The following is a 288,358-nucleotide window of genomic DNA, read 5'->3' as shown; positions in this document are numbered from 1 at the left end:
GTAAATTCTTGAAACTAGACCTAGAGATCCGCGATTTTTTCTAAATTGCTTACAATCATGAGCATAGAAGAAATAAACCATCAACATATCGATTCTGCAACCAAGTGGCCAGAAAACGGTCCTCTGGATATCCGGAATCACCGGAAAAATAGTAAATTCTTGAAAGTAGACCTAGAGATCCGCGATTTTTTCTAAATTGCTAACAATCATGAGCATAGAAGAAATAAACCATCAACATATCGATTCTGCAACCAAGTGGCCAGAAAACGGTCCTCTGGATATCCGGAATCACCGGAAAAATAGTAAATTCTTGAAAGTAGACCTAGAGATCCGCGATTTTTTCTAAATTGCTTACAATCATGAGCATAGAAGAAATAAACCATCAACATATCGATTCTGCAACCAAGTGGCCAGAAAACGGTCCTCTGGATATTCGGAATCACCGGAAAAATAGTAAATTCTTGAAACTAGACCTAGAGATCCGCGATTTTTTCTAAATTGCTTACAATCATGAGCATAGAAGAAATAAACCATCAACATATCGATTCTGCAACCAAGTGGCCAGAAAACGGTCCTCTGGATATCCGGAATCACCGGAAAAATAGTAAATTCTTGAAAGTAGACCTAGAGATCCGCGATTTTTTCTAAATTGCTAACAATCATGAGCATAGAAGAAATAAACCATCAACATATCGATTCTGCAACCAAGTGGCCAGAAAACGGTCCTCTGGATATCCGGAATCACCGGAAAAATAGTAAATTCTTGAAAGTAGACCTAGAGATCCGTGATTTTTTCTAAATTGCTTACAATCATGAGCATAGAAGAAATAAACCATCAACATATCGATTCTGCAACCAAGTGGCCAGAAAACGGTCCTCTGGACATCCGGAATCACCGGAAAAATAGTAAATTCTTGAAAGTAGACCTAGAGATCCGCGATTTTTTCTAAATTACAAACAATCATGAGCATAGAAGAAATAAACCATCAACATATCGATTCTGCAACCAAGTGGCCACAAAACGGTCCTCTGGATATTCGGAATCACCGGAAAAATAGTAAATTCTTGAAACTAGACCTAGAGATCCGCGATTTTTTCTAAATTGCTTACAATCATGAGCATAGAAGAAATAAACCATCAACATATCGATTCTGCAACCAAGTGGCCAGAAAACGGTCCTCTGGATATCCGGAATCACCGGAAAAATAGTAAATTCTTGAAAGTAGACCTAGAGATCCGCGATTTTTTCTAAATTGCTAACAATCATGAGCATAGAAGAAATAAACCATCAACATATCGATTCTGCAACCAAGTGGCCAGAAAACGGTCCTCTGGATATCCGGAATCACCGGAAAAATAGTAAATTCTTGAAAGTAGACCTAGAGATCCGCGATTTTTTCTAAATTGCTTACAATCATGAGCATAGAAGAAATAAACCATCAACATATCGATTCTGCAACCAAGTGGCCAGAAAACGGTCCTCTGGATATCCGGAATCACCGGAAAAATAGTAAATTCTTGAAAGTAGACCTAGAGATCCGCGATTTTTTCTAAATTGCTTACAATCATGAGCATAGAAGAAATAAACCATCAACATATCGATTCTGCAACCAAGTGGCCAGAAAACGGTCCTCTGGATATCCGGAATCACCGGAAAAATAGTAAATTCTTGAAAGTAGACCTAGAGATCCGCGATTTTTTCTAAATTGCTTACAATCATGAGCATAGAAGAAATAAACCATCAACATATCGATTCTGCAACCAAGTGGCCAGAAAACGGTCCTCTGGATATTCGGAATCACCGGAAAAATAGTAAATTCTTGAAACTAGACCTAGAGATCCGCGATTTTTTCTAAATTGCTTACAATCATGAGCATAGAAGAAATAAACCATCAACATATCGATTCTACAACCAAGTGGCCAGAAAACGGTCCTCTGGATATCCGGAATCACCGGAAAAATAGTAAATTCTTGAAAGTAGACCTAGAGATCCGCGATTTTTTCTAAATTGCTAACAATCATGAGCATAGAAGAAATAAACCATCAACATATCGATTCTGCAACCAAGTGGCCAGAAAACGGTCCTCTGGATATCCGGAATCACCGGAAAAATAGTAAATTCTTGAAAGTAGACCTAGAGATCCGTGATTTTTTCTAAATTGCTTACAATCATGAGCATAGAAGAAATAAACCATCAACATATCGATTCTGCAACCAAGTGGCCAGAAAACGGTCCTCTGGACATCCGGAATCACCGGAAAAATAGTAAATTCTTGAAAGTAGACCTAGAGATCCGCGATTTTTTCTAAATTACAAACAATCATGAGCATAGAAGAAATAAACCATCAACATATCGATTCTGCAACCAAGTGGCCACAAAACGGTCCTCTGGATATTCGGAATCACCGGAAAAATAGTAAATTCTTGAAACTAGACCTAGAGATCCGCGATTTTTTCTAAATTGCTTACAATCATGAGCATAGAAGAAATAAACCATCAACATATCGATTCTGCAACCAAGTGGCCAGAAAACGGTCCTCTGGATATCCGGAATCACCGGAAAAATAGTAAATTCTTGAAAGTAGACCTAGAGATCCGCGATTTTTTTCTAAATTGCTAACAATCATGAGCATAGAAGAAATAAACCATCAACATATCGATTCTGCAACCAAGTGGCCAGAAAACGGTCCTCTGGATATCCGGAATCACCGGAAAAATAGTAAATTCTTGAAAGTAGACCTAGAGATCCGCGATTTTTTCTAAATTGCTTACAATCATGAGCATAGAAGAAATAAACCATCAACATATCGATTCTGCAACCAAGTGGCCACAAAACGGTCCTCTGGATATCCGGAATCACCGGAAAAATAGTAAATTCTTGAAAGTAGACCTAGAGATCCGCGATTTTTTCTAAATTGCTTACAATCATGAGCATAGAAGAAATAAACCATCAACATATCGATTCTGCAACCAAGTGGCCAGAAAACGGTCCTCTGGATATCCGGAATCACCGGAAAAATAGTAAATTCTTGAAAGTAGACCTAGAGATCCGCGATTTTTTCTAAATTGCTTACAATCATGAGCATAGAAGAAATAAACCATCAACATATCGATTCTGCAACCAAGTGGCCACAAAACGGTCCTCTGGATATCCGGAATCACCGGAAAAATAGTAAATTCTTGAAAGTAGACCTAGAGATCCGCGATTTTTTCTAAATTGCTAACAATCATGAGCATAGAAGAAATAAACCATCAACATATCGATTCTGCAACCAAGTGGCCAGAAAACGGTCCTCTGGATATCCGGAATCACCGGAAAAATAGTAAATTCTTGAAAGTAGACCTAGAGATCCGCGATTTTTTCTAAATTGCTTACAATCATGAGCATAGAAGAAATAAACCATCAACATATCGATTCTGCAACCAAGTGGCCACAAAACGGTCCTCTGGATATCCGGAATCACCGGAAAAATAGTAAATTCTTGAAAGTAGACCTAGAGATCCGCGATTTTTTCTAAATTGCTTACAATCATGAGCATAGAAGAAATAAACCATCAACATATCGATTCTGCAACCAAGTGGCAAGAAAACGGTCCTCTGGATATCTGGAATCACCGGAAAAACAGTAAATTCTTGAAAGTAGACCTAGAGATCCGCGATTTTTCTAAATTGCTTACAATCATGAGCATAGAGGAAATATGACATCAACATATTGATACTGCTATCGGGTGGCCGGAATATGGTGCTCTGGATATCCGGAATCACCGGAAAAATAGCCAATTCTTAAAAGTAAACCTAGGTTTTTTAGAACATGTGAAGAACCCTTAGTTGAGAAGAGATATCTCAGTGCCATAGTGATCCGGTCCCCCGGTGGCCATAAAACACCCTTCTGGATATCTGGATGCACCAGAAAAATGGTCAATTCCTAAAAGTAGTCCTAGAGATTCGTGATTTTTTCCAAATTGCATACAATCTTGAGTATAGAGGAAATATACCACTACCATATAGATTCTGCCCGGGGTTGCTAGAAAACGGTTCTCAGGATATACGGAATCACTGGAAAACTAGTCATTTTCAGGAAGTGGACCTAGAGCTCTGCAAGTTTTTAGAAAATGAATAGAGCGCTTATTTGAACAAATATGTCTCAGCGGGATATTGATTCGATCCCCGGAAGCTATAAAAGGCCGGTAAAATGGTTAATTCCTTAAATTAGTCCTAGAGGTCCATAATATTTTTCTAAATTGCGTACAATCTTGAGCATAGAGAAAAAATGCCATCACCATATTGATTATGCCACCATAAAACTGGATTTCCCGAATCACCGTAAAAGTAATCATAAAACTCTGCGAGAAGGATACATCTCAGCACCATATTAATTCAAACACCCAGTAGCCATAAAACACCCTTCCGAATATCCAGATTCTTCATAAAAATGGTCAGTTTTTGAAAGTGTGCCTGGACCTATGATATTTTGACTTTAATAAATGCTCAGAATGCTGAGAAAAATTGAAATTTATCTGCGTCATATCGATTCACTCACGTGGTAGTCATAGAATATTAACTTGGATATCCGGATTCCTCTGACAAGTGGTAGATTTCTGAATATGGTCCTGAGTTACCTGCTGTTCTATTTTTTTTTTGTTAACGTCGGTTTTCTGTTCCGCAATCTAGTGCCAATCACCGACGGATATCGATTGCCATCCATTGACGACAATCGAATGTGCAGAGAGGCAGCTTCCACACCTGCGTAAGGATATCGTACCCATCAACGCATAAGGGCCGGAACCAACGGCTTTACTTCCCTTCCGAAGGAAGACGTGACCAGAGATTTTTATGCCTCAGAAAAATCCCACCGACCTCGGCTGGGATTGAACCCAGACCCATTGGGGTGAGAGAGCAGTCACGCTTACCCTACACCACCGGCGCCGAAAAAAATCTCAGTCCTGTCCTTGCAAATATTGACGAAATGTTTTTATTAGTTTACGTTATTTTTGTTTTACTAAGTAATACAAACAGATTTTTGAACTTTACCACCTTCCTCCTATACTTCATAACATTGACAAAACCCTGGCATAGATCGATGTCCGATACAACACATATATTATAGATCTGGCCCAACAGATAGCTTGCTTGCATTAGCAGCAAAAATATTGTGAACATTGCTGAGCAAGCGTACAGTGACGACGCGTGAGACCTACGAACGTTCCATATAGCGAATATCCAACGTGACGTTACCACTGCAGTTCATGCAAAAAAAAAAGTAAACATTATGATAAAATACAAACACCACTAAACATTGCCTCATATCACTAACACCAACAAGCCAGTTGAGCAGGATCTTATACAAAGGACATCAGACAGCTATCCTCAGCATCTCTGTCATTCAATTATCTTATTGTCATTAGCCACAGTAACAGGAATGTTGTTGCTTCTGGCATTATTGCTTACCACTTTTTGATGTATACATACACATTCAGTTGACTTTCACCCACAGTTTCTTCATTGTCATCACCAATAATTATGTCTTCCTCCTCGGAATATTCTTCCACCACCATTTCCTCATCAATCGAGCATTCCGATTCATCCTCATTTTCTTCCCAATCACTTGATTCACTCATTTTTTTTATTCAGACAAAGCGAAACACGTCACTTTCGAATAGATTGAATTTGAAATATGGATGGCTTCAAAAATAAACAAATCACGCTAAAACAAGAAACACTACTTGTGCCGTTCGCATAACGGGTTATAAAATGTTACAAGGCTATCTTGATGTAACATGTTATAACTCCGTAGTGCAAACATAGAATTACAGTAAAAAATGTGTTAGTACACACACAACAAAGCTATTCAATATTTCACAAAACCATCTGCACATTTGTCAATGGGCTTATTGGGTAATATAACATTGTACAATGTACTAAGAAACTGTGATCAAATTCACATACATGTATGTAATATTGTATCTGCTTTTAGCAATTTTGAAACATGGATTACATAGATTTATATTACATTTTTACACATTACATTACAACTTTTTTACAGAGGAGAGTATACGTATCGCTAAGAAAACCGTCTTTTGATCGGATGCCAAGTTTCAAAAAACATTCTAGTAAGCTCGCCGAGATCAGAATATGTCTGTACAACTTCTTCTTCTTCGCATTTAAATCTTATTGCTTATCGCATATTACCTTATCGCGTGCTCTCAACTTATACCTCGTTCACACTACAACCTATATCATATAATATAGGTTGTCTTGCAATGAGCACTCATACATTTAGTTTTCACTGGAAATCCTATATGAGTGCTCGGTGCAATACAGCCTATATTACATGATATAGGTTGTAGTGTGAACGGGGTATTATTGTTCTAAATGCACTTCCACAGTTATGAATTGAGAGACGTCGATGCCAATACCAATACATGAATTGGGGCCTATGGGACCCCTATGTCTGTACATATGTAAGGGGAGATCCCCCAGCGCGACATATCTCATTGCTCGGACATTGCTGATTTCCATGATTTCAACGGCCAATGGAAGTATAAGACAAGAAATAAGAAGAAGCATACATGCCAAAACACGTGAATAACACGCATGAAACCGTGGATAAAAGCAATGTCCGGTATTGAGAGATGCCCGCCGCTTAGGGATCTGCCCCTTTTTTTAATTTTTTTATAGTATGGAAAAAAATGCTTCAAAAACCTGGCTTTGTTTTGTGGTGTTGTTATGCAGTAATCGAGTTTATACCCATATGTACCCTTGACCACGATGTGAACTCACTAATCATCTAGTGCCTTCCTTCTGAAAACAACTCCTTAAGCTGGGTTTAGACAAGGCAAGTCAATTGATCAACTCAGTTGAATTCAATTGGCTTGAAAAGTTGAGCCTGGTTCAACTTTTTTCAATTCAAGTGAGTTGATCAAGTCAGTTGAATGGCATGGTTTACACGTTCAATTCGCGTTCAAGTCAGTTGAATTCAACTGATTTGATCAATTGACTTGCCCTGTCTAAACCCAGCTTTACTCTCTTCAGTAGCTTAGACTTCCCACACGACCGCGTGTGTGGTGTGTGGTGTGTGTCTTTGTGTGTTAAACAATTTTGAGTAACGTGATTCTCAGTAACACGTCATATAATACCTCATAACATGAGAATTAAAACCAAGTGCAATGTTATAAAAAGTGCCCAGAATTACATTGGACACATCCGGACACATGACATATCCGGACGCATGTAATTCGGTCCAGTGGTTAGTGAGAAAAACATTACTCAAAATTGTATAACACACATACATATACTCATCACGTGGTCTTCGACCTCGATTCGAAACAATACGAAGGGAGATGTCTGCCCTTGGCGCAATTAATGTCGGCGAGGAAATGCGTCGAGAGGAGGGCACCTGGGATGCCGTCAACAGGGCAGTCACTCAAATGCTGTTGAACCTGCAACGTAAGTAGGCAGACGATCAGCGAGCTAGTAACACCAGCTAGCGCTGATATTATGAGAGGTGCATAACCACTTTTAGGAATACACTATTTTTCCGGTGTTTCCGATTATCCAGAAGGGCCTTCTATGGCCTTCGAGGGATTGAATCAATGTGGCACTGAGATATCTCTCTCAACTAAGAGTTTTTCACATTTTCTAAAAAATCGCAAATCTCTAGGTCTACTTTCAAGAATTGACCTTGATCCCGTTTATTCAGGATGTCCAGAGGACCGTTTTCAGATCACTTGGAGGAGGATCGATATAGTGATGGCATATTTTCTCTATGCTCACGATAGAATCCAATTAAGAAAAAATCGCGGGTCTCTAGGACTACTTTTAGGAATGGACTAATTTCCCGATGAATACAGATATCCAGAAGGGCGTTTTATGACCACCGGGGGATCGAATCAATATGGAGCAGAGATATCTCTCCTCAAATGAGGGTTTTTCACATTTAAAAAAGAAACGTGGATCGCTAGGTCTACTTTTATGAGTTGCTCATTTTCCTGGTGATTTTGGATATCTAGCTGACCGTTTCGTGGTCACCGTGAAGCAAAATCGATATGGTGATTGAATATTTCCTCTATGATGAAGATTGTATGCAATTTTGCAAAAATTGCGGATCGCTAGGACCACTTTTAATTTAATTGACCATTTTCCTGGTGATTCCAAATTCAGAAAGGGGTTTTATGGCCACCGGGTGAACGAATTAATATTTCACTGAGATATCTCCACTTAACTTAAGGATCAATACATTTACTAAAAATTCACCGAGCATTAGAACCACTTTGTAAAAATTACTACTTTTCCGATGTATCCGAATATCCTGAGGAACGTTTTCTGGCCACCCTGAAGGAGAATTGATATGGTGATGGCATATTTCCTCTTTACTCAATATTGTATGCAATTTATAAAAAATCACGGATCTCAGGGACTACTTTTAGTAATTAACCAATTTCCCGGTGAATCCGGATAACCAGAAGGGCGTTCTATGGCCACTGGGGGATCGAATCAATATGGCACTGAGGTATTTCATCTCAACTGAACGTTCTTCACACGTTCTAAAAAATCACGGATTTCTAGGTCTACATTCAGGAATTGTCCTTGATCACAGTGATTACGGATATCCAGAGGACCGTTTTCTGGTCACCTAGCAGCCTCATAGATATAGTGATAGCTTATTTCCTCTATGATTATTATTGTGTGCAATTTATGAAAAAAATCGCGGAACTCTAGGATCACTTTAAGGAATTGGCCATTTTCTCAGTGAATCTGGATATCCACGAGGGTGTTTTATGGACACCCGGCAGCAAAATCGATTCAGCGATGGCATATTTCCTCTAAGCTCAAGATTGTATGCAATTTAGAGAAAAATCGCGGAACTCTAGGCTACTTTCAGGAATGGATAATTTTACCGATTATTCCGGCCATCTAGAGGACCGTTTTCTGGCCCCTCGGTAGCATTATCGATATGGTGACAGCATATTTTCTTTATGCTCATGATGCTATGCAATTTAGAAAAAATCGCGAATCTCTAGGACTACTTTTAGGAATTGAACATTTTTCTGGTGAATCCAGATATCCAGAAGGGCGTTTTATGGCCACCGGGGGACCGAATCACTATGGCACTGAGATATCTCTTCTCAACTAAGGGTTCTTCACATGTTCTAAAAAATCACGGATCTCTAGGTTTACTTTTAAGAATTGGCTATTTTTCCGGTGATTCCGGATATCCAGAGCACCATATTCCGGCCACCCGGTAGCAGTATCAATATTTTGATGTCATATTTCCTCTATGCTCATGATTGTATGCAATTTAGAAAAAATCGCGGATCTCTAGGTCTACTTTCAAGAATTTACTGTTTTTCCGGTGATTCCAGATATCCAGAGGACCGTTTTCTTGCCACTTGGTTGCAGAATCGATATGTTGATGGTTTATTTCTTCTATGCTCATGATTGTATGCAATTTAGAAAAAATCGCGGATCTCTAGGTCTACTTTCAAGAATTTACTATTTTTCCGGTGATTCCGGATATCCAGAGGACCGTTTTCTGGCCACTTGGTTGCAGAATCGATATGTTGATGGTTTATTTCTTCTATGCTCATGATTGTATGCAATTTAGAAAATATCGCGGATCTCTAGGTCTACTTTCAAGAATTTACTATTTTTCCGGTGATTCCGGATATCCAGAGGACCGTTTTCTGGCCACTTGGTTGCAGAATCGATATGTTGATGGTTTATTTCTTCTATGCTCATGATTGTATGCAATTTAGAAAAAATCGCGGATCTCTAGGTCTACTTTCAAGAATTTACTATTTTTCCGGTGATTCCGGATATCCAGAGGACCGTTTTCTGGCCACTTGGTTGCAGAATCGATATGTTGATGGTTTATTTCTTCTATGCTCATGATTGTTAGCAATTTAGAAAAAATCGCGGATCTCTAGGTCTACTTTCAAGAATTTACTATTTTTCCGGTGATTCCGGATATCCAGAGGACCGTTTTCTGGCCACTTGGTTGCAGAATCGATATGTTGATGGTATATTTCTTCTCTGCTCATAATTGTTAGCAATTTAGAAAAAATCGCGGATCTCTAGGTCTACTTTCAGGAATTGACCATTTTATCGGTGAATCCGAATTTCCACAGAGCCACCTTTCGCGGGTGTTCCCGTTCCGATTTGCCAACCACAAGTGCAATCAGTTCGTTGTCTGTTCCGTTCGAAAGTAGATAGTTATACCTTTCAAATAGTGGCTCAATCTTGAAATTTGGTAACCAAATCACCGAGAACCAGTCATGTCAACTTCAATCGACACGCATTTTGCTCGGGACTTTTCCAGGTTTTTCCGTTCCGGCTGGCCAACCACAGGTCCAATTGGTTTTCTATCTGTTCAAAATAAAATTAGATAGCCATATCTTTCGAATGGTGGCTGAATCATAACGATTGGTGATTGTATTGCTGAGAACCAGTCATGTCAACATGCATCGACACGCATTTTGCAGCCTTGGGGTTATGTCAGTTAATTAAGGCTTACAAAGGTCCAGTGAAGTTCTGGCCAGATTTGGCAATTTCAAAGAAAGTCCACGAGTTCATCCGAATGCCGTTGGAGTAATTGATCATATCGTCCGGCCATGTTTCATAGAGATAGCGCCGTTCCACTGGTAGGAAGTGATAAAAATTGCCATATAGAAATTGAGAGAATCGGAAATAATTCGCTTTCAGTGCATATTCAGGTCCAAAACAAGTGAACGACAGCCTAAAGAAATCATTCGTGGACTTTGTCGTTCACTTATTCCCCGGAAATTATTGTTAAGCAAGCTACAATTCCATAAAAAAATATTTTCCCCATACACCCGTCTTACTACCAGTTTCCAGAGAGCCAAACAATTCAATATTTAAACATGCCATGTATTTTGATGACGCTCTATTTGTGATTTCCCTCTCACAGACTACAAAATAGAGTACCTGTCATTTTCATAAAAAAAAAATTGCGGGAAATCCTTCGGAAGATATTTGTAGGGTAGAATTAGTAAAAAATGAGGGCCTTCGGATTTTAATCAGACTGAAAATATAGATACAAAAACAATACATGTTTGGACCGCACTGCCCTCTGTTCACAATTAATGCAACTAAGTGTATGGGCAATTTCTGATAGATGTCACCATTAATAGCAGCAGTGACCACTAGCGTGCACAGGAATCTTGTGAAGAAGGGGCAATTGTTTTTTTCTATGGTGCATTAAATCTGAGGATGGGGAGTACTCCAAAATGCGTGGGAGATGGTGATGTTGCCCTACTGTTCAATTTAGCAAATTTAATCTATTTTTTACTCCGGTGGTGGTTCATCTTCTTCAATGGAAACTGCTTTCAGACAACCAATGGAATTGGCAATTAAATCCCATCGACAATGTCGATGATGATCAGTTCGTCAAATGGTTGCAACAGTAGGGCTTTAACCGAAATGATACATTTGCTGGAATGTTGTTGCCATGGTGGTTGGATTCAGCTGAAGTCACTTCAGATGATGGTAATAGCACCGACAAACCGACATGAATGACCAATAAGAATCGCATTCTTTTTTCGCATGCACACTGCGTCGACAAGTACAAGGTTCAAACAGTGCGCATAGCAGTGAACAAACAGTATATTGCTCTTGATCAATCCAATCTTGATCAGTGGTGTTGAGTACTTGGTACTGATGAAGTCTGCAAGTAGTAGACGAAATACGCGTATCTGTCATAAGAAAATAAACCAACACACTCAAAGCTCTTCATAAAAGTATATTGCTGTTTTCGTCCTTGCACTTGGCTTGTACTCCAGCAGTGCTGCCAGCCATTGGGCTGGCACCGTCAAAATATACTGCCAACACCTGCTCCCAAGAAATCTGCATCGCTGTCAGGACCTCAGCAATAGTATTGAAGATGGTCGCCGCGTCTGTTTTCAACACCCGTCTCACACCCACGAATGTTTCCGTCGGTCGATGACAACTGCTCGTCTCATCTGCAATGAATACCACTGGTTTTCATCGCAAGGATTTCGCAATGTTCCACAACATTACATTGTGCAACGATGTAATCATGTCATTTTGAATAAATTTCTAATAATTTTGAATTTTTCCAGCACAGGATCGTAGTTAGCCACCAACTGAGTTGCACACTTTCTGATCCTTCCGACTGTTCACAAAGTGGTCGGCCATCTTTGCAAAGTGTGCGCATAATATCGATGAAACGTTCCAATATATAGCGATTTTGTAGCCGCTTTGCCTTACTAGCAGCAATCATAACTCTTTTTTTGGTGGTCCAGTTCTTCGTCGATACCCTTTCTGATTTTGAAATTCTTCCACGCGTCCATACTACCAACATGGGTATCACTGCGATTGTGTTTGCCCAGCAACTCGGTCGCTTTATTCCAATTTCTGAACCCTGTAGGAATTGTTGTAATAATGTTTTGCGGCATGCTCCTCTTTACAGGTTAAAATTATAAACCAAAGAAAATATATTCTTCAAGGTACTGGTATCATCTTTTATGCAGTTACCTTTCTGAAGTTTTGTGCAGTACGTTTTTGTATATTTGAAGGTATCGTAACAGTTTATTTTTGACTAAGCCCTTATTTTTTAAGTAAACCCTTATATGCTGTTGTAGTTACACTTAATTATTACCGTTGCGAGTACGTTGAACTTGGTCATTTTCAGCGAAAATTGTAGTTCTATTTTTTCAAATTTTGACCTTAATACCAAGCCTAATACGATCATTAAGGAGGTTTAACAAATATGTAACGACTGGAACAAACGGGCACAAAACTATTTTGACAAGCGAGTACATGATTGTTAACGGAATGACGACTTGTGCGAAGGATTGAGCATTAGACTGATGCAAATTTTGACATTTTCGCTCCACAGTGCTCAAAAGGTTCTAAATCGGGTCCTGATTAGTCTCCCAAAATTTGAACTCATTTGAAAAGAAACTGACTTGGCACAAACCATTTGAAATTTATATGGAAAATACTATGGGAAATCCAAACTTTTAGTTCATTGTCTTCTTACCCTTTTCCATATGGCACTGTTCAAAAATTCAAAAGCTATACTTATGGAAAATTTTCTCAGCTTCAACTTAGCAGAATATAGTTGTTGAGCCAAACGTCAAATAAAATAGCTATTAATTGTTTAAGAGATTGATAATCTTATGGCATGATCAAGCAGCTGTTTTGTCAGCAACACTGTATCTTTGCAGTGTGACATAGTAGCCATGATTTTTGTGCTCTATTCCAAGCGCCAGAAACACCAATGTTGCCTGCTGAACAGTTGATTGAGCATAATCGTAAGACATTAGTGGCTTGAATTATTGATAACTTTTGATGCTTACATTATATTGAAAAGTGGTTCAGGACAAAAATGTAGCTGAGAAAATTTCAAACGAGCTCAGTTATCATTTTTTAAAGCAGAGCGATATGGTAAATTGTTAGATGGATATGAACAAAACATTTGGTTTTCCTATAGTAATTTCCATATAAACTTCAAATGGTTTGTGCCCAGTCAGTTTCTTTTCAAATGAGTTCAAATTTTGGGAGACTAATCAGGACTCGATTTGGAACCGTTTGAGCACTGTGGAGCGAAAATGTCAAAATTTGCATCAGTCTATTGAGCATGTCAACCCTGTCCCAAAGTACCGCCAGTCGGGGTTACAGAAAATGATGCCGAACATTCGACATGTTTTAAAAATGATATAAAGGACAAACCCGAATTTATTGCAACGCACATAAACAGCTGTAACTTTTTAACCACGGATACAAATGACTTTAAATTTTCAGAGAAGATTCTTAGACGAATTTTTAGTAACACAACAATAGAGCAAAGTTCAATGGTGAACTAATACCCACTTTTCAATTAGGGAATCCAAAAGCTGTATTTAGACTTTATACAGTTGCGAAAAAGTCCATCCTCAGAATTCCTTGAGGTTCTTTTCGAATTTTTTAGAACTCTATGAGCTTTTTTGAAATTCTTCTCAGAAGTCCTCTGGAATTATTTTTAAAACTCTTCTTGACTTTTACTCAGAACACCTTGGAACTGAAATTCCCTTGGGGTTGCAGAAGAATTTCCTCAATATTATCCAGAAATTATTCTCGGAATGAGCTAGAAATTATCGGTATTCTCTGGAAATTTTCTTCAAAATCCCTTTAGAATTTCACTCAAAATTTAATTTAATGTTATTGTTTTCGAAATTATGTTGGAACTATCTGCAGGATTCACTGAAAATTATTCACAGAGTTTTCTTGGAATACTCCCCAGAAATCCTTTGGAACTGTCCTCAGAATTCAATATCCTTGAGGTTCTTCGTGGATTTTTTTTAGAACTCTCCCAAGAGCTCTTTTGATATTCTTCTCAAAAGTTCATTGGAATTATGCTTAGATCTCTTCATGATTTTTCCTCAGAACGACTTGGAACTCAAATTCCTTTAGAGTTTCAGATTTTTTTGCCCGAAATGAGCTAGAAATTACCCTCGAAATTCGCTTGAAATTTTGTTTAAAATCCCTTTGGAGTTTAACTCAAAAATCATCTTGGAACTATCCGCAGGATGCACTAAAAATCATCCGTAGAATTTTCTTGGAATTCTCCCCAGACATATTTTGGAACTGTCCTAAGAATTCAATATATTTGAGGTTCTTCTCGGAACTTTTCTTTTCTCAGAACACTTTGGAACTGAAATTCCCCTAAAGTTTTAGAAGAATTTCTTTTGTATTCTCCAGAAATTCTTCCCAGAATGAGCTTGAAATTATCTTCGGAATTCCCTTGAAATTTTCCTCAACATCCCTTTGGAATTTCATTCAAAATTTGATTCTCTCGGTGTTCTTTTCAAAATCCTCAGAATTCCGAACTGTCCTCAGAATTAAATACCTTTTACGTTCTTCTCAGAAATCAAGTTTAATTTGTCTGTACATTCACCAAAACGTTGTAGTTTTTCTACCAGAAATGTTCAATAAAGCTTGCCCCTCCATTCACCAGAACTGTGCAATTTTTAGATCAGGAATTTTCAATTCAGCTTGCCCCACCATGCAGCAGAATGTTGCAAATCATACACCTGAAATTTTCAATACAAACTTGCCTCCACAAAATTTAACACCAGAAAATTTGAATTGACCAGAATGATGAAAATTTTCCACCGTTAATGTTCAATTAAAATTGCTTCTCGAATCTTCTGATTGGTGCCGATTTCCCTTTTCCATTTTCCACAAGACATTTTCAAATAAAGCTTGCCCTTATTTTCATATTTTTCATCATAAATTTTCAGTAAAGCAGCTTCCCTCCAATCATCAGAATGGTGCAATTTTTACACTAGAAATTATTATTAAAATTAGTTTCTCTATTCAGCAAATTTAAGCCCAAAAATCTTCCGAAAAGCTTGCCCATCCGTTCACGAGAACGGTGCAGATTTTCCACCAGAAATTTTAAATTTAGCTTAATGTTAAATAAAGCTTGTGCCTTCATTGCCAGAAATATTCTGTCCATTTCATTTACCAAAGCGATGCAAATTTCGCACCAGAAATTTTCAATAGAGCATGCTCCTCCATTCACTAGAACGGTGCACCAAAAATTGTCAGTGAAGTTAGTTTCACCATGCACCTTTGTGGTGCAATTTTCAGTGAAGCTTGTATTCATCAGAACGATGCAAATTATGCACCAGAAAAATTAATAAACCTTGCTTTTACATTCACCACAGTGTTGCGAACTTTCCACCAGAAATTCTCAATAAACGTGCACCTCCAAATTTTAAGCGTGATTCAATTTTAGAACCAGAGTTATTCATCTTGATTAGCCCCTCCATGCACCACCTTGATGATATTGTTACACCAGAAATATTCAATGAAAAGCTTTTTCTTCGATTTACCACCACGACGAAGGTGAATGTTTTTAACCTTAAATTTACCCTTTTATTTTAACCCTCCATGAGCAACCTTGAAAAAAATTACACCAGAATTTTTTTGGATTCACCAATGTGGTGCAATTTTTTGACCAAAAAATTTCATTGAAGTTTGTCCCTTCATGCACCTTTGGGGTGCAATTTTCAGGCACCATCTCCAAGGAATTGTGTGTGTGTGTATGTGTGTGTATGTGTGTGTATGTGTGTGTATTCAATCTAACCCCACTGGCCGGCAGTGGTTACTTACAACAATCCTTGATGTAATAATTTAAAGCAAGTTTAGTCCGGGAGTTAGAAAGCGATAGCTCTACTGCAGATCCAGCAACCCATTTCAGAATGCCTGGTAATTCACGTCCATTCCGAGGTTACTGTCACATACAATAAGCCCCGCATGTAAACACTACCGTTATCATATGAATAATGGTACTGAAAACACACTTCCAGATTTCGAAATGTGATGTTTCGAAATCTGGCGCGTATATACATATACGGCTTTTGGCTGGTGGACAGTAGTTCAGAATTTTCACACTGCGCTGCGCTAGTATACACGTGCAATCCTCATACATAATTCAGCTCGAGATCCTGAACAGCTACAAAATTACTGTCTTCGGCAAAGTTGTTTAGGAGATCAAAGCTGTTTTGCTGGTGAACAGTAAATAGTTCAGAAAAATTTTCGGTATGTGGCGCTAGTGTGACTGTAAAATATTTGTATATGATATAGCTTAAGGTCAGGAAGTAACTGTCATCGTCAAAGTTGTACATGCGGCAAAGTTCTTCCGGATGGTGAACATGCAAATGTGTTTTGTTCAAAGCTCTCTCATTTTACGTCCAATTTTTAATCTCCTTAGGTTATTGAATGGTATGAATGGTATAGCATAAGGGTTCTGCTACTACTTTTATTTCAATTTTTTTTTTTAGACAATTCTGAAAAAATCACTCATTTTTTTTTTTTTTTATTAATTTATTTGTACAGGCTCAATCGAATAAACTTTACAGAGCCGAGTTATCATTTGCATTATACATGATTCATGTCTTAAATCTAGAGTTAAAGGAATTGAACCGATTACTCGCGGTCGTCTCGAGGTTAGTGGAGATTTACAATTTTTTGGATGGGGAAAGGGAGAAGGAGGTTTGAAATATGATTTATTATACAAATATTTAATTAATCCTAAAACATGAACTTATTTCTATTCATCTTGAAGACAAACATAAAAAAAAACTACACGCACAATACACAAACTAAACACAAGGTTAATCAAACTTACAATCTAAGGTTAGTATTCTTAAAGTAAACATATATGAGTTTCATAAACTCCAGATCACGTCTAGCCAAAATATCCCGAACTGGAACATTAGGTTGTCTACCTCGAGCCCGAAGGGAATCGCATAGCTCAGATCTGACTCCACGATGCTCAGCACAAGACCAAAGGATGTGATCGGCGTCTTGGTAACCTTGTCCACATTCACAGAGATTGCTGTCTCCCAGCCCAACACGAAACAAGTGAGCGTTTAACGAATAGTGATTGGACATGAGGCGAGACATCAGACGAATGAAGTCTCGACCCACATCCAACCCCTTGAACCAAGGACTCTTCGACACCTTAGGGATGATCGAGAATAGCCATCGTCCCAAACTTCCTTCACTCCATTTATTTTGCCAGCTGGCGAGCGACTGTAGACGATAAATGAAGAAAAATTCATTGTAGGCGATTTGTCGATCGTAAATATCGCCTTGCATAGCGCCCACCTTAGCAAGTGAGTCCGCCTTCTCATTGCCCGGAATCGAGCAATGAGATGGGACCCATGCAAAGGTGATGACAAAAGATCTTAAAGATAAAGCACTCAGAAGCTCTCGTATTTTCATGAGAAAATACGAGGAGTGCTTTACCGGCCTCATGGATCGAATAGCCTCGACAGAACTGAGACTATCCGTAAAAATAAAATAATGATCTGGTGCAAGTGAGGCGATCGTTTCTAGCGTATAATGTATTGCCGCCAGCTCAGCAACATATACGGAACAAGGAGCTTGAAGCATTCGAGAGGCGCTATAAAATTCGTTATAAATACCAAAACCAGCGGACGCCTCTATTAATGATCCATCTGTGAAGAACGATCTTGCGGAATCAACTTGGCCAAACTTTGCAGCGTAAATTGACGGAACAATCATGGAACGATGATGTTCTGGGATCCCACGAATCTCCCGCGTCATGGATAAATCAAAACTAACTGAATTGCCGAAGTCGGAGAAGCATACACGATGAGGATTATGCTGTGAAGGGCTGACATCCTGAGTTATGTACACGTAGTACAATGACATAAAACGAGTTTGAGGGTTTAGCTCAAGAAGCTTCTCAAAGTTTTCGATTACCAGTGGGTTCATAACTTCACAACGGGTGAGGAGCCTGAGGGACAATTCCGAAAACCGATCCGATAGTGGCAACATGCCCGCCAACACTTCGAGACTCATCGTATGAGTCGAGTGCATGCATCCTAACGCGATACGAAGACAACGATACTGGATACGTTCCAGTTTGATGATGTGAGTTTTAGCCGCCGACTGGAAGCAAAAACTACCGTACTCTAAAACCGATAAAATCGTTGTCCGGTACAACGTTAGAAGATCTTGCGGATGAGCTCCCCACCACGTTCCGGTAATTGTTCGGAGAAAATTGATCCTTTGTTGGCATTTTCGTCTCAGATACTCAATGTGGGATCTCCAGGTGCATTTGGAATCGAACCAGACCCCAAGATATTTGAAAGACATGGAATGAGTGATCGGTTTACCCAAAAGTTGAAGCTTTGGTTGTGCTGGGCTATGCTTCCTAGAAAAAACGACCAACTCAGTTTTCTCCGTGGAGAATTCGATACCTAGCTGGATAGCCCAAGTAGACAAATTGTCTAAGGTATCCTGTAAGGGTCCTTGCAGGTTGACCCCTTTGGGCCCTGTCGTAGACACTACGCCATCATCTGCAAGTTGTCTCAACGTGCAGTTGTCACTTAGACAATTGTCAATTTCTCTGACATAGAAATTGTACAAAAGGGGGCTTAAACATGAGCCCTGGGGGAGACCCATGTAACTAAATCGAGAAGCTGTAGAGTTTCCATGAGAAAAGCTCATGTGTTTCTCTGACAGCAAATTGTACAAAAAGTTATTAATTAATGGGGAAAGGCCACAAGCGTGGAGTTTGTCTGAAAGGACTTCAACCGATACTGAATCAAAAGCCCCCTTAATATCCAAGAACACAGAAGCCATTTGCTCTTTTTTAGCAAAAGCCAACTGGATTTCTGTGGAAAGCAACGCGAGACAGTCGTTCGTTCCCTTACCCCTACGGAAACCAAATTGAGTATCTGAGAGTAGGTGGTTCGTCTCAACCCATTTGTCGAGGCGAAAAAGGATCATTTTCTCCAACAATTTTCGAATGCACGATAACATCGCGATGGGACGATACGAGTTATGATCTGACGCGGGTTTTCCAGGCTTTTTAATGGCTATAACTCTCACTCGCCTCCAATCATCTGGAACAATATTAAACTCCAGGAACTGACAAAACAAGTTCAACATGCGCCTCTTAGCGACGTCTGGGAGGTTCTTCAACAAGTCGAACTTGATCCTATCAGCCCCCGGAGCCGAATTGCGACACGAAAGGAGCGCGAGTGAGAGCTCTAGCATTGAAAAAGGCTGGCTGATCTCGTCTACCGAATTCGTCGTTTCGCGAGGAATCATCTGTGCCGGCACGGAATCAGGACATACTTTTCGCGCGAACTTGAGAATCCACCGATCCGAGTACTCCTCGCTCTCGTTGTTTGAAGACCGGTTACGCATCCTTCGCGCCGTGTTCCAAAGCGTATTCATCGACGTTTCGCGCGATAAACCGTCCACGAATTGCCGCCAGTATCCGCGTTTCTTGGCTTTGATGAGGCTCTTGAGTTCGTGTTCAAGAGTCGAGTACGCTTCGAAATACTCGGGTGTTCCGCGTTTCCGGAAAAGCTTAAACGCGTCGGACTTTTTACGATAAACCTCAGTGCATTGCTGGTCCCACCAAGGGGTAGGAGGTTTCCTACGAAAAGACGTTCCTGGAACCGGCCGAGTTTGAGCTCGAAGCGCGCTGTCCAAGATCAGATTGGAGAGGAAGTTATATTCCTCCAACGGTGGAAGCTCTTCTACCGACGACACGGCTTCATCTATCGCGGTCTTGAACGTTGTCCAATCGATATTACGGGTGAGGTCGTACGCGACGTTAACGGATTCCGACGAATTGAACCCACTGGCAATCGAAATTTTGATCGGCAAGTGATCACTACCGTGGGGATCCTGGATCACATTCCACGTGCAATCCAACGATAATGAATTAGAGCAAAGTGTGAGGTCTAATCTACTTCCATTTGAGGATGGACCAGCCAGACGTGTTACTTCTCCATTGTTAAGAATTGTCATATTGAAGTTATCACAGAGGTCATATATCAAAGTAGAACGGTTGTCATCATACAGTTCCCCCCAGCCTGTACCGTGGGAATTAAAATCTCCCATAATCAACCGTGGAGTAGGAAGAACTGAACAGATATCTGAAAGTTGTTTTTGACTAATCGAAACTCGGGGAGGAATATACACAGAAGCAATACAAAGGCTCTTGCCTTTAACAAAAGCCTGACATGCGACAACTTCAATACCTGGAAATTGTGGAAGATTCACTCTATAGAAGGAATGGCACTTTTTGATCCCCAAAAGTACTCCTCCTCCACGCGAATCCTCACGATCCAGTCGAATAATGTTAAAATCATGAAAAGGAAGATCGATATCTGAAGAGAGCCAAGTTTCACATAGAGCAAATGCATCACAATCATTATTGTGAACCAAAAACTTAAACGATTCTATCTTAGGAATAAGACTTCGACAATTCCACTGTAGAACAGTGATCAAATCCCCGACCTCGTTTGGAAAATTATCCATCGAAGGAGATGATTGCTGCAAGGAGGGGCCACTTCAATGTCAACTGCTTCAAGAGGGTTTTCACAGTAGGAAGCATTGCCAGAACAATGCTTTTCAGAGGATCAGAAATATCGAGGTAATTGAGGATACTGTCCACAATGTTATCAAATGAGAACAACCCAGATGAAGAAGGGGCTTGTGTTCTGAAAATTGGGGCATCGGGGGTTTTGGATGTCCCCGGGAGAGGTGGAAAATCCTGGGTATAATCAGTTCTGCGGAATCCAGGAGGAGTAGAAGTCTCCTTTTTTCCACCACTCCTTGATTTGGGCAAGCTGATTTGGGGTTCTTGATCTGCAACTTTCCGCGAACGGATGCGTTTTCGTTTCCGGGCAGAACCTTCCGGAAAACTGAAAGAAACTCCCTCCTCAGCCAAGTCAGAGCCAGACTCGTCATCTGACAAAAGAGCGAAGGGATTTGTTTCGTTGGCCGATGGCTTGGCTGTCTTAAGCATTTCTGCAAAAGACCGCCTGGAACGTTCTTTAAGAGAGCGCTCTAGTTTTTCCCCGCGTTGTTTGTACACCGGGCATGACGAGAGACCATGAGGAGTTCCCTTACAGTACAGGCATTTTGGTGCAGTGACTGTGCAGGCGCCATCCTCGTGCTTCTCCCCGCATTTGGAACAGCGTGCCTTGCTGCCACAGTGGGACGCCGTATGTCCCAACTGCTTACAGTTTTGGCAGTTCATGACCCGGGGAACGAACAAGCGCACAGGTAGTCGAAGTTTTCCCAGCTCGATGTAGTGAGGAAGGGCTGAACCAGAAAAGGTCACACGGAACGAGTCTGTGGGGGTAAAACTCTTTTTACCCTCGCTGACAGATACTGAGCCCAGTTTTTGGACATCCAGTATCTTCACCGGGGGGAGCAAGGGGTTCTTGAAACGGCCAACCGCCTGCTTCTCCAAGATCTCGGGGGTCAGACTCGCTTCGGTGACCACACCTTCGATCTCCACATCACGAGCTGGTATGTAAACCCTGTACTCAATCGTAAAGAGCTGGGAGGCAGCAATCTCGTTAGCCTGCTTCAGGTTAGAGACGGAGACACGAAGTTTATTGTGCCTAACCTTCGTGATTTCAGTCACGGCCGAGTATCGCTTCGTCAGATCAGTGGAAATTTGCATCAAGTTCAAAGGTTTGTTTTTGGGCTGAAAGTAGACAACCCATGGCCCAGTCGAGTCATCTGGATAGGCTCGCGATCGGGGGCTTTTCTGAGACGAACCATGAATTACAGGACGTTTTCGTCTTTTCTTGCCATCGAGTGGAAAACTGGTGTCATCTTCCGACAAAATGTCCATATCGTCTTCTGACGAGACGTCCATTTTGCCGTACTAGTGGGAGCGATAAACGCTCTACCACTGAAACGATGCTTAAAACCACACAGACACAATAAACAGAAAAAACTACAAACACAGAAACACAAAATTAAATTTAACTGATGGGCGAGAGAAAGAAAGAAACAGGAAAAAAAAACTTATCTGCTATACTACTACCACCGAGTGATTACACAGCAGCAGCGGAGCGACGCGCAGCGTGGGTGACCTTCGATGCGCGTGTGTGGGCGATCTTTGTAGTGGTGTGCTTGTATTAGGCTCGGCACTCAGCTGGACACACGATGATGGATGACCGGTATAAATGCGGAGGCAGATGCTGACACTCGATGACGATGATCTGTGTGCAGGTATGCGTGATCACGCACCGATGAAGCGCAAATTGGTTTGCGAATATGCAATTGCAAGTGAACAATTTTCTTTCCGATGGCGCCGAAAACCACTTTCTTCTCAGAAAAACTCACTTTCAGATAATTGTTTAGCCGGGTACTATGCCAGTAATCACTAAGCGAGAAAAAACTGATAATTTAAACCAACCGAATACCGAGAAAACTTCCGAAATACCGGAGCGCGAAACAAGTCGACTGTACTTCTTGCTAGGTCGCAGTGGGGTGAACCAAAAAAAAAAAAAACAAAAAAAAAAAAAAAAATCACTCATGATTCTTCAGAGTAACTTTTGAAAAATATTATAACTTTGCGTGAACTTTTGGTCTACAAAATTTGAAAATGATATTGAGCAATTTGCCTCTTCGTATTTCCATTCAAAATCTTTCAAATGTTCTAAAAAGAACGAAAATTTGACGTTTTCAGAGGGCGTCCTTAAACTTATGATCGTGAGTGTACGGTTTTAAAAATGTCTCCATTTAACTGAGCAAAAGTGCCTCCCTCTCTGAGTTAGTCTCGTTGTCCGTGCACACGTGAACACAGGGTTTTTTTTGTTCTAAACCCCTCGATAAATCATTTTGAAATTAGCCTAAAATGAAAGGGAGACTCTAAACATTAATTTGATGGAAGTTTCAGTGATATTGATCTTTTAAAATAATGTTTTCCATCTGAGATACGTGTTACCACTAATTTATCAGAGATTTACAAGTAGAACGACTCACCCAAATTTATGTATCCACAAATCTGCATGAAAATCTTCACCAGTAAAAGAAATCCAGAATATATTTGTCTTATCCTACGAAGGCTGATGTAAATTGTGATTTTTATTTTATGATATTAGATATGCGAGAATTGTCCGCCAAGTTTTGAGAAATTTTTGAATTACTGTTCATAAGTCAAATACAGTAAATTTCTAGCTGTTCAGGATCTCGAGATATTATATAAGCGAAGATTTCACGTATATTCGCGCCGCGTAGTGAGAAAATTATGTACTGTCGACCAACGAAAAAGTTTGGATCTCCTGGACAACTTTGCAAACGACAGTTTAGCAGATCTCGACATATATCTGCGAGAAATGCACGTGTATACAAGAGCAATGATGTGAAAAAAATGAATTTCTGTCCACCAGCCAAAAGGCCTTGGCCCCCTGAACAACTTTGCTGAAAACAGTAACTTTCAATCTGCTCAGGATCTCGAGCTATTTTATATGCGAGAATTGCATGTGTATACTAGCACCGAGTAGTGAGAAAATTCTGAACAACTGTCCACCAACGAAAAGATCTTGACTTCCTGAAAAATTTTGCCGAAGACAGTAACTTTTTATCTGGTAAGGATCTAGAGATATTTTATATATGCGTGAATTTTACATGTATACTAGCGCCGTGAAGTGAGAAAACTCTGAACTACTATCCATCAACGAAAAGGCCTTGACCTTCTGAACAACTTTGCCGAAGACAGTAACTTTCTATCTGGTCAGAATCTCGAGATATTTTATATGAGAATTTCACGTGTATATTAGCGCCGCGTATTGAGAAAATTTTGAACTATTGTACACCAAGAAATAGGCTTGGATCTCATCAACAACTTTATCGATGACAGTAACTTTCTATCTGGTCATGATCTCGAGACATATCACATGCGATAATTTCACATGTATTCTAGCGCTACGTAGTGAGAAAATTCTGAACTACTCTCCACCAGCGAAAATGTTATGATCTCTAAAACAACTTTGCCGAAAACAGCAACTTTATATCTGGTCAGGATTTCGAGATTTTCCATTTTGTAACCAATTAAGTCAAATCCCACGCAGTACGGACACCGTTTATGCGGTTTGCATTCACATTTTCTCTATAATCCGCAGTTTTTGGGGGTTAACTGTGATCAAAGTTAAGCTTGTATAGTTAAAAACAAGTTTTTTAAGGAATACCCGTTGGTTTCATATCGATTGGTAGCTCGGCTGCAAAATGGAAATGGAAAACTCACACTGTTGTACAAACTACAACGCGCGAGTACTCGTGTTACAAAAGTTGGCGCGAGTAACGGAGGGTTAATTGTAGTTTGTTCAACAGTAAATTCCAGGAAAAAAGTGAACGTCAAATTAGAAATACTAATAAGCTAAGTGAATAACATTCTCAGTAAACTTGATAGGAACCACCTATTCAATGGTAGGTAAAGCGCAGTTCAACCTAAGCTCAACGGTTCCCCACTTTCAATTCTTGCAATCTCAAAACATAACACACACACACTTCACTTGACGACTTGGCGCGCCACGAAGGCAAAGACTGTTTTTGTTTGGCTTTATGATTATATCGAGCGAACGTCATTCGGGCGTTAATGAGACCAAACCAACCCATCCGGAGCATAGAGAGGATCACCCCGGAGGACAAAACATTCGGGTCGTAGATTTCATAGTCTTATTCCATGGAAGATTGGGTCGAGTGGAAAGGGGATGAATTCACAGGAATAATGGATAGCATACATGTACATCTAATGCACTGAAACGCATGACTTCCCATTTGGGTAGGGTTGTATGCGTTGGGTCCTTTGTTCTTCGCCAACCACCACATTTCGTCCCGTCCGAATCGTTGTTGATGATAGACGACGGCACACGAATAATTCGTACATCTAGTAGCTGGAGCTAATGCTTCACGCTAGGAAATGAAGCGGGAAACTGCCTACCCTGATCCGATTGGTTAGGGTTGGCTGATCTCCTGGATAGGACATCGAAATTTCCAAAGAGCAACTGGTAACCATAACTGCTGGCTAAAGATTTTCCCCCGAATTTCCACTTCCTCCCGTGGCAGAGTTCAACCCAATCTGGCTGTATTGGTATCGCAACAATCCAATGTTCACAGCTGTATTGGTATCCAGATTTTCCCAGCCTACTGTATGTCTGTATATCTATTCTGAATAGCCCCGTAGATGCATGCTTTTCCCACTTGTGCGCACTGATGACGACGGCGGCGTCGCCGTCGTCGTTGACGATGATTGCTTTGCACTTCCCCCCCACCAAACACTCCAGCCTCTATCCCTCTTTGTGCGCCCGACGACAACAGCAACAACAGCAATAACAACAAGCTGCTAGAGTATCATTAGTGATTTTGTGTGTTGTATGTTTACACACAGCAGTAGCAACACGGGAGCGTCGCGTCGATCCTACGTCCACATACTTTGTTGTTGATGATGATACTTGAGGGCGCGCATTTTTCGGGTGCGCTCGCAATCAGTCAGTCAGTCAGTCGGTAGACGAGTTCAGCAGATGCAAGTGTGACGACGATGCCCAACGCGACTTGGTTGTAAAACACTGTGAACGGACACCTAGAAAAGTGCAATCGTAGCAGACAAGTGCCATCAGTGCAGTGCATTTTCACAGCCTACTGCAAAGTGGCTGTTGACCGTGGTGGAAATTTAGTGTGCGGAGTGTGTGTGTGTGATAAATAGTGGCTCGATGTGATTGCAGTAATCTCGGTCGGTTCCTATAGGTGTCTACATAGGATGGAACGATGGAAGACGATTCCGCTGACATGGTCAACCGCCGACGCCGAGGGCAGTTGGGTTCCGACTGGCATCGCGTTGGGTGGCATCAGCAGCAGCAGTAGTTGGATGCTGGAAAACTAGAAACCACTGTGGAAATCCGTAGCTGCGGGTAGACGGACGAACGGTCGGACGTGTTGTTCCGTCTATTTATACCCAACACACCCGCGATCGTTTTTTTCCGAGAGAAAAGTGCAACATCTCGCGCGCTCGCGACCGGACATCACGTTTTACTCCGTGCGATCAGGGATTTCTACTAGCACACACTATTTCTGTAAACAGTCTAGAGCTGCCCTGAAGATTGGGACGAACGGGGACTCAGTGAAGTTTTTAGTGAAAAATACGTTAGATCGTGGCCGTACTGAAACCCATTCAGAACTGGGCTGGAAGTGAACCGCGAAAGACGCAACCTGTGGATCGACGAAAGAAACGCGAAAACGTAAAAAAAAAGTGCCATTCGTTCTCAAGTGTGTAAGTGTGTGATTGTGCATATGAACCTGGAAGTGAAAACACAAAGGACGTAACAAACGCGTAGTAAAGTGGTGCCGAAGCAGGGTAGCAGATTCGGAGGGAAAAGTAAGTTCTTTCCGTGTAAAGTGGAACGTGTAGAAAGCAGTTTTTTTTAACGACGACGATGAAAACAAATCTCAAATGGAAGGGGGAAAATAGGAAAAGAATGATCCATTTTCCGTGAAAATCTGATGTTTGTTCAGGGCTGGCTCTCCATGTCCCCCCCCCTTAGGGCATGTGTACGGGAGTGCGGAAATGGAGAAGGACAGACAAATTATGAGCCGGCTTTTAATTGCCCGTTGTTTGGTTTGAAACGAGGGAGGACCATCTCACATCTAGCCGAACCGAAAACACCGAACTGTGAAGGAATGTTAAGCAGCTGTGAAATTTGGTGTGTTGCGATTCCAAACGGAGCACGGTTGGGATTTTCTCGGATCGGTGTTGCGACTCAAGGTTTTTCTTTTTTGGTCGGCATGGGGGAAGTTGGTTTTTCCGGATTTTTGTATGGGGTTTTTTTTTTTGGTGATGCATGTAAATGGTTATGCTTTGTTTTCTTACGCTCTGGAAATGAAACAATTGGCTACTGCCACGAACGGTCTTTCCAAGTATCGTATGGTGTTCTACCATGCATCATTTTGCTTATTCTAATTGAGATTAACGTATGAAATATTTAAAATTACCCTAAAGTCAATCGCGTTCAACAATAGTGCACCATCGGACACAACCTTAGAACTCCAATTCTAAGTTCCATTGGTACCTATCAGGCCTTTAAATGTGGCAGGAAATATAGTGCTTTCCCGAATTTGGCTACCCCCGATTTTGTCAGCTTTTTTTTTATCGATTTTGTCCGCCTAAACATGCCAGTTTTTAAACATGAATTCTCAAACTTTTCGCTTTGAATGAACTTTATTCTTATGCTTAGTTGAAATGTGATTATTAGAGGTAGAGGGGGTAAAATTAGCATACGAGGTAAAGTGAACAACGATTTTAAGTACTTATTCATTCAAAAATAAATCATTTCAATGCACAGATAAACACAATTATATCCAGGTACACAGCTAATGGAACCCTAAAAAAAGGCATATTAGCGGGATTATTGATTATTTGGGTGTATCGGAGAATATTTTTAGATAACCATTTCAAAAACTCCTATATGCATTTATCAATACTCTTCATCGAGCTTCTTTTTCGTTAATAACTCAGTTGCAGTGCTGTGGTTGTGTGTAGTCGCGGGTGGTGGATACGGATACGTTTATTAACGTCTCTTTAAACTGTTCCCCTACAAGAGGAGAATTTAGTTCATTCGAGACGGGGTCGCGGGTGGTGGCAACTACTTAGCTGCAAAACAAAAATATGTTTACAAAATAGGTATAATATACCAATTCAATGAGAGCAAAATCTCACAGCAAATGTTAAATATCGACAGTGTGCATTAGACTGCCAGCAAAAATGGTAATTTTAATTTTGCTAACAAACCATATACAAAATGTTTATTGCCCCGAAAAATGACCCTATGCAAAATTTGAGCTCAATCGGACATGATTTAAGGGTGGTGCAGACGCGTCAACGTTTGACTTGGGGGGGGGGGGGGTGGGTACATGAAATTTCGGAAAACAAAAAAAAAGTTTGATGCCAAATGTCTTAAAAATGCATGAAACGTCGAGATTTAGTGTTATCTCGAATTTTTTTTTTTTTTCAAATATCGACTTTCTGGGACTGTCTCCAACCTGCTTATATATCGAATTAAACCACCATTTAGGATCTAATACTAAATAATTCACTAGGGTGGTCCAATTATTCTTCATTAGGGTGGTCCAAAAATTCAAAAATATATGAAAAACCACAACTTTTCATCAGAAATTCCTAAAATCAATTGTAAAAATATCTTGAATTGCGTTAATCTGTTTTTTTTTGGGAATCATGAGTTTTACACAAGAGGAACATTTGCCTGAAAAGATGAAAAAATACTTGTTTTATACTTTGCCATATATTTCCTTATTATCTACACCAAATCAGATTTCTTGGTACTCTTATAATTTTTTCGATGATCTTCAACTAATTGTAAAATGCACTGCTTTTGATCTTCATCCGTTGATAGTTTTGAATTGTATGTTTTAATCAATGCTATACCACGCTCTGCATTATCATTAACTACTTCCAAACATTGAACCCGTCTTTTGGCATTTTTAAACTCGAAGGAACTACTCCACTGCTCCATATCGACATTCAGCAACGACTTCGGAATTTGAAGAGCTTTGAATAAGTTTTCAATACCACTGCTGCCTTGTGCAAACGAGTGTAGTTCAATCGTTGAAATATCGTTGGATTCAACAATGGATCGGGCTGTAATGTTTTTATGAGTATATGTATATGTAAAAAAAAATCATTAGAAAATTAAATGCAAATGTATCAATTAAAGCATTTACCTGATAGAAGTAAGGCTTCGATGACCTTTTTCTTAACCGGGAGGTCTACATTTTCGTCGAACAGACATAGTCCGATAAGGCTGTTGTCCAAATATTGCAAGTGAGTTAAAATTCCTTTATGTACTGCTTCCGCAACGTCTTCATCAAAACTTATATCGATACGGACCAACATGGTTTTTACCCCAAGCGATCGGTTTCGACGAACCTGGTGCAGTTTACCTCTGACTGTCTGCGAAGCTTGGATGCTGGATGGCAAGATGATGCTGCATACATGGACTTAAAAGCCGCTTTTGACAGGGTGGAAATCCTGCTTGCTAAGTTGGAGATACTAGGTGTCTCGTCTACGGCTGTGAAATGGTTCAGATCGTACTTAGTGAATCGCTCTGTACGAGTCAAGATTGGCGCGACGGAATCAAATGTTTTCTCAAACAACTCGGGAGTCCCGCAAGGCAGCAACCTGGGACCTCTGCTGTTTTCGATCTTTTTAAACGACATCGCTCTGTTGTTACCATCTGGATGTCGTCTTTTCTACGCAGATGACGCCAAAATCTACAAAATTATCAAAAGCCTCTCGGACTGTTGGGATCTCCAGCATATGCTATGTATTTTCGCTGACTGGTGCACGAGAAATTTGATGGGCCTGAGCATCGAAAAATGCAACGTCATTTCCTATCACCGTAAAAACGAACCAATTATGTTTGACTATGTGCTCTTTGGACGTTGCATTGCCCGTGTAGAACAAATAAAGGATCTCGGTGTTACTCTGGACTGCGGGCTCACCTTCAAAATCCATTATAACGACATCATTTCCCGAGCCAATCGCCAACTGGGTTTTTTTTCAAAATTGCCGATGAGTTCCGGGACCCGTTATGCCTCAGATCACTTTACTGCTCACTTGTGCGGTCTATATTAGAATCAAGTGCAGTTGGATGGTGCCCTTTCCAAGCCACTTGGATCGCTAGAATCGAATCTGTTCAACGAAAGTTTGTGAGATATGCTCTTCGTTTCTTGAACCTGCCACCGTACGAGGAGCGTTGCCGTCTTCTGGGCATCGAACCGCTAGTGGTGCGACGGACGGTCGCTCAAGCTATGTTTGCTGGAAAGCTTCTCACGGGTGACATCGACTGTCCAACGTTGCTGGCCCAGCTAAATATGTATGCTCCTGAGAGACCTCTTCGTCAACGCGAATTTCTGTTTTTGGAGCCACAAGGCAGAAATTATACGAAGAATGAGCCAATTCGTGCAATCAGCCGACAATTTAACTACTTTTATTGCGAATTTGACTTTAACGTATCAGAAAATGTGTTTCGTCACCGGTTACTTGACCGTTTTCGTTTCGTTGACCATAACTATTTAGATTAAGTTTTATTCATTAAGACATTAATTGTCAGTTGAATTATTAAATAAAAAAATAAAAAAATAAACAAATCAACAGTTTCATATTCCTTCAATATTTTTTAACAGGTTCAGATCTTTGTTGGGTGCCATCGCAGCACACGGAGAAAGAAACCAACTTTTCAAATAAATTTTTACAATGAACGCACAAAATCGAGCTAGTTGATTTTTAGTTTTATCTGGTAAAGCAAATTCATGCCGAAGAATAAACATTTTCAAAGAATAAATGATTTTGGCCATCCACCTTGCATTGTGGAACGCACCATTTTCCAATTTTTCATCGATTTTTCCACCCACATATAAAATGGCAAGTTGTAGAACCTCTCGGTAATCACCACGGTGGTGTGGCTCTCTAATTTGTTTTTCATAAAACTCCAATAACGCCAATCTTTCTATTTCCGAAATAGCTATTTTAAAAATCATCATCCATACCTGAGTGGTATGAAGTCTTTTCCAAAATGTGCCATTTTGATTGGAATTGCTTAAAAATCTCAACATTTGGAGACTTTGACGTTTCAAATTTCAGAATTTTAAAAGCTTTGCCAAGTAGCAGTTCATGTATGTGGCAGCCTATAAGCTGCATCTTAAACAATTTGTCCAGGTACTGACACGCACCTTTTTTCTACCGGTGTTTGATGCAGTAGTATCAAAAGATGTAAACATAATTCTGAAAACAAACGATAAAATAGTCAGAATTCTGAGGTGAACATACAAGATTTAAGATCATACCTGTCCGCAAGCCCTCATTCAACGACTGCATTGTATAACGCTTCTGCTTGTTGTGCCCCCGTAGAGTTTTCGATGGGTGGAACAGCCAATAATTTGCTAATGCCTTCGCCTGATACAACGATGGCCAAGCGCTTGGTTTTTGGTAGAGCTTTGGATGGTAATATGTTAGGTAGCAGCTTAGAATCCCAATGTACTGTTAAATTTATATCTGGCTTAAACGACGCTTTTAAATCATGTTGCATTTGTAAGCGAATTCCTGCTCTGGCGATTCTGACAGATTCCTTGTTCAACAATAATGATGAAACATCGTGCCCTAAAGCTTTGTAACAACTGTAACAACTCGTATCAGTTGCGATTTACGTGTCAAAGCTGGTTTTGGAGAACGTAGAACGTTCAAAATATATTAATATGGATGGTAATAGGTGTATAATCTAAAAGAAAAAAAAAACATTAGTAAACCATCACAACGTACCTGTTTTTGGAGAAGCTCTTTCGGATGTACTAGGCAAGTACACTGACCCAGGCTGGCTGTCGTTTTGTGATGATGTTTCAATTGAGGTTGCATTACAAATTTGATCCGATCTTTGGCTTGACCCTTCTTCCTCAAAATCGCTACACGAAATGGTTTCATTTGTAGGGAGAACCTCAGTTTCTTCTTCAAGATGAGCTTGTTTCCGCTGTTTTTGCAAATATTGCATCGCCTGCTTTTCTTCACGGGTTTTTGCCTTAAAATTCTTCCCGATATCAAACAAACTCCGCAATGATCCATGAAATGTGTTCCTTTTTTCGACGTCTTTCTTAGCCATTGTAAGTTTGCATTTTAATAAGGCTTTCCAGGTATTGAAAAATAGCAACAGTTTTTTCTTTATGCTTATGTCATTTACCAAATGTGTTAAGTTTTTTTTCTTCCAAGCATCCTTTAATTCCTTTATTGTTAGGAAGGCACTAAGCTTACAACTTTTTTTTCAGCGGCAAGTTAACAGAATGGCCGAACGACGGCAGATATTCTCCAACGTACTATTCTCTATCAGTTCTCTGCTTGTTGTCTTCTTCAAACGCACTACTGATTGATCATACATCCTCAGATCGCATCCTTTTTTATACTAAAGCATAGGTAGAAAAGTTTACATAGAAATAAGTACTTGAGACCGTTGCTTGCCTATAGGAGAACACTGTTAGTGTGTGTTTTTTAATTAATGCCCAAAAGGAAGGATTCTTAAAAATTCCAAAACACAACATGATGATATTTTCAGATACATGCGTTTGGTAAAAAGTAATGGGTTTTACATACCTATTTTGATTTTTAGACCACCCTAATGAAGAATAATTGTACCACCCTAGTGAATTATTTCGTAGTAGATCCTAAATGGTGGTTTAATTCGATACATAAGCAGGTTGGAGACAATTGTGAACAGTTTTAGAAGCCGACTCATTAATCTTCTATATTCCATATAGAACTCATGAAAAAAATTCTAAGTCCCAGAAAGTCGATTTTTGAAAAAAAAAAAATCGAGATAACACCAAATCTTGACGTTTCCTGCATTTTTAAGACATTTGGCATAAAAAAAATTTCGATTTGCGAAATTTCATGTACCCCCCCTTGGGAGATTTTCGAGAGTGAAAAAAGTCAAACTTTGACGCGTTTGCGCCACCCCTAAATCATGTCCGATTGAGTTCAAATTTTGCATAGGGTCATTTTTCGAGGCAATAAACATGTTGTATATGGTTTGTTAGCGAAATTTGATGGTCAAATTTTTCCCATACATTCATTGACAGTCTAGTGTGCATGCATAAGGGCGATGATCGATTCTATTTTGTTAATAACTCGCTAGAATTAACGTCTCTCGGTGCGTTTGCTGTTGTTTTTGATAGCCAATACAACCTGTTACAACTCTGCGTTGAACAAATTCTAGGAAATTGCTTCGCTTAGCTGTGGCAATGCAAAGAGAAAATCGATCATTGCGTACACCCCCTTATGCATGCTCACAGTCGATATTAAAAATATACTGTACCCAAGTCAGTCCACTTGAACACTTGCGCCACCAATTGAAAAGTTCGACGAAAAGTTTAAAAATATTAAATTTGAAATAATAAGCGTGTGTATCAGTTCAGGTAAATTTAGTAGACAAGTTCGGAAAAAACTGTCAAAATCGTAAAAATTTAAAAGGGGTGCAGATCAATAAGTTCTGTAAAACATTTCCTTTCCTTTATTTAACGTCGGTCTCTGTTCCGCAATCTAGTGCCAATCACCGACGGACATCGATTGCCATCCATGGGCCGGGACCAACGGCTTTACTTCCCTTCCGAAAGGAAGACGTGACCAGAGATTTTTATGCCCCAGAAAAATCCCACCAACCTCGGCTGGGATTGAACCCAGACCCATCGGGGTGTTAGAAAGCAGTCACGCTTACCACTACACCGCCGGCGCCGGCATCTGTAAAACATTTAAAAAGGATATATTTGAAATAACTTGCGCCCCTGGTAAGCATGTTTAAAATGATTAAAATCATGCAATTTAAAGTGGATAGCGCCCCTAATATACATGTCCAGGGAAAAATTAAACAAAATGTTAAATCTGGAAAGTTGCGATAAAAGAAAAACAAGTTGCGGTAAAAGTTTAATAAGAATGTCTAATTTTAAGTGGCCTGCGCTCCTGGTAGACAATCCAAGTAAGATTGCAAGTTTTATCGAGGTTTTAATGCATGCTACAAGTCTAAATCACGGTCTTCAGAACCCTTATAAAACCAAAATTGTTACTTGCGAAGTTCGGATGAACATTTGAAATAGTCTGCGCCCCTGATATACATGATCAGCGATATAAAACCGTTAAATTTTAAATGGCTTGCGCCTGATAATCATGTTCTGGAAAAAAAAAATATAAAAACATTAAATTTGGTTCAGCGAATTCGATAAAAATTGTCAAATTGGAAAAAAGCTTGCACGAAAAAATAAATAAAAACGTGTAAAATTTGAAAAAGCTTGCACCTGGGATGAACATTTGCAGGTTAAAATTGATCCAATTTTGACGTAGAACTACGTCTTTGTCGACTATACTGGGGTGCAAATCAAAAAATGTGTGTGGTGAAGTAGTGTTAGGTTTTGAACGCTTGTAACTTTGTCATTTATAGATGAAATTAAAATCCAAATACGCCAATCGATAGGATATTACATTACGAACCTGCTGAAATAAATATTTTTCCAATTTTTCTGTAATAAAACTTTTGAAAAATGTACAAATGATAATTTTATCACTGTTTTCATGAAATACGCGTTTTTCCCAAACCCAGTCATCATAATCGAGCACCACATGGTTGCACATTGCTCTGAAAAGATATAAAACAGCACCATTGTCGCGCTTCTGCTGATTATCGCACGACGTGGCACTTGTTCCTGAAGTAAGCAGGAGCAAGTCAGTGGTTAAAGGTGACTTGGGTCCCGTTCAACAAAGGGGCTGTTCATTAACTACGGGGGGAGGCAAGAAAGAATCCCAAAACATTAAGCAAACTACTACAAAAGTTTAATTCCGTTAATTTTTTTTAACCAACTACTACCCAGAGAGCTTCGAATTTGAGATAAATCGCTCACAATATTTTGATGTTATTCTGGGGATGATTTACCACCAACTGACTGTAAAACATATATGGTACCTCTATATATGCAATTAGATAAACATCCAAAGTTCATCCTTTTTTACATATTCTGCACAAAAGATACTTTCTGCCCCGCTTATTCATAAAAAAACGGTGGGAAATCCTGTCAGGGGCGGGGCTTAGAAAGTATTTTTTTGTGCACAATATGTAAAGAAGGAGAGGCGTCGGATGTTGACCCAAATTCATATATAAAGAAACTCTATCTACTGTTTCCAATTGGGCTTTTTAACGGTATTGAGGTAAAGGCATATTCGTATTCTACATTAAACATGGAACCGAAATCCGAAATTTGATCAAAATTGGAGCACTGGAACTATTTTAAAAATAAGTGCGATTACATTAGCAAATAAAACCATCTTAGCGCCCCTCAGTGGGACTTTGTATGGAAGTGAGCTGTTAATTTGTTAGTTTAGTATCAAACAGTGGAGTTAATATTTTGCTTTAAACTTTGATTTAAAAATCGAGATGAAAGTCTACGGTTTCGAAAAATATAAAGTTGTGCTCAAAAAACGAAGCTCTTTCAGATGATGTATGAAAATCGACAGACTTTTTTAAAACTAAAGAACCCAGTTAGTACTATTAGGTCCAACCAAAATCCATTACCCTACACCGGGGCAAGTAGAAACGCGTGCGGAAGTTGAAACGATAGATTAGCTCTTAGCGGAAGTGAATAATCACTGAGATTATTTCTAATATAGTTTGCGGTAGTATACAATGCCTCTCAAAAATAATTACAGTGAATATTCACTTCGAAAGAGATATACGTACTGTTTCAACTTGCACCGGTGTACCTTAACTATGATGTTTACAATCAAAATATTAAACAGGTGGAGAACTTGTATACAAGCTTTTGCTCTGACTTTGAAATTCAATAGCTGAATCCCCTAATTTTCAATTAATGTTGTACTAAGCACCTACTTATTGGAAACCAAACGTTTAATTTGAGAAAAGTCAGTAAAGTACATAATGATGATACATGGTAATTTTATGTTAGGGTTGTCCTCCAAATTGGAGAACAAAGAGGTGCTTAAGCCCCGTATGAGGGGAGGAAGGGCCCCTACTTCGTTGACATATGAACCAACATTTTGTTCAATATTTAAAGTACCGTCTTCTGACAGGTAAAACAACTGCCTGTTGCGTTATCATAAAATGCAATCTTCACTTTCTTCTCTGCTTAAGAAACCTAATTTAAAACTAATGATGGAGCTACTGAAAAAAATAATGTATTTTTTGGCAATTGTTTTATCCCACAACATGCATGGCGTTTTTGTGTACTATACTAAGGTGCAAATCAACAAAAAATGTGTGACGAAATAGTGTCAGTTCCTATTGTAGTCGATGTCGATGTCAAATTTAGTGTACATTGATCACAGAAAAATAACTCAACATTGATCAACCCAAGGTAGTTATGTAGGGGAAATTCTGTCAATTCTTAACCATTACATTAAATTTCAATACATTATCTCATGCGGAAGATGAACCGTGGTCTGATTATGCTAACACGAATTGTCGCGAGTTTTGAAACATAACGGAAACATAGAAACACTTTAAAAATTTAAGATAAAGTATAATAATCAAAAATGCATGACATACATCAATTTTGCGTAGTTCTACGTCATACTGCGCTCGTGTCTAGGACACAACCCTTTAATTTTTTTAAATTTGAAGTAACTTGCGTTCTTTGCTAAACATGATCTAAGAAACATTTAAAAACATATATAAATGTGAAATGGGTAGTGTCCCTTCCCTGGTAGACAAGATTATTGAAAAATAAAAAAATAAAAAAATTAAAATATCGAATTCTTCAGAAAAAAAAAATATTCTTGATAAGGATCTAAAAATTTGAAGTAGTTAACGCCCCTTACGTTCAGGAAGAAATTTGAAAAATATTAAATTTGAAATTGCTTACGCCTCTGATAAACATGTTTGGGGGAAAATTGACACAATGTTGAATTTGAAATGGCTTGCGCCCCTGATAAACATGTTACGGAAACAATCAATCAAAAATGGTAATATTGAAGTAGCCTGTGCCCCTGATCAGGGAAATTTAAAAAAAATATTAATTAAAACCACTGAACTGTTAAAAATTTCATCTGATTGAGGTTAACCACTAACGGTGCAAATTCTGATTGGCGGAAAAAAATGGCACTACTTAGTGCTTTCAAAATTCTTTCACGGTGAAGTATGGGAGAGATGTTTGGAATCATATAAAAAAGATCGACATCACTTCGGAAAGTACTGAATCACTTGAGAATAGCTCGGAATCACTTCAGAAAGTACAAAATCATCTCAGAGATCACTGAATAACTTATGAAAAGTTCAAAATCACTTCCAAAGCACTGAATCACTTCAGAAAAGTTTGGACTCACTTCGGAAGTGCTGAATCATTTCAGAAATGTTTTCAATCACTTCGAAAACTATTGAATCACTTAGGAATGTATTGTATCACTTTAGAAATGTTCGGAATCCATTCTGAAAGTACTGAATTGATTCAAAACAGTTTGAAATCACATCAGAAAGTACTGAATCACTTCTGAAATGGTAAGAATGACTTCACAAAGTACTGAATCACTTCTGAAATATCAAAATACTTAATAAATATCCAAATTCACTTTGAAAAGTACTGAACCTTGGCGGAAAGTTCACTTTGAAAATAATTGAATCACTTAGGAATGCACTGAATCACTTCAAAAAATACTTAATATCTTCAGGAATTTTCGGAATCTATTTGGAAAAGTTCACGATCACTTCGGAAAGTATTGAATCAATTTAAGCTCGAAATCTCTCCGGACAATATTGAATCACTTCATAAAATACCGGATTCATATTGGAAAGTACTGAATCATCCCAGAAAGTTTGTTATCATTTCCTCAAAACGGAATCACTTCGAAAATAATTGAATCAATTAGGAATGTACTGAATCACTTCAAAAACGTTTGAAATCACTTTGGAAATACTGAATCGCTTCAGAATGTTCATATTCACTTCGGAAAGCACTGAATCATTTCAGAAAGTACTGAATCCCTTCAGAAATGTTTGGAATCACTCCGAAAAGTACTGAATAATTCCAGATAGTTCTTAATCACTTCCGAAAGTACTGAATCACTTCAGAAAGTATTGAAGCACTTTTGAACAGTTTGAAATTAATTCTGAATGTAAAGAGTCACTTCAGAAAAGCTCTTAAATTCTTCGGATAGTATTGAATGACTTAAGAAAATTTCTGAATCCCTTTGGAAAATTCTTAATCTTCCCAGAAAGTTTGTAATCGCTTCCGTAAAAACTAAATAATTCACATAAACTAGATAATACACAATTTGAAACAACGTCATCAACGTCGGGGGCGGACGCATCGTTATTTTAGGCAGATTTATATTTTAAGGGCGCCGTTCAATATTGGGTGTGACTACATAACTTAAATTTTAGAAACACAGCACTGCTCAGCTGTAAAACATTTCCCTGTTGAGCATTTCCAGCCCAAAACGTTAAAAAATATGTCAATTTTGTCTCAACCTCTTTCCGATTTGAATGAAACATTGCTCACATGTTCGCTGCTATCAATGATTGCATTTTTCATTTGATTTTTTTTTTCCCTACACAGTAGCTTTAAAAAAGGGCGTATTAAAAATTGATTATATTTGTTCAAAAAATCAGAACATGAAAGTTATTTATCTGGTCAATATGAAATCAGAAAAGAAGTGAAAATTATATTTAAGGAAAAAATACATTTAAATATCATATCATATCATATCAGATTGACCGCCCACGGTTGCTGCTCTGTTATTACCAGATCAGCTGCAATTACACAGAGAACCAACAGATGATGTTTGGGACTAACATTCATCCTCAATGTGCAAGAACTGGCGATCTAATATTTAGCAATACCAGCGCCGGCCGTGTCCTAATGCAGGTCAACTAGGGAATGGGAAGGAATGTGTTGACGTGGTACTCGTTGTGAAGGAAACCGAGAAATCCTCTGCGCTTCCACGAGAAATCACTGGTATGTTGGATGTGGGGAAAGGTTGCACGCACACGCAGGGATCGTTTTTTGGTAGAGCGATTATAATACACAAACACACACACACACACGCGCGCGCACTCATCCAATTTCTATTTTTAGATCAGGACCCACACTGTGGTAAGTGATGCGATCGGTGTTAAGAATTTGTTTTCATTAAAATCTAGTGGGTATAGAATAAGGCAAAGTTAAAAATTGCAAGTAAGGGGACGGGCCTGGGATTGAACTCCCGACCTTCTGCTCAGTAAGCAGAAACGGTAACCACTAAGCTACCGAGCCTCGTCAAATTATATTTAAGGAAAAATACATTTAAATAAAAAACTTAAGTCTATTTATATTGAAAAACGTAAAACGTTGATTATCTCAAACCCCTCCCCCCTCCCCCCTTCAATCTTTGTATTTTTTTATCAAGAAAATAGAAGAAAAGTTATAAAATTTGGGGAAGAGTTTAGGCTGGTAACTTGCTTAAAAAAAAAACTGTAATATCATGTTATTTTTTTTTTGTTAATTTTAAAATTAACAACAGTTTATGAAATTACATATTTTCTAGTAAAATAATCATTTATTTGATTTTTGCATCCAATTTTGAATAAATTTGCACAAAGTGACTTTCTTCTTAAGTCCAGTTGTTCTCAAGTTAATGCGAATTAATAATAAAAGTAATAATAATTTTCAAAATTTTATACCATTTTCAAATGTTAGTCGTGATGTCCAGCAACGAGATGTTTTTTCCACGATTTTAAATTAAAAAAAAAACAAATTATTCATTCTCAGATCTGAAGGATCGAAGAGGATTTTTCTAAGTCGATGTCCAACTAGGATTAGGGTAGGGTGCAAACTAGGATAGAAGAACAGTCCGCTCTCTTGCCGTGCGGATCTATTTGCTTTTTCCTGAAGGAAGTGTTACTACTACTTAAAGCTACAACGAATTTAAACAGCACTTTTCAGTGCTCAATATATCTGTAAATTGCCGGCGCCGGTGGTGTAGTGGTAAGCGTGACTGCTTTCCAACACCCCAATGGGTCTGGGTTCAATCCCAGCCGAGGTCGGTGGGATTTTTCTGAGGCATAAAAATCTCTGGTCACGTCTTCCTTCGGAAGGGAAGTAAAGCCGTTGGTCCCGGCCCATGTGTGTTGAATGGGTGCGATATCCTACTCAGGTGTGGAAGCTGCCTTCCGTTCAATGGATGGCAATCGATGTCCGTCGGTGATTGGCACTAGATTGCGGAACAGAGACCGACGTTAAATAAAGGATTGAAGATATCTGTAAATTGTTTACCTTGTTTGACTCTTATTGCTCTTCGATCCTTGTTTGGACCCTACCCGAGGTAATCCTCCTTGGATATCGATTAGGAAATTTCCTCTTCGATCCTTCAGATTCTTATAGTAATCTGCTTGGAAGTCGATTAGGATAAAAATGTACTGCCGCCATGGCGCCTAAGCGAAAAAGAAAAGGGCAATCTCTTGATCCCGCTTCGGATGAAATTAATTTGAGTAATCAATTTGATTTGCTCATGGATGATGATAATGATCCATCATCCAGAAAAAATTCTAGTAAACTTTTCCGGCATAATGCCAAAAAGGAAAAGATTCCCCCTATTGTGATAACCACTTCCGATTTCCATGCTCATCGTACGAAACTTTTGAACTTCGTTAAAGTTAAGTTTACACTACAAATTGGACGTCGGGGTGAATGCCGTGTATTGGCTGAAACCTTGGATGGATTTAAATGTCTTCTCAAGTATCTTACTGAGAAGCAGCATATTTTTTTGCTTACGACACCAAAACTGAACGTGTGTTCAAGGTTGTCATGAAAGGACTGCCCAGTGGTGAATCCCTGGATCAGATCAAAGATGAACTGGCAAAATTACTTGGAGTGGCTCAACTCCAAGTAATCAAAATGAAAAAGAAATCCCGTCTTGGCGATTCGCGCAATGGGATTTATAATGATTTTTATTTAGTTCACTTCAAGTCTAGTGAACTAAACAACCTTAAGGCCTTGGAAAAAGCTAGCTTTATGCTCCATGTCCGAGTGAAGTGGGAACACTTCAGAGGGATGGGGTCTAAACGACAGGTAGAAAACGCTCCACGCGCAGGTACAAATTCCTCTGCTGTTAACAACGGTCAGCGAGGAACAAATTCTACATTCGTACCCGTAGGTACAAATATAACCCCTGCTTCAAATTCTTCATCTATACCTGCTCCCCTCGCTGCTTACAATGTTCAGTGAGGAAAAGGAGATACCTATGCTGCTATTGCAGTGGGTAGAAATCAAAATACTAACCAACGTAATTCCAACGGAAATTTTGACTTGGGAAGCAATACTGCCCCTAAAATGGATTTTTTTTTCAGAAATCATTAATTCACATGATTACTGATATGCTGAAATCTAACTCCATGTTGGCTGCTAATCAAACTGGAGTTAAATTTGCAAACAATATGGTCATGACTTTGAAATTCAGTAATGGATTTTAAAGCATTAAATATTTTAAATTGTTAATAATTAAATTATAAGAGACGGTCCTAACGATATAATAGACGCGGATGCTAGCCTCTTTATAAAGGGCGAACACGAAATTATTGCGACACATTCAACAGGGCATAACTTTTTACCATTGGGTAAAAATCAACCAAATTTTGCACACTTTCTCATTGATGTGTATTGTGTACATGCTGTCAAACTCAAAGTCGTGTTTTTCGATTCAACGAAAATGGAGGTGAACCAACGCGAGTAGAGAGAACAAATTCTTTCCAAACACCTGGAATTTCCTGACCTGTCGCACCGGCAGTTGGGAAAAATGTTGAACATTCACCATTCAACCGTCTCCACAGTGTTGAAGCGGTTCCAGGAGAGGTTGACGTTGGACCACGGCAAATGAGCTGGAAGAAAACCGGGACCGGAGAACAAAAAGACGGAGGGAAAGGTGAAGCGGATGATTAAAGCAAATCCCAACGTCTCAAGCCGTGATTTGGCTAAAAAGATCGGCATGTCGCAGAGCTACGTCCAGAATGCAAAGAAGAGAGCTGGACTACATACATACAAGGTACAGAACTTCCCAAACCGCGATGAGCGGCAACAATCGACGGCTAAAACTCGGGCACGGAAGCTCTACGAGAAGATGCTTACAAAATATGGCTGCTGTGTGATGGACGACGAAACGTATATAAAAGCCGATTTTAAGCAAATTCCGGGGTTGGAGTTTTTCACCGGCAAGAGCAAGTTCGATGTGGACGACAAATTTAAGAAGAAGAAAATGTCGAAGTTCGCCTCCAAATATCTCATTTGGCAGGCCATCTGCTCTTGCGGACTGAGGAGTGAGCCTTTCGTGACAAAGGGCACAGTAAATGGCGAGATCTACAAATCTGAGTGCCTCGAGAAGCGCCTTTTGCCGTTCTTGCAGCAGCACGACGAAGCTCCGCTATTTTGACCAGATTTGGCATCATGCCCGTATTCTAAAAGTGTCCTGGAGTGGTATGAGGCCAATTCTGTCCATTTTGTTCCAAAGGACATGAATCCGCCAAACTGTCCGGAGCTGCGCCCGGTGGAGCAGTACTGGGCAATAATGAAGCGGGAACTTCGGAAAAGCAAGAAGACAGTCAAAGACGAGAAGGACATGTTAAGAAAATGGAAAAAAAAACTGAGAAACTGGTACCGGATGACACTGTAAAGACTTTGATGGAGGGCATCAAGCGAAAATGCGTTCAATTTTACACTCAAGGCTCCATCGATTAACTTTTCTTTTGATTTTTGAAGTAAATATATGTATAAAACTACCCTAAAATTTTGGTTTGATTCTAAACATTATAAGAAAATTGGCATGACATTTTCGGTGTCGCAATAATTCCGTGTTCGCCCTTTAGTAGCATGCAGAAGTAGCTAAGCTGCGCATTCAAATGAAAAGGATATCGACTTATTACCATTACCTACTTCTCTCCTTTCCGCACTCAGGATTCGCCGATTCGCTGTCTTTCGTTGTGTGTTCTACTAAAACTGACACCTGAAACTGAATTACACCTAAATCACAAATCACTCCTCGTATCACGCTAGGATGCATGCACTCGATTTATACGATGAGTCTTGAAGTTTTGGCTGGCATGTTGCCACTCTCTGATCGATTTTCGGAATTGTCCCTCAGGCTCCTCACCCGTTGTGAAGTTACGAACCCACTGGTGATTGCAAACTTTGAGAAGCTTCTTGAGCTAAACCCTCAAACTCGTTTTATGTCATTGTACTACGTGTACATAACTCAGGATGTCAGCCCTTCACAGCATAATCCCCATCGTGTATGCTTCTCCGACTTCGGCAATTCAGTTAGTTTTGATTTATCTATGACGCGGGAGATTCGTGGAATCCCAGAAAATCATCGTTCCATGATTGTTCCGTCAATTTACGCTGCAAAGTTTGGCCAAGTTGATTCCGCAAGATCGTTCTTCACAGATGGATCACTAATAGAGTCGTTCGCTGGTTTTGGTATTTTTAACGAATTTCATAGCGCCTCTCGAATGCTTCAAGCTCCTTGTTCCGTATATGTTGCTGAGCTTGCGGCAATACATTATACGCTAGAAACTATCGCCTTACTTGCACCAGATAACTATTTTATTTTTACGGATAGTCTCAGTTCTGTCGAGGCTATTCGCTCCATGAGGCCGGTAAAGCACGCCTCGTATTTTCTCATGAAAATACGAGAGCTTCTTAGTGCTTTATCTTCAAGATCTTTTGTCATCACCTTTGTATGGGTCCCATCTTATTGCTCGATTCCGGGCAATGAAAAGGCGGACTCACTTGCTAAGGTGGGCGCTATGGAAGGCGATATTTGTGATCGACAAATCGCCTACGATGATTTTTTCTTCATTTATCGTCAACAGTCGCTCGCCAGCTGGCAGAATAAATGGAGTGAAGGGAGTTTGGTTTCCTTGGTTCAAGGGGTTGGATGTGGGTCGAGACTTCATTCGTGTGATGTCTCGCCTCATGTCCAATCACTATTCGTTAAACGCTCACTTGTTCCGTGTTGGTCAGGGGGATTGCAATCTCTGTGAATGTGGACAAGGTTACCAAGACGCCGATCACATTATTTGGTCTTGTGCTGAACATCGTGGAGTCAGATCTAAGCTGTACGATTCCCGTCGGGCTCGAGGTAAACAACCTAATGTTTCAGTTCGGAATGTTTTGGCTGGGCGCGATCTGGAGTTTATGAAACTCATATATGTTTACTTTAAGACCATTAACTTTAGATTGTAAGTTTGATTAACCTTGTGTTTAGTTTGTATTTCAAGATTAATAGAAATAGGTTCACGTTTTAGGATTAATTAAATATTGTATCGTAAATCACTTTTCAAAACTCCTACTCCCTTTTTCCTATCCAGAATATTGTAAATTTCTACTAACCTCGAAACAACCGCGAGTATTCGGTCCAGTTCATTTAACTTTAAATATAAGACAGTCATAATGTATAACGAAAATGATAACTCGGCTCTGTAAAGTTTATTCGATTGAGCCCGAACAAATAAAGTAATCATTTAAAAAAAAAACACTCCAGCAGTCTTGCAGTGTCTACCTAAGTTTTTATTTTGATAATTGTAGTTCTCTTCGACCGATGCTATGCAGAGATAGTTAGAGAGCAAGAATTTCCGCCGAGCTGAGCTCCAAATCTATCGCCGAGAACGTATTTTTTGAAGCCCGCTGTGGCGTGGTAGTAATCAAGCCATCTCCAGAGAGCCGAGTGCACCCGAATACCCGAAGTCCGCTCCGCTACGATCACTCTGCAACATCGCACTTTTCTCCGTTTTGTACATTTCGTGATGTATGTGCGTGTTGGTGATAGCCAACGCCAAGTAACAACCATCTTCACTGCACTTTTAGAACAAATTAATAGGGGAAATGTATGTAATGTCGGCCTAAGTGTGCATAATTTGAACCCATACATAAATTCAGAAATCGACTAAATTTTCAATGGCAACCAAAAATATACATTAGTACCGTCTCAATGACGAAACAATTGATAAATAGCAGAGTTTTAGCGATGGGCCCAATCTTAGATCCATAGGCCAACATTAGAGCCATTTCCCCTATCTTCTTTACTTTTCACTTAAACCGAATCACGCATTTTCGCAAAATAAGGAACAATCTACAAAGATATGATTCAAAACGTTACACTTCCATTTGTAATTTTTGTTCTGAAAATCAACCAGCACAACCGAACGAGCTCACTCTCAATATGTGTCACGCGATCGTCTGTTTACTTGGCAGCAACCATTGTGTGGTCATCCTCATTGTTAATCATCAGCAGTTCTTTCAGTCGATGCGTCGTCGACTTTGGAAAGCAACCATTTCGTGATGAGTGTGTGTGTGCTGACCACTTTTTGCGTCCATTTCTGCAATGGAAGCGCTCTGGCCCCCGTTGGCGTAAATGCCATACAATGAAACCACTGGAAGCGGCTCCCGTTCTGGTAGAGGAGGCTTATTGGATAGCGGAAGATAAAATGTTTATTGTGTTGTACCTTTTGACTATAGCTTTAAGATGTATTGTATAGTGAACAAGAATCCTCGGCTCTGTAAAGTTAATTCGCCTTATGAAATAAATAAATTAATAATTAACCGAACGAGCTCATCGGCCGATAAAAAGGCACATGTACAGCCTACCGAGGCTACAGCGCGACTCTGCCTACGAGCAAGAGCAAGAAGAAAGAGATGAACTAGCTTACTATGTCCTTCATTAATATCTAATTGTAACTATAAAATTAATTAATGGTTCCCAGCTCCGTGGAGTCCTTTTGGACATTGGAGCATTTTGGAAAAGCTGTATTGAGATCATCAAAAGATAAATTTATTTTTTTTTATTTTAAGTAAATTATAAATTATTAAAAACCTAAATATTTTAAAATGTATCAGTCGAATTAAAAAAAAAAGTCATGAAAAATTCAAACATTTCGAACGTTTAGAATAATGGACAATTAACAATCAACTAAAAAATCGAAGAACCAGCACTTTTGATGAACAATTTGAACTTTTTATTAAATCGTTTTTTCATGTAATTTATACTCAGAAAACAATGATTGAAACGGAATCAAGAACAAGTGTTTCTGTGCACCGAATTAGTTTTCCCCCAAGTCAATGTACCTATTTGTGTTGAGATATATTTGTTCGTGCATTATAGTTCGGATGCCTCATGCATGGCAAGACGGCCAAACCATAATACAAATTCAATGAGTTATTTTGATTAATCTTCTACACAACAAAAAAAAAATTCAGAGGTTATATAAACATTCATAGAACATGCGTGTTGCTTGGGAAGCCGTGCACGATCCGCATTGTTCTGGAGTTCACGATGGCGTATTTTTTCCCCATCAAGACATCTTCAAATTGGCTCAAAATTTTCCAGTTTGTCAGATCCAGTTATTTGCAATTGAAAAGTTCTGTTTTTTTTTCGATACAAATGTGCTCCTGGGTTCGACTACACGTCCACCGACAATCCGACATGAATGATCATTCGAATTACAAAGAAAATTCTGATCAAAGCACACAACTGACATCTGCCGTCGTGTTCGCGGAAAATATTTATCCTAGCCACGAACACGCGTACAAAATTTATGAGTTGGTTCGTGTTTAATCTATTTTGGACAAATTATTTTTATCTAGATAAAACATTTCTATGGTTTTGACAGATGGGATCGCTGCACATTTGAATCGGCCGTTATGGATTCTCGATCAAGAGTTAAGTTTAAGTTTCATGTCGGTTTGTCGGTGGTGACACGTCCATATTTGCAGAAATTGAATGATTTCCCGGCAACACTGATCATTAGACCTCACAGTAAGCACTTCAGTTACTTATACCGACAGCACTTCATTCACGAACAATTTCATCGCGTTGATTGCAATACAGATACAAGTACCACATTGACTGTCTTTTCCATTCCCAGCGATTGGGAAGCATGTCTACCTGCCTGCACCGCTCCCCCATTTGCTGGATCGTAAATATTTTATTCGAAACAACAGCGATGACGACATCAGCCATCCCCTGCCAGTTGTTTTCGGTCGGCGTTGCTTCCAGACTCTGAGGCTGAAAAGTGTATGTTGATGGAACACGTAAATATCAATTTGCTGATGGATAAACTGGTCTAGGCACAAATGTGTGCGGGGGTTGCAGAGAAGAAGTTTTGAAAAAATTAGAATGATAAAAATATGCCAAGTTGCATGGTTGGCTGTTGGTTGTTACGGCAGAAACAAAACAAGGAAGCAACAATTGTGAAACGCTCGGGGAAATTCGATTCCGCTTGCTGTGTGGGAGGAGGTTGTCGGAAAAGCTGTTGCGTGACTGAAGTTGGAAGTCCTGCTTTTCCTGCCGCTTCTGACGGAAGAGACTTTGTAGAGTTTTATCGCTCGAGCCTACGAAAGGGGGGGCGTTGTCGAAAGTGGGGTGATATTTGAGCGGTCGTTTTCAATTATTGATGTTTTGTTCTGCCGGGAGAAAGCAGGGGGTTGAAAGTTTGGTCCTGCTGGTTCGGTTCTCTGACAATGGAGGGACTTTGGGGAAAGTTTTACTCTGGAAGCGAGGGGTTGGTTCTTTCATATGTCGTATAATTATCGGCAATTTTATCACCCGCTTAACACGCAAATGTTGCTTTATGGGAAGCAATCAAAACCTGGAAATGAAATCCACGTTAAAATTCAAGATTTCAGAGTTCATTCAACCCGGCGCAGTCTCGGCTCCTCCCATGGGGAGCAACCACCTTTATGTACTTTCAACAATTGCAGTTCAGATGAATATTGATTTTCTTCAGTACAATTCAAAAGAGAAAATCCACCCAGGCTCGACGGCTGTTTACATTCGGATAATCCTGCAGAAAAGATAGAACCAAGGGGAAAGCGGAATGCCAAGAACTCCAAATAGGCAGCCGAGATTTCCACTCCAGTCAAAGGAAGGGGGGAGGGCAATTCAATTTCGCCCAGAAAATTTTACAATGCCTCTATTCGTTTGCTCTGATGAAAGTAACGATGACGATAGGCTGTTGAGAGCAGATTTAATGGTGAAACGATTTCCACCGGGGTTCTTCACAACCTTTGGCATCGGTTGTGATTTAGATAATTTCAAAAGAATTTCCCTCTATTGTTGCTTGGGAATCTGCAGTAGCAAAACCGTCCGTAAAAGGTCATTCACATCAGAGCCTCTGCTTTCACACTAGCAGCAGTCCTCATCGGAAGTCAACTCTAGACACCGACTGCAAAGCACATCACACCCCATCCAGGAAGGATGCGAAACCCACTGAGTCAGGAAATACAAATCTGGGTCAGATCCTCTGTTTGCCGGCGTCTCAGCAATGAGGGAAAATCCGGTCCAAAGAAATGTTGCATCCACACAACTGACGTCGGTCGTCGGTCGGTTTCACTTAACCAGATTTGAGAGCTTGAAAGTTGATTCAATCTGCCATCCGTGCACGGATACGATGACGACGACGCCGGCAACGACGGATCGGCTTTCCAAGCATCAGAGGAAAATCTTTTATTATTGTAACGTGATGGAACGAGGGTGGTGGAAAATAAACTCATATTCATACAGTAGTTCTTCAATTTAAGCGGTATCTCTCGGCTGACCTTCTACCAATTGAGCTGATTTTCTGCTGATAACTTGTTTATGGTTGACACTAATCAGCCGAGAAACAGCGGTGGGTGTAGAGCATCATCCACCGCATAGATGGAAGGATTACTGTATGTGATGTGATGTGGCGATGTGGGAGCAAGTGGGACTATCGAAGGAAGATGGTCCCCACTTGACGCGGAGGCGACGATAAATCAGCCTACAGATTGTAAATCTTTCGAGCACATATAGTTTGGCCGATCGATTGTTTGCGTCGGTAATGAGAAAGAATTTCTCGGCTTTCCATTCGATGAGAGGCACTTGAAGTGGGTGCTCGAATAGCAGACAGATTGATTGGTTGGTTGACGATGGGGGCTTGGCGGAAAAACAATATTGATGGGACGGTACAAAAATAGCTGCGGCCAGTGGCGTAGCGTGCCTGGGTGATCGACCTTCTCCGATTTGTGTGAAATTTTGCATAACTGTTTGTTTTGGGGCACACATTTCACATTTTTGCTAAAAATCGGCCATTTTGAATCGACTTATGAAAAATGCAAACTTTTGGAATATAAGTTTAAATAGAAACTTGCAAATTGGGGTAAATCTTAAGTCTAATTTTTGAACAATTTGTTGAATCGTTTTTTTTGTCATTTAACGGGGACACCCAGGCAAAGAAAATCATTTACATTCATTTGCGTCTAACTTCTAATTTAAGAGATCTACAAAAAGTTTTCTGGATATTCGTTCAATACTTCTGGTTCATCAATTATTCTGAAAATCTTCTACTGTCCAATAATTCAAATAACGTCTCTCAGAGATTTTCTCGTGATATCAGCTGTCTCAGAAATTACTGCAAAGAACTTCAGATGCTCATAAGTCTCCAAACACATCTCTGGATATTTTTTTCCAAGACATCCTAGTTCAGTGACCACCCTGCATCTTTTAACAGTACAATCGTCCGGGACCGTTTCTCGTGGTTCGAACTCGTTTCCGCACACTGGATTACGCGACACTAGATCTCCGTTCGTACTAAAACCACCGAAGCAAAAAATGCATAGTGCTATGCGTTGCACTGATCGTGTTGGAGTTTAATTTTTGATAGTTTCAAATTTTAGAACTGTCGAGTAGTTTGAAAGTTTTTTTGAAACTCAGAAATTCCAACTTCTCGATTTTACACGCATTTAAATAACGATATTTGACGAAGGACTACGCCTCTCTTTACTCTACTGGGGGTCATGTTACGAAATTGAAAATGCAGTGTAGACGCGTTTTTAATTCGTTCCCGGCCACGTGCGTTTAAACGTTTAATATTTTTTTTTGTCGACGCTTTGCTTTTTTTATTAGTTTACTGTTTGTATGGAATATGAGCTGTGAAATTCGCTCGCTTGATTCTACCGCTGATACAGTAATGTGGTCCTGCGTCGGATGTCCGCGAACGTTTCATGCAGCCTGCGTGGGAGTAACTGTCCTGCATGGTTCTATTAGAAAAAGGGATACGAAAATTGATCCGCAGTCATATGTGCTGCCTTGTTGCAGCTCATGCCAAACGCTCGTTGCGTTAAATTTTGACATGAAATCGCTGACGGAGCAACATACACTATTGGCCGACAGCATTAACAATAATACCCAGGTTGTCCATAGTTTAACTCAGCAAAACAATATGGAAGTTGTGCATGAAGCCATTGATCGCCTCGAGCGCCAGCTTAGTGAAATAAAAAAAGAGCTAATGGGCACTAGAAGCACTGGTTCTTCTGGCACCCTAACGGCCATAAAGAACCACATAACAACATAGTTGAAGATGCTAGTTTCAAATAACAGACTAAAGTGGTAATTTTTATACGATAGATGGAGGAGATGAAAGTATAGAGTTGATAGTTCCGTTAGAGTACGGCAGTGGGAAAATTGCTTATAGATAGTAGATAGCGAGCTAGGACATTGTAACTTCCTTAAAAGTTGTCCTAGCTCGCTATCTACTATCTATATGCAATTTTCAAACTGCCGTACTCTAACGGAACTATCAACTCTATACTTTCATCTCCTCCATCTATCGTTTAAAAATTACCACTTTAGTCTGTTTTTTGAAATTAGCATCTTCAACTATGTAATGTATGTATTTGATATAGCGATGCAAGCGTCTAAAGAGACATTGCAAACAATGACGTCGGATATGTCAGATGACTTGAAATTTTTGAATGAAGAAATCAAGCAACTCTCAAGTCTCACGATGGACATGAATTCTAGTGCGCCAATGCACAGCAATCCAATGCTGCAGTTGGATATTCTTGATGAATTGAAGTCCATTTCTGCTAATGTAGCGCATTTTCATAACGCACCTTTGACTCCGTCAGCTAGCTCGTGCCTCAGCCTGGAAATCGAAACCAAAAACTCAAATTATGCCGATGACTCAGGATGGCGACTTCTGGGAATATGGAATGGGGACTGGGCGGACTATGATGCTCGGAAGTTGCATCGCTTGAATCAGCAAAAAAAAGGCTGATAAGGCTAAAAAGCGGAAGAAGCAACGAAAAGCAGACGCACATTTCAATCATAGTCACAGTCGTAATCAAAATCATCAAAATCACAATAATTACACAAATCAGCACAATATCATCAACTACAGAACGGATCATCACCAGACAGAATACATCAACAGACAGATGCAAATAGCCAAGGGCGGAGGAGATTTTGTTCTCAATAGCTAATGTGCTCTTTTCAGTTTTTGGTCGTGATTTGCACGATTGGTTCCGCTATTTGACAGCTCAATTGGTTCCCGAGATTCTATCCACCAGACTATGAATATAGCGACTATAGTGGAATCCTATCCCAGATCCTAACTGTCGTGAATCTCGGTTTGTTGCTATCAAATGCTACACTGAACCTAATATTCATGCAACAGCCTTAGCCACCGAATCCAAGCTTGGAGCGATAATGTTCTCCGGGGGGCATTCCAATTTCCGACAGGACAATAACTTCTACTGGATTGGAGTATGATTAACCACAGGTGACGCTGGTAAGTAGACGTAGCGAGCGTGCATCATCAGAGGAAACTGGTCCAGATGCTCTTCAGATTCTGATGAACGCTTCCGGAAGGAGTTTCTCCCGAAAGCCATCGACTCAATCAAAGATGCGTCGCCAGCGTTCTAGTGGGAACTTCAACCGGATTCAGACTTCCCTGGTGGAGGTGGGGTTTTATATTCCCATACGGGAAGATAGTCCAACGATCGCACAAATAGAAAGTAGCATGATGTCTCTGGTGAAAAGCAGTGCCGGCCAGAGAGCACCTGTAAAAGCTGGGGTGCTGTCGACGGTAGAAAAGCAAACATCGTTGATCATCGAAGGCGAATACATCTACGTATGTCAGTTACGATGAAGAACGAATGATGGAACTGAAGGTTGGTTAGCTGATCCTCAGGCTGATCAACGAAGTGGTGAAGCGTTACGGAATCAAACATGCTAAACGACCACTGATAAAACTACTACAGCCAGATGGTGGCCTTTGTATGGACACCGATTCCCTTACGACCTTCTGTGCGGCTCGGATTCCATAATCAATTCGTACCTCATAGAGTTCGAAAAGCTGCGTTCGGATCAGTTCTACGAGGATGATTGCAAACACCGCGATGTTTTAATGCTTACCGAACTGCTCCAATCGCTGGCACCATGATTTCTTCTCCGCCAAGCCTAAATATTCTATATCAAGCCACCAGGGTCGTGTCTAAGAGCTATACCTATCCTTCAACCAATTCACCAATGTCAACTTTCAGAAGCTCACCTTCAAGCCCAACAACTGACCAATCAACATTTTACAATTCCACTAAACCTCCTTCGGCTGTGATTTCAGCTCCGTCACGAATCTCCCCGCCACAAATCGATCCACCACCATCTTCAACGTTCCTTTCACTTCCTCCTTCAGGGTTTCGCTCTCCACACTAACCAACTCACTAATCACATTCTGAATCGGCATTTTGACCAGTAGCAGTCCCTTCATGGTCATCTTTTCAATCAGCTTCCGGAACTTCCCAACTTCGATCAAACTGTTCTGAAACACCAAAGTATTCCGCACCAGATCCTCGAACAGTTCGATCGTCTTGAGTGGAGGTTCTCCGATCTTGAAGTCTTCCGGTAGCGACTACAATGATTTTCATTTCGACACATGTACAGAGCAGGCGCAGATATAGTACAGTGCTGCCAGTAACTTTAAATATCAAGAAAATTTCTAACCATAGGTGCCAATGAAAGTTCCCAGGTGTGTACGTCTGTACTTTTGGCACACTGTGCGGAGTGACCAACCCCTTGGTTTTATATAATACTAGCTGAGTGTGCCCGGTCTTGCTCGGGATTCAATATTAGCTTGAGTTTATGCGCCGATTTAAAAAAAAAGCATGCTATATTGTACGTAGCCCCCCCCCCCTATTATCTAAGGGGCTACCCCCTATGATTATTTCCTTATACCCCCACACTCGCCCCCACATGCCTAATTTGGTTCCATTTGCTTGATTAGTTCTCGAGTTATGCAGAAATTTATGTTTCATTTGTATGGGAGCTCCCCCTTACAGAAGAGGGAGGGGTCTCGAACTATCATAAGAACCTTTCATGGCCCCAAAAACTCCTGTATACAAATTTTCACGCCAATCGGTTCAGTAGTTTCCGAGTCTATAAGGGTCAGACAGACAGAAATTCATTTTTATATATATAGATAGATTGTTCGTGTCAGCCTTAACGTGCCGAAAAGAGTGCCATACTGTGTTTCGGCACAGTGTGCATAGTTGATTTCCCCTTTACTAAATTTTTCTGATATTCATGGAACTTTCAGCTCTGAAGTTCGCAGAACTGTTTCAAATTTAACGAAACTTCCCTAAAGATCGCTGAACTTCCCTGATTATTTATGAGCTTCCTTAAATTTCTAGTTATTGGAACTGCCCCTATGACCTCTTTTAATTGTTACGGGATGGCTGGACGTTTATTAGTAGAAAGTATAAGCCGATTTACGTTTGGTAACCGTGATTGTCAATTTATCAAAGTTACAAAGCGGGCGGAACTTGAAATTGAACTCATTACCTCCTGCTCGCTGTGGCAGATCACTGATCCCTGGGGGGCCCCTGTTTCCTTCTGAAAACTCCTAGATTTGGCGTTTCCGATAGCAACACGGAAATCACGCTCAGTGAGGAAATTCCGAACGAAGTGTACTATGTGTCCCTTAAGTCCCCAGCTGACGAGTTTGGCAAGTCCAGGTCCTGTTAAATGCCTTGGAGATGTCTAGAAAGACCATTTCGGTGTGGTGTCCCTGGTCGAAGGCTTCTTTCAGCACGTCTCCCAGAGTGGCGAAATAAGTAGAGGTGCCGAATCCTTGCCGAAAGGCGTGTTGTCGATGGTCGAGCAAATTGCTGTTCTCCAGGAATGTCTTGAGCGTGCGGTTCACCATCCGCTCGAAGACCTTACTCATGCAGGAAGTGAGTGCGATGGGCCGGAATTTCGTCGTGTCCTTCGTGGTTTCATTCGACTTCGGTATTGGGATGACTAGGCTCTAGCTCCATGATGCTGGATAGGAGTCGGTGGTCCAGAGTTTGTTGAAGAGGTCAAGCATCAGCACTTGCCCTTCGATCGGTAGGTGTGTTAGTAGGGGGTACCCGAGTTCGTCTGGACCCGCCGATTTGCCCTTGCTTTTTCATAGCACATTTGAGGCATTTTTTTCAAATTGAAATTGTTATACATCCATGTCATATTTAAGAGCGAAGACTTATTCTGGATGAAGACATCAAATTATCGATGCTGTATGTTTGCAGCTATATTTTACTCATATGAGCGCATAGCAATTTAGAATGGCGTCCCTTATGCATGTTGTAGCCTGGATTAGATGAGCGAATGTAGAGCAAAATGCCTGCGTCCAAAAATCATTTTGAGGAGCTGGTTACTCATAGAGTAACTATGAGTAACCACCATGACAGACATGACATACTGAAAATAATCCAATATTTTCGTCAACAAATTAGGTTACTGTTAAAAACTTCAATAGCTGAAACAGTCATTTTAAGATTTATAAATTTATGTGTATTTGAAAGCTTATCAAAAATGTAAACTTTCTGAAATGTACACAATGGACACTTAAGAGTTGACCAACATCGTAAAATATAATCTTTTCCTAAATTTTTTGAAATTTTGGCATGAAATTTTTGAAAATTACTTCGGTTTTTATATATTTTCTGAAAGAGCTTCGTTTTCTGAGCACAGCGATATTTTTTTCGAACCCACACACTTTCATCTCGATTTTTAAATCAAGATTTAAAACAAAATAATAACTTCACTGTTTGAAACGACAAACTGACAGCTCGGTCCCATACAAAGTGACACCGAGGGGCGCAAATAAGGTGATTTTTGCTAATGTAATCGTACTTATTTAAAATAGTTCCAGTGTACCAAAATTGATGAAATTTTGGGTTAGGGCTCCATTTTTAATGCAGATTACGAATATGCATTTACCCTTAAAGAACCCAATTGAATAGAATTTTGAATAACGAATTTCGACTTTTCCCATTAAAAATCGAATCATGCAAACGCAACGACATCTACATCTGCACAACTGCAACAGAATTTCCCACAATCAATCAGCTCCCACATCGCATTCAGAATCACTTGGTCGCCTAATTAAAAAAAAATCCACCAACAAAAGAACTGTTTGTCTCACCCGGTTCTCTGTTAGCACCCCCGCCACGATCAATCTCCTCCCTAGCAGGCAATGAGAGAGACAGATCACCCAACCGCACTCTCATTTCCCCCTTGCACTACTCGCTGCGAATGAAAACAAACAGGTAGCAGGGCAGCGAGCGGCAGTAGCACGACCCCTCTCCGGGTATGAAAAACTACACTGTGTGCAAGTCGAGCAAGTAGGCTGCTGGTGGTGCACCAACTCCAGACTAATTCATCATTATTTTGCGGTTGAGAACGACTTGTATTCGAACTCGTTGGGCCTCGACTCGATTCCAGACCAACAGTCGCAGTTGGAACTTGGCCGGGAACGGGTGTCGTACCAATTTCGGGACGTCGCGTGGTTGCGTTGTTTTGGAGTTTTGAATTTTGAACTTTGATCAGCGCTCTCGGATTGGGAGGTGATTTGTGATGCTTGAAGAAGAGGTTTCTGTGAAGTGGAGCAAGATGGTTTCATAAGGGGTTGCTTCAAGTGAGGGTGTCGGTAGCAGCGTGGGACTGACAAGTGCGTTCTAGAACGCTACCAGTTTTTTTTCTGGGTACATTCAAGCGTGACAAGAATTATATACAACTGATGGGTTGTTCGAAAGACGGACGCAAGGAGGGAAGCGATCGGCTTAATTACAGTGATTGTGCTTGAATAGTGGAAGCGAACGTATGTGAGAGAGTGACTGGCAGTAGTGTTCTTCAAAACTAAATTCTACCGAAGCAAGTGTCAGTTCGAAGCAGTACAAGTTCCTGCCCTGAACAAGCTTCAACGGATTATTGGAACGGAAAAATGGGTAGGAATCGAATTTCATATCACGTCAGTTTTGGCCACTTGCCACCTCAAAATTCGGAAAGTATCACATTGAAAGCACTTCAAAAGCAGCGACTTCTATCCGGATTAGTCTTTCAGACGACGAAAAGTAGAACGTTGGAACTGTGCCAAAATGGCTGAAGGTCTAGACATTGTTGTGCCGATAGGTTTCCTATTGACGAAAAGTGTCGAAAAGTAAGAGTTTTTCCGTGTAGCCGACTTGTAATAGTATCTACGTTTTGGATGCTTCTCATTCCACCTGTCATGACACCCAACAGGCTAAGAATAGAGAGCACTCGTGTGCCTTCAATGGGACGTTCACGCTTTAGGCGAAGGAGAATAACAAACGGATCAAAGTGAGAAAACTCCCGCATGCTAACGAAGTTAATCACCATCGTTTACGTGCTGCAAGCTGCCAGCCCCAGGCACCACCCCCCGGGTCCCTTTCGCGACAGCTAGGTTAGGGTATCGGATTAGTATTTACGGTATTTTTTTTTCGGGAAACTATACGTGTAATTAGGTTACGGTTGGAAGTGATACAAAGCAACAGAATTTGGCCTGGATTGTATCAGTGGGAGGGTATCGGATCGATTGGTCGAATGAAGAAACTATTGGTTTAATCGATCGATTTTGATTTTCATCTCCTTGGTGAGATGTTCAGTCACGAGGAAAATATGTATAGTAAGAAGCTTACTTTACGATGTGAACAGGGCTAATTAATTTTGAAAAATATACTCTGAAAGAGGAACTTATCGATCACATTCACCCCAATGATAAATCAAGATTTAAATTATTAATTTTTGACACCGATCCAGATTCTCTAAAATCTCTAAGGTTAACTTTTAATACACCATTCGGCAGCCACCGAGAGAGGATACAACTTAGAAAGCACGCAGTCATTCTCTCTCGAATAGTAGAGAATGTCAAGGTGTATTCAGTGATGCAGGTGGATGAAGAGCAACAGACCAACAATGGAAATAGGCGGAACAACAAAACGTAACTTAAATTTCTACAGAATCAAAACACACCTACGCAAACTAACAATGCCATTTGATAAAGGAAGTTTGCTCTTTGCTAAATATTCTGTTCATTGCTGCTTTAGGATCTGCTGTTGACGTTGAAAACCGTCCTCAAATACCTACTTCTATCTTGTTTAACGAAGCCAGTTCAATTTAGAAAAATCTGACACTATTTCGTCACAACATTTTTTTAATTTACACCCCAGTATAGTTCACAAAGACGTAGTGTTACGTCACAAACACGGCCCTTTTATAATGTCGGTTATTTTTTTTAATAAAAAAAAATGCAAAGTTTCTTAGAAAAATTTCATTGAAATCTGAGAGGGTGCCGTCAACCATTTGTCGATTTGGCGTGAAATTTGTCATTTATAGAACGTTTGATCATAATCACACAAGCACTCCTGAGTAATATTGCATGAATTGTAAATAGTAGATAGAGTTTCTTTCTATCGACATCTTATACCCCGTACAGACTACGAGGCTTATTACGGATGTCACTTCACGGTGGAAACTTGTCACTTGTCGTCATGGTGAAGTGATTCCCATTTGATTTGTACGGCAATCACGGCTCTTATTCTGAGTATCACTTCCTTATCACCGTGTAGTGACAGCCGTAATAAGGCCCTGTGGCTTATACCATGTTAAAGGATTTCCAGTGAATACTAGATGTATGAGTGCTCATTACAAGACAGCCTACACGCTATTTTGAGGCTACTCAGTGACTAGGTAGATGGCACTCATTTTTGCATGATGTATGGAGTTGTCAAAAAATGAGTAAACTGGCATAGCTCCAATGAGTGGAATCAACCCAGATTCTGGGTAAATGGTTCTGATATATATTTTTTCCCTAAGTTCAAAGTGGCGCACTTTGAAGCTCTGAACAGGCTAAAATAAGTTTTTAGAAGTGAAGCAATGAAAATGGAGCAGCTACGAAATAGTCTGGATGGCGAAAGCTATCAGCAGGTAGTTGGTGAGGTATACAACTTTAACAAATAGTTTGTTGGTTTCAATAAATACAGAATTATCATTTTCAAAATGATTTTTTAATATCCTTCCTGGACGAAATAATTTAGTTATAAAGCATTTATGGGGCATACATTTGTTTCTATCGAAATGGGTAAGGTTTACTCAGTTGACAAATGTCATCATCTGAGTAACCGTTACCCAGTTTCTCCATATTAGAGTAAAAGCATGATAACTCATTTATGGGTAACTTCCCTCTTGGCTGGACTTTGACTTAGGACTACGTCTGTGATTTATACACGGGGGTACACTTTGTGAAAACCGAGAATCGAACATTTAACAAAATTATGAAAGATTTTGAACGCTAATAACTCAGCTGCATAAATATTTTTAAAAAATTATCCCCGATTGCCTGCGAAAAGCGATTTCCCAAGCACAGATTTCAATGTTGAATTCCATCCGGTCTCATCAAACGATGTTTATTTAATCACCGCGTGGTGAAGGGTGATGTTCTCCATTACACAACGAAAGGCTGCCTGCAAGTAGTGAGCTGCAGCCCACATGAACATGCATAGAAGGAGGGAGAAGCCGCACCGCTATTGATCAGAATCGTGAGTAGCTGTGGACGCGTCATGCTAAAGAGTATAAACAGGGAGAACCCCTCTCAAATTCCTATTCCTACGCAAAACACAAGCTCCTGCTGTGCAGTTAACAAATAATATTTATTATATAAGACCACTTTGTCCTACGTCACCGTTGCGTACAACCCCATAAGGCTGTCCCTTGAAGTTTTTGACTCAAAAATGAGTAGCCTCAAAATAGCGTGTATATTACATGATATAAGCCGGTTCAAACATTACATTACGCTCAAAGAAGAGGGGGTGGACCAGAATTTACATTTACAATTTACAATTGCAAATTGTTACTAAGGAAGGGGGTTGTTACGTAAAGTTGATAAAATTGAAAATATAGGCATAGAGAGATGAAAGTTTATAACTTTACATGTTCAAGCAGAACGATGCGCAACCAAGTGGTACTCGATTATGACGGCTGGGTTTGGGGAAAACGTTTATTTCATTAAAATAGTGATAAGATTATCACTTTTTATTTGTGCATTTTCCAAAAGTTTACTATGGCAAATTGAAAATGTTTCAATTTCAGCAGATTTACAGAGCTATTTCCTTGCGATTGGTTTATTTGGATTTCAATTTTCTCTATAAATGACAAAGCTATAAGCATTCAAAACCTAACACCTTTTAGTGACGGTCGCAATTTTAGATTTAAGATTCACCCCCTGTGCCTTCCCGTAAATCGTAGTCCACACATCAAAAAACATACCATCCAAGACGATGATGCCATCCAGGAGACGTAACACTCTGTAGTGATTGATGACGATTTTTTTCTTGATTTGTTTTCCGTCGATCTTGTTTTCCGTGCTGAACACCAATGCTACCGACGCCAGGGATGCAGCTTCCACACCTGGACCCTACCTATCGATCTATCAACTCATGAACCGGGGATCAACGAAGGAAGGCGTGACCAGAGATGTTATGCCGCAGAACATCCCGGCGGCGCCGACTGGGATTGAACCCAGGCCTGAGGGTTGAGAGGTAATCACGCTTACCGCTACTACACTGACACCGCCGATCCGGCAGGTATGATAACATATGATCATGCGACAACAAAGGCATTTGGATCTTTAACGTCGTGTAAGAAGATTATTTTGAAGATGCTGGACTGCGGATTGATGATCAAGGATCACGCTTCTCATCGCCAGCATAATCTCACGCGTTTGTGATATCGAACTTATTAGTGGACTTGAGGGAGAGTAGTTTGGACTGGTCGGCAGATCGCTGGGTCTCGTTGAAGAGTACGCAGGAGAGGCGCCACCTGACAATACAGGACTGTTCCACTGATAAGGGGGATATGCTCTTTAAATTACCTAGATGGAACATTCCTAGCAGCACGCTTGTCACAAATCGGTTGTGGCAACTTCTATACAACTTATATCAGTCATAAACAAGTTGCTGCAACTTATTGTGACGGAAATGTGCTACTCGGGATTGATGCCAGGCTCTTCAAGCTCTCCCGGATCATCAGAGCGCCGCCATTTACCGTCAATTATAAAGCAGCTCCCACTTATTAATCGAACAGGTTTGCATTTGTCAAGTGGTGCCTCTCTTGTGTACTGTTCAACGAGTCCCAGCGATTTGCCAACCAGTTCAAAACAGTCACCTTTAAGTCACAAGTCCACACCCTTAAATCAATCACTAACAATCCAACAAGATGTTCGGAGATCTTCCGACTAGAAGTAAAGCGTACTTCCTAAGAGAAGTTCAGAGATCTTCCGACAAGCAGCAGCAACGAGAAGATAAAGGAATTTTCGACAACAAGCTCAGAGAACTTTCGATGAGATCGTATGAGAACTTCCACTAAGAAGTTCAAAGTACTTTTGAATAAAATTTTATCAGAACTTCCCTGAAGTTTCACAGAATTTACCTGAAGTTCATAGAAATTTATTAAAGTTCCGACGAGAAATTCAGAGTATTTCCGTCGAGAAGTTTAAAGGTCTTCCGACGACAAGTTCACAGAACTTCTTGGAAGTTCAATGGAAAAGTTTAGAGTACTTTCGACGAAACATTCAGAGTACTTCCGACGACAAGTTCAGAGATCTTCTAAAGTGAAGTTGTGATAAGTTAACAGAACTTCATTTATGTTCCATGAAGTTCCGACAAGAAGTTCACAGAACTTCCGATAAGAAGTAAACACAACTTGTGACGAAAATTTCCCAGAACTTCTCTTAAGTTCACAGAACTTCATTAAAATTTCCCGTAGTTCCAAAGAAAAGTTCAGAGTACTGCCGACGACAGGTTCTGAAAACTTCCGTTGAGAAATTCCAAGACTTTCTGACAACAAGTTCTGATAACTTGTGACGAGGCATTCAGAGATTTTCCGTACTTCTGACAGGATGTTCATAATACGATCAGAGAACGTCCAAGGTTCACAAAGCTTCCGAAGAGAAGTTCAGAGATCTGTCAAGGAGAGATTCAGAGCACTTCCGAGGAGAAGATAGATTCGATGGACAGATTGATAGATTGAGCAGAGAAATTCTGTTGGAAAACTATTAGATCGATGGAATAACATTTGAATTCTCGGACTAAGAAACTTTGTGAACATTACACGAGAATATATTTTAAGGATAGAGATTTCTACATTTTTAAACTTTGCGAGATTTCTGACTTTTTAATAGATCTCAGAATTAAAAAAAAAAATCAAGGTTCTTGGATGAATCGGCACCGGTGGTGTAGTGGTAAGCGTGATTACCTCTCACCCAGCAGGCCTTGGTTCAATCCCAGTTGGCACCGCCGGGATGTTCTTAGGCATGACATCTCCTTCGGAAGGAAAGTAAAGCCGTTGGTCCCCGGTTCATGAGTTGATGGGTCGATAGGTAGGGTCCAGGTGTGGGAGCTGCCTTCCTGGCGTCGGAAGCATTGGTGATCAGCACGGAAAACAAGATCGCCCGCTTTCTGAGTACAACGAAGTTATTTTCGAACCCATGGACTTTCGTCTAGATTTTTAAATCAAGATTTAAATCATGACTGTATTGTTTGACACTTAACTAACCCACTGACAGCTCGCTCCGAAGCAAATTCTCACCAAGGGTCACTAAGATGGTGATTTTTGCTAATCAATGGGATTTAAAATAGTTTCAAAGTACCAAAATTATTGGAATTTTTTATTTCGTTTGCATTTTAGAGGCAGATTACGAATATGCATTTACCTAAATACCCCTTAAGAACGCAATAATAGAGGAATTCTGAGGATAATTCTGGACAAGTTCTGCGGAGTGCAATCAATGGAATTTGACAAGGAATTTCAGGTCATTTTGAGAAGTATTTTAAGAAAATTTCAAAGAAAACTAAAAGTGAATCCTAAGCAAATTTAGAAGAGACTAATGTGGATACTGTGAGTAGAATTCCATGGATCTCTAAAACAAGTCAGAAAAAATTTCAGGGAGCATTCTAAGGGAATTCGGTGGAGAATTCAAAAAGAGTTAACCCTACTGATGAGATTAGATCAGTTTGCGTTGCGTTGACGTTAATTTGTCATTAATCCATAGATTTAGCTGTAACCTTAACGCAACTCGTCAGATCCGGATCTAATGTGGGTGGCTGAGTTTACGTTTAAATTTACCTCAAATATTTTTGTTTCGACGGTAAATTTTTCTGCTTGTAGAAACGTACCATAATCACCGACAAACTGACATGAATGATCTTACACATTTCTGATAAAAGCATAACACTGACATCTGCCGTCGTGTTCGCGGAAAATATTTATCCTAGCCACGAACACGCGTACAAAATTTATGAGTAGACACGGTCAAATTATGTTTACCTAGGTAAAACATTTCTATGGTTTTGGCAAACGGGAGCCCAAGAAACATTGAAAGTTTTATCGAGGTTTTATAGTATTCTACAAGTCTGCATCATGATCTACAGAACCCTCATAAACCCCAAATTGTAACTTGGGATCGCTGCACATTTGAATCGGCCGTTATGGATTATCGATCAAGATTTAAGTTTAAGTTTCATGTTGGTTTGTCGATATCATCATAACAAGATACACACACTCGAAAATAATTTTGTTTATTTTATGTTAAGTTTCAGGAACCAATTGGTAAAAATCTGTACTCAATCTGTATTAAGTTTCAAAAACCTGAATAATGTAGGGGAAATGAATGTAATGTCGGCCTATACGACCCACGGAAGAACGTCCCGATTCTGCATTCGATTTATTTCGGATACAGCTTTGTTACTTCGGATGTTATTCATCACCCGTACTAGCTGATGATTGCACTATGGTCCGAATCGACAATTTAGCAGGAAAAAATTGTTTTCTCAGTTGTTGTTCATTTTAGATGCTAAGTTTCATGAGAGAAGTTGTTTGTTATCATACCATGCTTCTTTTGAGCAAAAATCTGGTTAGGGTGGTCCTCGTTTAAATCCAAATTCAAGTTCTAACTTTTTTGTTTCAGGTTATAGGTAGTTAAATTGCTGTGCAAAGTTGTACAAAATATGATTTTAGACAACTTTGCTGAACACACCATTTATCTATCTCTTAAGTTGACTGTTTTAAAGCATTTATAAAGTATTTAATTAGGGTGTCCCTAAAAAAGCAGTTTTCTTTTTTGAACCATTTTCTTTTAGAAAATGATCTTCAAAAGACTTGTAGAACAAATATTGGTGCACGTTCTTGCTCAACAAAGCATGTTGATAAGTCTTAACGTTAAAACATTATAGACTATTTTGCACAAAAAACCAAGTGGCGTTAAAATGCTTATATCACATGGAGTTGGATCGCTAAAATTTTTCTTGTGGTATCATCTGAAACGCCATACTTAAAGAAATATTTGAGGAAAAAACTGCGAGGACAACTTTCTTTAAATTTGAATAAATCAATTTTAAAAATTCCCTAAAAAAACTTGAAAATTACCTGTAACTCAAAAATGTCTAAACATAACAACATATTGTCTTCATAAAAATTGTAGGTTTTGACTAGATCTTAAAGTCTTCTTTGCACAACTTTTTTGTAGAATGTAAAGTAAAAGAGATAGAATTAATTATGTTTTTTTTTTGTGTGAGACACCCTATATCGAGTATACACGGATATAAATCTCCTTATACCTTTTTGCAAATTTCCATTGCTGATTATTCATAAAATGTATAAGTCAACTAATAAGCAGACGCCTTGCAAAAAGTTAATAAAGATCATTTGTCAAATGAAATGTATATGCGGGCACACATACCATTTATGCATTCTAATAGAACCTATGTGGTTTGTCTTATGGAATGTATAAGGCTGATGCTTTGGCAAAAATGTATAAGTGAAACACATGAATTAAATAATTGATTTTCGTTTCGTGTAAATTATCATGGGGAACAACCTTTAAGTAAACTGTCATTGTACGGATTGACTCTGAAAGCTTTAAATGTAACGAAGCATATATATTTACGAAACAAATATTATATTCTCGAGGCATATTTCACAAAAATAAAGAAACAAGCGTAATAACACTTAACGAAGTACCAGATGTTGAGCATTTTCTGGCAAAACCAATGTACTATTTCTTGTTCTTTTGTTAGTCAAGGATACCACCAATGTTGGATCCTTACCGGGTTTGGGGATTGTTATGATTTTTGCTACTTTCTAGATGCTTGGAAAGTATTGCAGTTCCAAGCATCTGTTGAATATAGTGGTTAGAAGAGACTGCACTTTCATGCTGAGTCTCTTTAAGATCAAATTGAATATACCGTCAAACCCGAAAGCCTTCATGTTCTTGGTGCATTTCAGCGCTGAGCAAATATGTTGTACTGTAATCATATCCGCCGGAGGCACGACACAAGGGGAGGCATCAAGGTTTTGAACGCATTGCGCAACCTGATCATCGAGCGGACTTTGGATAGTCGAGCCAAGCAAATGCGATGAAGCGACATGTTTGCCGATCGCATTTGCTTTCTCCTGTGGGGTGATTAAAAGCCGATCGTCATCATTTTCGACTCTGGTGGAATGGGTTTGGGATGAGTTTTCAGGACCTTGGCTACCTTCCAGAATGGTCCGGAGCGGTCGTCCAGATTCTGGACAACACGCCCGAAACTTTCATTTCGGAGTGAGTCCATTCTGGAAACAATCTGTCTGTTCAGATCGGCCATTTCACGTTTTTTGCCCAGATCTCCAGTCCTCTGAAACTGGCGTCTACGAACATTTCTCAGGCGAATCAAAAGTTGGGTGTGGGAATCAATGGCAATAAACTTACCCCTCACAGGAACTTGTCGGACGCACGCCTCGTCAGCCACGGTTATGGCTTGGTGGAGTCCCTCCAACGCTCGGTCGATGTCCTCCACGGTGTCAAGCGGCGGGTTGTCGATGATGTACCTGTCTACCACGCGTCCAAACTGGGCCCAGTTTACGCGATGGTAGTTCTTGCGCAGGCTTGAAGCAGGAGCCACGTTGCAGCTCAGTTCAGCCACCACCGGTTGGTGGTCGGAGCTGAGTTCGTTCAAGGCTACCGGCTTGGACAAGCCGTAATTTGCCAGGAACAGGTCTAGCGTCGATGAGTTGCCCGCCGGTGAGATGAATGTTGGTTCATCCGAAAACCAAACGGAGTACAGCCCATGCTGTGAGTGGTCGAACAGGAGACGACCGTTCTGGTTCTGCTGGTAGTTCCACCAGGCCTCATGGCGAGCATTCAGATCTCCTCAAACTACGAAGCGGGAACCGGTACGGGTGATGGTGGACAGGTCCTTCTTAAATTTAGCCGCTAGTCCACTGCTGGCGGCACACTGTCGAGGGCAGTAGACGGCGATGAACTGGACGTATCCAGTCAACGACTCCACCTCCACACCAAGGGCCTCGATGATAGAGGTGCGGATATGAGACAGAGTGTGGTATTTTATTCCTTTCTTGACGACGACCGCAACACCACCCCCCCTGGAGCTGGTGCGATCAAGCCGGATAATGTTGTGGTCAGGCAACCAGAAGCTGTCGCCGGACTTTAGATGGGTCTCGGTTAGAAGGCCCACGTCGATGCTGTGCTTGCGGAGGAAGTCGGCAAGCTCAATCTTTTTTGCTCTTACAGAGCAAGCATTCCAGGTGACGATAGTTAGCGGTTTAGACGCCATACTGGATGATGAACTTACCGAGCACTTGGATCTGTTCGGGCTTATTGCGGCACTTACGAAGAGCACCGGACATGTTGACGAAGATTTCCATCAGTTCATCCGCTGAGAACAGATCGGGGTTGTTGTTTTGCGCTGTTGGTTGTCTCCAGAATCCAGGGGGGATGGAAAGCTTTAGCCAGCAGAATCACCGGAAGTTGCTTGAGCGGTATGCACCCGCGAATTTGCTTGCTTTTGCTGAGGAGCACGAAGAGGCGGAAAATCCTCCGTCCTGAATGCTGGGGTTTTGTCCTTCTTGCGTCCTGGTTGATTGTTGCTTGACGCCTGCTTTCGGATGCGTTTGAAGTCCTCGCGTTTGGAGCACTGTCTGTCGGAACCTTGATGTGCACCACCACAGTTGGCGCATTTTAACGCCACGGCTCCATCCGCAGGGCAGTTGGAAGTGGCGTGTTCTTGAGCGCAGTTGCTGCTGCGTGGCTTGATGTTGCAGTTGCGGGTACCGTGACCAAAATTGAGGCACCGCGTTACGTCACGATGACCGCCACGGTATGGCTCCCATCGTACGATGATGGAGTAGATCGATCGGATGGCTTGCAGCGCATTGAGAGCCACCGTCCCTTTCTGGAAGTGCACCAGGAAGAGGCCATCCGGGTACGTCTTCACGTTTTCGTCTCTCCTTGTCATTCGGAATACAGCGATTGGGGCTAGCTTGTACCGGTTGATTTCAGCTTCGACCATCTTGGGGTCGAAATTTGGTAGACCCCTGATGACTACCTTGAAGGGATTCTCACCGGGGCACAGTGGTCGGAAATGCCAATTTGGTGAACTTAATTGTTTTGTGGTCAAACCGTTGACTTAATCCAAAAACTGTCTTCAGAAGAATTGTTTACAAAAACATTGCGCATATTATTACGATTTTCAATATTTGTCATGGCATACTATGAAAAAATTAAGAAAAATAACTTTTTTTGCAAAAGAGATAGAAGGGTAATTTCTTGAGCAAAGTTGTAGTACTTACAAAAATATGAAACTTTGTTGAAGACATCAAATTTGTATGACGAATACTTGTGAAGATATGAAGCGATTTTGATGGAAACCCCCTTAAATTCAGTTTTTTATGTATAACTTTTTTATAAATGTTTTTTTAAGTAAACAATGTTGTAAATAAATGTAAACAACATACAAATACATATTTTTGCTGAATACAGTATGTGGCTAAAATCATTCCTTTCAATGTTATAGTACTTTTTTTATTTATTTTTCTTTAATTTCAGCTGCATATAGGGGAGAAGGTGGCAAACTGGGACACAGCACCAAGTGTTCTTTTTAAAGCTTAGACTCTGTACTACAAAGTAGTGAAGGTTTGGTTAGCGCCAATTCATAAGTGAGTGAATAGGGTCACGTTGAATGTTCACGTGTTTGGCCTTTTTCTATATAAACATAACCCTGTCTCCTCATTTATGAACGGTAAATTACGGATTATAGAAACAGATATTATCAAACTCATCCGTGACCAACAAGGAAATTTTCTGTATGTGTCCATTTAAGTGTGTATGTGAGGAAGAGTATGTAGGTTATTGTGGATTAAAAATGGTTTTTGAATTTACTTTCACTTTCATTTATCCGCGCGAGTCAAGAAGAACATAATTATCTTGCTGTTAGGTAGTTTTATCTGTAGTTTAACAATAATAATTTTTCTGAGAATTTAACATGATTACATGATTCACTTTTCATCTGTTTCCTCTTCGCTGTCTGAAAAATATAACGTAAATTGTGCATCTTCGGAAAACTCTTTGTCCTTCTTCTGAGATTTTACACGCAAACCAGCAATAGGTGGATCTGAAGAAACTAATATTCGCCGCATGAGATCACCGTTTACTGTAGTTCGTGATGATTTTCGAGTGTGATCTAGTCTGAACCTTTTCAGTACTTTATTTAGCGACTTTTGTGCCTCTTCAGATACAAAGACGTTTACTACCACTCGAACTTAGAAATAAAACAGAATTTAGTTGGTCCAGTTTTGTGAAATCGCTGTTATAAAGTCACGCCAAAACTACTTGACAACGTGGTCTGTCCGATAGGAACATTGAAATGGAGAATTATGTCTGAACCGTGCATTAAAATCTTAGGGACCGTGGCGGGCAAGTAAAACCAAGGGTATAGGGTTACTAACAACTGAGTTTTTTCTAGACAATAGTTCTTGAACTTAGATGCATTGATTTCTCGTCCGGAAGACAATACAAGCAAAAAAGTTGAGCAACGTTCTATCACCTGCAGGTCGACACCCAAAATCTCTGCAGGAACTGCTGCATTCACAAAAAAACGTCGTGCAGTATTCCCACGTTGCCGCGTGGCATATCAACAAGAAGTCCCAATTCTTGTTTGAAGCGTTGTCGGATAAGCTGCTTGCGGACTTTAACTTTTTCGGCATCAGGTCCAGTACATCTCCATTTTTTGACTTCTATTTTGTAGCCCAAGTGTAAAAATTATTTGAAAAATGTGTAACAATTTGTCAAATTTTGAATGGATTGAACAACGTTATATTACATTTTTATTATTTGATTTTTGCATGGAGAACTGATAATCCAAACTGAAATACTTCTCCATCGATTGGTCGCAAAAGAACATTTTGAATATTATTCATTTGAGTGGGTGTAGTCTTGCAGATATTACATCGCTGTGCTGATTTGGTGGTCGTAACAGCATTAACAACTTTGCCATCAATCATGGTCATATGTAGCCTATATTCGACTCGGATGCGACGACCATTGATTTCGAATTCTGATGGGCGAAAATTTTGGAACTTATTATCTACATGCTCTTTTTCTATGAGGGTAGCTTCAGTTGTCTTACTAACCAACTGAATTCGCACGGGTCGGCAGTATGTTGTTGAGGATGGTATAGGGTTTTGCACCACCGCTTTAATTTCACTCTTTTCTAACGAAAATATATATTGACAACTGTAGTACACTAAGCACACAAAGTGCTTGTCTTAGAAAATTTTTTGTTAATGCATACATACAGAAAATTTCCTTGTTGTTCACGGATGAGTTTGATAATATCTGTTTCTATAATCCGTAATTTACCGTTCATAAATGAGGAGACAGGGTTATTTTTATATAGAAAAAGGCCAAACACGTGAATATTCAACGTGACCCTATTCACTCACTTATGAATTGGCGCTAACCAAACCTTCACTACTTTGTAGTACAGAGTCTAAGCTTTAAAAAGAGCACTTGGTGCTGTGTCCCGGTTTGCCACCTTCTCCCCTATATGCAGCTGAAATTAAGGAAAAATATATGTAAAAAGTACTCTAACTTTGAAAGGGATGATTTAAGCGACAAACTGTCTTCAGCAAAAATATGTATTTGTATGTTGTTTACATTTATTTACAACATTGTTTACTTAAAAAACGTTTATAAAAAAAGTTATACATAAAAAACTGAATTTAAGGGGGTTTCCATCAAAAACGCTTCATATCTTCACAAGTATTCGTCATACAAATTTGATGCCTTCAACAAAGTTTCATATTTTTGTAAGTACTACAACTTTGCTCAAAAAATAACCCTTCTATCTCTTTTGCAAAAAAAGTTATTTTTCTTAACTTTTTCATAGTGTGCCATGACAAATATTGAAAATCGTAATAATATGCGCAATGTTTTTGTAAACAATTCTTCTGAAGACAGTTTTTGGATTAAGTCAACGGTTTGATCACAAAACAATTAAGTTCACTAAATTGGCATCTCCGACCACTGTGCGGGGGTGTCGTGCGTGAAGAATTCTGCCTTGGAATCCTTCAGATATTTCACGGCCACTTCGTACTCCGCTTTTGTTCGCAGCATCACCTTGGTGCCGATCCTGCCGAGCTTAAACTCAGCTGCAACGCCCAGCGATGAGAGATCGTCAATCAGCGTGTTGAGTGGTACTTGCTTCACCACCAGTGGAGGAAGCTTGATTTTCATCGCACTCGGGCCGGCAGCATTCTCGGTTTCGACGGCGTCGCCGAAATCACCGATGTCGCTGGCGTTCGTCGCGGTAACATCGTCGCGTCCGCTCGTACCATCAGACTGTCCTTGATTCTTCTTCCTCTTTTTCGTCCGCTTCACCGGGACTGCGTTGGTATTCCCAACATCGGTGGGAAGAGTAGCGTACCTATTTGAGGTAGGTACCGAGCTACCCTCACCACTGTTTTTCTTCTCCGCTTGGTCACGAAGTCTGCTCCGGAGCGCTGTCTTCCCATCACGCGATGCGACCGACACTACTGACGACTCAACGTGCAGTATATCTGCGAACGTTTGTAACGAACTATAGGTTAATCGAACCACTCGACAGAGCGAGCAAAGACCGAACTGTACTGCTTGACGTTCAAGCAAAGAATGATGAGAAGAGGTAGGAAAGTAGCGCTGTTTTATATCTTTTCAGGTTCAAGCAGAATGATGTGCAATCAAGTGGTATTCGTTTATGATGACTGGGTTTGGAGAAAACGTTTAGTTCATGAAACAGTGATAAAATTATCATTTGCACATTTTTCAAAAGTCTTTTGATTAAAAATTGGCAAAGTATTTATTTCAGCAGATTCGTTAAGTGATATCCTATCGATTGGCGTTTTTTGGATTTTAATTTCATCTATAAATGACAAAGTTACAAGCGTTCAAAACCTAACACTATTTCACCACACATATTTTTTGATTTGTACCCCAGTATACTCGACAAAGACGTAGTTTTACGTCAAAATCTTCCGGATAATGAGGAAAATCGACGAAAACTTTACTCATTTTAGGAGTAGTACCAATAGACTGGGTGAATCCAATAATTACTTTTTCTCATATTTGGGATTTTTCCTGGACAAACCTGGAAAAATATGAGGCAAATCTACGCATCGCTGAACTCAAATTTGGGTCGTTCTCATTCGCTGGGTATCCGAGCTAAAAATTGAGGATAAAACGAAATGGTACTTCGCAAAAGCGAGGATAATTCAAGATTGGCGTATTATCCTCGATGGAGGTTACCGCTATAAATCTATTTGTTCGCAGCTCACTCCCATATAATGCTCCACCGTGGGGATTGATTTGTAAACAACCTAATTGGAGAGTATAACTCAATGAAAATTCAGATTATACGGTAAAAAAAAACATCATTTTCATGTAAAGTGATTTGCTGTTGAATTTGCACTACTTGCTAAACTTTGCAGTTCGATGTGCAGATCCTTTGGAAGAGATCTTTTAGAAGCACGATGAAATCAATAGCAAATCACTTAATTTTAAATTGTATTGCACCTCGTTGTTGATGTGCTGTGCTTTGAACTCAAAATATCAACCATACTGTTATTAACAATGTATCACTTTAAGTTTAACTAATTTATCTAATTTATAAATAAATATATTGCCTTGAGAATACTGCAGTCCAAGTTATATGTTATTCAGAATGTGACCATAGAACATGTATCATATAACTACCCAGATCACATGTCTCCAAGTGATATTGAACAACATTGCAAGGCTTATAGTAGAAGCAAGGCGAGACATTCAGCAATAAATTTGATAAGTTTGACAATGTTTTGTAATAGAGGTTCTATTATACACTATTATTGAATACCGCATCAATTTCATAATACTCACGCTCTAGAATGCAAATTATTTCGGGTGGAAATGAAGAATTATCGCTTCTCTCACTTGACTTAATTTGTTGTTGACATGTCATCTTCGCGAGTAATGTTTAGGATGTGCGTTTTTGACATTTGCTTCCAAAAACAAAACTATGAAAATGAATGAAAACAGTGGTACCAATTCAAATGATGATCATTTTGATTTACAGTACATATTTTTCAACGACAATTCACTTTGTTTCAAAACGCAAATCACTTGAAAATCAATGATAAATCACTTCGATTCGTAGTGCCACATGACAGACTGAGTCAAGTGCAAGAGCATTTGGATTAGATGTCACAATTTTTTACCGTGTACTTTAATAATTTTGCTTAATATTTTTTTTTTTATAAAATTTACTTCCCTTGGACAAACTACAAAGACAGCTTATTTGCACGAAGATAGGGAATATGTTTATGAAATACTTCAAAAAACAGACTCAATGTAGTAAAAATCTGTTTGAAATGATTGCAAATACCTTCAGATACGATGTCAATATTTACACTGATGGATGTATTACAAAATAAATAACATAGGGTTAATGTCCCTAATATTGGGCCCATGCATACTCTTCAACGGATAGCATGTTTCACTAGCAACTAAAAATAAAAATTTGTATTGTCCAGATGACGCATTATTGAAGAACAGGAGATCTTAATCGAACCATATGGGCCAACATTAGAGCCATTTCCTCTACATCAACATTTTTCCATATCCCTTCTTCTTTTCAACGTGCAGTTATCTGACCACCAGTATATATAAAGCAATTCACATGCAACAAAAGAAAAGAAAAGCGCGCATTTACTGTATTGTAAACGCAGCGGAGCGAAAAGACATTTACATGGTAATCTAAACCATGGATTCCGTGTATTTAGTACCAACTTGAAGTTGCGGGGGCAAATCGAGTTTATTATCATAACAATTAAGTCTACACTTGATTTCGGTATGACTTCGGTAGCCATGAGCCGGGCGTCAAAGTCTTTGTCCAGAGACAAGTCCGGCTCGGATGAAGTGTTTATGGGCCGGGTGAACGAGTGGATGAATAAATGAATGAATGAAGCTTGTACTCGCGCGACTGCCGATGCCAAATGAATAAATAATTAAGCTGCGCGGTTGTTGACGTTGGCTTGCCAGCTATGATGGAACCGAAAATAGTTGGCCCATTTTTGGTTTGAATGGGTTTGTGAATAACGATATGCAGTGTTGTTTTGGTTGAGGAAATGATTATCGTTTGGGTGATGATAATTATGATCGCTCAGTGGAATACAAAATTGTTATGGACGTTATAGAGCATTGCATCAACAGACGATGCAATCTGGTAGTGAATCGGGTAATGCGTACAAGAACGTGTTAGGAGATTATCGATTACAAAAAAATCACTGTAGATTAACATTATAACTATCACTAGTATTAACCAAGCTTGCAAGGTTTCATATTTTCTTTTTCTTAAAACGTGTTTATTTCTGGTTGTTTGTTGTTTTACATATTACATAATATTTTATAAATGATCGTATATCTTAAGAGATGTATTAGATATAGGTTAAGAGAAATGTTAGTTCGTTTACATCTAAATCGTCCCTAGCTCCATCCTGTACATATTTGAGATTTTCAAGAAATATTTTTGCAGCTTTTCTCCTTTCTTTTGTCCTTAAAACAGTCAACTCCGGAAATTTAAACTGATTGAATCCTGTGTTTCTAGTTTGAGTTCTGTTGAATAATTTTAGTTGTGTTAGAGAATACTACCAACAATTTTGCACTTTTTTGCAACCAGCATACCTGTGTTCTATATCCTCAACCTCTTGAGGACAATAAACACACATTTTACTGCCCGCTCTACCAAAGAGGAATTGTTGTTCCGCACATGAGATTTTCTCATTCACACCATGAAACTTGGTATTCTGATGAAATCTTCCTATCATATTTCCATGAAATGATGATGATGAAATCTTCCTATCTATATCCATATTTTGCCCCAGTTGTATTGTGAAAACTTCACCATTATGTGTGGTTTTGGTAGTCGAGCTATATAGTTGCTGTACAAGCTAATTGATGATGGGTTTTCTTTTAAATTTTCGTGTAAGTATGGTAGTTCTAAACATACATTTTTTAAGTAAAGAGAATTTAGTGTTATTTATTTTATGTTCGGTGGATTCATTAAATTATCAGTAAATGTGTGAAAAAATGGTGCGATTGCCTTCAATCTAATATATCTATTAATTAATAATGCCTTACATTTGTGCTCAAGCGAAATCAATCCCAATCCTCCCAATCTTTTTGGGAGGCAAAGTTGATCAAAAGCGACCCTGTATGAAATTCGATGCCACAAAAAGTTTCCATACATGTTTTTAATTTTTGCAATAGATTTCTAATCAATTGGAACAGTTGAGGCTACATACCAAATTTTTGACGATGCATATATGTGTTCAAATATACAACTTTTTGTATTAGATTTAAATTTCGAAATTGATTGTTCCATAAAACAAATCATAGGTTTTAAAGTAATCCTTCCCAATTCAACTCAATCATTGATTTACTGTGATTTTGATATCATATACCTAAAATTTTTATCTTTTCTTCTAAACGAATCCATTCTGGCACATCCAAAAAAACTACACTATGGGTATTTTCGGAAAAATCAATTTCCGACGCCATTTTGAAATCCACGATGGCAGAACTCGGGTTATGAAAAAGTGTGGAATACCCTACAATATGGGTATTTTCGGAACGGGGACGACATGTAGATGCCGAAAATCGATGTCCGATGCCATTTTGGAATCCAAGATGGCGGCGATTGGTTTACAAAAACCTGTGAAATACCTTACAATGTGGATATTTTCGGAACGGCCTCTATGCGCCCTCTACTACGTTTCCATTTGAAAATCATAAGAATAACAGACTGAGATAGTCCAAACAGTTTTGGAAATCCCATATCAAGGTTTGTTTTAATGTTCTTGCAACAACGTTTGATAATTTTAAGTTCGCCGTTTGTTCGCGTTCGTTTTGATGTCGGACTTTGCTCAGGAAGCCATATTTATCCTCATGGACCCCGTCTAAGGACGCTGGATCTGTCAGCAGGCTGATTGAACCACGGAAGTCATCGTCGAAGCAGCAACCACTTCGATCTCTAAGACCAGCCCCAACCGCGGCAGTGGTGGACACCCGAAGCGAAAACCGCCGTCAAAGCCAGACGCAAGTCCTTTCGAACGGCAAAGATATTCCCCTCTAATAACCTCGATCGGGAGGAGGCCAGGCATCTAGGTGGACCGAGACTCCTTAACAGTATCAACTCCAGCCAACCGGCTTCTGAATTGTGGAGGAAAGTAAGTGGATATATCAAGGGATAGCCCTAAAGATCGGCAATTCAACAACACCCGAGTCTGGCACGGTTGCCGACCAGCTCGGCACATATTTTCAATTCCTGTCAGCGATAGATGGTTATTCGGTGGAATTCCGTCGAAAACACAATGCGTCCAACGACTCCATCGCCAACATCACTATCCCTGACGACGATATGGATTCTGCCATCAACCAACCTTTTAGCCTCAGAGAACTCGCCTTTGCCCTAGAGCTAAAGGGAAAGATCAAGTTGCTTGAGCTCATGAATAAGGAGTGGCTGAACGATTCCCTTCCGATGCTTGGTCGTACCCATCGCCCGATCTCCCTCACGGGCTGCAGCTCTAAAATAATGAAGAGAATGATAAACCGTCGCCTCACTAATTTCTTCAACGATCGTAACACACTAGACCACCGACAACACGCCTTTCGACCAGGACACGGGCCAAACACATACTTCGGGACACGATGTCAAACTTTCCACGATGCCATTGAAAACAATCAACACCTGGAGCTGGCGTCTTTGAACAAAGACGAGAGTGAAAGTTGCATTTTATGATAACGTAACAGGCAGCTGTGTTTTCCTTATCAGAAGACGGTACTTTCAATATTGAACACAATTTTAGTTTATATGTCCGCAAAGTAGGGGAAGAAGATCAAACGTTTGGTTTCGAATAAGTATGTGTTACATCAATTGAAAATTAAGGGGATTCAGTTACTCAACTTCAAGATCAAAGCAAAAGCTCGTATACAGGAGCTCAACCTGTTAAATGTTTTGATAGTACGTAACGATGTTACAAGTACACAAACAATAAAACAAAATCACCAAGGGATAAAACAGTGTTCACTCGGCTGTCGACAAAAGCAGGCCACTCTCGATGTGTGCTACGCGATCGTCTGTTTTCTCGGCAGCAACCATTGTGTGGTCCTTCTCATTGTTCTTCATCAGCAGTTCTTTCGATCGATGCGTCGTCGACTTTGGAAAGCAACCGTTTCGTGATGAGTGTGTGAGTGCTGACCACGTTTTGCGTCCATTGCTGCAATGGACGCGCTCTGACCCTTGTTGGCGTACAACAATTTGCCATACAATGAAACTACTGGAAGCGGCTCCAGTTCTGATGGAGGAGGCTTTTTGGATAGCGGAAGATAAAGTGTTTATTGTGTTGTACCTTTTGACTATAGTTTTAAGATGTATTGTATAGTGACCAAGAATCCTCGGCTCTGTAAAGTTAATTCGGTTGAGCCTTATCAAATAAATTAATAAACCAAGGGATACAAATAATTAAATGCATGTAATACTTTCTCCGTGTAGCAAACTCGCGTTCCGCGTCTCTGGTCCCTTCTCGTTGCAATTCCACAGTAGAGGCTTAATTTAGATCTTGTAATCTGTGCGTTTGAAAACGGATACACACGAAAAACGACGAAGAATAACGATCTCGGGAATCGTCGGAATATTTGAGGTAAAGGCCCATGAGTTTTGCAATAGGCGATCTCTCAGGCCCAGACCGCGGAAAAGTCAGGATCGAAAAGTTCGGTAGGCTGATAAAACTCTAGTGCAAGCCAATAGTAGTGAAATTGTGCGACATAGTTAGTGCCAAGGAAAAACGAGTACCGTGCTATTGCACGTAATGCTAGAAATTTTAAAGAACGATTTCCAGTGCACATAGTTAAGCTTTTTAAAAAACGTGCCTTAGAAGTAATTCCGTACAGTATTGTACCTTGTGTGTACGGTTGCCATAACTTCCTTTGAGTGAAGGTGCACCCCTAAGGCGCCACGGGGTCCGTTCTAATCGTTAGCCACATATAACGGGCGTCTTCGGCCGATGAGGCATACAACATAGCCAGTCCTAACCTCGCACTCTCATTGACGAGAATCATCAACGTGGTCCGGGTATCCCAACCGTCCGTCGCATCGCTTTATTCACCACACGCGGTTTTGCACACTTTCCGCCAGGTGAAGACCCTAGCGTTGAGCTCACCATTCGCCATTCTAGTAACGCCCTGTTGCGGCTAGTCGCTGGCAGATAGCCAAGTAGTCAAGTTCGAAGTATTACACGTTTGAATTTCGTCGGCAAGTGCACTTGCAGGAGGTCACGTGCACAACGTAGGACGACGAGGGAAGAGGATAAGGATCAGGGAGTTCAGGAACAGGATTAAAAGGATCAGGAAAGAGGAAGAAAACAAGTAAGACCGAACCAAATTGTACAATTATACTAACCCTACTATAAAAACACTTTCGAGTCGATAGATAATATACAAACGAATGTCTTTCCTTTGAAAAATGTTTCGCCTAATAAACATCAGGATCTTTAGTTAGTGTGTTCGCATTCTTGACGAGTCTTAAGTTTGGTGGAGAGATATCGTTTGTTGCAGTTTTCGGTTTCGGGACGAGTAGAATAGGCTCTGGGTAGGCAAACCTTCAAAGGAAACCTACCCACCCTGGAAGTTGAACTGGTTTGGTAGGTCCATTCGTCGTTGGTGTTTGGGTGTAGAAGTTTCGGCCGTGGGTTAAGGCAACAGTTAAGGACTCGCCCTGAGGTCTCGCAGCCGGGTACGGGATTCTTTGTCGAGAAACGTGCTCCTTCGCGGCAAGATAAAGCTTGCCTGGCGCTTAAGCGGAGGTTGTATTACATCCGAGATTTAACCCTCCCATGTCAATTTACTAGTAAGCATCATAGTTAAGCGTCGAACGTGTGCATTTGTTAAACATTAATTTGAATTTGTTAGATCTTAATTTGAATTTTCTACCTCGAGTTGAAGAACCTTATCCAGCGTCCCAAGCTGTACCAATGGTGACGCATTACCTCTAACTGCTTTCATGCTTTTAGATAAGCATTGTAAGTCCCTCCTACAAGAAGAATTATGTCATGGAACGGCTTGCTATGCCCCGCATTCATCAGCAAAAAATTCGGGATATTATAATTAAGGCGCAGTATAGCAAGCCGTTCCATAGCATACTTCTCCAAGTAGGATGAACTCACAATGCTAATCTAAAAGCATAAATAGAGGTACAGATTGATAATTTCAGTGCTTGGTACCGAAATCTGTAATCTGTGATAGGGAAATCCTTTTTTCCCTCCACAGAAACAGCCCGTTTTCTAATGAAAAATAATAGATATGCGTTGACAATGTTTACTCAATCGGTAGCTATTACGAAATTTGGCATCAAATAGGTGCAAAATTGTGGACCCCCTCTTATTGTGTGTGCTATTATTTAGCGTTCTGAAGAAAGCCCTACCTTAACTACCTTTAAAATTTACTCAAAACCCTTTACAGGATTTCCCTTTGGCTTGATTTCCCTTCATAGAGATTATATCAGATTTTTTTTTAAATCAGTTCTCTCTGGCAGTGTAGCAGTCTAGAAATTGTCTGCAGATCAATGCAAAAAAGCATGAACTACAACCTTAGATATTCTTCGACGCTTCCGTCCATAATTCTATTTAAAATTGACTTTAATTCTATTTGAAATGCATCTCTGAATGGTCTTAAAATTTTGCTTTTTCTGAAAAATTTCTTGAAATTAGTTTCGTGATGCCCTTGGAATTCCCTTTAAATTATTCCCAGAATCCTTTTGGAATTATGCAGAAAACTACCAGTTTGGTGGATGGTTTGCTCTACATAGTGACCAACCCGGTGTCTGATAGACGTAGTGATCGGCGTTTCGTTTATTGGACGAAAGGTAAATGCCTCAAATACCACAGCCAATGCCAAATGGACTGAAGCAATGTATCCTCACTTCACAAGTGACTAAAGTCACTTCAAATCTCGGAGTAACCCCCACTATCACCTAAAACCGGAGCATTTTCGATTGATAGGGAAACGTAAATAGTAATAAGAAAGAGAAACAGTCTCGTTGTACATTATGAATGTTAATACAATTTTACTTTAAAACACTGGGTTTATGAAAAAAATCCTTTTGTTGAATACTTGCACACCTCCCCAGGAAAAAATAGACAGCATTGAATTTAATTTAAATTGAAATTTCAACCTTTAAATTTAAAATAATACTTCATTAATAATTCAACATAATTACAATGCAACTCTACTATCTACATTCAAAAGCGGTAGATACCGCACAAGGACTTCTCGATAATCAAGTCAGTTATGGCACGGCATACCATACTGGGGACGGTGAGTTCGATTCTCTGTTCGGTCGATGATATGTTCGGGCATAAATTTGTCTCTACTTCCCTACTACGTTGAGTTGAGACTAAGTTGAGAGCAATTCTACTAGGGACGTAACAGTCAAGAAGAAAAAGAACAAGCATTCGTGTACAACCAAGTCATCCGGATCAATTCCCGTCAATGACCTCCGCCGGAAGGGGAGATTGTACTGTACATCTATCCAGTCACGAGGAGCGTATGCATTTGATTTCCTCCCACTCATCACGATATTACAGGACTCAGACTGAAATGCTGATAGTCATCAGAAGCTAATTTCCTTTAATATCTTTTCGCCAGCACTGCACAAAAAGGACACCAATAGCAGCAGGAGCAGCAGTATGTACGCTATTATCCTAGCGTATGATTACGAAGGCGAAAGTTGCCATCATCGTAGCCGTCGTCGTGGTGGGTGTCAGTTCAACTAGGGACGGGAACGAGCGATCCGTGGTGGGCTAGGCTTGCCTTTATCCCGTGCCTGTGTCCTGTACTCCCAGCCATATTATTGTCGACTCAACAGCCGACGAGCAGTCGGTGGGTATGCAAATGATAATGAAACATACCCGGAGGGATTGTCGCATTTTTATTCCGGTGGTGGATGGGTCGGAGGAACCATTAGTGGTTCTATGATCCATAAATATAAACGCCACTGTGCTGTTCGTACACCACACAGACAGAGACAGGCAAATATGGGTGGTGGTCGTCGTAGGTTGGCGTTCAGGGGGGTTGGGAACTGAAGGATAGGCGAACCCTTTCGTTGTCCCGTGTGGCGTGCATACATTTATTAATTTGACCGGAAAGGTGGGAGTTGATGGCTTTTGGGAGATACAGGTGAACGAATGGGAATGGATGGGACGAGAATGAGGTGCAGCACTTCCTACGACGGGAAATTGTGTTTTGGGACCCAGGGGGAAACGAATCTAACGTTCTTTAAATTGATATTTACGGGAAGTTACAGGTTGTTTGTAAACTATCTCAAACGAATTGCATCCCTATCAGACATTTGACTCCAAAATGCCTCAGATTTTGTACAAAGAGACTTCAAATCCCCTGACTCCACCCATGACCGAGAACTACACCACTTGAACCAGATTGACCTACTTTCAACTTCTGTGGCGAGGCGGGAAAAACAACAGCTTGCATTCAATACATTTCCCCACTTAGTTTCAGAACGCTATGGCAAATGGAGAATGAAAACGCCACAAGTGAAGACGACAATGCGACGTCGATATACAAAAACAACATAAATTAAAGAGCAATGAAACGTGATACAAACAGCGATTCGATTCTTCCACTGCAACGATGATTCCACTTTTGGCTGCTTTTTGCTTTGTTTGATTTTCAGGAGAAAATTTCCGGTTATCGACATTTGTGCTGGCAAATTTTCTTCTTCTCCGTCGAGGCTTCCAAGAAGTCCCTCTTTCCGGGGTAGGTTATTTTTAGACACATAAAAAGAATAAGACGTTTCCAATGGGTTTTTTTTTCCCTTAGTCGGGGCCGTTGACTCCCGCCATGTGTCCTTGTCACTAGCCATTGACAAGGCGATTCGTTCGTTCGAAAAAGCTGTCATGTTCCGTAAAATCTCCAATTTTTCCACATGGTTTCCATTACTAACGCGTGGAATTTTGTTTCACCCTCTTGCAGCACTGCCACCAGGACCGACTGCTGCCACTAGGTTCGTACGAACTTCTTCCTCCGCGTCGTTCAGCACGGTATGATACGTTGCCCATACCTTCATGAGATGCATGAACGCCTACTGGGACCAACACCGCGCCGACCGATACCGCATCTAGCATCGCTGCCTCCGCTGGCCAAGCCGGAAAATACCAACATCATGGACCGCGAAAGTGACTGCCTGCTCGAAAGTAGGCCCGAAAGCCGACAGATCGGAACGATGGTTAAGGTGAGTGTTGAAGGCGATCTGGATTGATTTGCTCAATGAGAAGACGCACGCAGACAGATAACAGATGAGAAGCTGTACAAACTGTAACCTACTGGTTAAGTGCTTAATTCTTCACTGCTATATTTCTGATTTATAAAACTTAGTCTATAAAAAAGTCATGGGTTATTTGTAGAAATGAAGAGAAAATCATTTACTTATAGAGAACTTCGTAGAAGCTATAAAAAACTTCGTAAAAGCTCAGGGAGCTATGTAGAATTTCGAGGAACTTCATAGATCAGCGGATCTCAACTTTTTTTTTTTTTTTATTGCGACCCACTTTGAGAAATTCGATAGAGTATTTCCAGAAGAAATGCAAACCGGTTGGACATGATTGTTTCCGATTCGAATGAAACTTTTCTCATATGTTGACTACTACCCAAGGTTGCAATTTTCATTTAAATGCGATTTTTCTTCTCAAGAGTAACTTTCTAAAAAGGCGTTTGCAGAAATGGATAATTCTTTTTTTCAAAAAATCATAACTAGAATACGACTGTTCAAAATGACAGCTGAAAAGAAGTTGTAAGAAATTAAATGATTTTTTAGAGAAAAATACACTGAAAGAAAAAGTCACTAAATTACATGGTGTTACTCGACAAAAAAAAACTTTTTCAGTGACTTATTGTAGCTTGTTAGGCTAATCGAGTTCACCATGATATCACCCTTGAAATTGTTCTAAAACCCCCAAATTTAATACCAACAGATCGTATTGTTCTTATTTTATACGCACTCAGAGAGGCCAAACCATGACTCTCCCCCTTCGCCATAATTCAACTTGATCTTGTAACGAGACTCTATATCGGCCTTACAGAAATGGCTCTAACACTACCAGAAAATTCGCTTCTCAGGGCAAATCTAGAGGAAACAATCGAGAAATTGACACTACCCGTACGTGAAGAACCTCACAACCATTTGGTTGGACTTCTTCTTTAAATTTACGAACGCCGAATATGGAAGTTCAGCAAAATGTATCAAGGAAGCAAAATCAAATACTACATTTACTATAGCAAAATTTAATGAACGTGTGCACATTTCTAGATAGAGCTGAAATTATGGCCTATCAGCTTTTGTAAACAATGACTTCTCTTGATAATTTCTAGAAATTTAAGGGTCGCCTACGCAAACTAACATCCTCATCGGGTAGGGAAAGACTTCCCCAATCCGATGGTTAGGTTGGTCTGCGTGGACGTGCCTTAAATTTCTAGAAATCATCGATAGAAGTCATTGTTTGCAAAAGTTGCTACGCCCTATCTAGATTTAAATAATATTTGTTGGCTAGCTTTGGTGCGGCAGTCATCGGGTGAACGCCTTTGCAGGTTCCTGACTGACTTTACGAGCAATACACCGATCGCTGCCGAGATGATGGAGAGTGAGAAGATGGACATCGCTGTCGTGGTGATGAATAGCGACACGATGATCGCCGTTGAGAGGGTGGAGGTAAATTCATCCACGTAGGGATGGTTTGGGTACAGGATGGTGGGACCGTATGGTAGTAGCTCCATCTAGAATTTCTAATCGAAATTAATAGTAAATACTTAAATGTGGCATCCACCACCTATTTATTTAGTTTGGGGTGTTAGTATGGGTTGATTTTCTTATTGATAGTGGCATGCTAAACTTTACATATTAAATAATAATTTGATATGATTTTCCCACTGTTCACTGCTCACTGTTGTATATATTTGAACCACTCTCACGTTCATGGACGGTAACCTAACGACGTGAGGGTGAGCGTGAGACCTGAATATTCCGCGATCTGCTACACGAAACGAAAATCAATTATTTTATTCATGTGTTTCACTTATGCATTTTTGCCAAAACATCAGCTTTATACATTCCATAAGACAAACCGCATAGGTCCTATAAGAATACATAAAAGGGATGTGTGACCGCTTATACATTTCATTTGACACATGATCTTCATTAACTTTTTGCAAGGCGTCTGCTTATTAATTGACTTATACATTTTATGAATAATCAGCAATATAAATTTGCCACAGGGTATAAACACAAACGAAATGACAGACGACTAATTGACGAAGAAATCAATTAAAATAATGTGGTTTGCTCCAATAGATTTTTTTAGAAGCTTGTGCAGTCACCAGATGGGCTAGTATTTTTGTTATGATTTGAACAAAGTTGATTTTGTGTGCAATGATCGTTGACAGTGTGCAAAAAGTGTACCATTTTGTCATTTTTTTATGCATTTCAGTTTTGAGTAGAGTGAAAGAGATAGAATCAAAACATTCTAGTACATTTGGTGAAAATGCTAGTACAATCCAGCAGTAGTGTTGCCATGTGGTACACTGAAAAATTACATTAGCAGATTCGTCAACAAAGTTTTCGAGCCACTCCGTCTGTCCCTTCATTTGTGGTATAAGCATAGAGACTAGTAGCTACTGTGATAAAACTGACATAAAACCTATGCTCCTAAGGTAGTTCGCATATCAAGTTTTAATGATTACATTAAAACTGGGCCAATTGGCCATGACATGGCTCTATAGCGGTTGTCAGGAGGTTGTTAAAGCAATGTGGTCGTCAGTGAAGGTTTAATAATTTGGTTATATCGACTGCTATAAAACTTCAATAAAACAAAAATTGTTGCTTGGGAGGTCCCGAAGAAACGTGTTTAACTTTTTGGCTCAGCTCTGGTACTATCTTCGGTCCCAAGCTAATCAATGCAACCCTCGAAACATAGGAAAATCCACGAACCCCTCATTTTATCTGTCAAACTTTCATAGCGAATCAAAACAAACCTAGTGTAGAACTAGAATTTCGACTAGAATGGGGTACGTTAATCGTTTGCTTGGGACCTATAGGCTAGTCAAGTAGTGAGCCAATTTAAAATCGTTAGTTTCCACCGGTTGGTATAAGGCTATTTTTATCCGTGTACATGGTTAGCATTGGAAACGCACCTCATACTCGGACGACGATAACACTCGCCTGTGTTAGGTGAACGAGGTATCCATGTATTTGAAAAAAAATGATGGAGACAACAAAAAACAGTGTTTATTATTATTTTTGGGCTCATCACAATTGGAACCCGTTGGTTACAGTTTATATGCAACCCTGAGCGTATGGTCAAAATTTAAGTGAAATCGGTCCACATTTACCTGTTTGAAGCTATTTTTCCGAGATGGAGTTTAAAATGTATCAAGAAACACCATTTTCAACACCAGGTGGCATTGAAAACGTCCCAAACATCACCACACCCAATACCATAATAGCCGGCGCCGGTGGTGTAGTGGTAAGCGTGGCTGCTTTCTCACTCTAATGGGTCTGGGTTCCATCCCAGCCTAGGTCGGTGGGATTTTTCTAAGGTATAAACATCTCTGGAAGACAGAAAGTACAGCTGTCAGTGCTGATAAAAATCATTCCTTCTACACTCAACATAGCTGAAAATAAAGATAGACCAACTACCTGCATGAATCTGAATTTTGACATAACAACATTCTCTTGATCCAGGCAACCTCTGACTATCGAAGTCAACATTTGTTTTTCTTCATTCGTGCACTGAAAATGTATTTTCGTTATTTCTTTCATCCGGCGCAATGCTGATATTACGCCTTATTCGTATAATATACAAATTCAAATTCGTAAAATCAAACCAACAACTGCGCTTCTTGGCTCCTAAAGTGCTGATTGTATGTTGGAGATGGGATACTTTTTTTCTTGAAATATTGTCGGTTTGACCAATACATGCAAGCTACCACAATAAATAAAATTACTGGTCGCGGTGGTTTTATGTCAGAGAAGAAAATATATGCAAGCAGCAGAAAAAAGCAAACGAAATCGAATTACCGTTTCATGAGTGCTTCTTTTTTGCCTTTAGCTTTACTATTTATCGTAGCACAGAGAGCGATGGATAAAGCACAGATCTGACGATCGCAAGGTTCATGATTTGAGCCCGGTCTGAAGGCTATTTTTATTTTTTTGTTATGTTTTTCCTTCCAATGATGAAGTTATTTTTACCCATCCTCACTAACACACTCCACATTTTTTGATTTCCACGACCAACACTTGTGGCCCGCTGTTTGGGTGTAGCGATAGTGAGTGTGACAGTTCTAACGAAACTAGCTTTATACAATGTACAAATCAATTTCGTTACAGAAAACAACGAATGATTTCGTAGAACAAACGAGCGATTTTGTTGTATATACGAAATTTTATTTTCAGTGTAGCTGGATGTTCATTATCGCCTGTGTTGTTTTCGATATTAATATTCGTCTTCATACTGGTGAAGATGCTTTTGAGGATCAAATGCAAAATGATTATTTTTATTTTACTCAAATATAGCGCTGGACGTGTCGTGTTAGTTTTGCACACAAACCGATGGCAAATTATTGCCTCAAGCTGAACTGATGATAAAATCAAGGTTGCAAATACTCATTTCAACTAAAACAATGTTTTTTTTTTTTTAATTATGGAATAATTAGATGCCATGATCATATTTTGAATTGGTAGGATCAGGCATGGAAAATCATTTACATTCATTTGCCTTTAACTTTTTTCATAAACAGCATGTTACCGGTCAATCACCGAGAACAATTGGCTTTGTACAGCTTTTGTCCTTAATATAATTAAATTTATAGGAGGCTTGTTTATTAAATTTAATTGCTATAGGAAGGCTCACTCATACGTAAATATCTGTGTTTAGCATTATATAAATTTTTTATTTACTATATCTTAAAACTACATTTGTTAATTTATGTTTAACCTAAAATTTATTACCTATATAAATAGTCACCCAGCCCCATACTTAATATATGTAAAGCGTCGTATGCAGCTATATGATGTTTAAAAGAAATTAAAAAAAGATACCATTGAACCAATATAAATCGCGCTTGCGTCATTTGTTCAATGATTATAATGTAAATGAGAAAAAAGACGGCAAAGTTCCGCACTAAAATAATACAACCAAAAAAACAACTAACTGACTCACCGTGCACAAATCACGTGCACCGTTTACATCCCTGATGGAGCGAAATGGGTATGTTTTCCCATTTCCGGAAGACAACCGGCGAAAGAGATGAGAAAGAGAAGTGAGAGAGTTGGAAAAGGAGTGGATGAAGGAGAAGGAAAATTGGAGATGACCGATGAGGGAGAATGTACGGGACCATCACGGAAGTTGGACGTGTAATAAGTTCGTCGCGGCAACTTATGGAATTTTTTGATATAGTTGGAGCCATCTTAAATAGAGGTGATACAGTGATACCGTACTTGCACGCGGTTATAATTACGGATTCTAATCCGAAATACTACGGATCGTAGATAGTGCGTTCACGTAAAAAGTTCGCGAGTGAGTGTTCGGAGATACCTTTTTATCACGGACCAGTATCATTAGAAGCCGTTTCCTATCCTAGCTCCAGGATTAGGAAGATCCCGTTAAGTTTTGTGCAGGGAATCTCGAAGGAACGGCGTACTACTGGATCAGGCCTAAAAAAGAAAAAAAAAACCGTAGCCGGGAGAAGGATCCGCTTCAAGGAGCTGCCACGAAACGCCGCTGTCAAACCACGTGGGTTGTGGAAATAGGAACCGGTGTAGAGGAACCGCCAAGAATCAACCCTTAAGGAACCCAAGAAGGAACCCCAACCACCGGACAATATACCCATCCCAGGTGCAGGTAGTCGCCGAGGCCCCAAGTTATTTCGGTCGGCTACACACGGCTGCTGAGCGGAGAAGCGGACGTTATGGAGGTATCAGCCTGGTAAGGTCCGGAGGGTTCGCCCCCGCTTTCCAGTGTTTGGTACTGATGTGCCTCTCCCCCTTCCGTGAGCATCTTCAGCAAAGGTATGTCGACAATGCAACTCTCTCTCTCTCTCCACCGCATGGGCCCCAACCGGAGCTGAACGGCCGCAACGTTTCCCTTTTCCTCTATCCCCTCCCATTACCCCCCCTCCCCGCCTACCACCCCATGTATCCATGAATAAAAAAAAACTGTTAAATGAACTTGTGTGCGTCTTATAATTTCTAAAACTCGAGCCTTAGGTGCATGTCAAGCCTGTTCAAATCGTGATTGTTTGTTTGGTGATAGGTCCACTTTGTCCCCCGACGAGTCTGCTTGGAGTACGTGGGCAGTCGGCCCGAGATAAGAGTAGTGCTGAGCTAGCCAAAACTTACAAGCATTCCGCAAAATGTTGTTCAGAGCTTTAGTAGATTTTGTTATTAGCTACAACTTTTGCTCATAACTCAAATCTGTATCTCTTACGCATCACGAATTAGAGCGGGCAGAACTTGTTACTGTTTTCAGTGAATGTAAAATACATTCACTGAAAAACAGTAGTGGCTTCTGTTCACTATGGTTCGTCATACTTAAGAGATAAGGATTTGAGTTGTTAACAAAAGTTGTAGGTAATATCAAAACCTACAAAAGTTTCATACATTATTTTAAGGAATTCTGTTGATGAAAAAAGTTAGGGGCAAATGAATGTAAATGAATGCACAAAATGAATGCAAATGATTTTCCATGCCTGGGTAGGATACAAGCAGAGGTTGCAAGAAATGTGTTTGACATATTAAACCTGTTTATTTCACTTCATGTGAGTCACAATCAGCGATTTTTCACACACTCACTCACTCAGCGATCAGCAAATCGCTGATTGTGACTCATAGAAAGCAAAATTTACAGGTTTTGTGTTTCAAACGCATACTTTGTAACCTATTCTTGTAAGTTACAAGTAAAACATGCCATTATACCATCTTTTGGTTTTATTATTCTGAAAAACATTATTTTAGATGAAATGAGAATTTGCAATCTTAGATTAAATCCCGGTTTTATGCTCCAGAGTCGGCAATATTCAAAAGAATCATTTTGTCCAAAATTAATTTGATTATTTTGCTTTTGAGGATCATTTCTGATTTTGACAATTCTGGGTTGGATAATCAAGCACTGGAGAATATCAACAAACACGTATTCGTTGATGTATAATGAACTCATTTGTTCATTTCGCTCGTACGTAACAGCGAAGATTTTCAAAACAAATGCAATTCATCCACACTGGGGTTGAAGCGATACTTCTTGCGTGGTAAATGATAACAACAAACACTGACAGCTGTTGGTCCCGGCCCATGTGTGTTGAATGGGGGTGCGATATCCTACGCAGGTGTGGAAGCTGCCTTCCTGCACATTCGGTTGCCGCCAATGGATGGCAATCGATTTCCGTCGGTGATTGGCATTAGATTGCGGAACAGAAACCGACGTTAAATAAAGGAATGTCTAATACCATAATAGTAAATTACATGTTCAACGACTTTATCCAAGACCGGAAGATGATCTGAATTAATCCTGAAAAGTTATTGGCATTTTATTGAAACATTGTTTAAAAAAAAAAAATCAGTCAGTCATCGCTTCAATAAAAAGCTAATAACTTTGCACGATCAACTCGGATCGTCTTCCGGTCTTGGGCAGAGTTGTTGAACATATAATTTACTAGTATGGTAATGGTTTTGGGACGTTTTCAACGCCACATAGTGAAACTTAAAAAACGTTATTTCTTTATACGTTCTAAACTCCAACTCGGAAAAAATAGCTTCAAACAGGTGAATGAGGACCGATTTGGCTAAAATTTTGAACAATTTCGGGATTGCATGAACCCACCTATATTTAAAACAGATATCGTAAGGACAAAATAATAATAAAAAGTAAGAGGTTGTATCCAAGACACGACCGTAGATTTGACGTGGGATTACGAAAAAGTAGTTTTGATGTCACAGCAAAAGTATAGTAGGGGAAATGGATGTAATGTCGGCCTAAATGCCCCTAATTTGGGCCCATACATAAATTCAGCAATCGACTAAATTTCTATAGCGACCAAAAATATCCATTAGTTCCGTCCCAATGTGTCATATCCTCTAGATAAATTTGATAAACAGCAGATTTTTAGCGATGGACCCAACCTTAGATCCATGGGCCATCATTGGAGCCATTTCCTCTACACTGAAAATAAAATTTCGTTTATGCAACGAAATTACTCGTTTGTTCTACGAATTTATTCGTTGTTTTCTGCAACGAAATGGATTTGTACATTGTATGAAGTAGTGTCGTTAGAACTGCCACACTCGATATCGCTACACCCAACCAGCGGGCCACAAGTGTTAGTTGTGGAAACCGGAAAATGTGGAGTGTGTTAGTGAGGATGGGTAAAAATAACTTTATCGTTGGAAGGAATAAATATGACAAAAAAATAAAAATAGGCTTCAGACCGGGCTCGACTCATGAACCTTGCGATCGACAGATCTGTGCTTTATCCATCGCTCTATGTGAGCTATGAGAAATGGTAAAGCTAAAGGCTAATAAGAAGCACTCATGGAACGGTAATTCGATTTCGCTTTGCACTGCGACGAGTAATTTGATTTATTGTTGTAGCTTGCATGTATTGGTCAAACCGACAATATTTCTAAAAAAAATGTCCCATCCCCAACACACAATCAGCACTTTAGGAGACAATAAGCGCAGTTGTTGGTTTGATTGTACGAAGATGTATTTGTATATTATACGAATAAGGCGTAATATTGACATTGCGCCAGATGACAGGAAAAACGAATGTTTCGTACCATTTATGAAAGATGTGTTGCATGTACGACATTCATTTTTACGAAACGGTTTTCAGAGAAATAACGAAAATATATTATATATTAAATTGATTTCTTAACTCGTTATGAGTGAAAAAGTTCCATATGAGAGCAATTTGAGAGTTCTGTTTTTGAGGTGCTCTGTCGATGTCCATGTAGTTCAAGCCAATCCTGGACGATATGTCTTAGATACAAGCTCATACTCTTTAGTTAACTCTATTATCAGTCATGTGTGGTCCTGAAAAGGACCGATGGTTGAAAACTTGGAAGCCAGTTTAGAACAATGCTGTGAAAATTTGTCCTCGATGTTCTTGGAGATGATAGCGGTGCGGAAATGAAATGTGTATAAAGGAAAGACATCAATCACGTTTATGTCTTTTCTTTACTTTATTGATCTTTATTTCTTGTATTTGTGTGATTTACATGTATTACTTATCAAGTGACACAGATGCGTCTTTTCAACTATAGTTCTTTTGAAATTTCATTTATTATTAATTACAGTTTCTAGTCCTATCAGGCCTGTTCAAGAGAATGACAACCTTGGTGGGATTGGTTTGTTTTAAATTGGAAAAAGGAGACTACTTAAAACTACTATTTACATCTACAACTAACCTATAACTACTATATAACTTACTATACACAAATTGCTTATTAAAGCATGTTCTGATGTGTTTAATTTCTGCACAAACCTAGTCTTAATGTCACCAATTTTGAAATCTAATTTAGGAACGTTCGCCTCTAGATGGAGATAGGAAATTCTTGTATCGAAAGGACGATCAAGTACCATCCTCAGCACTCTATTCTGAGCGACCTGAATTTTGTTCCTATGAGTTTGTGCACATTATTCCCAAACCGGAACTGCGTAGAGGATCGCAGGTGCTATAATTTATTTGTAGACAGCCAGTTTGTTCACCCTTGAGAGGCGGGATCTGCGGCAAATCAGCGGATACAGACACCTAACCAAGGCAGAACACTTGACTACTGTTTTCTTTACATGCGAAAGGAAGAGGAGTTTTTCGTCAAACAACATCCCGAGATAGGTTACTTCGGCAGACCACTCAACCCTTGTGCCATCCATGATTACATTACAAGATGGAGCCGGTTTCAGTTTGGGCGATTGCCGATGGAGGAACATGATCGCTTGAATTTTGGAGGCATTGATTTTGATTTTCCACGTGGTGACATAATCAGCAAAGGCGTCAAGACATCGTTGGAGCTTGTTTGTTTTTTCGCGAGGCATCCTTCCTTTGACGGCTATTGCGGTATCATCTGCGAACAGGAAAAACACGCAACCGTCTCCGAGGGGAGGAATGTCGGGAGTGTAGATCCTGTAAAGCAACGGGCTCAACAGCCAGCTTGCCGGACTCCTGCTGGAATGGAAAACGTGTTTGAAAGACAACCGTTCAACGGTACCTTAAACGACCTTTGCTGGAGGTAGTTACGGATGAATTTAACCAGATGTAATGGGAAGTTGTAGTAACAAAGCTTGTACACAAGTCCGTCATATCAAACATTGTCAAGCGCCTTTTCAACGTCTAGCAAGGTCATGGCTGTGGACTTGGATACAGTTTTGTTACTTCGGATGTTATTCATCACCCGTTCCGGTCACATCATCACCCAAGGGTTTCGGTAGGAGAATGTTGTTTTCCTCGACAAACTTGAGCAAACGATTGAGAATGAGTTTCTCGAAAAATTTGCTCAGCGCTGAAAGGAGACTGATTGGTCTGTAGATTGAAGGCAATGTTGGATCCTTTCCGGGCTTGCGGATTGGTATGATTTTTGCTACCTTCCAGATGCTTGGAAAGTAGTGCAGTTATAAGCATCTGTTGAAGATAGCAGTTAGAAGAGACTGCACGACCAAGGGGAGGCATCTAGGGTTTGAATGCATTGCGCAACCTGATCTTCGAGCGGACTTTGGATATTCGAGCCAAGCAAATGCGATGAAGCGACATGCTCACCGATCGCATTTGCTTTCTCCTGTGGGGTGATTAAAAGCCGATCGTCATCATTTTCGACTCTGAGAGGTGGAATGGGTTTGGGATGAGTTTTCAGGACCTTGGCTACCTTCCAGAATGGTCTGGAGCGGTCGTACAGATTCTGGACAACACAGGAACTTGTCGAACGCTTGCCTCGTTAGCCACAGATATGGCCTGTTAGAGTCCTTCCAACGCACGCCCGGTCGATGTCATCTAGGGTGTCGAGCAATGAATTTTCATCGATGTTGGTGTCCACCATTCGTCCGTACTGCACCCAGTTGACATGGTGGTAGTCTTAACCAGTGGTGGCAACAGTACAATTTTTGCAAAACCATCGTCCAGAGCAAAACAAAACAGCCAGCACACGGGCGGTCGTGTATTTCTACATTACAAGCAAACGGCGGAGATAGAGATTTGGAAAAATTTCGTAGCCCATTATTTTTCAAACAGTTTATTGAACTTACATTTTAGCTGCAAGCTTGTGTGTGACATTAAATTATCAACTCCCTTATTTACTCATAATTTTAACATCCATGCTTATGAGTGGTTAGTATTTATTCTTATCTCATAATTTCATGCAATAAACATCAAATAAATGCTATAATTAGCCAGAAATCAGCAAAATTCTACATGACATAAATTTATGTCGCACGCGCCGCTGGTCTTGTCTGCTTCATTGTGTGGAAATGTTCTGTCGCCTGCAGAAAACAGTTTAGAAATGTCATGACATTTTTTCAGCTTGCCAGTTTGTGTTTGTGTGTTTTCTCTATGGTCATTGCGCAAAGTATCAAATGTTAAGGAAAAAACGTTAAACTCTAGTACTCGTGCCATCACTGGTCTTAACAGTCCATGTTGTGCGTTGTTGAACAATAGACATCCGTTCCGGGTAGTTCTGCCAAGCTTCATGGCGAGCATTCAGGTCACCCCCAACGATGAATCGAGAGCTAGCACGGGTGATGGCAGCCAGGTCGTTCTTGAATTGGATTCCTAGTCCGTTGATTGCGGTACACTGGCGTGGGTAGTACACGGAAACAAATCCGATTCCATTTTCATGAATAAAAAATCATGAAATCAAAAAACTTGCCATCACATGTAATCGTAACAATGATTCATGATTTCGTCCTGGAAATTCATGATTTCATAATGCAGTGAAATCAAGACCGCTACAAGCGTTACACGTACCGTAAAACGGGGTATCATTGATAATGCGGGTTACTTCGATAGTATAATATAAAGATTAAATTTACTCGTTGCGCTTTTTCCAAATTAGAAGCATTGGTTCCATATTGTAGCTCAGGGTATTTCCGTTGATATTGTATATTGTTTTTAGATAGTATGTGTTACATATTTTATAAACATATTAATAAACACTTTTCGTGTTTTTCGCCTGTTTGAAAAAGTACTCAAACCATCACTTATGCAATGTATTTCCGATTTAGCCATCACAAATTCAATGTGGTATTCTTATTGCTTATGATGTTTTCTGATTATATACTCATTCAAAGTTTCATATTCAAAGAACTTAATTGTTTGAGTTTCAACCATATTTTTCTACATTCATCGAGCATTATCAAAGTAACCCCAAATCAAAAACTGAAGTTCGGTCACAAAACTTAAAAAAAATAGTGCAAATGCTTTAATTTCCTTTAAACATATTACTGACAAACTGACTCTTGGATCCTCAGTACTTGTTTTTAAAATATAAAATTTGAAAAACATTCATTGCTGTAAATATTATTTAGAATATACTTTAAAAAACTATTAATGTTACCCCGTTTTACGGTACTTGGCAAACCGTGTTCATAAACCACACTATATAGGTATCTCTTATAAGCCTTTTGTCTTCCATTTTATACAAGTTCTGATAGTCTAGTGGGTATGGGTTTAATGATCTCAAGGTTCTTGGTTCGAATCTAGTCTTTTTGAATTTTTTGGTTAAAAGTTAAACCCATGAATTTTGCTCATGATTTCAACTTGGATGATTCATGATTTTGGGAATGTATGCTGCGTTACGGAAAAGTTGCTCATGATATCATGAACATTATTCATGGTGTATTTTCATAACATGAAAATAGGCTGTGTTCATGAAATCATGAGCCATTTTTCTCATTTCAGAGATCGATTTTTTTCCCGTGTAAACACCGATAAACCGAATGTTTCCAGATGGTGATTCCACCTCCACACTAACGGCCTCGATGGTAGAAGTGTGAATGTGGGGCAGAGTGCAGAACTTGATTTCCTTCCTGACGATGACCGCTACACCACCCCCTGGAATTGGTGCGATCAAGCCGGATAATGCTGTGGTTCGGCAACCGGAAGCTGTCACCGGACTTGAGGTGGGTCTCGGTAAGAAGGTCCACGTCGATGCTGTGCCTGTGTCTGAGACGAAACTCGTGAAGAATGTTTTCGTTTTCTTCTGTTTTTTGGTTTTCTTTATGAGAGTGGCAGTTTAATATTTAAAATTAAAGCTTGATGTTGAAATTTAAAATTTCCCAACTGCTAATAATTCAAACAACATCACCTCACTGTACGGACAAGTGTATATTAAATATTTACACTACAACCATTTTCGATGAAAAACTACGTAAAGAATACCCCCCCCCCCCCCCCCCTCTCTAACAACGCTCATGAGATTGAGCAATTATGTTTGATTAATTTATCCTGAGTATACCAAATCGATGAGATAAGGAAACTCCGAAGTTATTTAAGTTTGAACTAAATTGTCGCTTGTTCTTCTACATTTATCGAGTATTATCAAATATACAAACAACTGATGTTCGGTTACAAGGCCAAAAAAATAGTGCAAATGCAATAATTTCCCTTAAAAATATCAGTAAATGGAACTCTAGTAGGGTACAATGTCCTTAACCTTGGTCTAATATGCAGCCTTCAATTACATTTTATGCCATAATAATTGAGCTTCAAAAGATATTTCACTGCCAACATACAAGCCTAAATATCCATATTATTTGGATATTAGTTGGACACAACGGAAATTTTTTAAACTCACCATTTTAACATGCAAACCCTCCAGGTACGTGGATGTAATGTCGGTCTACTGTACTCAAATTGGGTCTATAAATGGATACAACTTCGGCCTATCGAAGATGACCCTCGATCTACAAAGGTCCGGCATGTGAAATCACGCTTCTTTTTCAATCCTTATCAATCATACGTAACCACATTGTTGACGTCACCTACACTTCTCGCGTAAGAACTGATGAGGAAGAAAGAGACAGTGTTTTCTTTCCGGTTGATCCACATAACATAAACCACGATGCTTTTAGAATCAACATAAAAACCAAATAGATCATCTCACGAACCCACATATAACGAACTGTCAAGTCAAGTCTAGAGCAACATGTGAAATGGGCCAATCTTCGAAATGTAAACAATGGTTTTAAACGTCGATTTCTCGCGGTTTAAGACTCATTTATTCCAACCAGTAAGTTTTCTCTATCAAATAGTGTAGTTTGTTTGCGTTGACGTGTTGTGATTCATGAGCAATCGACGTTTAAAGCCATTGTTTACATTCGGCACATAATACATTATCACTTGTTGCTCTAGAAGTAATAGTCCGAAGGGCCTAATCGGAATTTTAATGCACGGCCGATGACATCATCTCAAAATTCAGTGGGATTTCACTCACAATCACAAAAACGTTGGTTACTCCGAGCGGGGCGACACATCTAAATCTCATTTCTAGATGCTCACACTAGCGAATCAATCTTCGAAAAATCTTCTTCAATTTCTCGCATCTACTTGCATTGTGCATCATCTTTTTGCAGGAAATCTTCAAATCGTCTTCAATCTTTTTTCCTGCATAACCGGATAACTATGAGATTTGGGTGTAATTGCTTTTGTAAACAATCACATCAATTGCCGATTTCTCGTGAATAAAAGAACAATCTCGCGAACAAACTATACAAAATCATAGAGAAACTATTCTTCTACCTGTTTGTGTTATAAGTTTTTGAGGTTGAACTTTAATTCTTTATGAAAGTTTGATGGATAAAATGAGGGGTTCGTACATTTTCCTATGTTTCGAGGGGAACATCGATTAGCTTGGGACCGAAGAGAGTACCAGAGCTGTGACAAAAAGTTGAGCACGTTTCTTCGTGACCTTCGGGTCTTAAAGTTACCTCTACGGTTATAGTTAATAACTTTGTTCTGAAAAAGTTTGGAAAGATAGCCTGATTGGTTGTCTCATCACATAAGAAGAAATGGTACGAATCAAACTTAAAGTACGATTTTCTCGGCTTGTTGATCTTCCCCATGGGACGGACATGCGAAGAGCAGCAGTATAGTTCATTTTTCGCGATGGAAGCAGCCATTTTGCCTGACATAACTGATAATATTTTTGTTAATTTTTAAGCGGGTAGGTAACTGTAAAAGTTCATTGATGAATTAACCACTTCATTCGAGCAGTTTAAATGACTTTTACTACCACTCGAACTTTGAAATAAAACATTATTTTGAGATAGTTCCTTGAGTGAACGCTCACGAATCATAAAATTGTTGATTGTGACGCTCTAAAAGCGAAATTGACAGGTTTATGAGTCGAACACAACCCCTTATTGTTACTTATACGTGCCAAATATTATTGTATCATCTAATGATTTCATGATTCCGAAAAAAAATTTTTATAGCAAGTGAATGACAGCAACCCTGTCACCGATTTTTTTTTTTTTTTTTGTTTGACGACGGCGGGTTTGTGTTCCATCATGCTCATGCTCATGCTCATGCTGTTCATGCTGAATATACTGAATTTTAAATGTTGAATTCCGATTTTATTTTCTTTTCCTCCAGCTAAACCCCGACGGATTCGGTTCGCACACCACACCGACACATCACAAAACACCGCTAGTGCCTTGCAATGGAACCGACGACGACGACGACGATCACAACTGCAAAGTCGACGAGGACGACGCCGTCGGAGTCAGCGTGACGGATTCCGACGACGATGGAATCTATCTGCGGAGACACATCCGAAAAATCATCGAGGGACGGAAGCCGAAGAACGCCAAGTGAGTGCCCGTATTTCGCTTGTTTTAATCGTGGACAAATTTCACAAGCCTTGCAACTATTTTGTTCTGGCCCTGCAATTCCAGCGATGCGTGGACGACCACCTTCTGGCAACCGATCATTGCCAAGAGGGAGAAGCGTCGAAGAAGGTTAGCTAGAATTCTGCATTCGTGTAGTTTTTTTGTTCATGAAAGATCACACTACTCAGTCCCAACCACATGACTTCATTACCATCAATGTTGAAATCTTTCTCACTCATTATCGATCTCGGTGTGACTTGCCATGCAATTGCGTAACATCATCACATCTATGCACTCACCTCCACACTGACTGTGACGGGTCGCAGTCGGCTATTAATTAGCGTCCATACACTAGCTCTCAGTACCTCTGCCCTGTAGGAAGGCACGTTGGCAGAGTGTTTAGCGACTTCCAGTCGGCCGGCCAGAACGATTAGCATCGCTTTGTTTTCTTACACCGACGAATAATTAATTTTTCTCGGGATCGTACGTACGAAGGTGATTTCAGTTCAGTTCAAGTGCATGAATATGGAACGAGTACTGTATATTGTATCGGTTATGATGATTTTCTTATCATTTGTGATGAACTTTTCTAAAGGTTCACCACTGTCAGTGGTTTATCCAACGGAAAATCCCGAAGCAGACCATCTCTGTAGTATCAATTGTGGATTGCAGTGCTGGAACAGTTTGGACGAGTGTAGGCTCGCTGAAGGGTGCGATGAGTACTGCTGCACCGAAGCCGACTTGTGTTGGTTGTTTCCTTGATGATTGTCATTTTAATTCAAATATATGAAAAAAACTTGAAATTTTAAAATAAAGCGATGGAAAAGCTGCAAATTTACCGAGACGATTTAGACTCAAATGGAACTGATTTACTTAATCCAACCATAATCAATTAAATAACCCACAAACCTACTGATAAGGCTCAGGCTCAAAACCAAAGTCATGTGGACAGTTTGAATACAGTTTCCAATTTGCATTCAACAACGTTCCAATCAAAATGGCTCTGCTGTTCCGGATCTTTGGACTTCTACCACTACTGACGGCAGTAATCTTCCTGCTTGTCATCCCCATCGGCACCGTCACGGCTCAGCAGGGCTTCAAAGAACTGTGCAGTCCGTACTGCATCAATCGGTGCTTCCACGATCAGCTGGAGTGCTACGCCAGGATGTGCCCCAAGATCTGCTGCGATAAGGCACCGAAATGTTAATCTAGAAGCTATGTTTCTCATAAAAGAGTACTTTTTCGTTTTGAAGTTGCGTTTTCTTCCTTGCTCTCGAATGTCATATGGTTGTAGCTAGCCTAAATCGGTCTACTAGGGGCTTTCCGTAGATTGGTTTTAAAACAAATGGCTTAAGCGTCACCGTAACAGGTGGACCACTTGTTGTTTTGGATGCCCGGTAAACTCAAACCCCAGGGCAAGTTCAGTCGAACACAAATGATTAGAAAGAGTTAATAGACATTAAGTGCTTGAAATTCCAAAGAAACACTAAATCCTACCGAATGAAAGCTAATCCCAATTAACTATAGGCACGTTTTTTCACCTTTTTGGCTATATTTTTTAAAATTTATTATGTACACCATCTTCAAATTAGTCGTACAGACTGAATAACTTATAATTAAACATAAACCTTATCTTTAATCTATTACTAAACACATGTTTAGACAAATTCAAATCGAAGTCATCGCTAACGTCATTGAATGCTCGAAGACACGAGTCGAATGGATTATTATGGCCGTAGTTTGTCCTATGATAAGGAACCGCTAGGAGTGGCGAGTGGCGGAAGCGTCTGGGTGGAGCATTCAGTGGAATCTGTTCAAGAAGTGCAGGACAATCGATGTATTCTTTGATGAGGTCAAAGACAAACAAGCGTTGCTTGTTGACTCGCCTGGCAGAAAGAGGTTCGAGTTTAATCAGCTGGCATCGGTCGACATAGGGAGGAAGATTTTCTGGATCGTTCCAAGGAAGTTGACGAAGAGCGAATCTTACGAACCTTTTCTGCACACGTTCGATCGTCAGAGTCTGTGTTACGTAATACGGTGACCAAACTGGTGCAGCGTACTCCAGGATACTGCGCACCAACGGATTCGGTTCGCACACCACACCGAGAGAGTATTTTTAGAGCATATACATCGGTGAAGTCAGAAGCGTGTCGACGGATGAATCCTAATACCGAAAAAGCTTTGGCTGATATAATCCCTACATGATCGTTAAACCTCAGCTTTGAATCGATGGGGACTCCCAGATCGCAGATCGAACTTACCCGTTCGAGTGTCTCTGCGTCCATATAGTACTGATGGTGAGTTTGACCGATACAGCGAGTGAAAGATATTATCTTGCACTTCTTGCTGTTAATGCGCATGCCGTTGTCACCGCACCAGATTAGCATGACGTTTATATCCTCCTGCAAAGCGTCACAGTCTAAAGACGAGGCAATGATGCGATACACTTTGAGATCATGGGCAAAGGAAAGTTTAAATGATGAAAGTAGTATGCACAGGTCGTTAATAAAAATGTTGAAGATTAGAGGACCGAGAACGCTACCTTGCGGTACACCAGACATGATGTTGAATGAATGGGATCGTGCAGAGTTAACAACCACATAAGCATTTCGATTCGATAAGTACGACAAAAGCCACTCTGTTATCCAATCGGGGAATCCTATGTGCCTCATTTTATCAGTGACTAGAATGTGCGGTACAGTATCGAACGCTTTAGCAAAATCAATATACACCGCGTCTAATTGCCTTCTTTGTTCAATTTCACGAGACAGTTTCATGAACCCGTGCTGGCTCTCCGAGATAATCGAGGAAGAGGCATTATACAAGACCTTGTGGACCAACTTTTCCAAAACCTTGCTTTGGCGGCAAAGTTTAGACACCCCACGATAATTATCCACGCGATTACAGCTGCCAGATTTATGGATTGGTATTATCGATGCCGTTTTCCACGCAGTTGGAAAAGTCCTGTCCTGCAGCGAACGGTTGAACAATCGAGCGATTGGAAATGTTAGTGTTTGGCGAACATTTTTTCAATAACAGTGGAGGAATGCCGTCTGTCCCAGGCCCTTTGTTCGTTTCTACATCTTCAAGAGGTTTTTGAATTTCCTCTGAAGAAAACTGGAGAACAGGAAGCGTGATGTTATGTGTAGTAATATGGGCAAAGCTGTCATGTCGAAGTACAGGTGACACATTAGTGAACACACTCTCGAAGAACGTCGCAAACAGGTCAGCAGCTTCAGCGTTGGTGCAAGCATGAGTTCCGTAATGAACGTTACATGGAATCCGGCTGGAAGATTTCTGTTTCCTAACAAAATCCCAGAAAGAAGCAGGGTTTTGTTTCACAACAAGATTCAATTCCCGATAGGGGAAACGCTCCTATAGTTGCGGTACGTTAGAAGCGTTAGGTTCCTATAGTTGTGTATGGAGTCTCCATACACAACTATAGGAACCTAACGCTTCTAACGTACCGCAACTATAGGAGCGTTTACCCTACATAGTTTCTATATGACGAGAAAAGAAGTTCCTTGTACGACGTTTCCTCTTCGCGGAGGTTAACTTTGTCGCTATCAGTCCTTGTTAAGAAGAACCGTTTGCGTGATTTCCTGAGATTATTCCGGAGATGTCTCAGCTCGGTAGTCCACCATGGTTTGCTGAAAACTGAGGTAATGGGTCGCCTTTTCCAAGGTACATGCTCGATAAAACTTCGTACAGCTTTTCATAACTGTTCTGTTCTGCAGTAGAAGATCCCAGTCGATACCAGCAAACGATCGTAGTCGCATGCTTTAAAATCGAAGTTGAAAGTCTCGTCTTGGTCGTCAATTGCAGCCAGATCGTCGCTGCTCTCGTCGAGTAGTAAAATGAATGGCTCGTGATGATTGTCAACGGGTAACAGTGGAGTAGAGGGTGCGATGACGTCTAGATGCTCAGGTAGGTTGACAAACACGAGATCGAGAAGTCTACCGTTCATGTTGACGAAACTGTTTATCTGCTGGAAGCCGTTTACAAACATATTTTCGATGAGGAATTGTTCGTGTTCCGAAGAAATGTTTGAGGGAATGTAACCATTTATATCACCATCCAAATGCCAGCGCAAATTCGATAGGTTAAAGTCACCTAGTGATAGAATTATGTCACCTTCTGAAGAACGGATTGACATATGCTGAACTGCTTTTGCATGAGCTTGAATATAAGTCGGAGCATGAATTCGGCGGAAGTTAAATAGTGACGATGTAAAGCGAACGATGCCCCAACCTTACGCAAACTGCCACTTGTTCCAGTTGGTAGCAGTTCGGTAAAGTGACAGGTTCCCAAACGATGTTGTTTTTGACCGCGACGAGCACTCCTCCTCCACGCGAGTACTGACTGGTCAATTCACTGCGGTCACATCTGAATAAGGTGTAATCCGAAGAGATTTCAGCGCTGCCGATGTCTTCTCGTAGCCAAGTCTCTGTGAAAACTAGCACGTCATAATCACAGCCAGACAGTAGTAAGCGTAGCTGAACAATTTTGGTCCGTAAGCCTCTGACGTACTGATAATAAATAGAGATGAACTGTTCGGACGGATTTGGTTTTGATTTGATTCCAAGCGATGCAATTTGTTGATCGGGTTGATTCCGAAGGGTGTTAGTTTGGGTATGAATTTCCGTAATGCTTCCGTCACTTGAGCCGGTCAAACTTGATCGAATGTCAGTGGCGTTGCTGTTTAGAACGTTCCAACGCCATCCGCTAATGTAGAACCACGATGCGAGCTGGAAACGAGTGGAAGTTCAGGGAAAGAAATTGCTCTGCAGTCCATGTACTCGCCTGGAAGTGCAGGTTGGAAGACCTCCAATCTTACTTCAGGCACAGGAACGGGGCGGCTTTGATGGCAGGAACGTGATGCTGAGTAGACTCTGGAATCGGCGACGTGCTCGACTGTGCCTAAAGGACTAGAGGCTTCCAAAATGCTTTGTTGCATGCTCCCCGTTGTCATAAATTCGATAGGAATAGCAGATGGCTTATCGACTGGATTGGATGATTGAATAACGCTGGCAATATTGTTTTCCACACAAAAACGTGGTGGTATGAAGCAACTGGAAGCAATTTAGACGATTCAGGAAGTGCTTAGTTCGTAACGTGAGCATACTTGCCTGTGGTAACTGGTTGGAAGACCCCCTCTCCATACTCATACACAGGACCGGGATGACTGCAGGGCGCTGGCCGGGAGGGCTCGACTGAAATGAGAGAATTAGGGGCTTCCATGAGGCTTGCAGGCATGCATCCCAGTGGTCTGATGAATGATGATGCAGGATAATGTGATGAAGGAATTCGGCTGGAAACGTAGCGAGTATCAGGTACATAATGGCAAACAGAGGAAGTGAACTTGCCTGAAGTTATGGCCTGGAAGACCCCGTCTCCATACCCATACACAGGTCCGGGATGACTGCTGAGCGCTGGCCAGAGAGACACGACTGTGATGGGGGGATAAGGGGCTTCCAAACGGCTTGGGTTGTTGTATCCCGGGATGGAACTGTTTATTTTAAATCCACTATGAGAGGCTGGCTGATTGATGATTATATTCGGGCCTCATCAGAACTTACAAACACTGGCATAGCCGTTGTTCAGCTGTATATAGTCAAACAGGCGGAATTACGTGCCTATGGATACTTGGAATCAGAAATCCTCTTTCTACCTGACTGAATGCACTGTAGCGACCTGCTCTCATCACGGGTCAACTCTTTCCAAACACAAGAACCTACCCGCTTCAGGACAGAAATGGAAAACACTGAGATTCCCAAACAGTCCGACAACCATACAACAAAAGAACGAAACCTGAGAAACCTCTTTAGACCAGTGCACTCATTCAGTGGGGAATTCTAATCTACCAATCAACGCAATTATTTTATTGAATTCAAAAACATTTACTACGGAAACTAACGGGTTGAGACTTTTTTATTTGACAAACATTTTATTCGGGTACCCTCATTATCTACTTTACTCATTCTACTTTCCTACCTAACTGTGCGGATTTTGTAGTGAATTGACTATTTTTAGATTGCGCTTCACCCATAAATCCTAACGTATGCATGTGGACCTGTATCGGTTTTGTACTCACGGTATCTGTTTTACCGACGGCTGCTCCTTACCATAGTCGCGTCGCCCCTGCGACGCTCGTTGCACGTAGAACAATCAACTTCACCGAGATTAGGTGAGATTTTATTCTATGAATTCACCAAAAGAAGTTGGAGCGATGATTTTCCGTTGGGTGGGAAAATCGCTCTTCTTGAGCGCAGCTCCCTTCTAACTCCGGCCGAAAGTTGGGGCCTTGAATACGTGGGGTCAGGGAAGTGACAATATGAGGAGGCGCGGTGTGCAGATCGGGAGATGGGACAAGGCTAATGAATAAAAGCCGTCGAATGGCTATTCGAATGGGTGTGCGCATTGTTGCAAAGTATCTAGCTTTGTTCTGAAGACCATGATTTAGACTTGTAGAATGCTATAAAACCGCGATAAAACCTACAATGTTACTTAGGTTTACCTTTTGACGTAGGGCAACGTCTGTGATTTCTATATGGGTTTACACTTTGTGAAAACCGAAAATGGAACACGTAACAAAATTATGTAAGATTTTGAACGTTAATAACTCAGCTGCCTCTGGACCAATTTCAATAATTTTATCATCAATCGATCAGATATATTCCTACGCAATGTAAGACTTAAACATTTTTCAAAATTTCACTATTGAAAACTGTACGAATGTGCAACAGTTGTTTTGATAGTTGAAATTATCACCGATTGCCTGCCAAAAGCGATTTCCCTAACACAGATTTCAAAGTTGAATTTCAACCGGTCTCACCAAACGGTGTTTATTCAATCACCGCGTGGTAAGTGGTAGTGTTCTCCAGTTAACAACGAAAGGCTATCCGCCAAGCAGCTAGCTACCAAGCAAAGATTATAAATGAGCAAGATGTCTCAGGTATTATTTCTTATAACATCGTCACGACGTCTGGTCAGAGCACATCGAAACATTCGAAAAAAAAAACTACAAGGAACAGCCCTATGGGGTTGTACGCAATGGTGACGTAGGACTACGTGGTCTTATATAATAAATATTATTTGATAATTGCAGCAGGAGCTAGTGATTTGTGTAGGAATAGGAATTTGAGCGGGGTTACTCTGTTTATACTCTTTAGTATGACTATGATTGCCCTGAAAAGGAGCTTTTGATATGAAATTTAGTTGGGACATGTTCATAAATTTAACTCTTTTGGAAAATCTTGGTGGCCCTGAAAAAGACCGATGGTAGTGCAGGCTTAAGACCTTTGGAAGATGATGATGACGTGTAGGCAGCTGGACCAGCAAATCGGACCAGACAATCCCATATTCTTCGGTTCATTGATTGGGCACTCCCAAGAGTCTCGGTGGTGAATCTCAGAACTACGAGTTCACGGTGGACTGTTAAGGATCATTCTGAGGATCTTGTTTTGGATCCTCTGAAGCATTAGGTGGTGGCACATACTATACTCAATAGTCGGCAGAATGATCTGCTTGTGGACACCAAGCTTGTTTTTTGAGGGACAGGGTGGACTTCCTGTTTATCAGAGGGTAGAGCGACCTGATCAAGATGTTACACTTGGTGGATGTCTTGTCTACATGGGATCGGAATAGCAATTTGCTTTCGAAGGTGAGACCAAGGTAGACTACTTCACTCGACCATTCAATGGGAGTGCTATCTAGGTGGAGCTTCACCTTAGCAGACGTAACAAGCCGAGGTGAATTCAAGTGTGGAAACAGAATGGTTTGTGTTTAAGCTGCATTGATACAAATCTTTCATCTCTTGAAATATTCGGACAGAACATCCAGGCCTGATTGTAGTTTACTCGCCAGAGCACGGATCACTCGAACTTATAGAAGATGAAGGTGTCATCTGCGAACATTGACAGGATACCACCAACCGGCAGGGGAGGAACGTCTGACGTGAAAATGATGAATAGAATAGGACCAAGCAAGCTAACTTGAGGGACCCCTGCATCAACGTTGAACGTATCAGAGGGGACATTGTTCAAGTAGACCTGCAATGATCTTCCGAAAACTAGTTTTTCATGATCTTCACGAGGTAGATCGGAAAGTTGTATCGATGCAGTTTGTACACTAGGCCATCATGCCAGACATTGCCAAACGCCACATCGCCATAGCAGATGTTTTCGAAACGGACTTGTTCCACGTGATAATGTTAGTAACCCGTGCGAGTTGGTGGATCGTTGAATGGACTTTCCTAAACCCGAATTACTCCTTGAGTAAGATGTTATTTTCGGTGGAAAACTCCAGCAACCGACTGAGTATCAACTTTTCGAATAGCTTCGAGATGGATGACAAGAGGCTGATGGGACGATAGCTTTTGGCACTGGTAGGATCTTCGCCAGGCTTGTGTATTAGAATCACTTTGGCTATCTTCCAGCATGCAGGGAAGTAGCCAAGCTCCAAACATTTGTTGAAGATAAAGGTAAGATGGTTGAAGAAGTCAATACTCAAAATGTTCACCTCGAGGTTGACTACAACATAGTGCCCTTTAATACCTGCTATCACCTCATCAGCCGATATTCTACTACGGGTGTGTCAGCGACTCTAGACATTGCCTCCATTACGGCAGGCTCATGGGGGCTCACCATGGTTTAGCCAAGATTATGTGAAATTACAAAATGTTGGCCAAGAGCATTGGCCTTTTCAACTGGGGCTATGGGTAGGGATGGGTCCGAGTTCTGGTCAACAGAGGAAAGCGGAGGGATTGGTCTCGACCTATTTTTCAAAATGTTGGTCATCTTCCAAAATGACATGGCACAATCGTTATTTATGTAATTATTGATAAAATCGCTATATCTGTGTTCCACCATCCTGGCCTGGATGATTTTGGTTAGCCTATTGACATTGGTCTTCAAGTGGGGCAGCCCAGAACGCTGGAACTGTCTACGAATGGTGTTACGGTGCCTGATAAGATCTTTGGTTGGGCTGTCAAGGTTCAGAGTATGACTCACCTGCCTGGATGCTGGTACGTGTTGCTCCCTGGCAAGGACTCTTACGCCGGGAAACTTGAAACCTATTGGCCGAGGAACCTACATCGGCCACCACCGGTTAGTGGTCCGATCTCAGTTCCTGATAGGCGACAGGTTGTTGTACAAGAAAGTGCCGTTCTGGTTCGCCGACTATTGCCCCAGGCTTGATGCTTGGCGTTCAGGTCGCCAGCGTTGATGAAATGTTGCCACCGTCGTGTTAGCTTGATGATGTATCTTTGTAGGACTGTGGCCAAGCCTTCCCTAATGCTGGTTTGCTTGGGGCAGTAGACCGCGATGATGGTGATTGGACCAAGCGATGTGCACAGCTCAACTCCGATAGCTTCGATAGTTTTCAGTTGGAATCTTGGTAGTAGCCGTCAGCTGATGTTCCGTCCACCTCCTCCGGAGCTGGTGCGGTTAAGCCTTACGAGCCGAAAGTCCGGAAGGAAGACGTTCAGCTCGGGCTTCAAGTGAGTCTCGGTGATGATCGAGGTACCGTTCGTTGAGAAAGTCAACAAACTCGAAGTTTTTGCTCTTCAAGGAGCAAGCATTCCAATTTACTATCTTGATGGCTTCATGGTCCATACTTAGTGACAAGGGACAAGGCAGCATGTAGCTGTTCAGATCGAGTTTTGCAGATGCGCATGATGATGATGACCTCGGTCACGAGCGTCACAACTTTCTCCAAGGTGAACGGAGAATAGTTGACAGGCTCATCTGAGACAGCACCAGCGTATGATGAACCAGGGGTGCTGGAGTAACCTGGAATTGGCTGGGCCGCAGCAGCAGCAAGACGATGCTAAACTGTCCGACTGTTGGGAATCATTTGGATACTCACATGATTGGCTTGTTGGTTGTTGAACGGAAGCGGAGCTAGGTTCGGAACATGCCGACGGGGCTGGAGAGCTGGGTACTGGACTTCCGTGAGTGGGGGAGACGAACGATGATTACGGTTTTTGATTGTAGCCTTCCGACGGATATTCATGAACTCCACTCGCTTGGGACATCCGCGATTGGAGGCTTGGTGGTTTACACCGCAGTTGAAACACGTTGCCTTGATGTCATCATCTTGTTCACAGGACGCAGTTAAGTGAGTTCCAGCAGACTTGCCACAGTTTGTCTTCATATGGCAGTTTTTGGTGCCATGGCCGTAGGAGAGGCAGTTCACACACTGCGTAACATCACGATGTTGGGGTTTGTAATGCTCCCAACAAGCTAGTGTTGTGGTTTGAACGTCGGTTCATCGGGTATACCACCTCAGGCTTGAGCCCAAGCCGCTCAAATTCGGATTGTGTTTTCCCAGTTCGGCACCCAGCTTGACAACATCCTTCACCGGCGTGAAAAGCGAGGGAATCAGCTCTCTTCCAGCAATGGGAACGGCGTCACCATCGTCATTTTATTCCGGGAGTACTGCATACTGGTTGGCTTGTAGTACCCGTTTTCCGGTGTCATCCTGCGACGCACTGGGCTTGATTAGCACATTCTTTGAATGGCCCGCTGCAGGCTCATTGGCACGTTTACGCAACATTTGTTTCGTGTTTGCAAGTTCAAGTAGACTTGCCAGAACGCGAGAAGTTGGCGACACTTCCACGGCGCAACGTGACAGCACAAAACGAATCAAAATCGAAACGAGAACTCGAGCCAAAATATGGACTGAACAGCTCAACAGTTGACCGCAGAATATCAGTGTACACCCTGCTAAAGCTCCTTCCCTTTTTAGTTTTTCTGCTAAAACTCCTTCTCTCAACAAGTTGGTAAACCTTAGCCTTTTTTTCGGTGAATTTATGATCCTGTTTCACGTCATGGTTTTCTCTATGCCAATTCAGATAAATTACCCTGCTTCCAAATTGAGGGCGTGTGGTTCTGAATTAGCGATGAGTGTGCAAAATGTTGCGCAGTTGCGTCCCTATTTGCACACGCACGAAGATCTGTGGCAAATGCCACTTCGACTTGTTTCGTCTGCTAACGACTCTCTCATGACAGTGTTGGGGAAGCAGCATATGCATGAACGAAATTGGTGGATCTGTTAGTGATTTCGACGCTTTTGGACACTGCTTGACATTTACCACTTTTCCAATAGTTTCTTGTTTAAAATCAACAGTCGAAAGCATTGCTATCGATGCGTGGAAATATTTCTGACCGATTGGTGAGAAAAATTATTGAAATTAGTCTAGGGGCAGCCGAGTTATTAACGTTCAAAATCTTTCATATTTTCGTTACATGTTCCATTTTTTGTTTTCACAAAGTGTACCCCCATATAGAAATCACAGACGTAGTCTTACGTCAAAATTACGCGCCCAGTGAACGAGTGAACATTTAAAAGTGTGAACTTTCATGTAGGAATCATTTACTATCAATATATGTCCACCAGTTGCACACTAGTGAACTGGGATAGTGCGTGTCGTTTCGAATGTTAACTTCGATTCTGTTCTTCATGCTACATTAGAGATTTATAACCAGAATAGCGCTACATGGTGTCAAAGGAGTCGGACGATTGCTGCTGAGAGAAAGAGAAAGATATAGCTAAAGGATTCGGATGAGCATCAGCCTGACAAGAGTTTCACTTTAAATCGTCGTCATTGTCCGATTCCAATCGTCAGACTCTTTCGGCAGCAATCGTCCAATTAATTGAAAAATCAGCATCTGGCCCTTCTGGTCAGACATGTCTGGCTGATGATGTTTGAATTGGGTTCTTTGAGGGTATTGCGGTAAATACAAATTGTGTCGTCCAGACTTAAGTTTAAAAAAAATCACTAGTTAACTCTACTGCGGTCTAAAACCAACTGAACAAGATTTATTCAATTCTATTATAACCAAACCTACCGAAGCCCTATCAATCAGCTGAGTAAGATAATTTAACGTTGTCATTGTGTTGCACATTGGAAAGCTTTAGGTTTAGCTGTTAAAATAATAATAACAAATATCTTCAACTTCTTCTTCTTTTTCTTCTTCTTCTTGTTCTTCTTCTTCTTCTTCTTCGCATTTCAAGCTTTTGTTTACCGCATATTAGCATATTGCGTGCTCTCAAATTAGTGCTCTAGATGCACTTCCACAGTTATTAATTGAGAGCTTTCGATGCCTTGTACCATTTTTGCAGTCGTATAATTGTGTGGCAAGTACAATCATACTCTATGCCCAGGAAAGTCGTGAAATTTTTCAACACGAAAAATTCCTAGACCTGACCGGTTATCGAACCCAACCACCTCCAGCATGGTCTTGCTTTGTAGCTGTGCCTTCACCGACTGAGCTAAGGGAGGCCCCTAACAACAAACATATTCGTACCTATATCTGTTTCCTACATCGATCCTACATAAAATCAGTATTAACAACACCATCAAGCCCAGTTCAGAGTTTCATTTCGGCGTCCAACTAACTTGAACAGAACGTCTAGGACGGTACCACCCACTGCATAAATGGAGCGATTACTGTACTCGCAACCATAAAGTCGCATGAAGCCATTCCAAGAAAATCACCAAAAATTTAATCAATTCCCATCAAACTGCAACTGCAAATGGGTCGACGAAAAGTGCAACCCCTGCATCGAAACCGTATGCAGCCGCCAAGAGAATCATGACAACTGAGTGAGGGTTGCAACCATCTTTCCCATCAACATCCGGAGTAGTGGACTATGTAATGAAATCACCACATGTGGTGCATCTCGCTTTGACACGTGTCCATCCGTTCCGTTCAAGTTGAAGGTCATACAATCCCGTTCCCATAAATCACTGACACGTCCTCGCTTCGAGTCAGAATTCTTCTTTTGAGTGAGGGTGGAAATAAAACGAATGATTTCAGAAGGTTCACTTCATACTTTGTATTGCACGGCAATCTCAACACCTCGGAGCTTGGTCACAGCAAATCTTGGGGCACATCTTGGAGAAGCACTCGTTCTTGTCGTCGAAGCAGCGTTTCATGCAGTACGGACTGCACAGTTCGTTGAATCCTTGCTGCTGGGCCGACGTGATTCCCAGGGGTGTGATGAGCAGCATGATGCCTAATAGTAGCGACAGCAAGTGGTGGATGCTGAACAGGAGGGCCATTTTACATGAGCGTCAGATTAGTACTGGGGTGGATATTTTCGCTTGAGGTGAATTTCTAGACCATTTCGCTTATCAGAGTTGACACGGTTGGTCCAATCAATCATTTCCAGATTGTGAAGAAATTTTTCAGCTTCGATTTGAAACTTGAAAATCCAACCAAAACAAAACATTCTTCTCGGCCGCATCGCAAAAATCGATTTTCCATTCCCTCATGCCATTGGCCGAGGACGCATTACTACACCAGGACTGGAGTTCACAACTGAAGAAAACCTTCCTCAACACAAAACAGGATTGTGCTCCACCCCTCGCCCTCCCCCGCCCTCCGTGGGCATAAGCGAAAATTTTCGCACTCCTGTTATTCCCATTTTGCGATCCCGGTAAGCAGTGCTCCCTCTCTCTGAGTCCCGAGTGCGTCCTGAGTTACCGCTTCACCACCGTCGTTGTTCGGATAATGGGTTACCTACCGACCGACCGACAGCAACCACAACTAAAGTAGGAAAAATCAATAGCGCAAAAATGTCCAAAGTCATCAGAAAATCCGCTCACGCGAAAGGTTCAAAGTGTACTACACTTCATTAAATGGGGGTCCTCGAGGAAGCCACTTCTTGCGAGCAGGGGCTTCGTTTTCGATTGTTCTGGCTGGTAATGAATGCGGTGCACCGAGAGGGCGTCTAAGGCCGAGGATAACGATGAATAGATGTCATTTTCATTTACGACTGAAGTCACGCATCTATTTCATATATTTTTTTTTGCGGTGGCTTTTATTCTTTGAGATTCCCTTTGTACTGTGCGTAGCGTACCTACACGTGCATAGGGGGTGTGTGCGCGTTTGCGTGCAGACGCATTTGGGACGCTCGCAAAGCGGAACGGTGCAAAATTGCAGTCGGATGCACGGAGGGAAAAAAATATTTAAGGCATGTCAAATTTTCACCATATTCTCATACAGCTTAGGGGCCTTTCATAAACTACGTAGACGGTTGGTAATTATCCACGGCAAATACAAATTTTAGAAATTGTGTATGGACAACTGTCTACACTAGGGGATGGGTAGGGAGTCGTTAAGAATCCCAAAAATCTGTCTAAGTAGTTAATGAACAACCCCTTATTTGAAACGATCTAAAATTACTAACAAATGTGAAAAGGAACTATGTACTGCTAATATGTATTTCCTGGTCAAATGTCAAAAATCAAAAATTAAATTTCATACTCGGCGTTCGCCGAATAGCATGAAACTTTGCGTAATTGTTCCCGACTTGGCACTTCCAGATTGGGACAATTATGCAGAACAAATTTGCCGAACAATGCAATTTGATTCGACTTCTAGCTCTCCGACTTCGACTTGGCTCTTGGTTTTTCTCTATATATTGATCCCTAGATAATTCTAATCAGTTCCTGGGAATTCGACGAAGTGGTTCTTTGGGCCCTTTTGAGCTTTCCACGGTGCTTACACACAAGGTTCTCTTGATTAACTCCCCGAGTTTCTTAGTCATCATTGCTTGAAGGGCTTCTCCCAATTAACATTGAAAGTTTTATCGAGGTTTTAAAGCATTTTACTAATCTAAATCATGGTCTACAGAACCTTCATAAAACCATAATTGTTACTTGGGTTTGACAGCTTCATCAGGGTGTCGACTCAATGAAGAAAACAAAATTCCCTGACAGGGGAAATGGCTCTGATGTTGGCCTATGGATCTAAGATTGGGCCCATCACGAAAAATCTGCTATTTATCAATTTTATCTAGATGAACGCGCCATTGGGACGGTACTAATGGAAATTTTTGGTCGCTATTGAAAATTTAGTCGATTGGTGAAGTTATGTATGGACCCAAATTAGGGGCATTTAGGCCGACATTACATCCATTTCCCCCATTCCCTGACTTTCCAATAATTTTCCAACAAATTCCAGTTACAGTGTCTACATGGTTTTGTCAACACGATATCCCCAGCTATTACTTGCCTCAGATATGTATTTCCCAACAAACAGCTCTAGCTGCAGACCAAATTAGGCACAAATTAGATGCATAAAGTAATTTTTCGGTTGCATCAGCTAGTCTGCAGCCAAAATTGTTAGTTGGGTTCTGCTTGCTGGACATTTTTGACGTACGACTACGTCTGAGATTTCCATACGGGGGTACACTTTGTGAAAACCGAAAATGGAACATGTAACAAAATTTTGAAAGATTTCGAATGTTAATAACTCAGCAGCCCTCGGATCAATTTCAATAATTTTATCACCAATCGATCAGATATATTTTTACGCATCTGTGAAATTTAAGACTTTATCATTTTTCAAAATGTCCCTGTTGAAAATTGCACGGATATGCAACTGTTGCTTTGATAATTAAAATTATCACCAATTGCCTGCGAAAAGCGGTTTCCCTAACACAGATTTCAAAGTTGGATGACATCCGGGCTCACCAGGCGGTGTTTATTCAATCACCGCGTGGTGAGTGGTGGTGTTCTCCAGTACACAACGAAAGGCTTCCCGCAAGCAGCTAGCTACCAAGGCTGGCCTCAACCGCTGATCGGATTCAGTTCCAATCACCGTGTGTGGTGGAGTCCGATCGTCCGTGGGGTTGAAAATTGTTCTCCAGTACACAACGAAAGGCTGCCGGCAAGCAGTGAGCAGCAGCGCACATGAGAATCCATAGAAGGGGGAAGAAGCCACACCGCTATTGATCGGAATCAGTAGCTCTTCGTGAGTTCCTGTAGCCCATCTATATCAAGTGCGTCATACTGAAGAGTCATCATGTAGTTTTCATTAAATACCACATGGAGCTCATGGACCCATGAAGAGTGGTCCAGTACAATCTCAAATTGAATAAAGCGATCGATACATTTTATAGCATGCAAAAAAGACACAAATCGCGTGTTGCCAATAACAAGAAGGCATCACATTTTACTAAATTCACAAATTGTAATCTCGGTAAGCGCCAGGTAATCAGTTCAAATATTGATTAATAGCGAAGGAAACTGCAACCATCTCGATATCAATCTACAAACAAGTTTAGCTTAATCACTCAATCTTCAACAAGTTTGCTCGATTTACTCCATGATATGAGAAGAGATCCTTGGCATGGTGATTTTCTCACCCTTAGAAGCAGTGTTGAAAATATTCACCAAAACTCACTAAGATTCGCGAACTTTTACCCTGTTGAACTTCGTGAAATATCGTGAACTTTTGCAACTCGGCTTAGAAGTTCTTTTCTGAATGTTTCTGAACTCAACGCTAGGGGCAGAAATTCAACCAGTTCTCCTACATCTTACATATGAAACACTTGTCTTTAATCCCTCGAGCACAATTTGAAACCCAGCTTCGCAAGAAAATTAATCCGGTTAATACGCTTAATCAAACGCTCATTTACGGACAGATTCCTATGGTGGGTAATCGTAAAAACAGCACTTTCACCTTTGACTGAGCTGTGGTAGCTACGTTTCTTTGAATCATATTTCAATCATAAAAGTGCTACTTCAAGCATCATAGACAAAAATCCACCCAAGCAAGACCATTATTATACATTTTCATTTAATGTATTCTCTGAGCTAATCAGGCGGTTAGGAATACAATAAGGAACAGGAACTACAAGTCCTCTTCTCTTAGCTCTTTACTCCTGTAACTATTAAAGACTTCCCACCGTATTTGGCGTGGACGTTTTCACTAGCCAGCCGAGCTAACTCACCTCTTTAATAATTCTCAGGGAAAACTCACCTGTCCCTTTTGCTGCCCAAAGCTGATATCAATTTTCGGTGCACACAAGAAAAGTATTCAAAGCAAAAATTTACGGAAAGTAAACTAACTAACGGTTTATACAAATATTTAACTCCAAAATTAATTGGAAATTTACTTCGAGAAAAAAAATAAGAACGGACTCACTGTACTCGTTGCTGCTCCTGCTGCTGGTCGTGATACCGTCACCACGGTACCGACGTCTGCTGTGCTGAGCTTCACCGGGTCCCAACCGGCCTGGGGGAACTCCTACTACTACTGCTTCCGGTTCCGACTTTGGTCGGAGGTGATCTTCACGGTGGACGGCCGTATGTTGACGGACGACCTTTGGCAAACCTGGATAGCGTTTGTGTGCACACTTTCTTCAAGAGGAATTATTTTCGGTTTAGTTCACACTCGCGACACCTTGCAATTCTGGTCGGCTAACTTCACGGACAGTCTATGTGCCGACTTCTAACGTCTCGACCGGTTTGCGACCTCTCACTCCACTACTGGCTTCAACGTTGGCGATAAAGAGGACCAGGGCCACGTGGTGGCCATACAAGTTACGCCGAAATCACTTTCCGCGAACCGTAATAACTGTTTGTGAACCAAACCAGTATTTGGTAAAGCAAATCTTATTAACTTTAAACAGGTGAATTTGAAAACGAAGTTTAGACTTTGTCAGCACAATTTCACTTAATTCACGCTTGCCAAATATTCACCGACTTGATCTTCTCGCTATTCCAGGTATAAGAGACCGTCCCTGTGGGCCTGACGATCTTATATAGCATTCCTGGTCCCATGCTTACAAAAGGGATCGTACGATCGATCGTACGATTTATCACCAGGTCACAAATACCGGATCACGTTCAGGGGGAATTGCGCCTTTTGTAGTAGAGTAGCCGCTGTAATGGTATTGGTCTTGGCTACCTAGAAGAATTTCGTAGAGATGCGAGCAGTGAAATCTCCCTACAATCCTTACGCTAGCTATGTTCGAATTTCGAAGTCTACCAACGCTACTCCAATGACATTTATATAAGTTCTGGGCCAACAGGCAGCTTTCTGGTGTTAGAAACAAAAATGTTGTAAACATTGCTGAACATCTGCGAACAGATAGAAATACGTCACTGCCAACAGCTGTTTCGTGTAAAAAGATAAACATTGCAATACAATACGAACACCACCAGCGAATCCAAACACATAAAGCAACCAACGATACAGACAAAACGGTTGCTACGACTACCATGACAAACTCGCTCTGTAACATAGCTCGATCCAAGTAGTAGAAGGATAATGATATATTGCTTGCCTGCTTTGTTGCAATATACACGGATGAGGACATAGCTTGATATGAATCGAGAAAAGACATAACAAAAAAAATCCCATAAACACACGTGTATCATCTTCGGCTTTACCATAGAGGTAACTCTAAGACCACTGGGTCCCGAAGAAAATCATTATTATTTTTGGCTCACTCAGTACCAGAACAACGGTCCCAAGCAGTCCCAAGCTATTTCACTCACCCCTGCATGTTCTGCATGAATCCACACACCCCTGATGTTATCTGTCATACTTTCATAGCGAATCAAAACAAACATAGTGTAGTAATAGAATTTCAACTAGAATAGGGTACGTTAATCGTTTGCTTGGGACCAATAGGCTACTAAAGTGGTGAGCCAATTTAAAATCGTTAGTTTCGTATTGATTGTTGGATTTACTTCGTGAAGCAGCCTGCCAACAATTTACTCGTTTCCTTCTACCACCCCAAGGGAGTTGTGTCGCACGGGCTGCTTGTCATGAAAAAGAAAGAAGAAGATTATATCATTATTGCTTTGCAATTCTGACATAGCGTTATTATTCGTTTCGTTGATCGCTTGTCATTTTGTCATTTCGAGATATTTTTGATTCCTTGAACACCACTAAACATTTGCACATTTTACTAACACCAATTAGCCCTTTGGTCCAGACGTTATATAAACGTCATTGACGCTACTCTAGCTCCTGATTGGCCAACCGGTTTGAGAGGGGTCTCATTTGACGACACATCGACTCTTTTTGCCGTTCTGCAAGTTTTCCGATTTATATTTTTTTCGGAAATTTGCGCGCGTTGTCACCGGATGCCAGAAAATTAATATTTTTAAATTCAAAAGGCGAAATTTGATTTCAATTCATTTGAATAATTATAGTTTATATAATTCAATCATTCTCTTGTGTTAAAAATTATAATTGCTTGTAAACTTTGGAAAAGGTTACACTCCAAAGCACTCAAATGCGCCCAAAGGATCTAAGTCAGACGCAACTAGATGTAACATCTACTGAGAAACGCTTCCAATACCACGCCGAAACCGTCTTCTACAACTTTCACAAAGGAGACTTCGAGCGAATGAATAACTTTCTCGCTAATGTGGATTGGAATGCGACACTAGACTCCGGGGATGCGAATCTGGCTGCCTCGACCATGTGTGGTATCATATTCTACGCTATCGATCAGTTTGTGCCTAAAAAACTACGGTGTAAACCTGTCAAACCCGCCTGGTCGAACTCTGATCTTAAGCATCTGAAAAAGGTGAAAAGGGCTGCACTGAGGAAACACAGTAAATATCACACAGATTCTACGAAGGCTAATTACGTCCGCGCCAACAACGAGTACAGAGATCTCAATGCAAGCTTGTACAACGCACATCAGTCTCACTTGCAGAGTCGTCTCAAAGCTAATCCTAAGGAATTCTGGCGATATGTGAACGAGCAACGGAAAGAAACGGGATTGCCGTCCAATCTGACTGATGGCGTTACTGATGCCAACTCCGTCGCAGATATCGCCAATATGTTTCGCACACAATTCAGCAGCGTTTTTTCAGACGAAGTTCTTGATGCTCAGGAAATTGCTGCTGCCACGAGTAATGTCCCTCGTACGTCGGTGTGGTTCTCCATTCACCATCCACAGCGACATGGTGATTTCAGCCGGGAAACAGATGAAAACATCAACAGGATCTGGTCCAGATGGCATTCCCTCATTAGTACTGAAACGTTGCTTATACACTCTTTCAGAGCCCTTAGCTAAGGTCTTCAACTTGTCAATGACCTCCGGAGTTTTTCCAGAATGTTGGAAGGATTCGTTTGTTTTCCCTGTTCACAAAAAAGGATGCAAGCAGACTGTCGCCAATTACCGCGGAATAGCTGCATTGAGTGCTATCTCCAAACTATTCGAGCTAATTGTCCTGGAAAAGTTGGTTCAAGACTGCTCATACAGTATTTCTCAGGATCAACACGGCTTCATGCCTAAGCGCTCGACGACGACTAATCTAACTGTTTTTACATCGTTCATTATTCGTGAGATTGAACGTGGCCATCAAGTTGACGCCATATACACCGACCTCTCTGCAGCTTTCGATAGAGTGAACCATGAAATTACCATCTCTAAATATGACAAAATGGGTGTTCATGGGAGTCTACTTACCTGGCTTCGCTCCTATCTGACTGGCAGATCTATGTCTGTTAAGATCGGTGACTACGCTTCTCCACCCTTCATTGTTACATCTGGTGTTCCTCAAGGCAGCCACCTGGGGCCATTGCTTTTCCTGTTGTATATGAACGACGTGAACTTGATCCTCAAATGCCTTAAACTCTCGTACGCCGACGACATGAAGCTCTACTACGTAATAAAAGGGCCTCAAGACGCTCATTTCCTCCACCAAGAACTTGAAGTCTTTGATGATTGGTGCCGGATAAACAGGATGTCTTTAAATGTGTCCAAGTGCTCGGTCATCTCCTTTGGCCGTAAACGGGCGATGCATTTCCACGATTACACCTTAAGAGGAATAAGCTTGAAACGCGAATCGACTGTCAAGGACTTGGGAGTCATGCTCGATTGCAAATTAACGTTCAAGGATCACATTGCTTATGTTGTATCTAAAGCTTCATCGCAGCTAGGATTTTTATTCCGTTTCGCCAAAAGCTTCAAGGACGTGTATTGCCTGAAGGCTGTATACTGTTCCCTGGTTCGACCTATACTGGAATACTCTGCCGTTGTTTGGTCGCCATTCTATCAGAATGCCATCCATAGAATTGAAGCTGTTCAGCGAAAATTTATTCGCTTTGCGTTGCGACACCTTCGTTGGCGCGACCCGCGTAACTTGCCGAGCTATGAAAGTCGCTGTAACCTCATCGACCTGGAGCTCTTGGAAGGAAGGCGTAATGTGGCGAAGGCTTATTTCGTTGCGGATCTTCTGCAAGGGAACGTCGACTGCTCCACACTTCTCAGTCTTCTTGACATCAACACTCAACGACGGGACCTCCAGCTGCATGCGTTCTTCAACAACCGGCGTTCGAGGACCAACTATGGCGTACACGAACCAATGTTGAGTATGTGCCGCGTTTTCAATAGTTGTTATTATGTGTTCGATTTTAATGTGTCCCGCGAGAAAAATAAGCGTAGCTTTAAGAGATGTTTGCGTTAATTTTGTGTTTGAAGCAGTTTTTGATGTTTAGATATAGAAAATTGTCATTAGGGTACCTAACTATTTTATCTGTTGACAAGTAGAAATAAATTATAATTTGGTATTGGAGACCAAGACACACCAATTTGGAGGTTACATTTTGCAACAACTAACAATGTCTAGTGTCTACGGAAATGGATTTTCATCAACCATCAGGATCTCAGTTCAACTCAGGAATGTGTCAACACCCAGCTGAATTTATATTAGGCGCAAAATACCCTTTTATTTGAGCAATTCTTGCTCAACTTGCGAAAATGCAAGATCAAGCATTGAGCAACCACAAATTCGCAACTCTGTTTAAAATTGGAAATGAACAACCATCTTCAAACTACAACGAGTAATTCAGTTGTTTGAAACTAGCAAAGTTTGTCATACTTCTGTGATTAAGAAATATATTCCTGAATTTGAATGAAATTGCCTGAGATTCCCTGATTTTACAGGTAGTCAACACCCTGTTCATCCTGAAGCTGATGAAGAAACGAAGCATCCTAGGCTAGCTTACTCGAAGGTTTTCTAGATCATTACCAGGGATGGATCGAATTGTCCTCCAAAAAGGCGTCCTGGTGGTTTTGCGGTCCAGACTTTCCTGTCAACAACTCCAGACGATCTAAATTAAGGTTCCGGACGTTCTCGACTGGAACTTCGGACTTTTCGGAAGGAAATTTCAGACGTTCCCAACTTAGTTTCCAAACGGTTTAAATAAACTTTCAAAACAGAACTTCCCGTCGGAGATTCTAGACGTTCCTGGCTTAGATTCGAGGCGTTCTCGAAAGTGATGCCAGACGTTCCCAAAGATTATTCCAGACGTTCTCGACAAAGATTCCAGACGTTACCAAAAGAAGTGCCGTGATCTTGAGGTTGCAAGACTGGACCTTTTGCTACTGGAAAGACGGCAGCCAAACCATCTTGCGTTGATGACTTACGTCCGTCCGTTTTTAAATTTGTCACCAGAATCCCAAGACGAACGACTGGCCAGCCTGAACGAGGGCGATGAACCAGTGATCCATCATTTTGCATTCTTCTATCGCCAAGCATCATTACAATCATTCATTATATCTCGCTCACTTGGCGCTTTGGTCGTCTCGGAACAAGACGGTTTTATGACAGGTGGGCAGGAACTCACGGTCTCCCAGTGTTGGTGAGTTCTTTGCCGTTAATGTTCACGAAAAGTTCACTATTTTGCTATACAGAAATTCAAAACAAAATTTTTTATCTGCGGATTTGAACAGTTTTTGACCTGTTTCATACTACCGGAAGGTGTATGCTGGTCACAAATGCCGTGCCAAACTGATTTCCTACTCAATTAATCAATCTTTCATGTGAAATTCGCTAATAAACACAAGGCGCATTTCTTATAGCAAACATGCCATAACAAAATGGGCATGGTTCATTTTAGTAAACAAACTAACACTTCTTCCGACTGTGGCACCTATGTATTAGGCGCTGAGGTCTCCGAACCCATCTTCGTTGTTTATGACACGAATCACATTGCTCATGCTTAACTGCTCTCGGCTAGAGTCCTCTAAGTAAAGGCATAGAGTTAAGTCTAAGACCAGAAGGTCCCGAAGAAGCGTGCCCAACTTTTTGACTCAGCTCTGGTACTCTCTTCGGTCCCAAGCTAATCGATGCACCCTTCGCAACATAGAAAAATCCACGAACCCCTCATTTTATCTGTCCAACTTTCATATCGAATCAGAACAAACAATGTGTAGTACTAGAATTTTGACTAGAATGGGGTACGTTAATCGATTCGCTTGGGACCAATAGGCTAGTCAAGTAGTGAGCCAATTTAAAATTGTTAGCTTCCACCGGTTGGTAAAAGTATGGACGTCTGTCAAAAGTTGCTCCAAACGAACCGTCAAAATGCACTGCTTTGCTCGATTGGAACCAGAGATGCAAATATCAGGACACTCACTCGACAATCGTCAACGCATCAACCGTACCGCCGACAGAACGTTTTGTCAAGCAGTGAGAGGTAGGGCCATGGCAAACATCAATCAACAGTAATGGTCGCTGCTCACAGGAAAAACGTAATACTCGCTGCTGATGATGTAAAGCATAACAAAAACAGTGAAGACTTCTGCAGTTCGATGACGAGAAAAAGGGAAACGACAGAAGAAAATGAAAACAATGTCTACGCATTCCAAGTTCGACTCGGCAGGCGTGACTGTGTGAGCTACAAACACCGCTGGAAAAATTAAACGAAAGCTGTTGAGCTCACTCACCAACACACTCACATAGGCAAGCAAAGCAGTAACTGCTTCAAAACGAGCACAAATGAGTGTCGTGATTGTCGGGAATGACTAGATCGGTGATGGGTCAAACACCAAAGACGACATTCACCAGTTGCTTTTTACTTCTTTCGTCAACTTGATGGATGGTCATGGACAGTGCTTCGATAAGCCCTTCGATAGGAATGTACTAAGCGTTACCACCATCAGCTGTTCGACGATCGTTATTATGATAGGTCGCAACTCTGATTGAAACAACTTTTTTTGTTGTTTAGTGGTGACAGTCGTTCTTCGTTTGTTTTCGAGTTTTGTTATTTATTCAAAGGGGGATGTTTCTCAGAGTCTTAAACTATGTTAATCATCGATCGAGTTTCCACTTGTTGCAATTACGGCCACCACACGCTTCCGGAATGCACGGCAGGTTCTAATAATGTAGTCTGGATCCATTTCTCTCCAGGAACGGGTCAATGTTTGTCTGAGGCTTGCTGTACTCGGGTGGCGTTTAGAACAGGCCTTGGCCTTCATGACGCGCCATATTGAGTAATCCAGCGGATTAATATCGGGCTGGATGGCGACCACATATCCTTCGACCAGAACGGAAGATGTTCCTGCAACCACTTCTGAGTGCGGTTTAAGGTGTGGCACAAAGCCCCATCTTGTTAAAATACAACATTTGGCTTCGGACCGTACTGTTCTTTGATCCACGGAAGAACATACTTACTTAAAATCCCGATGTAGACCTCCGTGTTTACCTTGTTGCCTTCTGGAATTAATACCGGGTCCATTTTTTGCCATCGAAAGTCACCAATCCAAACACCATAACGCTAGCAGGATGCTTGGTCAGATACACGTTCTTGTGCTTGTCGGTCACGTCTTTTACCGGAAGAGAACTAATATACCGGTCGGTTCTGGATTTTGATACGGGATCGACGGTAAACATGCTCTCGTCGGTGAACAGGATTACCGGATTTTTTCGCTTAAGGAAGTTCATGATCTTCTTGCATCGTTCGACTCGTAGCTCCCGGATGCGGTTGGTAATCATGTGAGTTTTTTTCCGTGCCCTCGACTTCGCCCCGCAATCTTCCTTTACGATCTTCCGTGCCGTAAAGTCACTGATCCCGTGTTCCTTTGCCATTTTCCTTATTGATCGCACTGGATTCACCCGAATCTTCCTTTTGATAGCAGTGATAACCCTCGGAACCCGAACTGACCTCGGACGACCTGTGGCCACCTTCGCGGATAGTTATCCTTTCTTTTCTCGGTCTAAAACCCTTTTGACGGTCCACCGGGACACTCCCACGGCGATTGAAATGTCTTTTTGCGACATTTGCGCGTGGGACAAATCACGAATACGCTGCCACTTCGTCATGGTGCAACTGTCAAACTAAGTAAATCATTTTCTTTTATACACAGCCTACTACGGTATGAGTTATAGGTTACGTGCATTCAAAACCAAGGCGTTGTATGCACAGGTGAAACGGGAACCTTATGTGTACCTCTCGGCGCGTAACCATCGTCTAGCTCTGTCTAGCTAGTGGCGTTGACGGCACCGTCTAAAAATCGTCTCTTCTAGCAACAATTTACAGTTTCTTATGGGTATTTTAGATAGTACAAGGTCCGTCAAAGTCCGTACAGTCTGACGTTTGCTTATGTATTTTACCATAGGAGTAAAGAGCTACAAAGTCGTCGTCAACGCCAATTTATAACAGCCATATTGTTGGAAGTAAGAAGTGAAAGCACCTGGATGCACGTCTATCACATGAGTGCCTATACACACTAACATGAAAGTACCCATTAATGGGAAAGAAGACCCATTTGAAGAAAAGCGGCTTACCCATCAACGAGTATCTGTTACCCACAAATGATTAACTGTTTCTCATTAAAAAGGTAATAGTTTCTCATTAATTAGTACACAAATTACTCATCAATGAGTTAAGCCACCATTCTTCATAATGGGTATTATTTTTACCCATTAATTTCAAGTAAGCGTTGATGACAGCTGCCACTATGAATGTGTATGAGTGCGTGAGGGTGAGAGACTGACGAAGCATACATTGCTGATGTGTGTACAATTTATGTTTGTTTACTAAGTCCTCTTTTTATTGTTAGAGAACGTTTAACGCAGTCCGCGGTTGTTGATTATCATCTTCCTTCCCATCACGCAGCTCCCTGTATGTGTGTTTATTGTCCGGTAGTTCGGTTTGGATAACCTGTGTCTACCTACGCTGGGATTGCCGCACATATCGCAGGAGGTACGCGATGTTCCCAACTTGGATTCGAGATGTTTTGAACAGAGGTTGCCGATATTTTTGATGGAAATCCAGCCTTTCCAGCGTTGAGTTCGACACGCTCCCAAATGGAAAATCTAGACGAAGATTCTAGACGTTCTCGACGGAGATTCCAAACGTTCCCAACTGAGGTTCTAGAATGTTCCGATTTTAGACATTCTTGACGGATATTCGAGACGTTCCCTACTAGGATACCAGACTGTCCTGACTAATATTCGAGACGTTCCTGACGTTCCCAAAAAATATTCTAGCAGTTCTCGTAGATGAATCCAGGCGTTCCCAACGAACTTTCCAAACACTGAGGGTTCCAGATTTTCTCTACTGGGAGACTACTTGGAGATATTCCAGAAGTTCTCGAAGATGAATTCAGGTGATTCCAATGAACTTTTCAGTGTTCACTCGGCTGTCGACAAAAGCAGGCCACTCTCGATGTGTGCTACGCGATCGTCTGTTTTCTCGGCAGCAACCATTGTGTGGTCCTCCTCATTGTTCTTCATCAGCAGTTCTTTCGGTCGATGCGTCGTCGACTTTGGAAAGCAACCGTTTCGTGATGAGTGTGTGAGTGCTGACCACGTTTTGCGTCCATTGCTGCAATGGACGCGCTCTGACCCTCGTTGGCGTACAACAATTTGTCATACAATGAAACTACTGGAAGTGGCTTCAGTTCTGATGGAGGAGGCTTTTTGGATAGCGGAAGATAAAGTGTTTATTGTGTTGTACCTTTTGACTATAGTTTTAAGATGTATTGTATAGTGACCAAAAATCCTCGGCTCTGTAAAGTTAATTCGGTTGAGCCTTATCAAATAAATTAATAAACAATGAACTTTTCAAACACTGAGGCTTCCAGACTGTCTCTACTGGAAGACGTTACTTAGAGATATTCCAGACGTTCCCGACAAAGATTCAAGACGATCTCAACTTGGTTTCGATCCAGCCTGGGATTCGAGGCGATCCTTGTAGAGATTCCAGACGTTACCAACGGAGGTACAGGACGTACCTTTAATATTCTAAGAACTGCAGCCACTAGCCTTCTAATGCACGCATATAGTTAGGTTGAAGAAATACTACTGAACACGTATATTTGTTCCATGGGGTTTATATAGGGGTTTACAACAATACATTACAACCGTATAGTGCATGTTCACTCAGTATTAGTATTTGTAAGTATTCATTCGTCTAAAGAATCAAGAAACTAAGTACAAGACACATTAATAATTATATACTCAAACATAACAGTTCCTACTGAGGATACCAGACTTATCCAACTGGGATTCCAAGCGTTACTGAGGGAGATGCCAGAAGATCCCGAATATAATTCCATATTTCCCTGAACATTATTCTGGGCGGTCCTAACGCATATACCCATCGTTTTCAACAGGGATTTAAGACTTTCCTGTATGGAGATTCCAAGCGTTCCTGTATTAGATTCGATACGTCCCCGACTGAGATTCCTAGCGCTTCCGAAATTGTTTCTGAAGATTATTCCAAATGTTTCCGGAAGAAGATTGCAAAAGTTTTCGGCGAGAGGTTACGACGAAGATACCTATTGGAATCAAAGTAATCCGCGATGTAGTTAGTATGTCATGATAATGAAAGGTTACATAAATTTATTCATTCCACTATCGTAACTCAACCTATCAAGACGTCTTTTCAATTCCGATAGGTTATGGGCCCAGGACGACGGGCATTACCAGAAGATTTACAATTATTTTCTTTTATTAAACTTCTGAAGCAATCGTGAAATTCTTTCCATCATGGCAAATACCGGAGGCGGAGAAGCTGGAAGCGGAACAGGATTGGGATCATCAAGCGCAGTGGCTTTGGATCGCCGGGTCGTACGGACCGCTGGGAGCAGCGTCGCTTTGGCGGTAAAGAAGCTGAAAGGAAGAGAGAACTAAGTGACGTGGGCGTTCGCGATGAAAATGACCCTGATCCGAGAAGGTACGTGAAGCCGCGCGAAGGCGAGGTCGTGGATGAAGACACGAAGCTGAGGGCGTTGGCCACCATCTGTCTCAGTTTGGAGAAGACCAACTACAGCTTGGTGCTGACTGCAAAGGATGCCAAAGAAGCTTGGGACAAGCTGAAGAAAGCTTTTCAAGATGATGGCATCTACAGGCGAATCAGTTTGCTGCAGCAGTTTACTTCAATTCGATTGGAAAATTTCCAAACAACCGAAGCGTACGTGGATGCCATGGTTTCAACGAGCCACAAACTGGCCGAGATGAACTTTGTTGTTAGTGACGATTGGTTAGCATCGTTACTGTTGATGGGACTACCCAAATATTATGCTCCCATGGTGATGGAGTCGAAGATCCTGCAGGACGTGAAGCCAAAACAGGGACCGAAGAGCAGCTGCGATGAAGGAGCGTTCTACAGGGGTGAGCAACAACAGAGGCGTTGCAAGGGCGGCGGTTCAAGCAAGGCAAAGGACAATTGCTGTTTCAATTGCAACAAGCCAGGTCATTACGCTGCAAATGGTTCGGAAAAATCTAGATCGTCGAAGCGTAACAAAGGTCGTGCAATGTGTGTAGTGTTTGCAATCGGTGATGTGCAGCAGGAAGAATGGTACTTCGACTCCGGAGCAACCACCCACATGGCGCGTGCGGGAACGAGTTTCGAGAACAAGCAAGAGACGACGTTTCAAATTGGAACAGCGAATAACGGAAGCATGCGTTAGAAAGCGAAAAGGACGGTGAACTTGGAGTGCGTTGAAGGTGACGTTTCCGTGCACGATGTACTGGAGGTACCAGACGTGGCGGCCAACCTGCTATCCGTAAGTAAAATTTGTGCCAAGGGATTTGAAGTGCTGTTCACGAAGGAAGGATGTCAAGTTCTGACGCAAGATGGAGAAATTTTCGCATCGGGAATTGCGGAAAGAGGACTGTTCCGACTCAATCGACGACAAGTGAACAGGGCTTACACGGCCACCGATATGATGATGTGGCACAGGCGCCTGGGGCACCTGAACAAACAAGGTTTGAAGAAGCTTCAGTGGTTGGCGGATGGAATCCAATTTAAAAACACCGAAGATTTGGAATTCGTTGCGTGTATCCAAGGGAAGCACTCACGTGAATCATTCCCATGCAGCGAGAGCCGGGCCGAAGATAAGTTGGAGCTGGTGCACACGGATTTGTGCGGACCGTTTGAAGTTCCCTCGATTGGCGGCAGCCGATATTTTATGAGCTTCATCGACGATGCAACAAGAAAAGTGGCATTTACACGCTGGAGACAAAAGATGAAGCGCTGGATGCATATAAAGAGTTCAAAGCTATGGCGGAATGTCAAACGGGCAAGAAATTGGAAATTTTGCGTAGCGATAACGGTCGTGAGTACGTGAATTCAAGATTCAAGGCAAGTATAATTCGTGACGGGGTGCGACATCAAAAATCGTGCCCATACACTCCCGAGCAAAATGGAATCGCTGAGCGGATGAACCGCACAATATTGGACAAAGTACGAAGCATGCTGAACGACGCGAATCGCCTCAAATGGTTTTGGGCCGAGGCGGAAGAAGTGACTTCTGAAGAAGCATGGACAGGTAAGAAACCGTACTAGGGACATTTGAAGATTTTTGGTGCAACGGCAATGGTACACCAACCACAGCAGAAGCGTAAAAAGCTGGATGTGAAATCAATCAAATGTGTTTTCATGGGCTACGCTGAAGATACGAAAGGCTTTCGGGTATACGATCTGGAATGGGACAACATCATCATTTGTCGTGACGTTATCATTGTCAACGAAGAACGCAGCGAATTCAGAGCCCAGAAGCATCCAGTCGATTTCGTGGAAAACGATTTTTTTGAATTGATCAAAGAGGTACCAGCGAGGGTAACAGAATGCATTTCGAACTTGTCAGAGGTATGGTGAGGAATGATGTACCGATTTTGGGAGGAGCAACCGTTCTGGTGGAACTATCTGAGAGCAGTTCATCTGACAACGAGTTTGAGGACGCCGACGATGACGACGGAATTGAGCGCCCACCACAATCAGTAAAACTAGCTAATTCAGAGCATAAGTTTAGGCGCAGTGGTCGGGAGCGCCGCTGTCCAGGCAAGTATGGTGATTTCGTTTCGTATAGCACGTATACTTGCCCAAACGTTTCCCAACAGACGAATCGGAACATAGAACATCAGCAGAGAGCTGAGCGAGTCCAAGAGATGAGCGATCCAATTTCGTACAGTGAGTTACTAAAGTGACCGGACCGAGATCAATGGATAGAAGCAATGCAGCAGGAGATCGAAGCCCTCGAGAGCAACAACACATGGGTGCTTGAAGACTTACCGAAAGAACGGAAGGCCATCCGGAGTAAGTGGGTGTTTAAAACCAAACGAGGCGTCGATGGACAGATTTAGCGGTACAAGGCCCGCTTAGTTGTGAAGGGATGTTCGCAGAGACCAGGCATCGATTTCGAGGAAGTTTACGCTCCAGTGGTGAGGTATTCAACGATTCGTTACATGATGGCAATGGCAGCTAAGCACGATTTGGAGATCAACCAAATGGACGCTGTATCCGCTTTCCTGCAAGGCACACTGGGTGACGAGGAAATGTATATGGATCAGCCTGGAGGATTCAGCGAGGGATCGAGCTCAACGAATGTTTTCAGACTAAAGAAAGCACTGTAAGGCTTAAAACAGTCCAGTCGTGTATGTCCCAGTTCAAATGCAGATGCGTCCGCCGAAACAATGATGCCCAACATTGGATTGTAGTGGGTCAGCAGTAACGGTGACTAAAGAATCTATCGAAAACGATCGAACGATGCTTGACACGCTGGTGACCATTCGAATTTTACTCCAGCCTTCAGCACCTGGATCCATCGTAAAGTGCGTGTATTTGCCGTAATAGTTCACGGCACCCAAGTAGGAGCGAAGCGTCGAAACATCGTGTGGTGGAGGCATGCTGACGATCGAAGCAATTTTCTCGGGATCCGGTCTGATTCCCTTGCCATGCAGGATTTGTCGCAGATACTTGACCTGCTGCATGCCGAAGCTACACTTTTCGATGCGTACGATGAACCCTTCCTACTTGAGCCGCGCGAGAGTTAGCTGCAGATTGTGCTGATGCTCTTCCTCATTACGGCCCCCGACCAATCATCGAGGTAACCAACAGTACAGTTGAGACCAGCTAGCATTGTGTCCATCAGCTGTTGAAAGGCACCCGGAGCTGACTTGAACACCCCGTAAATTGAAAGAGGCCTTTGTGGGTGTTTATGGTTAGTAGCGGTTGGCTGGCTTGATCCACCTCTACCTGCTGGTACGCCGACAGTTGGTCATCTTCGCAAAAATATCCTCGGGCAAATGCAATGGATACTAGTTTGGTTCCAGAACGCTATTTAAACCAGTCGAAAAGTCGGCGCAGATACAGACGGTTCCATTTGGCTTCCGTACCGCGAAGATCGGTGCCGCCCAGTCGCTGAAATCTACTTTCATCAGGATGCCAAGGTTTTGCAGGCGAAGGATCTCCTCCTCCACAACATGCTCCATTGCTGATGCAAATTTGACATTTTCGCTTCACAATGCTCAAACGGTTCCAAATCGGGTTCTGATTAGTCTCCCAAAATTTGAACTCATTCGATATGAAACTGACTTGGCACAAACCATTTCAAGTTTATATGGAAATTACTATAGGAAAACCAAATGTTTCGTTCATATCCATCTAACAATTTACCATAGCATTCTACTTTAAAAAAATGATAACTGGGCTCGTAGCAAATTTTCTCAGCTACAACTTTGTCCAAGACCACTTTTCAATATAATGTAAGCATCAAAAGTTATCAATAATTCAAGCCACTAATGTCTTATGATTATGCTCAATCAACTGTTCAGCAGGCAACATTTGTGTTTCTGGTGCTTGGAATAGAGCACAAAAATCATGGCTACTATGTCACACTGCAAGATACAGTGTTGCTCACAAAACTGCTGCTTGATCATGCCATAAGATTATCAATCTCTTAAACAATTAATAACTATTTTATTTGACGATTGGCTCAACAACTATATTCTGCCAAGTTGAAGCTGAGAAAATTTTCCATAATTATAGTTTTTGAATTTTTGAACAGTGCAATATGGAAAAAGGTAAGAAGACAATGAACAAAAAGTTTGGATTTCCTATAGTAATTTCCATATAAATTTCAAATGGTTTGTGCCAAGTCAGTTTCTTTTCAAATAAGTTCAAATTTTGGGAGACTAATCAGGACCCGATTTGGAAACGTTTGAGCACTGTAGAGCGAAAATGTCAAAATTTGCATCAGTCTAATGTTCCATGGAGTAAGCAACCGGTCGTTTTGTTCTGGGGTTTGGGGTTACCTTTGAGGACCAGTTTGACGGGAGTCTTGTTGCACAGACCTATCTCACTGGAGAACACCTCAGGAAACTGCGCTTGAAGGGTCGGTACACGTTGATTTGCTTGTGTAGTTATTTGATTGCAGTACGACGCTATCGGGTGGTCCCACAATCCGAACAAGTCCATGCAGTCTATGCCTAGAATGTCGACGAAACACTTACCCTCCCGTATGATGCCGTTGAGGGTAATATTGCACTCCAATTCCGCAACCAGTTCAAGCGGTTCCCCTGATGCTGTTTTAGCGCTGCAAATTGGTGGTTTTACTTTTGGCCGACCGATTGTGGTCCACGATCGGTGCGAAATTATTGAGATGTCGGAACCTGTGTCCAACTGAAGACGAAACGGGACGTTGTAGAGTTGGATTTCGACGAATTTCCGCCGCTGATCGATGCTTCGGACGGTTACTATCTTCGACAACGGCTGTCGCTTTTTCTTCGTGCTATCCGAGCGAATGGCAGCGTTGTTCGATGATTTCAACGAGAAGCAGCCCGTACTTTCCACATTCGTTGCACCTGTGATCTCGGAACCGGCAATCCTTATTGTACTGCATGCCCCCGCATGATCTGCAATCCGAAGGCGACTGACGCTTCGACGTTGTTCGCTTGGGGTACGCGACAGCTTTCACCGTTGAAAAACAACTTCCAACCATCACTGTGTCCTGCTTCAGGTTGACCAAGCTGTTACTATGTTCCACAATCTGCTGCTGTAGGGTCAGTTCAGGCCGATTCATTGAACTTGTTGATGAGGCGAATCCGAATCTTCGCCTCTTGCTTGGATTTAAGGCCACTTAAACTGTTCCTCTGTCAACTCCGATAGTTTGAAGTCGACGCAGGTTTTGTTTACCTTGCAGGAGTAGGCCAGGTAATCATCGCTGTCCTCTTTGGTGCTCTGCAAGCAGTTGTATCGCCGCCGGAACGTTGACACTGTGGCACCGAACAACGATTTTAATTTTTCCACCGTAGCAGCAAAGGTAAACTCTCGAGCGAGCTTCGGAAGAATGAAGCTATTGTACCGCTCATGATCGCGGGGGCTTAATTTACGCAGGAGTAGTCGAACTTTTGCAGCGTCATCCAGCTTGCCGGCATCTTTGTCGAAAAGGTCGACGTAGCGGGAAAACCATGCGTCAAATGTGTGCCCATTGTCTTTGTCGTAGACGAACTCCGCCATGTTGCTAGAGAGGGAGTCCAGCGCCCGATTCATCGCGGGATAGGTTGTTCACGGCGAGCTGATTGTAGAGGATCTGCACCAAGGCCTCTGTAATGTTGGTCGGCTGTGGCTCCACCATCGCTACCAAACTTTATCCCCGGTCTTCTAATCCGCGAAAACACCGGACAAACGCGCAATTTTCCGCAAGAAAACTCCTACACCTCGTTGCCACTGTTGCGATATAGGTTTGTATTGAGTGTACGCGCGCGATTCACGAACAAATTAAAAATAACTTTATTGTAATAAAAGAACAATTACAAAACGTTGCTATCACTTTGCTATCGCAATTATGTAATGATCATGATGACGCCGTCTCTCGGTCCGGTCGCCAACGTTCATGCTGGCATCTATCAGGCTGACACCTGTCAGCTGATGAGCCCTGGTGGTGAAGTCGGTGGCGAGAAGTTACGACGAAGATGCCAAACTTTTCCGCTGAGGGTTTCAGCCTTTCCCAACTCGGATTCGAGACGTTACTGAGGGAGATTCCAGACGTTCCTGGCGATCCGATCCTTCTAGACGTTCTTGACCGAGATTTCAGACGTTCCCGACTTGGATTCAAGACGCTTCTCGATGGAGGCTTTAGACGTTCTCGAATATATTTTTTTAAACTAGTTCGTTTATTTACTCAGTCATGTGTAAGACTTTGCGGAGCCAAACATCAGGAATGTTTGAATTAACATTTTAAACAGCAGTAGTTCTAGGTTAGTATTGGGTACTAATTACTCGTGGTGGATTTCGATTGGAAGGAGCTAGGTCGAAAACTGGTTTCTGAAGCCTCTTTCAGATACTACTCTCGAATGGTTGACCAAATCCAGGCTGGACAGGGGCAGGTAGCACATAAACAGGAGGATAATAAGCACATTGGCTGGAAAATGAGTGGAAAGGAGGGGATGGTAACATCAAACTCTAACATCAAACAAACAAAGGAATTCGTAGATCGCCTGCATGTAGGGAAGATCACGGGTTCCCAATACATCTCTTACTTTACGGAAGGGTTCTCTACCTCGGGCCACTAGGGTATCCAATAGTCGTGCTCTGGAGGCGTCATTACCCGGGTAATAGCATACTGCGTGATCGATGTCACCTACACCTACATAAATATATGGCATTCTGTAGAGATGTGCGTCTAGCGAGTAGTGGTTGGACATAAGTCTTGACATCACGTGAATCAAGCCCCGACTTACATCCAGACCTTTGAACCACGCTCTCGAAGAAACATATGGAATAATGGAATGTAACCACCGCCCAAGAGAATTACTTGTCCAATCGTTTTGCCAACTTAGAAGAGAACTTTGACGTACTAAAGGGAAAAATTCATCATGTGAAATTCTTCTATCTTAAATATCGCCTTTTTGTGCGCCTACCTTTGCGAGAGATTCTGCCTTCTCATTGGGATTGAGCAATGTGAAGGCACCCATACAAAGGTAATCATATATGATCTTTCGACCAGCAAACTCATCTGCTCCCTTACCTTTGAAAGCAAATAAGATGAGTGCCTACCTTGTTTCATCGACCGAATAGCCTCAATCGAACTGAGACTATCCGAGAAGATGAAGTCTATGGGCATGTCGGCAATCATCCCCAATGCGTAGTTGATTGCTGCTAGCTCAGCAACATAAACGGAACAAGGTTCCTGAAGTTTCCGAAAGGCGGTTGAGTATTCATTGAAGACTTCGAAGCCAGTGGATCCATCAACGCGTGATCCATCAGTGAAAAATCTTCTGTTGCGTTCCCGAAGATGATTCCAGAACTTTCCAATGATGATACCCGGCGTTCCTGACGAATATACCAGACGTTGTTTACGGAGATGGGGATTACAGACGTTCCTGTGTTAGATCCAAGACGTTCACGACTGCAATTCCTGAGAGTTCCGAAGATTATTCCACAGGCTTCCAGAGAAGATTTCAATCGTTTCCGACGTTGATTCCAGGCGTTCAATGAGGAGATTTTAGACGTTCCCGACTTGGAATGAAACTGATTCCAGACGCTCCCGAGGAAGATTCCAAACATTATCGACATCGATTCCATACGTTACCGACGAGCTACCAGACGGTCTTAATGAGGGTTCCAGACTATTACCACTGGGAGACGTTCCCGAGGGAGATTCCAGACGTTCCCAGCTCTGCTTCAACACGTTCTTAACAGAGGTTCCAGACGTTACCGACTGAGTTTCTGATCATTCCCAAAGGTGATTTTACACGTTCACGACGCTGGAATCTCAAACGATCCCGAAGATAATTTATGAAATTCCTGACAGGTATAGGGAAGAGCGCTACTACGTCGTTATCACCCATTTCCGTTCTATCGAGCAGAAATCATCAATGATATCAATGATTTCACCATGTACAAAACAATAATATGTTTATTCCGATCCGTAAGTTCATAAGCCACCACATGAAGCCTATTACAGTGCATTTTATGAATACAGTCAGGAATCCTTATTGCCGGATTCCTTATTGCCGGTATCTCTTATTGCCGGATCCTTATTGCCGGGCTATCCGCGAATAAGGATACCCACAGCTTATGGGATTTTCACTAATGGGGGCTGTAGTAGATTATCTCATTTGTTTCAATACATAAAGCTATACTGTCTTGCACAAAGTTGCTGTACTGGGTTAGACCAACAAGCCTGTGCCATTTGATTCAGGTTAAATTGGGAACTACGCCGCTAGAGGCGCTTCATTTTTATGTTACTTATGACGGGCGCTATAATATATGGATCATATTTCCAACATCGAATATTTCGTGATCCTGACCATGTAGAAAGTTACTGTCTTCAGCAAAGTTGTTCAGGTGACCAAGTCCTTTCAGATGGTGGCCATATTAGTTCAGAACTCTCTCACTACGCAGCGCTAGTGTGCATGTGCAATTCTTATATAAGCTGTATCTCGAGAGCCTGGCCATATAGAAAGTTGCTGTTTTCAGCAAAGTTGTGCAGGTGAGCAAGTCCTTTTAGATGGTTGCCATATTAGTTCAGAACTCTCTCACTACGCAGCGCTAGTGTGCATGTGCAATTCCTATATAAACTGTATCTCGAGAGCCTGGCCATATAGAAAGTTGCTGTTTTCAGCAAAGTTGTGCAGGTGAGCAAGTCCTTTTGAATGGTGGCCATATTAGTTCAGAACTCTCTCACTACGCAGCGCTAGTGTGCATGTGCAATTCTTATATAAGCTGTATCTCGAGAGCCTGGCCATATAGAAAGTTGCTGTTTTCAGCAAAGTTGGGCAGGTGATCAAGTCCTTTTAGATGGTTGCCATATTAGTTCAGAACTCTCTCACTACGCAGCGCTAGTGTGCATGTGCAATTCCTATATAAACTGTATCTCGAGAGCCTGGCCATATAGAAAGTTGCTGTTTTCAGCAAAGTTGGGCAGGTGATCAAGTCCTTTTAGATGGTTGCCATATTAGTTCAGAACTCTCTCACTACGCAGCGCTAGTGTGCATGTGCAATTCCTATATAAACTGTATCTCGAGAGCCTGGCCATATAGAAAGTTGCTGTTTTCAGCAAAGTTGTGCAGGTGAGCAAGTCCTTTTGAATGGTGGCCATATTAGTTCAGAACTCTCTCACTACGCAGCGCTAGTGTGCATGTGCAATTCTTATATAAGCTGTATCTCGAGAGCCTGGCCATATAGAAAGTTGCTGTTTTCAGCAAAGTTGTGCAGGTGAGCAAGTCCTTTCGGATGATGATCATATTAGTTCAGAACACGCTCACTACGCGGCGCTAGTGTGCAAGTGAATTTCCTGTATAAGCTGTATCTCGAGAACCTGGCCATATAGAAGGTTACTGTCTTCAGCAAAGTTGTGCAGATGACTAAGTCCTTTCGGATGATTGTCATATTGTTTCAGAACTCTCACGCTACGTGGCGCTAGTGTACACATGAACTTCCTTAATATGTTATGTCTCCAAAGCTTGTCCATATAAGATGTTGCTGTGCAATGTGAGAACAGGAACCGGAAAAAGGATGACGTGTAGAGACCGGAAATCGATGTCAGATGCCATTTTGTAATCCAAGATGGCGACCATAGGTTCAAGAAAAACTGTCAAATACCCTATTATACGGGTAGGCCAGAAATCGATGCCAGACGTCATTTTGGAATCCAAGATGGCGACCATCGGTTCAAGAAAAACTGTCAAATACCCTACCATATGGGTATTTCCGGATAGGGAACGACGTGTAGATGCCGAAAATCGATGTCAGACGCCATTTTGGAATCCACGATGGTTGCCATCGTTTCAAGAAAAACTGTCAAATACCCAACACCATGGGTATTTTCGGATAGGAGATGACGTGTAGAGACCGGAAATCGATGTCAGATGCCATTTTGTAATCCAAGATGGCTACCATAGGTTCAAGAAAAACTGTCAAATACCCTACAATATGGATATTTTTGGAAGGAGACGACGTGTAGAGGTCGGAAATAGATGCCAGACGACATTTTGCGATCCAAGATTGTGGCCATCGGGTCAAGAAAAACTGTCAAATACTCTACAATATGAGTATTTCCGGAAAGGAAACGACGTGTAGAGGCCGCATTGTTGTCAGCCGTCATTAAGGATCCAAGGTAAACGAATTCCTCCACTACCTCGAAAGTATCCCCGTCTATCGTGACATTACTTCCTAGACGAATCCTGTCATGTTCGGTTCCGCCTACTAGCATGTACTTTGTTTTTGACGCACTCACCACCAGTCCGACCTTTGCTGCTTCGTGTTTCAGGCGGGTGTATAGTTCTGCCACCGTTCCAAACAAGGTTGCAAATACTCATTTCAGCTAAAATAATGTTTTTCGGAATAATAAAACCAAAAGATGGTATGATGGCATGTTTTACTTGTAACTTACAAGAAGAGGTTACAAAGTATACGTTAGAAACATAAAACCTGTAAATTTTGCTTTCTATGAGACACAATCAGCGATTTTCTGATCGCTGAGTGAGTGAGTGAGTGAGTGAGTGAGTTTGTGAAAAATCGCTGATTGTGACTCTCATGAAGTGAAATAAACAGATTTAATATGTCAAACACATTCTTTGCAACCTCTTCTTGTATCCTACCAACTCAAAATTTGATCATGACATCTAATTATTTCATAATTTAGAAAAACATTGTTTTAGCTGAAATGAGTATTTGCAACCTTGGTTCCAAATGTTCTTGCGATAATGTCCATGTCGTCCGCAAAGCACACAAATTGACCGGTGAAAATCGTGCCCCGGCTGGTCGCATTACACCTTCTAGAACGATGTTGAAGAGTAGGCATGAGAGTCCGTCACCTTGTCGCAGTCCCCGGTGAGATTCGAATGAACTGGATAGTTCACCCGAAACCTTTACGCAGTTTTGCACACCGTCCATCGTTGCTTTGATCAGTCTGATCAGCTTCCCAGGAATGCCGTTCTCGTCCATAATTTGCCATAGCTTTGTACGGTGGATACTGTCGTATGCCGCCTTAAAGTCGTTGGGACCTGATATTAACGGCAATTCTTAAGGATTCGCCGTACGGTGAAGATCTGGTCCGTTGTCGATCGGCCGTAGATGAAGCCGGCTTGATAACTTCCCACGAACTCGGTCATTTTAGGTGATAGACGACGGAAGATGATCTGGGATAGCACTTTTTAGGCGGCATTCAAAATGGTGATCGCTTTGAAGTTCTCACATTCCAAATGGTCGCCTTTCTTGTGAATGTGGATGCGTTGAGCTTCTGGTAGAACTTCCGTGTTTCTTGGGAACGGCACAGCAGTTCCATTTCCTCGCACTCCGCTTCTTCCAGGCGGCGTTTTTTCTCCCGAAAGATGCGGGTCTGCTGTTTCCGCTTCTGTTTATACCGTTCCACGTTCTGTCGGGTTCCATGCTGCAGCATTACCACCCGCGCTGCGTTCTTCTCCTCCAAAATCGCTCTGCACTCCTCGTCGAACCATTCATTCCGTCGACTTCTTTCCACGTACCCGATGGTGCTCTCGGCTGCGTCGGTGATGACTGCTTTTACTGTACTCCAGCAGTCCTCTAGAAGGGGCACATCAAGCTCGCCCTCCTCTGGCAACGCTGTCTCGAGATTCTGCGCGTATGCTAAGGCGACATCCGGTTGCTTCAGTCGCTCTAGGTTGTACCTTGGCGGGCGTCGGCACCGTACATTGTTGATGACGGAAAGTTTTGGGCGCAGTTTGACCATCACCAGGAAGTGGTCAGAGTCGATGTTAGCGCCACGATAGGTCCTGACGTCGATAATGTCGGAGAAGTGCCGTCCATCAATCAGAACGTGGTCGATTTGCGATTCCGTCTGCTGTGGTGATCTCCAGGTGTAACGATAGGGAAGGTGGTGTTGGAAGAAGGTGCTACGTATGGCCATGTTCTTGGAGGCAGCGAAATCGATGAGTCGTAGGCCGTTCCCGTTCGTCAGCTGGTGGGCGCTGAACTTTCCAATCATCGGTCTGAATTCCTCCTCCTGGCCTACCTGAGCGTTTAGAATCGGGGCGTTTCAATGCGTTAGGCCGGAATTGAAACGCGTAGGACGAATTTAGAATCACGAAGCAGCATATCTCAACATTGTTTGACTCTTTATTAAATCCAACGGTACGTATGGAAAGGTGAATAAATTTAGAAGTTATATTTGATGAAAATATTCCATTTTTTGTGCAAACCATTTCAAAATAGAGAGGTTAAGTGCGGGATGTGCTTAGTAGGACGGAAATTAGATCAAAAACCCTATCACAATACTGCTACGCGGATTCAAGACTGCCGGTCGCTGCGGAGATTCCAGTCGAGTCAGATTTAGATTCGAGACGATCCTGACGGAGATTCCAGATATTCCCGGAAGTTATCTGTACGGAGATTCCAAAAGTTTCCAACATTGACTCCAGGCTTTCCCTGTGAAGATTCAAGACGCTGCTGTAAATGATTCCAGACGTTTTTGACGTTGATTCAAGACGTTTCCATCGAGAGTTTCAGACGTTCCGTCCCGGGATTTCAAGCGATCCCAACGGTGATTCCTAGACATTCCCAACATGATTTCGCAATGTTCTGAACGGAGGATACAGGTGTTCTCGTAGGAGTTTGCAGACGTTTCCAGCTAGGATTCGAGAAGCTCCCGACGGAGATTTTGGACGTTCGCGAAAATGTTTGCAGACGTTTCCGGAGGTTATTCCGGACGTTTCCGACGGATAAACCAGCCGTTTCCGACGGAGATGTCAGACATGCTCGATTGTGGATCAAGAAGTTCCCGACTTAGGATCCGGACTTTCCTGGCTTAGATGATTCCAGACTCTTACATAGCTGATTCCAGACATTTTTTTTAGACCCCCAGGGTCCACATTTCAGTAACAAGTCGAAACTTACTCTGATAATACAATTACAAATTTTCCACAAAAGTGTGGCGCTCTAGAGGATGAGTCTTAAGGACTGACGACTTTTACGGTCATGCCGGATTCCTATAGCTCTCCAGAAGATTTGGAACATCCGGAATATCCGTAAAAGTCGTCATTCCTTAAGACTCATCCTAGAACGCCACACTTTTGTGGAAAATTTGTAATTGTGTTGCCAGAGCAAATATCGTCTTGTTACCGAAATGTGGACCCTGGGGGCTCAGAAAAATCCTTGGGCAAGTCTGGAATCATCGAAGCCTACACTACAGGAATCTTGAACTGAGTTTTATGTACCCACACACAGGTTTCCCTTAAAAATCCTGCAATTATATGGAAGTAAATAAAGTGAAAAGGGAATTGTTGGTCTGTTTTTTACCCTGTCTGGCTCAGGTAACCACCGGTAAAAATCCGGCCCGGTGGCCAGAAACAACTTGACCATATTTTTCCCATAAACTGTACATTTGAGTGAGAAAGTGTTCAAAATTTCATAAAATTTGGTCCTGCAATGAGCCACAGCCGATTATTTTAATTTGAAATTTTTACCTAATATACGATTTAACAATGATCCCGAAACCTCAATCAACATAGAGCTAAAGACGTATTGGATTTCGGAGATGGTTGTCCGTGAACAAACTGCCATTCCCACCGTGCATCCAAAACAAGTAGGCACTGTCGACCGTGCATCAGAACAATGCCAAAACAGGAGCACAAGAGAACGACCAAAAGAGGGCAACCCCTCAACGAAGCAAAGTCACACTCCTGCAGAATCTCCCTTCCCAGCCATCCCTTCGATTCAGCCCTTGCATCCGCGCAACAACACGAATCAAGTCATCGGCTTCAGCACCCTTCTTCTTCAAGAAGCCAGGAAGGACGCGAAACTGCAAATCGAACTCCTTTGCCTGCAGCAGCAGCAGCAGCAGTAGCGAGCCCATCGAACACCTTCCTACTGGAAAATCCTTCAAGAATCACGTCCATCATCCTCCGGTCCAAACGCAGCGAAGGAACTCACCAAACTGCGCGAAAGAGAGCCAATGCGAGAGAGAGAGAAAGATTCATCTCAACTAAGGTAGAGAGTCACAGACGTCGCACTAGCGCTGAGCAGGCAGGCGGCTCTTTTCAGTCTACATTCGGGCGATTTGCGATTCGCACCCGTTTTCCGGAACCCCGCCGTTTGTCGTGCGATTGTGTGTACATTGATTGGATTTTGTAAGCAGCTCAGTAATTTTCTCCAGGTTCAGAAGAGCCTGGTCCGGTTTGCAGGGAACAAAGAAATTTGGCTGGATTTTGGCACACACATTTTCTGGTTTTGTGAGAATCACGACCGTCGCAAGTGTTCTACGAAGATCTCCATTCGGACGCTTTGTTTCAGGAATAAATAGGGTTGTGTTAATTGAATTTTCAACCAAAATAAAAATGAAGCTGTGCTTCTTCAAAGCGAACCAAGTGAGGTGAAATTTTCGGGAAAAAAAAAATCCGTGATCCTTTGACCCCACCCCAGGGGAAGAAAAATTTGTTCGTTCAAATGAAACAAGGCAAAAACGAAAAAAAAAAAAATCGAAAAGCATTCGATGGTGGCAAGGACCCGGTCACTCACAGCATCCAGACGCGCAGCATCCGAGGGAAAGCGCGAGAGGATCTCATTCTCCCGAGCGAGCAGACGAATTTTCGCTTCCTTTTAGGGAATTTGTTTTGGGTTTGGGTTGAAGCCTGATTCGCCAGCCAGTTGGCCGCTTTAGGGGGGAGTGAGATCCCGTGTCGCGGGATTTTTCCATGGACGATTGTGTGCTGATATCCTGAACCTATTCGCAGTAGGGAAATCCCTAAAATATTGTGCCCGCAGGATACCTCATTAGTGTGGAAGCAATAATAGGATATCCGAGGGAGTCACGTTTCGATTTCACAGGGAATACGCTCAAAGTGAGGAATTGTAATGTGGAAAATTTTCCAGCAGTGACTTTGATCCGACCAAGATGTCGTCCTTGTGAGGAAAATCAGATCGCGATAGGAGAGTGAAAATTTCACCCAAGTTTAGAGGATTCCGTGAAGTTTGGAACAAGTGAATAACTGAAGTGCTGTGAAAAATGGTCACCGGTGAGATGAAGGTGGCCACGGTGGACGTGGAAAGCAGTGATAATATGGCCACGCTTCCCGTGGGGCGAACCCTCGGGGGCGTCACCACTGGGGGCGGGGGCGGACCTGGAAGTCACAGCGATACCGCCGGAAAGGATAATGCCGCCAACAAGGAGATGGAGCTCAAGAATGTTATGCCCAGGCCGCTGCAAAAGTTAGTATTCGTTTTTCACTAGCATTTTTCATGGCGGAAATTGCTTTTGGTTAATACAAATTTCAATCAAAGCGATGGTTAATTTTTTTTTCAAAAACTCAAAATTAGAAAATACAACAATTTTCACCATTGGGAAACAATGAAACCACTCGGAACTCACTCTCCGGCGAGAGCGATGAAAATGAGACACTCAGAGCGACAATCTCGCCGTCCCGAACCGAGATCCCGAATGGCAATTTGATTTTCCCATCCAGACAGCAAGGCGCGCGTGAATGTGGGGCTTCCCTTGTTCCTTGTTTTTGCTCTCGACACAAAGTGGAACACATTGCTTTTTTTTTTTTTTATTCGCTATACTACAGTTTTGGACTCCCTTGTGTGTGACTAAATTGGGTCAGTGCTCGTGCCCCCGAAAGGTTCTACCGGAGAGCCTCACGTCACTTTTTGCAATCGTAGTGCCCAAATGAGGAATTGAAAATGCTCGTAGGACTTGACCTGCAAGGCTCTACAACTAGCCGGAGAGGAGGGAACATAAAGAAAAATGATGGCATATGGATGAGTTTCAAGCTTTTGAGTGGGTACTTGTCAAGTTCTTTGCAGAGATGATTGTGATGGATGTTGGTTGTTTATGAGAGTGTAATGCACTTGCTCTTTTGGGAATTAGGAGTTTCGTACTAGACTTACATTTTTGTGAGACTTTACTAATACAGAAAATCATACTGAGCCTAGACGTTTACCATTTAAGCGTCACCTGAAGGTGTCTTTTGGGCTGTTATGGCGATGGATTGAGTTTATTCAGTAACTAATAAGTTCATGGAGCACTGTTGAGGGTTTTTGTTGATGTAAGATTACGTCTTTCAGCAACATATTGGGGGTGTAATTTCAAAAACGAAAATCGACCGCGTTACGAAAAGTGGTCAGGTTTTGACCACTTATAACTCTGTCAATAGCGGATGGATTTTAATTCTTAACAAGCCAATCGATTGGAAATTTTTCTACCGATCTGTTAATAATTTATCAATTTTCGATAGGTTACTATTGAAAATTTAAAAAAAATGTCCGACTGTTGCAATGGTGATCAAAATTTTCACCGATTGCCTGCAAAAAGCGCTTTCTCTAACACAGTCACCGAATATTAATACCAAGCACGTAATCCTACGTCAAATCTACGGTCTTGTCTTGGATACAACCTCTTACTTTTTGTTTATTTATTTATTTATTTAATATTTCTCACCTGAATTTGTGTTGTTTTAAAGATATGTGCTAATTTGAAGGGGAAAAAACCAGAGAGGCGTAACAATCCCACATACTTTCACAATGTACTAGACAAAATACAAATTTATTTATTTATACGACTGAACATCAACAGACGTTATTTGCCCCAATGATGAGCTTGAGCTTGAGCTTGAGCTTGATTGACCGCCCTCGGTTGCTACTCTGTTACTGCCAGATCAGCTGTAATTACACGGAGAACCAATAGACGATGCTTGGGACTAGCAATCATCCTCAATGTGTAAAAACTGGTGATCTTAAATTAGGCAATACCAGCGCCAGCAGCGCCCGAACACAGGTCAAGAAAGGAATGGGAAGGATTGTGTTGACATGACACTCGCTTTGATGGAGAACACCTCTGCACTTCCGCGAGGAACCACTGGGATGTTGGATAAGAGAGTTGGGTTTGCAGCAGGGTTCGTTTTGGTAAACGATAAGCTGAATTGATGTCCTAACGATCATATAACGCGAAGGAGCTTGGGTCTTTTGCTCAGTAAGCAAAAACGTTTGCCACTAGGCAGACGAGCACCTTTTTAATCACCGAGTTGCTGTTATTACCATGTAGTCATATTAACAAATAAAACGATTGACGAATCTTGAATGTGGATGGGCCTGAGATTAGACTCATGATGTTCTGCTCAGTAAGCAAAAACGGTTGCTCTAAGGCCACCGAGCCCTTCATATCACATAATACCGTTGCTCAAATTTTTATATCCATTTAAACCCGAAACCAACGACAACAACGAGTTTCGCAAAATACACGATACACAAGCGATTTTACCATAAATCACTTTGATATGTAAGGACCAGGGACCGCGTTTTTCTGTTCAGTAAGCAGGCCACTGTAACCGACGATCTTTCAAATCCGAAAACTAAAAACTACGAAAAAGTACTTAGGCCTTCATTAAGTTCCACTTTCACGCGACGTTCAATGACAGGGTCCTATCCAGGATTACATCTGAAAAATCCAAATCTGGCCAACGCCCACCCTAAACCTAAACCTGTTCTAATCCACCTGAAATGACTAACGAATGGAAGACTTTGACTACCCAGCCATGCAATAGTCTCATTCCGTGCCTTATGGCAACTTGATGATTCTATTGCGTTCCCTATTGAAGAGTCTCTGTAAACCACCGATTGCACCGAACATGCTATAATTAGTTCGCTGTATGGGCAGGCGCAGCATTGAATTATTCCGTAGGACTCGGGGTTGAACATTGATATCAATTTGATCAAGGAGGACAGGGCAATCGGTACGTCCTTGCAAAATATCCGCAAATAGCAATGCCCTTGCTGTATTATCTCTTCGGACCGACAGGCGCTCCAGATGGATCAGTTGCAAACGACTTTCGTAGCTAGGCAATCAGAAGGGATCCGTCCACGGCAGGTTACGTAGCGCATATCTCAGGAACCGTCGCTGAACAGACTCAACTCTTTCGACACCGTTGTTGTAGTGAGGAGTCCAGACAACCGAGCAGTATTCTAATATGGAGCGGGACAAGGAGCAGTGCAACGATTTACGGCAGTAGATATCCGTGAAGTCTTTGGCAATCCTGAAGATAAACCCTAGAGATAACCGAGCATTTGGACGGGTTAACCTCCATACGATTCAGAATACACCAATCAGCAAAAGCATTCAGCTGACGTTGAAGAAAGCAACAGTCTTCAATTGAGTGAATTCGGAGGTAGAGTTTAAGGTCATCTGCGTAAGATAATCGTGGTCCCTCAATTACCAGATTCACGTCGTTGAAATAAATCAGGAAAAATCAGCGGTCCCAGGTGACTATCCCGGGGTATGCCGGATGTGGTAGCGAACGTACGGGACTGGTGATCACCAATGACAACAGTAAGATAGCGATCGATGAGGTACGACTGAAACCATTGCAAAAGGCAGCTGTGGATACCAAGCCTGTCCAGTTTAGCGATTGATATGCGGTGATTCAATTTATCGAAGGCAGCAGATAAGTCAGTATAAATGACATCCGAGCACGATCCGACATACTGTTAGAGATGTAGGAAGTAAGGCACAGCAAGTTAGTGGCAGTGGAGCGACCAGCCATGAAACCATGCTGGTCGATAGTAATATACGGCTTACAGGGAGCGAGTAACGGTTCCATAACAACGAGTTCGAACAATTTAGCAACAGTTCGTTGACAAACTTCCAAAACTGCTTGGGGCGTGACTTAAACTTTCTCTGCAATCCACGTCGATACTGAAGAAAGCACCGTTTCGCAACTCGTTTGTATGCGTGCTTGATCCTGACTTAGTGACGTTGAAGGGATAGTGTGCGGTGCTTGGTGAACTTCTTAAGAGCAGCTCTCTTTCTGGATTTCAGTCGACGAAATTCGCTCGTATGCAATGGTGGATGGGTCGTATGATGATGAATCTTTTTCGGAACGTGTCTGTCAATGATATATGCCAAACATTGGAAATAGTTTGAGGGGCGGACTCAATGTCAAAGGTGTCCAATAAGTCGTCCCAATCTCGGCGATACTACCATGGTCGGCGTTGCGAAAATCGTAGGAAACGGTGGCAGGTGAAATATTAAAATCATGCATCAGCTTAGTACTTAACGTCACCAGTAACGGTGGGTGGTGACGATGCAGTCTCACCAGAGGAGTGGGCGCCTCGCATAAGAAAGGAGCCATGTCCTGGGCGATTACAAAACAAAGATTCAAACTGCGGTTGTTCTGGTTAATAACATGGTTGATTTGAGAAAGATTGGCTGAGCAGTAATTGTCCAGAAGGAGCGAAGCGTAGGAAGGGGTTTCGATGAGGTCACGCTCCCGTATACGGTCGGGAGGAAAGTAAACCGCACAGAGAAACAAGGTACGATCACCCAGTTAAATCGACGTCCACACCTGCTCTAAGCATGTCCAATCATTATGTTCTAGTAACCTCGCTCTAAACCTAGAATTTAAAGCCACTAAAACACCTCCACCTTTAACTTTCCGACTATTAGCAGCATTCCAATCGCAACGGAAAACTTCATAATCGTCGCCGAACACCTGACGAGAGAGCGTGCGTGAATCCAACCATGTGAGAATAATGATGTCGTAGCAAAGATCCGAGGTAGCTGCGCGAAAATCGTCGACATCACAGTTGATACCACCGACGTTCTGATAATACAGCAGCAAGTCTGAAGGAGCAGGTATAGTTTCAATACGTCCTAGAGTCTGAGCAACTTGCGAAAAATGCCTTGATGGTGCAGGCGAATGTTGGCTGGAAGTAATGAGCGGATCAGGAGTCGTTGAATCGATAACAGAAGTTGACTTGCCTATGCTGTCGAGTTGGAAGACCCCTGCACTACTCCCACACGCAGGGCCGGGACGACTGCTGAGCGCTGGCTGGAATGGCTCGACTGTGGTGGGAAGTACAAGGGCTTCCATGAGGCCAACTTCGGTGGGTCCCAGTGTACAGCTGCCTAACTGTGGCTGATAAGAAAAGCCAAATGGAATTTGCTGGACTGGCAAAGAGTTTGGATGAAGTTCGGTAGAGACAAGTGAAACATGTGTCAAAGAAGATGGCAATGACGAAACCGGCCATTCAGGAACAGGTTTGTAACTTATTATGTCATGGCGTTGTCTTGGTGATCCGGGTAATTGGGTGACTCCATGCTGGGGGATAAATTGGCATTTGCCGTTCGAGAAGGGTTCCAAATATTTGTAACATTCCTGTTGTCCTTGAACTCACGGAATAGTATACCCTTTGACCACGTTGCAGTGGAAAGAGCCTTTGCTTTCAGCTCAGGACTCATACCGAGTTTGAATGAAATGAGTGACAGACTGCTGACATTCTTACCGTTGTCGACTAGTCTGAATGTCTCAACGTCATTTATTCCTAACCTCTGCATCGCCAGTTCACATACTTGCTCCACTATGACATCACGAGAGATACGCGAAAGGTAGAGCCAAAAGTTCTGCCTTGGAGGTGGTACAGCAAAAGTGCCGATAGATGGAGATATTGAGCTTGCAGTTCCACACATCAAATCCTGTTGACGGCGTTCAGCAGCTTCAGGTTTACGGAAAAATCGTCGACTTCGCAAAGACCCAGCGGCATTCGTATTACGAGTTGATGATTTTGGTGTAAGTGCACTGGAATTGATCAAAGCGGTGATGTTCAGACGAAGTTCACTTTTGAGTTCATTCATGATTTCCGACTTAATTCTTTGAACGATCTCATTATGATCGCCAAGGACATGTTCTTGCCCAGCCTCATAAGCGCCTCGAATGGAATTGCGGAAACGAATGTCATCCATTAATTTGGTACACGACCTGCGCATCCAGAACCATTGCGAGTTCATTTTCATCTCATCGTTAACAGCTGAAGTGATATTGACGCATTTGAGGTGAAATTCCGCCTTGCAGAAGCCGCTGCATGAAATGGAATCGCCAATGACATCAGTAGCACAGGAGTGGCAAGTAGAAGTCATTTTCAGGATTGAAGTAATTCTCAGGATTTGATGCGATTGCCAAAGCAGCGTTACTACACAGTTTAAAGCAATGCGCCTAGAGTAGTATGCAACAACAGAGCAGGTAAGCTCGACGGCGAAAGTGCAATGCAACGGTAGAATCCAGGCGAGAGCAATGCGCCAAAATGTTTGCAACAGTTTCACCACGAGCTCAACAAAAGCTCGCAAGCTTCAAAATTTTGCTGGTAGATGGTGCTTAGGAAAGTGTTTGTTAGAGTCGGTGTATAATGAGTCACGCCAAGAGAAAAACAGTTGAACTCGCATCACGGTTTTCGAAAGATTCCCTTTCTTTTCACTTGGCAACAGAGGACTGCTACATCAACTTCAAATGACTTCTAGCGAGCAAAAAAAATAACGGCTGTTGTAAATCATTCTATCAGTGATTTTGTCCAATCATCTTAACAAAAAATAGTAGAAATTCTCATTACTGATCGTTACCAAACGTATCCCATGAAAATTTAATGCTCACTGCGTGTTTATGATCATTTCTTCGATTATATTTTATATTTTATTGCGATACCTTTCGTGGACCTTTCATAGCATCGTAATGTTTGTTTACTTTGCACGATAGGTAGCCGGTTTGACAGTTCAATAGGTAGACTTGGCTTCACTCTTGGCGTGACTCATTATACACCGACTCTAGTGTTTGTAAGCAATGTTCAAAATGCTTCACTTTCACTTTAAAACAGCAACACACCGAAAGAAATTCACGGCACTTGAATGCAGTAGCACATAAACTGACGATCGAGCGATGAAGGTATAATTTATAACCTTAGAACATAACATTCAACAAACATGATGTCAACAGCAGTCAGCAATGCTGTTGGCATTGTCCATCGTTGGAAGCAAACTGTTACATAATGTAATGTTGCCCATTAATGTACGTCGAGTTGTTCAAATTTTCAGTTCAGTTCATCCCTCGTGCAGACTTCGTTGAATTGTAGAAATTTTTAAATCATAGCAGTCGTAGAAGTGGTTACAACTAGCAATCATGAATCATGCCATACCCAAGTAACCATCAAGCTCGCTAATCGCCCTTTTAGCAATATAAAGCTGATATACGGCTGATAAAAAGTATGAAAGCCCTATATTAACGCTATATTGCAAAAAAGGGCGATTATCGAGCTATTAGTGGGCTTGGTGGATACTTGGGTAATGTGCTGTGCATATATTTCTAATTCTCCTAGCATACTCGGTGAGTCGATACCGCCCAAAACTACTGTAGCAACAAACCCTGTCTGAGCGGCGTCAGGTCCAGAAGTTGGCAGCGATGGACCGATGGCGTATGGATTGACAGGATCGTTCTTCGGGAGGTGGCGTTATGCATAACGTACTTTTTTTTCTGAACGAACTCGATCCTCGCTTTCCAAATCGCTTGCTATGGGCACCAGATGACGTCTCAAAATTTCAATACTGAACGCACTAGAGAACAGAACAACAGACAAAAAAAATATGACACTTGCAAGTTGTTCATCGAGCATGCATTTAACGGTAAATTTAAATGTTTTTAGTTGGTAGTACCGCCACCTGCGGCATAGTCAATTCTCTTGCGTTTGACGTTTACACACTTCCGCCATCTGTTCAGCGTACTGCCCATCATAGTATACTCAACAGATGGCGATAGTGTTTTAGCAACGATGTTTTTAGTGAAAAAAGTCAATGTGTTATGTCCGTTTGTCTGTGACAGAACAGTGCTTTCTGGCAAGTTGGATCACAGAATTCAGTGTTCACTCGGCTTTCGACAAAAGCAGGCCTTTCTCGATGTGTGCCACGCGATCGTCTGTTTTCTAGGCAGCAACCATTGTGTGGTCCTCCTCATAGTTCTTCATCTGCAGTTCTTTCGGTCGATGCGTCGTCGACTTTGGAAAGCAACCGTTTAGTGATGAGTGTGTGAGTGCTGACCACGTTTTGCGTCCATTGCGTTGAACATTGTTCTCCAGTACACAACGAAAGGATGCCTGCAAGTAGCGAGCTGCAGTCCATAGAAGGAGGAAGAAGCCACATTGATATTGGAATCAGTAGCTCTTCGTGAGTCGCTGTGGGCCATCTATGTCAAGCGCATCATACTAAAGAGTATAAACAGAGAGAAGCCGCTCAAATCCATATTCCTACACAAAACATAAGCTCTTGCTGCAGCTAACAATTAAGATTTATTGTACAAGACCACGTAGTCCTACGTCAGCATTCCGCTGTCCCTTCTAGGTTTGATCAAAATTGAAGAGGAATTCAAAATAGGGTAAGTTATTAAAGAATTCTGGGTGAAAACCTGCAATTTACCCAGAAATTTCTGGTAATTTTGAGAAGTATCTCATGAAAGTTGTACGGAGAACTACAGTTTAATTCTAATGTAGTTTTACAGAGACTATTATGGGGATTATGAGTAGTGGGAATTCCAAAGCAATTCAGAAGGTATTTCGAGGGAATTCCGAAATGGATTAAAAGTCAATTAAATAGGCCAAACTCAATGATGACTACAATCCTGAAATGTTGACCTAATGTTCACCTACGACTGAAAATCTCTTAAATGGCGATCGATCAATCAATCAAAGAGTAATTTTGAGGAGAGCGACAACGAAATATGGATAATAATTCCAAAGGAATCTAATTATCCATATATACCTCAAACAATTTCTATGTTGAATTTATAGTTAAAATATAAAGGCAGTTTCAAGAGAATTCGTAACAGAAGAGTTTTTATGAAATATCATGAAGCTTGGGAAGGTTTTCCAGCATATTTCCAAATAAACTCTGAATTGTGTTCCAGGAGATTCAGAAGCAATTTTGAAGGGAGTTCTAAGGAGAAATTCAAGAAAATTTCATTCAAATTCCAAGAGATCCTACTCAAGAGCATTTTGAGCAGTATTTTAAGGAAATTCAGTGGAAATTTTCTATGAAAAGAAATTCTAAACCACGGAAATTTTGGGATTATACTTTTTGCAATGACATACCAAAACAATTCTAGAAATATTCCAATCGAAAATAGGAAAATAAATAATTTAATGAAGAAAACATTATGCAGACCATCCAAACGGTATTATATGTGAATCCTAGTTAGAGCTTAGCGGCTGTTAATAAACTACGTAGACTGTCTTTGAGTGATTTTAAAATCATCTTTGGATGGCCCAGTGATGATTTGCCAGGCTGTTGGCGCACCATGAAAATGACGCCCTTTCCCAATCTTTAAATCTAGCGTCCAAATCCTGATGAATGTGGGCGTCTTAGTGGAATACTTGAATAAAGAGAGAAAGAAGGATTAGTAATTTCCATTTAATTCCACTTCCTTATTTGCTTATCCTTGACACATACGCGTATTTCCTCTACAATGTGCAGACTTCTTCAGTGTATTGTACTAATTCTCGACCAGTCGAGTATTAGTATAAGGCACTGAAGAAGTCTGCACATTGTAGACGAAATACGCGTATCTGTCAAGGATAAGCAAATAAAGAAGTGGAATTAAATGAAAATTACGAATCCTTCTTTCTCTAGCGTCCGGTTTCTAAACAGATGCTATAGTCAAAAGGTACAAAACAATAAACACTTCATCTTCCGCTATCCAATACACTGTAACCTGCAAGTACCCATTAATGGGTATAAAAGTACCCAATATTAGTAAGTATATGAAGCTGTCAAATAATGGGTAATTGAATATTTTCGAAAATGGGTTCTTTTGTACCCATCTTTTCGACCTCTTCGGGGAAGAAAAATGAGTATTATTTCACCCATTATTGGGTGAAAATTATCTTAATAAATAGTGAATATTATCTAACACAGAGCATCTTACGAGGCCTTCAAAATAGTTTTTTTTATGCTATCTGTGCCTAATAAAACGAGTATTGAAAGGTAAGTATTAATTTGGAATATATCTAGGCGCTGTACATTATGAAATTCAGATGAAATTTAATGATTTTCATTTGCTTAACTTCAGATCTACTAGAAAGTGGCCGAGCACAAAGTGTTTCAGGAATGGATGGCAAGAAGGAACTTCCGAAGCAAAAAAACACATTGCATAACAGGGACAGTGGATGCCAAGTAGGAAAGCGGTATGATCTTTATAGGAGCACAAGAAGACTCTGCGGATGTAAGTGACTGTTGTATGAACCTCGCTGGAAGCGGCAATCATTATGCATTATAACAATAATTATTATCTAAATTAATAAAAACAAGATATTTATGTTAATGTTTCCGCCATTTCAAAGAAATATGTGAAAAATTAAATTAAAATTAATCTCTAAATAGCTCAATCATCGAAAATGTATACTTTTTACCCATTTTCTAAATCTTTTCATTTCTGAAAATGGGTAAAAAGTACCCGATGATTTGACGTACAAGCTCTTTACACATTATTGGGTAAAGACGTTTTACTCATTTTATGAGTTTACCTACTTTACTTCGAAATGGGCACTTTTTCACCCATTAATGGGTACTTGCCAGTTACAGTGTAAGCTTCATTACCTCCAGAACGGGAACCGCTTCCAGTGGTTTCATTGTATGGCTGTATCGCCAACGGGGGGCAGAGCGCAGCAATGGATGCAAAACGTGGTCAGCACTCACACACTCATCACGAATCGGTTGCTTTCGAAAGTCGACGACGCATCAACCGAAAGAACTACTGATGAAGAACAATGAGGAGGACCACACAATAATGGTTGATGCCGAGTAGATAGACGGTCGCGTGACACACGTCGAGAGTGGCCTACTTCTGTCGACAGCCGAGTGAACACTACAATTTATTTTTGCTTGCAGATGATCAGGCTAGATCCTGCCTAAAAAAATAGGTTTCAATTTGACATTAACGTGACGTATAACTGGCTCTGATTACCCAACGAATGAGACAGACAACATTTTAAAAACTTAATGTAAAGTGAGGATTCGATCGGGGCTGTGGTGAGGACTGGGTGCGTGAACAAGGTAGAGCTCTACCGTAGGAGACAGTGCCTGGTCCGACGGAGAAACCCCGACGGCAGAAAAAATAGAAACGTGAGGAACACACGATCAGCCACCGACGGGGGGCTAGATTTGATCATACAAGTGGGCTTCCTTCAGAAAGGCTATCAGCGCAGTCAACGTCGAGGAGTCGTAACCAAGCAGATTACTGACGTTCTCCGAGAGTTCATGTTGTTCCCGTAGCTTTTAGAGCTCCGGGCAAACACACAGCACGTGTTCCACCGAGGCGGGGATGCTGCAAATTGAACAGACTTTGCGGAAATCCTCGCATGGCCGGTCCGGAGTCTTGAGATGATCCACTGGTCCTTGTACTTTTGGCTGTCCTTGATCTTCCTCAGGAAAGTGATCTTCAACTGGAACCATTCCTGCTGCCAGGCTTCCACAATAGTATTCACAATCCAACGCCTGACGTCTAGGAGGGGTTCGTTCCTGGTGTAGCGGGGACGGGATGCACCAGATCCCGCCAGTCTGTCCGCAGCCTCGTTTCCGGGAACACCGCAGTGTCCGGGGATCCACGTAAAGACGGTTGAAGGTGGAGCATACCGTGTAATGGCTTATATCCAGAGGTGACGCTGTGTGAGTCAGTTAACACGAGGATCGGTTGATCTGCCGGAGTGATTGCTGCGTCTAGAATAGCTCCGGTAGACTTTGACTCGTTTCAGTGTTTGGTCCTGCCACTCCGAGTCCAACTCCAGCCCGCGACCGCGATCCATCCGTAAAGCGATGAACGTGCCCCGGATAAACCGACCCGAGAAGGTCTGCAACAGAACGTCTCAACGCTACAGAGTTATCTCCGGCTTGGAATCCACTCTTAATCCGCTTATCTATTTTGATGACGTTTGATCGCCAACTCTTCTCTCCATGCCAGTGGACCCTGGCCACCAGGGGGTGGTTACGGTTGCTGGCAGTGCGGAGGGCTCTGTTCCCCTCGTTGAGGAGAAATACCGTTTCGTTCCCGGATGTCTTAGCAGCAATGGCAGCGGCTTTCGTAGCTGAAAGGGAGGATTCCAATTTTGGAAGGGAGAAGGCCGGATACGATGCGTACGTAGGTATTGTATACCGGAGCGAGGATGTGGCTGAGCTTCTCGGTGGCTAAGCAGGTTATTTCGAGGCCTTACTGCAATCTGACATACTGACAGCGGTAAAACTGACGATGGTACGACAGAACAAAACAGCCTACTCTTTCATACTTACATCGCAGTGCTCAATGCTAGAAAGAGTCGTCTGTTGTAGCCATCCTAACCCCTATATTCATCACATTGATGTGAGCTTCGATGAAATTCTTTATTGCTGCCCCTGTGCTTAGCATGATATATTAATTTTCCACATCCTGATTTCAAGATAACAATCAATCTCCTAGAGAGCGACCCAACAAACACTGAATGCTGAATTCAGGTAAAAATATGCATCTACGGCTAAAAATTTTGCTTTACCAGCTTATAATCAGCTGTTGTTGGGGAGTTACTCAAAATCTTAACCTTTCGTTACTCGCGCCAAATTTTGTAACACGAGTCTACTCGCGCGTTGTACTACAACAGTGTGAGTTTTCCATGGCCATTAAGCTGCCGAGCAACCAATCGATCTGAAATCAACGTTTAGGATGAAACCGAGACCACTCTTTCTAGCATTCAGCACTGCGATGTAAGTGTGAAAGAGTAGGCTGTTTTGTTAGGTCGTACCACCGTCAGTTTTACCGCTGTCAGTATGTCAGATTGTCCAAAAATGTCAAAATCATGTGAGCTACGGTCCATCTATATGTGCTCGACAGGGATAGGGTAAAGCCGAAGACATCATATCAAGAATACTAGCATCTTTGCCAGAATCCAAGCGACAGATACAGTAGCCCTGCACTTGAGCGAAGTTAGAAGCAACGCATAGCACAATGAGCAAATACACAAACCTCTGCCAGTTTTACCGCTGTCAGTATGCCCAAAAGTGTCAAAATCATGTGAGCTACGGTGCATCTTTTTTCTTGATATGGATAGGTTCCCTCTGGGTATTCCTCAAAAAAATTGTCTTGAACTAAGCAAGATAAACTTTGATTACAGTAAAAGTAAAAAAAGCGGATAGTAGCGAAAATGTAAATGGAAACCGCGTCAACGGGATCCATACTATAAGGAATTTGACTTAATTGGTTACAACATGGAATATCTCGAGATCCTGACTAGATATATAGTAACTGTCTTGGACAAAGTTGTTCAGGATGTCAAAGTCTATTGCTTGGTGTACAATAGTTCCAAATTTTCACGCTACGTGGCGCTAGTATACACGTGAAATTCTCGCACATAAAATATCTGTAGATCCTTACCAGAAAGAAAGTTACTGTCTTCGGCAAAGTTGTTCAGGAGGTCAAAGCCTTTACGTTGGTGCCCAGTAGTTCACACTACGCGGTTCTATTATACACATGCAATTCTCGCATATCCAATAGCTTGAGATCTTGACCAGCCAGAAAGTTACTGTCTTGGGCAAACTTGTTCAGGGGGTCAACATGTACACAATTCTCGCATATACAGCTCAAGATCCTGAACAGATAGTAGTTAACTGTCTAAGACAAAGTTGTTCATGATCAAAGCCTATTACTTGGTGCACAATAGTTCAGAATTCTCTCACTACGCGACGTAAGTATACATGTGAAATTTCGCATGTGATATATCTCGAGATGCTGATCAGATAGAAAACTACTGTCTTCAATAAAGTTGTTCGCAGTGGCGTCGGTGGTGTAATGGTTAACGTGATTACCTCTCACCCCAGCAGGTCTGGGTTCATTCCCAGTCACCGCCGCCGGGATGTTCTGAGGTATAACATCTCTGATAACGCCTTTCAGGGAAGTGAAGTCGTTGGTCCCCGGTTCATGAGTTGATGGGTCGATAGGTAGGGCCCAAGTTTGGCAACTGCCTCCATGACGTCGGTAGCATTGGTGCTCAGCACGAAAAACAAGATCGACAGAAAACAAATCAAGGAAAAAAAAGTTGTTCGGAAGGTCAAAGCCTATTGCATGTTGCTAAACAGTTCAGAATTTTCTCACTACGTGGTGCTAGTACACACGTAAAATTCTCACATATAAAATATCTCGAGATTCTGACCAAATAGAGGCAAAGTTGTTCCTTATCTCTGAGATGCCAGGTCCGTCCAATGTGGTCTATGACGGCAGGGAGTACAAAAGTGAAGCAGAAGCGTGTGATTTCTTCGCGACTCTTTTTGCATCCGTCTTCCAATCAGAGTCATCGTCCGACGCCAAGGCTGAACTGGCTGCGTCAAACATATCGCTGGACGCAGTTGATCTGGACACGTTCGAAATATTGCCTGCAATGATTATCGGTGCGTCAAAAACTACAAGGAACAGCCCTATGGGGTTGTACGCACTGGTGACGTAGGACTACGCGGTCTTATATCATAAATGCTATTTGTTAACTGCAGCCGGAGCTTGTGTTTTGTGTAGGAATAGGAATTTGAGCGGTGTTCTCTCTGTTTATACTATTTGGTATGACGCGCTCGACATAGATGGCCCACAGCAACTCACGAAGAGCTACTGATTCCGATCAATAGCGCTGCGGCGTTTTCCTCCTATGGATGCTCATGTGGACTGCAGCTCGCTGGCAGGTAGCCTTTCGTTGTGTACTGGAGAACACCACCACTCACCACGCGTTGATTGAATAAACACCGTTTGGTGAGACCGGATGGAATTCAACTTTGAAATCTGTGTTAGGGAAATCGCTTTTCACAGGCAATCGGTGATAATTTTAATTATCAGAACAACAGTTGAACATTCGTGCAATTTTCAATAGTGAAATTTTGAAAAATGAAAAATTCTTGATTCTAACAGATGCGTAGAAATATTTCTGATCAATTGGTGATAAAACTATTCAACTGCTGTTGTTCTCCGTCGCTGTACACTGTATGTCAGAAACTACCGTGGTATAACCAACCGTTCTGCCGCTTCGAAGCTATTCGAGATCATTGTCAGCGATCATATTCTGCGTGCTACAAAGACCTACATCTCAACCGATCAACACGGATTCATTCCCGGCAGGTCCGTAGCTACTAATTTGTTGGATCTAACTACCACCTATTTTACGGCTTTGGAAGAAAAAGCGCAGGTAGACGTAATCTATACGGACCTGAAGGCGGCTTTCGACAAAATCAATCACAAAATGTTATTCAGGAAATTATCACGATTGGAAGCCTCGAATAGATTGATGTCATGGTTTTCATCGTATCTGATTGGCAGGGTACTGCATATTAAGCACGGATCTTGTGTTTCATCGCCATTTGCTAGCACGTCCGGCGTCGTCCCACAAGGAAGCAATTTGGGGTCGTTACCCATATTTTTCAATGACGCTGGATCTTGGCTATAGATGCAAGCTCATATATGCTGATGATCTAAAGATATATGTGGTGGTACGCTGCATCGAGGATTGTCTTCACCTGCAAATGTTACTCAACATCAATGATACTGTGCTTGACAGTGTGGACCATGTGACCGATCTTGGTGCTGTGTTGGATTCGAAGCTCTCCTTTCATTCCCATTACGCATCGGTTATTTCCAAGGCAAACCTTCAACTTGGCTTTATCTCCAAAATTGCCAAGGACTTCACGGATCCACACTGTCTAAAAGCGCTATATTGTTCCATCGTGCGACCGATTCTAGAAAACACTTTACTCGTACGACGTTACATGGAACCTAATAATCGAGCGGGTCCAAAAAAGGTTCATACGGCTTGCTCCCAGGAATCTACCATGGCGTGGTCCGTCTAACCTTCCAGCGTATCCCGCTAGATGCCATCTGCTTGGTCTTGAAACGCTTGATCGAAGACGAAAATTACAACAAGCTAAGTTTGTCGTTAAATTACTCAACAGTGACGTCGATTGCTCCTAGCTTCTATCGTTCCTCCGTTGACTTCCGTGCTTCAGGTAGGATATTACGTCAGTGGTCCCTGATGCAGCCGGGATTTCATCGTACCCTGTATGATTATTACCAGCCTATATCTGCAATGGTTCGTTTGTTTGCATCGGTTGAATCCGCGTTCACTTTTGGTATGTCAACGCCTCAATTTGTAAATAGAGTAAGAAGATTGAACAGAATTTAGATATTCATTAAGACTGTTTGTCAGAGGATTTACTAAACAATAAATAAATAAATAAATAAATAAATAAATGACTACGTTGGTCACAACGGTAGAAGCAAATAGTTGGATAAAGAAGAATTGCACTATAACACACTGTTGTGATAAATTCGGTATCCCCGAAGCAAACTCGCTTTTTGTGGTGCAAGTAAGCTTAAAGCTGAAAGGGTTATTTATTTTTAGATTACATGACATATCACGAATTTAACAATTACTTACGAAATTGTATGATTCTAGACAACAAATTACAAGTATCAACAATTAGACTAAGATCTAGATTTCTGGTGGATAGACATAATTTTAGTATAATATAAATATAAGTTTTACATTTAAGTTACTTTAAGTTCAACTCCTCGTCACATTAGATCCCAACTGCAACTCACTTCTATGGCCTATTGTTGGACAAGGTGATTGTTCCTTACTTGTATGCGTGTGAGTAAGTAGCGCATTCGAAGCTGCACTTAGGAACGAAATGCCCTACTTCTGTTCGAGGGGTGTTCGTTCCTAACATTCCCCCCCTCGTGTCGCCAGAACTATCGCTTCGGCGTCACAGATCGGATCTACGTCTAGCACGGCTAGTTTGACGACTGCTCGTCTTAAAATACCTCCAGATGTCTGTACATCCACCCTTCGCACTGTACCATCTTTTCCTGGGTATGTTCGTACAACTGGTCCTCTTTGCCACCGGTTCCGTGCATTTTCATCAACTAAGACGACTAGCTTACCCTCCTTCATAGTTTGGCGTTAAACCACTTTGTTCTTCTGCTAATAGTCGGCAGATATTTTCTGATCCAGCGTCGCCAGAAGCTGTCCAGCGTGTGTTGAATCATGTTCCAGCTACTCTGTATTGCAGATCTTTCATCCACGGGCTGTTTAACTGGCCGTCGTACTCCATCGGAGCTAAGGAGGAGGAAATGATTCGTGTTCAGCGGTCTCTAGTGGGATGAAGGTCAACGGTCAATTGACCATATGCTCTGCCTCGACGAGCATGGTTACGAACGACTCTTCGTCAAGTATGCGTTCGGTAGGAAGTGCGCCCAGAGCAGTCTTCACTGAGCGAACCATCCTCTCCCAGCATGCCCCAATGTGCGGTGCCGCTGATGGATTGTATCTCCACTGTGTGTTGGTGTCGGTGAAGGTGCTGCTTAGCTGCTAATTGATCGTTCGTATTTCCTCAGTTAGTTCTTTGTTTACTCCCACAAAGTTGGTCTCGTTGTCCGTGTAAATTTCACGTGGAGCACCTCTACGGGCTACAAGTCGTCGAATCGCTTTCTTGCACGAATCCGTCGATAAGGTGGATGTACTGCTCTGATAGTCAAGCACGTGAAGAGAACGACCCACCGCTTCACTGGTCGACGCAATATTCTGATCGTGTATATTCCAACCATGCTAAATGGACGGCAGAATGGCATTAATCTGGCTTTTGGAAGAGATCCCATTCTAGGTGCAACCGGGACGGCTTTGTACACACGACACCATGCACATTGTTCCCTCATCGATATGTTGAAAATTTCGATTATACGAATCCAACACCAGTTTAGTGAAACGACTATCTCGCGGTAATATAATTGGGTTTCTGGCATCGTGATCAATAAAGTCAGCTGCTTGTATGCGACCTTCAACACGGAGCACGTTGAACTCGTCAATCGCTGGAGTGAGCTTAGCAAGCGAGCTGGTTCGATCCAGGAGACGACATTTTGCAGGAACTGACTGTGCTTCAACACTGCAACTTCATCTGGAAATCCGTCAGACTGTGCCATCCGCCACAAGCACCGCTCAGCTTTCTGCAGCTTGTCCCGTGTCAATTAATTCAGCTGCAATGGAGTTTTCTTATACAACCGTATCCGATTGTCGATGTATCGACTTTCACCATCGGTTCAATGACAAGATGCTCGCAAACAAAGGCAGGACGAAGTTCTACGGTTCGATTTCATCGCGGCAATCCCTCGGCCACTCTTGCTCGTTGTCGTATAGGAACTCAGGTCCACGGAACGATCGGCTGTCAGGCTCGAAGGATGTTCCCTTCCCCCACTTTGTCGCTTCATCGGCCACGTTGAGCGTCGTTGGTATCCACCGCCATTCTTCTACCGACGATAAGCTGAGAATCTCGTTGATCCGAAACGCAACGAATTACCGGTAGCGGCGTGCGTCTGACTTAATCCAGACGATGACTGTCGATGAATCACTTCAAAAACAGGTACGTTGAATCTTTAACGAATGCTTCTCCTCGATCGTCTTCCTCAGACGAGCTCCAAGTACCGCCGCCAACAGCACCAAGCGCGGTATAAATAAAGATTGAAGTGGTACAACCTTCGTTTTTGAGGATACCAAGGAACGTCTAACATGACCGTTGTCAACAACTCGGAAGTAGGCAACTGCTGCGTAGGCTTTCTCACTAGCATCGGCGAAAATGTGGAGCTCCAGGGATCTTTCCAGCAATTGGAAATATAACCTGGGAAATAGCAACGATTGACTTTGATAGTGTTCATCTTCCAGAGTACAGCTGACCACTGTTTCCAACGACAGTAAATCTCCCAGGGAACTTTATCATCTCACTCTATCTTGGACATCCAGACATCCTGTACAAGATTCCTAGAGGGTCATAGATGCTCATCGTTACTCTAAGCATGCCCCGTTTAGTGGGGACGACTTCTCCTGCTACTAGTTTCTGTAGCTCGTCCCGGAAGCACAGAGAAAACGAAAATACATCCTCATCCGGAAACCAAACCATTCCCAGGACCCTTCCATTCCCTGTCTCTTTGTTTGCTGCGAACAGGCCAGTGACAAGGCCTTTACCAAACAGCAGCGTTTGACAGTAGGCAGCATGTCCCGGGCTTAAGTAATTTATTTTGCTGTGCTGGGCCCGCTTTCACGGTATAACATGTTGCCTACGCGCCTGCCACTGGGCTGGCTGCGAAACACTTAACGGAACTGGGATTCACTTCGAGGGATGTTCGTTCCTAACACACACCATTGCCTGGAAATGCTTGCGGAAACGTGGGGGCTGTCAGTAGTGATAAACGTCGCTAGAACTTTTCCACAGCCGCAGACAGTATATGAGCAAATCAAACGCGCACTCTTTTGCCTGTGGATTTGAGGAAATACCTCAATCCACTAAAGTATGAGCTAGGTAAAGCAGTGATCATAACACCTGAGAGATGTAATTTGGATAGTTGGATAGTGGAATATTTTCAGAATGATACCTGATAAATCTGAAGTCTTGAAAATGGTTGAGATTATTATGGAGGTTTCTAACAACTGATGGTCGTCGGAATAATTTCAGAGCTACCTGGTATAATATGAGAGAACATTTTACAAACTGGATATGAATTGTTTGATAGTTGAAGATTTTTAGAAAAAATCTGATTATTCTTAAGTCTTGAAAAATTATCAAGAGGACATCATGGAGATCTTTGAACACCTGAAGATCGTTGGAAATGGTTTCTGAGCAGCCTGGTATGGTATGAGAGTATATCTGTTTGATGTAAAAGACACAAACACTTTCATGAAATTCTGTGGAGATCCATGCATTTACATGAAGTTCTAAAATCTACTATGCAATTTCCAAAACTTCTGTGATGCTTCCCGATCTTTTTTATGTAATACCTCTCACTTCTATGAAATTATATGAACTTCATTGATGCTGCTTTAATCATACAAGTTTCATAACGTTTTCTGTTCTCCATGAAGCTCTTCGTATTTTTAGAAAATTCTCCGAAATTCTATGAAATATCCCCAAACTTCTCAAAAGCTCCTAAAACTTCGGTAAAATTGACAAATTTCTATTAAATCCTCTCAACTACTATGAAGTTCTCTAAACATCCCGCTCATAAATAGAACAGATTAGTCGAGCAGTTGCAAATTTGGTGAAATTCAGTGCTTGAGCAATATCTAAAGTCAATTGGCTTTGTTGGCAGCACGCAGCACTGACTGTATTATGTAAGTTTACATACGAAATGGTTTTGCAAACCAGATCTCTCAACTGAGTATGTGATATTTGCTAATTCCACCCGAGTGGTGTGGAATCACTCGAAATGGTTGTCGAAAAAACCCAATTGGTGATGTCAAAAAAAATCCAACAAAGTAGAACTTTACAAAATATTGGCTCATTCAAGCAAGTATAACCAAAGGTGGCAACGTTACATTTTTTGCCAAACCATCGTACAGAGTAAAACAAAACAGCCAGCACACTTGCGGTCGTATATTTCTACATTAGAAGCAAACGGCGGAGATAGAGAATATAAAAAATGTCGTTGAACAATATATATCATGTTTATTGTTTATTGTTGCCAAATGGCTGTAGCCCAAATGATGTTAATAATACTAATCATAAAAATAATAATAGTAAAATTACATGTCAAATAATCACAGAAAGAAAAACAAAGCAACATGGTCAGAATGTAAAAAAAAACATAAATGGAAATACACTAATTTTCTCTGTCAGTCACTGCGGCCGGCGAAAACAGATGAGAATCTCCGACGAAGCGCATCACGTGTGAGGTGAAAGTCGAATACAGATGCGACTCTATTGAACACACGCTGTAGTCCGCAAATCGCACCATATGCCCCGTAGTTCGTGCGACGCAGTGGCAGTCTCAGCATGAAGTTGTTACGGAGTGGTCTGGGTTGCACGTTTAGGTCAATTTGCCTCAGGATAGCCTCACAATCTATTCGTCCCTGTAGAGTGTCGGCGATAATCAAAGCTCTGTTGGTGTCCCTTCTAATCCGGAGAGGTTCAAGGTTTATCAGTTGGCAGCGACTCTCGTAGCTGGGCAGCCGAAGCGGATCTCTCCAGGGCAGTCTACGAAGCGCAAAACGAAGAAAGCGACGTTGAACAGATTCGATTCTCAGAACAATACTCAAGCGTCGATCGTACGAGGGAGCAGTAAAGAGATTTTAAGCAGTAGACATCGGTGAAATTCTTAACTATCCTGAAGATGAATCCTAAAGTCCTAGACGACTTATTGATGACATAAGAAATGTGTTGCCTGAATGTTAGCTGTGAATCCAACACCACACCCAGGTCTTTCACCTGATTCACGCGTTCGAGTGTCGTTCCAAGCAGGTCATAGCTGAATACAATCGGTTGCTTTTTTCGTGAGAACGTTATGGCAGAGCACTTTGCTGGGTTCGCTACCATTCGATTTAAAGTACACCAACTGGCAAAGACATTAAGCTGATGTTGAAGATTGTGGCAGTCAGCGATCGAGCAAATTCGTAAAAATATTTTGAGGTCGTCTGCATATGCTAATCGAGGTCCTTCGATAACCAGGTTCACGTCGTTGAAGTAGAGTAGAAAAATCAACGGTCCCAGATGGCTTCCCTGCGGTATACCTGATGTGGCAAAGAAGCTAGCTGATTTGCAATCTCCTATAGCAACCATAAGTTGGCGACCAGTAAGATACGAACGGAACCAACTCAAGAGATTACCGCTCACCCCAAGCCTGTCGAGTTTAGCAATCGCAATGTCATGAATCAACTTATCTGTACCCGTTCAGTCATACTATCGGTAATGTAGGATGTGAGGCATAGCAGATTGGTGGTTGTAGAGCGACCGCCAGTAAACCCGTATTGATCAGCACTCAGATACTGCTTGCTGTGAGAGAGCAACGGTTCCATAATAACAAGCTCGAATAGTTTCGAAACAGCACTCAGCGATGTAATTCCACGATAGTTATCCACGGCTCGTTTGCTTCCCTTTTTGTGGACAGGAAACATGTGTGCACATTTCCAGAAGGATGGAAATATACCACTGGAGAGAGACATCCGGAATAGACGGTGAAGTGGAGTTAACAAGCAAGCAATATGTTTCTTCAAAAACACGGACGGAACTCCATCGGGTCCAGGGTTGAAGGACGATTTGAGCTGCGTTGCAGCGTTAGAAATCATCTCAACGTTGACATCAATTGCACTCAGCGTTTGACCATTTAGTGGGATGTTCCTGGCTGCGAGGGAAACATGGTCGTCACTTAGTCTCTCATCAGTGAACACACTGGCAAAATTGACAGAAAAAAGGCGACAAATATCCTGCGGAGTGGAAGCGACTTCACTGTTCAATTCCATTGACGATGGGAGGCCAGATTCTCTGCGTTGCTCGTTCTCGTAGTTCCAGAAGGATTTCGGGTGAAGTTTAAGGTTACGCTGAATACCTCGTTGAAATCGCAGAAAGCATCGACGACTGGCTCGCTGATACTCGTGATTAAGCCTCACGTAGTGATGTTTCAGAGGAAGCGTGCGATACTTCGTAAATCTTCTTAATGCTGCTCTCTTGATCGACTTCAACCTACGCAGCTCAATCGTCTGCCAGGGAGGGTGAGAGTCTTTGCGTTGAATTCTTTTCGGGACGTGTCTGTCAATGACATATGCCAAGACATGAGAAAAAGTTTACGCAGCGGCCTCAACGTCGTCATGATCGAGAATGTTCTCCCAGTCCATGTTTGACAACACATCTACAATGCTTCGATGGTCGGCCTTTCGAAAGTCATAAGAAACCGCAGCAGGAAGACTATCGAAATCACGAACGATATTGTCCTCAACAGTGAAAATCAGAGGAGGGTGGTGCGGAACAAGCTTAACTAGTGGACAAGGTGCTGTGGAAATGAACGGAGCATTGTCCTGAGTGCTCACGAAGCAGAGGTCCAAACTACGGTTGTTCTCGTTGACTACGTCGTTAATTTGAGAAAGCGTTGCTACGCTATAGTTATCGAGAAGGCCGATAGCTCCTGCATGAAATACAGAACGTTCTGGATCTGGATAGAGGAAGCCGCTATGGGATGATCTCCACGAAACGCCTGCTAGGTTAAAGTCCCCAAAAATGAATAGCTCATCAATTGGAGTCGCTCTTTCCATTACTGTGAAGACTGATTGACAGTGAGTCTCGATGAGTTCAAGATCACGAACTCGATCTGGTGGCATGTACAATGCGCACAAAAATAATGTGCGACAATCACATCATAGCAACGATCCGATACAGCAAGCCGGTAGTCGTCAACATCAGAATTCATTCCGCCGGCGTTTTGGAAGAAAATCACGATGTCCTGCTTGCGGCTTACAATCGAACGTCTGTTCTCCCTAGAAATCACGGAAGCATCAGGCAGCGAATGAACATTAACAATACCATGCGGATACTCGCCATAGTGACAGGGTTGGAAGACCCCCTCTCCACATCCGACTACAGGTCCGGAACGACTATGGTGAGCGGCGGCAGCAAATGGCTGGACTGAGACGGAGGGATCAGGGGCTTCCACGAGGCTTTCTACGGCGCGTTCCAGGCTCCGAGGTACGAGAGTTGATTCGGCGGCATTCAAGGTGCTGAAATTTGGATCGGCATCAGACATCGTATTTGCGCTATTAATTATGTACTCGCCTGTTCTAGCAAGTTGGAAGACCCCCAATCCACATCTAAAATCAGGGCCAGGATGACTATGATGAACGCTGACAGGAATTAGCACGACTGAGTTAGAGGAACCGGGGGCTTCCATAAAGCTTTCCACGATGCGTCCCGGTTGCAAAGCAGATTGGTTCATCCAGAGTTCAGAAGACATCGAGCTTACTACGTCGTTTTCAGAAGGCTAGGTTGGATCGGATGGTTGCGTTAAGTATTCGCTGCTGGAAGCGGAAGGTGGCTCAGAAAAAGAAGGTTTTGGAACGTATCGATACTTGCCTGTAAGTACAGGCTGGAAGACCTCGTCACCGATTCCAAAACCAGGGCCAGGACGACTTCTGATGATTAGATCTACAAACAGCTCGACTGGTTCGGAGGGATCAGAGGCTTCCGAAGCGCTGTGTTGTTGCGTCCCAGATCCGCCCAACAGCACGTTAGTAATTGAAAAGGAAGTATCCTGGAATTGGTGTCACTGTGCTGGACCAATACGGGTGATTTTGGTCACCTTCTTTGACCGGGAATCATCGAACTCACGGAACTGAATGCCCTCCGGCCACGAATCGCAGGAAAGGGCAACATCCCGTTTGTTTTGGTTGACGCCGACTTTGAAGGAAACGTAGTTTAACGTTGATGGATCTTTTCCTCTAGGAACCAACTTGGCAACCCGAGGTTTCTCGTCTGTTTCTAGACACAAACACTTAGAGACAAGAGATGAAATTTCATCGTTCGTAGTAGTGGGATGAAACGCCGATAAGTAAACCCACACCAGATCATCGTTCAGGTCCACGGTTCTGACCGAGTCGATAGGTGCTTTCTTACCACACAGTATGGGCTTGTCGTCAGTGCTAGATGAAGTACGGCGACGTTTCGGGGTGCCACGACCGGAATCAAAGCGGTCATCTTTAGGCCAACGTGGAGTTGAGCTGACTGGGATCTTCGATTCCACTTTGGCTGCAAGAGCAATAACAGCCGAATTCAATTTCTCGATGTCCTCTTTCATCGAATCAACCGCGTTTGGAGCCACAGAAGTTTGATTGACGTCACGGCTCACGATATTACGGAAGTGGCCGTTTGAAAAAAGCACCGCACAGTGATCGCACATCCAGAAGACATTCTTCTCGTACAATCCAAGTTGATCGAGAAGTTCGAGATCAACTTTGGCACAAATCACGTGAAATGTGTCACCACAAAAACCGCGACAAACAATACGTTCGGAGTCCGAAATGGTTTTTTGGCACTTCTTGCAAGCCATGATCACAAAAAATGCGACGCAAACTTTATACACGCAACAAAGACTACCACGTAACGAAAAACTATAGCAAATTTCCGATGCGCGAAACGAGGCAATCAGACGTAGAAACACTACTCAATACACAAAAGTACGGTAGCAGAGTGTAATGCAACAAGAGATACTGACGATTTGGTACGCTAAGTACGGTAGCAGTAGTGCAGCGACAGATACAAAACAAAAAATGTAAATAAAATGAAGATTGACACCACTGTTCCACGGGACGACACTTTTAATCTACAATTTCTCAACTTATCCACAAAGCTACACGAAATCCTACACTTCACAGAGGTACACCAAACGATCTATAACACAAAACACTACTAAAACAGTTCAAATTTACAAGGGTAAAACGACGATTTGTCACCAGCGGGTTTACGTTTTCAACTATTTCAGTGAAGCTCTATCATGTGATCAAACAGTTTATAGAAATTACACTTTAGCTGCAAGCTTGCGTGTAGCAGTATATTATCAACTCCCTTATTTACGCATAATTTTAACATCTATGCTTATGAGTGATTAGTATTCATTCTTATCTTATAATTCCATGCACACGTATCGATAAAAGAAGCTTTTATTTAGCATCTAATATGACAAACACGGTTTTGCGCTCAAGTTATTAATGAAAGAGAAAGTTGACGAAGAGAATCGATCAATGTTACTTAGGACCTAATGCAATGTTCAGCTTGCAAAGTTAAGGACAAAACGCTGATTGTAACCAAATAACGAGAATGTCATGAACGAGTTCTCTTTTTTGCTCTGGAATAAAGCGCCAATTTGCGTGCGGTGTTGAAAGGATGTAAACAAAGGCAAGAAAATTTATATTTTTCAGGTAAAATTACTTGAAAATTGAAAGTGATCGACTCCGCTTCGCTCGGGTTTCTACCAATGATGGCTGTTGTTTAAAGACATAAAAAAGCAGCTTCAATGCTTCTCGATTAATACATATAACAACCATTGTCGATACCTTCCAGTTAATGTTGAATTATATTGATATATTTCAGTGTCAGAAATCTAATTACCAATGCATATTGAGATTTTCTTCTTATGCTAGTTGGCACCTCGGAATGACATTAATTTGCTCACCACCACCCAATGTTAAAATCATATCTTGATATAATACGTGCTCATTTATGATGGAAAAGGAATCAAATTTTAACATCCACATTAAGCATTTGCTCATATGCCAATATGATCATACTTATTGCCGCATGTCCCCAAACTCATGTACATCACTGTATTCACACACACCCACTTGCGTCGAATGTGAAATGAAAAACATCGCATATACACCACACACCTGCTGGTAGCCTACATTTCGGCGACTTTGTGTCGCGGCGGGATTAACCTTATTCTCTTCGCACCACACTACGTGCGATGTTCGCAATTCACTCTACTCGATCAATCCATTCGTTAGCATAGTTTCATTTACCTTTCACGATTTACCTACTTAAGAAAAAAAAATCTAATTTGATTTCGAATCACACCTCTAATGGCATCTCCTTTCCCTTCATTCGCAGGACGTCCCTCTTCATCGTAACTAGTCTAGTCTACGCCATGCTGCTGATAGTGGTCTGCGTCGCGTACGTAATCAGCGACGTGACCACCCATCGGCTACCCGTCATCTACTACGAAGGATTCTTCACCTACCTGTACGGAGCGAGTATCGTGTTCCTGTTGTACGTGTTCTGCTTCCTGTTGCAAGGTAGGAACTTCAAATCGTCGGAATCTTTCCCGCTCACCTATTTCCATCCAATAACCCCAACAGAAAGCACTTGCTGCAATTCGAAGCCCAAACCACCGAAGGAAAAGAAACCAAAGAAGGAGAAAAAGCCAAAGAAGGGCGACCCGGAGGCCGGAGGTAAGGACGCCGGCAAGGACGGAGCAGCCAAAGACGCCGGAAAGGATGGCAAAGACGGTGCCAAGGGAAAGGAGGAAAAGTCCGGCAAGGGATCGCAATCGGGCAAACCCAGCCCCTATCAGGTGATTTGTCGATTGGTGCTCGTTGTTTCAAATACCCCCTTCCCCCCCTTTCTAAATGTAGTCGTTCTAATGCACATTCTGATATAGGTTCTCTTCTTATCGGTTGGCTAAATTTTTGTCTTATTCTTTTTTTTTCAAAATTCGACCGTTAATCACCGTCACACACACAAAACATGTAACACTCGACAAAAAAAAAATGACTTGTAACTCGGACGGACAAATTGCTAAAAAGGAAGTCTATCCGAAGAAGAAACGCGATCTGGTGCGGCAATCGCAGCAGAGATTGGCCGGTGGTAGTAGTGGTAGTGCTAGTAGAAGCGGCCAACAGCGAAGTCAACCGCCGCCGCACCAGGTACTTCAATGCCCATTTCAATCCAATCCAATCAGAGAGCTGGATGATGCGATACGCGTGTGTGTGTGTGCGTGTACTGTTTTGAGTTACATAATCGGGAGTTCCAATTACCATTATTCGGTGATGGTTGTTGCTAACCCAATTGCTGCTGTGCGTGTGTGTATTTGGATTGAGAGTATACTAACCTTTAAGCGGTATGTAACTATTGGGTGATACTAACCAGCGCTGATCATTTCCCACCGTCCATTCACTAATGTCAATGCTGTCACAATATGTGGTTTCAGGATTCTTAATTAATTGGAAATTAACTAATAAATGTTCGACAGGTGAGCAGTGACTTGAAATTTTCCTGAGATCCAAGTTGTTGAAGACTGGAATGCGTCTTTGGTAGAATCTGTAGACCAACCATAAGGAGCAGGAACCCAATAAACTAATGCTAAACTATTGATAACCTTAAATAGATGGATCATGGCAGTTTTGTCTCATACAAATTGTCTCATGATATGCTGTGTGGAGAAGTTCCTGATTTAGATTGAACTGGGTAAATAAATCCATGTTTCTTTGTCACCCTCAGTACTTGTAGGCCTGCTGAAAGGGTTCTAAACACGACTTAACCATTTTTGAACTTCACTTGAAGTATTCTAGTCAACATTTTGGTCCATATTGGAGCATATATAGGGTTACCATATGGTATCCTAAAGGAGGACATGTCCTCCTTTTTCAATAATTTTCTACATCCTCCTTTTGCCCGAAAATGTCCTCCTTTTTAATCCTTGCATTTTTTTCCAGTAACATATTCATAAAATTGATTTCAAAGAGCGTTCTTTGCAGAGCTTATTTGTTTAATTATGTCGCAACCTCATCTTATCTAGCAAATGCCATTCGATGGTGGGACTAGAAGTATACTACAGCTGCCAACCCCCTACATTTAGTGCTGTGACGAAGTCGTTCCATCTGGTAGGCACAAATGAAGTAATTTTCAGAGGCGTTCTTTTAGCATCATGTTCAATCTGTAGCTTGTGCAGTTTATCTGTTGCGATTGTTGATCTCCGAAAAAAGGCAACTATCTTCTTTACTTTATCTATCAGTTCTGATAGAGCGTTTGTAGTTTCAATGGATTTTTTTGGATATGTTTATCTTCAGAGAAAGTATCCGCAACAGATTTTAACATATTAGATGCATGGTCTGTAACAATCATGCCCACGTGTTCTTTGGGAATTGCCCAATGTTTAAGAACTTCCTCAAAGCAAGTTGAAATGTATGCACTATAAACGCCCAAGTCAATCGTTTGGAGACTTTTAGAAATTTGAGGGCTCAAAAAGTGACAAGTTACTCCCAAATAGCTCCTAGTAGTATGGCTATCGGTCCAGATGTAGGCAGTAATGGTCAAGTCTTTATCTTTGATTTTTGTGTTGACACACTCGACCACTTTCGAATACTTGTCGTCAACTAGCTTTGTCATGAGCTTTCGATTGGGAATTTTGTATTTAGGTGTCAGAATTTTCAATAAGTTAACAAAGCCCTCGTCTTCCACAATAGAGAACGGTTGATAATCTTTCACAATCATAAATGCGATCGCTTCGTTAATTTCTCTGGTTTTCGGTCCATCATCTAGAATGTTAGAATTAATTTCCCATTATTAATAAAATAACATGAGCTTGATAATCGTGCTATAATATATATTATTTGATAACTGGTTATGCGTCATATATATAGAGGTAGTATACTACCATGGTTGGTATCAGGAAATAATCTGTCAAACTACAACAAACCATACAATACACAACACGACTTCTCGGATATTCTACGGAGTTCTTGGAAGATCTACGGTCCTTTCAGATATTTTACTGACTTTTTAAGTTCTACGAGCTTCTCAAAAGTTCTACAGACTTCTAGAAAGTTCTACGGACTTCTATATATATGACTCAGAACCAGTTATCTATTTTTTGCGGAAGCTTTTGAACAGAGTTAGACTGAAAACCTCCATAGTATAATTCCAAATTCGCTTTACCCATAGTAAATATTTAAAAACGAGTGAATTTTTAACCTCAAACAGATTTTAAAACAAAAAAAGTAGAAGGGTCTGTGTCTAGGGGCACGAACGGAAGCTTGACGTAGGACCGCTAGTGGACGGAACAAATGTGAACATTTAGTTTTTTTTTTAATTGATCAATCATCAATTATCTTAACTTAACTTTCCGTTTTTTTATTTGTAAGCGTATCAAATTTGTAGTATTTATTTCAAAGAGAAAGTTGATGAAGAGAATCCAAAGGACTGTCAACTTGAGTATTTTCGATTCATATACCCGACTGTTGGCGAACCTGGATGAAGCGGCGGTGGACACGGCGAACAGGGCAGCAGCAAAGCAGGAACTACACCAGTGGTCAGCGAAGCAGGAACAAACGGGGCAACTAGTGGTACAATTCGTGGAGTACTTTTCTTCCATGCAGTGAGGAACACGTGTTTTTGATAAAGACCAATTTTATACTGATTTAACGAGAGCCAACCGATCATTATTTTCCCTAGCTGGTTGAGTTCGGGGTTTATAAGGCACGATCGTGAAGCGATCGGATCTAAAGGAGATAATGATATGGAGTGATAAGCTAGTCTACCTACTCTCGTATCTTATCGTTTGGCTCATTATGGATTGGAGGTATAACATTTCAATTTTTAATGGGGTTCTAATTTTGGGATACAAATTTCAACAGTGTTCCCCTACTTATTAAGTTCTTCAACACCGACTTTAAAAGGTGTATTTTGAACTTTTTGATATTTATGAATTCTTAAGTTTTGTGCATTTTGGTATTAAAGTGTATTCAATTCACCCCTCACAGCATTTCTTTCCGAATTATATGAATGGGGCGGGGCGGAAAGTATCGCTTGTGCAGAATAGGTAAAAAAGGAGGGACTTCGAGAGATTGAACTCGTGAGAGCTAATTTTCTCACAAATTTGATATTATTGGCTTTCTGGGGACTGAATATACATCCAAAGCGAATTATTCCGACTTCTCTCAAATTCTATATGGATTTTTAACACTTCCAACCAGCGTGTTCTGGAAAATGATCGGACGATGATTAATCTCACCAATACATTCGGGCCTACAATTCCACACCTTCTATAGAGACCAGGTTGAGCCTTGATAACTAGCTGCTTGCGGGAACTGATGACCTTGACAAATGTCCAAATAATACTCTTCATAAATTTACGGTGATCCTGAAAAAGACCGTTTTGTAGTGATGGTTGAGTAATGCTGAGCGAGCTGAGCTGCTATTGGTCGAAACTTGACCCCTTTCCGTAATGCTGTGCATTTTAGTTTTTTTTTAAATTGCGTGGATTCTATAGATCCTGTGGAAATCTATCTAGCCCTGATGTATGTGTTAGTAGAGGGTATAATGTAAACTTTGCGGGAGACGATGTCTTAACACTCGAAAGTAATTTTGTGAAATATGAAGTAAAACAAATCCTAGCTAGTTCTGCATTATGATTTTGATTGATTTTATTTATTTGTAAAGTCGCCGGGAAATACCAGCTGGCGATTTGTTTTTTATGATAACTCCGTACTTGAAAACAGGCAAAAACTCACAAACATGCTGCTTTTTCATGGTATACAGTGTGATAATTCAATAATCAATAAATTATCGCAACATTTAGTGGCAAACCATTCATAAATTTTGGTAACATACAAAAAATTCTATAGTCCACACTAAATTTCATATGTAAACGTAAGAAACGAATCGTGCGGAATGAGCCGAGGAAAAACTAATTGCACCAATATATTCAGGCCTACAATTCCATACCTTCTATAGACAGGTTGAGCCTTGATAGCTAGCTGCTTGCGGGAACTGATGTCCTTGACCAATGTCCAAATAATATTCTTTAACAGTTTTTTTGGTGGCCCTGAAAAGAACCGTTTTGTAGTGATTCTGAGCTGGGTGCTCAATACGGATGAGGCTGTCGAGCTGTATGTCGTTTGGAGCGAGGGTGACACGCTTAGCATAGATGACCGACCCGCAGCGACTCACGAAGAGCTACTGATTCCGATCCATAGCATAGCGGTGCAGCTTCTTCCTCGTTTGATGGTTGCTTATGTGTGTTTTGCAGCTCGCTGCTTGCAGGCAGCCTATCGTTGTTACTGGAGAACAATTTTCAACGCCACACGCCGAAAGCACTGCTACTGCTGCTACTGCTGCTACTAATTTCGTAGACCGAACACCATCACACAGTGGTGTGCTCGTCGGGAGCGTGTGGTTCTGAGTATGGCGATGAGTGTGCAAAATATTACGCAATTCCATCCTCCCTATTCGCACGCGCCTGAAGATCGGAGGCGAATGCCACTTTGACTTGTTTCGTCTACTTACTACTCTCTGACGACTGTGCTGGGGAAGCAGCATATGCATGTAGGTAATTGGTGGATTTGTTAGTTAAATCGACGCTTTTGGACAATGCTGGACATTTCCCAGTTTTTCAATAGTTTCTTGTTTAAAATCAACATTTGGAAGAATTGTTGTCGATGCGTAGCCATATTTCTGATCGATTGGTGATAAAATTATTGAAATTGGACCAAGGACAGCTGAGTTATTAATGTTCAAAATCTTTCTTAATTTGTTACATGTTCCATTTTTGGTTTTCTCAAAGTGTACCCCCATATAGAAATCAAAGACGTAGTCCTACGTCAAAATAACATAAAATTCCTGTCCAAAGTTGCGTTTCTTTGAACATTCGATCTATTGTGGATGCCGATGTGGATGGTTCTGCATATACGAAGCTTGTACTGGAAGTAGGAGGTTGAACCAAATCTTGTTCCTGATCCTGACACTTGGAGTCGAAAAATATTGATTAATCTTTGATTTATCCGATGTTTATAGCTACCATATTCATTTATGTATTTATCCGATTTAAATGGTATGTGTGTCAAAAACTCAATAGTCGTCTCTTTCATTACTGCGTAATTGGCGTTGACGTTGACGGCATTAGTTCAGCCGGGAAACTCTCTTTGCACCAACTGTTTCTTATTGACGTGTGAATGAAAAAAGCATAAATCTCGCGTCACTTTTCAAATAGACCAATGTAACAAATGTAAACAAACCGAGTTAAGCGATACAAACTGTCGCTCTTCTATCATTGTATGTCATACAAAATTATGACAAACAATTTTCCGAAAATTGGACGATCAACAACAGAGGGATTTTCGAACATTATAAATTATTTTCCAAGTGTCAGTGAAAATTCATCAAATGGAACACAGTCTTAGGCTGTGTTCCATTCTTCTGAATTTTTACATAAATTTGACATTTCGAAAATAAATTATAATGTTCGAAAATCTCTCTGTTGTTGATCGTGTGATTTTCGAGGTGTTTGTCAAAACTGATTCCTGGGCTGCCATAAATAAGACTGGTACAATAGCAAGTCTATTTTAAAACTTTCTATCTGTAAAGTTTAAGTTAAAATTCACCAATTCACACTGCCACATACACGAAACGAATATCAATTATTTTATTCATGTGTTTCGCTTATACATTTTTGCCAAAACATCAGCCTTATACATTCCATAAGACAAACCACATAGGTCCTACAAGAATGCATAAAAGGTATGTGTAACAGCTTATACATTTCACACATGATCTTCATTAACTTTTTGCAAGGCGTCTGCTTATTAGTTGACTTATACATTTTATGAATAATCAGCAATAGAAATTTGCCAAAAGGTATAAGGAGATTTCTATCCGTGTAGATTGAATCCAACATGTTTTCGATTTTGACGTTTTGGTTTCATGGGATTTTAGATATTTCAAGCATAACTATTCAAGTCGACGTATCTGATTTTGTAAACAATCACTTCAATCGACAATTTGTGGCAACTGCAAGCTCACTCACAGAAACTAACAACACCAGCTAGTAGGTAGGCGAAAGTGTGGTGTTCGTTTGCGGGGGTGAGTTAACATTTAAGACAAATCGTCGATTGAAGAAATTGTTTACAAAAGCAGATACGTCGATTTGAATAGTTACGCTTGATTTGTTTAGGCCGCTAACATACTGAGAGCGAGGAGGCACGTGAATCGTGAAATCGAATGTAAGGAATAATATCAATCAATGGTAAAATTAACAGGTTGCATGTTGGTTTCAATCAGCGATGACATGTATCCTAATTTTTGAACATGATAAAAGTTGGGATGGTTTTAATGCCGTAAAGCTGTAGTTTTCATGCAAATCAGCTAGACTAGATCATTTCCAAGTATCAGAAATGAATTATGAAGGCTAGTTTGATGCATTTTACAGAAGAAAAACGAGAAGACAAATTGAATTGGTAACGACTAAAAGTTATGAACAATCTCAATTGAATCTTTGCAAATCATGAATTTTGGGATAGCGCACATATTATCAAAACATTGTCCTCCTTAATCTCCAAACCTAAAATAAAATGTCCTCCTTTTCAAGTTTTTGATATGGTAACCCTACCCCCCAGGTACAAACAGGAAGCACAGACAAATAGACATTACACTCGCAAGTTGTTCATCGAACAAGCATTTAACGGACAATTTAAAAGTATCGTAGTTGGTAGTACCGCCACATGTGGTGCGCATAGTCAATTCCCTTGCGTTTGACGTTTCGTTCGGGTTTGCCATTTTCGTTGGAGACATGTATAGAAACGTTTTCCAGTTGGTTCTTCTCCGTCGCGGTCACCAAAGTGGGGCGCGAAACTTGTTCTTTTTAATCAAAAATCTCAATTGAACACTTCATTGACTGAACGTATCGACAAAACTCTGAAGGCCCACGCACATTAAATCCGGATCGGACGCGTTGCGGCAAAGTGACAGCAAAATCTATTGTCTAACTGTCAAATTTACGTCAACGCAACGCAAACGGATCTAATGTGGGTGGCCCTTGACACTTTGTATTTTCCGTTCGCTAACGAGGGGTGCGCTCATTGCGTTCAATAAGGCTGTCCAGCAGACAGTTGCGATCAGCTGACTTTTTTTGTTTACCAAGAACTTTTGACAGATCACAGTAGAATTGGCAGTTTATTCTCATATGAATTTCTGCTTTGTTTATGTTTACATTCAGCAACATTAACACCAGATAACTCACACACTCTAAAGCTGTCAGTTCCACCGAGAAACGTCTCTTGGATCACCTTATACCAAGCACTAGAGTCGGTGTATAATGAATCAAGCCAAGAGAAAAACAGTTGAACCGTTCAACTGTGCCCCACGACAACTTGTGAACTCGCGGTGAAGTTAATTTTTTTGGAGTTCGTTAGAAAATAAATTGTACAGGAGGAATCAAAACTAACGTTATTTGAATTGAATAAATGACTTGTAGTGAAGTGAAATAAGTTAAAACCTGATACTGAACAAAGATTTAAATAGAAATGTAGTGAACTGTTGATCTTCCCTGTTGACGGTTCTGAAGTGCATAGTCAATCTGAAAAGGAAGAAAATGTCTGAGAATTGTCGCTGGACGTGAAACCTGAAAGGGAAAAGTAGGGTAGAGAACTAATTCGGGCTAATCGCCCATTTTGGGCCTATCGAGCAGAAAACTTCAAATAAATCCATCATTTCAGAGTTAACAAGTCAATTATGCGTTTGGTACGATACTTTAGTTTATAAGCTACGGAACGAAGTCAATGAGAACGCGTGATATGAAGGTTTGCACCCATTATTTCCAAAAACAAAAGAAGCGCTCCGACCGATCCGATAGGCCGAAGTGAATTCATTGGCGTTTCAATGGCGTTTCAATGCGTTAGGCCGAGTTTAGAATCCTTAGGCCGAGATTGGCGTCAAGAAGCAGTGTTAGACTTTTGACAATCCCCCTTATTCTGCGCCGCGAGTGAGGTGACTCTCCGTGCAAATCAAATGGAGAGTCACCTCACTCGCGGTGACTTTTGTCACCTCTCTAGTGACAGCGAGTCACCTCACCTCACTCGCGGCGCAGAATAAAGGGGAATCTCAAATCTTGTGGTACATACATTTATTTGTACAACATCACATTTAAGATAAGACATAATCAACAATAGTACGCCACAATACTCGGTTTGTGGCTGCCGCTCTCCATCCTCGGTCATGCCCAATGCTCGCTAGATCACGCTCTACCTGGTCCGCCCATCGTGCTCTCTGCGTTCCACGCCTTCTTGTGCCAACCGGATCAGTAGCGAACACCAAATTTGCAGGGTTTTTGTCCGGCATTCTTGCAACATGCCCTGCCCACCGCATCCTTCCGGCTTTGGCCACCTTCTGGATGCTGGGTTCGCCGTAGAGTGCAGCGAGCTCGTGGTTCATTCTTCGTCGCCACTCACCGTTCTCCTGCACACCGCCGAAGATCGTCCTTAGCACACGTCGCTCGAAAACTCCGAGTGCTTGCAGGTCCTCCTCGAGCATAGTCCATGTCTCGTGTCCATAGAGGACCACCGGTCTTATTAGCGTTCTGTACATGGTACATTTGGTGCGGGGGTGAATCTTTTTTGACCGTAGTTTCTTCTGGAGCCCGTAGTAGGCACGACTTCCACTGATGATGCGTCTTCGTGTTTCACGACTCCCATTGTTGTCAGCCGTCATTAAGAATCCAAGGTAAACGAATTCCTCCACTACCTCGTAAGTATCCCCGTCTATCGTGACATTACTTCCTAGACGAATCCTGTCATGTTCGGTTGCGCCTACTAGCATGTACTTTGTTTTTGACGCACTCACCACCAATCCGACCTTTGCTGCTTCGTGTTTCAGGCGGGTGTATAGTTCTGCCACCGTTCCAAATGCTCTTGGGATAATGTCCATGTCGTCCGCAAAGCACACAAATTGACCGGATTTCATGAAAATCGTACCCCAGCTCATCGCATTACACCTTCTAGAGCGATTTTGAAGAGTAGGCATGAGAGTCCGTCACCTTGTCGCAGTCCCCGGCGAGATTCGAATGAACTGGATAGTTCACCCGAAACCCTTACGCAGTTTTGCACACCGTCCATCGTTGCTTTGATCAGTCTGATCAGCTTCCCAGGAAATCCGTTCTCGTCCATGATTTTCCATAGCTCTGTGCGGTCGATACTGTCGTATGCCGCCTTAAAGTCGATGAACAAATGATGCGTTGGGACCTGGTATTCACGGCATTTCTGGAGGATTTGCCGTACGGTGAAGATCTGGTCCGTTGTCGATCGGCCGTCAATGAAGCCGGCTTGATAACTTCCCACGAACTCGGTCATTTTAGGTGATAGACGACGGAAGATGATCTGGGATAGCACTTTGTAGGCGGCATTCAAAATGGTGATCGCTCTGAAGTTCTCACATTCCAAATGGTCGCCTTTCTTGTGAATGGGGCAGATTACCCCCTCCTTCCACTCCTCCGGTAGCTGTTCTGTTTCCCAGATCCTGACTATCATCCGGTGCAGGCAGGTGGCCAACTTTTCTGGGCCCATCTTGATGAGTTCGGCTGCGACACCATCCTTACCAGCTGCTTTGTTGTTTTTGAGCTGCTGAATGGAGTCCTTAACTTCCCTCAGCGTGGCAGTTGGATCAGTTCTGTCCTCTGCTGCACTGACGTAGTCGTTTCCTCCATTGCGCTGGTCTCCCGTGCCTACGTTCTCCTCGCCATTCAGGTGCGCATCGAAGTGCTGTTTCCACCTTTCAATCACCTCACGTCCGTCCGTCAAGAGGCTCCCGTCCTTATCCTTGCACATTTCGGCTCGCGGCACGAAGCCGTTGCGGGATGCGTTGAGCTTCTGGTAGAACTTTCGTGTTTCTTGGGAACGGCACAGCAGTCCCATTTCCTCGCACTCCGCTTCTTCCAGGCGGCGTTTTTTCTCCCGAAAGATGCAGGTCTGCTGTTTCCGCTTCTGTTTACACCGTTCCACGTTCTGTCGGGTTCCATGCTGCAGCATTACCGCCCGCGCTGCGTTCTTCTCCTCCAAAATCGCTCTGCACTCCTCGTCGAACCATTCATTCCGTCGACTTCTTTCCGCGTACCCGATGGTGCTCTCGGATGCGTCGGTGATGGCTGCTTTTACTGTACTCCAGCAGTCCTCTAGAGGGGGCTTATCGAGCTCGCCCTCCTCTGGCAACGCTGCCTCGAGATTCTGCGCGTATGCTAAGGCGACATCCGGTTGCTTCAGTCGCTCTAGGTTGTGCCGTGGCGGGCGTCGGTACCGTACATTGTTGATGACGGAAAGTTTTGGACCCAGTTTGACCATCACCAGGTAGTGGTCAGAGTCGATGTTAGCGCCACGATAGGTCCTGCCGTCGATAATGTCGGAGAAGTGCCGTCCATCAATCAGAACGTGGTCGATTTGTGATTCCGTCTGCTGTGGTGATATCCAGGTGTAACGATAGGGGAGGTGGTGTTGGAAGAAGGTGCTACGTATGGCCATGTTCTTGGAGGCGGCGAAATCGATGAGTCGTAGGCCGTTCCCGTTCGTCAGCTGGGGGGCGCTGAACTTTCCAATCGTCGGTCTGAATTCCTCCTCCTGGCCTACCTGAGCGTTTAGATCTCCTATGATGATCTTGACGTCGTGGCTTGGGCAGCGATCGTACTCGCGGTCGAGCTGCGCGTAAAATGCGTCCTTGTCATCATCAGTGCTTCCGGAGTGAGGGCTGTGCACGTTGATTATGCTAAAGTTGAAGAATCGGCCCTTGATCCTCAACCTGCACATTCTTTCGTCGATCGGCCACCAACCGATCACGCGCTTCTGCATTTCGCCCATCACGATGAAAGCTGTGCCCAGCTCGCGTGTATTGCCGCAACTCTGGTAGATGGTATGATTACCTCTGAACGTTCGCACCATGGATCCTGTCCAACACACCTCCTGCAGCGCTACGATGCCAAATTCGCGGTCCTTCAGTAGATTGGCGAGTATTCGGGTGCTCCCGGTGAAATTGAGAGATCGACAGTTCCACGTGCCGAGTTTCCAATCGCAAGTCCTATTTCGTCGCTGGGGTAGTTGCCGTTGGTCTCGGTTCGTATTCCTCTGTTGCTGATTTTCCGTTGCAATGCTTTTTTACGGCTGGCTCGCAGGGCCTGACACCAACCCCCTAACTTTCCGGAGGACCAGGGTGCACAGTTGTGCTTAGAGTCCTTCACTGGCACTGGCACTCGGACATAGATCAGCCGCGCCTAACATGGGGAACAGACGCTGTTGTGAGCCGCTCCTCCTGGAGAACAGACGCTCAGGTTTGCCCCCCTTCCCTGTCAGCCTATGACCAAAGTTCCCACCGGGGTTGGTTACCCGATCTTCCCTAAGGTTGCTCACAGTTCCCGGCCGGTACCACGGGGAGGTAGGGATAGGAGTTGCTGGGAAGAGGCTAGTGATCTCAATGGGATCTGTATTGCGCATTACCCAGCATTAACCAACCTGTGGTACATACGGAAAGGTAAATAAATGTGGAAGCCATCAGTAACAATCACATTCCGTTTGGTGCTAAACTGCGCTAGATTAAGAAAGACCTTGCGGGTTGTGCTTAATAGGCCGGAAATGGGGTAGTTAACCCTACTACCAACTATATTCGCGCTGCTTCCCGCTACTATCACCCGACAGATCCTATCATATGATTTGCACAGGCAGAGGCTCAGTTTGCCCTCGCGAATGTTGTTAGAGACAATACGAAATGTTATCACATTGTGGCCAAAATCGACGTAATGGATTTAGTGACGAATCCGCCGGCGGAAAACAAGTACAGTGCGGTAAAGAATCGTTCAATCTCGCGTTTTCAAGTGTCTGCAGAAGTGAGATTGGAACGTTTGCTGAGTTCCTGCGTCTTGGGTGATGTGCGGCCAACACATATACTCGCGCAATGCAAGAGTTGGCAGCAGGATTAAATGTAGCCGATGAGCTATTGAAAATGTTGTTTCTTCAGAGAATGCCACCAAACGTTAAAGCCATTCTCACCATTAGTGACGGAACTATCTGTAAGTTGACGGAAATGGCCGACAAAATGTTGGAATCTTAGTTGTCCCACGTCGCAGATGTATCGATGTCCGCTGGAAACAACGATATGGAAGAATTTCGCGGTAAAATTGTGGGGAAGGTGTTGCCTCTTAGAATCTGCAATAACCTAGCGGCTGTTGAACGGAGCGCTTCTAGTGTATTGGCGAAGATTAGTACATCGTCTATGTAAACTATCAAACGGGTGAGTCGGAACGTTGTCAAGTCACGTAATTCCTTCACGAGTTCGAGGTGATAGAAGGCATTACTTAGATCTAGTTTTGCGAAAAAATCTAAAAAAATGTAGCTTTACCTTCATTTCGTCCAACAAAGGAAGGCGGTAATATCAACAATCAATACGAAACTAACGATTGAAAATTGGCTCACTACTTGACTAGCCTATTGGTCCAAGCAAATCGATTAACGTACCCCATTCTAGTCAAAATTCTTGTACTACAATATGTTTGTTTTGATTCGCTATGAAAATTTGACAGATAAAATGAGGGGTTCGTGGATTTTCCTATGTTTCGAGGGGTGAATCGATTAGCTTGGGACCGAAAAGAGTACCAGAGCTGAGCCAAAAAGTTGAGCACGTTTCTTCGGGACCTTCTAGTCTTAGAGTTACCTCTATGGTAGCACTGCCGTCACGGAATAATCAGCATCAGTAAGGTTGGTCATGCACCAGTATTTTTCTTCCACCACAGGCCCGGCACAGGTTTTTCCGTAATATTCAAGTCATAGGTTTAGGCGACACTTCGGCTTACTTTGTTAAAAAAAAACTGGCGAGTCAACAGACAAAAAAAATCGATGAACGTCGATGAAATTTTGAAGTATATTGAGTTACTCGCGAGCTACTCGCTGCAAAAAAGCAACTCAGAGTAAACCTGTCTCACCCCTAGAGTTGTCCACTGTCTCAAACCAACTCTGAATATCATTTTCGGTGACTCGCCCACTTGCGGTTGACACTTGTTCCGGTGTTCGGAGAGAAAATCCTGGACCACGTCGCAAAAAAAACCTTGAACCATTTTCGTCCTACAACAATTGAATTGTCTTATTTTGGTATTCACTGGTATAATTTCTAATAAAAAGATAAAAATATACCTTGTGGATTATTCTCGAATGGGTTCTCCCGCGAATTCGATGACATAAACTCTGCTATTTTGAAGATCAGCGCTTCACATGTAACAGGAAATCCGCGGTCCTGCATCCCATAAATCCAGGTGACAACTTTATTTGCTTCCTCTGTTGATAGCACCGAGTGTGGTCCAGGCTTGAATTTTGGTTGCCATTGGCCACTTAGTCTGCATCGAATGGTGTAGATGGGTATCCCGAACTCTTTGCATCCGGCATAAACTGATTTTCCAGCTTTTATGCTTCGGATACATGATGTTATAACCTCTTCGGAGTATTGTTTACATGCTGATCTTTTCGCCATTCTACATATGAAGTACAATTGCCTATTATTATGCTTATTAGTGTGTAAAATCAATGTTTATTCATACCTGAGATGAGAAATCCTGTGCAAAAAGTAGAAATCACTGAGAAATCAACTAAACACTTGCTTTTCCAAGAAAAACGCTCATGTAAACATGAAGCTATGGCTAAAAGTGACAGATCGCAGTAGGTACTTTCGCTTGTAGCGATAATGGGTAGGGGAAACGCTCCTATAGTTGCGGTACGTTAGAAGCGTTAGGTTCCTATAGTTGTGTATGGAGTCTCCATACACAACTATAGGAACCTAACGCTTCTAACGTACCGCAACTATAGGAGCGTTTACCCTACACCGAATGAAAAATTTACCTACTAGGGTTTTTGATCTAATTTCCGTCCTACTAAGCACACCCCGCGCTTTACCTCTCTCTTCTGAACGAGGTTTAAACAAAAAATGGAATATTTCTGTCAAAAATGACTTTTAAATTTATTCACCTTTCACCGTTGGATTTGATAAAGAGTCACCAATTGTTGAGATATTGATTAAAATCTAACACTGCTTTTTGATTCTAAATTCGTTCTACGAGTTTCAATTCCGTCCTCAATGCGTTAGATTTTCTTCGTTCTACGGATAAACGTAGAAAAAGGGGATTCGATGGGAGCGCTTCTTTTGTTTTGAGAACAATGAGCGTAAATATTCATACAATGCGCTCTAACAGGATTTATGTTGTAGCTAATGAACTAACGCATTGGAACAAACCTATTATTGATTTTTACACGGTGAAATAATTGATATTATTGATCTTTTCTGATCGATAGACCGGAAAAGGGCAATTTCGACGAAGTAGCGCTCTACCCTATGGTGATACTCGAAAATTATAATTTTTCGACATAGGGGAAATGTAGGTAATGTCTGCCTACATGTCCTTAATTTGGACCCATCGCAAACATCTGCTATTTATCAATTTTATCTAGATGAACGCGTTGTTGGGACGTTACTAATGGATATTTTTGGTTGCTATTGAAAATTTAGTCGATTGCTGAATTTATGTATGGGCCCAAATTAGGGACACTTAGGCCGACATTACCTGCATTTCCCCTATTTCAAATGTTTCAGTTACTAACATGAACAACGAGCATGCGCATGAAAAGTCAAAGCTAGCCTTTTATTGTTTTAGAAAAAAAAAAATCAATATTTCATTTGCTTGTTTCGTAGTTATCGGATAACAAAAATTACTTTTGCAAGCATGCATGTGTTCAAACTCGTTTGTATCGGATTGTAATGTCCTGAACATATATTTTTATATAATTAAAGTTTATAGGCTTGTCTGAAAGTACACTGAAAAGCATTAGTCGACTGATCATGTGAAGTTTTTTTTTTCAGATAATTTATAAAATGATTTCACTATAGCCATTATTGGTACTAGAGCTATAACTGGTTCAGTTACCCTAGACAAATTTATTTTTTTTCAGTGATCACCCGGCTATAAAATTTTAATTTGGAAGTTTTATAATCAAATTGAGCCTCAATTCTCATGAGCTGTTTTTAACGTTTTATTTCAGAACCCACCAGGCTTTCCCATTTCTGATTGAAATATTTATAAGTGAAATTAAATCTTAATCTAAATGCGAAGATCCTTAAGTATTTGAGGTTATTCTGTTAGCATTTCAGCATACTATAAACAGGGACTTTTATGTATGAGGGTATTTTCGAAATAAACTAGACTAATTTGATTAATTTTTGATATCACCTGGCATTAATGTAAATAATTATTATAATGGTTGACCTTTTTATTATTATATTGGCAACAGTGTCAGCACTCTCTCATATGTTGTGATTTGCTGAGAGAGGCAACACGTGGACATCAGACCTTAAGGGTTGATCAAGTCATTATTCACGTGACATTTCACGATAAATTTACATAGAACACGGTCCGCCCGCCCCTGGAATGCATTCGTGGAACAGCTCCCCATTGGAATTTTCATTCAAGCCTCATTTCTATTGGCAACTTTTCACATCTCCTTTGTCCTGTCGTGCTGATTTGTGCGTCTGGAAAGTTCTGACTCGTTATCAGCTCCCTCCATTGTCTGTTTAGTGAACGCGCACTCCCTGTTCAAACCAGCAGCATGACACTATCATCGCCAACTGTCGTCAAACTGAATGTCGTTGCCATGGAAAAAAAAACCACACGTACCTCTTCACAGCAATATACAACTATCGAATTTTGCAAACATTTTCTACCCAAAGCGACCATCAAACTAATTCAATAACACTTAAAACAAAACCGGTGTTCTTTTCGCGCCTTAATTTGAGTTAATTGCACAGTGGTTTTCTGTTTTCGTTTCACCTAATAGTTCCGGTTAATCGAATCTTGATTCGGCTTGACGGATTTCGGTCTTTGACTTCTCATCTCCTCCCCTTTTCTGGCCCCGTTGGTTCAGTTTGTTCTTTCGTTTGGTTTCGGTATTGTTGTTACTTTTTTTTTTTCCTTTGCTTTGTTTTGATTTGTGTCTGTTTGTGTGTTCAGCCAAATTCGAGCTCCCTCTGAGATTGATCGATTAACTTTATGAAATTTGTTCCGTGTGAAAATTTGCTCGCGCGTGCAGGAACCGACACCGGACCCAGAAGTTGCCCTCTCACCACGATGCAAGCGCAAGACCACGCAGGATCCGGCTCATGGCAGTTTCTTCCTTCGGGTTGGAGCTATTGGTGAGTTGGATGTTTTTTTTTAATGAAATTTGCGTGAAGTTGAATTGATGGGATTTTCCGCTGGAACAGCTTTCGGGTTGGGAACCATGATCTACACCGGGCTGGAGTTTGGTTCGTTCTTCGAGATTCCGTTCAATTCACCGTGCCATCAGATTTTGCGAGGAGTCAATCCGCTGCTGCAGATGATCTTCACCTTCATGCAGATGTACTTTATCTTTATGAATGCTCGGGTAAGTTTCCAGGTTGGAAGATTCGTTTGGGTCGCTACATTGGGAAATTTTCACTCACAGCTCAACATCCACCGCTTCAAAGTGCTGGCCCGCTTCGGTTTGATGCACATCGTGGCTACCAATGTGTGCGTGTGGATTCGAACCCTGGTGCTGGAGTCCCTGAAGGAAATCACTGCCTACCATCAACGTCGAGGTCTGGATCCGGAGGACAACGTCATCCTGGAGAACATTCGTCAGCATACGCTCATGAACGCCGGAATGGTCATGGGAACCGAGTTGGGACCTCGTGAAGACACCGAGTGGGAACCAATTAGTGTCAATCTGAATGCCCAGGAGGATCTTTCTCAGGAAAGCAGCGTCCTTTCCAAGATGATTCAGAATACTGCCAAGACCCTAGTGGAGGCAACGACCACGGCTCGTGCAACGACCACCACTTCGACGACGACCACAACTACAGCCGCCACGACTAGTACGGAAGCGTTCACTTCCACCATATCGACCACCGCAGCAAACCTGTTCGAGCGACTCCGTGACATCGTAGTCACGGAGAGTTCAACCAGTTCATCAACGGCCGAAACGGCAGATTTTGATTCGTTCTCCACAACGGCATCGACTACGACGACGACAACCACCACCGAAGGACCTGCCTTCCTGGACCACTTTGCCGATCACGTTGACTATCTGCAGCGGAACAACAGCCTGGAACAGTCGTACGAACCGCTGGAATCGCTATTCCCGCAGGCCTTCATGGCCGCATCGACGGCCGTTTCCTCGAACTGTACGACCATCAGCTGCGGTCGGGTCAACATCATGGGAACGATCGTACAGGACTCGGCTCCGTATCTCTATCCTTTCATCATCGAGTACTCGCTGATCGGTGCTGCCGTAATCTACGTCATGTGGAAGCACATTGGACGATACCCGAAGTGAGTTGTTGTATCGGAATTTTGTTTGACGTCGATAGCTAATTTTTGATATTTACAGGTTCACCAGCGAAGAGGATCTGGAGCACCGATTGGAGGTTATGTTGTCGCGTCGTGCCGTGGTGATGGCCCAGCAGGCTCGTACCGGACGCGTTGATTGCGTTGGCGCTTCGAAGGGACTGTTCTTTGGATTGTTGCTGCTAGTTGGATCGTTGATTTGCCTGATTCTGTTCTTCGTGTTGGTCAGACATCCACAGCTTTCGATGCTTGCCATCTACCTGGCCGATGCTTCGCACTGCATCCTGATGGTGCTGGCCATCTTTGCCATCATCATTGGATTCATTCGGTAAGTATTGTAAATCAATTATCAGAGATGAGGCTGACTATGCTCTCCACTCCATAGCGTCCAGAATCTGAAGTTCCGCTGCGAGGAGCAGAGCAACCTCAACGACATCCTGCTGCGCATCTCCGCCTTCGGTTTGTTCATCTACGCCACCTTCAGCGTCATTGCCGGATCGCTGAATGCCCTCGAGAGCGAACCGCATCTGTTGGTCATGGTTACCGGAATCGTTGCCGTCGTCCAGGTCGTCATCCAGTTGCTCTTCATCGCGGACGTTTCCCGCCGCCGGGTCCACCTACCGGAGCACGATCGCGTTAAACCGGGCCGCCAGATTGTCACCTTCCTGTTGATCTGTAACGTTTCCATGTTTGCCATCTACACGTTCGAGGCGCAGAAGGTCTTTGCCAATCCGGTGAGTAGTTTTGCCCGAGATGTTTAAGGATGTCTGAAAAATGCCATTCTTCCCCCCCTACAGGTTCAACTGGACTTTTACGGCTTCATTGCCTGGTCGTTGATTCAGCGCGTCACTCTGCCGCTGTGCATCTTCCATCGGTTCCATAGCGCCGTCACGCTAGCCGAAGTCTGGAAGACAACCTACAAAGCACGTCTGGAGTAAGAGGGAGAAGAAGAAGAAGAAGCAACAACAGCACAGTAGGCGATGCGAATACGCACACACACGCAGACACTCACACACAGCATCTCCATAGCAACGCAGGCGGCTGATTGCCGTCGTAGGAGCGAAGCAACCCGAGGAGCACTCACCGAATGCAAACGAGAGTCAACAATAACAGAAATAGTGCGCGAACGTCATCCGATCGCATTTAATGGGCGTAGGAAGAAGTAGGTTGGGAATATCAAGAAGTGAGTGCCACTTTTGTGTTTTTCTACTGTAAAGTTTTGTGAAAATGAAGGTTTATCGGTGTTTTGTTCTGTCAAAACGATTCATAGTGGTTTGTTTACTTTTGAGTTGAATCATTTAACGTTGCGTAAAGTAGTGCGAGTATGTTTGTATCGAGAGATTACTGTACTTAAGTTAGCTATTTATTTATCCATTACCATGTTAACAACAACAGGATGTCAGTGTTTTGATGAGTTTTTTTTTAAATACTTGAAACTAGTAGAGGAAATGAGATCCCTTCAGCTGCTCGCAAGAGGAAACAGATCTAATTATAAGCCATATTTTCATCACGTTGTAATAGTGTATCGTAAACATACCAATTAAAAGAAGAAAAAAAAACAAAATCCAGTAAAATCCCTTTAGAAAGAATCGTATATTGGTAGTTATAAAATTTGAAAATTTTACTCAGAACATAAAATGCATACAACAACACATTTTCAACTCATTAAAAAGAAAAACAAACTAAGAATTATTAAAAAATGCGAAAAACAAAACCAACCGTAAAAAAAAAAGAAAACTTAGCAGTTCAGACTCCCGCTTCGGGGCCGTTCCCTGGAACGAACCGGGTGGGATCTTGTTCAAATCTATGTGTAGTTGTTAGATTAGTAACATGTCACATATTTATGCCGGAAACTGAACACTCACACTCACACTAACACAAAAAAAAAAACAAACAAACACAAGTAAAAGAAGAACATTTTTTCCTCCAAATATTTGAGCGGAACTCGCGTTCCGGAAGAAGAACTCGAAACAAAATGGCAACGACGAAGCGCAGTGTAGGAAATCCTTTTTTTAAACAAACAGTGAGGAAAAGTAAGAAAAATTTGCCCACCATATTTACAAGAATATTAAAATAAAAAAAAATCGTAACCAGAATCAACTTGTGACACTAGATTGTTGACATTGTAAACCTACAGAATCGGAACTGTCACTTTTTTCCGTTTGCTAATTTGTAAATATTATCCTCCGTTTCGATCCACATCGCACTGCAATTGTGTTTCGTTTTCGTACTTCTAAGTAATCGTAAATGCATGTTTTTGACAGCGCTCCAAACCCATCTGACGGCGAAACGTCACTCGCGGTTTTTGACACATTTGTTCCATCCTATATAACACATACTAACACGTGTACTTATCGAGGACCAGTCTAGTTTTTGGGGATACTTTTTTTCTTTATTGGAAAAACTCGTTGATTTATCGAAGCTAGTCTTAGTGAACCGAAGGAAATTTTGTATTTGAGGAAACTAAAACAAAACGACTTTTTAAGAAAACCTAACTTTTAGAACTGAAATCGAACGGCCAAATTGAATCTGTCGAAAGCAGGAGGCGGCGAGGGGTGTAACTTAAGAGAAAAACCTTAACGAAAATCATTCCATCAGCTCAAAACAAGTAGAAAATCGAAGGACACAACTCAAAATTCAATGTTTGTAGAACGTCTGCATCCATTTTCCCATGCTCAGTAATGATGAAGGTAAAACAATTAGAAAATAGTGACAGTAGTCCACACAAGCCCAGGATAAAATATGATGACCCGACCAAATCTGCTCGATCCAAAACCGAATGGAACCGCCGGGAATGTTTACAACACTGCCGAATTTTAAGAATCACTCACACAAACACTCACACCTACATGCGAACAGGAGATCCAACTCAGCAAGCCATGAAAGCAGCGACCATTGTTTACGTTTGGAACTGTCTCTCCCTTCAAAATAAACATTGCATTTAAAAAAAAAATAAACAATTGTAAACAAATAATCAAAATTTAATCCTTAAACTGAGATGACATAACAATCTATCCAAACCGGTGTTTAAACGTGAAATGTCTAACTAGAACGATTGATTGACAACTGACGAACAAAAAAAAAAAACTCGAACGGAACGATATAAATCTATTGGAAGAAGTAAACTGAAACAGCAAGTTAATAAGTTTTTCTACTCGTTTTGAACAAAATAAATTTGAAAAGTTCTATTTTTATACACAAACCAAACCAAAAAAAAAAAACACGAAGCGAGCAACCAAAGTTAATAAACGAAAGGTGTTGAATTTTTGCGTCGATTCGATCCGTTGTTTTCGGTGTGCAAATAAAAGGTACAATACATACAAAACTGCATAGGTTGATTGAATTTCCCCTCGATGACAACAGTTTAAATAAGGAACAGGAAGAAGAAAACATATGTATTTTAGGGTAAGAGTTGTTTGCATTTCGTACCTTTACTATTGTCTATACAAACACACACAGAGACACACACACACAGACACAAACACATACACAAAGATTCTAGTCTAAGTTGTTTTTGATATTTGATTCGATTGAAGAAAAAAAAAATGCAGCGCGATTAGGAAAGCGAACTAAACATATACATTAAGGCGAAGGCAATACGAATGTGGCACGGTATTTTGAATCGAAAGAAGAAAAACAAACCGGAAACGTAAACACAGATGACATCCAAACAGAAAGCCACAAATCCATAAACGACAGTGAGACACAGCCAAGCACCACACACACAAACACACATCCACACAGCTTCACCGACACAAAGAGCAACACGAATAATAGAAGAATGAAATCGAAACGTCAGAGCTAAGGAAGCAAACGTCTTTTGTTTTTGGCTGGAAGTAGTATGTAGTAGGCCGGGCAGTGGTGTGTAGAATGCTAATAATGATGAAGAAGCGAGAAATCCGGAAATAAAATGCATATTTGTAATGAACTTATTAAAAATCAAGGATGAAACACAAACGATGATATGTCTCAATTTAATTGTACAAATGCAAGAAAGCAGATTGCAGATATGCAGCAAAAGGTCATTAACAAATAAAGAGAAAAAGTGGACGAAAGCTGCGTCGTTGGTGTTTCGAACTTTCCCTGTGATCGATGACCGATAGGGATTTGCTGAAATACAAGGTTGCTTCGAGTCAGTTAGCTATAAAACATGTTTTTCGGAATTATGAAATTATGAGACGTTATGGTGATATAATTGGATGTGAGATTCAAGAAGGGGTTGACACATATACAGAAAACAATTCTGAATTTTAGTCATCGCGTAAAATCTTAACTCGTTTCATGTTGAGCTATAGTTGGCTTAAATAACGAAATTGTTTGCAAGCTTGTGTACAGCACAAGGGGTGGTCACTCTACACACTTATTTTGTGCCAACATTTTTCTCAGTGCACCTTAGTGTGCCGCAGCTGTACAGGCAGTGCCAAAAAGTCATTGAACTGACTTTTATTTGCTTGTGAATACTGCCTTGTTTGGCAACCCGGTATTTTAACAGCTCTTGTCTTTGTTTTGTTTTTAATGTTTTCAAAAACGACACGGACTCCAGTTGAGACTACACACTGGTTGCATCCGTCTCTAAGGATGCCTGCAACGGACGAGCTACGTTGCTACACGAACCTTCCATCTTCGGCAGCCCTTCTGGGAGCCGGCGGTGGAAACGGATTTGCATCGATTTTTTACCGCCCGAGTATCATCCGTCGGAAAACTGGAAACCAACACCGGCCGGACCACACGTCAGACTGACGAAGGGCCCGACCCGATGATCGGAGACGCCATCGCAGTCGAACCAGTCGAACGCAGCATCCAGCACTTGAACAACATTGAATTGGCAAAATTCAAATTGCATTTTCCAAGCAGAACTACTTGTCAGAGTCCACCAACCCGTATACTCTTCCGGACAATTCGATCATTTCCAAGGTTTACAGCACCTCCAAGAACAATCGCTTCCATTCCCGAGCAAGCTTCTCCACTTCTTCAATACCCCACCCGGTATGTCCGAGGATCTGCTTCTGACTGCATTCACCATCAAGGACTGCCACCCGTCGCAAGTGCGAATGTTCCCGCTGAAATCGGAACGTTCCTCCTTCGGATTTATCGAGTTCCCGAGTGAAGCCCTGCGGTGTACGCTGATGAAGTGCAACCACAGTGCGATCGATCACAAAGGCACAAAATTCCCGTTCATTATGAAGCTGTGCTTTTCCTCCTCCAAGTCTATGAACGGTGCGTGGAGCAACGAGAACATCGAAAACACGTAAGCTTGGAAAGAGCGGAAGCTTCTTTTTCTGAGAAAAGAAAGAAAGGATTTTCCTTTTTCTGGGTAGTTAATGATTCGTAATTATAATTTCTTATTGTGTTAGTTGGAAGTGTTAAAAGGCAGGAGAGTAAAAATAATTTGTTGAACTATTTGAGATTTTGACAAGACGGTCCTCCTACATTATATGTTGGACGATGGAATGGTTGGTGTAGCAGCCACCGCCATGGATGTATTCGAGCAGTTCGAATGGTCGAATGGTATAGTTTTTGTTGGTTGTTGACTTTCCGATTAAAACTCAAGCACCATTTGTCGTGACCGGCCCAAGATTTCCAGCGTCGGCCACGGCTACACGAATTAGCGAGGCAGCTTCCACGGCTGCGGGTGCTTCCAATGCTGCTGGTCCGTCTCCTATAAAATTCGTCAGAAAAGTCGGACCAGCAGTAGCAATTGGAAGCAGCCGCAGCCGTGGGACCTGCATCGCTAGTTCGTGTAGCCATGGCCTGAAACCTCGGTCAGGTCAAGATACCGCTATCAGCTGTTCTTCGTCTAGGAAGAAATGTGGACGCGACTGCTGTCACGGGTGTAACGATTGTGAGACTTGGTTGAGATTCACGGTTGTGTTTTGAAAATAATTTGATTATATTGCGGCAACATCAATAACAAATTTTGACACATGCAAAATTTCAGTGTTGCCAGTAACTTTAAAGATCAAAAAGAATTGTAACCATGGGTGCCAAACAGCTCCAATGACTGCACCCGGCTGTGCCCAAGTTTGATTTTGGCACACTGTGTAGAGTGGCCAACCCCTTGGTACAACATTGATGATTTATGCGATATCACGCCTAAATTACATGAAATATCGTGTAAATTAACGCCAAATCTAGCGTTAACAACGTGTGTGCTGGATCATAGGCGTAGCCAGATGGGAGCTGGCGGGGGGGGGGGGGGAGGTCAACTGTTCAATCCGTATTTTCGCTCGAGATCTTGTTTCGTTTTGTGCTGGCGCGTTGTGCCGTGGAAGTGTCACCACCTTCTCGCGTTCTGGCAGATTTCCTGAAGGACAACAACGTGGACTTCTGCACGCATGATCTGCCATCGAGCAAGCCACTGAAGGTGGTTTTGCGTTGATTACCGTCGTTCGTGGTAGCTGCGGTGAAATCCGAGCTGGAGCGGCTTGGGCTCAAACCTGAAGCCGTGTACCAGATGAACCGGCGTTCCAACCACAACACCAGCTTCCGTGACCAGTTGTTGCTGGTGCACTTCACGAAGGGATCCACCAGTCTTGCGGCTCTGAGATCCAAAATCCGAAACCTGTTTCAGGTCATCATCAGTTGGGAGCATTACAAACCCCAACATCGAGATGTTACGCAGTGTATGAACTGCCTCTCCTACGGCCATGGCACCAAAAACTGCCATATGAAGACAAACTGTGGCAAGTGTGCTGGAATTCACTTAACTGCGTTCTGTGAGCAAGATGATGACATCAAGCCAACGTGTTTCAACTGCGGTGGAAACCACCAAGCCTCCAATAGCGGATGTCCCAAGCGAGTGGAGTTCATGAATATCCGTCGGAAGGCTACAATCAACAACCAGCTCGGTCACCTCCGTAATCATCGTTCGCCTCCTGTACTCACGGAAGTCCAGTACCCAGCTCTCCAGCCCCGTCGACATGTTCCGAACCTAGCCTGCTTTCACTCAACAACCAACAAGCCAATCCTGCGAGAATACAAATGGTTCCCAACAGTCGGACAAAACAGCATCGTCTCGCTGCTGCTGCGGCCCAGCCAATTCCAGGGTCCTCCCCCACCCCTGGTTCATCATACGCTGCCGTAGAAATCATCCGTCTAAAAAGTCAGGATCTTGAGATACAGCAGTACAAACATATTAACTTCAAATGCTCACTAGCGTCACCTAGTGGGGGAATTCCGAATTTTTCTGTCCATAATCCAATAGTCCTTGACCTCCTGATCAACATTGCCGAAGAAATCATCCGTCTAAATAGTCAGGATCTTAAGATACAGCAGCGCAAACATATTCACTTCGAATGTTCACTAGTGTCACCTAGCGGAAGAATTCCGAATTGTTCTGTCCATCATCCAACAATCCTTGACCCCCTGATCAACTTTGCCGAAGAAATCATCCATCTATATAATCGGTATCTTGAGATACAGCATTCAAATCATGCAAAATAGGATATTTTAGGGCAAAACTGTGAAAAACCCCAACTTACCCTATCGTGTCCAACATGAAATCCACTCCAATCGATTTCTGAGACATTTTTTTATAAGAATGACTATTTTTTAGTCTCTTGTTCCAGCGAGCACCGAAGTTATTGAATTTTAACACATTGTTTCGATTTTGTCCCCAGTGTGCGCTGGTGCTGTCTCAGATGAGCCTGTCGACGATTCTCCGTTCACCTTGGAGGAACTTGTGACGCTCGTGGCCGAGGTCATCATCATCATGCGCACCTTCAAGACTCGATCTGAAAAAAACATCGAGTTTGTTGACTTTCTCAACGAACGGCAAATCAACATAGCCATCACCGAGACTCACTTGAAGCCCGAGCTGAACGTCTTCCTTCCCGACTTTCAGCTCGTAAGGCTTGACCGCACCAGCTCCGGAGGAGGGGGAGTGGTCATCGCTACGAGACGGAACATCAGCTGGCGGCTACTACCAAGCTTCCAGCTGAAAACTATCGAAGCCATCGGAGTTGAGGTGAGCACATCGCTTGATCCAATCACCATCATCGCGGTCTACCCAAGCAAACCAATATTAGGGACGGCTCGGCCGCAGACCTCCGAAGAGACATCATCAAGCTAACACGACGGCGGCAAAATTTCGTCATCGCTGGCGACCTGAACGCCAAGCATCAAGCCTGGGGCAATAGTGGGTGAAACCAGAACGGCACAATATTATACAACGATCTGCAGGAAGCCCACTACAACATCCTGCGTCCGAACACTCCCACCCGGTTGAGTCGATCCGGAACCTCATGCCACCATCGAAATCTTCATCAGCAACATTGGCGATAACATCTCTCAACCTATCGCCTACCAGGAACTGAGCTCGGACCACTATCCGGTGGTGGCCGAAGTAGGTTCCTCGGCCAATAGTTTTCAAGTTTCCCGTGGAATTTACCATCCTGTCAACTGGCTGCTACCAGCGCTGTGTGGACACAGCAATCGACTACGACGTCCTACCGGAGTCGTTCGAAGAAGTCGATCGGTGTCTGCAAGCCATCGAAGAGACGATATCCCGTGCCAGGGAGCAACACGTACCAGCATCCAGACAGGTGAGTCATACTCTGAACCTTGACAGCCCAACCAAAGATCTTATCAGGCTCCGTAACACCATTCGTAGGCAGTTCCAGCGTTCTGGGCTGCCCCACTTGAAGACCAATGTCAATAGGCCAAAGACCAAAATTATCCAGGCCAGAATGGTGGAACTCAGAAATAACGACTTTACCAAAAAGATTCGATCTCTCCCAGATTGTGCAAAACCATTTTGGAAGATGACCAAAATTTTGAAAAATAGATCGAGACCGATCCCTCCGCTTTCCTCTGTTGACCAGAACTTGGACCCATCCCAACTGATAACCCCAGTTGAAAAAGCCAATGCTCTTGGCCAACATTTTGTGATTTCACATAATCTTGGTCAAACCATGGTGAGCCCCCATGGGCCTGCCGTACTGGAGGCAATGACTAGAGTCGCTGACACCCCCGAAGTAGTGCATGGTGATAGTAGAATATCGGCTGATGAGGTGATAGCAGCTATTAGAAGTATGGATGATGTAGTCATCCTCGAGTTGAAAAACTTGAGTATTGACTTCTTCAACCATCTTACCATTATTTTCAACAAATATTTGGAGCTTGGCTACTTCCCTGCATGCTGGAAGTTAGCCAAAGTGATTCCAATACACAAGTCTGGCAAAGATCCTACCAGTGCCAAAAGCTATCGCCCTATCAGCCTCTTGTCCTCCATCTCGAAGCTATTGGAAAAGTTGATACTAAGCCGTCTGCTGGTGTTTTCAAATGATAATAACATCTTTCTCAAAGAGCAATTCGGGTTTAGGAAAGGCCACTCTACCATCCACCAACTCGCACGGGTTACTAACATCATCAAGCGGAACAAGTCCGTTTCCAATACATCTGCCATGGCATCGGGACGTCGAGAAGGCGTTTGGCAATGTCTGGCATGATGGCCTAGTGTACAAACTGCATCGATACAACTTTCCGATCTACCTCGTGAAGATCATCAAAAACTACTTGTCGGGCAGATCATTCCAAGTCTACTTGCACAATGTCCCCTCTGATACGTTCAACGTTGATGCAGGGGTCCCTCAGAGTAGCCAGCTTGGGCCTATTCTATGCAACATTTTCACGTCAGACGTTCCTCCCCTGCCGGGTGGTGGTATCCTGTCTATGTTCGCAGATGACACCTCCATCATCTATAAGGGTCGAGTGATTCGTGCTCTGGCGAGTAAACTACAATCAGGCCTGGATGTTTTGTCCGACTATTTTAAGAGCTGGAAGATTTGTATCAATGCAGCTAAAACACAAACCATTCTGTTTCCACACTCGTATTCACCTCGGCTTGTTCCGCCTGCTAACGTCAAGATCCATCTTGAAAGCACTCCCATTGAATGGTCGAGTGAAGTAGTCTACCTTGGTCTCATCCTCGATAGCAAATTGCTATTCCGACCCCATGTGGACAAGACATCCACCAAGTGTAACATCTTGATCAGGTCGCTCTATACCCTCTGATAAACAGGAAGTCCACCCTGTCCCTCAAAAACAAGCTTGCTGTCCACAAGCAAATCATTCTGCCAGCTATTGAGTATGGTATGCCAATCTGGGAGAGTTGTGCTAAGTGCCACCACTTAAAGCTTCAGAGGATCCAAAACAAGATCCTCAGAATGATCCTTAATAGTCCACCGCGAACTCGTAATTCTGAGATTCACCACCTGGCCGGTATTCAAACACTCGAGGAGCGAAAGACTTCCACGCTGGAAAGGTTCAGAGTCGCCTGTCTGCGATCGAACTACCAGATTTTTCGTGATTTGGCAACCTAGTTTAAGTAGTGTTACAAAAAATTCGAGATGATGCTGACAAAATGCGCCACCAATGTCTTCAAGTGTATCCCGTTTATGGTAACCAATTAACCAACTTATCATCTGTTATACATCCTCTCTCACGGCGTTATCAATTACATCGATAAGAAGAGATCGGCTCCTATCCGAACAGCCGTTTTAAATGAACAAATACCCGTATGGGACGGGTATTGTTGTGAAGACACTACTGACGTGTGGTTGGCGTCGAAATTGCTGGTGAAATAATTTCGGTGATTGCAGAAAGATCTAGTTCCCGTGAAGGAGGACCACCTACCTGATTGACAGAAGGAGGAATCAGCGTGATCTGTCTCTCAAGGTAAATTCAATGGCATGATTTAGGCAAAACAGCGGGCTAACATGCTCTTTGCAGGATAGTTGCATGCACCCTCCCTCATGATCAGACCGCCATTCCTGGAGCAATAAGAGGACGCCTTCATACATTACAATCATCATTGGACGTAGGAGCTCGTATCATCGCCATTAGTGCTCAATAAACGCATGTGCTGGTCAGGAAAGACCGTAAGCTATGTACAATACGAAAGGCCTTCTTAAGGTAAACCCAATAAGTAAATCCCTGATGATTGATCGGCTAATGCTGTGTCGCCTCATCACTTACCTTACCAATCAGGCTAAGGCCTTGTTGTCCTCTGCTGTCCGAAGAAGTCGTCTCCACTCTACTCGATCCATGGCCACAGTTCGGCAGTCTCGTAGTCTGCGAAGGGTCCGTAGGTCACCTTCTACTTGGTCGATCCACCTTGCCCGCTGCGCGACTCTTCTTCTTGTTCCTGTTGGGTCGCTTTCTAGAACCATTTTCACTGGGTCGTCGTGCGGCATTCTTACGACGTGCCCAGCCCACCGTAGGCGCCCAATTTTTGCAATGGGGACGATGGATGATTCTCCTTTTATTTACAGCTTTGGCCTATACGATATCCGCCAAGTCTACGCCAAGCCCACTGAAGTACAAGCAGCATTACTGTCGTCCTTTCCACAATCACCTTGCATTAGTAGTGGCGATTCTCTGTCGTCGTGGAAGACTGTAGGAAACCAGAATAGCGGTATCGAGACGACAGGAGAGCGGTTAAACCGCATCGCATGGAGGAACTCGCAATACGTGGTCGTGGGTAGTGCATTGCTACTGCCGGCGTTGGCAACCGATTAGCTGTTGGAGAGCATTCGCGACATTCGCGACATTCAGTGAGAGTATCACGCGACAATTGGTGATACACGACAACGTGCAGCAGCGCAAGCAACGCAACGACATTGAATGTTGCGCAACAGTCAACAGTGCGACGAGTGACATCGGTGGCAGAAGTGCAGTTGCATCATCATCACGGGGCCCCCACCGATAGAGCAAAGTAGATATGCTTTTGTGAGAGGAGAAAATTGTTTGTATGGTTAAAGAATAGATATAAGCTTACTGTGCAATCCGTTTACTATTATTTAGCAGCACACCCCACCTTCCTCTATCTTTTGTCATTGAGTTATGTTTGATGAATGAAGATTGTTGCACTCAAATTCACGTTCTTCTTTTGTGGTACCGATGCGCTATGGAATTGACCCTATTTGCGTTTAGTATTATCGATAGCTTAATTATCCAAGTCACAAGGAAATTGTCACATTGGTGCCCAACCAAAAAACCCACATTCGCGTGTAGTAATTCGCGTTTAGTCAAGTGAGTGTAAAACGAGTGTGTAGTAGCAGAACCATCATGGACCTGGATTTCGAACTGACCGTGAGAACGGTGCAAGGCTTGAGGGGAAAGAATCGCAACTGGAAAATCACACGTCTACTTCAACTTATGACCAAAGAGAACGATGGAGGAGCAGCCACACCAACATCGTCTACAAATGTGCTTTCGGACGTGGATAGTGTATACCAGTGCCAAGCGAAATTGCCACCAATCAGTCAGGCCTTGGAATCAGCTTTTCGGAAGAATGACGCAGATCAAATAAGGATATGCAGATCCAGGCTGTTGCACTACAAATTTAGGCTATCCGTCATATCGGATCTGATGATCACAGTAAATGCCAACAAATTGCTGGCCAAGATCAAGAAAACTCTGGAAAAATTTGAAGAATTCCTAGTAAACCTGTCATGTGTAAGTCCAGAAGGAGAAGAAGAAGTAGACGACCCCGATCCAGAAGAAATACCTGGGGATCCAGACATTCAGCAAAGGCTCAAGATTGCGCAGCAGCAATCAAGTATAAAAGAAGCTTCCAAACAGCAACAACAGTTAGAATAGGAACTCCAGCAGCACATACTTCAGCAACAATCACAGAAACTGAAATATCAACCAGTCCATGCCACAGTAGTTAGGTAGGTTCCTGTGCTCAAGTAGGTAGGTTTTTTTTTCCTTTGGTTTGTTTTTTTCCGTCGATCTTGTTTTCCGTGCTGAGCACCAATGCTATCGACGTGCCAGGAAGGCAGCTCCCACACCTGGACCCTACCTATCGACCCATCAACTCATGATCCGGGGACCAACGGCTTTACTTCCCATCCGAAGGAAGGCGTGATCAGAGATGTTATGCCTCAGAACATCCCGGCGGCGCCGACTGGGATTGAAGTAGGTAGGTTATCAAATTAAATTCAAACCAAAACAATCCCATTAAGGGTATCCTGTAAATTAGCACGAAACGCAATCATCACATTAGAATAACCAGAACAAAGATAAAGAGCCAAAGGCTAACCAATTGAATTTGTTAAACTAAATGATGAAACATAAAAAAAAAACCAGAAAATAAACGTAAATTTTACTATTACTTCCTCCGCTCATGAAAGCTTCGGGCGACGTGGCAAGCAGAAGCAGGAGCAAATCAAGAAAAGGTGGAATTTTTCCATCTACCTCTGCTGAACAATAGGGCAGTCAGGCTAGAGCAATGCTGTTGTGAATACGCTCATTTTAGCATCGGACGGACGGTGTGGTGAAATAGCAGCAGTCAGCGTGATCACCTTGATGACAACCAATGATGGGGTGGAGAGGATGTGGAGTTTGTGGAGATCGAACAATTGGTCCTTTTCAGGACCACACATATTTTACAGAAAGAGTTAGTCCGACTGTTTTCGGTCCCGTTCAAATAATATGAAAAGCGTCAAATGTTATTTTGTATATAACAAACCCCCCATCCTCCTATAACGACAACATAAAAAGAATTGACGTTAATTTTTTCACCCGCCAAAAGAGCCAATTATTTCAAGCTGAGGAAATATTCAAAAGATATCCATATTGATGAAGATTTTTGCAAAATTATCTGGATATTTTTCCAAGACTTCAGGTTGATCAAGTTCTGATGATCTGCAACTGTTTAAACATTCAAATATTATTTCAATACGGTAGGTTGTTCAGGAAGTATTCAAAGGTTTTCCAGCTAATTGAATCTAATGCTAATGGCATTCGATATCCAGTATCTTAAAAACCTGATTAAATTAGATCGTTCCCTAATTTTTCATAATTGTCCTCAAATGTCTAGAGGTGGGCAAGCCGCTCATGAACTGATCTAAGGAGCTACTTCAACAGGCTGAACGAGTGAGCGAACGCTCTTTTAAAATGAACGGTAGCTCACCCGCTCACCATCACCACAGCAAAACAGATGTGATAGCTGAATTACATATGTCAATATATTGACAAACATCGTATTGTCAATTTTCCTTACAATATAATCAATATATAAATATTGACAACATTAATGACAATACACTAAAGCGTTTGTTAAGTGAACCCTACACGATTGCTTTTATTGACAATAATCGTATTGTCAATACATGCTATATTGACGTCAATATATCGAGATTGACAATATTTCTGAATTCACATCATCAATATTATAGTCAATAATTCCCCTTCGCGTCAATATATTGATGCGTGTGGGGTTTGCTTTACACAGGTCAATATATTGACAATAAATTGACATACTGACAATATTATTGAAAGATAATATTGATGACGATGGTTTGATGACGAGTATTGTTGAAAACTGATTTTCATTTCACTTTCTCAATATTCTTCCCCTACCCAAGGGGAGGGAGAACGCACGTCATTTAGACCGACTGACTCACAATGCATCTTCACGCATGCAGTGTTGGCATTTTGTTTAAATCTTCGTGTGTGATATAAAATGGATATCAAACTAAATACAAAAAGTATCCTTTTATAGTCGCCAATCACTACCCAGGCTTCGTCTATATCGATGTTCATTTTCTACAAAATCACAAGCATAATCATGTAGTTTTGTTTTTTTTTACTTTAAAATAAGATAAATACTATCTGCGTTTCACATGCCTACACGTAACGCAAATTCAATAATATCAGTGCTAACATTTGAAAACGGCACAAAAGCCATTTGTAAACAAATGGTTTGTGGGCCCTTTACTCACTACTTGAAGTACACCCACGCGACACAACAGCAACATCGGGTAGGGGAAATTTTCCCCTTCCTGACGATGCTGTTGGTTTGCGTGGGCGTTCTTCGGGTAGCGAGTAAAGGGCCCACAAACCATTTGTTTACAAATGGCTTTTGTGCCGTTTTCAAATGTTAGCACTGATATATGGAAGTTTTTCCTTTAGGAATGTTTAGCAAAACATCAGCATAATAGTTTATTTATGGGAAACTGCATATCATGAACGTGGGTTATTCAACACGAGTGGTAATTCCACGCAGTCGACAATCGATTTGATTCAATTCCATTAATTTGTTATAATGTTGTCCTGTGTATTTTCTGTGTCCTGTCAAAAAGTTACAACATTTGATATTGGCGTTGACGGAACCGTCGAGAAATCATCTCTTCTAACAAACATTGACAGTTTCTAATTGGAACTTTCAGTGGAGTGAAAGGATAGTACCAACTAGAAATACTCAGAGGGTGTGATAGGCGGAGAAAACAAAATACAATACGGCAGCAAGGATTTGTTCCAAAATTATCTTGCAACCCTTGCTAGAAGCTAGCATTTCAAATGACTTTTATTTTTGATTCGATTTACATGCAAAATAATAATTGATTGCATCGCAATATTTTACACATTTCTTGGTGCCATTCATTAACCAACGAAGATTATTTTGTATTGTTTTTGGTTCCAAAACCTAGTTGAATTTGAGAAGCACACAAAACATAAAGGGGATTGAATTTCTGTTCGATTGCAATACTTTCAAATTTATTCTAGAAAGAATAAGAAGTCCTCGGAAAAATTCTAATAGGAATGTTCGATTGGCTCAGATTTTGACAGTTCATTTGGCTCAAAACATTCTCTCCGCCCATCTCTAGTATTTCTAGTACCAACCAATTCAACAATTTTGAAATTTATTACGAAATTGTACGGACCTATTTAAAACCGTTCAATGATAATGTGTCGATTTTATTGATTTCTTACGAGTGATGGTAATTTGAAATTTTACCGACTCAGGTTATCCGAATTCAGTGTGTAGTTAGTATTTTCCACACTCAAAAAAAAATCACATTTCCAATGGAAAATATCCATTAGAATTTCACTTAACTTTCATGTGATCTCATAATTGGGAATCGCATCACAAAATCACATGAACCTTATGTGTCCAATGAAGTTTATGTGATTTGTCATGTACAATTCATGTGATCGTATGAACGTTATTTGAATTTCAGATAAAAATCATTAATTTTGTTATTGGAAAAATATCATGTGCGTTCCCAATGGAAACTATATGAAAACTTTTTTCAGTGCATAGGTCCAGTAACGACGTTTCTCTTTTGACCCGCTGATCCATGTTTCTTGTGTGGGGAAATTAAGACAAGTAATATTGACTTTTATACATTGAGGTTAAAAGGCTTCAAACGATCAAACGTATTACCATTGATGTTGTCAATATTCGTATATTGATGATATTGATAGAATTGACTGTTTTTTTTGTCAATATATTCTGAGTATTGACAAAGTGGAATAAAAATCAGCTTTTCGTCAATACTTGTCATCAATCATCATCATCAATATCACCGTTTCAATAATATTGTCAGTATGTCAATTTATTGTCAATATATTGACATGTGTAATGGGCGCTCAATGTAAACGATTAAACTGAATGAGAGCACGAACCGGAGCTGAACGAAAGCGTCTGATTGCTGCTGCTAGAACTATACGGAGAGAAAACAAATTTTTGCAGATGATGTGTGTTTTTATTGTCAATTGAAATAATTTAATATTATTTTTAGTTGATTCATTCTAAGATTGTATTATAGCTTTATTTTTTAAGCATTGGTCTTTTCTAACAACCTAAGCTTTGGTTATAACAATTTGTTTTTGTATGAGAATAACTTTGTCCATGATTGCATCCTACTCCCCTTCATATCGAAGCAATATGAATTTATGAATTGACTTCTACTATGAACGTCGTTTCAAATACAGACCAACTTTATTTCCAGTTTGAACTTACGTCATATTTTATTTATTTAAAACTAGATTTTTTTTTTCTCTCCGTGATAGTTGAACAGAGCGACTGGTGCTGACGGAACATATCTGAGTGCTATTTGATGAATGAACCAGATATGAAAAAAAATGAATGTGACTGGCAGGAGAGCAAGAGCGTAAACTACCAACCAGCGCTGCCAGGTGTACAGAAATGTATACACAAAAAGTGAGCTGCTGGTTTTAACTTCACCAAACCAGCATCATATTTAATATTGCGTGGTTTGATGCTGCTTCATGCAAAGAGTAGCCAAATTCTGGAACTATTTTTGAACTGGACATTGTTTACAAATTGATTCTATTATTGGAAATAAAAAAAAGGGTCTGGTATGTGGCAACCATAAATTAGTCCGCCTATGTGTAAAAATTTGCAATGATGTGGCATCACTGAAACTAACAAACGTTTGTCTCTCACGCTCTCGTCCAGATTTTTCTTTGATATGTGATTTCTAATATTCTGCAATGAAAGAACACCCATGACTGCAACCTGTTGGAGCCAGTTTTTCGATTTTCTGCATTTCATTCAGTTCAATACTTATTTGCCAATTAATATTTTTAAAAGTTATTGTTTTCAACGTTGGAATTGCATTGATGCTGTTTGCAAAGTGGTTAGTCTATTATAAGGTTTTCGTTGCTTGCTGTCAGCAATTTAAAACATTCGATGATTTCTTATTGTAGATTAAAATGCTGCCCCAAGGAAGGATCACCAGTGATATCTGGTACCATTTCAAAAAAGAAGAAGGCAGAGGTATATGCCGTCACTACAAAGCCAGCATCGCTATGTCATCAGGATCTTCGGGAAATTTAAAGAGGCATATGAAAGGCAAACATCCATTCATCCCGCTGAACAGAGATGGAACACAGGAGCAACCGAAATCTTCAGCTACAACTGCTTGCACTGTCAACTCAGAAGACGTACAACCACAACCTACTTACCAGAACGTGAGTACTCAAAATCGAGAATCTGCTACAAAATCCGACACTGCTGTTACTGGATTGTCTTCAATTTCGATACCATCTGCCTCACAGATTTTTTTTTTTTTTATATCTTTATTAAGGAGACTTTCAGCCGTTGGCTGGCTCGTCTCCGAAGCCTCACAGACTTCGATGGCACGATTTGTCAAAGTAATCAAACCCATACCAATTCAGAAAAGTAGACGCATTGACATTCAGCTCTTGAAAATGGTTTGCAAGGAGTTCCATCCGTTTTCAATTGTGGAGGATATGGAATTCAAGAAAATTGTGCAGCTACTTAACCCATCCTATGTTCTTCCAAGTAGAAAAACATTGTCCAATGGATTGTTGCCAGTTGTCTACAATGACTTGATGGAAAAAGGTAAAGCTGAGTTGATTGACGCTTCTGCAATTTGTTTAACCTGCGATGGTTGGACCAGCATTACCAACACTGGATTTTACGCACTTACGCATCTTTCTTGCTGGAGTGCTCCGAGTTCATGCCAAGGCACACTGGTGAAAATATTGCGACATGGGTTACCAAAGTTCTTCGTTCGTTCGACGTCGAAAACAAAATTACAGCAATTACAACTGATAACGCTTTGAATATGAAGTCGGCTGCAACTATTTTGCAAATGAGACACTTGGGATGTTTTGCTCATTCATTGAACCTCGTCGTACAGAATGCCATAGCGAATTCCATCAAAGCCACAGTCGATAAGTGCAAGGCGATTGTGCAATTTTTCAAGAAAAGCAGTCATGCTTCTTCAAAATTGCAAGAAATGCAGGTTAAACTCGGCAAAAAGGTTTCTAAACTCAAGCAGGATGTCCCGACCCGGTGGAACTCCTCATACGATATGTTAGAACGCATGTTACTTAACAAAGAAGCTGTAATTTCTACTCTGGCACTTCTGGACTCAATACGATGTACGTTGGAGAGTAATGACTAGGACATAATTCGGCAAAGCGTAAAAATTCTCGGTCTCGGTTCTCGGTCTCTACGGTCGAGATTTCAGCGGAAAAATCAGTTTCGCTTTCTTAAAGCTCGGTGCTGGCCCGAATTATGAATGAGCAAATCAAATTACTTGCAAATGACTACCTCCCGCGGTGTGTCAAGATGCTGGTAGATGAGCTAACTGATGGCCTTATTAAGCGGTTCAAAGACAGAGAATCGAATAAATTAGTAGCCCAGGCCACCCTTCTCGATCCCCGTTTTAAGAAGCAAGGTTTCGCAGATGAGGGTAACTTCAACACGGCGTACCAAGATATTGTGGACAAAATGCGGCAGAATATTGGAGCAATGGATGAAATTGAACAGGCCGAGCCACAACCTTCTGTTGCTAAATCATCCATTTGGGAACAGTTCGATCACACAATCAGCAAATTGCACACAGAACAGGATACTAAAGTTGCAAGCGTAATTGAATTGGATAAATTCTTGACTGAGTCATGTTTGCCCAGATCAGGTGATCCTCTAGTTTGGTGGGAATCTAGGAAACAGGTCTATCCGAAACTTTACCAGAGGATGGTAAAAAGACTATGTATTCCTGCGACATCGGTGCGATGTGAACGGATCTTTTCCAAAGCAGGACAGCTAATTTGTGATAGGCGCAGTAGGCTGACGGCGAAAAATATTTCGCAAATTATGTTTATGAATGTTAATCATACCTAAAGCTGGCTGAAATGTTACTTGTTTTTCTTTTCTTTATTAAATAAATCTTGTATTAAAAGTAAAAAACCCTCATTTATTTCTAATAACATCTAATGCGGCATTGACATTACAGTTGGTGACATATAAAAGTTTTAGAAAGTGAGCAAATGAACGGTTCAGGAGAACTAGCTCACTGTAATGAGCGGAACGGTTCAGAGGTGCTCACTTCTGTGAACCATTTTGCCCACCTCTACAGTCAGTACAGAAAACAAATCACGCGTCACTTTTCTAAAAGGTCCTATCTACATTGATCGACACTCCTTTTTCGTAAATAACTCGGCTTCTCAAATGCTTCCTGCCGTCTTCGTCGAATTAGATGCTAGATCGTTGCTTCTTCCATCGAAAATATCCAACCGTGACGATTCAAAGTTGATCAAAATAATGTGCACCCCTGCTTCCAGTTTGATTACATGAGCATTTTGTGTGGTCGTTGGTTCTGAATATGGACAAACAGGCAGATGAATTCTATTCCTACTCTTTACTGTAATAAGCTTGGTGGCCCTGAAAAGAGCCGTTTTGTTGCCAAAGTTGGTGATGATTTAACCAACAATCAATATGAAACTATCGATTTTAAATTGGCTCACTACTTGACTAGCCTATTGGTCCCAAGCAAATCGATTAACGTACCCCATTCTAGTCAAAATTCTAGTACTACACAATGTTTGTTTTGATTCGCTATGAAAGTTTGACAGATAAAATGAGGGGTTAGTGGAATTTCTTATGTTTCGAGGGGTTAATCGATTAGCTTGGGACCGAAGATAGTACCAGAGCTGAGCCAAAAAGTAGAGGTCGTTTCTTCGGGACCTACTAGTCTTAGAGTTGCTTCTATGATTTAACCTCCTAAACTAAACAGAGTGCTTCTCTGTCACTTAAAAACGTAAATGACATCCGTGGCCGCTTACGCTTGGCGTGTTTACTGTAGGTGACAGCATCACGGATCTCATTTTTCAGGAACACCTTCAGCACACCTCGTAAATCAAACCGGAGATACGTCAGACACCGCCACGGCGAGCCAGACGACGGATGGTAGTTACTTCGAAGAATTTGCGTTTGGTTCTGAAAATGGCGATGAGTGTGAAAAATATTACGCAATTCCATCCTCCCTATTCGCACGCGCCCGAGGATCGGAGGCGAATGCCACTTCGACTTGTTCGTCTACTAACTACTCTCTGACGACTGTGCTGGGGAAGCAGCATATGCATGTAGGTAATTGGTGGATTTGTTAGTTAATTCAACGCTTTTGGACATTGCTGGACATTTACCAGTTTTTCAATAGTTTCTTGTTGAAAATCAACATTCGGAAGCATTGTTATCGATGCGTAGCCATATTTATGATCGATTGATGCTAAAATTATTGAAATTGGACCAAGGGCAGCTGAGTTATTAACGTTCAAAATCTTTCTTAATTTGTTACATGTTCCATTTTCGGTTTTCACAAAGTGTACCCGCATATAGAAATCAAAGACGTAGTCCTACGTCAAAAAATTAAAATTTGTATGGGCCGTGGATAATTGTCAACCCCCCCCCCCAAAATTGTCTACGTAGTTTATGGACAGCCCCTTAGAATCTAGGTAAGGTTACCAAGATATTGAATAAAGAATTTTTAAGTCCAGGAGATTCAAAACTTGTCGAAGCCTACGATATCAAAACTTTTTTTTAATGCTTAAAATTTATTTTGAACAAAATTTCGTTGCACTTTTTTCGGGCATATTTATTGTGAAGAGGTTTTATGAAACTTTTGATTAGATTAAATATATTATCATTATAGAAATTGTTTATAATATTCATGTACTATAATTTTTTTTTTGGTCGGTAAATGCTGGGTAATGTTCAATACCCAAGTAACCACCAAGACCGCTAATAGCAATAGCCCGATAATCGCCCTTTGTGCAATATAAGGTTAATATAGGGCTTCCATACTTTTTATCAGCCGTATATTAGCTTTATATTGCAAAAAGGGCGATTGGTGGGCTTGATGGTTACTTGGGTATCGATCCCATTGAGATCACTAGCCTCTTCCCTGCAACTCCTATGCCTACCTACCCGTGGTACCGGCCGGGAACTGTGAGCAACCTTAGGGAAGATCGGGTAACCAACCCCGGTGGGAACTTTGGTCATAGGCTGACAGGGAAGGGAGGGGGGGGGGTTTGCTTCGGCAAGCCTGAGCGTCTGTTCTCCAGGAGGAGCGGCTCACAACAGCGTCTGGTCCCCATGTTAGGGGCGGCTGATCTACGTCCGAGTGCCAGTGAAGGACTCTAAGCACAACTGTGCACCCTGGTCCTCCAGAAAGTTAGGAGGTTGGTGTCAGACCCTGCGAGCCAGCCGTAAAAAAAGCATTACAACGGAAAATCAGCAACAGAGGAATGCGAACCTAGACCAACGGCAACGACCCCAGCAACGAAATAGGACTTGCGATTGGAAACTCGGCACGTGGAACTGTCGATCTCTTAATTTCATCGGGAGCACCCGAATACTCGCCAATCTACTGAAGGACCGCGGATTCGGCATCGCAGCGCTGCAGGAGGTGTGTTGGACAGGAACCATGGTGCGAACGTTTAGAGGTAATCATACCATCTACCCAGGGTGGCCAGATTATTTTTTTCATTATCGGTAACTTCTCAAAACTTTTATCGGTAGTTATCGGTAGGCCGTCTTAAAAAGGGTTTCTCAATACTTGAAACCTTTGAGAGCGGGGAGACTCTCCTTCAGTTCTTCTGCTTTAAACGTGTCAAAATCAATTTTTCTAACTCAAAATGCTAATTCTGACTACACGGAAAATAAAACATAGGTAGGGCAAATGACGGCTTCTGTAATACCTTATTCTATTATCGTCAGTTGGGTAAACAACGTCCTGGAGAGTTCAATTTTGGCATGTGGATACATTGTGTTTCAGAGCATCTATTGGCCAAATTTCAGTGCTCTAGGATTTTGTTCACCCCCTGACGATAATAGGTTAAGGTATTGCCGGAGCCGGCATTTCCCCTATTGAACATTTTTCATTTTACTAAAAATCTGTGATTCTCGGTAGGAAAAGTGAAAAATCGGTAGTTTTTAACCTTTCGTCTGTAAATCCGTAGGCATCCCGAAAATCGGTAGGTCTGGCCACCCTGCATCTACCAGAGTTGCGGCAACACACGCGAGCTGGGCACAGCTTTCATCGTGATGGGCGAAATGTAGAAGCGCGTGATCGGTTGGTGGCCGATCGACGAAAGAATGTGCAGGTTGAGGATCAAGGGCCGATTCTTCAACTTTAGCATAATCAACGTGCACAGCCCTCACTCCGGAAGCACTGATGATGACAAGGACGCATTTTACGCGCAGCTCGAACGCGAGTACGATCGCTGCCCAAGCCACGACGTCAAGATCATCATAGGAGACCTAAACGCTCAGGTAGGCCAGGAGGAGGAATTCAGACCGACGATTGGAAAGTTCAGCGGCCACCAGCTGACGAACGGGAACGGCATACGACTAATCGATTTCGCCGCCTCCAAGAACATGGCCATACGTAGCACCTTTTTCCAACACAACCTCCCTTATCGTTACACCTGGAGATCACCACAGCAGACGGAATCGCAAATCGACCACGTTCTGATTGATGGACGGCACTTCTCCGACATTATCGACGTCAGGACCTATCGTGGCGCTAACATCGACTCTGACCACTACCTGGTGATGGTCAAACTGCGCCCAAAACTTTCCGTCATCAACAATGTACGGTACCGACGCTCGCCAAGGTACAACCTAGAGCGACTGAAGCAACCAGATGTCGCCTTAGCATACGCGCAGAATCTCGAGGCAGCGTTGCCAGAGGAGGGCGACCTCGATATGCCCCCTCTAGAGGACTACTGGAGAGTACAGTAAAAGCAGCCATCACCGACGCAGCCGAGAGCACCATCGGGTACGTGGAAAGAAGTCGACGGATTGAATGGTTCGACGAGGAGTGCAGAGCGATTTCGGAGGAGAAGAACGCAGCGCGGGTGATAATGCTGCAGCATGGAACCCGACAGAACGTGGAACGGTATACACAGAAGCGGAAACAGCATACCCGCATCTTTCGGGAGAAAAAAACGCCACCCAAGAAACACGGAAGTTCTACCAGAAGCTCAACGCATCCCGCAACGGCTTCGTGCTGCAAGCTGAAATGTGCAAGGATAAGGACGGGCAGCACTTCGAGGCGCACCTGAATGGCGAGGAGGACGTAGGCACGGGAGACCAGCGCAATGGAGGAAACGACTACGTCAGTGCAGCAGAGGACAGAACTGACCCAACTCCCACGCTGAGGGAAGTTAAGGACGCCATTCAGCAGCTCAAAAACAACAAAGCAGCTGGTAAGGATGGTATCGTAGCCGAACTCATCAAGATGGGCCCAGAAAAGTTGGCCACCTGCCTGCATCGGATGATAGTCAGGATCTGGGAAACAGAACAGCTACCGGAGGAGTGGAAGGAGGGGGTAATCTGCCCCATTCACAAGTAAGGTGACCATTTGGAATGTGAGAACTTCAGAAGATCACCATTTTGAATGCCGCCTAAAATGACCGAGTTCGTAGGAAGTTATCAAGCCGGCTTCAGCGACGGCCGATCAACAACGGACCAGATCTTCACCGTACGGTAAATCCTCCAGAAATGCCGTGATTACCAGGTCCCAACGCATCATTTGTTCATCGACTTTAAGGTGGCATACGACAGTATCGACCGCACAGAGCTATGGAAAATCATGAACGAGAACGGCTTTCCTGGGAAGCTGATCAGACTGATCAAAGCAACGATGGACGGTGTGCAAAACTGTGTAAGGGTTTCGGGTGAACTATCCAGTTCATTCGAATCTCGCCGGGGACTGCGACAAGGTGACGGACTCTCATGCCTACTCTTCAACATCGCTCTAGAAGGTGTAATGTGACGAGCCGGGCTCAACAGCCGGGGTACAATTTTCACGAAATCCGGTCAATTTGTGTGCTTTGCGGACGAAATGGACATTATCGCAAGAACATTTGGAACGGTGGCAGAACTATACACCCACCTGAAACACGAAGCAGCAAAGGTCGGACTGGTGGTGAGTGCGTCAAAAACAAAGTACATGCTAGTAGGCGGAACCGAACATGACAGGATTCGTCTAGGAAGTAATGTCACGATAGACGGGGATACTTTCGAGGTAGTTGAGGAATTTGTTTACCTTGGATCCTTAATGACGGCTGACAACAATGGGAGTCGTGAAACACGAAGGCGCATCATCAGTGGAAGTCGTGCCTACTACGGGCTCCAGAAGAAACTACTGTCAAAAAAGATTCACCCCCGCACCAAATGTACCATGTACAGAACGCTTATGGACACGAGACATGGACTATGCTCGACGAGGACCTGCAAGCACTCGGAGTTTTCGAGCGACGTGTGCTAAGGACGATCTTCGGCGGTGTGCAGGAGAACGGTGAGTGGCGACGAAGAATGAACCACTAGCTCGCTGCACTCTACGGCGAACCAAGCATCCAGAAGGTGGCCAAAGCCGGAAGGATGCAGTGGGCAGGGCATGCTGCAAGAATGCCGGACAAAAACCCTGCAAAGTTGGTATTCGCTACTGATCCGGTTGGCACAAGAGGGCGTGGAGCGCAGAGAGCACGATGGGCGGACCAGGTAGAGCGTGATCTAGCGAGCATTGGGCATGACCGAGGATGGATAGTGGCAGTCGCAAACCGAGTATTGTGACGTACTATTGTTGATTATGTATTATCTTAAATGTCTAGGAAGTCATAGGTCGTAGGATCATAGCAATTGAAATCATGTGAGCTTGGGATCTCAAAAATATTTTTATTTTAACATTTAGAATGTTAAGAATTGTGCATAGACATATATCTTTAAAATTTTCCTAAGTCCTAAATGTATGAAATTTATTCTGTGTGCACTTTACCAAGTTTCAAAGCCAGAATATTAGAAAATTATTAAACTCAAACTCATAGAATTTAATTTTGGTTCCTATGTCTGAGATCAACTGATGATGATATATTTAAAATCTAAAAAAAGCTTGTTTCAAAATTCATGGAATAACCTAATTCTGCAAATTTTCTGTGTGATTTCATTACAAAAAGCATGAACAAACGATCATTGCTTGTTCAAAATCAGTAAACTGTGAAGGCTACCACAATCGAGGTCTCAATCGATCTTATGCAATAAAAATAATCAAATTTATTGTTTCACCATTAAGATAATAGTAAGCCTCAATGCCATATTCTTGTTCACAGAAAAAAGCTACCCAAAACAAGTTACATTGACGCAATTTGATTGAATAGCAAGCATCTTCTCAAGTTTTTATTTAACCGCAGTTTAGCAAAATAAAAAAATGCAACAGCCCGCCCCCCTCCGGGTCTTCTTCAGATTAATTTTCCAGCTACACCAATGGAAATGTCCCGTATGTATTTCCTCGACTGTGCTTTGTGTTGTGCTCTATCCCTACCTGTTTATATTAATGAATAAAGTACCGTTCAAATTAGCGGATTTGCACGGTAGAAAGGAGGACTTCGGAAAGCAGTGTAGGGAGCATGCTGCAGGTTTCTCCATTGTAAATCCACATTAAGTCATTCATTCATTCGGCTGCAACCTGGAAGCTCTTATGGTAAAAGGCACACATCGATCATACTTAATCTCTTGGAAAGCCTCAAAACACGCCTTCAAGCAGGCTGCCGGTACTAAGCGGTCTCTTGAGTTAAGTACAGCAAACACCTCTAGCCAACAGAGTTTGCATTGCCTTCGTTCGCAAGCAAAACAGAGCAGGCCTACTTTGTGCAATTCTTGGAAAACAAAAGCCCGATGATGGCGATTGACGCGACGACTTATTTTTGATCCACCACACCGTGGTTGGAAGGGGCGATAGCGATCAAACCATGGCATAGATGGCAACAGCCTTCCAAATGGACGATTGCATTTTTGCTCGAGCGAATAAAACAAACGTTAACTCGCAAAAAAAAAATAAGTCAACGGAATGCACCAGCAAAACGTGTTGATATGTTTGTTGTTTTGCAAATTATTATTATTCAATCAACAAACGTGTTTGCGGATTTTGCTTACCCATCGAGTCTTAGGTGGCGGGGCCTTAGTTGTTTATTTCCAGAGCGTAAGATTTATTACGCTAAATATCGGTTGAAAAACAACTTGTGTCGGGCTTGCTTATGTCCAGTGTCATTGCAATTTACTTCAATTATCAACTACCTACTGGTAGGTTTGTCTGCAGATCAAATCCGGACAGACGTCTAATCTCCTTGCAGAACGTGTGTTTGCGATTTATTTGTCTAATTCCCATTGAACGCTGAAGTTAATCATAGTGAAATAATGGTCTGGGTGAAAAAGGCGATACTTTTTGGATTATAAGTTGAATTTGGAGAATTGACTTCTCAGGTCGACGGTGTAAGAATGCTAAAATTAATTAGCAAATGCGAACGTGCTTTAGTAAAGGGCAGGTAGAAACTGCCATGTCTCATTAAGCTATGCAGCTCATATTTCAAAACCATTCTTGATACATTGCAGGCTCTCTAAACTGCCACGCTGTGCACACACCATACAGCTCACAGATCGTTAGTTAATAATGCCTCATGCTAATTCTATACAATTAAAACTGTATGCATATTAGCTTCCTGCTCCACTGCGAACCGTGCTTCTTGTAGATCATAAACTCGAACGTCTCATCAGTTGAGTCACACTTTCGCTCAAGACCCATTATCTCCTTGAGGTGGGCCCACACACAGACACAACCGCTACAATGTTGCACCCGTTCAAGAAAGACATGTAACGCATCATAAGCACACATTCCAAATACATGCACGCAAACTCCCCAAAACGGTATTGCACAATTAACTGCTCCGCTTTCCGATATCGGCAATTTCAGTTTGTTTGCTCGCCCGCACGGAACCGCTTGTAAATCATTGGCAATTAACGGCGGTGCGACCGTGCAAAGCGTACATGAATTTCTCACGACGTCCGTCGGTGGTCGCTCGTCGGACGACCTCCAGCATATCGATCGCCATGGCTGCGGTGATCCAGTTCTTCGACTTCAGTGTCACTGAGCATAAACTGAAAAATATGATTAATCGAACGAACGACACCTCCGAGGTTCGAGGCCTGCCAGTTCAGTAGACCAGTTCGATGAGATCTATGCGCAATATCATGCGTGGGGGTCCTGGCTGGCTGCCTGATTGGATGGTGGAATTTGTACTTCTAACGTAAACATTCCGCGAACTCATTCCGTCCGGTTGGATTGGATTGCTTTGCATAATTTGATTAATTAGTCGGATTACATTGATCAAATTGAGAGTAGCACGTTTCGCAACTGTAATTATATGACTATTCATGATGAGAGGGAGTTGACCACCGAAATCAGAACAACATGTGCGAAACATGCTGCACGATTTCCATCAGTTCAACATACGGGGCAATTATACTTGTGGACTAATGAGAATAATGGACGGGTTTTGAACGAGGCAGGGGAGTCGCTTAGGACCGACCGGAGATGTAATAAAGTGGCCGGTTTCTGTGAATGCTGTATAATGGTTGGCAGGTGGATTGAGAAATCTCATTTATATGATGTATGAACTTATTTTTCAGCTGATTGTTATTGTCGATTAATTGGTCAATGATCCGCAGACTTAATCGAGGTTTAGTTCGTTTGTCGAAAAATGCCGATGTTCTGGATACACATATGCTAACACGCGATCTAATCTTAGCTTGTCAATTTCTCCCACGGACCCTGCGCCTCGCTAGGCCTGCACTTGCATCCCCTAGTCCTTCTCAGACTGTAAACAACGACCATTGCATCACTCTACACTGCAAAAAAAACTGGTCCACTAGGCTACATACGCAACGGCAAACGTGTTTAGACTTACTGACAGCAATGCCCACCGTAGCTCTCTTCCGATCATAAACACCGAAAGAAATCCAAGAAAAACAACATCAAGGCCGATCATGCGAAGTTTGCCTTGTTACTTCATACAGCTATAGGCAATGGACAATTCTTGAGGAGGACCTGCAAGTATATTGGGAGTTTTCTCCCCAAGCCGTAGCCAAGTAAAATTGTTGTCCCGGTGTCTGTTTGAAATAAAGGCTGACTAGAAGTAAATTGGTACGCACAAAAATACCTGTAATTCGTGATTAAACAAGTTTAAAATGTCCATTAGAGGTTGCTTTATAGTTCTTCTAATCTAATCCAATCTAACACCAACACAGCCAGTTCATGAAAGCATCCTGGAAAATGATAGATATACCTCCATCAAGGGGTAAGTCACTCAGCACAGTGTGCAGAAAGTAGATTCGGCATAGCTTGGGCACAATCTCGTAGGCATTGGATTGTTCATTAAATAAAATGGGAGCACTGCTGGACAGCTGTCATTGAAGTTGTTCACAACATTACGTGTTGTTTGACTGTGTATTTCAGAAACATACTCTAATCGAATATACTAGATAAACTCAGACAAGCAATTCACTTCTCGTTTCCCATTTAAATTCGAAATGTAGGCTTCCGAGGGCTGTTGATTGCTATCAATGCTGGTCACAAGACTTTCAGCCACAACGCAAATGGAGTGTACTACGAACCGGAATGCATGAGCAATTTGGATGGATTGGATCATGCAGTGGTGGCGGTTGTATACGGAAAACTCAAAAGAGAAGATTACTGGCTAATCAAGAACTCCTGGTCCAACTACTGGGGCAACGATGTATATGCTTTGATGGTGATGAAAGCTCATCACCATCAAAGCATATACATCGTTGCCCCTAGTAGTTGAACCAGGAGTTCTTGATTAGCCAGTAACAACACTGGCCTTTACACCGATGCGACGTATGTAAATTTGAAATGAGATTTCGGTTTAAATTTGAATTCAGTAAAAGAGTAATTTTATTTTTGGATATGTGTCATCTTACACGAGATGAAATAAATGGAAAATTCGATTTTTGTAACAAAAATAAAAGTTAATAAGGTTGAATGGAAGCATTAAAAATTCCGTGTGATTGTGCCGTGAAAAGTAGTCGGTCAATAGGTCGTCTACCAAACCAAACTCATTCGAACAATACCGAACTAATTTTCACGGTAAAATCACACGGAATTTGTATTGCTTCCACTCAACCTAATTAACTCAGAATGTTTATACTGAATTTCACTTGTTGAGGAACTACGATCGAATTCTCCCGGAACTCCAACCCGATGGTAAGACCGAACGTCTTAGATTGAGATTCTTCTTCTAGTTATAAACAATTCCGACGTGGAAAACCTCCGAGAGCTTCTTGCCCGGAATCATCACCTTCAGCAGTTCCTCTTCCAGACGACATTGGAGTAGTAGGACTTGTAACGCGCACCCAGAGCACAGATGATAGATCCAAAGTGCAGATAGTTCTTGTCGCTGAATGCACTGAACTTTAAGCTATAATTTCCACCCGACTGGATAATCGCCGGGTAACTAGTTGGTATCCACACCGGCATCCATAATCTCCAAGATGTGATCCTTGAGGTACGTGTTGAATACGGCTACCGTCTGATGGTGATAACCTCGAAGTCCTCCTTGGAGGGCATGATGTACGCGATTGCGATGCTGATGTCCACCGTTTCGAAGCTCTTGTTCTTGATGAAAGCTCACCACGATTCACAGAATTCACCCGGGAAATTGTTCTTGGAGAAGACACCCAACGTTTTGCCATCCTTGGATCCCTTAATCGCCTCCAGCAGCTTTTCAAAATTGGCCTTGTCTTTGTCGTTCTTTTCGACAGCTTCACCGACGGAATGCCATCCTTACCGTCATTCTCGATCTGCTTCAGGAAATCGACCTTCTTCTTGCTGGTCACAGCACCGTAATCGTATCGATCAGCTCGTATCCCAGCAGCCAGGTCTTCAACGAGGTTGATTTGCTGTAGATGGTTTCCTCGTCTACGCCGACCGCCGTCAGAATAAAATCCACCTTCTGCAGCGAATCATTATGGGAAAACTCTGGTTCCTTCCAGCTGGCGTAGAGGCGTTTTATCCTTATCGAGCACGATATTCAAAATTTTAGGGGCCGTTGCGATTGTAAACCTAAACATTCAAGTTTCCAGAAATACTGGGTTGCCAAATATACCATACTATTCGTATTTATTGAAAAATCGCGGCTTGCTCTATGCCCGGCACTGCTGGCACAATCGGCACACCAGCAGTACACTGAGAAAAAAGTTGACCCAAGATTGGTGTGCGGAGTGACCTACCCCTTGACCTGCATCCTTTTTCTTGTCTATTTGGTATATGTTGTACATCAGAGATGGGCAAAATATATCATAACGACCAGGCCTCCTGTGCAGCATTTAAGGGGCAAGATGATTCAAAAACATCGGGCCTGTTTAAATCAAAAATGTAAACACGATGCTTCAAAATCCAATAAATGGATGAAACGTGGACATCTCGTACCGTCCGTTCCGTTGTATTGTCATCTATAAATGATTGGTCGTAGGGAGTTAAATGATGCTCCGTTTTCCTCGAGTGGTTAGAACATGAGCACTAACTCTTGTCTTAGCCCTATATGGCTTATACTTATAGCGCCATTACTCGCTTTCTAAAAAGAGACAAATGGAATAAAAGGCCGTTCTATCTTCCCTTCTGTAAAAACTGAAAAAAGTAGAAGGGCCTGTGGTTAGGGGCATGAACGGAAGCTTGACGTAGGACCGCTAGTGGACGGAATAAATGTGAAGAGCATTTAGTTCTTTTAATTGATCAATTATCTATTATCTCAACTCTTTCTGTTTTTGGATTGTAGGCGTACCAAATTTGTAGTAATTTTTTCAAAGAGAAAGTTGATTAAGAGAATCAATCAAAATCACTTGCACCCCTGCTTCCAAGTTTGGTTACAAGATTACAACTCTGGAGAGCATTTTGTGTGGTCGTTGGGGGCTTGTGTTTCTGAATATGGACAAACATGCACAGATAAATTCTATTCCAACTCTTTACTGATGTAAGCTTGATGGCCCTGAAAAGGGCCGTTTTATTGAAGAGGACATCCATGGCCACTTACGCTTGGCGTGTTTAGTGTAGGTGACAGCATCACGGACCTCAATTTCCAGGAACACCTTAAGCACACCTCGTAGATCAGACCGGATATTCGTTTGACACAGAGGACAAAAACCTCTTTTAATTTATTTTCTAAAAGTTCCGTTCAAGTTCCGCCAGAGGCTGCTTAGAATGCTCTTCAATTATGGTACCGGAACTTTCAAGTTCTTATAATGACTTAAAAATGAGGCTGATGATCACGCCTTCCTTCGGGAAGTAAAGCCGTCGGTCCCCGGTTGAGTTGATGGGTCGATTGGTAGGGTCCAGGTGTGGGAGCTGCCTCCCTGGCGTCGGTAGCATTGGAGCTCAGTACGGAAAACAAATCTCGCGTCACTTTTCAATAGGTCCTATCTACATTGATCGATTCTCTTCATCGACAATCTCTTCGTAAATAACTCGGCTTCACAAATGTTTCCTGCCGTCTTCGTCGAATTAGATGCTAGATTGTTACTTCTTCGATCGAAAGTTGATCAAGGTTGATCAAAATAATTTGTACCCCTGCTTCCAGTTTGATTACATGAGCATTTTGTGTGGTCGTTGGTTCTGAATATGGACAAACAGGCAGATGAATTCTATTCCTACTCTTTACTGCAATAAGCTTGGTGGCCCTGAAAAGAGCCGTTTTGTTGCCAAAGTTGGTGATGATTTAACCTCCGAAACCAAACAGAGTGCGTCTCTGTCACTTCAAAACGTAGATGACATCCATGGCCGCTTACGTTTGGCGTGTTTAGTGTAGCTGACAGCATCAGGGATCTCATTTTTCAGGAACACCTTCAGCACACCTCGTAGATCAGACCGGAGATACGTCAGACACCGCCACGGCGAGCCAGACGACGGATGGTAGTTACTTCGAAGAATTTGCGTTTGGTTCTGAAAATGGCGATGAGTGTGCAAACTATTACGCAATTCCATCCTCCCTATTCGCACGCGCCCGAGGATCGGAGGCGAATGCCACTTCGACTTGTTTGTCTACTAACTACGCTCTGACGACTGTGCTGGGGAAGCAGCATATGCATGTAGGTAATTGGTGGATTTGTTAGTTAATTCAACGCTTTTGGACATTGCTGAACATTTACCAGTTTTTCAATAGTTTCTTGTTGAAAATCAACATTCGGAAGCATTGTTATCGATGCGTAGCCATATTTATGATCGATTGATGCTAAAATTATTGAAATTGGACCAAGGGCAGCTGAGTTATTAACGTTCAAAATCTTTCTTAATTTGTTACATGTTCCATTTTCGGTTTTCACAAAGTGTACCCGCATATAGAAAGCAAAGACGTAGTCCTACGTCAAAAGAGATACAACCAGAATTAGCTTTTTTTTAATTATAAGTAATAGTTTTATCCGAATACCCAAGTTACCATATTGTGTCTCAGTGACATTGTCGTACTCTGAACCCACATTCAAAGCTACTGTGACTATTTAGATACTTGGATACTCATACAAGATGTTGTGCAAGTACCACAAGTTCAAAAACGCCCAACTACTGACACCTCAATGTTTATCCCATCCATTCTTTGAATCAGCGAACACCAACTTTCACCATTCTGTTTTATCACCCATATCATATGTAGTCCAGAAACATGCTTTGAATAACTCACACCTACTCGCACACTCACACTTGTTCAAAAACCCTTGACCTTCTTCCTCTGAAATTTCGCTAGGGTAGAAGTTGGCTTCGGCAATACCTTAACCTATTATCGTCAGGGGGGTAAACAAAGCACTCAAATTTGGCCAATAGTTGCTCTGAAACACAATGTATCCACATGCCAAAAATGAGCTCTCAAGGACGTTGTTTACCCCCCTGACGATAATAGGTTAAGGTGTTGCCGAAGCCAACTTTTCCCCTATCTTCATTCTTATAAATTTCATCCACTTAATTTTTCAATTTTTCTTTGTCCTTAGCTAGTTCTTTCCATTCTTCTATATCAAGTTCTTCATATTTATCAAAGTCCTGATTTAAATGATTTCCTCCAAGTTAGGCTTGCTCTACCCTCTTTTTTCTTGTTGAATTTGAAACTATATGCTAATTGGAGTGGATGATTCATCTCTCTTCTTCTGATATGTCCAAAATAACTTATTCTGCGTACCCTAACTCTTCTATTTATTGTTTTTTCTGCTAAATTTTTGTTGCATTAAATTTCATATTACTCGAAACAGGTAACTAACCAAATGAAAGATGGTTTTCCCGTGTAGTAAAAACTTGGAAGACTGACCATTCCGTCGGATCTTCATAGAAACTCTTGCACAATCCGCCTCCAATCCAATCAGAATCATCGGGCCAGCTTGCCAACCGCCTAATAACAGTTCTGGACGAAAAGGATTCTGATAAAAAAAAACACTTTGAAATGCATTTTAACCGATCTCTTGCATTTGCTTTGCACTAAAGTTCTTTTCTAGAACTAGGTTATCGAGTTGCACATTGTTTCGGGCTAAAACGCGATGAAACAATCAATGACAGAAAAAATTAAGCCTGAAATTTGACACTTGGAAATTTTTCACGTCCTTGCAGAAGCTGAGCACACTTCGATCATCATTAATGGTTGCTTTACAGTATTTTTATTAAAACTTTAAAGTTACAGCATAAGATGGTTACATTTCTCCAGTTCGAATGAAATCTCGAACCTTCCTCTTGATGGAGTCCATCAGCGCCCGCATAGTGGAAATGGACACGGAATCAGCGCATTTTGCCCCGCCGCTTCGTCGAAGTCGCTGCTTTGAAATTGCCCAGTATTTTTCGATTGGTCTTTCGACCGGGCAATCCGGAGGATTCATTAGTTTGGGGACAAAATCGATCTTGTTGGCACTCCAGAACCACCTTGGAGTAGTGGTAGCTGGCCAAATCAGGCCAAAAGATGACTTTGCCCCTATGCTTGCGGATGAAAGGCAATACATGCCTTTTCAGGCATTCTTCGATGTACATTTGGGATGTCATCGTCGAGGATGTGAAGAATGGCCTTCTTCGTGAACTTGTCGGCAAATACAAACTTTAATCTTCCCGGCACATATCCACGTCCAGTCGCAATGAAAAACTTTTGACCGGGAAGCCGCTTAAAATCGAATTTGATGTATGTTTCGTCATCGATCAAAGTGCAGCCCTTGTGTTTCGTCAAAACACGGTTGTTCAATAGCCTTTCACGCTTTTTGGCCACGGAATTCTGCTTCATGTGGTGGTTTGAATGTCTACTGGCTTTGTACGACTTGTATCCTTCCCTGGCAAGGATGTTCCGCACCATTTTAAAGTTGGCGTTGTACCTTCCAGGCCACATCTTGGATCGAAAGACCGGGGTTGGCTTTAACGCACCTCAACACCTTGCTGCGCAGCTGACGATCCCTGGTTCCAGTTTTTCGTAGGTCCGCTGATTTCTTTCCACACTCAGAGTTTCCTTGTAGGTTTTGAGCCGACAAACTATTGTTTTCGGCATCTCCAGGACTTTAGCCAGCTTTGAACCGGATCACTCTGGATTTTCCAGGTGTTTGTGCACAATATTTTTTCTTCTTTCGAGTTCCATTTGACGTTATTTCTGAACGCGATCGACTACTTTGATCCAACTTGCACCAGTTGTTCTCTATAGAAATGTTAACAAGCCACTGTCAAATATTTTCGATTCACAACCTAGGGAGTCTCACTTTTAGAAAGCCCATTGAATAAGCATTTAATTTAAATCACATGCATTAAATTTCCATCGTTTGCATCAACCATTCAGTAGGATGTGACATCAAAACAAAGCATGCGCTTTTCGGTGACACCTATACATACATACATGCATTGAGGTGAAGATAAACAAACACAACAGGAAAAGAAAGCTCGGAGTATAGAATTCACGAAAATCTCCCTCCCGAATCTGCGGCAGCAAAGAAACTCTCCAACGAATTCGTGCATAAGCTCCCTCCGGAAATTCCCCTGCTAACATCAAAATCACGCAAAACCTGCTCCGCCGAGAACGCGAGACAACTCCGTCGAAGCTCCGGAGAACCTTCGTTGGCAGCATCGGAAATCTCCACCGGAATCATGCGGAAGCTCCTCCAACTAAAATACGAGAAAATACCGAACAGATTTCCTGAAATTTCCGTTGGCTGCACCGAAAATCACCACCGGTAATGCGAGAAAACTCCGTCGAAACTGGAATCTCCGCTGGTAGAATCAAAAACCTCCACCAAAATTTTGCAGAACCTCTTCCGCTGAGAACGCGAGAAAACTCCATTAAAATTCCCTGGAACCTCCACTGGCAGGCCCTAACCCTTTATCAGAACAAGACAAAGTTCCTAGAACCTTCGTTGGCAGCTGCTGGAATTGTCTTCGAAATCATGCAGAATTTAATTCGCCGGGAAGGCAATCCAAAATCATCGAAATCACACGGATCTTCGTCCATCGATAACGCGAAAAAATGCCTGGAACTTCCATCTGCAGCATCCAACCTCTTCACTGGTATTGTGCAGAACCTCTTTCGCCGACAATGCGTGGAAACTTCGTCGAAAGTCTCTGGGAACCTCCGTTGGCAGTAGAAATACTCAGAGGAAGAGATGGGTTTCGTTATGTTTTGAGCCAAATGAAGTGCCAAAATCTGAGCCAATCGAACATTCCAATTAGAATTTCCGATGATTTATTATTCTTACTAGAATAAATTTGAGAGTACTGCAATCAAACAGAAATTCAATCACCTTTATGTTTTGTGTGCTTCTCAAATTCAACTAGTTTTTAGAATTTAGAACAATATTCTAACTCTATTGATTAATTGATCTTCGTCGGCTAATGAATGGCACCAAGAAATGTGCAAAATATTGCGATGCAATCAATTATTATTTTGCACGTAAATCGAATCAAAAATACAAGTCATTTGAAATGCTAGCTTCTAGCAAGGGTTGCAAGATAATTTAGGAACAAATTCCTGCTGCCGAATTGTATTTTGTTTTCTACGCCTATCTCTCCCTCTGAGTATTTCTAGTTGGCAGCATCTCAATTTTCGAGGGGAATTTCGACGGAGTTTTCAGATATTCACGGCGGAGAGGGTTCCGAGAGATTTCGGTGGAGATTTCCGGTGCTGCCAAAGGAGGTTCCAGTGACGGAGTTTTCTCGCGTTTTCGGTAGAGGAGGCTCTGCACGATTCCGGTGGAGATTTTTAATGCTGCCACCGGAAATTTCGACGGATTTTTTACTGCGGAATAATTTTCTCAAGTCAGGAGTGTGGATTTGAGTGAACTACACACAGCTAAAAATGCACTGAGAAACCGCATATAATTTTTTTTTTGGTTAAATAAATGCACCCCATGTGATTTATGGCGCGAGGGACGTACCAATTTACTTTTAGTCAGCCTTTATCCAAGACACGACCGTAGATTTGGCGTAGGCGACTATGTTAGGGAAACCACTTTTTTGCCGGCAATCGCTGATCATTTTGATCACCATTGCAACAGTTAGACATTTGTGTAATTTTCAATTGTGACCTATTGACAATTTATAAAGTGTTCATTTTAGCAGATTCGTAGAAAAATTTGTTTAGAATTAAAATCCATCCCCTATTGACAGAGCCATAAGCGATCAAAACCGGACCACTTTTCGTTACGTGGTCGATTATGGTTTTTTGAAATTGCACCCCCAAAATGTTGCCGAAATAAAAGTTTTACACCAAGGGGCAAGCCAGCTGTACTCAGAGTTAATATTTTTCCACCGAGTAAATTTGAGCAACTCATAATTACTAAAAAAAAAATATCAAAGTAATCTTAGGACCTTACATTTGTCAACAAATACAAACTAAATACAGTGTCAAGAAATATGATGTCACAGAGGAACCCTTCGGAATTTCCCAGAGAGAGAGGAACCCCCAGAGGAATTTTCGTATTATTTTATTATATTTATGTTGAAAATCGTTATGAAATCAATTGCATTCATTACATCATGAATTACCCTGATAAGGGAAATCTAAGATCTTTGCTATAAAGGGAAAACAGGTAGAAAATTCCATATCCAGAGAACGTGTAAATCGGATCTGTAACAACAAGCAAGACGTGCATTATGAGAGTATGCCAAACGTGTTCGGCAAATCAAAGGTTCTACAATGGACCACTTGAACTATGGCGTGGATTAGTGTTTTGAAAAAAAAATCTTCTAGGACCTCGAAAAAATAGAGTCTTATTTATGGCTGTAAGAGGTCAGTCAAAGTGGACCGAAGAGTCCGATACAACTGTTGAAGTGAGTGGACGAAATTAACTGATGGACACAATGGAGAGGCCAAACTGTTAGAATATTTACCTACTATATGGAGTGTATGACCACAGATAAACAGGCGTAACTCTTTGAACAAGTTATTCTTGAAAAAATAGTATCTCAAAATATACGACCTCAGTAACGACATCTCTCGGGCTTCTCGCGGAAAACAAGCTTGCTCGTTAACTCGCAAACAATATTGCATAAAAGTTCTATAGAATGTATAGAAACGACAAAGTGATCCGATGCCAGCGCTGTGGCGAGTAGTTCGTGGAACTTATAATATTCAAATCAACCGTTAAATGCGTGCACGAAGATACACAATGAAGTTTTACATCTGTTTGTCTGTGGTATGTCATAAACAGCTGATTGATGTTTATACTCGACACCGACATGTACTAGTGTTTATAAGGCTTGTACTCGAAAAAAAGCACCATTTTTATCCGTGTGTAACTTTTTTATCTGTGGGTAAAAATTGATGAAAATCGGGGTATAACTAATTTGGAGTAAATTGTTTACATGTGCAAAATTTCATAATAATCGGTTCAATGGTTATTGAGATGTCATCGAAACAAGAAGAAAATCACCGGAGAATTTTGCGCGCCGTTATCGAAAATCCGACTGCGACCATGAGATGGATCGGAAGACAACTGGGAATCACCCATACAACTGTGTTTCGGGTAGTAAAATCGTTTAAGGAGTCCCAGATGACCGAGCGGTGGACTGGAAGTGGAAGAAAATCGAAGACAGCTGACCCTGTGAAGGCCCGGAAGGTATTGGATTATTTCAAGCGTAATCCGAACCTTTCGATTCGCGACGCGGCTCTGAAGGCAAAGTGTTCCGCCTGGTTTGTTCAGCAAACCATGAAACGAGCTGGGCTTCATTTATTCAAGGTCCGGAAGGCACCGAACCGGCGTGATCAACAAAACACGGCGGCCAAATCCCACGCAAGGAAGCTGTATCGAGAGTGGTTAACGAAACCGATGTGTGTGGTTATGGATGACGAAACCTACATCAAGGCAGACGCAAAGCAGATACCGGGGCTGGAGTTCTACGTTGCCAAATCACGGTTTGATGTTCCGGAAGACATAAGGAAGAAGAAAGTGGACAAATTCACCAAAAAATACTTGCTCTGGCAGGCCATATGCCAATGCGGTAAACTGAGTAAACCGTACATCACAATGGGTACCATCAACAGTGAAATTTACCGCACCGAGTGCCTCCAGAAGCGTCTGTTGCCCTTCCTGCGGTTCCACGGAGGCGAGACATTATTTTGGCCGGACCTGGAATCATGCCATTACGCGCGATCGACATTGGATGGTACAGATACAATAACGTTGTTTTTGTACCAAAAACCGTCAACCCCGCAAATTCACCAGAGATTCTTCCGGTGGAAAGATTTTGGGCCATAATGAAGGCAAAGTTCGAAAATCGTCCAAGGTTTTTAAGAACGAGCTGGAGTTGAAGAAAGAATTGATGAAAGTGACCAAAAAGGTCGGCTCCACCATTGCACAACATGTAATGAGGGGTCTTAAGGGAAAGGTGCGGGCTTTCAGCGGTGGAAAGGAAATTGAATAAAGTAATTATGCCGAAACATAATCCATATGTATAAGTTCATTCCCTGAAAGTTTCAAAAAAATCCGACTTAAAATAAAATTTTTGGCGAACACTTTTGTCTGGTGCATTTTTTTTTCGAGTACAGGCCTTATGTTTCTTCACATAAGTTTTTTATTTAATGCATTTGTATAAGGGAAAAATTTAACATTATAAGGTTGTCAGCAAAAAACCGAAACAGAAAGAAAAAAAAACATATCTTCGACATTTTTTTCTTTAACTTCATATAACTCGGAACCAGTAGACTGTGAAAATTTTACGTCTCTAAAGAGTTGTTTATTTTGTCAAGGCATACAACTTTGCCGAAGACATCAAATCTCCAAAACATCAACGAAAGAAGTTAGATTGTGGCGCCATCTTTGCGCAAGAGTTTCGAACTATTTGTTCATGTCAATAGATGGTCCTTATTATGATTAGAAACTTTACCCAAGACACCAAGTCGCGGAAATGCTTCGTTTCGGAGTTATCAATTTTGCTCCACTAGATTGTATTTCTGGTTCGGTGTGTACTGTATTTTTATCGCTGTCAGTTTTTCGAAAGTTGGAAAAAATGGCGTCACCCGAAAAGCGACGCCACGAATTGATTTTGCGCAAGCATCTGGAAAATTCTCAACTCTCTCATCGGGACATTGGAAAACAACTCGGAATCTTGCAGTAAACGGTGAGTCGTGTGATTAAACGTTATTACGAAACTCTGAGCATCGAACGGAAGGAGAAATGCGGTCAGAATGGATGTTCATTAGTGATCAGGACCACAAGCATGTCGTGAAAGCGTTTAAGCGGAATCCCAATGCTTCGGTCAGGGATGTGCCCAAAAAGTTGAATCTGTCCAAGTCTTTCGTTCAGAGAACCAAGGACCGGAAAGGACTGCATACGTACAAAGTGCAGAAGGCTCCAAATCGTGACGAACGGCAAAATACGGTGGGAAAGTCACTGGCCCGGAAGCTGTACAGCCAGGTGCTAACGAAGCCTCATTGTCTCATCATGGATGATGAGAATTACGTCAAGACGGACTTTCGGCAGCTTCCGGGGCTACTGTTCTTCCCCGCCCAGCACAAGTTTGATGATCCGGAGGAAGTAAGGAAGCAGAAACTTTAAAAGTTTGCCAAGAAATACCTGATTTGGCAAGCGATCTGCTCATGTGGCAAACGGAGTGCGCCGTTCGTGACTACCGGAACTGTAAACGAGGAGATCTACCTCAACGAGTGTCTACAGAAGCGTCTGCTTCCTCTGTTGAAGCAACACGTGGACCCTACACAAGGTAGCTTCGTACCACTATTCAAATGCTGTCCTGGAGTTGTACGAAGCCTACGGGGTCACTTGCACACCCAAGGACATGAACCCCCCCTCCCCCCCTCCCCCCCTCCACCAACGCGCCGGAACTAAGGCTCATCTAAAAATACTAGGCTATTATGAAGCAGGCACTCCGGAAGCATGTCAAGGAGGTCAAATCTGAGGAAGACATGAAGAAAAAGTGGGTTTCCGTACAGAAGAAGCTGCAGCCAGATGTTGTACAGAACCTATTGAGTGGAGTTAAGCGTAAGGTGCGAGCGTACTGTTATGGTATTGAAATTGAATGATAAGCAATATGCCTATTGCCTATAGCTTACTAATGGCTTATATTTTATTGTGTGAAAGTTTGAAAAGGATCGGTCAACTAGGTTATTTTCTACAGCGTTTTTCCGTGATGCAATTTGATGTGGGATGTTTGAACCTGAGGGCAGCCCATGGCCCACCGGTGGGTCGCGACCCATAGATAGAGAACCACTGCCATATGCCATAGAAACGACATTATAGAAATAGAATTTCATAGTATTTTAAATATAAAAATTGTTGCTTACCTTCCACCCAAACACAAACTGCACATTCTTCCCAAGCAGCAGTGTCAAATTTCGCGGAAAAGTTTGCCATAAACTGCAGTCAGTTGTTGTTTGTGGCTGATCTAAAGAATTCGTGCAACTGCAGGCCAATTTCCTGCATCGCTTGCAGAAACTCGCACTCAAGGGTGTCGCCTACTGCCCATGAAATTTCTCAGGTCGACAACAACAGCAACAGTTGGCCAAATAGCTGACCAAGGGCGCGATCAAATTTACATATTCGCCAAGAGTGGAAGAGTGGGCCCACGTTGATTGGTGCACAGCGAAAACCGAATACCTACTTATATGATTAATTAAGGTATTTAAGTCCAATTAAGGTGGCCAATTTTCCTCGTTCCTGCGTGAAGCGAATCACTGACGACTGGCTGACTGGGCGAGCGAAGGGTTCTTGTCCTTTCACTGTGCCCCGCTGCCACTCCGCGAATAGACAGAGGTCCAATTGCCAGTCAGTCCCGAGAGAGAAACGGCAGATTTGACGGCTTAATTGCTTGTGACTTAACACATAGTAGTAGAATAGCAGATCAGAGCAATAACTACACTCCACACTATGGTCGCATGGTTCCATTCAGAGCTCTGAGGTGTACGATAGATGAATGAACGGGACTGGAAGGTAATTTTTCATTTATTTCCAACATATTTCATAACACCCGCCAACCGTCAGTGTGACTTGTTGTGGTCGCACTTGGTACCTACCTGGCAGCTGGCAATACTAGATCGATGTGTCCATTGCGGTGGTGGCGGTGGGGTTGGAACACGTTTTCTCATTTTCCATACATTCGAGTGTACGCCTCTCCCGTTTGAGGAGCTCGGTAGATAAATCCAAGAAGCACTGCAAAATGGTTCACGCTAGACGATGACGACGACGACGTTTCAGAACACGCATGCTCGCCGTCATGTCAGGAGGAACATTTCTCAAAACCCACATATTGACAGGCAATTTTTAAAAGCGGGTAAGTCATTTGCTTCACGGCGGTGCCGAAGACCAATTGGCTCACGATCGGAAAATTGCCGGATTAATGAGATGGAAAGGCGTCAAATTTGTTTGATGTGCTGCACCGTTCCATTCACGTGTGGGCAATTGAGTTCAATTAGTTGTACAAACAGTGCGGGAAATTGCTTTGCGGTTGAGAGGTCGGTTGGTAATGTTGACTAGTACATACTTGGGATAGTAAACATTACGCAAGCTCTACCCCTCTACCTACCGAGAAGGTCTATCACTGAATATCACTCATTGGGCAAACAGACCTATTTAGATCGAAAACAAAATCAAGGACCATTTAGAAATGGAACAACAACAATTACGTGTATAAGGAGCACAGCTCAATCTTCAAACTTGAAAGATTTTTGCAGAACTTCAGAAGAGTATATATTAAGAGAAATATGCAGAACTACAATTTTGCAGATCTTCAGAGACATTCAATGGTTCAGAAAGTTTCAGAGTTTCAGAAAAAATTGAGATCTTCAGAAAAATTCGTAAAATTTCAGAAATGTACTTCTAATTCAAAAACAAATCTCAGCGAAGTACGAAAGTCCAAGATTTTGCAGAACTGTATGGAAGTTGGAAATAGATAGATCTGAAGAACTTCAGAGAAGTCCGTAAACCTTAAGAGAAGTCTGTAAAACTTCAGGAAAATGCAAAACTTCAGAAAAACTCACAGAACTTTGTGAAAGTTTGTAACCAGTTGGTTACAATCCATGGATTTTCGTCTTTATGAGTTGTTGTTGATTGGAAAATTCACGTATTTTAAGAACAAACCCAGAAGGCACACACAGTAGCGAGAGGGTTAGTCTCGCTGCAAAAACACTCGAACGATACTAAAGGGAGGAAAATCGTAGCCTTAAGCTAAAAATAGAGAATTATCGGCAAAAGGCATGCGAGTGGCCATCTTCTAAAAAAAAAATCTTCTTATGAGCAGAAGTAATCAGGCGTCCGTGTAGCCCAGTTGAGTGTGGGGTTTGGGCTGGAAAGCCTGCCTCCGTTCAGGTAATTGATTTTTATTATCCTGACGGAAATTTCCCTAGCTGAAATGTAATAATTCTTACACGGCTCGGCTCGGAGGTCAAGATGGCTCGCTAATGATCCTCGATCGTCCATCAGGGACGATTCCCTCAGGCCGCTGGCCTTAATTGCCAAGGACGGTCCCGTCTCGGCTCGACCAAGCTGGTCTTGCCGTCAACGATGGAAGACGCCTGTCAGCCAAACGAGGCAGCAACGCCTGCTGAGCCGTATGTGGCTGATGTTTTGCCACCATTCTCCCAAAGCAGCAACAACATTGTTTGCAGCTCGCGCCGCAAGTTTCCGGCCACACGGTTGTGCAGGAGCAGCCGTGTGGGCCATTGCCATCGTCGCGACGCCGAAGGAGATTCTGCTGCAACAGTGAGTACCGTAATAGCTTCATAAACTCTCGTTTACACGCCACACAAATACGTAAAAACCCACACCCACACGCCACAGAAAAGGGCAAATAAATGGTTTTAGAAAATGTGAATATTCCTATGTTTTCATACTTTGCCCGCGTAGCCGCTCCGAATACCCAGTAACATGCCGGCCCTGCGACACAGTTCAGAGGTCTCATGCTACTGAGCTAGTTACCCGGGTCATGCCATAGTCCCAAGTTCACCGATCTTAAGAAGTATTTACACAACTTCAGAGAAATTCGTAAATCTTCAGAGAAATTCGTAAATCTTCAGAGAAATTCTGAAAACTTCAGCGAAGTTCAAATATTTTCAAATAATTTGTAGAGCTTTGGGGAATTTCAAAGAATTTCAGATGAATATGCAGAGCTTCATGGAAGTCCAAGAATCCACAAAGAAAATTACAGAACTTTAGAGAAGTTCGGAGATCTACTGAGAAACTTATTGAACATTAGGGCAGTTTGTAAATCTTCAGAACAGCAGTACAGTACTTCAGAAAGCTTAACATCAGCAGAATTTTATTGAGGTTCTTGTATTTTTAGAGAAATTTACAAAACTCCACAACAGTTCGCAGATTTTCTTAAAACTTCCGGGAAGCTCAAAAATTTCAAGATAAGTTTTTAATACTTAAGGGAATTGTATAGATTTTTCAGAGATATTTGCAGGTATACTTTGAATCATGAAAATCTACAAAGAAAATTGTTGATCTTTAAGTATCTTAAATCTGCAGGGATTCATGGACTTTGTAGATATTTAGAAAAAAATAGCAGACTTTTAAAGAACACTTAGAACTTCAAAGAAATTTGCAGATCTTCATGAAAGTTTGTTGATCTTCAAAAATAGTTTTACCAGAAAGCAGAGATGTAGATCTATAGAGATCTTTTTGGCAAACATACTTTTGAACATAAATACCAATAAATGATCCATAAAATATTGGAAAACGTTCCATAAAAAACATCCAAATGATCCATAAAACTTCGAAGAAAATCCTTAAAAAAGTGTGAATGATCCATAAAAAATATCAATATGATCCATATTTAATGTAAAATTTAGCAACACAATTGTAAAAATGTACCGCTAAATTTCTAAGGAATGAGCATTGAAATTGTACGAATTACCCATAAATATATTGCAATTGATCCATAATACATTCAGCAGTGAACCTTAAACTAAAGAAAGTGATCCATAAAAATCATGTTTGCGCACTTAAAAATATAGCCATGTTCGTATTAATGAAAGCAACTTCCTCAGAGCTGTCTCGTTTTGGACAGCTTGAAGCTGAAATAGGTTTTATTAAACTAATATAAAATCAAAGCCAATCTTAATGCTTATAATAAAACCTATTTCAGCTTCAAGCTGTCTAAAACGAGACTGCTCTGAGGAAGTTGCTTTCATTAATCCGAACATTCTTGAAGAACAACATCGGATATAACCTCAAAATGTCAGAGGGATCAACACCACCGTTGAGTGAAGAACAGAACAGCGATAGAAACTGTACGCTTTGTGAAGGCCACGACCACGTAGATGATATGGTCCAGTGTGATGTCTGCGATTTCTGGACCCATTATAGTTGTGCTGGTAAGACAACAGCTGTAAAGGAGGTTCCGTAGACGTGCTCTAAGTGCACAAATATGCTGAAGGTGGAAAAAGGAACCAAGAAGTCTGTCCCAAAGAAACCACCTAGCAGAAATAATAGAGCGAGGATGCCGCAACCGAATCTGGAAAAGGAAGTACCAATGAGGTCAGCCTGGATGAATCCCTAGACCAGACACGAGAAAATCCACGAACCCCTCATTTTAAATGTCCAACTTTCATAGCGAATTAAAACAAATATTGTGTAGTACTAGAATTTTGACTATAATGGGGTACGTTAATCGATTTGCTTGGGACCAATAGGCAAGTCAAGTACACGGAGAGAAATCTCCTTATACCTTTTGGCAAATTTCCATTGCTGATTATTCATAAAATGTATAAGTCAACTAATAAGCAGACGCCTTGCAAAAATTAATAAAGATCATGTGTCAAATGAAATGTATAAGCGGTCACACATACCTTTTATGCATTCTAATAGGACCTATGTGGTTTGTCTTATGGAATGTATAAGGCTGATGCTTTGGCAAAAATGTATAAGTGAAACACATGAATTAAATAATTGATTTTCGTTTCGTGTAGTGAGCCAATTTAAAATCGTTAGTTTTGTATTGATTGTTGGTAGCTAGTTCACTACAAATAACTACAATTTAATTTAACGATAGGTGTATTAACAAATTTAGGCAATTAAAATAATTTAGCTGTAAAACATTTTTTAGATGGTTTGGAATTGTATCTTCTTTTCCTCTTTTTTTCTCGTTGATACTCCGACCTATTTAATGTTTGGTTCAACGGAACTGTGAGTTCACAGTTCCGTTGAACCAAACCTGACGTCTGTCATTTCTGACAGCGACCGTTACCGTAGCTCTCTGAATCTCCCACAGGGTTGTCACTGAGTTTGGCGGTACAGGGTTATCCCGATATTCCGAACAGCCATGATCCATAAATTAGACGTATATTATTCACGTTTTGAACACTGTATTATTAATTTTGATCCATAAACCATGACAAATTGCTCCATTACTGCTTAACTACTTAGATTTACTGTCCTGCCGTGTTTTTAGGTAGATGTGCGGAGCGATGGTCAAGCGTCTAGAATAAGCTTCCAAAAGAAGCTTCTATAATGATCTTCTTAAGAAAAAATGAAAAATTAATGTTAATTTTATGGATCATACCTAGAGTAGGTGTTCCAGTTGTTGGTAGACGTGCTTATTTTGGTGTGTTCAAATTATAGTCTATATCGAGGGGGGCGACACATCCAAATCTCAATTCTAGATGCTCAACAGATCTACCACTAGCGAATCAATCTTCGAAAAATATTCTTTCATTTCTCGCATCTACTTGCATCGGGCCTTTTAACAGGAAATCTTCAGAATCGTCATCAATCTTCTTTCTATCTACTCAGCGTGTGCGCAGCTAGCCGAAACAAAACGGCAGCCCTAAGTTTGCACCTTTAGAATTGATAAAACGATCCATAAAATATTGAAAAACGTTCCATTAAAAACATCCAAATGATCCATAAAACATCGGAGAAAATCCCTAAAAAAGTGTGGATGATCCATAAAAAATATCAATATGATCCATATTTAATGTGAAATTTAGCAACACAATTGTAAAAATGTACCACTAAATTTCTAAATAATGAGCATTGGAATTGTACGAATTACCCATAAACATATTGAAATTGATCCATAAAACATTCACCAATAAACCTTAAACTAAAGAAAGTGATCCATAGAAAATCAAGTTTGCACACTTAAAAATATAGGCATGATCCATAAATTAGACGTATATTATTCATGTTTAGGACACTATTTTTTTAAATTTTGATCCATAAGCCTTGAAAAATTGCTCCACTGCTTATCTACTTAGATTTACTGTCCTACCCGTGTATTTAAGGTAGATGTGCGAAGCGACGGGCAAGCGTCTATAATTACCTTTCAAAAGAAGATTCTATAATAATATTCTTAAGACGTTTCCTATGGAAGCTTCATTTAGAAACCTTTTAAGAAGCTTATTCTAGACGCTCGCCCATCGTTCTGCTCTTCTGACAAAAAAAAACACGGGCAGAACAGTAAATCTGAGTAGCTACGCAGTTATGTAGCAATTTTCCAAGGTTTATTTTGATCAAATTAAAAAACATATGTATATAGACCGAGATATAGACTATAATTGGGACACACCCAAATAAGCACGTCTACCAACAACTGGAACACCTACCCTAGGTATGATCCATAAAATTAACATTTTTTCTTAAAAAGATTATTATAGAAGCTTCTTTTGGAAGCTAATTCTAGACGCTTGACCATCGCTCCGCACATCTACCTAAAAACACGGCAGGACAGTAAATCTAAGTAGTTAAGTAGTAATGGAGCAATTTTTCATGGTTTATGGATCAAAATTAATAAAACAGTGTCCAAAACGTGAATAATATACGTCTAATTTATGGATCATGGCTGTTCGGAATATCGGGATATCCCTGTACCGCCAAGCCCAGTGACAACCCTGTGGGGGATTCAGAGAGCTACGGTAACGGTCGCTGTCAGAAATGACAGACATCAGGTTTGGTTCAACGGAACTGTGAACTCTCAGTTCCGTTGAACCAAACCTTAGATAGGTCGGAGTATGAACGAGAAAAAAAGAGGAAAACAAGATACAATTCCAAACCATCAAAAAAACGTTTTACAGCTAAATTATTTTAATTGCCTAAATTTATTAATATACCTATCGTTTAATTAAATTGTAGTTATTTGTAGTGAACTAGCTACCAACAATCAATACGAAACTAACAATTTTAAATTGGCTCACTACTTGACTTGCCTATTGGTCCCAAGCAAATCGCTTAACGTACCCCATTCTAGTCAAAATTCTAGTACTACACAATGTTTGTTTTGATTCGCTATGAAAGTTTGACAGGTAAAATGAGGGGTTCGTGGATTTTCTCGTGTTTTTTAGGGGTGCATCGATAAGCTTGGGACCGAAGATAGTACCAGAGCTTAGCCAAAAAGTTGAGCACATTTCTTCGGGACCTTCTGGTCTTAAAGTTATGTACCTGTATGTAGCTACTGAAGTAGGTTAGTTGGAGGTGGAATTCGTGCAAATATTGAATTTAATAACCCTATATTTGCTTAAACTAGATACTACAATTTGATCCTAAAATCTGGTAACCTACAATTTGTTCCTAAACGCTATATACATAATTTACCCTAAGTAACTAGTAAGTAGCTCATTCTACATCGTTTGCGTGCTTAACTAAAATAATAATTGAATCCCTAAATGCTAAATCTAGCCAAATCTTTGTTGAAAGAGTGACGGAAGATAACTCTCGGTTTGAAAATCTCCCGTTCAGCCTCCTATCGCTTTTCATGGAGGAATTTCTCTTCCTCCAGCGCTTTCTTATTTGCGCTTTTCTCCTGCAGCAACTGGTCTAGGGATTCTTCCAGGCTGACCTCATTGGTACTTCCTTTTCCAGATTCGGTTGCGGCATCACTCCTCACTCTATTATTTCTGCTAGATGGTTTCTTTGGGACAGACTTCTTGGTTCCTTTCGCCACCTTATAAGCATTAAGATTGGTTTTGATTTTATATTAGTTTAATAAAACCTATTTCAGCTTCAAGCTGTCCAAAACGAGACTGCTCTGAGGAAGTTGCTTTCATTAATACGAACATGGCTATATTTTTAAGTGCGCAAACATGATTTTCTATGGATCACTTTCTTTAATAAAACAGCAAAAAAGGTTATCTTCCATTTAATTCCACTTAATTAATTTTGGTATCCATGACAGATACGTATTTCGACTACAATGTGCAGTCTTCATCAGTGTCATTCCCACTAAAGAACTTATCAAAATCTAACCCCCTTAAGTACTCATCCCCTAGGTAAAAAGTCAAGATCATAGGTATAAAAATGAAACTACAATGTGTTGAATCGGAACCTACCTAACTAATAAAAACCAAAGATTTAAGTAAGCTAAAGGAGAAAAATCTATACAACTCTCTAATAAGGAAAATCCCCAAAGGCTTGGTAGCCATCATAATGAAGTAATGAAATTGGGTTGTTAGCGGAATGCTTTAATAAAACAGCAAAAAAGGTTATCTTCCATTTAATTCCACTTTCTTTAGTTTAAGGTTCACTGCTGAATGTATTATGGATCAATTGCAATATGTTTATGGGTAATTCGTACAATTTCAATGCTCATTCCTTAGAAATTTAGCGGTACATTTTTACAATTGTGTTGCTAAATTTTACATTAAATATGGATCATATTGATATTTTTTATGGATCATTCACACTTTTTTAAGGATTTTCTCCGAAGTTTTATGGATCATTTGGATGTTTTTTATGGAACGTTTTCCAATATTGTATGGATCATTTATTGGTTTTTATGTTCAAAAGTATGTTTGCCAAACAAAACACAATTTTTCCTGCATCGTAGCTAGAGTCGCCCCCCTCGGTCTATATACATATGTTTTTTTTTAATTTGATCAATAAACCTTGGAAAATTGCTACATTACTGCGTAGCTACTCAGGTTTACTGTTTTGCCCGTGTTTTTTTTGTCAGAAGAGCAGAACGATGGGCGAGCGTCTAGAATAAGCTTCTTAAAAAGTTTCTAAATGAAGCTTCTTAAGAATATTATTATAGAATCTTCTTTTGGAAGCTAATTCTAGACGCTTGCCCGTCGCGTCGCTTCGCACATCTACCTTAAATACACGGGCAGGACAGTAAATATAAGTAGATAAGCAGTGGAGCAATTTTTCAAGGTTTATGGATCAAAATTTAAAAAAATAGTGTCCTAAACATGAATAATATACGTCTAATTTATGGATCATGCCTATATTTTTAAGTGTGCAAACTTGATTTTCTATGGATCACTTTCTTTAGTTTAAGGTTTATTGGTGAATGTTTTATGGATCAATTACAATATGTTTATGGGTAATTCGTACAATTCCAATGCTCATTATTTAGAAATTTAGTGGTACATTTTTACAATTGTGTTGCTAAATTTTACATAAAATATTGATAGTATTGATATTTTTTATGGATCATCCACACTTTTTTAGGGATTTTCTCCGATGTTTTATGGATCATTTGGATGTTTTTAATGGAACGTTTTTCAATATTTTATGGATCGTTTTATCAATTCTAAAGGTGCAAACTTAGGGCTGCCGATCTTTTTCCATTAGCTTGTTGAAAGATGGTGTCGACATCCTGGCGAATTTCTGGAAATCCTTTTTCGTCTTTATATCGCAGTTATTGAAGGACAAGATGAGCCAGATTTTACTCCATAAAGTTCATCTTCTCCTTCTCTTTTTATTTTAAATAATAAAAGCAAATACTCCTGCCGAAGCTAGGGCAATTTTTCGGTACAGTTACAGTTACAGTTTTGTTTTGAAATCTAAATTGACAGTTCTTTCGACATGTGCAAGCAGTGTGAACACCAACAAACAGAGGGGTTCGACAAAGAGTGTCGACAGTAAAATCAAGAAGATTTTTCATTATGGCGGCGGTCAAAATCAAACCAAAAAATCAGATAGCCTAAACGGACCTTAACGGACGGACTTGGGTCCGAGTGCTATTCGATGTTAGTTCCCGCCAGCCTCTCATCGAGATCTCCCAACGAATTGCGTGGTTACGGGTGCCGACTGTGAATGAAATTATGTTAGTACCGATACCCAATATGCACTGATTTCCTCCAAATTCCTTCACGCAAACTTTTTAACTTTTAGGCTCCCACTAAAAACTAAATAGATTCTTCAGACTCACATTTGTTTTCCAAAATTTTCGAAATAGAACTCTTTTTAAATAATTTTGCTTTTGATTTTCCAAAACATGTGCTATTGTTTGACAGTTTTTTTTTAAATTCACTTGACTCTCGATTTTGATTTAGATTTCAATGCTTGCAAATACAGTTTTTTTTTTTAATATTTGGCTTCAAATTCGTTTTAAAATTAGCTTCTGATTCACAAAATAAATCTTCTTCTAAAAGTTCAACTGATATGTACAGCGGTCTGAACGAGAAAGATCGAATGGGAGATTAGTTTTTTACCACTTTAGTTCCGTTTTTCCGTTCTTGATTTTCAAATTCATATTAATAATTTTTGTTGTACCCTGACCAACCAAAGCTTTTCTATGATTGTTATTTTCACCCTCTTTTAACACCCATCATCATTCTCTACTGATTCGAGCACTGTAATACATGTTACCTACTTCGAAGGCGCAGAAACTATGAAACTCGGACCGAACGTCCGTTTCAAGATAAGGCCTAAATCGAGATTTGAGGGGTGTTTGGTGGTTTAAAAACTGTATTCCCCTTTCAGCTTCGTAAATATGACTAAGATCGATTTGAGGATTGTTTAGGTATTCAAACTCTTTAAACCCGTTTATCTCCGTAAGTGTGGTCTAAATAGAAATTTGAGGGTTGTTTTGGGGATCAAAATCTTTAAACGCATTTTCCTTGAAGTTCTATGAAGTTCTAAATCGTAAAACGAGTTGACCGTAATCAAGGACGTAGCCAGGTTTCGAGCTAGGGAGGGGCGAAAAAAAAATTACCATGGAAAATTTGGCCGAATGCCATTTCACCGAACGCCATTTCCTCGAAAGCCTTTGTGCTGCCGAGTTTAGGGGGGGGGGCAGTCGACCCCCCCTGCCCCTATCTGGCTACGCCTATGACCGTAATTATTGCCTAAATCGAGATTTGGTGTTTTTTTTTTGGTTTCATTCCATACATATGGCCTATGGGCATTCCATATTTTAGGGAAAGCTGCATAACTTAGAAATTCGAAAGGGTTAACTCAAAACTATTGCAAAACTTACAACTGGCTGTATTCGTACTAGGCGGAAATTAACCAAACTTTGCATAGTTTCTCATTGAAGTGCATTGTTTACATCCTGTAAATTACGTTATTGTCTCTTTCGATGCTGCTAAAATGGAAGTGAGTCAAGTGAAGGCACGTGAAAAATCCGAAGTAGTCCTATAGTGCTTTAGGGAAAATACAGCAATTCAATAATTCATCCGTATCAAGAGTCCTAAACAGGTTCAAGGTCAAGTTGGCATAGGATCACAAGCACGGAGCATGAAAGGAAACCGGGAGCAGCATGTAGGAAGACGGAGGGAATGGTGATAGGGAATTCCACCCGAAATCCCAACATTTGAACACGTGAAAAAGGTTGGTATTTCGCAATGTTACGTGCAGAAGGTCAAGGCAAGAGCTGGATTACATGCATTAAGGTTCAAAACTTCTTAAACCACGATGAACGCCAGCAAACTATTGCCAAAACCCACGCAAGGAAGCTCTACACGGAACCGTTGACCAGATACAGTGGCTGTGTGAAGGATGATGAAACATACGTCAGAGCTGACTTCTAGCAAATACCGGAACAGGAGTTGTAATCCGGAAATGAAAAGTTCCAAGTGGATGATCGTTAGACTGATGCAAATTTTGACTTTTTCGCTCCACAGTGCTTAAATGGTTTCAAATCGGGTCATGATTAGCCTCCCAAAGTTACAACTCATTTGGTTAGAAACAGACTTCGCACAAGCCATTTGAAGTTTACATGTAAATTACTATGGGAAATCTCAACTTTTTGTTCATTGCCTTCTATTCTTTTTCCATATTGAGCTGCAAAACAGTTCGATGGCCATTCTTATAGAAAATTTTCTCAGCTACAAGTTTGCTGAAGATCGTTTCTATGTAAAACGAGACAGGAAAAAGTTATTAATTATTTAAGAGATTGGTAAACTTATGACATGATCAAGCAGCTGCTCTGTAGGCAACACTGTATTTTGCAGTGTGACCATAGTAGCCATGATTTTTGTGTCCTATTCAACGCCTCAGAAACACCAATGTTGCCTGCTGAGCAGTTGAATGAGCATGATCATAAGACATCAGCGCATTGAACCATTGATAACTTTCGATCCTTGCATTTCTAGTCTAGTCTACACATACACAGCCAGTACTTGAAAGAATTCTGGAAAATGATAGAAATACATCTATCATTTTTCTTGTCATTATTAATGCCTGCTGCACATCAAGGATGTGAAACAAACAATAAAGCGGCCAGGCCTACTGTGTAGCGTTTAGTTAATTTTTGTGGAAGTGAATGTTTACCATGTCTATTAATAAGTATAGACAGTGGTTAACATTTAATCCACAGGTAATCAAAGAGCGGGGACATACCGTACCAACCACTCCGTATGCAGGATTTGAAAATAGGCTATATAAATCGTTGGGAGTGACAAAGCTAAGAAAGTTAATGTACACTCCTTGGTTGTCCGATCTCCTGGGATGGAACACAGGTATTTACCCCTTGTGTTCGAGCGTACAGTCCTCCCTCCGTACAAGCGTGGACGGCACCGCCAACCCACTGCCATCCCTCAATCGATCCAGCCGACCTCAGTCGAAGGACAACAGAGAGCGGTGTGCGGACGTAACCTATACGGAAGGAATGCTGTATTCGCCTAGGTTATAGCGCCCTTGCTCGCTATTCATTATTCGCTGTCTACAATGAGAAGAAACAATGCATGAACTTACAATACGCCCCGCATACACGTAGTACCGATATAAAATGTATATACACTTCCATCATCAAAGCAATTCCTGCTTTGTAGATGGCACGTATTTAGTAGGATGTCTCCTAAAAAAAATAGGATGTCTAAAATCCATAGGATGAAAGTTAAGTCTCATCCGAATCAAATGATTCCAAATGCTACGGATTCATAGAAATTAAGTTTAAATAGATAAAAGTAAAAAAAGGAACAATCTCACCAAATCAGTCCAAGTGAATCCTTTGCAAGCAGCTCTGTCACGTTTGGTGTAGTAGTTCCGATCATAGACCCGCCTTACGGGGATCAATCCTCAGGTTTAATATAGTCAATTGCTCCTTGACGCAAACACGAAGCGACCGCTCATAAAATCATACAACGCATAAATAAACTGAACTTAAAAACTATCACTTGCGATGCCACAAATTTCTGGAGCGGGAGCATAAGCGAAATCTAATTACAACTTCACAAAATTCGAGAAAAAACGGAGCAAAAATTGACGGCTGAAAATTTTTCGATAACTTTCGATCCTTGCATTTAATCAAAAAGCGGTCTTGAGCAAAGGTGTAGCTGGAAAAATTTCCTACAAGTACATTTGAAAGTTTTTGAAGCAGACCGATATGGTGAATTATTAGATAGACATGAAAAAAATCTTGGTTTTACTATAGTAATTCCCATACAAACTTCAAATGGTTTGTGCGATCTCAGTTTCTCACCAAATGGGTTCAAATTTTGAGAGGTTAGTCAGGATCCAATTTGGAATCGTTTAAGTATTGTTTTCAAGAAAAAGAAAATGTCGAAATTTGCATCGAAATACCTTATTTGGCAGGCTATCTGCACCTGTGGAAAAATAAGTAAAATATTTGTCACAAAGGGCACGATCGATGGTGAAAAATGCCTGAATGCCTCCAAAACGACTGCTGCCATTTTTGAGGCAGCACAGTGAAAAACCTTTGTTTTTGATGGACTTTGGTTCAAGTCACTATTCTTAAAAGCGTGATGGAATGATATGAGGCTAATTCGGTGCATTTTGTCCCCAAGCACATTAACTCGCCGAACTTTCCAGAACTACGCCCTATCGAAACCTATTGGGACATGATGAAGCGGGTTAACGGCGCCGGTGGTGTAATGGTAAGCGTGATTACCTCTCACCCCAACAGGCCTGGGTTCAATCCCAGTCGGCGCCGTCGGGATGTTCTGAGGCATAACATCTCTGATCACGCCTTCCTTCGGATGGGAAGTAAAGCCGTTGGTCCCCGGTTCATGAGTTGATGGGTCGATAGGTAGGGTCCAGGTGTGGGAGCTGCCTTCCTGGCACGTCGGTAGCATTAGTGCTCAGCACGGAAAACAAGATCGACGGAAAAAAACAAACCAAAGGAAAAAAAAAAATGATGAAGCGGGAAATCAGAACGACCAAGAAGAATGCCAAGTAAAGAATGCAAATGGCATGTGGAGGTAAAGGATAAAAACTTAGTAAAAGGTTCCGGATACGACTGTACAAGCTGTCATGGATGGCGTGATGCAAAAGTGCCGGCCATTTTACAAAACAACCCCCAAAAACTGATCCTATATATGTATACTGAGCTTAATACATCTATAAATCTACCCTACAAATTTGATTTTTATCTGATAAATACGTGAAATTTATGAGCAAATTAAATTTGTTGCAATAATTTCGTGTTCGCCCTTTAAAATCAATTCTACGAACCATGATTCATTTACTAAATTCCTACTTATGACTCCAAACATACATGCCCATAACCGCATATCAGTCCCATCTTTGCTCGATTTCCTATCCATATGGGAATGATATGCCAATATGGGCAGTGCAGTCCTTCGTGGTTTGGTATTTTTAAAGTACGGAGCTGTTCGGGTATAGTTTAAAAATCAGTGAGAAAATTGATAAATGGAACTCCTAATGAATGATTATTTTTATATGATTAAAATTTGATATTCAATGATTAACGAATAATGAATAATGAAATTTTAAAAGGATCAATGAATATGATTTTCGGGTTGAGAGAAAAATTGTCAAGAAACAGAAGGTCTTACTGGCAAAATGTCGCAAGGACAAAAAGTCGACAGAACAAATGGTCGAAAGGACAAAATATCAACAGTCAAAAAGTCGAAACCCAAAAGGTCGAAAGGATAAAAGGTCGAATGGACAGAAGGTCGAAATTCCTGAAAATGCTGATATATATTTGCTTTTTGTTTGTTTCCTTATTAAAGAGACTTTCAGCCCTAGGCTGGTAACTTTTCGAAAAATAAAAAAATAAAAATGATGGGAAGTTTGGTTTGGAAAGAGATGATCAACCCGATTCGTACCTTCCTCAAAGTTGTCCTTGCTCGCTTTCTACTCTATACACAATTTTCACACTGCCGCACTCTAACGGAACTATACTATTATTTTTTTGTCTTTATTAGAGAGATTTTTAGTCATTGGCTAGTTCATCTTTATAAAATAGGTGGCTCCAGAGGGGAGTTCTGCCTACAAATTTTGTTACGGAGTTGGCTAACAATTCACATGTTCAAATAGAAGCAATTTAAACCGTAAAATTCTAAGAATACAGGCAACGAAAAAAAAAAGCAATTTGGTACATCAAAGTTATGTAGGGTTCTGAAAGAAATCGGAGCTCCACCGTAGGAGGGGTAATCCCCCGTCCGGCAGAGATGTCCCGTCAGCCAAAAGAAAGTTTAAAGGACCTCAATCAAGACCAACAATTGAAAAGGCCTCAACTTCATTTTGTAAACAAACCTTATATGTCTTTGACTATATGTTTAGTATTACTTCTGCGTGAAGTCAACGATTTGCATAGTTGAAGATGCTAATTTCAAATTAAAGACTAAAGTGGTAATTTTTATACGATAGATGGAGGAGATGAAAGTATAGAGTTGATAGGAAGGGACAAATCGGTTTTTCCATCTCTCTTTACCAAACTACCAGGGGAGACACCCCTCACCATTCCTCTTCAAAGGGGGAGTTTGGTAAAAAGAGATGAAAAAAACCAATTTGTACCTTCCTTAAAAGTTGTCCTAGCTCGCTATCTACTATCGATATGTAATTTTCACACTGCCGTACTCTAATGGAACTATCAACTCTATACTTTCATCTCCTCCATCTATCGTATAAACATTACCACTTAAGTCTGTTATTTGAAATTAGCATCTTCAACTACCTATAAGGTCATTTTCTCGCGAACCGAAACCTACATTCGCAAACCTAACACACAATCGGATAGAGGAGAATTTCCCCTACCTGTTCATTTGGTTGGTTTGCGTTGGCGGACTTTGGTTCGCGAGAAAATGGCAGTCATGCGGAGGAGTCTGTTTCCCTCATCGAGGAGAAATATCCTGTCATGTCCTGAGGACATTGCTATAAAGGCAGCGGCTTTCGTTGCAATTGCTGCGGTTATACGATGGCGGAAGGGCAGAATACCCGCTTCGATGCATGCGATATCGGCGGGCGTTAACGGAAGAAGACCGGAGACAATCCGAACGTAGGTGTTGAAAGCTGTTGCTAGTATCTGCACGAGCTTTTCGGTGGCGATGCACGTCATCTCAAGACCGCACAGTAGGCGACTATCGCTGACGGCACTCGCAACCCGGAAACGAGTGTCGTGATTGTTAGACCGGTAGGGGAAAGAGATGGTGCGGATCAAGTTGATCCTACTGCGGCAGTCGTTCTATCTATAATGGTGTTGGCATGTAAAATATTGAAGCTCAACATCTTTATTAACATGGTTCTGGTCATGCTCAAAATTGGCCACTTCCCCCGGGGCTCTAAGAACCTGCTAGAGTGTAACCTGTGCAAGCTGTGGATATGAAAAATCTACCATTGGCATTAGCTTACAAAATCTTGAAGTTTGACTCCCATATTGGTGTGGTTCCGGTCATGTCCCAATTGCTCACTTCCCCGGGGGCTCTCAGAACCTGGTCTAGGATGGCCATCGCAACTAATGAAGCTCAAAGTCATCGCGCTGATAGATGGTGAGGATTGATACTCATATTGACCAGAGTCGATGTTAATAAGAGTCAAGCCGAGAGAAAATCGTTTGAACTGGTACCACGGCTAACTAGCAATAATTTTTTAATTGTTTTGGCAACCAGGCTTTTTGCGTTTACTTCTCGTGACTCTTGTTTTCCTTCATCATTATAATCGTTTCTGTTTCCACGGGAAGTGAACATTTTGTGAAACTAAGCAAGATAATACGCTGAAGAGTATCAGCTTTTTCCGATTTCCGAAAGACATTACAACAAGAGAAAAATGGGTGCAATTTTGTCAGCTTCGTCCAGGTCAATGCGTTACGGAAAATTCTCGGCTGTGTAGCGTAAGAACTGAAACAATTGAATGTTTTCCAACAAATGTTTATACACTTATATTTTTAGCTCCATTTTAATTACGAACGTGATTTGTACGTAGCATCAGAAGGAGGGAAACTATTGACAGTCCCGGAATCTACTCTAGTGTATGAGAATGTTGCGAATTTGAGCGCAAGTGTTATGAATGAAAACCATCAAGAGGTTTGTGCTTTAATCTATTATTTTTTTCAGTATATTTATTTTTCTGTTGATGATTGTATTATTATGAATATGCGCAGGTACCTGCTGGTAGTGAGGTTCGATTGGTACTTTGGCTTCACTCTCGGCGCGACTCTTATTAACATTGACTCTGATATTGACGTGCTTCAAAAGATTAACATTACTGGTCACTTCGCCAGAACCGATTTCAAGGAAATGGTCAGATCTCGGTTGTTTCTCAACAGATCTTGGATCTGTAGCCAGCATTGAATTCGGAAATTTTGAATAATAAATGTGCTGATTAGTTGGTCATTTTCAACCAGCCCGTCAATTTCCGGCAAGCGCTTCCATTAATTTGATATTACGTACACGCAAAATTCAGCATACTTGTAGTTCTGTGTCAAAATGTCAGCTCAATTGATTATAACAAAACATAGTTGCAACATGCCAAAGTTGGCTAGCTTATATAAAAATCGGCCTATTGTGCCACTGTTAATACCCTAGTGAGTACCCTTGGATACCTACTTCCAGTTAAGCTTTCTGTTTACCCCTGAATGTACAGGTACAGGTTGAACGTACCACAAGGTATCTCAACTTCAGGGAAGTTTGGAGACCTTCGGGTAAGTTCATCGATCTTCGGGGACTTTCAGGGAAACTTCCGGTAAGATCGGAGATCCTCGGGGCAGTTGTTGACACTTCAGGGAAGTTCGGGAAAATTTCGGGGAATTTTGAAGAATTTCGAGGAAGTTGAAGATCTTTGGGGAAGATCACGGGGAAGTTGGGAGACTTTCTGAAACCTTTCGCGAAGTTCGGAGGAACTTCTTGCCTCTATGATTGACCATAGCAGCAAACAGATAAAAGAATAACAGAATTGAATTTCTGTTTTATAATCAAAAAAAACAATATGAATACATTTCAGAAAAATATCCGGTACACAGAATCAAATGGCAGCTAAAAAATAATTTTTTTAAATTTTTCGAACCTCTTTATGAAGAGCTTGTTGAGTGTGTTGATTTAATTTCTTTTAATTCCGTTATTACAGATACGCGTATTTCATCTACTACTTGTAGACTTCATCAGTGCCAAGTGGAGTTGAGTACATGGCACTGATGAAGTCTACAAGTAGTAGAACAATACGCGTATCTGTCAAAAGATAAGCAATTATAACGGATTTAAAAGGAAATAAATCAACCAACTCAAAAAGCTCTTCATGCTAAAAGATATTCTAATTCAAAAGAAAACTAAAAAAAATTACTTTGTTTGAAAAACCTAGGAAATAAAATCGCAAACAATCCTTCAGGATGTGACACAGGGCAAACTCAAAATAACTAGGATATGCAAACTTTTGCTCAATTTTGGTGTGTTTTATTATTGTTAAATATGGTCCGATTTAAACTCTTCCAGAAGCAGAAACCCTCCGTGAAGTTTGGAGCAGTTTGAGGAAGCTCGGGTAAGTTCGGGGAAATTGCGAAGAAGTTCGGGGAAATTTTGGGGGCGCTAGTGGTATTGGCGTAGCTAATGGTGGTTCAAATTGGCCAAGAGTTCAAGGAATTTCTTCAACCTCAGGGAACTTTGTAAAACTTCAAGGACTTCTAAGAAGTTCAGGGAATATCGTAAAAAATTAACAAAACATAGTAAAATTATGGGAAACTTCATAGAGTTTCAGAAAAATTCGTAGAAACTTAGGGCGCTTTGGAAAAGTTCAGAAAACTGCAAGAGGTGAGACAGATTTCCTCTGAGTTGCTTTTTTGCAGCGAGTAACTCGTGAGTAACTCGTGAGTAACTCACTGTACCTCAAAATTTACTCGACGTTTATCGATGTTTTTGTCTGGTTGCTCCTTGGCTTACTCCGTTTATCCCTTTCACATACCGTGCCGATTCAAATTTCGGACACTTAAACTTGAATTTCGGACACTTTTAAAAGTTGATTATCTCGGTCGAATATGATCCACATGTCTTGTAAATTTTAAATTTTTTTGACAAGTGCCCTCCACGATCATCTAACATTATTACTTTGTTTCTAACTGGATGTAATATTTAATTAAAAATGAAAGTGTCCGAAATTTGAATCGTCCGAAATTTGAATCGGAACGGTATTAGACGTAAGTTTTGTTTGTTATTTTTTTGGCAATTGAAACGATGTGAATTCCAGATTTTTTTCAGAAAATGGCTTGAACGATGCTGGAAAAGCTTCGAAAAGAGGCCCATTCTTCGCTGCACACAGCGTAAATATTAACGTTTTTTTTGACAAAACTCATAACGCAGTAGGCCTCTTTTTCTCATGCGCTTTGTTTTCAAAGATCAAAATGTCATGATTACCTGTACCATGTAAATATTTAAACGTCGTGTATTGAATTGGCGTGGATTTTCATCTGCTTCTCTATGCCGATTGGCTGCTGTTGCTGCTGTTATTGTTTTGGAAGTGATTTTTGTTCGAATTCCTCCGTTTCAAAACGATGAATGCGAATTAACTGTAGGTAGGTGGACAATGGACATATGCGATTTGTTCTCGTAAAATAACAACAGAAATCGTTTTCAGATGTCCACCGAGGAGAACGTGGAATCGTTGTGGGAAATCACTGACATGCATAGGAAATATCTTCTCTGTTTTATAAACGCCGATTAACATCCGATTCCCAATTCCAGTTCCGAAGGAAACGCTGCCAACCACTACCCCAAAATGTTCAGCCAGAGCATCAACACAGTCGACACTGCTGAAGTCGAAGAGGAGGAGGACGATGAAGACACAGCTTCCAATATTTCCAGTGAGTACGATCCTCATCCGGAGAATCGGTGGTGTATCGCAGAAAACAGCCCATTTTACGATCTTAGTTTCATCCAGCCCGATCTGGAGTATTTGGTCAGGCGGATCGAGTTCTTCTACCACATCAAGCCGGTTGTTTGTTTTTGTTTTGCTTGACAGCAGTTTTTCGGCTTCGCATCTTCATATGTTGCTGTGAGGTGAAAAGTGAGAATGCAAATGACAGTGATCTTGCTCTGAGACGGGACTTGACAATCGGGTAGTGATCAGCGTTGCCAGAATGTTTTAAAGCTTATCGGTATTAAAAAACGGTATTTGCCATTTTAATTAATTTTATAATTTTGGTGTTTTTGAAACCGAAAATTTTAACTTTTGGACTATGATCGGAAAATTCCGGAAGAAAATTCTGGGGAATGTTGGAATTAGCTTCTGAAAGAAGCTGAAAACAAGAGCCAGAGAAAGAAGCTCTCTTGGAGGAAATTTGAGGTAGGTCGGAAAAACATCCGCGGAACTTCCAAGACATAAATTGAGAAACTTCTGGCGAAAATTTAAAGAAACTCAGAAAAAAAAAATCGGATTTCACATTCAAAGGAAGGCAGAAAAGTTTCGGAAACCGAAATAAATTCCAGAAGTAGCCATTTCCAGGGGAAGCCAAAAGAAGCTCGGAAAAACCTTCCGAAAGAAGTCAAAAAAAAAAAAAAAAACAACTGTACAAAATTCCAGAACTAGACGAAAGAAATTTCTGGGAGAAGTTTAATTGAACTTCCTGGATAAGACGGACCAAACTTCTTGGAGACGCTTGCAGAAGCTTCCTAAGATAGATTGGAAAAAAAATCTGGAGAAAGTCGGAAGCCAGAGCGCTTATGGAACTGTCGAAAGAAACAAAGACATAATTCCGGAAGAAAGAGCTCTTGGGGGATGTTCTAATGATCCAGAAAATTGTCCAAATGGTCATTAAACATCCCTGAAGACCCCGCAATGCCCCTGAAATTTTTGGAACATTCCTGAAATGTACTTAGGAATATTCAATATTTCCTCGGGCTGTTTTGGAGTACTCTGATCATCTTTGAAATACTTGGAACTTCCCTGATTATGATGAGACTATCGGAATATCTCTAATCAACTTTGAAGGTTTCTAGACTTTCTTGAAAATTACGAAATTTTTTTAGCCCTCTCAAAATTTTCTTGAATTTATTGTAACATCAGCATTGAAGTTCTCTGATCTTCCCGATTTTTCTAATTTTTAAAAATTATCGACACTGCCCTCAATAAGCACGGAACTTCCCATAAAATGTTCTCACAATGTGCTAATGTTCGTGTAACTTTCCTTACGTTTCTTAAATTTGTATGAGCCACTCGGAACATTGCTGAAGTTTTCGGCAATTGCCTAAGTTTCTCGGAACTCCTTTAACATTTCAGCGATTTCCTTGAAATTTATTGATCTGATCTGATTGTCCTGATGTTCTCGGAGTTTCCAAATGTTCTCTCAATTCTTCTGAAACTAATGGAACTGTCCTTAAAACCATTAAATTTTCCAGAAGTTCTTTGGCCTTGTGAAGTATCCAAAATATTTATGATGTCTCGTTAGATTAACTGGAGTTCGCTGGACGGGGTTTTAGAATTTTAACAGAAGTTACTTCTTTAATTTATCGAAACTTACTCAAAAGTCTGAACTGAAGTTTCAGAACTTTTTTAAAAGTTCCTGCAGCTAGTGTGAAGTTCCGGGAAAAATCATTCGAGTGAAGGCTGAAGAAACTTTCAAGAGAAGTCGAAATAAGTTTCCGAGAGGAGTCGTAAATCGAAAATTCCAGGGAAAAGATGGAAGAAAATCCAGAAAGTTAAATAATGTTTAAAAAGTATTTCCCGATTCCCCCGGAATCACCAGAAAGAGCCATCGACTGTTTATCGATTCATTATTGAAACATTAATCGAAAGAGTATTCATAAGACATTATTGAAGATGATTTTAATTTAGATATTCAAAAAGATACAAGTCTCACACAAATATTTTGATCTTGATTATTTAAAAAATCGGTATATATCGGTATAACACCTCAAAAATCGGTATTCTGAGGAACCTTATCTGTTTATCGGTATCTAGTTCGGAAATCGGTGTATCTGGCAACGCTGGTAGTGATTTCGATCCAGTTTCTGATTGGTCGATTTGACAGCAGCAATCGTGGAATAAAAAGGACAAAGGGATAGCATCAATCTGGCTGGCAGTGATGCCGGAATCAATGTTGACGACAATGGCATTGTCAATTGTTTATATTTGCGGAAGGAAAGTTGAAAAATTGAGTGCACTGCGTGGTTTAAGCGATGCATATTGTTGTTTTTTTATAGTTGTTTTTATTATGTTGAGCAAAAATGATGTACAAGCTGCTAACTGTGGTAGAAACTCCGAATGAAATGCAAATTAAAATAGAAAAAAAAATATTTTACATTCCTGGCATCATTAGTTAACTCCGTTAAACACCACGCACAACTTCCCGAAGGGCATTCTTCATAAATATTAAGAAGAGTGAAAAGCTCAATTGTCAAGTCCCGTCCCGGATCTTGCCCACTGAGCAATGTGAGTTACTCGAGGTACCTCAAAAGCATCTCTAAAATGGCTCATGATTAGGAGCTGTCTTACCCCTTGGAAAACTGCGTAAAAGCGGGAACTCTATTTTAGTTTTGGGATCTTCGTAGAAGTTAAACATTATTTAATTTCAGGGAATCTCATTTTTGTTCAGGGATCTTCATATAATTTCAGGATACTTTTTTGAAGCCACATGAGCTTGGAATAGTTCAGCTAATTACGTACAAATTCCATTTAAAAAGAAATTCCATACGTGGAATTCTGCTGGAAATCAACGAGAAACGTAGAAGCATGGCATCTAACGATTTTAAATTGGCTCACCACTTGACTAGCCTTTTGCTCCCAAGCAAATCGATTAACGTAACCCATTCTAGTCGAAATTCTAGTACTACACTTTGATTGTTTTGAACCGCTATGAAAGTTTGACAGATTATATGAGGGGTTCGTGGATTTTTCTACGTTTCGAGGGATGAATCGATTAGCTTGGGACCGAAGAGAGTACCAGAGCTGAGCCAAAAAGTTGAACACGTTTCTTTGGGACCTTCTGGTCTTAGAGTTACCTCTATGGTAGAAGTGCAGCAAACTTAGTAATAGCTTACCATGCTCTTGATGCACTCAATCTTCTCGATCGCAACTTCGTCTTCAGTGGCTTTGCTCTATACCGTCCTTTCCATCGACGTCGAATGTGTGGATTCCTTGTTACCTGTTACGAATGTCGTTACTTGACTGCTATGATCGACTGGAATCACCACCATCAGAATAGTCGTTGAAGTGGAAGCGACGGCAAGGGTGAAGGCTTTTTTTGTGCGTAAAAGAAAGACGTTCGTATGTATGGCTTCTTTACGGATGCATGCGCCCGGAAAAAATGATTATGAAAGATTGACAAGGAGGGGTAAAACACGCCGGGCTTCACCTCGTTTAGCAAAACGTTGGATTCCTGCCTCCAAACGAAGAAGACAGTAGGCGTTTTGCCGACATCTTTTTGTACCGTTAAGCAAACCCCACACGCATCAATATATTGACGTGAAGGGGAATTATTGACAGTAATATTGATGATGTAAATTCAGAAATATTGTCAATCTCGATATATTGACGTCAATATAGAATGTATTGACAATACGATTATTGTGTGTGTATGTGCGTGAGTACAATCCATCGCCCTCTGTACCGGCAAAGTTTTTATGGAAGAAACTTATCTGCATTTTCTGTATGTCGAATGTGCAAATATTTTTAGCCCTGGAGATGGAAGGTGACAGCTCTATCGTACATCAAACGACCCATTTCAAGAATGCCTGTTTCTGCACGTACATTCTGAGGTCATTTTCTGATACAATAAGCCCCGCAAAAATACACAAGTGTATTCTCACTTCCAGAATAAAAAAAAAAACTTTTTATTCTGGCACGTATTTAGTTTTAAAATGATTGGGATATATGTGTAGAATAAAATAAAAAGAACATATAAAAATGAAAAAAATAAAAAAATAAAAAGTGTAGAACAATACGATTATTGTCAATAAAAGTAATCGTGTAGGGTCCACTTTACGACAATTTGTGACCGATCGACATTAGCTCCAAGGTTGCCCTTTTGGTTCAAGTGACTAGCTGCAAGCTCAGCTATCTTCCTCTCATACGGTGCTTTGTCCAAATTAGCATCCGTTGTTGGTTCTGAATCTCGATGCGGGAAACTTATGTGCTGCTGCTTACCATTGATGACTGAGGTTTTGCCGTGCTCTCTAGTTCACCCTGAGGCTTGTCCGGGTTTCAGAAATTCTTCCTTCTCCTGAATATAACGAACTTGTTTGAAACGGCCATTCAGAACTGAAAATCGTAGTTAATGGTAAGAATATCTGGTCTTGTTAGATTTTCGAGAATAACAAGCCGGTCAAACTCGTTTTCTAATGTTAATGTCGTCCGGAACTGCTTCAATGTGTTCTTTTTTCAGAGTTATAAACAACGCTTTTTGGTGCAGTTTGCCGTCTTTCTGATCCTAGAAACACAGGCGAAGTAAAATCAAGAATATAATTTGCAATTATATTTTTTTATCATAATCACCAAGCATAAGAAGAAATCTCCGAAGGAACTTACTTTTCAGGACCGATCACCACTTATTTTGGCGATTTTGACCACCAGGCGAACGTAAGAACGACGATATCAGACCGCAATGAAGAAAAATCTCGAGAAAAACGTAAACATTATTTGACAGCTTTTCTGCACTGAGAAAAGGTGGCATCTGTAAATAGTGGTCTAATTTTGTGAATCGTTATCTAATACGTATGTATAGTTTTTATTATTCGAGCCTTGGTTCGAGCATAAATAAGTGAATTCAGCAAGGTACCGAATGGTACTTAAAGTAATTATTTTATGTCGCTTTGAAAAAAACTCAAAACCGTACATTAAGTACTTCAGGTTTAATTACATGTACCCACCACAGCATGCTACCATAGAGGTAACTCTAAGACCAGCAGGTCCCTAAGAAACGTGCTCAACTTTTTGGCTAAGCTCTGGTACTCTCTTCGGTCCCAAGCTAATCGATGCACCCCTCGAAACATAGGAATTGTCTGTCAAACTTTCATAGTGAATCAAAACAAACATAGTGTAGTACTAGAATTTCGACTAGAATGGGATACGTTAATCGTTTGCTTGGGACCAATAGGCTAGTCAAGTAGTGAGCCCATTTAAAATCGTTAGTTTCGAATTGATTGTTGATGCTACTGTATATGGACGATCAAATGGTAAATACTGTGGTAGCTATGAAAATCCGCCGATATTAATTATGGGCAAATCACCCACGACGCAGCTAATAAATGTTCAACTTACCCTTGCAGCAGCTTGAATCCAAATGACCTTGCACCAAATGTCAGGAGATTTGTATGCAAAGTCATGACCTACCTAGTTATTATCCATATCATATCTTCCCTCTCCTCACTCAAAAAATTCCACACGTTTGATCGAAGTGTTTAAGCACTTGATTTTTTAAATGCACAATCACATTTACTTTAAGTGTATTTCACCTTTGTTCAATGTGTCATACACGATAATTTCTAGTGTTTCAAACTTTGAAATGTTGAAAATCTTTCACTATCTATTCAAGTGTATTGCACATTGAATCACGCTACTGTTCAAAACAGATGGATTTAAAGTGTTTTGCATTTCAATGCGATGTGAATTGCTTACTCAGAAAGGTAAACATCGAAAACAAGAGTTGTGACTTTATCCTATCAACCCGCTTCATATATGAGAACAACCGTGGCACAGTGAGATCGAACGAAGACTCCGGCAGCAGCACACCCCAACAGTCCATGACCGAATCCCAAATCAGACCCATTAAAAAGATATGTGAGAAAGCTCTGACCTCTGGAAGTTTTGTTTATATATTTGTCGATTCATTTTTAGAGTCGGTAAAGTAGAAGTCGATAAAGTAGAATATTGAACTATGATGTGCAAAGCTATTGATATCACCATATGAGGCACATATAATCCAAGTGTGTCACAATTAAAATCCATAGCGTTCAGGCATGGTTCATAGCATAATATTCACACATGAAATGGATGTGTTTCACAATAAGCGCAAAATTAAGTGTGATACACATGATGATGAAGTGTGGAATTTTTTGAGTGTTCGGTATAAGAGTTACAAAAGTATTTTTTGGGAACAATATTTAATGATAATGAGCAGAGCTGGTAAATATCACGGTCGTCATGTGAAACTGAGAAGACAGGTCCTCTCACTATCACGAGACGAAACTACCAATCATGAGCTTTCTTGTCATTTTCCAATGATCAAGCACTCACGAGAATAATTCTTATGCGGTTTTGACATCAACATTTCTAACTGATTAAGATGAATTTAAGCAAGCAACCGAATTTAATCGGTAGGGTGAATATATTTTAGTGATTTCCTCGGTACAAGTAACTTTAATAGCTATAAATGAGCTAGTAATCACGATGATCATAACACTGTCACGTTCTGTCATGACAAAAAAAAAAATCGATGAGATTTTGAAGAAAATCTTGTTTTCTCATCCGATGATAGTGACAGAAGTATCTCTGTAAATATCGCGTGAAATCTTTCATTGAAAATGACATTTGCCAGCCCTGATAATGAGATAAACAGAAAGCGATGGATGACGACATCAAGCCAATTAAAAACTCACGGCGTTCATTTCTCCTGTAGATCGGTCTACTAACCTTACATAATCCTGCAAATCAAGGTTGCAGATATTCGCAACGAATCATGCATCGCATTGTCTGCTGCTCATCAGCGATTTGATGCTATCACAGTAAACGTTGCGCTAGTTATGCACGTATACATTTAGCCATTAAGCATTCGTCACTCACCAGCTGCTTACTTCTGCTCGAAAACTTGGGTGATGCATTCGACAGCGATTCGATTCGCAGAAAAGTTGAGTCTGGTTCAACTTTTTTCAATTCAAGTGAGTTGATCAAGTCAGTTGAATGGCATGGTTTACACGTTCAATTCGCGTTCAAGTCAGTTGAATTCAACTGACTTGATCAATTTACTTGCACTGTCTAAACCCAGCTTTAAGGATTTGTCCATCCTCTCTTTCCAGCTTCAGGCTTCCATTATTCTCTTCCAGAACCTTATGCGATTTAGTATAGAATCGAGAATCCCCTTTTGAATATGAGAGCCGTTCGACTAGCACTGTGTCGTTTTGCTTTACGCGACATTTTCTTGCACATCGTTTAGTATCTACTCGTAACTTTGCTTGGAGTTTAGCCTTACGATCTCTTGATTCCAAAAGCTCATCGCTGAAATTTGCCCGACCACGATTCAAAAGTGGTAATCCTTTTTTGATCTTTTGTCCCATCATAACTTCTTCGGGTGCAATCCTGCGCTGCGTTCGTCGTCATCCGAATCAGACCCGTCAAACGGCGTTCGTCGTCTGCGATTCTCCCGGATGTATTTTCCCCTGTCAGTCATCTTGAAAGTTCTATGGAATGCCATAAAATATTCATTAGTCATTAGTGTATTTTAATTTGTTTTTTTTTTTTTGTTGCCATGGTAACGAGACGATTTTTTTGCAAATCCGTCATCACTCGTTTCTCAGAACGGCCGGGACGCGTTCAAATTTCCAATTTTCCTTGCAAGTGGGTGGTTTGCCCTTTATTACCTATCGAGGGTCCCAAGATTCCAGGTTCGTCTCCTGGCAGGATCGCCAGAAAATGTGAAAATCCGCCGATAATAAATAATGGGAAAATCACCCATGACGCAGTTAATAAATGTTCAACTTACCTGTTCACCAACTGCCAGGAAATGTGTATGAAAAGTCATGACCTACCTAGTTATTATCCATCTCATAGTAGCCACAGCACAGTTCTGTCAAAACCTCAGCATTTCCATTGATCCATTATTAACGTAATTTAATAACGTTCTTCGTACTTAAAGTAATTAACGTACTCAATGTGTATTTAAAGTATTTTAAAAAAGCATTCCATGCAATGTTTAAGTACCGTAAAACAGGGTAACTTTGATAGTTTTTTTTTCAAGTATATTCTTAATATGTTTTGCAACAATTAATGTGTTTCAAATATTTGATTTTAAACAGTACTGATGATCCTATAGCTAAATAGTTACATGGGGGAATCAACTCTGCACACTGTGCTAAAACACAGCACGGCACACTGTTCGAAACGATAGGGCACACTTTGACTAGTAGCATTCAAACGATATAATATAAAATGACATCACTGTTGAGTGTTGACGTTTTTCCAATCGTTGCTAAGGTTGACTACTCGGTTGAATGTTTTATTTACTTAAAAGTGAAGCTAGTGAGAGAATTTGCTGTCATATATAAAACTAGTAAAACAACGATTCAATCAAGAATTTAAGAACGATAAGCCGGTTTCGAGGATCGCTCCGAAATAATCTGTGGGTATTCTTTGAACCGTAAATCTCTTTAAATCTAGCAAAACTCAGTCCATTTCATCCGATTCACAGCAAAAATCCCAGAGGCTCGTGATTTCATTACAGCTTCTATTCGGGATTAACTTCAATCTAGTTCATTCATATCATGGCCGGTCAAGAGGATCTTGCCGAAGCGGCAGTCGAGACGGCTGAAACTGGTTCCCTCCCCCTTCCCAAAAAAAAAATCCGTCAGTTTATACACGTTCGCAGTCATTGGTCTCAATTGATATTGGCTACGATGGGATATCCACAGGACTTTATAGGGATGTCCATATACTTTTGAATGAAGTCCCAGTACTGCTGGGGGAAGTCAATGGGTATTAACCTCACATATTCCATCAGACCTGGATCGGAGTACGAATACCTTAGTGCACTAGTATAGGATTTATAGGAACGGATCATTGCAGTTAAAAATGCAATTACATTCTATTCCACGAGTACGACATCTAGCATATCCCCTTCACCAGATCCGGTAATTTTGCTGATGCATTTCTGTCATCATCCTTCTGTAGAACTAGCTCGTATCAAGGGACCCCAGAACGATGGGTGGTCTACCGTGGTCAACTGTAAGGCCTTGCTCATTACTGAAAATTTGATTTGAGGCTTTATTAAAAACTGGCCCGAGGATGTTGCTCCTAGGGTGGGATTGAATTCTCACCCGTTCAAATTCTGAATTACTTTAGTCGGGAATAATTTGACAGGGAGCAGGTTTCATCCCTCATCGATCGGGTTACGCCTTCGCTTCTGTACATCTGCAAGGAATCAGCAGCAGGGACATCGAGCCGGAATCTGGTGAACGGGTTGAACACCGTACAGTAGAGTGATGCAAAATTTGAAATTTTCACTCCACAATACTTAAACGATTCCAAATCGGATCCTGACTAACCTCTCAAAATTTGAACCTATTTGGTGAGAAACTGAGATGGCACAAACCATTTGAAGTTTGTATGGGAATTATTATGGTAAAACCAAGATTTTTTGTTCATGTCTATCTAATAATTCACCATATCAGTCTGCTTCAAAAGCTTTCAAATGTACTTGTAGGAAATTTTCCCAGCTACAACTTTGCTGCAGACTACTTTTTGATTAAATGCAAGGATCGAAAGTTATCAATCGTTCAATGCGCTGATGTCTTATGATCATTCTCAATCATCTGCTCCGCAGGCAACATTGGTGTTTCTGGGGCGTTGAATAGGACACAAAAATCTGGTTACTATGTCACACTGCAAAATACAGTGTTGCCTACAGAGCAGCTGCTTGATCATGTCATAAGTTTACCAATCTCTTAAATAATTAATAACTTTTTCCTGTCTCGTTTTACATAGAAACGATTTTTAGCAAAGTTGTAGCTGAGAAAATTTTCTATAAGAATGGCTATCGAACTGTCTCGCACCTTAATATGGAACAAGACTAGAAGGCAATAAACAAAAAGTTTAGATTTCCCATAGTAATTTACATGTAAACTTCAAATGGCTTGTGCGAAGTCTGTTTCTAACCAAATGAGTTGTAACTTTGGGAGGCTAAGCAGGACCCGATTTGAAACCATTTAAGCACTGTGGAGCGAAAAAGTCAAAATTTGCATCAGTCTACCGTACAGGTTTGATGGCTTCCACTTCCTCTTCCACCTTCCGATCTGCAAACGCACTAATGAGAATGAAAGGAAGCCGCATGCTTGCCTTGATCCATCTGATAAATTGAGAATGTAAACACAATAAAAAAAAAAGTCATAATTCTCGGGGTTGCCAAACTTAAAAAAAAAATGTAAAACGAAATAGTGTCCGGTTTTTAACTCTTATAACATGGTCATTTAAGAACGAAATTCAATTTTAGTTACACCATTTTATTCAGATTGAATGTAAGATTTGTTTGGTACAAAGATGAAAGTTGTTTATCAATGGTGAAAAATTGAAAATTGATCAAAGTTTTTAGCCGTAATCAACCAGCGGTCTTCGCTTGCTATGACTATCGAGGGAACAGAAAGACGAATCAGTAGCACTCAGTAGCAATCAAAAAATTTCATGTTCATGTTTTGCCCTACTTGCCAAACATTGCAAATCGATGTGCAAATCCCTTGGATATGAGATCATATTGAAGCACGATGAAATCAACAGAAGATCACTTCATTTTAGATTGTTGATGTGCTGTGCTTTGAACTCTAAATGTCAAGCATACTAATATTAAAAATCTATCAATTTAAATGTAACTAATTTATCAATGGATTTCATGTTTGCTGACTATAGATTTAAATAAATATATTGTCTTGTTCATACTGCAAGCCTTGCATCAACAACATGTATCATATTACTACCCAGATCCCATGTTTCCAAGTGATATTAAACAACATTACAAGGCTTGTAGTAGAAATAACATTGAGCAATCAATTTGATAAGTTTGACAATGTTTTGTAATAGAACTTATCTGAATACTACACTATTATTGAATACAGCAACGATTTCTTAATACTCGCGCTCTAGAATGCAAATTATTTCGGCTGCAAATGGAGAATTATCGCTTTCTTACTCTTAATTAATTTGTCGTTGATTTGCCATTTTCGCGATTAATGTTTGGCATGTGCGTTTTTGACATTTGCTTCCAAAAGCAAAACTTATCAACTTCATTGGATGAAGACAGTGGTGCCAACTCAAATGATAATCATTTTGATTTAAAGGTGATATACACTACATATTTATCAACGACAAATCACTTTGTTTCAAAACGCAAATCACTTGAAAATCAACGATAAATCACTTCGATTCGTAGTACCGCATGACATACTTAGTCAAGTGAAAGAGCATTTGGATTAGATGTGACAACTTTTCACAGTGCACAACTTTATCTCAGACATCATGTCGATTAGATGAGTCGGCTTCGTGCTGTGATTTAGCGTGAGTAAAGATGGCCACATTCTGACACAAGCTCGGTTCATTGCCCCTAGTGAACAATTATACGAAGTTTCATGGAACCCGGAGAGGAAAAAATGGGTGGGGCACGCTCATCAAAAATCAGTGAGTAATCAGGTCTAAATGTACCATGACAGCACTGTTTTTATCATACTATAAATCACTTCATTCGCACCCCAACTGATCAAACGACCGCGATTACCTCAACGCAACAGGGAGTGTACCGTCGTCCAGAGCTTGAACTATGGCTATGGGAAACTTCCACCTTTTTGCGACCTTTTTTTTTTGGTTACGGAAATCGCAGATCAACGATCAGTAGACACTGGATGCGGTGCGGCCGCAGCGTGCTAATGAAAGCTTCGTCTTAATTCCGTCCGTTTGTCCGTCTCGTGAGAGACGGATGTGACAGCTGGTCGGTCGGTTAGATTGCTTTTCGGCATCGGTAAGCCCACTTTAATCTCTTGAGCTTTCAAGGCCAAGGTGGCAGCTAAATGATTAATCAAGGTTGCCACTCCAGTCACTGGTGGAACGGTATAGAAACAACACACCCGCGAAATTTAAAACTTTACGGCTTCGCTACGACTTAGTCCGGTCAATTGGATCGATGTGGTAATTTCTTTTCATGAATGAAACTACCAATTGCTTTAACGGCGTCATTGCTGGTAAACTGGAGCTCATTCAAAACGAGTACCGTCGTTTAATATGCGATTAATGCCGCTATAAATGCTTTTATTCGCACTACCATGCCTAGTTGGGATGCAAAGGAAGCAATCGTATGTGGCCTCCACACTCGAAGGAATGCGCGATTAGTGTTCGGAATTACACAGAATGGCATGGCAATTGGCATCTGCAAGCACAATAAATAAAAAAAAGCAACCCAATCATCCACTGCCAACAACCAGTATGTAGTGGGATATCAAATTGGGGCAGTATTCGGTAAACAACCGACACGCTCCTTACCGGGAGGCACCTTTGATTAACGGCGACAAGGTAAACTGGATCGACCGCATATTGAAGTTCTGCTTTCGATATTCAGGTTGCTTCAGACTGCGCTAAACTCATTTATTAGTTTTTGGCAGGTCTCCGGAATCGATTGACCTCAGCGTATTGGTAATTACTTGACCCAAGCGATCGATCGAACGGAAAAAAATTGCCCCCCTGTGGCACTCCAATCCAATTTTTGGCGGTACACTCTCGGTGTCACTGCAATTGCGCGATGTCATGAATTTCGAGCACTCCTCCGATTCGCTGAAGGGAACGAAAAATGAGTCAAGTGACTAGTGATCACTATCATTATTAGCTGTATCCCACACGAAAGTGGCCGGACTGACCTTAGATTTGCGCCAAAGGTGCTCGATGAATCAATCATTTTGCAGCCACACCGCCGCAACACCGAAAACATTTTACGGTTAGTTTTTTGGGGCGTGAAATGAGCCGATTGAAGTATTATGATCCGATAAGTGAAATGGATTGGGTCGTTTCGGTCAGCAGCCGGTGCATTGTTGGAAGACATGGCTTGTTAGCGAATAATAGAAGTGACAATACATAAACAGTTTGATCCGAGCCAAAGTGATTTTTACAACGACCCATTGCTACCTTCAGCTTGTGTTGAACTGCCGAACCTACTCTACTTTGGCTACATCTGAGATTTTCGATGACCAAAAAAAAAATAAGAGGTTGTATCCAAGACACGACCGTAGATTTGACGTAGGATTATCAATATTCGGCGACTGTGTTAGGGAAATCACCTTTCACCATCACAGAAACGCTTCGTTTTATGATGACAAAATTACGCATTTTCGTGCTCAAAACCGATTTTGGTTTAAGAGTTACACCCCCAATGTTGCATTAAAAAATACATGGTATGTTATATTTAAACTTATGGGAACTGACATCCGATTGATGAGCTTGAGAATTGTCCAGAAAATACTCTTTAACCAATTTATGATGGTCCTGAAAAGGACCGTTTTGTCGCGACGGTTGAGTAATGCTGAGCTATTAGAGTGTTCAACACAGGCTGGCGAGCTGTATTTTATTTGCAACGAGGGTGACGCGCTTGGCATAGATGGCCCACAGCGACTCACGAAGAGCTACTGAATCCGATCAGTAGCGGTGTGGCTTCTTCATCCTTCTTCGGTGAATGTACGCTTATGTGGACTGCAGATCGCTGCTTGCGAGCAGCCTTTCGTAATCTGCTGACAGATAAAACGATGGTGGCTGCCAGGTGGAGTACTTCGAGACGTTGCTGAACGGAGAGAACGAGAGAGCATCTACAAGCAGAACACATATCGACGACGATGGTCATGCTGTGGAACCACCAACGCTAGAAGAGGTGAAAAAGGCGATACGAGAGTTGAAAAACAGTAAAGCTGCGGGGAAGGACGAGCTCCCGGCCGAACGTCTCAAACACGGAAGTGAGCAGCTGCACCAGATGATCCACCGTATACTGCTCAAGATATGGGAGGAGGAATAATTGCCGCTAGTTGGTTAGATGGTCTCCTTTGTCCCCTCTACAAAAAGGGACACAGACTGGAGTGCGCCAATTACAGAGGAATCACGGTTCTGAATTTGGCGTACAAAATATTATCACGTGTTCTGTTCAACAGATTGAGACCGCTTGAGGAATCCTTTGTCGGCGAATACCAGGCTGGTTTTCGTGAGGGTCGATCAACGACGGTTCAAATGTTTACCCTGCGTCAAACCTTTGAGAAGTTCCGGGAATACAACTTGCAGACTCATCATCTGTTCATAGATTTCAAGGCAGCGTACGATTCAGTAAAGAGAAACGAGCTATGGCAGATAATGCAAGAAAACGGTTTTCCGACGAAACTAATTAGGCAGATTCGTGCAGCGCTGGATGGTTCGAAATCATGTGTATGGGTTGCAGACGAGATTTCGGCCTCGTTCGTGACCTTAGATGGGTTGAAGCAGGGAGATGTTCTCGAAGGAGCGATTAGGAGAGCTGGCGTGCAGAGGAACGGTACCATCATCACAAAGTCGCACATGCTCCAGTGGAAGAGGCGTTCGCGCCTTTTAAGAGGGAGACAGCGAGGATTGGTCTCACGATAAATTCTACCAAAACGAAGTACATGGTCGCCGGTAGAAAGCGTGGGAGCAATAGTGGTGTGGTAGTGAAGTGGTGCTAGATGCCGAAAAATTTGAAGTTGTGGACGAATTTGTTTATCTTGGTACTTTAGTGACGTGCGATAATGATGTTACCCGCGAGGTGAAAAGGCGTATTGCAGCCGCGAACAGGGCTTTCTACGGGTTGCGTAGCCAGCTGAAGTCCCGCAGCTTGCGTACGAAAACGAAATTCGCGCTGTACAAGACGTTGATTCTGCCTGTAGCCCTTTATGGCCACGAATCGTGGACATTGAAAGAGGCCGATCGGAGAGCTTTCGGTGTCTTCGAGCGTAAAGTGCTGCGAACAATACTCGGCGGTAAACTGGAAAATGGCATCTGGCAGCGTTGCATGAATCACGAGTTGTACCAAGTATATAACGGCATGGATATTGTGAAGCTTATAAAACACGGTAGGCTACAGTGGGCTGGGCATGTGGCACGAATGCCGGAAAAGCGTCAAGCGAAGTCAATATTCAGCAGGGAACCCGGAAGAGGACGTCGGCTTCGGGGTAGGCCACGCACGCGTTGGCTTTGTGCAGTTGAGGAGGACATTAGGTCCTTTAACGTCCAAGGCGACTGGAAGCGATTGGCTCAGGACCGATACCAATGGAGACGGTTACTTCGTTCGGCGCAGATTTGAATTCAACGAGTCGTCGCCCCTCAGGTACTCAGGTAGGTACAGCTAAAATACTACTTTTCGAAATTATGAAACTATGAGATATTATAATAATAATTTAAATATGTAAGATACAAGAGGAGGAAGTAGAATTTGTGTATGACACATAAAACCAGTCAATTTTGCTTTCATAGGGTCAAAATTAGCTATTTTAGCTGTTATGAGTAATCTTCATGAATGACTACTATTCGTTATAGCTAATCGCTAATTGTGACACTCTGGAAGCAAAATTGACTAGTTTTATGTGTCATACACTAATTTTACCTCCTCTTCTTGCATCTTATACATAAAAATTATTATTATAATATCTCATTGCTTCATAATTTCGAAAAGTATTATTTTAGCTGTAATGAGTATGTTCAGGCCTGCCGGACGCAACCACAGGCGATGATCCGGTTCCGGTTTGGCGAGACCGGATGGAATTTGATTTTGAAATCTGTGTTAGGGAAGCGCTTTTTTTCAGGCAATCGGTGATAATTTTAGTCACCATTGAAACAGTTGGACATTTGTGTAATTTTCAATAGTGACCTATTGAAAATTGAAAAAGTGATCATTTAAGCAGATTCGTAGAAAAATTTCCAATCGATGTGCTTGTTTAGAATAAAAATGCATCCGCTATTGACTGAGTTATAAGTGGTAAAAACCTGACCACTTTCCGTAACGCAGACAATTCTGTTTTTTTTTTTTTTTTTTTTTGATAATTGTACCCCCAATATGTTGCCAAAAGACGTAATCCTAAAGTTTATTTTCTATCTGAGACTAAACCGGTAACTGGTCAGTAATAAGCTCGAACCTTGCCATGGCTTGGAATAAAATCAAAGGTTTTGCTTGGACCTAAGCCTTGCCATGAAAATCAAAACTCTGAAACATGAATAAATTATCAAGACCAGGAGACAATGTAACTCAATAAGATTTTCTTTGCCTATTGTCGATCAAGTTGGACACCGGAAAACCCAACACGTAACATTAGGTTTTAATCTCGTTCTGTATGTGAAACATAACGTCAGACACAGTGCGCATCATTATGCGAATACAGCGCACTACTTTTTTAACTAGTTCGTTTATTTACTAGCCTCAGTCGTGTGTGACACTTTGCGGAGCCAAAAATCCGTAATTTTTTAAATAACATTTTAAACAGTAATAATCTAGGTTAGTATTGACTATCAATTACTCGTGGTGGGCTCGACACTATGTTAACGTACAGAATAAGAGTAAAATCGATTTTCGCGTGTGGGGTTTTCCGGCTTTCAACTGTAACGACATTATAATAAACGATCATAAATGGATTCAACATGTTTGGTAACTTATCTATGTGAAGAGTATATATGAATCCACGTGACAATTTGTGTGGTGAAACAATCTACCTTTTATTTTTCCTTGATTTGTGTTTTTCCTTGTGAAAACGAACCACTTTTCTGTCAAACGCGAACCAGCTCGTGATTGGCCGATTTGAAGTGCGAAAGATAGAGATAGAGATAGAGATAGAGATAGAGGTAGAGATAGAGATAGAGATAGAGATAGAGATAGGAGATAGGAGATAGGAGATAGGAGATAGGATATAGGAGATAGGAGATAGGAGATAGGAGATAGGAGATAGGAGATAGGAGATAGGAGATAGGAGATAGGAGATAGGAGATAGGAGATAGGAGATAGGAGATAGGAGATAGGAGATAGGAGATAGGAGATAGGAGATAGGAGATAGGAGATAGGAGATAGGAGATAGGAGATAGGAGATAGGAGATAGGAGATAGGAGATAGGAGATAGGAGATAGGAGATAGGAGATAGGAGATAGGAGATAGGAGATAGGAGATAGGAGATAGGAGATAGGAGATAGGAGATAGGAGATAGGAGATAGGAGATAGGAGATAGGAGATAGGAGATAGGAGATAGGAGATAGGAGATAGGAGATAGGAGATAGGAGATAGGAGATAGGAGATAGGAGATAGGAGATAGGAGATAGGAGATAGGAGATAGGAGATAGGAGATAGGAGATAGGAGATAGGAGATAGGAGATAGGAGATAGGAGATAGGAGATAGGAGATAGGAGATAGGAGATAGGAGATAGGAGATAGGAGATAGGAGATAGGAGATAGGAGATAGGAGATAGGAGATAGGAGATAGGAGATAGGAGATAGGAGATAGGAGATAGGAGATAGGAGATAGGAGATAGGAGATAGGAGATAGGAGATAGGAGATAGGAGATAGGAGATAGGAGATAGGAGATAGGAGATAGGAGATAGGAGATAGGAGATAGGAGATAGGAGATAGGAGATAGGAGATAGGAGATAGAGATAGAGATAGAGATAGAGATAGAGATAGAGATAAAGATAAAGATAAAGATAGAGATAGAGATAGAAATAGAGATAGAGATAGAAATAGAGATAGAGATAGAGATAGAGATAAAATAGTAAGAAGCCAGTTGTTTCCTCTTCCTCTTAGGACCAGAGGTGGCAACATTACATTTTTTGAAAAACCATCGTCCAGAGCGAAACAAAACAGCCAGCACACGAGCGGCCGTTTATAACTACATTCCAAACGAACAGCGGAGATAGAAAATAAATAAAATCTCGCAGCCTGATTTTTCCAAACAGTTTATTGTAATGAAATTTTAGCTGCAGGCTTGCGTGTGACAGTAAATTACCTACTTCCTTATTTACGCATAATTTTAACATCAATGCTTATGAGTGGTCAGTCTTCATTCTTATCTTTTAATTCCATGCAATAAACATCAAATAAATGCAGTAATTAGCCAGAAATCAGCAAAATTCTTCACGACATAAATTTATGTCGCACGCGCCGCCGGTCTTGTCTGTTTCTTTGTGCGAAAATGTTCTGTCGCTGGCAGAAAACAGTTTAGAAATGTCATGACATTTTTGCCGCTTGCCAGTTTGTTTTTGTGTGTCGTCACAATGGTTATCGCAAAAAGTATCAAATGTTAAGGAAAAAATGTTAAACTCCAGGACTCGTGCCACCACTGCTTAGGACCCTAACTATCAACGCATGGACCGGGGACCAACGGCTTTACTTCCCTTGATGAGAGATTTTATGCCTTAGAAAATCCCGACGGCACCGACTAGGATTGGACCCCGGGCCCTTTGGGGTGAGAGGAAATCTCGCTTACAACTACACCACCCAGACCACTAAAACAATCAGCTTGTTATGCTTCCAGTTTCATTTATACATTTTTGAATTTGTATAGGGGAAATGGCTCTAATGTTGTCTAAATTAGGGGCATTTAGGCCGATATTACATCCATTTACCCTATATACAAAGATATTAACAATTACGCAATAATGATCGTGATACATTTGCTCTTCGGTGCCTCCCTTAGCTCAGTCGGTAAAGGCGCAGCTACAAAGCAAGGTCATGCTGGAGGTGGCTGGGTTCGATACACGGTCCGGTCTGGGAATTTTTCTGGTTTGGAAAATGTCTCGACTTCCCTGGGCACACAATTATACTAACTCAGAAATCGACAGGTCAGTGTTCACTCGGCTGTCGACAGAAGCAGACCACTCTCAATGTGTGTCACGCAATCGTCTGTTTACTCGGCAGCAACCATTGTGTGGTCCTCCTCATTGTTCTTCATCAGCAGTTTTTTCAGTCGATGCGTCGTCGACTTAGCAAAGCAACCGTTTCGTGATGAATGTGTGAGTGCTGACCACGTTTTGCGTCCATTGCTACAAGCGCTCTGACCCTCGTTGGCGAATCTGCCATACAAGTAAACCACAGGAAGCGGCTCCCGTTCTGGTAGAGGAGGCTTATTGAATAGCGGAAGATAAAATGTTTATTGTGACTATAGTTTTAAGATGTATTGTATAGTGAACTAGAATCCTCGGCTCTGTAAAGTTAATTCGGTTGAACCTTATCAAATAAATTAAAATTAAAAAAAAAAGAAAAAAGGAAATCGGCAGGCATTGAAAGCTTTCAATTAATAACTGTGGAAGTGGATCTAGAACACTTAGCAAATAACACGCAATAAGCTAATATGCAATAAGCAATAAGCTTAACCTTTGCGTGCCTAACGTCTAAATTTGCAGCGACTTTAAAATTCAATTAGCTCTAATAACATAATGTCTCAATCTTTTTCTGCACACAAAGTTGCATTTTATCGGGCATCTATTCAACTTTTTGAATGCGTCATAAAAAATTTGGATCAATACATGGTTCCGGAGTTTTTCTGGTTTCCGGTGGGATCACTCTGGGACGAGATTCGGTTTTACTACTCTGTAATAATTATACGTACAGTGAACATAATATTTTCTTTTCCAAATGATGTAATTGGACCAGCAGCGGCTAAATCCAGTGCCCCCGGGGAAGTGGTCAATTTTCAACAAACACCAAAACACGTCGTGTGACATATCAAACTTAATGGTTTTTCAAAATTCATTGTTGGTGATTCGGGAGTGGACTGATCGGTACAGACGTATTCTGAATCCGGGCTCCTCTGAACATACCACTAAAATCAGTGGTTATCGATTAACAAACCCGATCGAAATGCACTGCATTTGCCTCTCTACGATGCTTACTGCTTCTATTTGGTAACACTCGTTTATGCAAAAATAAAACTGTTTCTCAGCATCAAATTTACATTGGTATCGAAAGCTGCTTAATTGTATGGATGAAATTCCGTCTTTCCTCAATTCAGTGAACTCAAAATGCCAACGCGTTTATTCACAAGCAACAACGGTAGTAGTAGGCGATAGACAGTTTGAATTGCGCCTAGCATTGATCATACACGGCAATAATAAAAAAACGGACTACGGCAACCAAGTGCTGCTCCTATTGCTGAGCAATTCCACGCCAAACGACGAATCGAGCAGACTCGACCTTTTTGATTTGCATGAAATTGCTTGCTAGAGAGATATTTTCATCCGGTTGTATTGGTGCGATATGTGAGAACGTGTTAGTGAAAATCCGAGGAAAATACATAAAAAATCGCTGGCACACTTATTTTGACAGAGCTAATTTCATACATGGAACCGAAAAATTACCCAAAATTAAGTTCTTTTCACTCGTCTCCCATGTTCCGTTCAATAAGCTTATTTTCAGAAAACCGCTTATAGTAGTTTACATTTGACTACGGCAAAAATAATTACTTACTTGTGAGTATTTTCTGCTCAAAATTAAATTCAATTGGCTCAAATTTGAGAATACCTCGTACTCACAGCAAAAATTGAGTGTGGGATGCAAAACTCAAAATTACTCAAAATTAAGTAAAAGCAGCCTCTACACGGTAACCGCAAAATACTCAATAATGACTACAAAGTAAGCATTTTCGAGGGAAACTGGGACTACCCATTAAATGAGTAAAATTTTACCCATTTATGAGTAGTTACAACTACAAAAACAAGTAGTAAGTATTCATTTTTGAATAACAAATACTCATAAACGGGTAATATTTTTACTTATTTAATGGGTAGTCCCAGTCTCCCTCGAAAATGATTACTTTGTAGTCATTATTGGGTATTTTGGGGTTACCGTGTAATGTGCGTGTTGCAAAAGTCACTCACCTCTATGGGCAATCTGAGTGGTGCGGAGTCCTTTTGGTTTGTTTTTTTTTTTCGTCGATCTTGTTTTCGGTGCTGAGCACCAATGCTACCGACGTGCCAGGAAGGCAGCTCCCACACCTGGACCCTACCTATCGACCCATCAAACTCATGAACCGGGGACCAACGGCTTTACTTCCCATCCGAAGGAAGGCGTGATCAGAGAACATCCCGGCGGCGCGGACTGGGATTGAACCCAGGCCTGCTGGGGTGAGAGGTAATCACGCTTACCACTACACCACCGGCACCGTCAAACTTATTAAAAATGAGAACATTTGAAAAATTATAAACATTGGACACTTAAAAATTGTATTGGTTAGTTTCAGTGCCCAAGGTTTTCAATATTCCAAAAGTTTCCATTTGTCATAAGCTTTTAAAAAATATTGAGCAAGGAAATTTTCTGTAATATAAATTTTCAACACTTTGTTTGATTTACCTATTTCTCAAAAGAAAAGCGTTGTTTTGATTTTTCCCTACAACTTTGTCTCAGACGTTAGTTCGATTTAAAGTGACGTTTTCGTGCTACAATTTATTAAAAAATATCGAATAGGCCATTTTGAAATAAAATAATGCAATATACAAAATGACCAAATTTTAGGATATATGTAAATTATTGCCCATAACAAACAATTATGCAACGTTCCATGCAAATCGGAGAAGGTTGAGTCACATTTTTTTTCTATTTGGCCTGGAACTGCTCTGCTGCGACTCATTTGAGTGTTGGCAGTCGTAAAAGCAATAACCTCTGTAAGAATCACGGAGCACCGGCCACATGGGTCACCCCCCTGAAGTTTGACCTTGTTGGCGACGCGAAATGGTCTCAAATTAATGAGGTTTATTAGGACCCGATACGCGATTTGATTGCGGTCTCGAGGCATGCAGCGGTAATTATGCGCACCGCGCGTCGAAGTACAAATTGTTTAATTGATTCTTTTAACCGCGCCGAGAATGACTACTATCAGGTGCGTAAAGCTGAACTTGGCACCAGTTGGTGGGATAGGAAGTGATCAGTGAGATAGTTGAAGCTGCGATCAAAATCGGAATGATTGCTTAATTTGTGCTAGGTTCAACTACAGCGGGATAACTTCGGATTAGAAAATTTGAATATGTGATGTCATTGCTAGCTAAATGTTCCACTGTTTTGGGTTAAAACCACTTTTTGGTCGATCGTTCAAACAGGAAAACCGGCTCCGCTGGAGAATTTGCGATCAGTGCGAAACGACCATCCCAATGTCATGCTCGGAAGTAAATATCACAACAAGTTTTTGTGACTGCATGATGAATCTTCTTGGGGGATCCCCGCTGTGGGAGAAGTTTACTGCCGCACCGCTGAATACAAGACCTATTGAGCGTTAGTTTTGCACAGGTGCATAAACGTGCGGGCAGCGAAGGGAAACCGGTTTTAGACGGTGATAAACGGTATTGCGGTAACGGTATCGAAAAGTAAGGCTTTCGGAATTTCTACTGGGGATTTTCGGAGATATCTCCAAACTTTTACCGGGCAGGTTCTCGTTTTCGCAGTTTGTAGACTTTATCCTGATCGAATTGGAAAGGTGTTTTTGTCAACATAAAGTTGTTGTTCCATTTTATCGGGAACTCAATTTTGGAGCACTCAATAATCGTTTACTCGCTCGGTTTCTCAACGACTTTGAATGAATTCCTGGACAGATAATTTTTTTTTAATTTTCGATTACACATCTGGCAAATCAGTAGCGGCGGGCGAGTAGAAGACATATTCCGATCTACATAAGTTTCTGTAATCAATACTGCATCAAAATGCATAAGGGAATTTTTGGACGCCTGTTTAGATTATAGTGGTAGTTGCTAACTTTGGTTCCTATAATAGTGGAACGCATTGGTTCTTAAGGAAAATCAATTGTTTGGCTTCATTTTTGGGCAAATTTTTAATTTGATATATGAAAATATGCTTTATTTAAGGACTTTAGTAGCACACTTGCCACAAATCAATTGAAAAAAAACTTATTTACGACTTATTTCAGTCATAAACAAGTTGCTGTAACTTATTGTGATGAAAGTGTGCTACTCGGGGAGAGCTACCGATGAAAAATAAAAAAATAATGTTATCTTCCATATAATTCCACTTAATTAATTTTACTACAATGTGCAGTCTTCATCAGTATCATTCTCACTAAAGAACTTATCAAAATCTAACCCCCTTAAGTATTCATCCCCTAGGTAAAAAAAGTCAAGATCACAGGTATAAAAATGAAACTACAATGTGTTGAATCGGAACCTACCTAACTAATAAAAACCAAAGATTTAAGTAAACTAAAGGAGAAAAATCTATACAACTCTCTAATAAGGAAAATCCCAAAGGCTACTACTTAAGGGGGTTAGATTTACTTCAACTTTATCCGGATTTCCCTCATTATTCCGGCACAACCCCCATACCGCAACTATAGGTTCACCACTATTACTGGAATTCCTACCCTATATTGCTATGCGCCCACCAGTTAAAAAATAAGATTTTATTTAGGCGACCTCAAGCCCATGCACTCCTCCGCAGGCAACTATTGTCGATCCAGCTGACAACTCAGAAAAAAACCACTAGCAAAATCGATTTTGTTCGTTATACATAGTGTCGAAAGCAGTGCGCTGTAATCGTATAATGATGCGCTACAATGCGCACTTCTTCCGACACAATATATAACGAATAGAACGAGAGCAAAATCGATTATCGCTAGTGGGTTTTTGCCGGATTTCAGCCAGTGCTGTTGTCGTAAAATTTGAGCTAAGCCGTTGCAATTTTTTGTTATTTGGCGCCACATAAACAAGATCAAATGGCGCTTTTTCTTCTTCTTCTTCGCATTTCAAGCTTATTGCATATTGCATATTTCTAGATGCACTTCCACAGTTATTAATTGAGAGCTTTCGATGCCTGTACCATTTTTGCATTGGTATAATTGTGTGGCAAAAGTCCAATCATACTTCTATGCCCAGGGAAGTCGAGAGATTTTCCAACCCGAAAAATTCCTAGACCGGACCGGGAATTGAACCCAGCCACCTCCAGCATGGTCTTACTTTGTAGCTGCGCCTTTACCGACTGAGCTAAGGTAGACCCCAAAATGGCGCTATCGTGATCAAAACCATTGCGTCAAGAAACATTCGATCATTTATTTTCGTACATTTTACCATTACCAAAAGTATAATGAGTGACATAGGGTTACGCGATGTAAGGTCAGCCAAGCTCCTCACTTTGGCCCATCAAACAAATTACCCATATTATCGTTTTCGTACGGACCGTATTTTCCATGGAAAAAAAAAAAGTTTTTGAAGTAGAACTACGTCTTTGTCGACTATACTGGGGTGAAAATCAAAAAATATGTGTGATGAATTAGTGTTAGGTTTTAAACCCTTGTAACTTTGTCATTTAAAGATGAATTTAAAATCCAAATACGCCAATCGATGAGATATTACTTTACGAATCTGTTGAAAGAAATTCTTTTCCAAATTCTATAAAAAAAAAATTTAAAATGAACAAATTATAATTTTATTCCAGTTCTCAGTGCTCGAGGAAAACAATGGAGGTAGTGGTAACGCTGTTGCCATCACAAAAAAGGAGCGGATTCCCCCACTCTTCACTTCAATGAAGGATGTCGACCAGCTTAGGACTGTGTTGACAGATCACAACCTACAGCCTCGGTTTAAGCTCTGCAGCATCGGAACAAAAATTATGTGCTCCAGCCTGGAGGAGTACAAGGCGATCGGAAGTTTTCTGAAGGACAACAAGGTGGATTTTTACAAGCATGATTTTTTTTATATTAATTTATTTGTACAGGCTCAATCGAATAAACTTTACAGAGCCGAGTTATCAATTACAAGCATGATTTGCCATCGCTGAAGTCACTGAAGGTAGTTTCGCGAGGTTTGCCGTCATTCGAGGCGACCATTGTGAAGGCTGAGTAGGAGCGGCTTGGTCTACAACCAAAGGCAGTGTATCCGATGAATCGGCGACCCTTTTCAAACACCAGCTACCGGGACCAGTTATTCCTGGTCCACTTTATCGAGGGCTCCACCACACTTGCCGGGCTGAAGGACAAAGTCATCATCTCTTGGTAGTCGTATAGACCTCAACACCGTGATATAACGCAGTGCATGAACTGCCTCTCTTACGGCCATGGCACGAAAAATTGCCATATGAAACCACGTTGTGACAAGTGTGGAGGTACCCACGCGATAGCGTCCTGTAGTCAAGCTGATGACAACGAGCCAATGTGTGCCAACTGCGGTGGAAATCACCGTGCGACCACTCGCGACTGCCCCAAGCGAGCGGAATTCATTAATATTCGCCAAATGGCGGCTACAGGCAACCAGACCGGTTGACACCGCAATAATCGTTCGCCCCCGGCCATCACTGATGCTCAGTACCCTGCAATCCAGCCCCGTCGACTGGTCCCGAATCTAGCACTGCTTCCCCTCAGCACCCCCGCTGGGTATTCTCCAACAGAGCAAGCGGCCCACAGTCACCAATCAGCCCAGCATCACCTTACTGCTGCAGCGGCCCAGCCGAACCATGGTCCCTCGACTGATCCTGGTTTATCGTATGCCAGCGCTGTGTCAGGTAAGTCCGTCGACGATTCCCCATTTACCTCGGAGGAACTTGAGACACTCGTGGCAGACGTCATCATCATCCTGCACACCTGCAAGACCCGATCTGATCAGATTAGTGCTGCCCTGTCCCTTGTCACTAAGTATGGACCGTGAAGTTATAAAGATTGCAAATTGGAACACTTGTTCGCTGAAGAACAAGCATATCGAACTGCTTGACTTCCTTAACGCCAAGGAGATCGACATTGCCATCATCACCGAAACCCATCTAAGGCCGGAAGTCAACATCTATATATCGAACTTTCGACTCTTGAGTCTTGACAGAACCAGTGCAACAGGAGGGGGAGTAACCGTTGCTGTGAGGCGTAACATTTGTATTTGTATTTGTATTAAAATTAGAGCTAATTTAACACAGACCTAATCCGATTTGCAAAACGTTCGGTTGGTACATTGAACTCGAAAAACTCTTCGACTGCCGTAAACGCACGAATACACGCTGAGATTGGTTCGTTGGTCCCAAACATGGTTCGGTGAAAACTTTGTTCCAGTAGCGTTATATTCCGAAGAGATCTGCTCTTCACACGAAAGTTCAACATCGCAAGCAGTTCGATGGCATCAGTTTCACCATTCAACAGCTTAGCAATAGAGATTAGTGACGTTTAACGCACGCACACTAGCGGGTGCACCGCCGTGTAAAGTTGTTTATTATTTTCCTCTGGCTAACCTAAAAAATGTATGAAATTAGATCTGCCAAAATGAGTTTGACAGCGATTTGTTATGTATTTTCTCGGATTTTCACTAACACGCTCTCACATATCGCACCAATACAATCGGACGTGAAAATCTCTATAAGCAACGATTGCTGTACTTTCCGTCGTTGTTCCAGTCTGTTTGAGCCCAACAGTCGGCATCTATCAGGATACGGCGGCAAATTGTCAGGATCACTCCACGGCAAGTTTCTCAGTGCCAGACGAGTGAACCGTTTCTGAACCCGTTTGATCCTTAGGCACCACGTTACATGGTGAGGATGCCAAACGACGGACACATTTTCCAAAACTGGACGAACAAGTGCACAGTACACCTGCCACCTGCTGCCGAACTTTCAACTCAAAATCATCGAAGCCATCGGGGTTGAAGTTGGCACTTCGCTTGGCCCCATCACCATCAGTGCGGCTTACTTCCCCAAATAAGTCAACAACAGGGATGGGTCGGCGCGGACCTTCGACGAGATATCATCAAGCTGACTCGGCGGCAAAAATACATCATCGCTGGCGACCTGAATACCAAACATCAAGCTTGGGGCAACAGTCGGTGCAATCAAAACAGCCCCATCCTGAACAACGATCTGCAGGAAACGCAGTACAACATCTTGAGTCCGGACACTCCCACCCGGTTGAGTAAGTCCGGTACTCACGCCACTGTCGTGTATCAGGAACTCAGCACGGACCACTAACCGGTGGTGGCTGAAGTGGGTTCCTCAATCAACAAGTTCCAAGCATCACGGCTAAACTACCATCGGGTAGATTGGTCGCAGTTCCAAAACTGCGTTGACACCAGTATCGACTATGACGTCCACCCGGAAACGACCGACGACATCGACCGGTGTCTGCGCTGCATCGATGTGAGTAAAACTCTGAACCTTGACAGGCCCACTAAAGACCTCATTAGACTGCGCAACACGATTCTTAGGCAGTACCAGTGTACTGGGCTGCCTAACCTGAGGACCAATTGCTACCGTTTGAACAAAATCATCCAAGCCAGGAAGGTGGATCTCAAAAATATCGATTTTGCAAACAAGATTCGCTCTCTCCCATATTGTGTTAAACCATTCTGGAAAATGGCAAAGATTTTTAAAAAATAAGCCGAGGCCCATCCCTCCCCTTTCCTCTCCTAATCAGAATTCGGATCCATCCTTACTCATAACCCCAGTTGAAACGGCCAATGCTCTTGGTCAACACTTTGTGAATTCACTTAACCTTGGCCAAGCCATGGTGAGTTTCCACGAGCCTGCAGTATCGGAGGCAATGTGTAGAGTCACTGCCACCCCCAAAGTTGTCCCTGACGAAAGTAGAATATTGGCTGATGAGGTGATAGCAGCGATTAAATCATCCAAAAACATGAAGGCCGCTGGTGTCCATGGAGTGGTCAACCTCAAGTTGAAAAACTTGAGTGTTGACTTCTTCCTGCACTTAGCAGCGGTCTTCAATAAATGTTTAAAGCTTGGCTACTTCCCTGCATGCTGGAAGTTAGCCAAAGTCATTCCAATCCACAAGCCTGGCAAAGACCCTACCAGTGCCAAAAGCTATCGCCCCATTAGCCTCTTGTCCTCCATCTCGAAGCTATTCGAAAAATTTATGCTCAGCCGTCTGCTGGTGAATTCAAATGATAATAACATCTTTCTCAAAGAGAAATTCGGATTTAGGAAAGGCCACTCTACCAAGTCTGGTTCCAATACATCTGCCATCGCATTGTTGAACGTTGATAAGGCGTTCTACAATGTTTGGCATGATGGCCTAGTGTACAAGCTGCATCGATACAACCTCCCAAGATCATCAAAAACTACTTGTCAGGCAGATCATTCCAGGTCTTCTTAAACAATTCACCTTCTGATAGGTTCAACGTTGATTCTGGGGTTCCCCAAAGTAGCCTCCTTGGTCCTATCCTCTTCAACATCTACACGTCAGATGTTCCTCCCCTTTCTGGGTGGTGGTATTTTGTCAATGTTTGCGGATGACACTGCCATCATCTATAAGGGTCGAGTGATCCGTGCTCTGACAAGAAAACTCCAATCAGGCCTGGATGTTCTGTCCGGCTATTTCAAAAGCTGGAAGATTTGTATCAATGCAGCTAAACCCAGACCATACTATTTTCGCACTCCAATTCACCTCGGCTTGTCCCGCCTGGTAACTTAAAAGTCCACCTTGATCATACTCCCATTGAATGGTCAAGTGAAGTCATCTACCTTGGTCTCACCCATGATAGCAAGTTGCTGTTCCCTTCCCATGTGGACAAATCATCCACCAAGTGCAACATCTTGATTAGGTCGCTCTATCCACTTATCAACAGAAAGTCCACCCTTTCCATTAAAAACAAGCTTGCCGTCCACAAGCAAATCATCCGCCCTGCCTTTGAGTACGGAACGCAAATATGGGAGAGCTGTGCTAAGTGCCATCACCTCAAACTCCAAAGGATCCAAAACAAGATTCTTATGATCATCCTCAAAAGTCCCCCGCGGACTCTAAATTCTGAGATCCACCGCCTGGCTGGTTTTCAGATACTGGAGGAGCGGAGTATGCTCATCCTCGAAAGGTTCAGAGACGCCTGTCTGAAATCAAATCACAAGATGCTGCCATATAATTGCAACTAGGAACGCTCTAACGAAAAGTACTCCAAAAGGATTGGGACCTAATTAGCTATTCTTCAAGTATAAAACAGATTATAATTCAGTGCCGCAGGTGCAATCTGGCCCTCGTCAAGAAACGTTTGGTGCTTCTGTTGGACAAAGCTCCCCATCCCCCCCTGGATTGTGGAAGCAACCATCAGCACAAAACGTCAATCCCGATCTCTTCTCTGCGGATGAGCTGATGAAGATTGTCGTCAACATGACCAGCGCTCTTCGTCAGTGCCGCAGCAAGCCCGAACAGATCCAAGTGCTCGGTAAGTTCATCATCCAGTGTGGCGTCTAAACCGCTAACTATCGTCACCTGGAATGCTTGCTCTGTAAGAGCAAAAGATGTTGAGGGAGGGGGGGGGGGTGGTTTGCGGTCGTCGTGAAGGAAGGAATAAAATACCACACTCTGTCTCATATCCGCACGCCTATCATCGAGGCCCTTGGTGGAGGTGGAGTCGTCGACTGGATACGTCCAGTTTATCGCCGTCTAATGCCCTCGACGGTGTGCCACCAGCAGTGGACTAGTGGCTAAATTCAAGAAGGACCTGTTCACCATCACCCGTACGGGTTCCTGCTTCGTAGTTGGAGGAGACCTGAATGCTCGCCATGAGGCCTGGCGGAACTACCAGCAGAACCAGAACGGTCGTCTGCTGTTCAACCACTCGCAGCATGGGCTGTACACCGTTTGGTTTTTGAATAAGCCAACATTCATCTCACCGGGAGGCAACCCATCGACGCTAAACCTGTTCCTGACAAATATCGGCTTGTCCAAACCGGTAGCCTTGAACGAACTCAGCTCCGACCACCAACCGATGCTGGCTGAACTGGGCTGCAACGTAGCTCCTGCTTAAAGCCTGCGCAAGGACTACCATCGCGTAAACTGGGCCCAGTTTGGACGCATGGTAGACAGGCACATCATCGACAACCCGGCGCTTGACATCGTGGAGGACATCAACCGAGCGTTGGAGGGACTCCACCAAGCCATAACCGTGGCTGACGACGTGTGCGTCCGACAAGTTCCTGTGAGGGGTGAATTTATTGCCATTGATTCCCACACCCAACTCTTGATTCGCCTGAGAAATGTTCGTAGACGCCAGTTTCAGAGGACTGGAGATCTGGGCAAAAAACGTGAAATGGCCGATCTGTACAGGCAGATTGCTTCCAGAATGGACTCACTCCGAAATGAAAGTTTCGGGCGTATTGTCCAGAATCTGGATGACCGCTCCAGACCATTCTGGAAGGTATCCAAGGTCCTGAAAACTCATCCCAAACCTCTAAGAGTCGAATCCGATGACGATCGGCTTTTAATCACCCCACAGGAGAAAGCAAATGCGATCGGCGAGCATGTCGCTTCACCGCATTTGCTTGGCTCGACTATCCAAAGTCCGCTCAATGATCAGGTTGCGCTATGCGTTCAAAACCTAGATGCCTCCCTTTGTGTCGTGTCTCCGGCGGATATGATTACAGTACAACAGATTTGATCAGCGCTGAAATGCACCAAGAACATGAAGGCTCCCGGGTTTGACGGTATATTCAACTTGATAGAGACTCAGCATGAAAGTGCAGGCTCTTCTAACCGCTATCTTCAACAGATGCTTGAAACTGCACTACTTTCCAAGCATCTGGAAACTAGCAAAAATCATACCTATCCGCAAGCCCGGAAAGGATCCAACATTGCCTTCAAGCTACAGACCAATCAGCCTCCTTTCAGCGTTTCTGTTCGAGAAACTCATTCTCAATCGTTTGTACAAGTTTGTCGAGGAAAATAATATTCTCCTTCTGGAACAGTTTGGATTTAGAAAAGGGCACTCCACCAATCATCAGCTAGTACGGGTGATGAATAACATCCGAAGTAACAAAGCTGTATCCAAGTCTACAGCCATGGCCTTGCTGGACGTTGAAAAGGCGTTTGACAATGTTTGGCATGACGGACTTGTGTAGAAGCTTTGTAACTGCAACTTCCCATTACATCTGGTTAAAATCATCCGTAACTACCTTCAGAAAAGGTCGTTTAAGGTATCGTTGAATGGCTGCCTTTCAAACACGATTTCCATTCCAGCAGGAGTCCCGCAAGCTGGCTGTTGGGCCCGTTGCTTTACAGCATCTACACTTCCGACATTCCTCCCCTCGGAGACGGTTGCGTGTTTTACCTGTTCGCAAATGATACCGCAATAGCCGTCAAAGGAAGGATGCCTCGCGAAATAACGAACAAACTTCAACGATGCCTTAACGCCTTTGCTGATTATGCTACCACGTGGAAATTCAAAATCAATGCCTCCAAAACTCAAGCGATCATGTTCCTCCATCGGAAATCGCCCAAAACTAAAACCGGCTCCATCTTGTACTGTAATCATGGATGGCACAAGGGTCGAGTGGTCTGCCTAAGTAACCTATCTCGGGATGTTGTTCGATGAAAAGCTCCTCTTCCGTTCGTATGTGGAGAAAACCGAAATCAAGTGTCCTGCCTTGGTTAGGTGTCTGTATCCGCTGATTTGCAGCAGATCTCGTCTCTCAAGGGTGAACAAACTGACTGTCTACAAACAAATCATAGCACCTGCGATCCTCTACGCAGCTCCGGTGTGGGAATCATGTGCACAGACTCACAGGAACAAAATCCAGGTTGTTCCGAATAGAGTGCTGAGGATGGTTCTTAATCGTCCTTTCTATACAAGAATTTCCGATCTCCATCTAGAAGCGAACGTTCCTAAATTAGAATTCAAAATTGCTGACATTAAGACTAGGTTTGTGCAGAAATTCAACACATCAGAACATGCTTTGATAAGCTATTTGTGTATAGTAGATTAGGTGCATATAGTAGTTGTAGGTTAGTTGTAGTTGTAAATAGTAGTTATAAGTAGTTTTATTTTTCAATTTAAAACAAACCAATCCCACCAAGGTGGTCATTCTCTAAAACAGGCATGATAGGACTAGGAACTGTTACTAATAATAATTGAAATTCAAAAGAACTAAAGTTGAAAAGACGCTTCTGTGTCGCTTGATAAGTAATACATGTAAAATTACACAAATACATGAAATAAAGGTCTTTTAAAGTAAAAAAAAATCAGTGAACGTGATCAGTTGCAGTGGGGACAGTCGTCACAACTAATTTGAAAGACCCAGAAAGTGAACGTGGACATCGTAATGAGAAGAATTATCAACGGCAACGACATCCTTCAAACGTTACACAGCTGAGTATGACTATAATTATCACATGCGTAATGCTGCTGCCTGGAAAATCAACTGTGCACGCAAAATGGCAGTTGCATTTGCGACGGAGATGGTCAGCACAAATTTGGTAGGACCCTGAAGGACGCGGACATCAGAGGCTCTCTGAGTAGCTTCACCATATTTTGGACGTTCACGTGAAAATTTTCATTTCTTATTAAACGAGTTGATTTGACATCATATACGATTTAATCTGTCATAACAAATTCAATTTGAAAAGTCTTACGATGTAATCCGATTTAATTTGTGGTACAGTACGATGGAAAAATGATTCATCGCATATAAGTAGGAAATTTGCATTCTATACGATTTAACTTAAACATAATGCAATGTATGTCATACTTATAGGCAATGTTGACTTAAACTGTAGTTATTTACGATGCTGTCTGTACATTGTTATACGACTTCTGGTTGTCTGGGTAGCTCCGTTAGGCTGGCTACAACATTGATCACCTGCAAAATTTCAACCGCTGTGCAATGGTGTAAGCATGCCATCCCGAAAGTACCATTAGGGGAGACAGCCCTATTGTTGCGGTACGTTATCAGCGTTAGAAGCCTATTGTTGTGTATGGAGGTCTCCACGCTGCTAACGTACCGCAACAACAGGGCTGTTTCCCCTATGTAAATCTCTTGGATCCCAAATGGCTTTTTTCAGGGCCACTATATTTCTGTGCTATATAGAATTTCTTTTAAGATTTCTAGATGGTGGGTAAAATCGGTTCACAAAATCGAAATAATTTTGAACCATGGAGAGACATAACAGCAAAGAATTATCAATCAGTGCCAATAGCAGGGTTCGGAAAATCACTATCAGCTTTGGGTCATTGAGTCTCCGTGAGAGAATAAGCTTGCGTAAGTCATCCAGCTCTGAACCCTCCCGCAGACGTCAATTGGTAGCACGTTTATGCATTTCGTGTTAGTTCTTCATCCACTGAAGTGAATACAACAGCAATATCAACAATAGCGCCAAAATAAAAGGGGCGCCAGAAGGCAACAGCGATTAGTACCTATTTGCTCCGTACCCTCCAACTCCAACAACCCTTTCGATGGGCACCAGGAAATAACAACAAACGGTCCTTTTTAGGGTCACCATTTGAAAAACAAAAGACCCTTCCTAAGTAACATTGCAGGTTTTATCGCTGTTTTATAGCATTCTACAAGTTTAAATCATGGTCTACAGAACCCTCATAAAACCAAAATTGTTACTTGGGTTTTCAGGGCCAACAATCAACAAAAAACGGTCCTTTTCAGGGCCACCAATTCAAATACAGAAGCAGTTAAGATAATAGATTTTCGAATAATTAAAAGAACTAAGAGCAAACACGTTTGTTCCGACCATTCACGGCCTTTGCGCTACATATTCTAGATCTTAGATGTAAAGTATTCATCACCTATTTCTCTTACCATCGGCCTATACTTACTGATATAAGTAAGTAGCAATACCATCATTCGGAATTTATTGTCACAAACAAACTTTTAAAATTACAGGTATCTAAAGGGTGATACGGTCAAAATTTGGTCAATATCAACTTGACGTATTTCTTTCAATTTTGCATTTAAAAAACCTGAACACCCCTCATTTTGAAGGTGTGTGTGTGTAGAATGTTGTTCCTATTTTGATTTTGGAATTCACTCTTCATTTGTCAAAATGCCGTCCAAGCAAGAAGAGCAGCGTATCAAAATTTTGCTCGCGCATCGCGAAAATCCGAGCTACTCGCACGCAAAGTTGGCAAAATCGCTAAAAGTTGCCAAATCAACCGTTACAAATGTAATTAAAGTGTTTGGGGAACGTTTGTCGACAGCCAGGAAGTCTGGATCGGGAGGAAATCGAAAACCGGAAGCCGCTGAGACGACAAAGAGAGTTGCCGGTAGTTTCAAGCGAAACCGTAACCTCTCTCTCCGAGATGCCGCAAATAAGCTGGGTGTATCGTCTACAACCGTGCATCGAGCCAAAAAACGAGCCGGACTATCGACTTACAAGAAGGTAGTGACTCCAAATCGCGATGATAAACAAAATACGACGGCCAAAGCGCGATCCCGGAGGCTATACACGACGATGCTGACGAAGTTTGACTGCGTGGTAATGGACGACGAAACCTACGTCAAAGCCGACTACAAGCAGCTTCCGGGACAGGAGTTTTATACGGCAAAAGGAAGGGGAAAGGTAGCAGATGTTTTCAAGCACATGAAACTGTCAAAGTTCGCAAAGAAATATCTGGTTTGGCAAGCCATCTGTACCTGTGGCTTGAAAAGCAGCATTTTCATAGCTTCCGGGACTGTCAACCAAGAAATTTACGTGAAAGAGTGTTTGAATAAACGTCTGCTGCCTTTCCTGAAGAAACACGGTTGTTCCGTACTGTTTTGGCCGGATTTGGCATCTTGCCATTACGGTAAAAAGGCCATGGAGTGATACGCCGCCAACAACGTGCAGGTGGTTCCCAAGGACAAGAACCCTCCCAACACGCCAGAGCTCCGCCCAATTGAGAAATACTGGGCTATTGTCAAGCGGAACCTAAAGAAGACCAAAAAAACTGCTAAGGGCGAGCAGCAGTTCAAGGCAAACTGGCTTTCTGCGGCGAAGAAGGTGGACAAGGTGGCTGTACAAAATCTGATGGCAGGGGTCAAGCGTAAGGCCCGGCAATTCGGATTTGGAAAAGCGGAAGCCTAACTGAATATTTTTCCTGAATTTTATACTAATTGAACTTGAAAAAGAAATTTAATTTGATTTTTTAAATAAACGATTTCACCGATTTACACGCGTTTTCCCTTGACCAAATTTTGACCGTATCACCCTTTATAATCACTATTTTTCATCAGCTACACGGTAGCCATCCCAAACGATCAAAAGGACACCAGAAAAAAAAAAACAACGGCCCTTCTTGGGGCCACCATTCGAAAAACAACCGGCCGTTTTAAGGGCCACCAATTCAAAAGCGGAAAGAGTTAAGATAATAGATTATCGATCAATTTAAAGAACTAAAGACTCAACATATTTGCTCGGTTCACTAGCGGTCCTACGCAGTGCACAGTGGTTTAAAAGTGCAAATTCGTGAACTTAATTGTTCTCTGAGATGTACGTACGTTTTAGCATTAAGGTGTCTTCAGAAGATTTTCATAGTTCTGGATTCCGCACCTTTTGGAATGTTCACCTTAATTTTTCTTAAGGTGCAACTGCACTTCAAAAAACTAACTTTTTTATATTAACATATATCGAGATAATGTCTTGTACAAATTTGTACGGCTTTCAATTTCAAGAAACTTTGCTCAAGACATCAAGTTGCCATGACTTCATTGTATGAAGATATAAGAGATTATTTGCCAGTTGCACCTTAAAATCAGTTGTTTGAGTTTTTCTATGTCTTATTTACGTTGTATCTCTTTGGTGTTTTCTGCAAAGTTTTAGATAATATCTAAACACACAACTTTTCTGAAGACACCAAAGTGCTATAATTTGATTGGCGAGAGATACAGTGATTTTTAAGCAAAAAATCACCCTTTTTCAAAAAGCTATAACTAAGCTGGCCGCAAATTGCCGCACTTGCAACAAGTTTCATTTGAAAGCTCAGAATTTGTACTTGAAATGTTGTGGAGATCATTAGTATCCGTTAGTATCCTGGAAACTGTGGTGGATTTTAGTAAACAAAGATTTAAGATTTTTGTATGGGGCTATTCAAGTAAAAACGATATTTTGCTAACTAACAATGGTCTTGATTTTTTGTTTAATTTCTAGTTTGTTTTTACTTATTTTAAACTAAATTAAAAGTAAAATAACATGTTAAACTAATCCAAACATAAAACCAAAGTAACAATTAAAAATTTCTGATAAACAAATTAAACTTCAAAATCATCTGAAACATCATGTTCATCCTCCGAATCCATTTCTTCTCCATCATCTAAGCTCAACAAGAACTTTGCGTCTTGAGACAAATTTGTTGTCTCCTTTTTGGGGCTTTTCCGCATGCTTGAGATTAGTGGATATGAAGACACTAGCAAACGGCGAATCAAATCAAGATTCAAGATCGTTCTGGAACATTTTCTAGTGTGGTCTCGGCGGTATCGTTTGAGGTCTTTATTCCTCGATTCCTGTGCTTCTTCGGAAAGCTGTCCGATAGGAACCGTGAAATGATTGATGACCTGGGCACCATGAATCAGGATTTTATGCACTGAAGCTGGCATGTAGTACCAGGGGTATAGGTCCACTAGATACTTTGCTGTTTCAATGCAATAATTAGAAAACCGTTCCGTGTTGATTTTGTGCCCTGACGCTAATACCTAAGAATATTGTATTGTTTGTATGTACATCTGGTTTTTCAGTATTCCATTTTATTACCTGTAATATGGTACCACATCGTTCCAGTGCTGTCACATCCAGTCCAGTTATTGCAGCTGTTTTCTTGGGATCGGAAAAGAAACGTCGGGCAGTATTGCCGTCGTTGGACGTTCCAGATCCTCCAGGCTTAGGCTTGTCAACAATCAGGCCAGTTTCCACTTTGAACCGTTTTTGGATTTGATTCTTTCTTATCTTCATGGCTTGAACATTCTGTCCTCTTACCTGCCATTTTTTAATTTCAAGTCGGTAAGACAAGTAAAGAAAGTATTCCATAAAGCTATAAAATATTGATATTGTATCAAACCATAATACTTAACACTTAATTTTAATAAATCTCACCGGATCCAGGCATGCAAAGTTGAAAGCCCAAACTGGAAAGCATCGCTGTTCTCCACGCGTTCAGTTACTGAATCAAGATTGTTCATCAATTTCGGGGTTGCATTACAAATATAGCAAGTTTGTGACGATTTGTTGCCCGTAACAGCATTGCAGACCTTTCCGTCTACTATTGTCAAAACCATCTCATAGCGCACAATAATGGTACGGCCTTCTACCGTAATTACTGTTGGAACAAGCTGGTCAATCTGATTTTCTATATGTTTCTTCTCGTTGATTGATACTTCCGTAGTTTCACTCACGAGCTGAATCCTCACAGGTCTACAGAATCGGGTTGATGATGGTCGGGGATTTTGGAACAAAACTTTTCCGTTTACATCTGCCTTAATAGGAACTAAGGAAGTAATAAACATATTTGAATCACTAGATTCTCCGTCGTCATTCTCAAATTTTTGTTTGTATTCCGCATGTCCGCTGCTGCCATCGAATCCCCATTTTACCAAAAGTACAACCTGAGGAAAATAAATTATTGGTTCAAAGTCTCTATAATGAAAATAAAAAAGGTACAACCTGCTTGAGCTCGTCATCTGAAAAATCTTCAAGATGCTCCTACTTGAGGTATGGTCCAAAAGCTTTTGAAGATTTACTTCGGCATTTTTTTCATCAACCATAATAAATTGATCTTCCGGATAGCACTGTTTCTTGGCATTGACAATTTTGTTGTACGACGGGTAAATATTCACGTTTCTCAGTTTTGCTTCTCCTTGGATTTTGAGGTATTGTGACTTAGTCAAGTTGGCATCTATGATCATTGCTAGTGCTTCCAGGTCAGAATACTGTAAGGGCTGCTTCTCCTGAGAATTTCTCCACGAAACAAGTATCTTTGATGCTCGGGTAGGAGTTGTCATTGTTGCTTCCTTCACTACTTTTGCCGCATCTACGGATCCACCTTCACGCAACTTCATTTGAGTAGCGTAAGTCAAGTTGCTAACGGAATGACCCCGTCTTAGATACGCAGTCTTTCGGCGTTTTACAGCATCAGAACTATCTCGGAAAGGTGTCGTTGTTCTACCTCGGCTTGTTGAAGGAAGTTCAGAGAGCAAGAGAGTGGGAAGATTGAAGGGTTTTTCGAAGTAGCGGATATTGCATTTGATCATTTTTGTCTCGGATCGGTGGAACTTGCGATAAAGCTTTTTAAAATATTTGCCAATCGGTAACAGAGCCTTCTCCACATCATCTCTATTTAAATTGGACTCGTCAATGTTGTACGCTTTATACACTTCTTGACTCATTTTTCGAACTTTTTCAATTTCACTTCCTTGGGTTTCCTTCCAGAGTTGCAACAACTTACGCTTATCAATTTAAACTGAACAAAAAAGTTAGCATGTTCCTTCAATGTTTCACAATTTGCAATAAGTTTTACGCAGATTAAAATCAATACCTGATGAATAATTGGACATTTTCGATGGATGTTTCTTGAAAACGATGTTCTGATCTTCTCTTGGTACTTGAAATGCAGTAACAGGTCTTACGACAGCAGCCGACAAACTATATTTTTTTTTCAAATTAAATATATAGTTTGCTTTGATCATTTTTCCTCCTTAAAAACAAATTACAGTCGAATCTCCATAGCTCGATATCAAAGGGTCCATTGTGTAAGAGAGGATGTCAAAATATTTTTGTATTAAAAACATCACTTTTAAATTCGGTGTTATGTTTTGATTAATCTTACATGTTATTTTACTTTTAAGTTACTTTAGAATAATAAAAAACAAACTAGAAATTAAACAAAAAAAAAATCGAGACCATTGTTAGATAGCAAAATATCGTTTTTACTTGAATAGCCCCATACAATAATCTTAAATCTTTGTTTACTAAAATCCACCACAGTTTCCAGGATACTAACGGATACTAATGATCTCCACAACATTTCAAGTACAAATTCTGAGCTTTCAAATGAAACTTGTTGCAAGTGCGGCAATTTGCGGCCAACTTAGTTATAGCTTTTTGAGAAAGGGTGATTTTTTGCTTAAAAATCACTGTATCTCTCGCCAATCAAATCATAGCACTTTGGTGTCTTGAGAAAAGTTGTGTGTTTAAATATTATCTAAAACTTTGCACAATACACTAAAGAGATACAACGTGAATAAGACATAGAAAAACTCAAACAACTGATTTTAAGGTGCAACTGGAAAATAATCTCTTATATCTTCATACAATGAAGTCATGGCAACTTGATGTCTTCAGCAAAGAGTCTTGAAATTGAAAGCCCTACAACTTTGTAGAAGACATCATCTGTTAAGATATCTGTTAATATAAAAAAGTTAGTTTTTTGAAGTGCAGTTGCACCTTAAGAAAAATTAAGGTGAACATTCCAAAAGGTGCGGAATCCAGAATTATGAAAATCTTCTGAAGACATCTTAATGCTTAAACGTACGTACATCTCAGAAAACAATTAAGTTCATGAATTTGCACTTTTAAACCACAGTGCAGTGGTGGCACGAGTCCTGGAGTTTAACATTTTTTCCTTAACATTTGATACTTTTTGCGATAACCATTGTGACGACACACAAAAACAAACTGGCAAGCGGCAAAAATGTCATGACATTTCTAAACTGTTTTCTGCCAGCGACAGAACATTTTCGCACAAAGAAGCAGACAAGACCGGCGGCGCGTGCGACTTAAATTTATGTCGTGTAGAATTTTGCTGATTTCTGGCTAATTACTGCATTTATTTGATGTTTATTGCATGGAATTAAAAGATAAGAATGAAGACTGACCACTCATAAGCATTGATGTTAAAATTATGCGTAAATAAGGGAGATGGTAATTTACTGTCACACGCAAGCCTGCAGCTAAAATTTCATTACAATAAACTGTTTGGAAAAATCAGGCTGTGAGATTTTATTTATTCTCTATCTCCGCTGTTCGCTTGGAATGTAGTTATACACGGTCGCCTGGCTGTTTTGTTTCGCTCTGGACGATGGTTTTTCAAAAAATGTACTGTTGCCACCTCTGAGTCCTACGTGAAGCTTCCGTTCGTGCCCCTAGACACCGCCTCTTCTACTTTTTCTTTGAAAATGTATGCTGTTTTACACAACATATCAAAAAAACCAGCGATGTGTTTTTTTCGTCAATAACACCCCTTCAACAGTCCGCGTACTTTATAAACAAACCCTTAGAAATGCTGATGAGATCCTCTGAGCGAATTTCTACGGAAATTCTGAAATTCTCCAACGAAAATTCTATGAGAATTCCTCAGAGAATCCAGAAATAATTCCCACTGAAATTCGGAGACCACTCCCCGAGGCCATTATGAAAAAAATGTCTACGATAATTTTATGATACGTTTTCTCGGTTATTTTAAAAGAAAATATATAAAAATGGCTTTGAGAAATTTCCGCCAGGAATTATCAAGGAACTACCCCGGGAATTTTGATCATATTGAAATGAAGCCATAAATTCAATACTTTTCTAGTATGGCATAAAAAATAATTATAATATTTCCCAACCTGATTTCAGATTTAACACTGAACTGAAATTTAACCGATTTTTAGCGTGCCTCAAAACGTTCCTAACCTCCGTACTGGAACAGCTGATTCGACAAATCAACTTTATTAAATATTGCTGATCTCGTGTATCTCTATCTCTACTGAAACCTTCGTCAAGCTCAAAATGTCTTATTTTAAGCCAATTACCAAATGCTAGGTTCCATGCAGTTTTGTCCAATTAAATCCATCTTTTTTGCTCCGTATCTGCATAAATCTTTTTTTTTTCCTCCGAGTAAATCACCGTATCGCAACCACTCACAACTCGGATGCGATCAACCGACCGGTCGGTGGGGGTCTGTCCGTTCATATGATCGACATTCAACACTCGGCTTCGACTAGCCACCAGCCAGCCACCGCCGCCGCCGCCGCAAAGGGTGTCGATGGCTAATCGAGCGTGAAATTTTCCCACCTCCGCAGTGTTTTGGTTTCTTTGGGTTGTTGGACTCCGGCTTGCAACCTGTTACACCAATAGGTATGAGGAGGCCAAGAGCGGTGCAGCTGAGGTGTGACATTGAGCAGTTTGAAATCGATTTGAAATCGGTCAGACGTGGTCGAGACTGTGCCGCTTAAGCTCGCGGTAGTTCTGCTTCGGTCTCGACAAGGGCCAGGGACGCCGTTGTTGCAGTACCTGCTGCTACTACTGCAGACAGACCGGTTTAATTGTGCTGCTATCGTGGGGGGTCGTCGCCATCGTCAAAGAGTTGCCCAGCTACTGATTTTCGTGACCTAACAAGCGCAGTGGAATTCTCGGAAGTTGTTACATCGTGTTTTGGTTTTGCAGTCTATTGATAACGGAATCCAGCCGAGGCCGGTCAAGTTCATGGCTGTTCTGAACCGATGACTTTTCCAACATGGATAGCAACTATTTAACGATGGTCAGGCATTTTCAGGTGCGATGATTAATGACCACCAGCTGCATCTTTCGATCTGCCAATTTTGGATTTGTCTCGCCGAAGGCGTCAACGCGACGAGTACGGAATTCAACTGACCGCAGACATAAATAGATCAACCAAATGGACCCATATTTCGTAACCTTGAACGTTTGAGCCAACGAAATGATCACGACTAAGGACCCCCATAAATTCCGCACTTTAGGCACTAAAACTAGAAAAAATTAACACGAACGCCACCAACCGTGTGGAAGTGGACCTCCGACCGTTTCGAGGGTCAACCTTTTTCCTCCATCACCAACTGCCGACGACGCGCATTTAAGCATCTCACGAATTGCTGTCGAACGTGCATGGTAGATCATAAATTTGCTGCTGCCATAATGGGGCTTGGCTTCCTTTTCGGACAAGTGCCGCACTCTCTAATAACAGGTGTCTTTGACTGGTGACTAAGACACTTAAATGAATCGCTATCGAATCCGGACATGACAGCAAAGAGTATTATTTTTTTTTCGGGGAAAATCCGGTGAATTGTTGACATTTGAACATCACACGACCGGAGATCGGCTCTTAAAACAATTAAGCAGAACAGTGTCGCTTGAGGATGTGGAACGTGAAGGTGTGTTGGGTCTTGGAGTAAAAGGGTCGATCAGATTTTATGCATTAAGAGAATGTGTGCTCAATTGTCTTAAGAGTAGAGTTACTCAGCAGTTTAGATTAGATGGTAGTTCCATAGAAAAACAGACATAACACCTTGAATATTTTATTTTACAAAACATCGTCATTTATTTGAATTTAAATACGTTAAAACACGTCGGCGGCGTGACTAGGCGTATCGCTATGGTGGCTGTCAAAATGGCAAATTTCAACGCTGAATTTAAACTAACATATTGCATTACTGTATATGTGACTTGTTGCAGACCCTCCCTATGGACATGGAGGATGGTAGTACTGGTTGACGGTACTGAAGCAAAGGCCTATGTTTAGTCCCTTAATATCTGCAACTAAGATGATTTCCCATAGTGAAACATACTTACCTTACCAATCAGGCTAAGGCCTTGTTGTCCTGTGCTGTCCGAAGAAGTCGTCTCCACTCTGCTCAATCCATGGCCACACTTCGCCAGCCTCGTAGTCTGCGAATTGTCCGCAGGTCGCCTTCTACTTGGTCGATCCACCTTGCCCGCTGCGCGCCTCTTCTTCGTGTTCCTGATGGGTCGCTTTCTAGAACCATTTTCACTGGGTCGTCGTGCGGCATTCTTACGACGTGCCCAGCCCACCGTAGTCGCCCAGTTTTTGCAATGTGGACGATGGATGGTTCTCCCAGCAGCTGGTGCAATTCGTGGTTCATTCGCCTCCTCCACGTTCCGTCATCCATCTGCACTCCACCGTAGATGGTACGCAACACCTTCCGTTAGAAAACACCAAGGGCGCGTTGGTCCTCCACGAGCATAGTCCAGGTCTCGTGGCCGTAGAGGACCACCGGTCAAATCAGGGTCTTGTAGACAGTCAACTTCGTGCGGTGGCGAATTTTATTCGACCGGAGCGTCCTCCGGAGTCCAAAGTAGGCACGATTCCCTGCCATAATGCGTTTTTGAATTTCTCTGCTGGTATCATTTTCGGCGGTCACCAGTGAGCCCAAATACACGAACTCATCGACCACCTCGATTTCGTCACCGTCAATCTGAACTCGGGGTGGGAGGCTAACATGGTCTTCCCTAGAACCTCTTCCTTTCATGTATTTTGTCTTTGATGCGTTGATGGCAAGTCCAATCCGTCTAGCTTCAGCCTTCAGTCTGATGTACGTTTCCGCCATCATCTCAAAGTTCCGTGCCATAATGCCAATGTCATCGGTGAAGCCAAGGAGCTGGATGGACTTCCTGAATATCGTGCCACTCGTGTCTATCTCAGCTCTTCTGATCACACCTTCTAACACGATGTTGAACAGCAGACATGAAAGTGCATCACCTTGCCGTAACCCCCTTCGAGATTCAAAGGGACTCGAGAGTGTCCCGGATACTCGAACAACGCACATCACTCGATCCATCGTCGCCTTGACCAATCGCGTAAGTCGAACAACAAACATCACTCGATCCATCGTCGCCTTGACCAATTACGTCAGTTTATCCGGAAATCCGTACTCGTGCATTATCTGCCATAGCTGATCTCGATCGATTGTGTCGTATGCGGATTTGAAATCGATGAACAAGTGATGTGTGGGCACGTTGTATTCGCGGCATTTCTGCAGAACTTGCCGAATCGCAAAAACATTGGTCCGTGGTAGCGCGGGCACCCATGAATCCCGCCTGGTATTGCCCCACGATCTCTCTTGCAAATGGTGACAGGCGGTGGCATAGAATTTGGGAGAGTACCTTGTAGGCGGCGCTCAGCAGTGTGATCGCGCGGTAGTTGCAGCAATCCAACTTGTCGCCCTTTTTGTAGATTAGGCATACGACACCTTCCATCCACTCCTCCTGCCAAATCTTGGCAATTACCCAGTGCAGCGCTCTAGCCAGTGTTTTACCACCGTATTTTAAAAGCTCACTTGGTAGTTGATCTACAACAGTTGCTTTGTTGTTCTTCTGCCGACCGATCTTCTCCTCAACTTCTTGAAGGTCGGGGGCCGGTAGCCTGTCGTCTTCTGCGCGTGCTCCAAGGTCTGTTGCCGTGCCACCTTCGTTTTCTGCTGCTTCACCGTTGAGGTGCTCGTCATAGTACTGCTTCCACCTCTCAATCACCTCACACTCGTTCGTGAGAAGGTTACCGTCCAAGTCCTTGCACATATCGGCTTGTGGCACGTAGCCTTTGCGCGAACTATTTAGCTTCTCGTAGAACTTCCGTGTGTCGTTTACGCGGTACAGATTTTCCATCGTCTCGCGATCCCGGTCTTCCTGCTGACACTTATTCCTTCGGAAAACCGAGTTTTGTCTGTTCCGCGCTTGTCTGTATCGCTCCACATTCAATCTCGTGCGGTGTTGCAGCATTCTCGCCCGTGCTGCATTCTTCTCCTCTACTAACAGTTTGCATTCGCCGTGAAACCTGTCATTTCTTCGGTCCGGG

General features: G+C 41.6%; 2 protein-coding genes across 9 annotated transcripts; both read left to right on the top strand.

Moving 5' to 3' along the window:
- Nucleotides 1-55,429: 55,429 nt before the first annotated feature.
- Nucleotides 55,430-186,570, top strand: OtopLa (Otopetrin-like a). 8 transcript variants are annotated; one of them, XM_065235231.1, is made up of 13 exons: nucleotides 55,430-55,902; nucleotides 80,361-80,619; nucleotides 96,012-96,229; nucleotides 96,314-96,376; nucleotides 165,215-165,399; nucleotides 165,463-165,677; nucleotides 165,910-166,029; nucleotides 181,972-182,074; nucleotides 182,144-182,304; nucleotides 182,365-183,230; nucleotides 183,289-183,573; nucleotides 183,631-183,979; nucleotides 184,043-186,570. In XM_065235231.1, exons 2-13 carry the CDS (start codon nucleotides 80,431-80,433, stop codon nucleotides 184,181-184,183), a joined length of 2,895 nt encoding a protein of 964 aa, XP_065091303.1. In that variant the 5' UTR covers nucleotides 55,430-55,902; nucleotides 80,361-80,430; the 3' UTR covers nucleotides 184,184-186,570. The 8 variants fall into 8 exon arrangements, with proteins under 8 accessions (XP_065091303.1, XP_065091304.1, XP_065091305.1 ...); XM_065235232.1 differs by lacking the exon at nucleotides 96,314-96,376; XM_065235233.1 differs by lacking the exon at nucleotides 165,910-166,029.
- Nucleotides 186,571-190,956: 4,386 nt separating this feature from the next.
- LOC135712240 (uncharacterized) lies at nucleotides 190,957-212,456 on the top strand. The gene is made up of 4 exons (XM_065235199.1): nucleotides 190,957-191,211; nucleotides 191,554-191,788; nucleotides 206,778-206,939; nucleotides 212,188-212,456. The coding sequence occupies exons 1-4, from the start codon at nucleotides 190,957-190,959 to the stop codon at nucleotides 212,454-212,456; spliced, it is 921 nt and encodes a 306-aa protein (XP_065091271.1).
- Nucleotides 212,457-288,358: the final 75,902 nt, after the last annotated feature.

This window comes from Ochlerotatus camptorhynchus, unplaced genomic scaffold (assembly GCF_037179485.1).
Source record: "Ochlerotatus camptorhynchus isolate MF236.1 unplaced genomic scaffold, CSIRO-AGI_Acam_v1.1 ptg000467l, whole genome shotgun sequence".
Taxonomy (NCBI): domain Eukaryota; kingdom Metazoa; phylum Arthropoda; class Insecta; order Diptera; family Culicidae; genus Ochlerotatus; species Ochlerotatus camptorhynchus.
This window is presented reverse-complemented; position numbering and strand designations above follow the sequence as displayed.

What these genes read in the sequence shown, in the direction of transcription:
- OtopLa (XM_065235231.1), top strand. Translation starts at nt 80,431, where the DNA reads ATGATACGTTGCCCATACCTTCATGAGATGCATGAACGCCTACTGGGA. An exon ending in GTTCTGCTTCCTGTTGCAAG is followed by an intron (nt 165,400 to 165,462) that starts GTAGGAACTTCA and finishes TAACCCCAACAG; the next exon opens with AAAGCACTTGCTGCAATTCG. An exon ending in TTATCTTTATGAATGCTCGG is followed by an intron (nt 182,305 to 182,364) that starts GTAAGTTTCCAG and finishes TTTCACTCACAG; the next exon opens with CTCAACATCCACCGCTTCAA.
- LOC135712240 (XM_065235199.1), top strand. Translation starts at nt 190,957, where the DNA reads ATGCGCACCTTCAAGACTCGATCTGAAAAAAACATCGAGTTTGTTGAC. An exon ending in TCGAAGCCATCGGAGTTGAG is followed by an intron (nt 191,212 to 191,553) that starts GTGAGCACATCG and finishes ATCGCCTACCAG; the next exon opens with GAACTGAGCTCGGACCACTA. An exon ending in TGGAGGAAACGACTACGTCA is followed by an intron (nt 206,940 to 212,187) that starts GTGCAGCAGAGG and finishes TTCGAAATGTAG; the next exon opens with GCTTCCGAGGGCTGTTGATT.